This window comes from Mesoplodon densirostris, chromosome 1, assembly GCF_025265405.1.
Source record: "Mesoplodon densirostris isolate mMesDen1 chromosome 1, mMesDen1 primary haplotype, whole genome shotgun sequence".
NCBI lineage: Eukaryota > Metazoa > Chordata > Mammalia > Artiodactyla > Ziphiidae > Mesoplodon > Mesoplodon densirostris.
This window is the reverse complement of record NC_082661.1, coordinates 123,011,693-123,300,050: the sequence shown is the minus strand read 5'-3', so window position 1 is coordinate 123,300,050 and position 288,358 is coordinate 123,011,693. Positions and strand designations below refer to the sequence as shown.

General features: G+C 41.6%; 2 protein-coding genes and 1 long non-coding RNA gene across 3 annotated transcripts; 2 read left to right on the top strand and 1 right to left on the bottom strand.

Annotated features, from left to right (window-relative positions):
* Window positions 1-52,303: 52,303 nt before the first annotated feature.
* EGR2 (early growth response 2) lies at window positions 52,304-57,649 on the top strand. The gene is made up of 3 exons (XM_060090426.1): window positions 52,304-52,402; window positions 54,946-55,054; window positions 56,400-57,649. Exons 1-3 carry the CDS (start codon window positions 52,304-52,306, stop codon window positions 57,647-57,649), a joined length of 1,458 nt encoding a protein of 485 aa, XP_059946409.1.
* A 3,788-nt stretch (window positions 57,650-61,437) lies between these two features.
* Window positions 61,438-65,968, bottom strand: ADO (2-aminoethanethiol dioxygenase). Its single transcript, XM_060108879.1, has one exon. It carries the CDS (start codon window positions 65,510-65,512, stop codon window positions 64,700-64,702), a length of 813 nt encoding a protein of 270 aa, XP_059964862.1. The 5' UTR covers window positions 65,513-65,968; the 3' UTR covers window positions 61,438-64,699.
* A 190-nt stretch (window positions 65,969-66,158) lies between these two features.
* LOC132484177 (uncharacterized) lies at window positions 66,159-285,850 on the top strand. Its single transcript, XR_009531163.1, has 6 exons — window positions 66,159-66,361; window positions 69,205-69,344; window positions 72,924-73,053; window positions 119,468-119,574; window positions 224,515-224,637; window positions 285,787-285,850. It is a non-coding gene; the product is annotated as an uncharacterized LOC132484177 (long non-coding RNA).
* The last annotated feature ends 2,508 nt before the right edge of the window (window positions 285,851-288,358 follow it).

The window sequence follows — 288,358 nt, the reverse complement described above, 5'->3', positions numbered from 1 at the left end:
TGAGGGAGACGTGGAAAGTAGTGAACAGCCATGTTTGAAAGGACAGCCCATCCTTGCTCACTACATCTTAGCTGGGATCTTCTGCAGATGATGCCTGAATCATAGAGTGGCCCTAAAAATGGGAATTTTAGTCACTGGGAAGGAGATGTACTTGGCCAACTTTTACATGTGGGTGGAGCTTGCTCTGCAAAGAACCAAGTCAACGTCTGGGCACAGGAAGGAAGAAAGAGGTTTTTGGTCAGAAAACACCAAAGCTTTTGTTCCATTTGGTAGAGGTGACACCAGTGATGGCGTTCCCCCTGCCCCCCTTCCTTGTACCGTTATGGGTGGCAGGAGGCCTGGGCTCTTCTTAGCAGTCTTGGCAAAGTTGATACACATCAGTATTATGCAAAATGGGTAGATTCTAAAAAGATAAGAATACATTATTCTAAAAAAGTATCTTTTTGTTTGACTCTTTGCATTAGAAGTTGTGTTTAGTTTATAGTTCAAATTTTTTAAAAATATACCAAACTGCAAGGTGGGGCTGGGAAGAAGAAAACCACGCAAGCCAAAGTCCCTCAAATTCTATACTTAAATTCCATCTCCATGGCAGCCGGCAGCCTCTGACTATGTGCAACCGTCACAAGTTCTAAAGAATAGCTTTGGAGATATAATTCTTCACTTATCTAAAAGCTGCATTTACTTAATGAAGAGGTTTATTATATCTCCCCCAGAGCTATTGACCATCAAATTGAGGAGGGGGTTGTTTTCCTTTATTTCTCTGAATTGGGCAACTCACTGGTTTCATTTTGGCTGGGAGCCAAAACCCTTGCAAGGGCAAAGACAAACACAGGAAGGGGGCGGGGTGGAATGGGACAGAAGGCCTTGCCCATGGTGGAGTCATATGAACTTGTACATCAAAAGAGCAGTCCTAGCTTTAAAAGACTGTGGCACTATTCATGAACCCGGTGACTGCCCAAGAAGGAACAGAACTGCTTGTTGTCACCAAAGATAAAAAGCTGCAGCTGGCTCCTCCACCCCACCCCCAGTACAGCTTAGATCCCCACTACACAGAAGGTGGAGGCTTTGACTCCACTTGGGCTCATTAATTGCTGATAAATGGCAGATCCATAAAACAGGACAGACAAAAGGAAGTTGGCAAAGAGAGACACTATAATTTCCTTTTGGAGAATGCTCTCAGACCTCCTGTCATTCTCTTCATTTTATATCATTTGCTTGGTGATAAGATGTCCTTGCCCTTCACCTTAATGCAAATGAATTTAATCAGATAATATTAGTCCTCAAACAGATTCCAGAGTCTCTACTCCAGCAATTCCCAAAGTGTGTCTACTCCCTGGAATCCTAATTCCATATGTGTCAATAGACCTCATGTAGAGAAAAAAGGCAGAGGCTCCTTAATCAAAAGAATGTTGAAAATGCTGCATTTAAACAATATTGAACCAGTTTTATTTGCTGCAAGACTCCCTAGAACTTGTAATATTCCTCAAGAGCAAGTAAGAGATATTGTATCCATCTCCCATGCTTGGGTCACCCAACCCATTTTCATGGGAAGCCCAGGGAGGTTACAAGATTTACCTACGGTCAGAACTAGAATCAGAAGCCAAATAACTTGACTTCTCCAGCTCTTTTCATTTGCCTAGAAAAATACAGAGCATAAAAAACTGAAAACAGAGGTATTTGTGAACCATTACGGCAAAGGAAAAAGTAAATGTCAGATCAAAATGTGGGGAAGTCAGCCTTGAATCAGCCTGTAAGTGAAAGATGCCAAAGGCAGAGTGTGAGGAAGAGACTAGAAGCCAAGGATCAGGGGCAAGTAAGGTCACAGAAGGCAAGGATTGTTCATTTACTCCACAAATCCTTACTGAATGTCTATAATATGCCAGGCATCATTCCAGGCGTTGGGGATACAGAGGTGAACAAAGGCATGTCTGTTAACGGCTGCTCCGGAGGCATGCTCACTTGGTGCTCTACCTTAAAGGTGCTTCTAATGCACCTCCTGTCCCCCTTAGGTAGCCTTTCCCTTCACACTGGATAAAGTCTAGGTTCTGAAGGGTGCAAATGAGCAGCTGCTTGCAAGTCCAATTTGCAATGACCAGGCAAAAGAGACAAACAAGTCTATGGTTTGGAACATCTTTTTGATGCTTTGATTATTACAGTGAAGGCAGAACAGGAAAGGGTTGGATGATCCTTCTGGGCTCGGCTAACATGGATTCAGCTGGGCATGAAGCATGTACTTCCGTGAGGCTGAGAGCCAGTGGCAGGGAGCCCTAGGATGAGGAGGGCAGGCATGGAGAAGAATCTTCACTACTTTCTCCTATGTTTCAGTAAATCTGAGAGGCAAGGAAACGACATGATCCCCCTTATAGGTACCTTCAATGATGAAGACTCTCTCAAGGTACAGATCAGGATTCACAAGGTCAGTGAGTTGAGAGTTTTTGAAATCCCTGAAACAAAGAGCCCCCTAAGGGGGCTAAGGTACTCCAAGGCCGAGCATGGTGGGCTCATCTTGATCGTCTCCAGGTTTGAGACCCTTTAGACAATGCTTCCAGACCACAGATTTGGCTTGGTTGTCAGGAGCTCCTTTCCAACAAAGGGCATTTTATTGAACTGGCTGGAATTTTTAAGAAAGAGGTACAGTGGGGCTTCCCTGGTGGCGCAGTGGTTGAGAATCCGCCTACCGATGCAGGGGACACGGGTTCGTGCCCCGGTCCGGGAAGATCCCACATGCCGCGGAGCGGCTGGGCCCGTGAGCCATCGTCGCTGAGCCTGTGCATCCGGAGCCTGTGTTCCGCAACGGGAGAGACCACAACAGTGAGAGGCCCACATACCACACACACACACAAAAAAAAGAGGTACAATGGGGAAGAAAAATATGGCCTTGGGATTTTCTCGGCACAAAAAGACTTGGGTGGACATACCTGAACATTTATTTCTCCCATCAGTGGATGGTGAGGGGCAGGACTTTGTGTAGGGTTATATCTTAGGTTCTCCCAGGCTTCTTTGGCCACTGGAGACACAAAAATAGCCAACAGTTCCAAGGGTTGCAAATTCAACTGTCTCAGAGGCCAAGTAGATAACGTACATGCAGTAAGTGTAACACAGAAGAGAGAGGTGGGGGCTATGTCACACTAGGGAGCAAATGCCTTGTCCAAAGGAGGGCAGCTGCCATTCATCTCTAGCTGATTGTTAGCAACGTGAGCGTGGGGTTGCTTCTGAGCTTTCAAGAGAAGCTAGAGATCGCAATTTGTATGTGTGTGAAATTTTCTAATTTTTAATGGTTGAGAACCCAATTCAAATTTAAAGCAGCATTTGAGACAACATTGTGCTGCAAAACTGACCACATCCCGAGGCTAGAGGCAGCTCCTGGGCCACCACTTTGTACCCCTGCTGCTAAGCCCACTGTGCACTCCGTGAGCAAAGGAAATGTGTCTTCTTCATCTCCGCTGGGCAAAAGCCAAGTGTTTGGGATGACGCTGGAGCATCGCCCATAAAGGCAATAGGCAGAGAGTGAGGCACATGGCAAAGCTGAGGGCAGTCCCTGGAGCAAAGTGGGAGAGGCAGCAGAGTCTCTGCTTTGGGCTGGGAGCTGGCAAGGCTGACTGGCTGTGGGTGGCCAAGTCTGATGGTCAGAGTTTCCTATGGCCAGGCTGCCTGGTGTCAGAGGTGCATTTAAAGGGCCAGGCATGCACCTAACTGCTAAGACTTAAGGATGTGTTACACTATGGTGATCAAGGCTGAGGCCAAAGTAGTTTCTGCCTTCACATTCTGGAGGCTCTTTTCACAGAACTACTCAGGCTCTTTCCTATGCCCTCTATCTGTATTGTCCTCCTGTTCTAATCCAGAACTAGGAACCAAGAACTTTTCTCCCCTGGAATTTGTTTATTTGAAAAGTGTTAACAACGTACAGACATTGCATTGTATTTCACTATTTGTATTTATCAATCTTTGTTCTTTATATGAAAGAATAAAATTAGATAAATATAAAATTTGGTAAAAAATATCTATGATAAAACACATAGAACCGTACAACACAAGATATAAACCCTAAAGCATAAATTTTAGTTAATAATAATAATCCATTGATATTGACTCATCAATTATAACAAATGTACTGTACTAGTACAAGATATTAATAACAGAGAAAACTATAAATGGGGGGAAAAGGCCAATATGGGGACTCTATACCATCTGTTCAATTTTCTGTAAACCTAAAACTATTCTAAAAAATAAAGGTTATTAATTTAAAAAAGAAAACGAACTTGACTGCTGTGTTGAAAGACAAAGCATAGAGAACATTTTTTCAATGAATCATAATTTGTTTGGAAAGTTAAAACATATATTTTATAATTTAATACAACATTTGCTTTCTCAGTTTTATCATTTATCTAGTAATGATGCTAATAGCAAATTATTTTCGTTGCTTTTTTTGAAGAACTCAGCCTGTTCAATAATTGTGTACTTTGCCTAATTTTCTCAAATATTTCTGTCTCTGAGTTCTAATTAGAATTACTAAGAGAGAGTCTGCAGTTTTGATGCTTACTGAAGATGTTTCATGACCTCCAAAATTGTTATTTGCTGATATTTGTCCTTCCATCGTGGTGTACCCAGTAGAGAGGATGAATTTCCCCTTTTAAAATAAGGCTGAAATGCTAATATACACAGGACAAAAAAAAAACCCTCCCAGCTTATGTGGTTGTTTCTCATTTGTAGATAATTTCTCTTTGCCCATTAGGCTAGTAAGTTCTCATTAAACTATGATTTAAGGACATGGTGTTCATTGAAAAGATCATTGCATGATAAAGAAGGAACAGCACTTTGAAAGGGATTTATGGTTCCTCTGGATGATTTTATTTCTAACTTCCCCCAGCTGAATCTAGTATTAATGATAGACCCTATTTAGACTTCTCTTTCCCAAAGTTTTGTGATTTAAACAGTTTATATGTAACTCATCTGTGAGCAGCAGTAAACCACAGTGAAATCCACTGCTAGTGATGTTCTTTCACAGTTCTTAGTTTGAAGTGAAAGTGAAAACATAGAATTATTTATGACTTTTGCATACTGCTGGAAAAGCACACAGTCTTCAGTAATAATATATTTTGCCTCTCTTTTTTAAGAAAGAGCATCACATAAAATAGTAGAAACAGTTTACTTAAAACCAGAACCAATGTTTTGAATTAGAATCTTTAATTTTTTTGCTTTTCTTAGACTCATGAACTATTTGGAACACTTTTAGTCTTCTTCAAGAGAAGGCAACCATCTCAGAAATCTTGGGTTTAATATAATGCTATTAGCTCTGCACTTTGACTTAATCATCAAATTATTGTAGTGACTATTCATATCATATGAATATGAAAGTATTTTCACAAGAACAACTTTCCTCAAAAACTGGAAAATCATCAGATATGTTATTATTCATAGAGTTGATATGAGTGTACTAGTAGAATCAATGCTCATTAATGTTTTGATGAAGTTAGTCATCAGTTTCTAGAAGAAAAGTCTTTGAAATGGTAGGATTTTCCATCTCTGAAGTTAATGTTATCAGTTGACATGCTAATCATCTTATCAACCAGTATACTGCACTCAGAGCAGAGAAGGTATAATCATTTAATTGGTCACTTGCCCTGCACCTGGCAGGACATCAAGTTCAAGAACTTTTACATTATCTCCAGGAATTTAATTGAAATAACTTACTAATATAGGGACAACTTTTTGATTTTTGTGGTTAGCTGAAGCTGTCATATTGCTGAGACATAAAGGTTTTACCCAGTTCTTGTTGTTAAATCTTTTGAGGTACTGGAGTAAAAAAAAAATTTTTTTTCTTTTACATTATACCTTTGGTTTGTGCTGATAGAAATTTAAGTTCAAATGCCATGGAACATAGCTCAGAGGTGTACTTTAGATTGGTTCAAGATGGCGAAGTAGAAGGACATGCTCTCACTCCCTCTTGCAAAAGCACCAGAATCACAACTAACTGCTGAACAATCATCAACAGGAAGACACTGGAACTCACCAAAAAAGACACACCACATCCAAAGACAAAGGAGAAGCCTCAATGAGATGGTAGGAGGGATGCAATCACAATAAAATCAAATCCCATAATTGCTGAGTGGGTGACTCACAAACTGGAGAACACTTATACCACAGAAGGCCACCCACTGGAGTGAAGGTTCTGAGCCCCACGTCAGGCTTCCAAACCTGGGGGTCCGGCAACGGGAGGAGGAATTCTTAGAGAATCAGTCTTTGAAGGCTAGTGGGATGTGATTGCAGGACTTCGAAAGGACTGGGGGAAACAGAGACTCCACTCTTGGAGGACACACACAAAGTAGTGTGTGCACTGGGACCCAGGGGAAGGAGCAGTGACCCCATAGGAGACTGAACCAGACCCACCTGCTAGTGTTGGAGGGTCTCCTGCAGAGGCGCTGGGGGCAGGGGTGGCTGTGGCTCACTGTGGGGACAAGGACACTGGCAGCAGAAGTTCTGGGAAGTACTCCTTGGCATGAGCCCTCCCAGAGTCCACCATTAGCCCCACCAAAGAGCCAGGTAGGCTCCAGTGCTGGGTCACCTCTGGCCAAACAACCAACAGGGAGGGAACCCAGCCCCACCCATCAGCAGACAAGTGAATTAAAGTTTTACTGAGCTCTGCCCACCAGAGCAACAGCCAGGTCTACCCACCACCAGTCCCTCCCATCAGGAACCTTGCACAAGCCGCTTAGATAGCCTCATCCACCAGAGGGCAGACAGCAGAAGAAAGAACTACAATTCTGCAGCCTGTGGAAAGAAAACCACATTCACAGAGAGACAAAATGAAAAGACAGAGGACTTTGTACCAGATGAAGGAACAGAGTAAAACCCCAGAAAAACAACTAAATGAAGTGGAGATAGGCAACCTTCCAGAAAAATAATTCAGAATAATGTTAGTGAAGATGGTCCAGGACCTCGGAAAAAGAATGGAGGCAAAGATCGAGAAGATGCAAGAAATGTTTAACAAAGACCCAGAAGAATTAAAGAACATACACCTAGAAGAATTAAAGAACATACACCTAGAAGAATTAAAGAACAAACAAACAGAGATGAACAGTACAATAACTGAAATGAAAAATACACTAGAAGGAATCAACAGCAGAATAACAGGCAGAAGAACGGATAAGTGACCTGGAAGACAGAATGGTGGAATTCACTGCTGTGGAACAGAATAAAGAAAAAAGAATGAAAGGAAATGAAGACAGCCTAAGAGACCTCTGGGACAACATTAAATGCAACAACATTCGCATTATAGGGGTCCCAGAAGGAGAAGAGAGAGAGAAAGAACCCGAGAAAATATTTAAAGAGATTATAGTCAAAAACTTCCCTAACATGGGAAAGGAAATAGTCACCCAAGTCCAGGAAGCGCAGAGAGTCCCAGGTAGGATAAACCCAATGAGAAACACACTGAGACATATAGCAGTCAAATTTACAAAAATAAAAGACAAAGAAAAATTATTGAAAGCAACAAGGGAAAAATGACAAAAAACATACAAGGGAACTCCCATAAGGTTAACAGCTGATTTCTCAGCAGAAACTCTACAAGCCAGAAGGGAGTGGCACAATATATTTAAAGTGATGAAAGGGAAGAACCTACAATCAAGATTACTCAACCCGGCAAGGATCTCATTCAGATTCAACAGAGAAATCAAAAGCTTTACAGACAAGCAAAAGCTAAGAGAATTCAGCACCACCAAACCAGCTCTACAACAAATGCTAAAGGAACTTCTCTAAGTGGGAAACACAAGAGAAGAAAAGGCTCTACAAAAACAACCCAAAACAATGAGGAAAATGGTAATAGGAACATACATATCGATAATTACCTTAAACGTGAATGGATTAGATGCTCCAACCAAAAGACACAGGCTTGCTGAATGGATACAAAAACAAGACCCATCTATATGCTGTCTACAAGAGACCCACTTCAGACCTAGGGGCACATACAGACTGAAAGTGAGGGGATGGAAAAAGATATTCCATGCAAATGGAAATCAAAAGAAAGCTGGAGTAGCAACACTCATATCAGATAAAGTAGACTTTAAAATAAAGAATGTTACAAGAGACAAGGAAGGACACTACATAATGATCAAGGGATCAATCCAAGAAGAAGATAAAACAATTATAAATATATATGCACCCAACATAGGAGCACGTCAATACATAAGGCAACTGCTAACAGCTATAAAAGTGGAAATTGACAGTAACACAATAATAGTGGGGGACTGTAACACCTCACTAACACCAAAGGATAGATCATCCAGACAGAAAATTAATACGGAAACACAAGCTTTAAATGACACAATAGACCAGATAGATTTAACTGATATTTATAGGACATTCCATCCAAAAACAGCAGATTACAGTTTCTTCTCAAAGGTACACGGAACATTCTCCAGGATAGATCACATCTTGGGTCACAAACCAAGCCTCAGTAAATTTAAGAAAATTGAAATCATATCAAGCATCTTTTCTGACCACAACGCTATGAGATTAGAAATTAATTATGGGGGAAAAATGTAAAAAACACGAACACGTAGTGGCTAAACAATATATTACTAAATAACCAAGAGATCACTGAAGAAATCAAAGAGGAAATCAAAAAATACCTAGAGACAAATGACAATGAAAACACAGTGATCCAAAACCTATGGGATGCAGCAAAAGCAGTTCTAATAGGGAAATTTATAGCTATACAAGCCTACCTCAAGAAACAAGAAAAATCTCAAATAAACAATCTAACCTTACACCTAAAGGAACTAGAGAAATAAGAACAAACAAAATCCAAAGTTAGTAGAAGGAAAGAAATCATAAAGATTAGAGCAGAAATAAATGAAATAGAAACAAAGAAAACAATAGCAAAGATAAATAAAACTAAAAGCTGGTTCTTTGAGAAGATAAACAAAACTGATAAACCTTTACCCAGACTCATCAAGAAAAAGAGGAAGAGGACTCAAATTAATAAAATTAGAAATGAAAAAGGAGAAGTTACAACAGACACCACAGAAATACTAAGCATCCTAAGAGACAAGCAACTCTATGCCAATAAAATGGACAACCTGGAAGAAATGGACAAATTCTTAGAAACATATAGCCTTCCAAGACTGAACCAGGAAGAAATAGAAAATATGAACAGACCAATCACAAGGAATGAAATTGAAACTGTGATTAAAAATCTTCCAACAAACAAAAGTCCAGGACCAGGTGGCTTCACAGGTGAATTCTATCAAACATTTAGAGAAGAGCTGGCACTCATCCTTTTCAAACTCTTCCAAAAAATTGCAGAGGAAGGAACACTCCCAAACTCATTCTATGAGGCCACCATCACCCTGATACCAAAACCAGGCAAAGATACTACAAAAAATAGAAAATTACAGACCAATATCCCTGATGAATATAGATGCAAAAATCCTCAACGAAATACTAGCAAACAGAATCCAACAACACATTAAAAGGATCATACACCATGATCAAGTGGGATTTATCCCAGGGATGCAAGGATTCTTCAATATACAGAAATCAATAAGTGTGATACACCATATTAACAAATTGAAGAAAAACCATATGATCATCTCAATAGATGCAGAAAAAGCCTTTGACAAAATTGAACACCCATTTATTATTTTTCTATTTTATTTTATTTATTTATTTTGTTAACATCTTTATTGGAGTATAATTGCTTTACAATGGTGTGTTAGTTTCTGCTTTATAACAAAGTGAATCAGTTATACATTTATCCCCATATACTCTCCCTCTTGCATCTCCCTCCCACTCTCCCTACCCCACCCCTCTAGGTGGTCACAAAGTGCCGAGCTGATCTCCCTGTGCTATGTGGCTGCTTCCCACTAGCTATCTGTTTTATATTTGGTAGTGTATATATGTCCTTGCCACTCTCACACTTCGTCCCAGCTTACCCTTCCCCCTCCCGGTATTCTCAAGTCCATTCTCTATGTCTGCATCTTTATTCCTATGCTGCCCTTAGGTTCTTCAGAACTTTTTTTTTTGTTTTTTAGATTCCATATATATGTGTTAGCATACGGTATTTGTTTTTCTCTTTCTGACTTACTTCACTCTGTATGACAGACTCTAGGTCCATCCACCTCACTACAAATAACTCAATAATGTTTCCTTTTATGGCTGAGTAATATTCCATTTTATATATGTGCCACATCTTCTTTATATATTCATCTGTTGATGGACACTTAGGTTGCTTCCATGTCCTGACTATTGTAAATAGAGCTGCCATGAACATTGTTCAACACCCATTTATGATAAAAACTCTCTAGAAAGTGGGCATAGAGGGACCCTACCTCAGCATAATAAAGGCCATATATGACAGATCCACAGCAAACATCATTCTCAATGTTGAAAAACTGAAAGCATTTCCTCTAAGATCAGGAACAAGACAAGGATGTCCACTCTCACCACTATTATTAAATACCTAGGAATAAACCTACCTAAGGAGGTAAAAGACCTATACTCAGAAAACTATAAGACACTGAGGAAAGAAATCAAAGATGACACAAACAGATGGAGAGATATACCATGTTCTTGGATTTGAAGAATCAATATTGTGAAAATGACTATATTACCCAAAGCAATCTACAGATTCAATGCAATCCTTATCAAATTACCTGTGGCATTTTTACAGAACTAGAACAAAAATTCTTAAAATTTGTATGGAGACACAAAAGACCCCAAATAGCCGAAGCAATCTTGAGGGAAAAAAAACAGAGCTGGAGGAATCAGACTCCCTGACTTCAGACTATACTACAATGCTACAGTAATCCAGACAATATGGTACTGGCACAAAAGCAGAAATATAGATCAATGGAACAGGATAGAAAGCCCAGAGATAAACCCATGCACCTATGGTCAACTAATCTATGACAAAGGAGGCCAGGATATACAATGGAGAAAAGACAGTCTCTTCAATAAGTGGTGCTGGGGAAACTGGACAGCTACATGTAAAAGAATGAAATTAGAACACTCCCTAACACCATACACAAAATAAACTCAAAATGGATTAGGGACCTAAATGTAAGACTGGACACTATAAAACTCTTAGAGGAAAACATAGGAAGAACACTCTGACATAAATCACAGCAAGATCCTTTTTGACCCACCTCCTAGAGAAATGGAAATAAAAACAAAAACCAACAAATGGGACCTAATGAAACTTAAAAGCTTTTGCAAAGCAAAGAAAACTACAAACAAGACAAAAAGACAACCCTCAGAATGGGAGAAAGTATTTGCAAATGAGTCAATGGACAAAGGATTAATCTCCAAAATATATAAACAGCTCATGCAGCTCAATATTAAAAAAACAAACAACCAATCCAAAAATGGGCAGAAGACCTAAATAGACATTTATCCAAAGAAGACATACAGTAGGCCAAGAAGCATATGAAAAGCTGCTCAACATCACTAATTATTAGAGAAATGCAAATCCAAATATTGTAATTTTGGGCTTCCCTGGTGGAGCAGTGGTTGAGAGTCCACCTGCCGATGCAGGGGACACAGGTTCGTGCCCCGGTCCGGGAAGATCCCACATGCTGCAGAGCGGCTAGGCCCGTGAGCCATGGCCGCTGAGCTTGCGTGTCTGGAGCCTGTGCTCTGCAGCGGGAGAGGCCACAACAGTGAGAGGCACGCGTACCGCAAAAAAAAAGAAAAAAAATATATATATATATATTGTAATTTTGTGAGGTATCACCTCACACCAGTTAAAATGGGCATCATCAGAAAATCTACAAACAACAAATGCTGGAGAGAGTGTGGAGATAAAGTAACCCTCTTGCACTGTTGGTGGCAATGTAAATTGATACAGTCACTATGGAGAACAGTATGGAGGTTCTCTAAAAAACTAAAAATAGAGTTACCATAGGACCCAGCAATCCCACTACTGGGCATATATCCAGGGAAAACCATAATTCAAAAAGACACGTGCACCCCAATGTTCATTGCACCACTATTTACGATACCCAGCTCATGGAATCAACCTAAATGCCCATCGACAGATGAATGGATAAAGAACATGTGGTACATATATACAATGGAATATTACTCAGACATAAAAAGGAACAAAATTGGGTCATTTGTAGAGACATGAATGGATCTAGAGACTGTCGTACAGAGTGAAGTAAGTCAGAAAGAGGAAAACAAATATCGTATATTAACGCATATATGTGAAACCTAGAAAAATAGTACAGATGAACCAGTTTGCAGGGCAGAAATAGAGACACTGATGTAGAGAGCAAATGCATGGACACCAAGGGGGGAACGTGGCGGCAGGGGTGTGGTGGTGGTGGGATGAATTGGAGATTGGGATTGACATATATACACCAATATGTATAAAATAGATAACTAATCAGAAACTGCTGTATAAAAAAATAAATAAAATAAAATTCAAAAATTCCAAAAAAAAAAAGAGGTGCAGTTTAAAGATCTGCAGCCATGACTGTGTTCTGTAGTATTATATGGAATTACTGCTTCTTTTCTGAGCTATTTATCATTGAGTCATGGAAGCTCCGGATCTGACAGACAAGGGCCGTTTCCTTAAATTGAAAGTGCAAAAAGATAGCCGATTTGGCCTTTACATTTATCTCACTACCACATAAGAAGCAAAATATTTTGTGTGGATTTACACTTTATTTTATACAAGAGCTTTCCTTTTGCAAACCTCATTAAATGTTTCTTTTTCCTTGTTGACCCCACCTTTACAGTCATTTTGATACTAAAATCAAGCAGATAAAATAATATTAAGCATACCTCAGATATCTCTGAACTACAGGCCACAGCAGATACAGCCACTGTAATCATCATCCCATATGACAAGAATCTGTTTTGCCTGATAACTACTCCACCCTTAGAAATATGTGCATAGCTTCAGATTTACATAACATGGACCAATACCTGCTTCAGTGCCCACCGGAGACAGCTTCTCCCTCTTTCTTCCTCTTTCTCCCTCAACATCCTCACGCTGTTTTCTTTTCCTGAGAGATGTCTGGCCCCTTGCTTCCCTGCCCCCACCCCTCACCCCTGCGTGCCTACAGACCCAGCAACGAACCCTTTATAAGACATTTTACACAAATATTTACAAGTTGTTGTAATAAATTATTCAGCTTAGCCTGCTTCATCTTTTGTCATTCTTGGACTTTTTCTTAATCCTTTTTTTTTTTTTTTTTTTTTTTTTTTTTTTTTTGCTGTACGCGGGCCTCTCACTGCTGTGGCCTCTCCCGTTGCGGAGCACAGGCTCCGGACGCACAGGCTCCGCGGCCATGGCCCGCGGGCCCAGCTGCTCCGCGGTATGTGGGATCTTCCGGGATCGGGGCACGAACCCGTGTCCCCTGCATCGGCAGGCGGACTCTCAACCACTGCACCACCAAGGAAGCCCTCTTAATCCTTTAAAATGAACGTCACTGATTGTTTCTTTCAGTCATTGATTCTTAGAAGAATCAATCAATTCTTTGAGATTGATTCTTCTAAGGTCTTGAAAGTTTTGGAACATTTTTATATTTATGCAAAAAAAGGAACAAAATAGTTGAAATAAAAGTTTTTATCAAAACTCAACCTCCTGGGGCTTCCCTGGTGGTGCAGTGGTTAAGAATCCACCTGCCAATGCAGGGGACACGAGTTCTATCCCTGGTCCGGGAAGATCCCACATACCGCAGAGCAACTAAGCCCGTGTGCCACAACGAAGAGTAGCCCCCGCTCACCACAACTAGAGAAAGCCCCCATGCAGCAATGAAGACCCAACGCAGCCAAAAAAAAAACAAAAAAAGTCAACCTCCTCCCAAGGCTGTGTATACAGTCTCAAGTGCCACCCCCAGTCCACCCCACCCCCTACCCCTGTCATTGTATCCCATTATCCTGTAGTATGTTCTTCATTACACTTATCATTATATAAATATATCTTACGTATCTATGTGTTTTGTATGTATGTGTTGTTTTTTTTTTGTGTGTGGTACGCGGGCCTCTCACTGTTGTGGCCTCTCCTGTTGCGGAGCACAGGCTCCGGACGCGCAGGCTCAGCAGCCATGGCTCACGGGCCCAGCCGCTCCGCGGCATGTGGGATCTTCCTGGACCAGGGCACGAACCCGTGTCCCCTGCATCGGCAGGTGGACTCTCAACCACTGCGCCACCAGGGAAGCCCCGTATGTATGTGTTTTTACATGATTCTTCTCACTTCAGAGACAGAGGCTTTGTTTTGTTCACAGCTGCTCCTGGAAGCCTAGAACAGGGCCGGCACCAACTCAGTACAGATTGGTTGAAAGAAAGAAAGAAACCTGACAAGCTGTGATGGTCGTTCCCCATCTCCAGCATTAGGCCATCCACGAAGGACCCCTGCTTGGGAGATGCCGAGGTGTCTTAGGATCTCTCTTAAAGTTCCACCACCTCTGGGTGCTAACACTTTTTGGCAAGGGTTGCCTCCTGACTCCCATAGCAAAATAGATGGCTTCAGGTAAATTATATCCTTTTTACAGCTGATTAAAAGAAGCCCCACAGAGGTCAGATAAGGTAACTGAGATCTTTTAGAGACCAAGGGCCAAGCAGAGGCCTCACCATAAAAGAGAACTAATTTCCCAGGACATACCTTAGTATGTTGCATAAACAGGGCTGCCTAAGGTAATATTTCTTAAAACTAAGAAATGATGAATAGTAATAGCTTGTTTTTCTTAGAAATTTATTTAGCATTGAATTATGTTACAAAGCCATGGATTTCTAATTCCACATACTGCTTCAAGAAGTATTTTATAGGGCTTCCCTGGTGGCGCAGTGGTTGAGAGTCCGCCTGCCGATGCAGGGGACACGGGTTCATGCCCCGGTCCGGGAAGATCCCACATGCCGCGGAGCGGCTGGGCCCATGAGCCATGGCCGCTGAGCTTGTGCGTCCGGAGCCTGTGCTCCGCAACAGGAGAGGCCACAACAGTGAGAGGCCCGCGTAATGCAAAAAAAAAAAAAAAAAAAAAAGAAGTATTTTATAGCAGCCGCTGTACCCTGGTCTATTGAGACCATCCACTTTTGGAACTCTAAAATATAAATATGTGAGCATTATTTTATCTAGACTCATAGCATCATTGGGTATTACACAGAGAGGGAACACAGAGACTGTCTAATAATCAACCCACTCATTTTTACTATTAAAGATTATGAGGATCCGAGAGTAAGGAGACTCATCTAACGGGGCTGAACTCACGGCCCGGGCTGGATATTTCCTTTTCCCCTAAGATTTGCGGCTCCCGCTTCTCCACCCTGCTCTGTGAACTCCCTCTTGCCTCTGGCTTTCCCTTGTGTTTCCGGGGTGGGAAGCAGGGGCAAGAGGTGAGAGGGGGAGGGGCGGCGAGGCTGGGGCATTTATTCCCTCAACAACCTCCGTATTGGGCTACATGTCTAGGGTTACATTCTTCCATGGAAGGCTCTTGTTGGCTGCCTTCTCTCGAATTCTAGTAACCATTTCCTCCCCTTGTCTTTTCAGACCCAGGGGTGATAAGGCTTCCAGTTGTCGTTCACATCAGAGTGCTTCATCAGATTTTGCTGGCTCCCCTTAACCCTGCCAATGTCTTTGCACATAGTCTCTTTTTCTTTAAGTCAATGAATATATCATGGGTTTCTTACCTGGACTCTGGCCACACACGTTGGAATCCAGGTCTTCTGACTTCTCTCTAGTGCTCTTTCCTTTATACTTCCAAATTCATACACTGCTTTGGTAATACATATGACTCTACATGCTCAGATTATGTGGAAATATTTTTAAATACTTTGATGAAGAAGTACTAGAAACAGAATCTAAAAGTATGAGTAATGGGGACCACAGAAAGGGGAAAGGCTGAGTCTACAGAGGTTCTGCAGGAGATCTTGCAAAGGTGAAATGTGACTGAGGCAAAGAATGGAACTGCCTTGAGAAGGAGGAAGGCAATGTGGTTCCTGTGTGGTTAGGAGAACTGGGGTTACAGCTCTTGGTCCTGCAGTAGCTACAGTCCTCCCTGCCTGGGTTTGATTTTACGAGATAGGTATTTTTCATCCAGCACAGCCCCTAGACATAAGCTAAATAATTTATCTGTGCTCAGCTGAAAAAGTACCACATCTTTCCAACATTAGATGGAAAAACTGGCTGGGTTGGACTTACTGAGAGGAAGTCTGCTGGCCCCCAGGGGGGTGTCTCCCTGAGATATTTTCAAGGGTAAAGTTGAACAAGGCAGTCTTCACCTTGCATTACATATTGGTATTTCATCTTCATTCATACCCTCTTGCTTCTTTTATGAAAAGTTATGAAGTAGAATGTAGAGGGAAGTTTCCAGAATGGAGCTGTTCCTTAGAAGTAAAAATAACTTTGTTCTATTCTTGACTCTGGTGCTGATTTTTGTGTGACCTCAATCAAGTCTCTGAGACTCAGGTTCCTCAAAGTAAAATGAAAACACTGGCTAGAGTGATGCTGCAGGTCACTTGCACTTTTCAGGTTCTGTGATTCTCTTAAGGATTAGACTAAATGACAGCATCCTCCATCTTGAGCTTTCTGCCTGTTTGACAAAACAGTTCATGCACTCAAGCCCCCTTCATTCTGGATCTTGGAATGTGTTTCACAGAGAAAAAAACAAGGTCCCAGTACCTCCATGCTTCCTGGATCTCTACAACTGGTGTCAGCTCTACAGACTGCACTTTCTTGGGGCTCATCTGCCTTCTGCCACTGCCTCTCTAGAGATGTGTCACATAGGAAATGAAAGCTAGGAGACGGAATGTTCCACTATTTGGTTGTACTGTTGGGAGGGCCAAGAGAATCATTCTGAGTTTGGCTGGATTATCCAGATCATGTTTCCATTCTACCTGACTCCGACTGTCAACATATGTGGAAAAAAAAAATTCAGTCCAATGCTTTTCCTTTTTGATCTGCCCAAGGTCAAATAATCATTTTGGCTAAAGTCTCCCTTCATTAACCAGTTATCTTGATGCCACATATATTAAGCCTATGGAAAAAATTTCCATAGTTGCTTTCTGCAAAGGCCACTTAAATCCAGGGCCTTTAATTTCTTTACTGCCTGGCATACTTTGCCTCATAATTTGGAAGCATAGCTCAAATAGCACCTCCACTGGTAAGCATTTGTTGTTGACATTCCTTCCTCAGGCAGAATTAATTTATGTCCTCTTTCTCCTCTGTGTTTCTCAGGCACTGTGCACCCATCTCTTTCCTGGCATCCATTGCTTGTAGAGGAGTTATTTGTATCTGCTAGAGGTGTCCCTGGTCCTGGTTCTTGTGTCTCTCTGCCTATAATAGTAACTGCTCAGTGAGAATTCTGAAAGAAAGGAAGAAAGAAAGGAAGGAAGGAAGGGAGGAAAAAAGAAAGAAAGAAAGAAAGAAAGAAAGAAAGAAAGAAAGAAAGGAAGGAAGGAAGGAAGGAAGGAGGGAAAAAAGGAAGAGAAAGAAAGGAAGGAGGAAGAGACAGAGAGAGAGGGAAACATTTTCTGTTTGTCAAGTGCTTGCAATGCTCTCTCCTTACACATATTCTGAGAGCGAATGACATAGTGCTTAGAAAATGTATGAGCATCTTTGACAGTGAAGTAAGAAGAAACCAGCTGCGGCAAAGCACTACTGAATGATTGGTTTTCTCTTGCTTCCCCATACTTGACTCCTCTGTGGCTTGTCTTTGGGTGTCCAAAGTTATTCATTAAGAGAGGTAGAGATTCTAGGAAAAAAAGCAATGACGTTAACTTTGTCAGATACCTAAGAGAGATGGTCTTCTGTTCTGAAAGAACCAGTGTCCACAGTTTCCTAGACAATAGAGGCATGAAAGATTGCCTGCATTTAGAATTGCTTCTTCTCTGGGATAGGGGATTTGTCTGAAATCTCAGCCTAGGCATAATCAATAACCCTTGCTTGAAAATAACAGTTCGTTCTGGATATTAGATGCCATGGGATTAACCAAGGAGTGGTATAACCAGGAAAATTAGGATATTATCTCTGCTGGAAGTCTGTCCCGAACTAGCCTGGTGGTCAATAGATGTCCCAACTTAAGTGTTAAATAGTTTTTGGCCCATGCATCTATAAGGATGTCAAAAACTTCCAAAAGTTCTGGTTCTTCTTGACGGATAAGGCAGAGTTTCCACAGACCATCTACCATAATAAGGTGGAAAATGTTGTCAACTCCATGTGTGTTTTGACTTTATGATAATAAACAACCTATTTACTAAACTCACTAGTGTGATTGAACTGGTTGGTGGTTTTGATTAACATTGGGGTCATTGCCAATAATATGAGTGCATTTGTGCCGTCAGTGCACTAGGGGACTGTTTATCATGTAGTGTTCTGATAGAATCTTAGAATATCAGCAAGGCATCTAGACCTAGAAGCCAGTCATCTCATCTATATTTCCATACAGCATAAGAATAAAGCCATGAGAGATCTGACTGTGCTTTTGATCACTGATGGGAAAACTTGAGTTTAGTCATTTTAACCTAGTCTTGGAAAATATCAACATCTAGCTTGTGCAAAACAAAATCCATTCTACCAAAAATATGTTTGTTAAGCATCAACTATGTGCCAGCCACTCTTCTAGGTATCTGGGGTACATCACTGAAGCAAAAAAAGATCTCTGCCTTCATGGAGCTTACATTCTATGTGGGAAGAGGACAGGCGTAAGCAATGCACATCGTAAATAAGTAGATTTATCTAATATATTAAAAGATGACAGGTGCTGTGGAAAAAAAGGAAGAGTAAATCAGGGTGAGAAGTAGGAAAGTGGCAGTGGGTGCTCCGGATGGGTCTCACTGAGATAGTGATATTTAAGCAAAGACTTGAAAGAGGTTGGGGAGTTTAACCAAGCAGATGTCTGGGAGAAGAGCATTCTGGAAAGAGGGAACCACCAGTGCAAAGATCCTAAGATGGGAATGTGCCAGTCTTGCTTGAGGAATGACAAGCAGGCCAGCATGGCTGGAGCAGAGTGAGCCAGGGAGAGAAGTAGGAGGTAGGAGGAGGAAGATCATGAGGGATCTGGAAGGCTTTACTCTGAGTGACATGGGGAGCCAGTGTAGGGTTTTGCACAAAGATGTGGCACAGTTTTGCATGGTTTTAAAGGATTATTTTGATTTCAGTGTTGTGAATGGACAATGCTACAGACAAACTTAGGCTGCATGAGTAAATCTGACCTGAAACCTGATAATAGGACATTTCTCCAAGAAGAATCACATGATACCTCATTCAAAATAAGCATTTGGATTCTACTTCCAGAACGTCACTGTGGGTGTGCTACCACGCAGCATGATTGAAATAACCATTCTATCCACACTTGTAACAGACATCACCATTCCTCCAGAATCCCTTGGAGTTGTTGTTCCCCTTCACCCGCTGCACTAAAATAAAAAGTTGTCTTCTCATGCCAAGTTTTATGCTAGTCACAGAGCATGAGAGTCAAGGATACAAAGGGGGCAAGATGTGGTCTCTAACCTCTCCTCTAGTCCTCCCCTCCAAAATTTAGAACCTTCATCTCAAGATGATAGATCTCCTTGATGTATGTCAGATGCTCACTTCTTTTCTCAAGATATTTGATTTTTTTAGAGACGAAATCTTTGTAAGAACTCAAACGAAGCTACATTGGCAGTAGCATGACCCTTGCTTGGAGCAGAGTTCAGTTTGTCCCGGTCACTGTGTGATGAGCAGATGAACTCTAAATTGTCATTTCTGTAAAGTGCTGGGTTCTCAACTTATCATCCTCCAAGAGGGATGTACGTAGGGGAGAGGATGGAAGATGGTGGTAGCTGAATAGAAAATTTAAGGTTTTCCATCCATTATGTCTAGACCTAAAAAGCAACGTCAAACCTGAGCATGATGTGTGTTGCTCAGAGCATCAAAAGTCATACCTGGGGACCTGGAGAACCAAGACTTTTTGTAGGGTTGGTATAACCCACCTTAAAGAGAATCAGATAGTATATTAGTTTTCTAATGCCTGCTATAACCACATACCAGATAGTTTAAACAAAAGAAATTCATTTTCAAACAGTTCTGGAGGCTAGAAGTCCAAAATGAAGTTGTTGGAAGGTTTGATTTCTCCTGGGCTTCTCTCCTTGGTTTGCATATGGTATCTTCTCCCTGAACCCTCGCATGGTCTTTCCTCTATGCACATGTATCCTGATGACTCTCTGTATGGCCATATTCCGTCTTCTCATAAAGACACCAGTCAGATTGGAGTAGAGCCCACCCCTACGGCCTCTTTTTAACTTAATCACACTTTTCTGCAAATACAGTCACATTCTGAGGTGCTGTGGGTGAGGACTTCAACATATATGAATTGGCAGGGGGCGGGGGGCAGGCGGCGGAAATTCAGCCCATAGCAGATGGGATAGTTTCATTGTTCGAGTATAAATCTCAGGAACATTTAGGCATTTCCACAAGGGAAGCTTATATGCTTTGGAGCTTATTTTCTGTGCAAAAATATGAGACCTGCTGTAGGCAGGACCCAAGTCTGAGTTAGTTTTCCAAGAGAAGGAATGACATTGTGTACCCTTTTATTTAAGCCCCTTGGGTGCAGGCTATGGCTACAGAACTCATTTACACTGGAGACTGAGCCAACCTTGGCCTTAGTGTGGTTCTCTGACTAACTGACTCAAGAAACAAAGCCAAGTGGGAAAACTGTGATTGAAGGACAAGTGGTCGTCTGGCAATCTATGGTATATTCTGAAAGGGCCTCACTTGGTAAGCATTTAGTTCTTATTTTCTAATGATGACTCTGAGAGGATCTCAGAAACCAGGCAAGGAAAGAAGACATTCATGGCCAGATGCCCTGTGGCTGCTGGTGTGTAGGAATTTTGATTTAGAGTTTGAACATGGTCTGACAAACAAGGGCTGCAGGAGGGGAATGGGCTTGTTTCTAGAATTCCACACTCTCACCCCTTTTCCATCAAGCTGGCCAGACATATTCTAACGGATACTAAACAACCACTCTGCTGTTCTCTGACCTCAACTCACTCTGCAATGGCAAATATCTAAGTCATAGAATCCTCAGTTTGAAGTTACTGTAGGACTCATCACATAAATTTGAAAGGAAAAAAGACACATGTTATTATATTGTACAGAGATGATGAGTAAGTTATCTGGAGAAGACTGGTGGTCCAGATAGTGCTCCACTGAAGTACATTATCTTGGTGATCTGTCAGAGTCCACGGTCTGGTCTTCATACTTTAAGGTATCAAGATACCTAATTTGTCATCATACTGAAAGAAAGATAATTTGCTTTAGAGAAAAGGTTGTCAATGACTGAATTAATAAGGGTTATTATAAACCTTATATATAAATATATATATATATATAAATATATATAAATAAAATAAATATTATAAATCTTATATATAAATATAATTTTCAAGAGGACTAGCACTCCTGTCTTCTGAAAAGCCCATTTGGTATCTGTTACTTCCATGGGAAACTATGTTACAATCAGAAGATTGCTTGGTGAGTCAGAGATCTAAACAAAAGGAATTACTTACATGATTCAAATGCTTAAATGCAGGGATGAAAGATAGATTTCATTTCATGAAACTCCTACTGATTGTTAAGGACTGTCTGGGGTGTTGAGAAGGAGTATAAGGCCACATTTAGACTTGGTGGGAAAGCAACAGTTGATTAGTCATGTTTGCCATGGGCACAGGATCAGGAGGAAGTGACATGTGCACTATACTTGAGCCACCCCTAGTGTAAAAACATCAGACAAAGATAGCCTTATGAATTCTTAGTCACACAGACATGCATGCACGCATGCACACACACGTACACATATCATTAGAACTGGGGGCTCAAACACCCTGGGCAGTGCTTCTTTGGCAACCACCAGCATCCTTTTTCAGGTCTTCCATATGTGATAGATCTTTCTTCTGACCAGCGCATCCTGTCTGTGGATATGTTCAGTCAGGTGAGAGTTAAGTGTTGTGGGTCTGAGAGTAGGCTGATGTATTTGACATGACTGTGTAATTCTGCTTGGAACCATTTGGGGCTGGCTTATCTTTTCACTCTCAGAGGACAATCTTATACACCAGATCTAGACACCTCCCTGCAGCCTTTGTCTAAGGAGAAGAATAATTCATTTTAGTGATTTGGGTTTTTTTTTTTTTTTTTTTTTGGCCACATCGCACAGCTTGTGGGATCCTAGTTCCCTGACCAGGGATCGAACCCGGGCCCTCGGCAGTGAAAATGCTGGGTCCTAACCACTGGACAGCCAGGGAATTCCCTATTTTAGTGATTTTCATACTTTGGGAGAACTCTTTTTTTCAAACTAAATCTTACCTGAAACCCTAATGCATTAAACAAATAAAAGCAATGGGCAGATTTCTCTGGAAGTCTCAATCTTTGTCATTTGGCACTATTTTTCTGTGTGGAGAAGCTCTGAAATACATTTGTAGTGAGTCCTAGGGATGTGTGGTATGTTACTTGAAAACCACTTATCTAGTTCAATTCCTTCAGTTCAGGTATGAGAAAATCCAGACATTGGAAAGTAAAATGGCTTATTCAGGATCACACAGAATAGGTGAGCTGTGCTGGGGAGAGGAACTGCCATCTCCTAACTCGTCCTCGGGTGTTCTTTCCAGAAGACCAACACTTGTGGGTTTGGGGAAGTTTCTCTCTCAACTCCCTACTGACCCAGCCTAGTTTAAAATGTGAATCTTCAGGGGGAGGAGTACTCCAGGCCCACCTGAGGGGACATGCTGGGGACCCCATAGAGAAATAGGTCTTCTTTGTCTCTCCTCCATTTCATAAGTGAAACCTGACAGATAGATTAGAAAAATAATAAAAGGCCATCTTATCTGTGTTCCTTATTTATTACACATTATCCGGGTATCTGGTTGCAAAACCCACACTCCTACTCTTCTCTCATTGTTAACCACGTTTGAAGCAGAACACACTGACCTGCTTCATCAGATAACATCGGCATTTCAGTGAGTGCGCCCTTTCCAGGTGACTTCCACCCTCTCTCTTGGTGACCTCTCTCCTCACTCCCCCAGAAGTTCAACAGGGGGAAACACTTCAATTAGCAGCAAATCACCCCTCCTTTACTTGATATGACTGCTCCTCTATCCAGTCAAGGAAAAAAATGAAGGAAAATAAAATTGCACCCCTTCAAAAGAAAATAGGCAGACTACCCAGATTGTGGGGTTGGAGAATGGAGTTTGGAGGAATGTGACCCCGTTAACCAAGGTGGGGGCAGGTACCTCAGTCTTCTTCCTCTGGCCCTCCTCAATGCTCCCTCCCCAGCCTATGGAGGACACACAGCTTGTATCAGAAAGCAGTCCCCCTCCATCATTTCAGAGGGAGGGAGGCGGGGGGAGAGAGAGAGAAAAAGGAGGGAAGGAGGGAGAGAAGGAAGGAAAGGGAAGGGAAGGGGTGAGGAGAAGAGAAGAGGAGAGGAGACTGAGGTGGAGAGAACACGAAGAGAGATGGAGATGAGAGACAGAGAAAACTGGGGGAGAGCCAGAAAGAGGGACAACAAGGAGAGAAGCAGAGAGAGGAAGAGGAGGAAGAGGACAGGGAGCTTTGTTTTTAAAGGTATAAAGTGTAAACCAACTCAAGTAATCCAGCCTGAGCTGCCACACAGAGGCTCATGGGGTGAAGAGACTGGACACCATGCAAAGAAACTTGGGTTCCAGTCTCACCTCCAACACTGACTCTGTGTCACCTTGAGGGAGCCTCCTTTCCTCTCTGGGCCTCAGTTTCCTCAGCATGCAGTGAAAGGTGTATGTAGAGGCCCTGAGTGTCTCATCACCCACCCTCCACCAACCCCAACCCATGCCCTGGGGCAGTCTTGAGTCCACGCTGAGGAGACACCTGGAGGAGAACAGAGCCCTTTGTGGCCCTCTGGGGACTGACAACTTGAAAGGTGATGGGGGCAGAAGAATGAAAGCATTTTCGTTGTGGAGGAAAGTGTGGGCTGCAGGCCGGGAGCGAGCAACTACCGAAATCACCGTAAGACTTGGAATAGACCTCTGAGAGGTGGGTGGGAGGCTCAGGGAGTGGGTAGAGTTACCTGAGTCTGGCCCAGGAGCAACAGGGACACTTGAAAGGACACTCATAGGATCGGGGATAAGCAGCCATAGACCTGAAGGAAGGAGGAAAATGTGTAGAATTTGGGAAATCATTTCTCCACTCTGTTCCTCGATTTGGGTCTTGGAATAGAAGATGGAAGGGAAAAACGAGCATGGTCATCTCTAGGCAAAAATCCATTCACCCTTACTCCTGGATCTTACATTGTAAACACTTGATGCAGCAGATGTTGATGTCCACCTTCTCTCTCTGGCCTTTAGAGTCTGCCCAACAGGGAACAGAACTGGAGGCTACCTCTGTGATAGGATTATAGGGGTACCAGGAGTTACTTTGCCCTCAGATGTGACCTCCACTAAAATGTTACTGTGCTTGTAATCTCCTCTGATTTAAGCCCTCTCTTTTTTTTTTAAGCATTGCCCTCTTCCCACAGATCTTTTGTAAAAATAATATCTCATTCCTTCCCAGGGATTTGCAACTACTGACATCTTAGTGCAAGCTTATCATCTCTATGGCATGTGCTCCATTACTCACCCCACTAAGTTCAGAGCAGACACTACTAATCAATTGCTGTGCTCTTTCCTGTTGAATCCAGATGCATCACCAGAATCTCTCTCACTTCAGGGCTTTAGGCAGGCACTACCAATTGATTGGAATTAGCTCTTGAGATGGACCCTGTTTGTCACCCCTAACTTAAGGTGAACTATCAGACCTTTTCCTTTTGGACAGGAAAGTCCTGGGAGAAGGTGGAAGAGGGAGTTATGAGGGATCATGAAAGCTGTGAAGAGGCAGAGAACAGGGAGATAAGAAAATCTTGCAAAGACAATGCCTGTTATCAGTATTATTTGTTTTATCTTCTCTGTAACTCTCCCTTCAGTTTCTCAGAGCTTCCTTCATCCTTGAACTCCCTCATTCTGAGTCTTTTCCCATCAGGAGTCAGAATGTTAGGAGAGAATTTTTCAGGGTACTACAGATTGAGGTGCTGGAATAATTGGAAAGCAGAGCAAGAGCTCATACCTTTGCCCTGAGGAAGCTGGTTTCTGTCCATGCTTACAGGACACCTGGAGAGGCCTCACTCTTCAGGATAGTCTTTGCAAGATCCTTAAAAGTCCACACCCCTCTTCTGTAAGCTCTTCGATGATGGGAACCTCATTACCTCATGAGACACCTCATTTCATTGTTGAATGACCTAAGTGGTTAGAAACTGGTCAGCTCACACTGAGTTGAAATCTCTCTGCTTGACAAGTCCACCCATTAGTGCCGGTTCATAGAGCATGTCTGCTTCCTCTTCCCTCATGTCAGCCTTTCAAGTTGTTTAAGATGCCTATCATGGGCCTCCCAAGTCTTCTCTTCTCTAGACTGAAGATCTCAGGTTTTTGACTCTGCCTCATGTGACTGGCACTAGAGCTTTTATGACCCTGAGTAAACCCCAGGTTGCCAGTGACTGTCTTATGACCAGTGCTCCAAATTGAAATACATGTAGTCTGACTTGTACAAGTCTAGGGGATGGATGCTTGTGGAATTAAATTAATGATTTGATCCTGTGATCTGGAAATTAATTACCCTTCTGTTTATGTAACCAGAGTTGTTGTTTTTAAGATGCTGCTTTATCTTGCCTTGTGTTAAGCTTGTAATCAACTTAGATTGCTTTCACATTAGCTACTACCCATCCTGTATTCAACTGATAAGAATTTGTAAAACTGGTTACCACTGTTGCTAAACAGGAATGTATGTTGACTATCTATTTGTATGTGGTCTTGTGCTGGGCACTGGACCAGAGAGATAATTCCTTTAGAGAATTATAATGTGAAATTTATTTATTCAACACATGCTTATCATGAGTACTGGTTTTTTTAGTGGACAATTTGTCAGCATCAAAATTTCATATGTTCTTAGCATTTGTCCAACTTTCTACTCTTATTTTACAGATCAGATCACTCATATAATAAACCTAGATATATGCACAAGGATGTTGATTACAGCATTAATTTTAATTAGGAAAAATAACCAAACTGAATTTCCAAAGGGAATGGTTAAATATAGTACAGTACCTCCATAAATGGAATGTTGTGAAGCCATTAAAACTATGAATTAGTTCTATACGTGATGACACAGGAAGATCTCCAAGACCTACTGTAAAGTGAAAAATGCAAGTCATAGCAGAGTGAGAATACTATAATCTCATCTGTGTTCTAATAGACTAAATTACATTCAAAAAGTATTTGTATTTAAATATATATTTAAATGTAAATATGGGTTTGAAACATACACTGTCAACTATTAATGGAAGTTTCCCATCAGAAGAGCTAGAAAGAGAGGGTAAGAGTAGAGAATGGTTTTAATTTTTTTCTTCCACATATATTGGTGGTATTTGAATTTTTACAAGCGTGTACTCATTTTTTTTTTACTTGTGTGATTTTGAAAAGTTTTCTAGAAGACAGAGGAAATAAACCCTAAGTAAATATTAGGAAAGACAAATAATTCAAAGATGAAGAAGGCACAGTCTCCTTCCCTCAAAATAAAGTAAAATCCAATAGGAGGAATAATGCAACATACAGATAATGATGGTCTGATACCATGGAAAGTGTTGGGGAATATGCGTGAAGGAGAGACTCCCTCTGCCTGGAGAGAGGAGAGAAGGTCAAAAAGGAGACCCAGTGGATAGCAAGGTTTTGACAGGGGATGGCATGAGGGGGGTTTTATAAAAAGGTGGGAAAGGCTGCACCTACTCTGGGTAGAACATTCAGTCTAGTTTGTTGGAAGTGTAAGGTCTGTGTGAGGCACAGTCAGCAAAAGTCTAGAAAGATAAGTTGGGCCTAAAGCTCTGATGTCCTTCTTTTGGTAGCCCATAGGAAATACCTCTGGGTGACACCTTATGTAGATGAATTCAACTGTGATGGGATCAGAAGGTTGAGGGACAATGAGACTGGAGGCAGAGAGACCATTTAGGAAGCGATTGCCATATATTAGCATTTTTCTAGATTCTATTCAAAACTTATAGTGCTTTCCCTACCCACCTCCCTAAATGTGTTCAGCAGCTAAATAATCTTGGAATACCTGCACACTAAATCTCTTCTTGAAGATTTGCAATACTCCTTGCATAGTATATGCTCTGAGAAGTCCTGCAAGAAAAATGTGTTTGTTTTATTAACCCAGCATTTTTCAAATTTGTTGGAACATGGAACATTTAGTTTAAAGTCTATGTTTTTCCCAATGACATTCTAAACAACAGCAAGCTCTTTGGAAATCTACAGTAGAATTGTAAAAGTCTGAATGAGGGTGGCAGTAGAACAATGGAAAGGAAGGACAGATGCAACCATACTGGAGAAGGAAGAATAGGGAGGGCTTGGCATGTTGTTTGGATGTGGGGTCAGACAGAGAGAGATGCCAAAGACTAGTCTGAGATTTACTTACTTCTGCTATATTCCTTCATACCAAAAATCATAAGTATCACATCTAGCCCTCTGAATGCTTGGTCACACACACTGAGGCCATCCCTGTTTCAGTGGGCCCAGCATAGATTGCTGGCCTGGAACAACAAATTACAGTTCCCTTCATACCCCAACCCATCATGAAAATATTTAATTAAAAATGGGATATAACACAATCAACAGAATGAAAAGCCAACCCACCAAATGGGAGAAAATATTTGCAAATAATATATCTGATAATAGGTTTATATCCAGAATGTATTTAAAAAAACTATATAGCTCAACGCACACATAAAAAAATAATGGGTAAAGAACTTGAACAGACATTTCTCCAAAGCAGGTATACAAATGGCCAACAAACACATGAAGGGATGTTCAGCATCACTAATCATCAGGGAAATGCAAATCAAAACTACAAGGAGATATTGTCTCACACCCATTATGGTGGTTATTATAAAAAAAAACACAAAAATAACAGGTGTTGGTGAGAATGTGGAAAATGGTATGGCAGTTTCTCAAAAAATTAAGTATAGAATTATGTTATGGTCCAGCAATTCCACTTCTGGGTATATATCCAAAAGACCTGAAAGCAGAAACTCAAAGAGGTATTTGTACACCCATGTTCATAGAAGCATTATTCACAATAAACAAGAGGTAGAAGCAACCCAAGTGTTCACTGAAGGATGAGTGGGTAAACACAATATAGTATACACATACAATGGAATATTATTCAGCTTTAAAAAGGAAGGAAGTTCAGACACATGCTATAATGTGGATAAACATTAAAGGCATTATGCTAAATGAAATAAGCCAGTCACAAAAGGATGAATATTGTATGAGGTACCACTTACATGAGGTATAGATTAGTAAAATTCAGAGACAGAAAATAGAATGACAGGTGTCAGGGGCTAGGGGAAGGGGAATGGGGAGTAAATGGGTATGGAGTTTCAGTTTGGGGAGATGAAAAATGTTCTGGACTTGGAAAGTAGTGATGGTTGCACAACAATGTGAATATGTATATGTAATGCCACTGAACTGTACACTTGAAGATGGTTAAGATGGTACATTTTATACTATGCGGATTTACCACAATTAAAAAAAAAAGCAGGACGTAGTATTTTGGTTCCTCTAGTTAGAAAGATCCTAAATCTGTTTAACTGGTTAGTTTATGTTTTCTACAAGTTGCTGTCATTGTACAAGTGGTCTGCAATTTTGAAACCTACATATGCAAAACATTATCAACTATAGAAAATTTGTAAAATGCAAATGCAACACATTATCCACTGTAGAAAATATAAAAATACAAAAAGAAAATAACATTACCTAACTCCTTCTATCTGGAAAAGGAGTTTATTTAACCAATCAAATTATCTTGAAGTGGCATTTTGGTGGATTTCCTTTAATTCTCTTTTTCTAGATTATTCCTACTTGAATCGTCAGCCCCATCTCCCTCTTTTTCTCTCCCTCAGGGTACCAGGGGCATGACAACCACTGCATAAGACAGCTACTTTTGTCAGGTCCTCGTACATTCTTTGGCCAAGGTAGCTGGCTATGACAACCACTGAATAAGAAACAACTAGAGATTGCTTCTCTCATGAGGTGGATACGTGGAATGCTCATTGATCATCCAAACTGTGCCCTACTCTGTCTAACATATAAACATAATAGGATTTAGAAGGGATTTGTCATGCCAGGAATTAATTAGACTACTGATTCCCAAAGTACCCTGGAACTTCCCTTGTTTAGTGCTCATTAAACTTTATTGTAATGAGTGGTTTTCTAGTGGAAAATCACTCTACAAGAGTGATTTTCCACTAGAAAGTAACATATATTAGATACAAGTGTTTTGTTAGATATATATATGACAAATATCTTTTCCAACTTTGTGGCCCATCTTTTCATTCTCTTAAAGTGTCCTTGATAGGGTTTCCCTGGTGGCGCAGTGGTTGAGAGTCCACCTGCCGATGCAGGGGACACGGGTTCATGCCCCGGTCCGGGAAGATCCCACATGCCACGGAGCAGCTGGGCTCGTGAGCCATGGCTGCTGAGCCTGCACGTCCGGAGCCTGTGCTTGGCAACGGGAGAGGCCACGACAGTGAGAGGCTCGCGTACCGCAAAAAAAAAAAAAAAAAAAAAAAAAAAAGGTGTCCTTGATAAACACAAGTTTCCCTTTTTTAAATTTTATTTTTATTTTTTTAAATTGCCACCTGACATGCAGGATCTTAGTTCCCTGATCAGGGATCAAACCCATGCTCCCTGCAGTGGAAGCTCGGAGTCCTAACCACTGGACCACTAAGGAATTCCCAAGTTTTCCATTTTAACAGAGTTTAAATAATCAATATTTTCCTTTGTGGTTAGTGTTTTTGTGGGTTATATAAGAATTCTGTGCCTACCCCAAGTTCATTAAAAAATTGCTTGTTATCTTTATTGTCTTACCTTTCACGTTTAGTTCTATGATCCATTTTGAACTGATCTTTGTATATGGTGTGAAGCAGGGTCAAGGTTCCTTTCTGACATATGATAACTAATTGATCTAGTACCACTGATCAAAGACTATCATTTTCCCGTTATATTGCAGTGATGTCTTTGTCATAATTCAGGTGACCATATGTATGTGAATCTGTTTTTAGATCCCATTCTGTTCCACTGGTCTGTTTGCCTATCTTTCTACTAATACTACTGTTTTTTTCTTTTTTAACATAGTGCAGTTTTATAAGTCTTGATATCTGGGAGTGCAGTTCCTCCAACTAAATTTTTCTTCAAAATTGTCTTTTATGAAATGCACCTTTTAGTTGTTCTTTAAGTTATGTAAATAGTAAACATTATGTTGAAAATGGCTTAATTTTATCATTTCTCTGATAATAGTTTATGTGGGTATAAAATTTTAAGTTGACTGTTATTTTGTTTTCCATCAGCACTTTTAAGATTTATCTCCATAGTTGTGTGGCTTCTATTAGTACTGATGATTAAAGTAAGTTTCACTGTAACTCACTTATAGTCATAGATAATCTGTCTTTTTACTCTGGTTGCTGTTAGGATGGTCTCATTATCCTTGATGTTCTACAAGTTTTATTCCCTTATTTATCCCTGCACTTGGTCACTAGCACTTAAAAAAAAAAGTTAAAATTTTAGAACAGTGTTTTATTTACAGAGCTATTGAGAAGATGATATAGAGAGTTCCCATATATCCCGTACCAAGTCTTCCCTATTATGAATTCTTACATTGTTATAGTTCATTTGTCCCCAACAATGAACCAATATTGATGTATTATTAGCATTAACTAAAATCCATACTTTATTCAGATTTTCTCAAATTTCCCCTCATGTCCTTTTCTCTCTCTTCCAGGATACCACAATTTGTTTAGTCAAATGTCTCTTTAGGTTTCTTTTGGTTGTGACAATCTCTCAGGCTCATCTCATTTTTTATAACTTTGGCAGTTTTAAAGAATGGACCTCAAAAGGGATTTGTCTGATGTTTTCCTCATAATTAGCCTGGAGTAATGTGTTTTTTGGAAGAAGATCACACAGATAAAGTGCCATTCTCATCATATCATATCAAAGGTACATACTATCAACATGACTTATCACTGTTGATATTAACCTTGACCACCTGACTTGAGAAAGTGTTTGCAGGTTTCTCCACTGTAAAGTTACTCTTTCTTCCCCTTTCCTTTCCACACTGTTCTGTTTGGAAGGAAGTCACTATGTGCAGCCCACACTTAAGTAGTGAGTTTTTCTCCACCTCCTCAGGGGCAAAGTATCTACATAAATTATTTGGAATTCTTCTGCATGGGAGATTTGTCTATTCTCCCCCATTTGTTTATTTATTCAATAAATTGTTCATATTAATATGGACTCACAGGTATTTTTATACTTTGGGTTATAAACCAACACTTTTTATTTTGTTGTTTGAGCTGTTCCAACTTTGGTCCTTGGGAGCTGCTCTTTCAGTTGGTGCCCTGTGTATCCCTTTGACATATCTCCACCAATGTGATTTTGTTGTTGTTGTTGTTTGATTATTTTCTTACTTTCTTGAACTACAATATACCCCATGCTCATCTTGTATCTTTCCTGCTCCAGTCTTAGAATCAGCAATTTCTCTGAGGAGCCCTGGTTCCTTTTATTGGAGAATGGTATTAGAAACCAAGATCTGGGGTGCTCTACAATATACTTTTGATCTTAGGGTGTCTTGCTAAAATTTGTAAGTATTAACTCTTCATATAATGCTTCTCCATTATTCTTTCCATTCTTTCCTATTGGAACTTATAAAAAGTTTGTTGAAGGGTCTCAATCTATCCTTCATGTGAGCTTCCTTTCTTCTTTTGTTTTGTTTCCTCCTTTTCTACCTCTTCTTCATCTTTTTTGTCTGTGCTGTGTTCTGCTGAATTCCTCATTAGTATGTTTCCCATTAATAATATTCTCTCTGATGGTCTCTGGCCCTGATTTTTATGTTATTAAGTTGTTTTATAACTTCCACTAGCATATTTTTAATTTCCAAGATTTTTAATCAGTTATTTTTTTCTCTCTTTCTATTGCTATTTCATTCACAAATCATATCCACTAGTCAGTTTGTGGCTTGGTTAAAGTCCTAGTCTTTAGGCTGTGTCTATCTTTACACATTTCTTTAAGTCATAACCTCAGCCAGTAAGTCAGCAACTTTTCAAAAGATATACGTTATATAAAATGGTAGTGAAGAACATATCTCAGCCCTGGGTTTTAAGTAGTGAGTCAGTTCCTGTTCACCATATTTAATCCTTTTTACCCCCAGAGGCTGAACTTCAATAGCCGTTTTACTGTTTAGGCTGGAAACTCCAATATATTTATTCTTATGACGTTTTAAAAATTTACGTCAAGCAAGACAAATTTCTGTTTTGCAGTAGTAACATAAAACTTTCTTTTAAAAATATATTTATTTATTAAAATAAATCATTTAAAGAAAAGTACAAAGTTAATAATAGGGCAGAATAAAATAAAAATGACTGACATTTGAATGACCTAGCACTAAGCCACACTGAGATTCCATGATTCAAATGCTATTGGAGGAATAGGGACTAGAAGCTGGATCTCCTAATGGTCCAAGCCCTTACACTGGGCATTTTCTGCACAGTAACCTGTACATATTTTCCTGTGCAGCTGATGAATGTCTGTCACTGTTGGGCAGTAGGACATAGGTTGGGGGCATCAGGTGTCCAGTGATGCTGAGGTAGGAACATGGAAGCTACTGGTTTGAGAAACATGAAAATTAGAACCCTCTCAGGGCCCTGCTTAAAGGGACCCAGCAGCTCACACTGACTAGCCAAGGATAGCCATCTCACATGGTGAGGAGGTCATGGTACTGGTGTTTGGTGTTAAAGGTGGGGAATCCTGGATCCCCTTCCTGGCACAGTGTCTGAGTCTGAGGTTTGGGGATAAATGACTTGTCTGCTCCAGAGGTGACTCACAGAATTTGGAAATTGTCAGCTGCAGCCTGAACTTTAAGAAAAATTATTATTATCATCTCTGACTAATAACTAGCAAACTCAAAGTGAAAAATAACTCAGTGTAGATGAAGAGAAAGTTCTTTTTCTTAATCCTCATATTGAACTAGAATGTACAATAAGGTAAAAGAAGAGACATATAGATAACAAATCTTAAAATATTAGCTGGGTAATTATGCCAATTAACATTTAATTTTATCGATGCCCATCACATTTTATCTATAATAGCATCACGGGTAACAGTTATTACTGGAGATTTCTGAAAGTTAATTAAAATCACTGAGACAGAACCAACAAAAGTCCATTCTTTTTTAAAAAATTCATTGAAGTTTAAATAATCAATTTTCCCTTCTGAAAATTTACTCCAAATGGAAACTTTGAGATCCAGGGTCAGAGACAGGTTTTTTTCTTTCCTGTCAACTGCTGTATCGTGAGACTCTCATTGCTAAACTTCCCCTGTTTCTCACTGAGGCAGAGTAAAAGGCAGTGGTAGGGTAAGGGTTAAGTCACTGTGTCCCCCAGGTTTCTGATTTCTGGTCCCTCAGCCTAATGCAAAAGACCACCTGCCATAGAATGGGCTTTCCCCCTTCCCCCAGCTGCAGCTCAAGTGAGTTCTGGGTTCCTGTTCCATCCAGAAGCCCTGTGGATGTGCAAGCAGAGGTGATAAACTAAAATGTGCAGGTTGAAAGTTCCTCATGGTTCATTTCTAACAGGGGCTCTGGATCCCAGGGGAGAGCTGTCTGCACAGTGTGTGCAGGTCAAAGCTGATCAGCTGATGGGGGAGCAACTGTGGAGAGTCCGGGGACCAGTGTTTGGGGTGGGTGAGGAAACCCTGTCCTTAAGGGCCTGGCACATCCTGGGGGGTCTTCTGGACTGCCAGCCCTGTGCATAAGGCTAAACTTTTATTGCTATCTATCTACTTTATAAAGCCAAGTCAGCACAATTCAGGACCCATCTTCTCCCCTCACAGACCACATAACCATTTTTTGGTGAGGTATCTGTGAAGTAATTCTCAGCGTATTCTGATGGAAAAGAAAGTTTAGCTGCTGATAAATGCAACCTCCTTCATTACTGAGGAGGCTGCACAAATGCATATTTCTCCTTTCTTGATTGGGTTCAATAATCTTTGGCCAGAAAACTAAAGATGATAAATACGTACAGAACTTGCATTTATGGGTCTGCAACCACAGTAGCCAAACTTTTTATCCATCTTTATGTCTCCAGGATCCACTAATTCTACCAACTGGCTGCTACAGCATATGTTTGGAGTATGTTTTTTTATCTTTTATTGAGTATCAATCAATCAATCGATCAATCGATCTGTCAGTGTTTATCAGTCATCTCTCACAGCCATGCCACAGTAGTAGGTGTAGGGTAGAAAGGTGTACTGAGCTCTGAAGGACATGGCTAAGTCTGGAAAATGAGTGACCTTCAAGTGTTTTGCCTTATCTGATCCCCACTACCACACACGTGACTGTTCTTGCCCTTCCTGGGACCCCATAGCAAAATTTTTCAACATTTTGAATGTTTGTCTGATAATACCTACCATGACCTTCTTGCATTCTTTTTCTTTGTGCACTTGCCTTACTTCTTTCCTGGACCATTTGTTCCAAGAGACAGGGATACCATCTAATTCATCTCCCATTCCCTAACTTCTGGCACAGGGCCTAGCACCCACTAGGTCTCAAAAATATTTAGTGGATTATTTTGCCAGCACTGGCCCCCCAATTCTAACAGATGACATTTGTAAAACTGTCAGTTACAATATAATTCACACCTGACATTTCTGTTCTTTTGGAACATGACAATACAAAAATTGACTTCTTTCTTTGCACATCCATTTTTTTATTTGTGTGTGTGTTTTTAACAACCAGGCCCCAATTAAGCCAACCTATTCTTGATCAACTTACTCTTGATTTTTTAAAAATTATATAAGCTGTAGTTTCATTTCTATAGCCCAAATTAAAATACATCATTGAAATTAAAATAATCCTACAGGAGTTCCTTTAGTGTATTCAAAGCCAAATGTTGATAATAATGGTATTTACTTACTGAAATTTAGGAGTATTCATTCAAAAACAGGGCCTCCCTGGTGGCGCAAGTGGTTGAGAGTCCGCCTGCCGATGCAGGGGATACGGGTTCGTGCCCCGGTCTGGGAGGATCCCATATGCCGCGGAGCGGCTGGGCCCGTGAGCCATGGCCGCTGAGCCTTCGCGTCCGGAGCCTGCGCGTCCGGAGCCTGTGCTCCGCAACGGGGGAGGCCACAACAGTGAGAGGCCCGCATACCGCAAAAAAAAAAACAAAAAAACAAAAACAAAAACATGCAGTCCTAAGTGCCTTAGACCAAAGAATACAAGTTGCTTTAAGTTTCTGTGCTCTAATTAGGTAGGAAATAATTTCTTTTCCCCTTATTAACTGCCTCCTTTCCATTATATTCTATATCATTTTAAACAGAACAACCACTTAAAAGAGTTAATGGAATCCTAAGGTCTTACCTGAAGATCAAAAAAAGATAAATCACCATTATTTATAAAAGTAAAAAAAGATCCCAGCAGTTGCAACTCAGTTAAGTCTACCTTCTAAGCATAGCTCATGTATATATCTGAAAATGGATTTGTTCCATCCATTTGCAAATGCCTTGGCATGAGCAAGGCAACAGGATTCAATCAAAAAGATTTCATGGAGAACAATTCCTGTCAGAATTCCTAGGAAAAGTAGAGACTGATTTTGTTTCTTTGTAGAAAGAGGGAGGCCTCTTCTATGGGCCTAATCTGCTTTGCTTTATCATGATTTGAGATGCTGCCTTACCTAGGAAAGCACAGTCCAGTGTGGGGTGATGTTGAGGCTACAGCTCTCGTGCTCTCCATACAGCCAAAGCTGCATGGGGCTTTAGACGTCACATAGGCTAATACCCCCTTTCTACAAATGAGGCAACTGGCATGCAGGGAGGGAAAGGGACCACACTAAGTCATTGGATCCCAAACTTGGCTGATCATCACTCATTCATTCCATTCATTCAGTAAGTGCTTACTTCACACTCCTCTATGCTAGCACTGTTCTTGGTTCTGGGCACACAGTGATGGTCAAGAAGGCTATGGTCCTTACCCTCTTGTATGCTCAGCACCAAGAACAGTGCACGTAATGGACAGGGTGACTGGGGAAGAGTGGAGAGGGCTGGGAAGGGAAGGCTTATGCTGAGATCTAAACAAGAAGATGTCCTTTTGGGCTGCCTTAACAAAACACCATAAACTGGGTAGTTGATACACAACAGGAAATTTTTTTCTCACAGTACTAGAGGCTGGGAAGTCCATGATCAAGGCATCAACAGATTTTCTGGTGAGAGGCCACTTTCTGGTTCACAGATGGCTGTCTTTTCACTGTGTCCTTACATGGTGGAAGGGGCAAGGGAGCTCTCTGGGGTTTCTTTCATAAGAGCGCTAATCCCATTCATGAGGACTCTACCTTCATGACCTAAGCCCCACCCAAAGCCCCTACCTCCTAATACCATCACATTGGGCATTGGGTTTCAACATATGAATTTGGGTTGGGGGACACAAACATTTCATCTATAGCAGAAGGACTAGACATGGGATGATCAAAGGGTAGGGGCAGGAATCATCCTAGGCAAAGGGAGGAGTGAGCACACAGGTTCTGAGATGGGAGGCAGCTTAAGCTGTTTAAGATGTGGCTGAGCGTGGTGAGTGTGGGGAAAGAGGAAGGTGCTGTGATTAGAGGGGAGGTCAAGGCCAGGTGATGTAAGGATGTATAGGGGGTGGTAAGGAGTATGGATTTTTAAAAAATTGTAATAGGCAATCAGCTCCTCATCAAATTTAGCTTTTTACAAGGGCATTTTCTTTGTTGTTATTGTTTCTTTTGTTTGTTTGTTTGGTTTTTTTTTTACATTCTGTGAAATTTTTTTTGTCTCATTAGTAGGTCATTTTATTTTATTTTATTTTTTTACATCTTTATTGGAGTATAATTGCTTAACAATGGTGTGTTAGTTTCTGCTGTATAACAAAATGAATCAGTTATACATATACATATGTTCCCATATCCCCTCCCTCTTGCGTCTCCCTCCCACCCTCCCTATCCCAACCCTCTAGGTGGTCACAAAGCACTGAGTTGATTTCCCTGTGCTATGCGGCTGCTTCCCACTAGCAATCTACCTTACGTTTGGTAGTGTATATATGTCCATGCCTCTCTCTCGCTTTGTCACAGCTTACCCTTCCCCCTCCCCATATTCTCAAGTCCATTCTCTAGTAGGTCTGTGTCTTTATTCCTGTCTTACACCTATGTGCTGCATGACATTTTTTTTCTTAAATTCCATATATATGTGTCAGCATACAGTATTTGTCTTTCTCTTTCTGACTTACTTCACTCTGTATGACAGACTCTAGGTCCATCTACCTCATTACAAATAGCTCAATTTCGTTTCTTTTTATGGCTGAGTAATATTCCATTGTATATATGTGCCACATCTTCTTTATCCATTCATCTGATGATGGACACTTAGGTTGTTTCCATCTCCGGGCTATTGTGAATAGAGCTGCAATGAACATTTTGGTACATGTCTCTTTTTGAATTATGGTTTTCTCAGGGTATATGCCTAGTAGTGGGATTGCTGGGTCATATGGTAGTTCTATTTGTAGTTTTTTAAGGAACCTCCATACTGTTCTCCATAGTGGCTGTACCAATTCACATTCCCAGCAGCAGTGCAAGAGTGTTCCCTTTTCTCCACACCCTCTCCAGCATTTATTGTTTCTAGATTTTTTGATGATGGCCATTCTGACTGGTGTGAGATGATATCTCATTGTAGTTTTGATTTGCATTTCTCTAATGATTAAAGATGTTGAGCATCCTTTCATGTGTTTGTTGGCAGTCTGTATATCTTCTGTGGAGAAATGTCTATTTAGGTCTTCTGCCCATTTTTGGATTGGGTTGTTTGTTTTTTTGTTATTGAGCTGCATGAGCTGGTTATAAATTTTGGAGATTAACCCTTTGTCAGTTGCTTCATTTGCAAATATTTTCTCCCATTCTAAGGGCTGTCTTTTGGTCTTGTTTATGGTTTCCTATGCTGTGCAAAAGCTTTTAAGTTTCATTAGGTCCCATGTGTTTATTTTTGTCTTTATTTCCATTTCTCTAGGAGGTGGGTCAAAAAGCATCTTGCTGTGATTTATGTTATAGAGTGTTCTGCCTATGTTATGTTTTCCTCTAAGAGTTTGATAGTGTCTGGCCTTACATTTAGGTCTTTAATCCATTTTGAGCTTATTTTTGTGTATGGTGTTAGGGAGTGATCTAATCTCATACTTTTACATGTCCCTGTCCAGTTTTCCCAGCACCACTTAATAAAGAGACTGTCCTTTCTCCACTGTACATTCCTGCCTCCTTTATCAAAGATAAGGTGACCATGTGTGCGTGGGTTTATCTCTGGGCTTTCTATCCTGTTCCATTGATCTATCTTTCTGTTTTTGTGCCAGTACCATACTGTCTTGACTACTGTAGCTTTGTAGTAGAGTCTGAAGTCAGGGAGCCTGATTCCTCCAGCTCCATTTTTCGTTCTCAAGATTGCTTTGGCTATTCGGGGTCTTTTGTGTTTCCATACAAATCGTGAAGTTTTTTGTTCTAGTTCTGTGAAAAATGCCAGTGGTAGTTTGATAGGGATTGCATTGAATCTGTAGATTGCTTTGGGTAGTAGAGTCATTTTCACAGTGTTGATTCTTCCAATCCAAGAACATGGTATATCTCTCCAACTATTTGTATCATCTTTAATTTCTTTCATCAGTGTCTTATAATTTTCTGCATACAGGTCTTTTGTCTCCTTAGGTAGGTTTATTCCTAGATATTTCATTCTTTTTGTTGCAATGGTAAATGGGAGTGTTTTCTTGATTTCACTTTCAGATTTTTCATCATTAGTGTATAGGAATGCCAGAGATTTCTGTGCATTAATTTTGTATCCCGCTACTTTACCAAATTCATTGATTAGCTCTAGTAGTTTTCTGGTAGCATCTTTAGGATTCTCTGTGTATAGTATCATGACATCTGCAGACAGTGACAGCTTTACTTCTTCTTTTCCGATTTGGATTCCTTTTATTTCCTTTTCTTCTCTGATTGCTGTGGCTAAAACTTCCAAAACTAGGTTGAATAAGAGTGGTGAGAGTGGGCAACCTTGTCTCGTTCCTGATCTTAGTGGAAATGGTTTCAGTTTTTCACCATTGAGGACGATGTTGGCTGTGGGTTTGTCATATATGGCCTTTATTATGTTGAGGAAAGTTCCCTCTATGCCTACTTTCTGCAGGGTTTTTATCATAAATGGGTGTTGAATTTTGTCGAAAGCTTTCTCTGCATCTATTGAGATGATCATATGGTTTTTCTCCTTCAATTTGTTAATGTGGTGTATCACGTTGATTGATTTGCGTATATTGAAGAATCCTTGCATTCCTGGAATAAACCCCACTTGATCATGGTGTATGATCCTTTTAATGTGCTGTTGGATTCTGTTTGCTAGTATTTTGTTGAGGATTTTTGCATCTATGTTCATCAGTGATATTGGCCTGTAGTTTTCTTTCTTTGTGACATCCTTGCCTGGTTTTGGTATCAAGGTGATGGTGGCCTCGTAGAATGAGTTTGGGAGTGTTCCTCCCTCTTCTATATTTTGGAAGAGTTTGAGAAGGATAGGTGTCACCTCTTCTCTAAATGTTTGAGAGAATTCACCTGTGAAGCCTTCTGGTCCTGGGCTTTTGTTTGTTGGAAGATTTTTGATCACAGTTTCAATTTCAGTGTTTGTGATTGGTCTGTTCATATTTTCTATTTCTTCCTGGTTCAGTCTTGGCAGGTTGTGCATTTCTAAGAATTTGTCCATTTCTTCCAGGTTGTCCATTTTATTGGCATAGAGTTGCTTGTAGTAATCTCTCATGATCTTTTGTATTTCTGTAGTGTCAGTTGTTACTTCTCCTTTTTCATTTCTAATTCTATTGATTTGAGTCTTCTCCCTTTTTTTCTTGATGAGTGTGGCTAATGGTTTATCAATTTTGTTTATCTTCTCAAAGAGCCAGCTTTTAGTTTTATTGATCTTTGCTATCATTTCCTTCATTTCTTTTTCATTTATTTCTGATCGGATTTTTATGATTTCTTTCCTTCTGCTAACTTTGGGATGTTTTTGTTCTTCTTTCTCTAATTGCTTCAGGTGCAAGGTTAGGTTGTTTATTCGAGATGTTTCCTGTTTCTTAAGGTGGGATTGTATTACTATAAACTTCCCTCTTAGAACTGCTTTTGCTGCATCTCATAGGTTTTGGGTCATCGTGTCTCCATTGTCATTTGTTTCTAGGTATTTTTTAATTTCCTCTTTGATTTCTTCAGTGATCACTTCGTTATTAAGTAGTGTATTGTTTAGCCTCCATGTGTTTGTATTTTTTACAGATCTTTTCCTGTAATTGATATCTAGTCTCATAGCGTTGTGGTAGGAAAAGATACTTGATACAATTTCAATTTTCTTAAATTTACCAAGGCTTGATTTGTGACCCAAGATATGATCTATCCTGGAGAATGTTCCATGAGCACTTGAGAAAAATGTATATTCTGTTGTTTTTGGATGGAATGTCCTATAAATATCAATTAAGTCCATCTTGTTTAATGTATCATTTATAGCTTGTGTTTTCTTATTTATTTCCATTTTGGATGATCTGTCCATTGGTGAAAGTGGGGTGTTAAAGTCCCCTACTATGAATGTGTTACTGTCAATTTCCCCTTTTATGGCTGTTAGTATTTGCCTTATGTATTGAGGTGCTCCTATGTTGGGTGCATAAATATTTACAATTGTTATATCTTCTTCTTGGATCGATCCCTTGATCACTATGTAGTGTCCTTCTTTGTCTCTTCTAGTAGTCTTTATTTTAAAGTCTATTTTGTCTGATATGAGAATTGCTACTCCAGCTTTCTTTTGATTCCATTTGCATGGAATATCTTTTTCCATCCCCTTACTTTCAGTCTGTATGTGTCTCTAGGTCTGAAGTGGGTCTCTTGTAGGCAGCATATATATGGGTCTTGTTTTTGTATCCATTCAGCCAATCTGTGTCTTTTGGTGGGAGCATTTAGTCCATTTACATTTAAGGTAATTATCGATATGTATGTTCCTATTCCTATTTTCTTAATTGTTTTGGGTTCGTTATTGTAGGCCTTTTCCTTCTGTTGTGTTTCTTGCCTAGAGAAGTTCCTTTAGCATTTGTTGTAAAGCTGGTTTGGTGGTGCTGAGCTCTCTCAGCTTTTGCTTGTCTGTAAACGTTTTAATTTCTCCATCAAATCTGAATGAGATCCTTGCTGGGTAGAGTAATCTTGGTTGCAGGTTTTTCTACTTCATCACTTTAAATATGTCCTGCCTGTCCCTTCTGGCTTGCAGTTTCTGCTGAAAGATCAGCTCTTAACCTTATGGGGATTCCCTTGTGTGTTATTTGTTGTTTTTCCCTGGCTGCTTTTAGTATGTTTTCTTTGTATTTAATTTTTGACAGTTTGATTAATATGTGTCTTGGCGTATTTCTCCTTGGATTTATCCTGTATGGGACTCTCTGTGCCTCCTGGACTTGACTGACTATTTCCTTTCCCATATTAGGGAAGTTTTCAACTATAATCTCTTCAAATATTTTCTCAGTCCCTTTCTTTTTCTCTTCCTCTTCTGGAACCCCTATAATTCGAATGTTGGTGCGTTTAATTTTGTCCCAGAGTTCTCTGAGACTGTCCTCAGTTCTTTTCATTCTTTTTTCTTTCTACTGCTCTGCAGTAGTTATTTCCACTATTTTATCTTCCACGTCACTTATCCGTTCTTCTGCCTCAGTTATTCTGCTATTGATCCCATGTATTTTTCATTTCATTTATTGTGTTTTTAATCGTTGCTTGATTCATCTTTAGTTCTTCTAGGTCCTTGTTAAATGTTTCTTGCATTTTGTCTATTCTATTTCCAAGATTTTGGATCATCTTTACTATCATTATTCTGAATTCTTTTTCAGGTAGACTGCCTATTTCCTCTTCATTTGTTAGGTCTGGTGGGTTTTTATCTTGCTCCTTCTCCTGCTGTGTGTTTTTCTGTCTTCTCATTTTGCTTATCTTACTGTGTTTGGGGTCTCCTTTTTGCAGGCTGCAGGTTCGTAGTTCCTGTTGTTTTTGGTGTCTGTCCCCAGTGGCTAAGGTTGGTTCAGTGGGTTGTGTAGGCTTCCTAGTGGAGGGGACTAATGCCTGTGTTCTGGTGGATGAGGCTGGATCTTGTCTTTCTGGTGGGCAGGTCCACGTCTGGTGGTGTGTTTTGTGGTGTCTGTAGACTTTTTATGATTTTAGGCAGCCTCTCTGCTAATGGGTGGCGTTGTGTTCCTGTCTTGCTAGTTGTTTGGCATAGGGTGTCTAGCACTGTAGCTTGCTGGTCGCTGAGTGAAGCTGGGTGCTGGTGTTGAGATGGAGATCTCTGGAAGATTTTCGCTGTTTGATATTATGTGGAGCTGGGAGGTCTCTTGTGGACCAGTGTCCTAAAGTTGGCTCTCCCACCTCAGAGGCACAGCACTGACTCCTGGCTCCTCAATTTGGGATGATTCGTTGTCTATTCATGTATTTCACATCAGGTTGATTGTGGAGATTTAATCCGCTGCTCCCGAGGCTGCTGGGAGAGATTTCCCTTTCTCTTCGTTGTTCTCACAGCTCCCGGGGCTCAGCTTTGGATTTGGCCCCGCCTCTCCGTGTAGGTCGCCGGAGGGCGTCTGTTCTTCGCTCAGACAGGACAGGGTTAACGGAGCAGCCGCTTCGGGGACTCTGGCTCACTCAGGCCAGGAGGGAGGGAGGGGCACGGAGTGCGGCGGGGCAAGCCTGCAGTGGCAGAGGCTGGCGTGACGTTGCACCAGCCCAAGGCGTGCCGTGCGTTCTCCCAGAGAAGCCGTCCCTGGATCCCGGGACCCCGGCAGTGACGGGCTGCACAGGCTCCCCGAAAGCGTGGACAGTGACCTGCGCTCGCACACAGGCCTCTTGGCGGCGGCAGCAGCCCCAGCGTCCCACACTCGTCTCTGGGGTCCACGCTTTCAGTCGCGGCTTGCGCCCGTCTCTGGAGCTCCTTTAAGCAGCGCTCTTAATCCCCTCTCCTCGCTCACCAGGAAACAAAGAGGGAAGAAAAAGTCTCTTGCCTCTTCGGCAGGTCCAGACTTTTTCCCGGACTCCCTCCCGGCTAGCTGTGGCGCATTAGCCCCTTCAGGCTGTGTTCACGCCGCCAGCCCCCGTCCCCTCCCTGAGCTCCGACTGAAACCCGAGCCTCAGCTCCCAGCGCCGCCCGCCCCAGCGGGCGAGCAGACAAGCCTCTCGGGCTGGTGAGTGCTGGTTGGCACTGATCCTCTGTGCGGGAATCTCTCCGCTTTGCCCTACCCAGGTACGTGGGGGAGTTTCTCGCCTTTTGGGAGGTCTGAGGTCTTCTGCCAGCGTTCAGTAGGTGTTTTGTAGGAGTTGTTCCACGTGTAGCTGTATTTCTGGTGTATCTGTGGGGAGGAAGGTGATCTCCGCGTCTTACTCTTCCGCCATCTTCCCCGGAAGTCTGTTGTTATTGTTTTAATACAGATTCTTGGGACTAGGATTCTGATGAGCCAGATCCGAAGATGGACCAGGACAGTTACTGGCCAATTCCTCGGTCTGCAAGTCAGCTCCTCCCATTGTATTAATGACCCTTCTGGGCAAGAATGAGAAGAGAGGGCAGTGTTACCTCTTGGACAAACAAGTTAAAATTGGCCAAATTTTAGCCACAAACACAAAAGATTTTACCTAAAAATACTACTGTGATCATCTTGGGCAGACGGTGGCACAGGTTAGCTAAGGCTAGAACAAACAAAGCCATCACGGCCTTCTGTTGATGAAGCTGGTGAATGTATCTCCTCCCCTGGTCAGGCTGGTCACCCCAGCAGGGTATAGCCAACCACACTTAACCCACCCCACAGAGATGAGAATCCCTTCTGACTGCACCACAGGCTGATAATCCAGAGGGTGGTAATCGGTGAGTCAGTTGCCAACCTCACAGAAATGAGACAAATGAGGACTACAGGGGATGGACCTGAGGCTGGTGGCCCAAAATTGCCTTCGATGACCTAGAACCCTAGCATCTGGTTGTTGTTGTTTAACTTCATGCTACCAGTCTTTACCCACTGGGAATAAAATGACATGGAGGAACAGAACATTGTCAGTACACACCTGGGAACAGACACATGACCTAAATGTTAACTGGCCAGCAGCCATAAAAGTGTCTCAGGGCATTCACATGCCTGGGCCTTCCCAACCAGTAGTTGAGGCTTGCATTAGACAGACAGAGCTCTCAACATCAGCACCAGGAGACTTGGCTAGGAATGCCAGCTTTGCCTCCTTACTACCTGTGTGACCTTAGGGAAGTCACTTAGTCTCTCTGGGTCTCACTTGGCTTCTGTGGACAGTGGGAAAGGTGAACGTGGCCTTGCCAACATCATGGGCTTATATTTTGAGGCCCAAAGGAAGTAATGGTTATGAAAGGGACTTGGAAAGGGTAGAGTGCCACATAAAATGTCTTATTAGGCTTTATGAGCACTGGGAAGTTTGAAGAATTAGGAAATACATCAAAGAGATGAGGTAAAAGGATCAAAAGGCAAAAATTCTAAGAATAAACTATAGAAACGGAGATTTTTCCATGTGAAATAGAAAAGGTTGAGGGCTATATTCCAGCCTGTAATTGGTTCTTGCTCAGACTATCATGACTAACTTCTTTCATGTCTCCTGAGGAGAAAACAAAATAAATTCATAATAAAAGGGTGGTGTTTTCTATCTCTGAAGAATGTCTTACAAGAATATGAAACACCAAAATGTGTTACTAAAGCAAGTTTGGTATTCTTTCTCTAATGACCTTAGGAGAGATTTGTACTTGAGTGTGGGTGGCTTAAACATGGTTCTGGCTGAAGACAGGGAAGGAACTACAGAGGTTTCCTTTTTTTTTAGTTCTTGGAATTAAATTCACAAGAATTTTCAGGCTGTAAGCTACATAAAGACAGGGAGTTCTGTTCACTGATACATCCCAAGCACCTAGCATAGTACCAGGTATATACTAGGTACTTAATAGATACTCACTGAATGGATTAACAAAACACCATGAGCTTGTCCTAATATTTGAAAGCGAGACAGGCCCATCCCTATATCTTCATTTGCTCTCAGGTTCACCTTTCTAAGCCAGCCCCAGCCCCAGCACATTGTGGGCTAGCTCTACACGTCACAGCAGTGGCTTCCGACCCCAGGTAACTTGTATGGAGTGGTCGGAGTCAAGCCCACTCCGGCTCAACTAGAACCACCCAGCTTTTACCTAGGATACCTACATACTGGGTTTCCGGATATCGTTTTCCATTTTGGGGGTAACATTCCATTCAAGTTGCCATTATATGAGAGAGTTTTTGATGACAGGCCTGAAATGCAGGAAGAGCAAGGAAATATGTCTCCTGTCAAGGCATCTTCCATCCTTAGGATTTCTGAGTAACAGATGAAGGGATTAAAATGGTCACTCTGGTCATTTCTTTGGTGTCTCTTGTTTCATAAAATCCAAACAGAAGAAAGGATCTAAATTGTTCTCATTTTCCTCTTTTTGAAGTTTCCATGGGCTGTTGATTAAATAATCATATTTTTAAAAAGCAACCTTTCGTATTCGAAAAGGCTGAGAGTTGCCAGGTCTCTGGGGAGGCTTTGATTGTGTGCTTACAAGGCCATTGATTGAAATTGTTCTGCTACCCAGTGGTGAATGCATTGTAACCACAATATTCTCTCAGGTACAACAGCCCTTGAGCAGAAACATGCTTTCTAGTTAATTATTAGCATCCAAGAAGGAGTGTGACCATGTGTCTAGGCCTGTGATTAGCATCAGCAGAAGCAGACCTGCCAAGGACTCTTTCCAAAGGCCCCAAGGTGCCAGCAGACACCTTCTCCAACCCCATCTCCAGATGAAAAGGAGAACACAGATCTGGACCACGCTCCAATGTGGGGGAGGGGGGGCGGGATAAAGAGATCTCTTTGAAGGGCTTTAGGACTGCTCAGCAAGCAGAAGTTCAGTTCAGAGTTGATGGCTTGTCCCTGTCCTAGAATCAGAAGCGTCCCCTCCTATCCCATCCCAATCTACATTTACCTCTGCCATTGAAGGTCCAGCATCCCAAACGATCACTCTGGGAGACAATTAGATGTGAAGTGTGTGTCCTGCTTTTCAGAACATGTTTTTAGTTCTTTTCTTTTGATTCACCACAATTCTCTGGCCAAGGGCAGTTGAGGTAGAAATGTCCAGCCCCAGTGTAAAAAGGTTCACAGAGGTTAAGTGGCTTCTCTAGTTCACAGGCTAGGGTAGGTACTAGATGCCCCAGTGATGGAGTCAGACTGCTTGGGGTCACATCTTGGAACCTCCACTTAATTAGCTCTGTAGTGTGGGCTTTGGTGACTCAGTTTCCTCATGTGCAAAGTGAAAACTGTAATGATATTTGCTTCATGGGGTGGTTGGTAGACTAAGAGATAAGGGAACATAGTCAGCAGAGAGCTTAGTACCCTTAAATGATCAATAAATATTAGCCATCATTATTATTATTATTGAGAAAATTACTATTATGGGGAGCCACCACTGAGCCTGATTCCCAGTCAAGTGCTTTTCCCACTACACAGCGCTGCCCTCAGCACAGCTGCTGGTTTTTCCCTTTAACCAATCCTTTACCTCTGCCCCTACCACCGTTCTCATTCAAAATAGTGAAAACTTAAACTCTTTCTAAACATTGTGGCCTCTTTGGATGCTGTTTAAAATTCTGGGCAGGCGGGCTTCCCTGGTGGCGCAGTGGTTGAGAGTCCGCCTGCCAATGCAGGGGACACGGGTTTGTGCCCCCGTGCGGGAAGATCCCACATGCCGCGGAGCGGCTGGGCCCGTGAGCCATGGCCGCTGAGCCTGTGCATCCGGAGCCTGTGCTCCGCAACGGGAGAGGCCACAACAGTGAGAGGCCCGCGTACTGCAAAAAAAAAAAAAAAAATTCTGGGCTGGCATGAGGGGATGTGATGTTTCTATATCGTTGTGGCACATAGTTAAGACGTACCATCAGACACCGGGAAAGGCTTCCACCAAAGGCTTGAGTGGTGTGAGTGGAGCAAGCATAGCTGGTTCCTCCCAGCATCAACCACCAACCCAGGAGAATACCATCAGTCAAGTGGCAGGGGCACGACTGCTAAGGGAGTCTTGGGGTTCCTTGCCCTGAGTCCTTTCCATTCACCAGCTCCTTGCATTGCCCTGCATCTGTGACCAGTTGTACAAGGAAGGGAGGAGTCAGGAAGGAGGGTGGGAGGGTTTGAACAGGGATCCGGGTAGACATCTGTGAAGTGGTTTTCACTGCTGGCTGCCACCACATCAGTGGCACTCCCTATGCTGACATCAGAGGGTGGCGCTCAGAACTTCATGATTTAAATCTCCAATAAAGGGAATATCTGAGGACAAACCCTTAACATCCCCAGAGGATGTTTTCTGGGGTCCATGTCCTTGCTTCGAAATCCAACATCTCCTGGAGAAACCACTAGACGTAACATGCTGTGGACTGGGTAGAATTAGCTAATTAGGAGTTCTCTGGCAAGATAGCATATGAAAATCGCAGATGGCCAGGCTTCATTCCCTCTCACTGCTGGGAAGGTGTATCTTGGGTTTCTATCCAGAACTCTGCTTACTGGAGTACAGACAGGGAGAACACCCTTCAAGGTCCCTGCCTTCAGGGGATTTATGAGGGAGTTGAAAAAGTAACAGCATAGAGAATACGTGAGACACCGGCACAAGGTAAGTCCCCTACGTGGGTGACACCAAGGCTAAGAATGTCTCTCTTCTAACACCATCTCCAGATTTTGCAGGTCACTCACTAACCCACTCTTCCTAAATCTAAAATTTCTATTCCACATTTCCAAACCTCCTTGGAAAAGTGACAGTGTTATCGTTAGTCATTTTGATCTCCCTGGAAAAAAAGGGTGTTACGTCAATTCGATAATTATTAATGTGGAACCTGGCTTTCCAAGTTTAGATGACGTTTTCCACAAGGGTACAGCTTATTATAAGTCACATGCAAATAAGTGCTGATTTCTGGGTTAGCTTTTCTCCTTACAACCTAAACCTGGACCTCCTCAGTAACCCTAGAATCATTATTCTTGGAAGAGGAAACTCAGAATTCAAGAATAAATATTATGAATACTTCATATGTCAATATTTGAAGTATAGCTACTCTTATGCTTTATCTGCTTTATCTTTGTCTACTTACTATAGGCTGCTCTGCATCACATGATGTACTTGAAAGACGTGGGCTCTGGCAAGTGAGAGAACTGAGTTCACATTCTGGCTCTGCCACTTCCTGTCTGTGCGAACTTGGGTATCTCCTTTGAGCCTTAGTTCCCTCATCTGTAAAATAGGAGTAAACAGCCTTATTTTTCAAGGTGGGTGTGAGGAATAAGGCAGTGAACTGAGAAAAACAGAGTTCAGTGTCTGTTTGCCAAATGGGTGTTCCATAATAGTAATAATTTAATAGCTAACGATTAGTGAATACGTAGTATGTACTAAACAGTATGCTCTGTGCTTTATGTATATCACTGTATTTAATCCTCAGTACACCCATGAGATACGTATAATCATTTTGTCCACTTTATAGTTGAGGAAACTGAGGCACAGAGAAATTATATGACTTAGTTAAGAACACACAGCCAGGTACTGTCAGAGTTAGGATTTGAACCCAGGGCCTAGGATTTGAACGCAGGACCTAGGATCTGAACCCAGACCAGATGGGCCTCCAGAGCTCATTTAATAACCACAAGAAATAGTGACCATTCTTATCAAGATTATTCAGTTGAAAAATGAAATGTTTGGGTTTTTTTTTTCTTTTTTGGTTTAAATGCTGAAAAAGAACTGCTCTGACAACTAGGTGCACCAATTTGCTCCGTCCTTTTCTCAATATAAAAACAAAGCTTCTATAGGATGTCTGGCATTATTTGGAAAAAGAAAAATTGCTTCCTGTAATCTGGTAATGTAAGCAGGCTAGTGATGTGTGCTTTTAAAAAATCCAGGAATATCCTAGTTGTAGTGAACTTCATTTTTTGTACAATTAAATATATAAGCTGAAAGATTTTAAATTTAAGGGCATAAAAAGGTGTGATTTGGAATGGAGATTTTGCTTCCAGCCTTAATGACCGGACTGACAGACTATCACTTATTAACCTGGACCCTAAGTTGATATGTACCTTGTCTTAATGGTGATAAGTAATGCATTAATTTACCTTTTATTCTTTGCCAGCAATGCTAAAGTGATCTGTAGATTTGACATGATATGTTTCTACTAGAAAGACTGCACTTCTCCCCTCTATTCATTTTAAATGGGACAAAATTCGCATTGTCTGTCATTTCCGTATTGAGAAATAGACAACTAAGGAATGTTATTTCATTAAGACTGTCACTGAAGCAGAATGCTGATGCCAATAAGCATTTCTGTATATGTTCTTTTCTTGCTGAAATCTTGTTGGCATGTTGCTGAAGCTGAGTGGTTTAAAAAAAAATCTCAAATGTAAAAATTATAATGCCATTGTCATTATCCAGAAAAGATAATGGCAGAGAAAAAGGAGAGTCGTAGAGGTTAAAATCTCGTGAGGGGTGGGAAAAGGGAAGGGGCTTTCAAGGAGCCTGACTGTATTGGCTACCCTCAGCTCCAGTACTCTAGGCACGGAAGACTGACTGGAGGTTTTCACCCACACTGAACTTTCTTTATTCCACAAATGCACTTTGCTTCCCCCCACCTCGGGGCCTTTCCACACGGGCTTTTTCTCCCTGGAATGCTCTATCCACTGACCTTCCCCTAATCCTTGCACATTCTTCAGATCTCTGCTTAGATTAGAGAAGCCTTCCTCAACCTCCTAGATTCAGTTGGATCCTTTGTTCTTTTTCTTCATTGGGGTCAAACATTGTCATTCTTTACAACTGTATATTTGTGTGATTGACTGCAAGCTCCGTGGAGGGTGGGAACAAGGCCTGGTTTTAGGCACCACTGTAGCCCAGGGTTTGGCACAGTCTTGACACATAGTAGATGCTCAAGAAATATCTGTTGACCTACGATAGTTCACCCTACAGGGAACCTGAGCACCTTCTGTTTAGGTCAGTACTGCCGCTGCTACAAAATAAGATCACAGGGGTCTTACTTCCCCCGTCCAGATTATTTGTGCCGACAAAACAAGACTTTGGTTGCACATTGGACTGGTGTGAAGCAATCGTTCTCTCAGGCTTCCCAACAACTTTGACTGGCATAATCTCAGTTTGGTTTATAGCCTCTGGGATTACCAGATTTGTAGTGAGATGCTGAATGTAGGGAGGCATTTATCAGTTTTCTCAGCACACAGGGGCACCTTTAAGGAAGCCTTCGCCATGTGGCAGAGTTGGAAATTAGCCTGCTTATCACTGAAGTTCACATGTCCTATGCCATTTGAGTTCAGGATCCACACCCTTGTGTGTGTCCATGGTTAAGAGCAATTCTGACACTTCTTTCTCACTCCAGTGGCAGTATTAGAATGGAAGTGAGTGAAAATGACATGATAATAGCAATAGTCTATAATGATGTTCAAAAATGTTTCTTAATAAATCAAAACGCAAATGTTACCAAATTATTTGTGACATGCCTCATGGCTGATTGTGATTCTCAAGTCCACACTGTGGAAAAAAAGCTGAAAAGCACTCAGAGAGTGGACCCTGAGAGCCAGCCAGGAGCCGCAGGCTGCCTTCCCTCCTCCTCACCCCCACCACAGGGCAAGCCCACTAAGGGGCACCTCTGCTTCCTTCCTCTTTTACTTTCTGGGTCTGGAATCAGGACAAAGCAGATCAGCATCTGGCATCGATTTGTTACTCTTTTAATAACCCTAATACATCTTTGAGCACTCCATTTACTTGAGCATTTTGACAAATCTATTTTAAAGAAAAGCATTTATTTGTTCAGCTTTTGATCGGAATAAGCTCAAGTGCCTAAAAGTAGAGACCATGGTACATCTCTGTATTCAACTGCCACCTTCCCCCTTCCCCCCTTCCTCCCCTCCCCAGCACAGTATCTTACTCTATAAACCCCTTTGTGATCTTTATTTGTCTCTACCTCTTTTTTTTCTCACTTCTTCACTCCAGGAAGGATACTGTGGGATTGGCTTATTTTATTACCGGGCCTATTAGTATGCTGGTTTTGTGCGAACCTGGTCACTCCATCCATAACACAGGCTGTGTGAAAGGCCAAGAACTCAAATTCTCCCTCATTTGGGGAGGGGGGTATGTCCATGACAGTCCCTTGTCCCTTCCTTTTGAAACCCCTGACCTCAGCTTTCCTCCTTTCGAAATGCCAGAGAAAAGAAATGAAGTTGTCTAAGGTGACCTGTTTCTTTCCTAGTGGGCTAAGCCACGCTCCCAGTCCTCAAAGTGCCGTTCACTTTCCGGAACTGGGTTTTCCCATATGAATGATGTAGCATCCAGCGCATTGTACCTGGAGTCAGAAGACTCAGTTGCAAGTTTGGACACCACCCCTTATCAGCTGCGTGACTTAGGCAAGTTACTTCAGCTTTCTGAACTTATTACCCATCCTCAGAATGGCTGGCTTGAAATGAGTATGCCTAGACTTTGTTCCATTATCACTCTTAAGAGGGAGAGAGAGGGGGGAGAGAGGGAATCTACTGACCCGTTTCCAGCGGAGATTCAGGGAAGCCCTCCCAGGACTGGCCCCAGGCACCATCCCGGTAGCCTGCATAGCCTCCCTTCAACTGTTGCTTGCCCCTGCCCCCAACCCACCCCCGGCGCACGGCTGGCTTGACGTAGCGCAGCTCTTAAGTAGGTGTAAGTTGTTGGAAAACTGCGAATAATTCCAGGGTCAGTCACTCCCATTTACTCTAACGTGCTTCTCTGACCGGCCGGGTAAGCCCGCCTCTCCTCGTTGGGGTCCCATCCCCCATCTGACCCCCACTCAGCCTCCTCCTTCGGGAAGAGCAGCAGGCGAAGCGCGGTAAGCGCGGCTTACCCTCTCCCGGGCCACCCCCAGCCTGCGCCCTGCCCTCTGCGCCCAGCTCGCCCCGTACTCGGGCGTCCAGGAGCTCCCCCTCCGGGCAGCGCGCTGTGGCCGCCGGCGGGGTTGGCAGCAGCGCCCACCGCCCGGCGGCCCCGGCGACTCACCCGCCCGCCCACGTGCGTGGAGAGGAGCGAAGCGCAAACCAGTCGCGGTGCCTGCGCTTGCCACCGGTGGGTGCCTTACCTCGGAGGCCGCCGGGGGCCGTAACCCGAGCCCCGCTGCCACGACCCATATTTGCATAATTCGGTCCCCCCCCTTCTTTCAGACTCAGGGCTGGAGATGCGAGTCGGGCTCCCCTCCGAGGCGTCGTCTTGCCGGTGGTCAGCGCGGGGGCCGCAGGACGGGCCGGAGCGCAGGCGGAGCGGGCCGGCGCACGTGGTAAGAGTGCAGCTTTTTCTTTTTTCAGAAACGGGACTTTCCACGTTTTTGCCGAGGGTGGGGTACCTACAAGGGTGCTAATCTTGCTGCGATTTCCTTCCTTTCCCCTTTAATTTTTATCTCCAATTGGAAAAGAGCGCGCAGCGCAAGCGAGAAACTTTCCCAAATTTTCTCTGGGCGTTTGAAGTCAGGAAGATGGCCGTCCGCGGGAGAACCAATTTCGCGGCGGGCAGGGGGAGAACCGGAGCGCCGGAGGAGAAGCAGAGGCAGCTCACCGCCGCCCCGGGGTCCTGACCGCCGCGCGCGGGGCCGGGCGGGAGCGGACTCGCAGCAGCTGCGGCCGCGGCAGGTGAGCGGTCGGAGAGCCGCCTGCAGCGCCGCGCTTCTTCCACGGCGTGGCGCCGTAGCTCTCGGCCGCCCGGGCCCCGACGAGCCTGGGGCCGTCCTGGCCCGCCGCGGGAAAGGGCAGGGCCGGGCCCTAGAGGCTGTCCCGCGCTCTACGCCAGGCCTTGGCTGCTCTGGGGGCGGGAAAGGGGCTGGCAGGCGGCCGCTCGCCAGGTTTGAGCAATTGAGACCAACATCCTACGGGGCCCCGGCCAGGCCAGGAGCGCTCCGGGGGGGGGTGGGCCAGGGAGCGCCGGGAGATAGAAGCGGTCTGTGCAGCCAGCCAGAACCCACCACTATCTGGACCTCTGAAAAGTTTTTTTAAATTGCTTTGGGAACTAAGCAGAAAGGTTCCCATCGGGGCCAGTTTTTTTTTTTTTTTTTTTACATGCAAAGGGAAAAGCGCGTAAGGTGATGGCGACTCGAAACTGGCGTTAGCGTCACCGTTTGCTGTCACTCTGGACCTCGCTCGGCTCCCCGAGGTGGCTCTTGGTCAGGGATAGGAAGAATATTCCTCCTCATGTGCGTGTTCTGGAGTAGCGCTCGGATGCGGGCAGAGCGCATCTCCGGAGGGTAGGCTTTCGGGGGTGGATGACTGCGGTGGCGGCAGGTACAGGCAGTGAAGGTGAGGATGGGTGTCTTCGCAGAGCAGCCTATTCAGCAAACCCAGGCGCCCGCTCTGCCGACAAGGCATTCTGTTGGCGAGGCGAGCGCACGGGCGCGCTGTCAACAGGGAGGTGTGTAGCGTAAGGTGTGCGAGTGGGTGTGTGAAGAAGGCGGCGGGGGCAGGAGTGTGTGCAGAGGAAGTGGAGCGTGTGTGAGTGTAAGAGTGTGTGCGCGTGTGTGGCGGGGCAGGGTGAGTGTCCAAGCCTCCATCTGGACGCCCCCACACTGCCGACCGCCCAGACGCGCCGGGAAGGGCGCCCGCTCCGCGCAGCAGCTGAAGGGGGGCGGGGAGCGCGCGGGCAGAGGAAGGGTGGGGGTGTCTCCGGCTGAGGATTTCTCTCGAAGCTCCCCGCAGTTATCTGCTCCTCCTAGGGTCTACCCCCCCCCCGCCCCAAGGTGCCCAAAATACTTAAACAAACAAACAACCCCAAACCTGTTCCGTTTTCGCTCCTGTATAAATAGAACAGACTTTCCAAAAAAGCAATACCGCATTCACTCTTATCACCAGCTACTTCTTTCCACCAAGTAATTCAGAAAAAAGCAGTCAGCTTCCGTGAATGCATGCAGCTTTTTTTTTTTTCTTCTCTGCCTCCTTTTGCTTGCGGTTTTGAGCTGCCAAGAAAGTGAGTAGGGGTTTGACTGTAGTGTCTCGGCTCCGCTCGGTTTCTTTCCGAAGTTTAATTTTCCGGAATGGCTCCCAAACAAGGGCTGGGGGGGGCGGAGCTGCCGGCACCGGATCTTCGCCTTTTTTGGAAAGTCCCGGAGAACCGGAATTCCTCCCCGCCCGGGAGGCCGCGCCGCAGCCCGGACCGATCGCTCTCCCACAGTGGCCTAAGCCGGACCCGTGGCGCGCCCTATCCCCGTCCGGCCCTGCGCTCTGGACCCGGGCTGCGGCTCGGGCCCCGCGCCCCAGACCCCCGCGGATCCTCGCGGGCTGCGAGCCGGGAGTCGCGAGCCCGGAGGAGCCCGCGCAGCCAAGCCCCTATGCAAATCGGCCATGTGACGGCAAAAGCCGCCTGGCCCAGCCCTGTTCCTCAGTCCATATATGGGCAGTGACGTCACGGGCATTGAGGACCTGCCCATAAATACTTAGAGCAACACTTTCCGTCTAACCCGGAGAGCAGCAATTGATTAATAGCTCGGCGAGGGGACACACTGACTGTTATAACAACACTACACCAGCAACTCCTGGCTTCCCAGCCGGAACACAGGAGAGAGTCAGTGGCAAATAGCCAATTTTCTTCTTAAAAAAAAGCAACTTGTTTGCTAGTTTTATTTCTGTTAGATTTTTTTTTTTGAGGTGGGTAGTTGCTTTTAAGTGTGGAGGGCAAAAGGAGATACCTACCTAGGCTCAGTCCAATCCCTCTCCAAAACGGCTTCTCTGACACTCCAGGTAGCGAGGGAGTTGGGTCTCCAGGTTGTGCGAGGAGCAAATGATGACCGCCAAGGCCGTAGACAAAATCCCAGTAACTCTCAGTGGTTTTGTGCACCAGCTGTCTGACAATATCTACCCGGTGGAGGACCTCGCCGCGACGTCGGTGACCATCTTCCCCAATGCCGAACTGGGAGGCCCCTTTGACCAGATGAACGGAGTGGCTGGAGGTAAGCCGCTTACCCCCTTCGCGGACCGGGACCCACGCAGCTCGGAGATGGTGGGGGGGTTTCGGTGCATGTGCAGGACTTGGAGGAGAGGGTCGGGGCGCGAGGTGGACGGTGTTGACTGAACTGGCTTTGAAGAATGGAAGGGGGTGCAGGAGGAGCCCTCGTGAGCGGGGATCCGGGCGTTGGAGCTGGACGCGCGGGCAGATGCACCAGGTTGCCAGCGAGCGAGCGTGCGTGCGCCGCGGCGCTCCCAGCCCCTGGCGGGCGAGGGGCGAGAGTAGGAAAGGTGCCCCACCAGGCTTCTGGGCTTGTGCGGGTCTTTCCGCTGGCCGCACCCCAGTCTCCCCTCTCCCGGGGTAGGGGCAAAGTGACGGGAAAGTTCGGGGCTCTGGAGGAAAGCTGCGCGTCTGGAGAGCCGAGCGGCGGAGAAGCCCCAGAGGAAAGCGTCCGCCGCTCCCTCCTCGGCAGAGGAGACCCGGGGAAAATCTCGGAGCGCGCTCCCCCTGCGGCCTGCAGGAGCGCCCCCACCTGCGCGCCGCCCGCGAAATTGAGGGGGTTGGCCACTCAGGGAGGAGGAGGTGGAGGGCGGGCAACGGCGGGAAGCGGCCCCCTGGCTGCCGAGGGAGGCCCATAGGTCACTGGTGCCGCGAGTCTCCTCGGCGATGCGGTGGAAAGTGGTCTCCCGCAATCCCCGCGCCTTCCCCGCAGCCCTGCCACTGTCTTTGGGCTGGGGCGAGGACGCGCGGGTGTCGGGCAAGGCTGAAAAGGTTGGGAGGGGAAGGAAACCTATAGACTCCTTCCATCGCAGAGCCCGATTCCCTCCAGCAGTGGGAGAGGGAGGAAAGGAAGGCACCTGGGATGGGGAGCAGCCGGGAAATCACTGACCCCCTTCTTTGGCTCACCTCTCAGGCTGACACCTTCGCGGCAGTGGCTGGGATCAGTCTTCTGGGTGGTGTCTGCCCCAGCCGTGAGACCTCCCCAGGCAAAGGAGAGGGAGAGAAGTTCCAGGCAGATGGGGAATTTTTAATACCGTTGTTGCTATTTTTGGGTGTTTTTATTGGGGACTAGAGCCACAGATGGCTGTATATGGGGGTTGGGAGTAGCTCATCTGCTTTCCTGGAGGTGGTTTGCATCCTAGACTGTCACTGGCTGCCACAGTAGGCTCTTGGGCTAGCCTCTTCTGACTGTCTTTGGGCCACAATTTCCTCACCTGTTGAACCCTGCCTCAGCTCTACAGTGCTAAGATCCTGGGCCTTGGGGTTGGACTCATGTGAGACGGGGGTGAGAAGGGATTCTTGGCTGCATTCTCATTGCTCCACCTCCATTCTTCCTTTCCCCTCCCCAGATGGCATGATCAACATTGACATGACTGGAGAGAAGAGGTCCTTGGATCTCCCATATCCCAGCAGCTTTGCGCCTGTCTCTGCACCCCGAAACCAGACCTTCACTTACATGGGCAAGTTCTCCATCGACCCCCAGTACCCCGGTGCTAGCTGCTACCCAGAAGGCATCATCAACATTGTGAGTGCAGGCATCCTGCAAGGGGTCACCTCCCCAGCTTCCACCACAGCCTCATCCAGCGTCACCTCTGCCTCCCCCAACCCACTGGCCACAGGACCCTTGGGTGTGTGCACCATGTCCCAGACCCAGCCTGACCTGGACCACCTCTACTCCCCACCGCCGCCGCCTCCTTATTCTGGCTGTGCAGGAGACCTCTACCAGGACCCCTCGGCGTTCCTGTCGGCAGCCACAACCTCCACCTCCTCCTCTCTGGCCTACCCACCACCTCCTTCCTACCCGTCCCCCAAGCCAGCCACGGACCCAGGTCTCTTCCCCATGATCCCAGACTATCCTGGATTTTTCCCATCACAGTGCCAGAGAGACCTACATGGTGCAGCTGGCCCAGACCGCAAGCCCTTTCCCTGCCCCCTGGACTCCCTGCGAGTCCCCCCTCCACTCACTCCACTTTCCACCATCCGCAACTTTACCCTGGGAGGGCCCAGTGCTGGGGCCACAGGGCCAGGGGCCAGTGGAGGCAGCGAGGGACCCCGGCTACCTGGCAGCGGCTCTGCAGCTGCCACTGCTGCCACCTATAACCCACACCATCTGCCGCTGCGGCCTATTTTGAGGCCTCGAAAGTACCCCAACAGGCCTAGCAAGACCCCAGTGCACGAGAGGCCCTACCCGTGCCCAGCAGAAGGCTGTGACCGGCGCTTCTCCCGCTCGGACGAGCTAACACGGCACATCCGAATCCACACGGGGCACAAGCCCTTCCAGTGTCGAATCTGCATGCGCAACTTCAGCCGCAGTGATCACCTCACTACCCACATCCGCACCCACACTGGCGAGAAGCCCTTTGCCTGTGACTACTGTGGCCGCAAATTTGCCCGGAGTGATGAGAGGAAGCGCCACACCAAGATCCACCTAAGGCAGAAGGAACGCAAGAGCAGTGCCCCCTCCTCGTCGGTGCCGGCCGCCTCCACCACCTCCTGCACTGGGGGCGCGCAGGCTGGGGGGACCCTGTGCGGCAGCAGCAGCAGCACTATCGGTGGAGGGTCCCTCGGCCCTTGCTCGTCTCGGACCCGGACACCTTGAGATGAGACTCAGGTTGACCCACCAGCTCCTTGAGGCCCTTCATCCACTGGAGCTGCACGACAAACACTACCACCCATTCCTGCCCTTCCCTCATTTCGTTGGGCAAAGGGCCTTAGGAGCCTAGCACTGCCCCCACCCCTTTCCACTTAGAAGCAGGTCCTTCCCAAAAGTTAGCCCACCTTAGTCTCTCTTAGGTGAGTTGACTGTCACCCCAAGGTAATGGGGAGGCTCAGAAGGGGGTTGGGTGGGGGTCCCTGGCCTGGAGGGCTGAGGCATGACCCTGCTTTAAAGGGTTGTTTGACTAGGTTTTGTTTCCCCTCTCTTATTTTGACTGGTTACAGGTTTTTGACTCTGGATGTCAGAATTGATCTGAGATTTTTTCTACAGTAGGTTGGGAGACACTCATCCCTTCAGGTGGGGATAGCAAAAAAGGCAGAAGGAAAACTGATGTGCACTTTATGGCTTGGGACTGATTTGGGGGATGCTGTACAGTGGGTGAAGCATGGCCTTTATAAAGCTGCATTCTGTGGCCCTAGAACAGTGAATCAAAGCTTATCTAGTCATCTCAACCCTTTAAGCAATATGTATTATAAACTCCGAGAACAGAAGTGCAATGTGATGGGAGGGACATAGCAATATCTGCTCCTTTTTGAGTGGTTTGAGAAATGTAAAGACTATTTTTTCAGTGTATATCCATTCAGATTTTGTGTATTTTTGATGTGCACTGTTCTCCAAGTTCTGAACCTTTGGGAAAAAAAAGTAAAGCATTTATGATCTCAAAATGAGTCAGAGGTTAACTTATTTAAAGGGGGATGTACATATATTCTCTGAAACTAGGATGCATGCAATTGTGTTGGAAGTGTCCTTGGGTGCCTTGTGTGATGTAGACAATGTTACAGGGTCTGCATGTAAATGGGTTGCCTTACTATGGAAAAAAAAACCATCACTCCCTGGGTTTAGTATGGCTGTATATATCTGCCTATTAATATCTGGAATTTTTTTTAGAAAGTATATTTTTGTATGCTCTGTTTTGTGACTTAAAAGTGTTACCTTTGTAGTCAAATTGCAGATGGGAATGTAAATAATGCTACTGGAGCTGACTTGTTTGGTTATTAGCTCTTAATAGTTGTGGAAATATAAATGATTTATTCTAACACAAAACCACTAACTAAAGTTCAGATAAGGAATGGTTTATGACTATGGTGTAAATAAATACTTTTCAACAATATTTTTGCTGCAGAAATTACTTATGAAAGATTTATTGGGTGGGACTTCAACAGTACCCAGTGGGTTTTAGTACTTTGACCAAGCCAGGATCTCCAAGTCTTCTTTGCTAGCCTTTCGACACCAGCCCTCTCACCCCAAAGCAATCTCCATTCATAATCAAACGCTAGCGTTCTGGGGATTTCCCCCATGCATTAGTGTAAAAGTGGGGAGGCGTTGTTTTGACTCATTGTTCCGTCCTCTATAACAGCCTATAACTTCTCTCTGCTCCTGAGTGGGCTCCGGAAAATAAATACTTACAAACAAGTGCCCACTCGGAGACTACACATTTGCGGCTGTTTTCAGAACCCTGACCGGGGCCAGGAACTCAGACGAAATGTGGCTTTGTGGAAAGTGTGGTGGCGTGGTCAAGCTGGAAATGACTTTCAGGTTCCAGGATTAGTCTCATGACCACAGAAAACTTTTTGAAAAGCGCTATCACCTCTTCAGATCAAAAATGCACTCAGACACTGCTGATGACAGCATTAATAGGTTGCCAAAGGAATTACCCCAGGACTCATTTCTCTCCAGCCTTGTCTCCCCATTTACACCTATTCAGAAGGATCATTACACTGCCAAAGGTTTGGTGGGTCCGGAGACTATTAAACGTTCACCTTTTTAGATAAGTGTATACCAGCCTTAAGAAAACCTCAAAGACAATCTGAATCAAATAGGCAAAAATGGTCCTCCATAGCACTGGATAATGGTTTGCAAAACAATACACTATAGGGGTCATTTTACTGCAAGCCTTTTGTAGTGATTTTAAAATATAAATTTACCCCCTCCCCCAATAGTTATCTATGTATCATACAATGCAGATTGTCTTTGTGAAGTTATCTTTCTTTACTCTAAAATTGGACCTAAATATCATTTAACGTCACTTGCTGCCTCTGGATCCTTACACAAATGTAACACACTGGAGTGCCCACTGTTTAGCTACATCACCTGAAAACCCTGTCATCTGTTTGTCCTTTGGCACTGTTAGACTCTCTCAGGCGTGGCTGATAACAGATGGCCTGTATTTTAGAACAGCAGTGACAGCTTCTCCTGGAAACTACTTTTTGCCCTTACCAGCACTAGAATTCGAAATCTAATTTGTGAAGGTAACTAACCCTTATTTCCTTCCTGTCCTTATTTCAAAGATGCACAATACCTCTAATAACTACTAAATGGAAGTTTCTAAACTTCAGTGTCCAGATTGTTCTAGTGACTGGTGTCATTCCATTAGATTCATATTTCCTAGCTTGTCAGCATACTATCATCCTTGGTTGGCCAATTTTCTTAAAGAAATATGTATAAAACAATGCCACATTTTGATAATTGTGTTTTTAATGATACTACTCTCCTACCAAAATGTCATTATATTAAAATATAACACACCTAAGTTTTATGTGATTTATAGTTGTCTTGCCAAATTTTAATTTCAGAGCACCTTCAATTAAGACAACGTAAACAATTGTTAACAAAGCAACAGACTAAAAATCTCTTTTCAATAAGATGAAATACATTTTGGTGATAGTCAAATTGATTACATAATCACTTTCGCCTTGATGTGGGCTTGGTAAAGTGGCATAACATACATACCATAAGGAACACACCTTGATGTTTTTTCAGAGCCAACCTTGTGGATTTTACTCCTTGATTTCAATAGGTTAGGTCAATCTTTAATCAGATTTTATTATCTGCTTGAAACATTCAGGGTACTGTTCACAGGTGTCTCATTTTTTACTTTGCTCAAGAAATAAAGCATATAAAGCTGTCTGCTTTCTTTTATTCAATATGCTTTATTAAATAATATTATTGATGTTTCAGCTGTTACTGGGAATTCTTATTAAAAATAAACTTCTGGAGAGTAATTCCTTAAAGATCATAATGCAGTTGAGATGGTCCAGTACACATTAAAAATAGGTCTATTAAACCTAAATAAGGTTTCCAGTTATTCATAAACCAGGCTATTTAATTTCAATATCCTAACTGCTAATGAAATTAAGGCAAATTGTTTGGCATATATTAGAAATGGCTGTAGTGATGCTTTAACAGTTCGATACTACTTTGAGGGGTGGTGGTGGTGGGAAAGAATGGTCAGTATCATCACAAGTGCCTAAAATGCTGCCAGTCCAAACTACAATTAAATAAATTTTACAGAAAAAGGAAAGACAAGAAAATATTTAAGTCCAAAGGTTCTTTCCTCCGTGAATGAAAGCATTTTTGTTTTCTTACACTAGCTTATTTTCCTCAGGTTAAATATAAAAGGAGTGTTTTCGTTGCAGCAAAATAGTTATGACTGCATGTTAAATAATTTCAGATGTTTTGTCAATCAGGCTGTTTCAAAGATCACACTCAGGGAAATAAACTATTAATTTTAAGTTTATATTATTACTTGGACTTTAGAATCTGCAGAAGGCCCCCAGTTTTTAGTACAACATAATCTTACCATACAGACTGTGAACGTTTAACAGCAATTCAAATGTAGGCATCATAGCAAGTAATACTTTCCTTTTCCCTTTTGCAATAATCAAATAAGATTTACCTCTAAACAATTTCAAAAATGACTTTATTTTCCACAAGTACACTGATTTTAATCTAGAAATGTAAATATCCCTGGATCAGAAGATTCAGTATCTATATGGGGCTTAACAAATGATTTCCTTCTTTGACACTTATTGAACTGGAATAATCAACAGTCAGCTTCTGTTTGTGACGTGAAGTTCTGAATTCAGAACAGGAGAGTTACAGGAGTGGCAGTGCCCTCAGGTTAGAGTTGAATAGCAATGGGCAGAGCCCCGAATTAAAGATATATTGCTTTTTCGTTGAACAGTAGAGCTAGAGCACAAGATTCCAAGTCATTTGGAATAAATGAGTGATGAGAGTCCTCCTGAGATGCCTAGACTAAGGCACCTACAAGGGAACAATGCAAAAGAAGGAACATAAATTGTGAGTTTTGGGAGAAGTTAAGGGCTGTTAGCATTAAAAGATCAGATAACCCACTCCTGTTGACAAACACACATTACTTTAAAAAAAGGTTCACCATTTTCACTGATAAACAGCAGTTGGTGCAAACTCAATCCATGCAAATTAGGCTTAATAAAAAAATCAGTTCTCATAAAGTAGTAGGTAGATATACAACACTCTGAATTGATATAACCAGAGAATTAAAGCTTGAGAAGTATTAGACAACTTCTCACCCATGAGAGGCAATTATTGCATTTGTTATTCAACAGAAAGTTAAGTGATTAGTATCATTGTGCTCATTAGTCTTTGTAGAAGACAACTTTTTTCCCACAGTTGTTACCCATATTGCAGGAATATATGGAAACACAACAGAAGCACATGAAGTCACATCTAACAGTCTATGCAGAAAGGTGCAAGGCTTTTCTGCATCACATTTTGTCTTTGTATTAAGAATATTCTTTCCTTAGTGGCTCACTAAAACAAGTTAATTTTGTTTTCACCATTAATTTACTCAGAATTATTAGTGAAACAGAAGTTTCACTGTTCTTATTGAACTAAATTAGAGATATATTGCTGTTTTGGCCTGTGATAATTTCAGTTACTCTTTTGAAAAGCACCTTAGTCTTCATTCAACTTGCTTGTACTTGAGAACTTAAAAATTTTTCATAATGAAGTTTGAAAAAACAATTTCTCCTTTATTACTGTCCTGTTGCCAGAATGAGTTTTTGTAGGTTAGTTTAATGTACTCCAGATTGTATTATAACCTATATACATCATTATCAACAATCGTTGTAAGTTGATCAACTTTTTGCTACAATATAATTCAAAACAGGTAGGTATGTGATAACCATACACACTCATCATTGTGCTATGAAAAAAACCCATTTTGTGAACAATTTTAAAGAAAATCACCATTTGCATATCCAGAATTTAATTTCAAACTGAATGGCCTGAAGAACTGCTTCAAACTGCCCCTAAGGTATACTAAACCACACCAGAATGTGACACTACCATAAAACAATTTTAGGAAACTTGGAAGAAATGCATTATGCTTGTGTCAGGTTTTACAACACAGCGGCATATCATGTTTAGTAGCATCTTTTTTGTAATTTGTTTTTTAAGAAAAGTCATTAAGAATTTGCTTTTTCATTCTATTTTTAAATTTGGGAACAAATATTCCTACACTCTGGGCCTCTGTAACCCAGTGTGCAAAGAGAGGTAAAGGCACATACTGCTTCCCTACAGGGTCATCACATCCCACCAATAGCAAATCTCCCTTTATTACAGATATTAGAACTCAACTGCCACATGGGCAAGTCAATCAAGAGGGCTTAGACAACAGCTGGACAAACTTTAATGTGTTTATTTCTACAGTTTGTTTTTATTAAAAGTTTTGTGAAAAAAAGAGTCCTATAAATAGTAAAAAGGGGGAAACAGGAGTGTTCCTTGGCCTGAAGCAAATGGTGTCAATACATTTGTAAACAAGGTAAAGCTCAGCCAATTAAAAGGACAAAAATAAAACTAGTCGCAACACAGCTGTTCATTTCAAGCGGTTGGGAGTGGGAAGTGTTTTGTCCCAAGTTTTGGTGCCCTAAAGTGGCCAGCAGTATAGTTAATTCTCAATTTTCTAGCCTTGATCATCTGTGCCTCTCTCTCTTCCTGCAGAAAACTCACCCTAGATGAAGCAAGCACTGGCTCTCTCCTATTTGAGGGACAGTGTTCTGAGAACACTGCCACCACCAACACAGCTGGAATCATCAGCCCTCTGGAACGTTAGAACTCCTGAGAGAATTTGAAACAGTCATGAACATTTTCCTCTACTTTTGCAGGAAAATGCTGGAAGTAAATATGGGCACAGAATTCAACAGTTGGCTAAGGGTGTTTTACATTCAGTTGTTTGGAAGCATACCGATTCAGCTCCTCTGAATCTTATGGTTAGAAAATACAGAATTACCCTATTACTTCTTAAAGTACACTAAGACAAAAAAAGTCACTTAAGGATGATATAGTTTTTGCATTAAAGGTGAATCTGCAACAAGAAATCTACTCAACTCAGAGATCTGGAGACTCATCGGGAAGCTCTAAGTGACCATTTGTCACTGAGATATGCAGGTGCTTGAATTTCTTAGTAGATGCTGCCAGAGTAACCCAGATGTGGTTACTGGGCAAGGGGAGGATAGAAAATAAATCTTGCCCTCTACATGCATAGTTACGTTTGGGGGTAATCCCCCAACTCTGGAAAAATGGATTTAATTTTCACAACGACTTAATTAGGCCGGACAGCTCACTTTAAATAGTAGCTCATCTCTTTAAACCTAGTTTTTATCAATGACTTGAACTAAAAACAATTCAAACCACTAGGTCATGCAAATTCAGTAAGTTAGAAGTATAACAATAAGGAGTAAAAGGGCATAAGGACGTAAGTGGAAAACAAACCCTATTTACCCAAAGAGGGGGGCGGAGAAAACCACTTAGTGTATTTTGTATAGGACGGGGAACGGAGGAAAAGAAAATTTCATTATGGCTTGAGGATGGAAGCGCTTCAAATAAGACCCCTGCCCCCTCCCCACAAATCAAAACCCCAGTGGCAGTGACAGGGCCAGGAAACAACCTAGCTTCCCCGCCTACTCCGCCCCCCAAACGGTGCCCAGTGGCTGCAGTCCAGTCGCCACGCTTCGCAAGGCTCCCGAAGAAGCGGCTACAGCCCATTCCAGTAGATCCAACGCCCAGGCCTGGGGGAAGGAAGAGAGCCCTTGTGATGGGTCGCGGCCAGCCAAGCCCAGATACGAGTAGGGCATGTCTTCTTCGGCCCACCAATCCCGGGCGCCGGCGACTTCAAGGGAAGACCTTGGGACCTGGATAGGGCTCCCCCTCGCACCAGAAGTCATCGGCCTGCGGGGTCTCCAGGAGCCACACCTCTCGGGGCAGGTCACAGGCCGAGCCGGAGGCCTCCCTGGCCCTGACAGGCTCCAGCACCCGGTAATAGTGGCAGTCCCGGCCGTCGTCGGGGTCGTAGGGCGGGGCCAGGATGTCCAGGAAGGCGGCGGGCCCCTCCACAGCGTCGATCTGGTGCAGGTTGTCCCGGTGCGGCGTGAGGACGCAGGGGCCGCTGGCCGCCGTGTACTCCGCCCGCGAGCGCAGCACACCCGGCCTTACGGCGTCCCGCTCCCCCGGCTGCAGCGGCGGCTCGAACTGCTGCTCTGGTGGCGGGGCCCGCGGCCGTTGCCCGCTGCCCACCTCCAGCTTGTCCATGCAGCTGATGCGCACGGTGCCGTAGAGCACCTTGAGGATGCCGTGCATGCCCGGGTGGTCGTGCAGCGGGATGGAGGTGCCGCTCTTCAGCAGGAACACGCCGAGGCTGAAGCCGTCTGTCTCGCAGATGTGCATATAGGTGACTGGCGGCAGGTTGGGCCTCAGCGGCTGCAGCGTGGCCTTACGCGGGGAGATGTTCAGGTCCTCCGCGCGGACCTGGGTCAGCAGGCTCTTCAGCTTGCTCAGGTTCTCCGGGAAGCCCTGCGACATCGGCGCCTCGGGGCCTGGCGCCTCGCCGCGGTCGGAAGAGCTGCGGCTGCCCCCGCTGCCCCGGAAGGTGAGGCACGCCTGGCGGGCGATCCGTTGGATCAGGGAGGCCATGTTGTCTCGGGGCATGCCCTGCTGTTCCTCTGCGTGCCGAGGCCGGCCCCCTCCGCCCCCAGCTTTCCTCCGCCCCTTGCGGTCCCCGGCGGCCGCCACGGCTTCCCGCAGCCCCCGGCGAGGCAGGAGGCCCCGCAACTAACGGCCAGTCGGGCGCGCGGCACTACAGCCGCCCACCTCAGCGGCCACGCGCCCGCAACGGCCGAGCGCGCCCGCCTCGCGCGCCCTTTGAGCGCGCACGCGCACGGCCCACACCCCGCACTCACGCTCCGGGAGCAGGTACCGGCCGCGCGGACGGTGGTAGGCTTTGCCTTACGCCCGAAGCTCCATTCATGCGGCCCGCACCTACGGCGGTGGTCAGGCGTTCCCGGCGCCTTTCAGAGCATGCTGGGACTTGTAGTCCGGTATTCCTCATGCGCTCTCAGAAAGTTCCCTTTGTCAGCTGGAAAAGGGAAGGATTAGATATGTGTGTCATAAAGCGACCTTTAGTATAGTCCCAAGGTGTTTGCTTGTTTGAAGAAAGGCGAATTGGGTCACCAGAGAAGTAGCCAGTTAACTACAACTCCCGGCATTCCTCAGCAGGTTGGGGTGACGCACTTCCGGCGTCTGGCCTGTGGTGTGGTGGAGGCTCTTGGCAGTCTCAAGGAACCAGGCAAGCGGGTCGTTAACCTTATGGCGCCGCTCGGGCCCGGTCAGCTTTCCAAGGTCGCTTTCCTGTGGCCTTAGCCTTGGGAATGAGGCTGTTGAGTTAACTTTAGCTCCTTGTGGCCGTCCAGGCGGCACTGTCTGCCACAGGGGTTACGGGACCGCGCTTTCGTAATTTCCTAGGTTTCTGAGGAGATGAGAGGGTCGAGACTGTCCCTGGTGAGCACCACAGTTACTCTACCCAGCCGTCCCCAGCTGTTGTTTGCATCAGGGTCTGATGACGCTGCTCTTCTGGTTACAGAGTACGATAGTTTTTTGGTGGAACTTGAGAGGCTATTTGCTGTGGTCAACGATTCTGTATACTAATGGTTATCAAACCTTAGATTGCCCAAGAAGCACTTGGTTAGGGGAGGAGGGGAGCTTTTTAAAAATACAGATGCCTGGTCTTCATCCAGAGATTGGTTCATTACATGATTCTGAGGCATCCTGTGAGAAACCTTGTTGTGGGAGAATCAGGCAAACTCTTGACCTTAACCTTACCCTGAGTTTAAAGTCCTTTTGGATTTCCAAAGCTAAACAAGGGTTTCTTACTCAATTTTGTAATTGGAGTGGTGCGGTAAATTCTCTCCAGTTAAAAAAAGGCATGCTTTTTTAGTGGGCTATGTAACCTATCTAAGGAGCACTCAGTATTTGTCAGGCATTGTGTTAAGTACATTACCTAATGAATATTATACTAATCCTCACAGCAACTCTTAAGAGGTAGGCATTATTATTATTCCCAATTTGCAGATGAGGGAATAAGTTGCAAGATGATAGCGAGTAATTGACAGGGCCTAAGCAGAGCAGAAATAAGTATAGTTTTACCAAAACCGGCAGCTTGAATTGGTGTTAAAAGCACTAAATGTGGAGTTAGGATATTGTTTTTCCAGCCTACTGTGCTACTTCTACTTAAAATTGTCTGTCTTTAGGGCCTCCCTGGTGGCGCAAGTGGTTGAGAGTCCGCCTGCCGATGCAGGGGATACGGGTTCGTGCCCCGGTCTGGGAGGATCCCATATGCCGCGGAGCGGCTGGGCCCGTGAGCCATGGCAAAAAAAAAAAAAAAAAAAAAAAAGTTGTCTGTCTTTAGCAGACTCTACCCTTTTATATTCTCAGTTTATTTACTTGTAGAATCTGGAGTTAGGGTAACAGTTATTCTGAACTATCCTTACTCATCAGAAGACCCTGGGGAGCATTATAAAAATAAAGATTTGGGGGTCAAACCCAAGAGATTCTGATTCGGAAGAACTGATGTGAAGCCCAGAATTTTTATTTTTAAGATGCTCCTTAAGTGATTCGTAATTATCAGCCCAGTTTGAAAACCACTGCTAGATCTGTAAATAGTGAACCCGTTCTTAATATTTGGTGATTTCGATTGAGAGGGTGATTGTTTTAGAAAAGGGCTCTTAAGTTTTACTCGTTTTCAGAGGTTGCCATGCCATTGTTAAGGTACTTAAATGTACTGTCAAAGTTCACGTAATGAAATCCCATGCAATCTTTTTCTAAAGTGAGGAATATTTAAATTAAGAGAAAAAAATGCCCTCTATTCATTTAAAAATCTGGATTTTTATTTATTGATTTTATTTCTATTAAGGTATAATTAGTGGGAGGTGTAGACTCCATAGATCACAGACTTTATTAACACATCTGTTACTTCTTTTTTTTTATTTTTATTTTTTTTTATTTTTTTAATTTTTTTTTTTATTTTACAAATTTAATCAGTTATACATATACATATGTTCCCATATCCCCTCCCTTTTGCGTCTCCCTCCCACCCTCCCATCCCACCCCTCCAGGCAGTCACAAAGAACCGAGCTGATCTCCCTGTGCTATGCGGCTGCTTCCCACTAGCTATCTACCTTATGTTTGGTAGTGTATATATGTCCATGCCGCTCTCTCACTTTGTCACAGCTTACCCTTCCCCCTCCCCATATCCTCAAGTCCATGCTCTAGTAGGTGTGTGTCTTTATTCCTGTCTTACTCCTAGGTTCTTGATGACATTTTTTTTTCTTAAATTCCATATATATGTATCAGCATACAGTATTTGTCTTTCTCTTTCTGACTTACTTCACTCTGTATGACAGACTCTAGGTCCATCCATCTCATTACAAATAGCTCAATTTCATTTCTTTTTATGGCTGAGTAATATTCCATTGTATATATGTGCCACATCTTCTTTACCCATTCATCCGATGATGGACACTTAGGTTGTTTCCATCTCCGGGCTATTGTAAATAGGGCTGCTATGAACATTTTGGTACATGTCTCTTTTTGAATTATGGTTTTCTCAGGGTATATGCCCAGTAGTGGGATTGCTGGGTCATATGGTAGTTGTTACTTCTTAATAGTTGTCCGTACTTATTTAACTGAAGCTCATCTATAAAATGAGATATTAAGATACATGTTTAAAACACTGATGATACCACAGTAGCTGTCTCATAATAGTAGCTATTATTATACTTTCAAAATTGTTAAAAGCTGTAAGGACCAATGAATTTAAATAATATTGAGCAAATATTGAAATGGGATTTGCTTGTCTTGAGAATTAGGTTCAAGGTAGAGATTAAAAAAAAAAAAGATTATTTTTACTGGCTAACTATTCACCTGGTAATACCATCCCTCAGGTCCTTGCTGTTCATTGTTTGGCCTGAGAGTGCAAAGTTTCCTAAGACTGCCTTTATCAGAATCACCTGGGAGTATTTGTTGAAAGTGCAGCTTCTCAGATCATCTCAAAATCTTCATCTGAATCTTTTGCACATTAAAGTTTTTAAGAACTGCTGAGTGTTCATAAGGCATATGGTACTTTTTTTTAGTCCACAGACAGGCTACCTCCATAATTCCTTTTTGAAACTGTCCTTAAGAGCTGCTCTCATGGATGAGATCCATCCTAATGGCTTTTGCCCTTAAGAAGCATTTTACAGTATTTGGCCTTCTGCCCCACTGCAGTAGCATAGGCTGACTGGGTTTCTATTACCAATAACATCCTTCTTTTTATGCTCCTTGTTCTGTTTTCCTTTGTGTTGCAGTAAGCAGAATGAAGACCAAAAGACATTCAGAAAGGAGAACAGACAAAAGAGAAGTGATAGTGAGCAAGTGCTAGAAATACAAGACAGAAACAAGATTTGGGAAAAGTTTGGGACAGATGGAATCTATCATTCGATAAATAGTGAGTATTTATTAGGTACCAGGCATTGTTCTAGGCTTTGAGGATTTGGCAAAGAATATTGGAATTCAAGGAATTTCCGTGTGTGTGTGTGTGTATGTGTGTGTCTGTCTGTGTGTGTGTATTTTGGGGTTGGAGGTTGTTACACAATACAAATAAATGAGCAACATAATTTCAGAGATGAGTTTATAAAGACAAACAGGATGGCAGTGTGATGTGTGTTATTGAGTTGTCAGGTGTGACCAGAAGATAATATTTGGTTCTGAATATTAAGGAGTTAGCTGTGGAAAAATCTGGGGTCAGAGCATCCCAAGACTAGAAAAATAGCCCTAAGGATGTCACACAGAGTATTGGAGACCATGACTTTGACCAGATGTAAAGGAACTTGGTATAATTGGGAACAAGAATGAAGGCTGGTGGGGATAGGTGTGTAGTGACCTTCAGAGTTCCTGGAGGGAGATGAAGTTGGGGAGGTAGGCAAAGGACATATTCCACAGGCCTTATAGGCCCTGATTGGGATGTTACAGGGAGTTGAGGGCCATGGTAGGGAGTTGGATTATAAGTGTTGTAAGAAGCTTTCAGAGAGTACTGGGCAGGAGAATGACTTGATCTGTTTTACACTTTTCAGAGATTGGTGGGGGGGTGGTGGTGATGTAACAGCGTAGAAAGCCCAGTTGAAGGCAGTAATCTAGAGAAAAGAAAACTAGTGTAAAGATTAGCAATCTACTTTGTAGGTGGAGCTGCAGGGCTTGCTGATGAGCTGTTTCTTTGGCAATCTATTTCTTAAAGTATATTCTTTTCGCATATTCTTTTTCATGAGTTGACAGCTATGTGGTGATAGGTAAGACTGATAAAGATTAAATCTCACCTCCTGCCCACATCTAACTATTAAATTTAGGAATGAGGGAAGCACACAGAAGCATGAGTAAAGCTGAGTTTTTTTTAACAGTTGCTTAATTAATCAGTAAGCAAGAAGAATTAGAAGAGCCCCCAGCATGCATGCACACACACACACACACACACACACACACATCTTTTCTTAATTCTGCCTGCTCATTTATATGATCTATTCATTCTTTGGGAACTTGACATATTTTATCTTTCATTCTTCTTCTCCTGGCCCTCTTCTTTATGAGGACTTATTTTCCTTAATTCATGGGATAGATCATCTTCTGACTTTTTCTCAAATCATTTTTCTTTCTTTTTAAAATAATTAATTAATTAATTATTTTTTTGACGCGTTGGGTCTTCGTTGCTGTGCACGGTGAGCGGGGGCTACTGTTCGTTGTGGTGCGCGGGCTTCTCAATGTGGTGGCTTCTCTTGTTGCGGAGCACAGGCTCTAGGTGCATGGGCTTCAGTAGTTGTGGCGCGCAGGCTCTAGAGTGCAGGCTTAGTAGTTGTGGCACACAGACTTAGTTGCTCCGTGGCATGTGGGATCTTCCCGGACCAGGGCTCGAATCCGTGTCCTCTGCACTGGCAAGCGGATTCTTAACCACTGCACCACCAGGGAAGCCCTCAAATCATTTTTCAGAATTCATTTTGTCCATCTCTTTTGATCACGCTTGGACCCAGTCAAAAGAGTACAAAAGTACTGACATTCTCAAATGCTCAGTGTTCCTGACATGCAGTAGGCTAGTAGTTTTTTTTTGTTTGTTTGTTTTTTGCGATATGCGGGCCTCTCACTGTTGGCAGAGCACAGGCTCCGGACGCACAGGCTCAGCGGCCATGGCTCACGGGCCTAGCCACTCCGCGGCATGTGGGATCTTCCCGGACCGGGGCAGGAACCCGTGTCCCCTGCATCGGCAGGCGGACTCTCAACCACTGCGCCACCAGGGAAGCCCTAGGCTAGTAGTTTTTTTAAAGTGGGCAGGAAGGTTTCTTTTTTCCCAGTACCTCTTGCCAACTTACTCCTATATCTGCCTTGTAATTTGCTATAGAACATGATAAAAATTGATAAAAAATTTTCTACTTTTGGACTCAGTTGTACTTATTTATATTTGAAATATTTTGGGTTTCTATTGTAGCTTTCCTTTCAGTTTTTAAGAAATTTAGCATATTTTTTCATCCATTATCATGAATGAATGTCAAGTTGTAAGAAAAAATAAATAGTCGTGAAGGCAGAAGAACTAGTTCTAGGCATGGCAAACATCCGTATTTTCTTTCATCTCATTTATCTAAAATTATTGCAGCGTAACTCTTCTTAGCTCTGTCCATCTCCACTGAGGTCTTATAAAGTAATTCTGCTTCACTCTACTCTGATTTAACTTTGCGTGATTATCTGAAATCAGATCACTTTGGTATATGGGCTGTTCTGTTAAGTATGCCAGGCCCAGTAGTTTACAGTGTTCAGGTTAGACTAGGTGTTCACGTTGCACCAAAAAATTGCAGAGGTTGTTTTGTGTGATATAGCTTTGTTTTCTGTGTGGTTCTACATACTGATGAATGTAGGGTTGGGATGGAGAAGGACTTAAACTAACTCCTTTTTCTCTTCCTTGCCAGTGTCTTTTTTCAGGCAATGAGAGGCAAGGGAGAAAGAAATTAAAAATTGGGAGCATGCAGAGAGAGGTTGACGGGGAAGCAAAAAAAGGTGTGGCTTTTGCAGGTCAATAATGTAGAAAAGGTTTTGCGATGCTCAGTGTGAAACATAGCCAAAGGCCAGGAGTCACCATTTTTGGAGGTGATTGAACACTCCCGTTACCAGTTTGATATTAGAGAGGTTTTCCTCTTCTCCTTTAAGTAGTGCAATTATTATAAGACCCAAAATAGTTCTGAACTGTAAATTAAATCTAAACACCCTTTACTTCTCTTAATTAACTTTTCCCCCCAATTTCATGCCTCTTGTTTTTCTTTCCCTTTTTTTTTCCCTTTAAGAAGACATGAGGTATCTCCACCTCCTCCGCTTCCCCATCTGTCCTTTTCCTCTTGGCTGAAAGAGAGATTTTTTTTTACTTTATATTTATTTTAATTAATGGATTTGAATCGCAAGTAGTGAAACAGTTGATGTTCATCTTCAAGAGGCAGTGAAAGGGAAAGTCATCCTCTTTAACTTGGCAGAAAAGAACTGGATGTTCATTGCTGGTGCTTACCTGAAAAATGGCTGAGAAAGGGGCAGAGGAGGGTTCCAGAATTCTGTGTCCTTGCAAGGAACAGGCACCATAGCCCAGAAACAAGGGAAGTGGGAAAACTCTTGAGAATGAAATCATACTTTCTTGGGAAATGCCTTTCCCAAGGGATGCTTAGTAAATATTGCTTGATGATTTATGGTCCATTGATTTAGTATCAAATTCCCTAGGAACAAAATATCAGGGTGCAATTCAACTGCTTGAACACTCTGATTAATAAAATTCACCATAAGTTTATCATCTTCTTTTCAGTTGGGCAAGGCGAACAATAACTTTTATAAAAAATCTGCTCCCTTGAGTGTTCACCTTAGAATATGTCTTGAGACATTTGACTGACTTGAAATAAATAGGGACAGTATTACGTGTGTTTCTTTGGAGGACTAGAATGCTACTAACCAAAGCCTTTTGAAAATAAGCAAACAAACCAAAAACCTTGTCCAACTAGATGCTCTGTTACAGCATTTAGAGGAAGCCTGAGAAATGACGGTACAATTTGAAAGTGGAAAGCAGGAATCAAGGAAGAAAGAACAATAGACTGGCAGGATACCAGTTCTACTCCTGGTTCTAGCAACCCAGTGTGTGACTTTGGGTAAGTCATTTCACTTCTTGGAGCCTTGGTTCCCTTATTTATAAAATGAATAATTTAGTCTAGATGATTTACTACTTTTCTTCCAGCTTAAAAAAAAACTTATGAATCAAAAATATTATATAAAATTAAGTAGTATAATTTCATCCTGTGAAATACTGCAGAGCATCACAAAAGACACTTTTTTTTTTTTTTTGCGGTATGCGGGCCTCTCACCGTTGTGGCCTCCCCCGTTGCGGAGCACAGGCTCCGGACGCGCAGGCTCCGGACGCGCAGGCTCAGCGGCCATGGCTCACGGGCCCAGCCGCTCCGCGGCATATGGGATCCTCCCAGACCGGGGCACGAACCCGTATCCCCTGCATCGGCAGGCGGACTCTCAACCACTTGCGCCACCAGGGAGGCCCAAAAGACACTTTTTAAAATGTATTTTTAAAAACAGCATGTGGGGCCTCCCTGGTGGCGCAGTGGTTAAGAGTCCGCCTGCCGATGCAGGGGATACGGGTTCGTGCCCCGGTCTGGGAGGATCCCATATGCCGCGGAGCGGCTGGGCCCGTGAGCCATGGCCTCTGGGCCTGCGCATCCGGAGCCTGTGCTCCGCAACGGGAGAGGCCACAACAGTGAGAGGCCCACATACCGCAAAAAGAAAAAAAAAAAAAAAAAAAAAAAAAAACAGCATGTGACGAGAATACTCAGTAACATGCATAGAGTGATACCTGATTTCTCCTTTGTGTCGTGTGTTGTCTACCTAAAGTAGATTATCTTGACATTTCCTGAATATAAATTATTGAATAAAATGAGCAAGAGCTCTTGTTTAAAATAAGGTTTACCGTTATTGTTAAGTTTCCATAGTATTTTTTAAGGAAAACTTTTTTTTTTCATTCTAAGCATATATTATGCAACAAGAGTGCCGTGTATTGCTACCGGGAAAAGCAAAACATGCCTTGAGTTAACTACTCATTTCAACCAGACCTGCTGAGGTAATTGACAACCAACATATAGCTCTAGAAATTCCTCTAAGGTAGCAGAGCTTTAGTTTAATTAGGTAATTAGCTGTGGTCAGCCTATAATGAATGCACAAGCAATTAACAATGAATTTGGGCTGCTAAAACCTATTTTTCCTCTTTTGTGTCCTTTTGCTTTCATTAACAACTGTAACTACTGAACAATTTATCTCTTCACACTAACAATCAACTTTATTATCATCAAACTCTTTGCAAGCGATAAAGCAATGAGACCTGAGGTTGGTTGCACAACATTAAGTGATTATGTTAAGTAATGCCACTTATTTGCCTAGCCATCCTGCTGTTATATTATGTCAGACAAATAGAGCTTTTAAAAGAAGTGCAACTACTTGATTTTGATGATTGCTTTATTTGTCAAACCCAAGCAACTAGTAAGAGATGTACCTTAATTTAGAGTTCTTTCTCGTTGGCTTTCAGCAAACTCGAATAAAAAGAAACAGTTCCATAAATCTACCAAAAACAAAACCCTCAAAAAACACCTTTTTTTTTTGTGTGTGTGTGTATATGGCTTGAAGAGTCTTATGTTTGGAAGGGCTTGAGATAGAATTCAGTAAATGAAAGCCTTCACTTGGCCATCTTTTCCTGTTTGGGGACAGTTTTTAGTCTCATGGATGGTAGAAGGAATCATTATGGTTTTCCTCACATTCCTCCACTGTAAGTCTTTCCCATCCAAATGGCAGAAAGGAAAAGGAAGAAGAGAGGGGAGTGACAAAGGGATGAGAGGGAGCTTTCTGATGTGGGAGAGCAGAAGTTACCAAAGAGCTGGAGGTCATGTTCTGAAGGCTTACTGAGTGTTAATGTCAAGAAGACATTTCTGTTGTTCTGGTTCTGGGCATATAAACTGAAACACTTCATTATATTTCAGTCAGAAATGGGTTCTGAAAAACGGACATTTTAAGTTTCTATGGGCACATTGTACATCTACAAAGAAATATGATCTGTCATAATTAGAAACCAATCTGATTCCGTTAGAATTTATAGAGTCCCTAATATACAGAGTGTTCTTATAAAGATGCTGTTCTGCTTATTAATAATCTAAAAAGATTTGGGGGAGTTAAACCCAATGTTAGAAAATTAGCTAGCCAGTTAATAGCAGTTTAGGAATTAATTGAAGAAATATATTGCTTACTATTTAAGCAGAATTAAAAATGTATAAACAGAATTTTTCTTCTGATTGGAATATGAACATTGGCTTATAATTTCTTATCTTGAAGCGTCCCATCTGGCTGGTCTTAGAAATATTTTTTCCCCCGGCAATAACTAGCAATTAGAGTTTCAGAAATGCCAATTTTAATCAAAACTCTCATTTCCAAAACAGAAAAACTTTTGTGAACTATATAAAGACTCTTCGTTTTATTCCATTGACTGTTTTGAAAAAGTAATTTAAATAATTCAGAGCCAGAATTAAGATGTTCCAGAAATGCTTAGAAAATAGTGCAAATCCTTCCAATTATGGTCATTTTTAGTCTTACCATGGGTGCAGTAATTTCACTGGCATTAATGTTTTTAATCATTTAAATATCAACTTTATAGGAGTTAAATCATGTAAAAGCAGGGTTTCTCAACTTCGACATCATTGACATTTTGGATTGACTAATTCTTTGTTGTGGGAGCTGTCCTGTGCATTGTAGGATGCTTAGAAACATCCCTGGCCTCTACCCTCTAGATGACAGTAGCACCAATTGCCCCCGACTTCACCCCATTGTGATAACCATATATATCTCCAGATATTGGCTGGGGGGCAAAATTACCCCTGGTTGATAATCAATAACATAGAATAAGACCGTGGCAACTTCTTTCTTTAGAGGTATTTCAATATTTAAAAAATTAAGTGTGTTGAATTTGGATGTCTAGGTAGTCTTTAGTCAGTGAGGTCTTAATAGAGGTAGAACAAATGAATCAGAGCTTTGCTGACCTCCAGTTTGGAGTGGTTTTGGGGAGCACTGGAAGAACACTCCTGCTCCCAAATTCCTCTTGACTTTCCCTAATGGCTTGCTCTAGGGTTGGAAGTTTGCATTCTTAGAAATTTGTTCTTTCTGTCAAAATGCAAATATTCCTGAGAGGAGCATCCCTTTACACTAAAACTGAAAGTTTAGTTTTTAGCTAAATACTAGCATGTTATTAACATATACCTACTTTTTTACTTATGACAAGGTCCTTCAGGAAAAGGACCCAGAAGAAGATTACCTGGGGAATTGAGAGTTAGTGGGTGAATGGGAAGCAAACATCATGTGTGGGGAAAGGAATGATTAAAGGGAGGTGGAAAACACTAAAAAAAGATCTTCTAGACCACATTTTTAGTGGGTCAGCCTGAGTTGCTTTTGCCATGTTTCAGTGTTTGTTTTTTTCCTACTACTCCCTGTATCTTTAAATTCCATTCTTTTTTTTTTTTTTAAGCAGCAAAGACTCTGTAGTAAAGTATTGTAAAGTATTGTGTTGGCCAAAATGTTCGTTTGGGCTTTTCGTAAGATGTTATGGAAAAATACGAACAAACTTTTTGGCCAACCCAATAGTTGTTTTTTTGTACTTTCTTTGCCCCTCTGTGCTGGGTATCCCAGGTTAATTTTTATTATTATTATTATTTTTTATTTTATTTATTTTTTTTTTTCTTTTTGCGGTATGCGGGCCTCTCACTGTTGTGGCCTCTCCCGTTGCGGAGCACAGGCTCCGGATGCGCAGGCCCAGCGGCCATGGCTCACGGGCCCAGCCGCTCCGCGGCACATGGGATCCTCCCAGACCGGGGCACGAACCCGTATCCCCTGCATCGGCAGGCGGACTCTCAACCACTGCGCCACCAGGGAGGCCCCCAGGTTAATTTTTAAAAGTTGTGAGTAAATCTGAAAGTCTAGAGAAACGTTGACTAGATTACCTGACATTTAAACCTATCATCCACGCTGATGGAAGAGGTGTGAATGATGTCGAGCCTGCTTTTCCTCCGTTGTTGTCTGGCATTGTTGCCAGTCAGTGATGGGCAGTTTCAGACCTATAAGAGGGCTTCCTGGACCTTCTAGCATCACTCAGTGGGTACCATAAGGGATGGCACTGCTTGTGGAACTCACAACCCCTCATAAGTAGATGCTCAGGCTATATTCAATTTAAAAAACTTGCTGAAGATTAAAATAATGGTCCATTAAAAGGAACTGTCTAAAACATAGGAGACATGGAGATCTGATGGCAAGCATGCTGAAGACTGTTCCAGGACATTTTCATAAATGCCTTAGTAGCTTCCACACTGAGTTTCCATGTAGTTACAGGATTTCAGTTACTCAGGGTGGGTTTTTGTCTGGTTGACTTTTTTTTTTTTTTTAATGGAATTACTGTTTCATGGCACTCACACCAAGACCAAACCTTTAAGTATAGGTTCTGTTTATTTTTCTTTTTTCTATCCAGTGTCACTTGCCTTTTCATTTCCTGATTTCTTCCTAAGATGAGGGAGCCAAAATACATCACAGATCACAGCTAGATTTAGACAACAGGCATCTCCTTCACAGGGACCTTCGCAGAGTCTGATTTATTTATGACCATTTCACTGCTCACTATGTAAAGTTATGGACTCCTTGACTAGTTACTGATCTTATACCTTCTAGTGGTTAACCCAACCTGTATTCAAAAGTCCAGTTGAACATCAAAGTAAAATAAAATATTTTTTCTTGTTTGTTTCACCAGTTCTTGCTATAGTTTAACATTCTGCATTGACCTTACTATTTTTTTTAGGTTCTTTGCCTCAAACTGGACTAAATGGCTCCTCTTTTTTAGTTTTGACTTACACATATTATATAAGCAGTTGTCTTAATATTATACCTGACTGATAAATTTCACACATCCCTTTCAGCATAATTTTTCCAATTTAGTATTATGTTTTTACCTTTATTCTCTCAACTCAGATTTTCCCACAAGCTTTCACATGAAGATGGTGTTTTATTATTGATAATAGTAACAGTAGTACACTAATACTGATGGCCATATGTGTTCACCTTTTAATAATTTGCTTTAGCCTTTTTTCTTCTTAAAAATGTAGGAATCTATGAAAATGATCCAAATCCTGCTTTCAAATATTGAGTTTCCTTGTTCCCCTTAAGGTTGTTGTTATTTTAACAATATCAGACAGACATATGCTTTTCCAATTCTAATAGATATACATTACTTCACAGAGTGGTACTTACAGATAAGGTAAAAACACTGAATAGAAGTTTAAATTGTTCCAAAGAAATAGTAACTAGGAAAACAATCTTTAATGATTTTTGAATTCACATTATCTTTACTTAAATTACCTTTTGTTCTTTATTGTTAGCTACCCTGGCCCTTATTTATTCAGACAGACATTTGTAACCAACCACCAATAAAAAAAGGTGAATAGAAATCATAGACTGAATATGAAAACTGCTGATCTAAACTAAGTAAACCCATTTTAGTCATGTCCAGGACAGTCAGAATCATGCTATACTGTTCTTAGATTATATTTCTCTCAACATACACAGTGTGTATTACAGGAATTATCTGGTGGCATCAACAGAACAGTCATGAAATACCATAAACCAGAACAAGTGGTCTCTTACTATCTTGAAACTCCATAGATTTTGCAGCAATTCCCTAAACGATATTACTGATAGAAAGTACTTTACTTAATAAATTGTTGACCAAAAAAACTTCCTACAAACATTTTAGAAGACATCTCTGGATGGATATATTTGTTTTAAAATTTTGCAGGAATGAACCTGCACCATTTAGTTCCTAGAAGAACTCCTGCTTCGGGCTGTGCGTCTTACTGGGGTTGATGAATATGGTCACCAAACTTATAAGAGGTAAAGTGACAGAAGCCCACTCCGCCACCCACCTCTCCTCGGCTCAGGCAGACAGTGGGGATCCAAGATGGTGCTCCCTGGGCCATTTCCTCACTATTGTGGGCAGGGATGGGAGAGGGAATTCATGTATTGGATTACACATTTCTTGAGGACAAAGACTACATCTAATTAACATATTTTTAGCAGAATCCAGGATAATGCCACGAATATCTTAACATGTGTTAGTGACTGAGAGGCTTATTCCTTTTGCACTCTTTCAAGCAGGCACATTCTGGAATATACTCCTGGAAGAGACGGTAATTGGGGAATGTTCTGGGGAAATGAGGATAGCACTGCAGCGGGAAAGAAAATCTGGTGCAGAGATACTGATTTAATGTATAATATGCCCAAGTGATGGAAGGATGGATTCTGAATGGCTTTCCTCTTTCTATTAAAAAAGGGTGGGGGGCAGATAAATAATCTGATGGCACTGTCACTCCCCTCCTCTCCTTTCCCTGGTAAGGGGTGTGCCTTAGGAAGCACATCTGACCCTGGACGTAGACACTAAGAAGAGAGCATCTTGCCCCATGTGTGTTACTGCCTACGGGATGAGCTTTACCCGAGGCCTGGAAAGGGTCCTAGGAGGAGATTGCCTCTGCCTCACATCTTCTGCTGGTCCTTTGGGTTCCACAGGTAAGCCAGGCGCTTTCCTGGGCCCCTCTACTGGTTAGTCAGGTGGTCTGGGAAGGCTGATCTGGAATGGCCAGCAGTGGATGCTGAGGGAATTGAGCCCAGTCATGACAACTTTGATTCCCTGAGAGATTTTGAACTAGAGGGAATTATCTACTTAATTCTTATTCTACCTTTAAAAGAGAGTTAGGTGAAGTGCCAAAAAGTGTCACCATGGAAATAAGCGCATTAATCACCGTGGAGACCTCAGAAACTCTCAGGTTTCAGTTATCACACATCTTCAGAGCTGGGTGCGATTTGGGAAGATAAGCACCCTGGGACTGCTTTTGGTACGAGAAAGCAGTCTGGGGACAAACTGCCTGACAATTCTCCTTCAGTGTTCTGCAAATGAACTTGGTTGTGCTGTAAATGTGGTCTGTTCCCCGCTTTCCACCTTCCCTCTACTCAGTGCTCTCCTTACACACACCCAGAAATGCTCACTTTATCTCACTCTTGGCTCAGTATTTGGCACATTTCTTCTGGAAACCCTCTTCTTGTTTTGGTTTTGGTGCCGATATTCTCTCCTGACCTTGAGTCTTTGCTCCTTCTGGATCCCCTTCATGCTTCCTCTCCTCTGCTCAGCCCTTAAATGGTGCTGTTTAGTCCAGAGGGCCTTTCTTGCCCTCTCCTGTTCTTTACCTCTTCCTCCTTAACCTAATGTGGTTAATCTTTTTTCCTCCCATCACATTTCAGTGTTCCGTAAACTCCAATTCCTATGCATGGATCCCCCCTGATTTTTGAAACGAATCCCTATAAGAATATAATTGCTAAGTCATTCCTCCAGCTTTCATTAAAAAACTGTTTTGTGAAAGTATTGTACTAAACTCTGTGGAGAGAGAGTAGGGGGCATACATTTCTGCTGGTGTGGAGATTATAATCTACCTTGAAACAGGACACAGAGGGGCTAGAATGAGAACAGAAACAGGCTATGGGGATTTGTGTAGCATCATTACATATTAATAAAGACAAGTAGAGGCTCACAAAATACTTGGAAGTCAACCCTAAGCAAGATGTGTTAGAAGAAGCTTTTCTGAGGCTGTGCAGCTTAACCTCCACTAAAGAATTGGGAGCAACTTGATAGAAAGGAGAGAGCAGAGGACTCCAGTGGAAAAACATGATGCAAAGGCTCAGCCCGTATTCTCCCACTTGTGTTTCTACAGAAGAGTCACACGTTTTTCTGTTGGCCTAGTGTGCATTGTGTAGCCCATAGAGGCACAGTCTGGGTTACTTAATGGCATTCTCTCCAATCTCCTGGTAATCCTGCCTGAACTTTCCCACCAGAGCGTCTCCTCTGTTATGGCCTCTCCCTTGATACGGTCAACAGTCTGTGTTCTCTCCCTCTCAGACATTTGTTCTCCTGCTCGGGAAAGCCCACAGCTACGCACTGCAGCTGAAAGCCAGGGACAGGCTGCAAGTCCCTAGTCGACACATTTTAATTTTAAACGTGCAAAACGGACTTTAGGTAATGGTGCAGATTTTTGCTCTAAAGCTAAAACAAAGAGAATTTAATTCTTAAATGAACAGGATTAGTGAAAATAAATTTTCCATTTAGCCATAATCCCACTGTACAACTTAGTCTATGGTGAAGAATGTAGGAAGCCTGGTGGATGCAACTATTTTGGCCCTTTGGGATCTGGCTTCTAATTATTTAATTCACAAAGTACACGTCATACTGCAATGTTTATTTTGTCTGAGAAGAAAAATCTTTTTGGTATTTCTTACTGGTTGTGGAATTTTCACATTTTAGCACATGACTTGTAGCATGTTAAAATTGCATTGGTACAGCAAGAAATGCTGTTTGTGGAGATAATAGATTTTTGTAGCACCAGTCTTCTTGGTACTTCTGGATGTAGGATTTGGAACTCTGCTTAGATTTCAGCAGGGGTGAGGGGAGAGGTTAAAGAGGAATCATTTCACACAATGAAGGTGGTGAAAGAGATGCTCAGGGAGCAAACAAAAGGGCCTTGTAGACTTTTAAAAGTTACTGATTTTACTCTTACCAAGTTGCTTTTGAAATAAAGAGGCAGTCCTTGTGTATAGCAGCTCCCTGGGGGTCAGAAGAAAAATGAAGTAATGGTGTATTTGTCAGAAACAGTAATAGAGAATTTTGTTTTATGATTCTGATTCATAGTCTGGTAGTTCATGCTTTCTAATAATAGCTTATACTTAGAAATTTTGTTCTTTAAATTGCTTAGATAATCTCAATGACAACAGGGTTTCTCATTTACATGCTTCATTTACCTGGTATTTATTGGGGAATGGAGTTATCACAAGAAAATTTGCTAGAAAATCCATTCAAAACAAAAAACCTATTAGTTCTGAGTTACTAGAAACTCAGAACTTTCCACCATTGACTTGGTTGTTCTTTCATTCAGCGAATGTGTATTAAACACCCTCTCCATGCATTAGGTACATGTCTATGGGTGAGTGATATAATAGTGACAAGACAGGCAAGATTCCTGTTTGCATGGAACTTACTCTAAAAGAGGGGAATAAACCATAGAAAGAAAACAAAGGAACAAGATAATTTCAAAATGCCCCAAGTACTGGGATAAAAATAACATAGTGAATGTAACTGGATGACTACTTTAGTCTGGAAACAAAGCTACTTGCTGAATGTAGCATTTGAGCTGGCCCTAAAAGACAAGAAGGATATAGATCCAGTTAAGATCTGGGTAAACATTCCAGGAAGAGGTTTTAAGGCAGGAATAAGCTTGGTAGCTTGAATAAACTAGTTTTTGGGGCATGCTAATTTTTAGGGTATACTAAAGATAATTTTTTAATTATCTTAATAATAGGAGATAATTCATACCTCCTATCCTTTAGATCCTCTCTTTTCCTGGTAGTATTCTTTTTTCTGTTGATTATCTCAGTGGGTCATCCCCAGAGAACCCTCCATCCCTTTGGTGGTATAGCCTAGGAAGAACCAGAGCAGATAGGCAAATTTGTTGTTATTTCTCCACTTACACACACATTACAAATAGGGATGGGGCAGCAAAGAGGAGGCTGTGGGCTCATAGGGTGCTAACCTGTATGGACCCCACTTCTTCCTCCTTGCCTGGATTTTAAAGTTCAGCACCCAGATGTGGATCCAGATGCTTGGGATTAACATCTTCCACCTCCTCTCTCCTCCATCTCCACATGCCAAAGTGAACTCATTCTGGTTCTTTGTCCCAAGTTGTTAACGGTTAAGATGAGTAGACCCATGCAAACTGTTTGTTTCATTATATCATGCACTTAGACTATGAGTAGATATAGCCTTGACTAGGTATAGACTTTCTCCTAGATTTTTCTTTTCCTCTGGTTTATTAAAGGTTGCTGTTACTATGAAAACATTTTAAAAGAACCTGGATGACTTGAGGAGTATCACATTTTAATCCATGGAAAGTGAGCAAATTTATTCCAAAATTCACTGGCATATTCCAGTGAAGGTTAGTGGATCAAAGGTATTCAAAACTTTGTCCAAGATCTTCGGTATGTGGTAAACATTTAGGCATTGCCCACAACTAATATTTCTTCAGTATTTTAGAAAAGCAATCAGTTTTTCTGCTTGGTTCAGATGCTAATGTGTAATCCAGTTGTAATGTTCATACCCTGGACCTGACTCTTTTGATGGTGCTGCCAGAATATTAGACAGTTGATAAAAGAACAGATAAGTCAAGGAAGTGTGTATGAGTGAGTCAGTGAAGATAAATAATCTTTTATTGTGAAAATAGTATCTAGTCACTATTTCACAACTGAAAGTCTCCCTCTCTTTCACACCCACTAGTCAAGCTTCTCTTCTATTTAATATTCAACATAAAATAGTTCAGCTCTCTGGGGGCCCTGGGACTTCCCCAGTGCCACAGGTTGTGATGTGTCTTTTCACACATCTAGGCTGGGGAAACCCCACACTGGGCAAAGAGCCAATTTTAGACCCAGCAGCTCATTAAGAAGATTCAGAATCTAAGGAACCACAGAGAGACAATTATAGGAAGGAGACATATATAGGGAAATAATACCTAAAGCTGACAGTCTGACCAAGTTAACAATCATCTCAAATCTTAGAAAAAAAACAGACTTACAGACGGACAGAACAAACTTATGGTTACCACGGGGAAGGGTTGGGGAAAGGGATAGTTAGGAAGTTTGGGATTGACATGTACACAATGCTATATTTAAAATGGATAACCAACAGGGAACTCTGCTCAATATTATATAACAACCGAAATGGGAAAAGAATTTGAAAAAGAAAAAATACATGTATATGTATAACTGAAAAAAAAAAAAAAAACAACCAACCAATCAACCAAACAAGCAAAATATCTTAGAGGCAGGGGGATCAGTGAATGAGGCAGTATGGAAATTGGGTAAAGATGTTAGTTCACATATGTGGAAGGGAATTGTATGAGTAACAATTTTGGGGAGGAGATAAGGTCATTTATTTTATTTTTTATATAATACATAACTTTTAAGTGTAGTCATCATGATGTATGTTAGGTATTTAGAACTTACTCATCTTTTTTTTTGAATTTTATTATATTTATTTTTTTATACAGCAGGTTCTTATTAGTCATCAATTTTATACACATCAGTGTATACATGTCAATCCCAATCTCCCAATTCATCACACCCCCACCCCCCACCGCTTTCCCCCCTTGGTGTCCATGTCTTTGTGCTCTACATCTGTGTCTCAATTTCTGCCCTGCAAACTGGTTCATCTGTACCATTTTTCTAGGTTCCACATATATGCGTTAATATACGATATTTGTTTTTCTCTTTCTGACTTACTTCACTCTGTATGACAGTCTCTAGATCCGTCCACGTCTCAGCAAATGACCCAATTTCGTTCCTTTTTATGGCTGAGTAATATTCCATTGTATATATGTACCAAAACTTCTTTATCCATTCGTCTGTCGATGGGCATTTAGGTTGCTTCCATGTCCTGGCTATTGTAAACAGTACTGCAGTGAACATTGGGGTGCATGTGTCTTTTTGAATTATGGTTTTCTCTGGGTATATGCCTAGTAGTGGGATTGCTGGGTCATATGGTAATTCTATTTTTAGTTCTTTAAGGAACCTCCATACTGTTCTCCATAGTGGCTGTATCAATTTACATTCCCACCAACAGTACAAGAGGCTTCCCTTTTCTTGACACCCTCTCCAGCATTTGTTGTTTGTAGATTTTCTGATGATGCCCATTGTAACTGGTGTGAGGTGATACCTCATTGTAGTTTTGATATGCATTTCTCTAATAATTAGTGATGTTAAGCAGCTTTTCACGTGCTTCTTGGCCATCTGTATGTCTTCTTTGGAGAAATGTCTATTTAGGTCTTCTGCCCATTTTGGGATTGGGTTGTTTGTTTTTTTAATATTGAGCTGCCTGAACTGTTTATGTATTTTGGAGATTAATCCTTTGTCAGTTGCTTCATTTGCAAATATTTTCTCCCATTCTGAGGGTTGTCTTTTTGTCTTGTTTATGGTTTCCTTTGCTGTGCAAAAGCTTTTCAGTTTCATTAGGTCCCATTTGTTTATTTTTGTTTTTATTTCCATTACTCTAGGAGGTGGACCAAAAAAGATCTTGCTGTGATTTATGTCAAAGAGTGTTCTTCCTGTGTTTTCCTCTAAGAGTTTTATAGTGTCCGGTCTTACATTTAGGTCTCTAATCCATTTTTTTTTTTTTTAAAGGGCTTTTTCTAGAAAAGGATGCCTAGGGAAAGGAGGCTTTTTTTTTTTTTTTTAAGATGATGTTGTGGGTAGGAGTTTATTAATTTATTTTATTTATTTTTGCTGTGTTGGGTCTTCATTTCTGTGTGAGGGCTTTCTCTAGTTGTGGCAAGTGGGGCCCACTCTTCATCGTGGTGCGCAGGTCTCTCACTATCGCGGCCTCTCCTGTTGCGGAGCACAGGCTCCAGATGCGCAGGCTCAGTAGTTGTGGCTCACGGGCCTAGTTGCTCTGCGGCATGTGGGATCCTCCCAGACCAGGGCTCGAACCCGTGTCCCCTGCATCGGCAGGCGAACTCTCAACCACTGCGTCACCAGGGAAGCCCTCTAATCCATTTTGAGTTTATTTTTGTGTATGGTGTTAGGGAGTGTTCTCATTTCATTCTTTTACATGTAGCTGTCCAGTTATCCAGCACCACTTAACTGAAGAGACTGTCTTTTCTCCATCGTATATCCTTGCCTCCTTTGTCATAGATTAGTTGACCATAGGTGTGTGGGTTCATCTCTGAGCTTTCTGTTCCACTGATCGATATTTCTGTTTTTGTGCCAGTACCATATTGTCCTGATTACTGTAGCTTTGTAGTATAGTCTGAATTCAGGGAGTCTGATTCTTCCAGCTCTGCTTTTTTCCCTCAGGACTACTTTACTATTCGGGGTCTTTTGTGTCTCCATACAAATTTTAAGATTTTTTGTTCTAGCTCTGTAAAAAATGTCATTGGTAATTTGATAGGGATTGCATTGAATCTGTAGATTGCTTTGTGTAGTATAGTCATTTTCACAATATTGATTCTTCCAATCCAAGAACATGATATATCTCTCCATCTGTTGGTATCATCTTTAATTTCTTTCATCAGTGTCTTATAGTTTTCTGCATACAGGTGTTTTGTCTCCCTAGGTAGGTTTATTCCTAGGTATTTTATTCTTTTTGTTGCAATGGTAAATGAGAGTGTTTCCTTAATTTCTCTTTCAGGTTTTTCATATTTAGTATATACAAATGCAAGAGATTTCTGTGCAGTAATTTTGTATCCTGCTACTTTACCAAATTCATTGATTAGCTCTAGTACTTTTCTGGTGGCATCTTTAGGATTCTCTATGTATACTATCATGTCATCTGCAGACAGTGACAGTTCTACTTCTTTTCCAATTTGTATTCCTTTTATTTCTTTTTCTTCTCTGATTACCATGGCTAGGACTTCCAAAACTATGTTGAATAATAGTTGTGAGAGTGGACATTCTTATCTTGTTCCTGATCTTAGAGGAAATGCTTTCAGTTTTTCACCATTGAGAATGATGTTTGCTGTGGGGTTGTCGTATATGGCCTTTATTATGTTGAGCTAGGTTCCCTCTATGCCCACTTTCTGGAGAGTTTTTATCATAAATGGGCGTTGAATTTTGTCAAAAGCTTTTTCTGCATCTATTGAGATGATCATATGGTTTTTCTTCAATTTGTTAATATGGTGTATCACATTGATTGATTTGCATATATTGAAGAATCCTTGCATCCCTGGGATAAATCCCACTTGATCATGGTGTATGATCCTTTTAATGTGTTGTTGGATTCTGTTTGCTAGTATTTTGTTGAGGATTTTTGCATCTATATTCATCAGTGATATTGGTCTGTAATTTTCTTTTTTTGTTGTATCTTCGTCTGGTTTTGGTATCAGGGTGATGGTGGCCTCTTAGAATGAGTTTGGGAGTGTTCCTTCCTCTGCAGTATTTTGGAAGAGTTTGAGAAGGATGGGTGTTAGCTCTTCTCTGAATGTTTGATAGAATTCACCTGTGAAGCTATGTGGTCCTAGACTTCTGTTTGTTGGAAGATTTTAAATCACAGTTTCGATTTCATTCCTTATGATTGGTCTGTTCATATTTTCTGTTTCTTCCTGGTTCAGTCTTGGAAGGTTATACCTTTCTAAGAATTTGTCTATTTCTTCCAGGTTGTCCATTTTATTGGCATAGAGTTGCTTGTATTAGTCTCTTAGGATGCTTTGTATTTCTGTGGTGTCTGTTGTAACTTCTCCTTTTTCATTTCTAATTTTATGGATTTGAGTCGTCTCCCTCTTTTTCTTGATGAGTCTGGCTAATGGTTTATCAATTTTGTTTATCTTCTCAAAGAACCAGCTTTTATTTTTATTGATCTTTGCTATTGTTTTCTTTGTTTCTATTTCATTTATTTCTGCTCTTATCTTTATGATTTCTTTCCTTCTGCTAACTTTGGGTTTTGTTTGTCCTTCTTACTCTAGTTCCTTTAGGTGTAAGGTTAGATTGTTTCCTTGAGATTTTTCTTGTTTCTTGAGGTAAGCTTGTATAGCTATAAACTTCCCTCTTAGAGAACTGGTTTTGCTGCATCCCATAGGTTTTGGATCATCGTGTTTTCTTTTGTTTTTTAAATAAATTTATTTAATTTATTTTTGGCTGAGTTGTGCCCGTGTTACTGCACATGGGCCTTCCCTACCTGCAACGAGTGGGGGGCTACTCTCCGCTGTGGTGCCTGGGCTTCCCACCGCGGCGGCCTCCCCTACCATGGAGCACGGGCTCTACACATGCAGGCTTCATTTGTTGTGGCTCGTGGGCTCCAGAGCGGATCAGCAGTAGTTGTGGTGCATGGGCTCAGCTGCTCCACCACATGTGGTATCCTCCCCGACCAGGGCCCAAACCCACGGCCCCTGCATCGGCAGACGGACTCCCAGCCACTGCACCATCACGGAAGCCCCGTCATGTTTTCTTGTAATTTGTCTCTAGGTATTTTTTGATTTCCTCTTTGATTTCTCCAGTGATCTCTTGGTTATTTAGTAACGTATTGTTTAGCCTCCATGTGTTTTGTGTTTTTTATTATGTTTTTTTCACTGTAATTGATTTCTCATCTCATAGCATGTGGTCAGAAAAGATGCTTGATATGATTTCAATTTTCTTAAATTTACTGAGGCTTGATTTGTAACCCAAGATGTGATCTATCCTGGAGAATATTCCGTGCGCACTTGAGAAGAAAGTGTAATCTGCTGTTTTTAGATGGAATGTCCTATAAATATCAATGAAATCTATCTGGTCTATTGTGTCATTTAAAGCTAATGTTTCCTTATTAATTTTCTGTTTGGATGATCTGTCCATTGGTGTAAGTGAGGTGTTCAAGTCCCTCACTATTATTGTGTTACTGTCGATTTCCTCTCTTATAGCTGTTAGCAGTTGCCTTATGTATTGAGGTGCTCCTATGTTGGGTGCATATATATTTATAATTGTTATACCTTCTTCTTGGATTGATCCCTTGATCATTATGTAGTGTCCTTCCTTGTCTCTTGTAACATTCTTTATTTTAAAGTCTATTTTATCTGTTATGAGGATTGCTACTCCAGCTTCCTTTTGATTTCCATTTGCATGGAATATCTTTTTCCATCCCCTCACTTTCAGTCTGTATGTGTCCCTAGGTCTGAAGTGGGTCTCTTGTAGACAGCATAAATATGGGTCTTATTTCTGTATCCATTCAGCAAGCCTGTGAGTTTTGGTTGGAGCATTTAATCCATTCACATTTAAGGTAATTATTGATGTGAATGTTCCTGTGACCATTTTCTTCACTGTTTTGGGTTTGTTTCTGTAGGTCCTTTTCTTCTCCTGTGTTTCCCACTTAGAGAAGTTCCTTTAGCATTTGTTGTAGAGCTGGTTTGGTGGTGCTGAATTCTCTTAGCTTTTGCTTGTCTGTAAAGCTTTTGATTTCTCCATCGAATCTGAATGAGATCCTTGCCTGGTAGAGTAATCTTGGTTGTAGGTTCTTCCCTTTCATCACTTTAAGTATACCATGCCACTCCCTTCTGGCTTGTAGAGTTTATGCTGAGAAATCAGCTGCTAACCCTATGGGAGTTCCCTTGTATGTTATTTGTCATTTTTCCCTTGCTGCTTTCAATAATTTTTCTTTGCCTTTAATTTTTGCCAGTTTGATTACTTTGTGTCTCGGCGTGTTTCTCCTTGGGTTTATCCTGTATGGGACTCTCTGCACTTCCTGCACTTGGGTGGCTATTTCGTTTTCCATGTTAGGGAAGTTTTCGACTATAATCTCTTCAAATATTTTCTCGGGTCATTTCTCTCTCTCTTCTCCTTCTGGGACCCCTACAATGCGAATGTTGTTGCGTTTAATGTTGTCCCAGAGGTCTCTTAGGCTGTCTTCATTTCCTTTCATTCTTTTTTCTTTATTCTGTTCTGCAGCAGTGAATTCCACTATTCTGTCTTCCAGGTCACTTATCCGTTCTTCTGCCTCAGTTATTCTTCTATTGATTCCTTCTAGTGTAGTTTTCATTTCAGTTATTGCATTGTTCATCTCTGCTTGTTTGTTCTTTAATTCTTCTAGGTCTTTGTTAAACATTTCTTGCATCTTCTCAATCTTTGCCTCCATTGTTTTTCCGAGGTCCTGGATCATCTTCACTGTCATTATTCTGAATTGTTTTTCTGGAAGGTCGCCTATCTCCACTTCATTTAGTTGGTTTTTTTGGGGTTTATCTTGTTCCTTCATCTGGTACATAGCCCTCTGCCTTTTCATCTTGTCTGTCTTTCTGTGGTTTTTTTCCCACAGGCTGCAGAATTGTAGTTCTTCTTGCTTCTGCTCAGGTCATTTATTTTAAATGACCCAAAGAGATGGTATATATGATCTGTGAGGTAAAATCAGTCTCAGAATTCATGGTCACGCCACTTGGGAACAAAACCCAAGTCTAACTGTGGAAGGAGCTCTTGAAAACCATCTGGTTTTTCTCTGGCCCCAGCTGTAGAAATGTCTCTCAAGGGCTCGCTGACTGATGGTCACTCGGCTTCCATCTAGCCCTTGTTGTGCTGGAGTGCCCATTGTTGGCCATATGTGGGTGAGGCCATCATCCCTTGGCTGGAAAGTAAAATTTGTAAGAAACTTCTTCATGTCAAGATGAAACTTCATTCCTCTCGTTGGCAGCCAGAGTTCTTCCTTTGACATACAACGTGTTTTCTCTCGACCCATTCCAAAAATATTTGAAGACAATTAACCATCCTAAAACTTCTAAGTTTTCTCTTCTGCATGCTAAGCATATCAGATACTTCAGCTCTCCTTATGTTTCTCTCACTGTTCTAGTCACTGTCAGTCTTTTTCTGGACTGACTTAGTTTATGGAGGTCCTTCATGAAACCCAGGGCCCTGAATGGAACATAATCCTCTGGATGGGGTCTCTCACTCCAGATTAAGACTGTTTGCCTTTTTATGGCACATAATATGATCTGTCTTGGTGAATATTCTATGTGAGCTTGAGAAGAATGTGTATTTTGCTGTTATTGGATGAAATAATCTATAGATGTCTGTTACATCCAGGTGATTGATGGTGTTATGGAGTTCAACTATGTTCTGCCTGCTGGATCTGTCCATTTCTGATAGAGGGGTGTTGAAGTTTCCAATAGTGATAGTGGGTTTATGTGTTTCTCCTTGCTCAGTTCTTGCTTCATGTAGTTTGATATTCTGTTGTTAGGCATATACATGTTAAAGATTGTTATGTCTTCTTGGAGAATTGACTCCTTTATCATATGTAATGCTCTTCTTTATCTCTGCTTACTTTCCTTGCTTTGAAGTCTGCTCTGCCTGAAATTAGTATAGCTATTCCTGCTTTCTTTCTTTTTTTAACCATTCATTCATTCATTCATTCGTTTATTTATCTATTTATTTATTTATTTTTTAACATCTTTATTGGAGTATAAATGCTTTACAATGGTGTGTTAGTTTCTGCTTTATAACAAAATGAATCAGTTATACATATACATATGTTCCCATATCTCTTCCCTCTTGCGTCTCCCTCCCTCCCACCCTCCTTATCCCACTCCTCTAGGTGGTCACAGAGCACCGAGCTGATCTCCCTGTGCTATGTGGCTGCTTCCCACTAGCTATCTATTTTACGTTTGGTAGTGTTTATATGTCCATGCCACTCTCTCACTTTGTCACAGCTTACCCTTTCCCCTCCCCATATCCTCAAGTCCATTCTCTAGTAGGTCTGTGTCTTTATTCCCGTCTTGCCCCTAGGTTCTTCATGACCTTTTTTTTTTTTTCTTAGATTCCATATATATGTGTTAGCATGCGGTATTTGTTTTTCTCTTTCTGACTTACTTCACTCTGTATGATAGACTCTAGGTCCATCCACCTCACTACAAATAACTCAATTTCATTTCTTTTTATGGCTGAGTAATACTCCATTGTATATATGTGCCACATCTTCTTTATCCATTCATCTGTTAATGGACACTTAGGTTGCTTCCATGTCCTGGCTATTGTAAATAGAGCTGCAATGAGCATTTTGGTACATGACTCTTTTTGAATTATGGTTTTCTCAGGGTATATGCCCAGTAGTGGGATTGCTGGGTTGTATGGTAGTTGTATTTGTAGTTTTTTAAGGAACCTCCATACTGTTCTCCATAGTGGCTCTATCAATTTACATTCCCACCAACAGTGCAAGAGGGTTCCCTTTTCTCCACACCCTCTCCAGCATTTATTGTTTGTAGATTTTTTGATGATGGCCATTCTGACCTGTGTGAGATGATATCTCATTGTAGTTTTGATTTACATTCCTCTAATGATTAATGATGTTGAACATTCTTTCATGTGTTTGTTGGCCATCTGTATATCTTCTTTGGAGAAATGTCTGTTTAGGTCTTCTGCCCATTTTTGGATTGGGTTGTTTGTTTTTTTGATATTAAGCTGCATGAGCTGCTTATAAATTTTGGAGATTAATCCTTTGTCAGTTGCTTCATTTGCAAATATTTTCTCCCATTCTGAGGGTTGTCTTTTCATCTTGTTTATGGTTTCCGTTCCTGTGCAAAAGCTTTTAAGTTTCATTAGGTCCCATTTGTTTATTCTGCTTTCTTTTGATTAGTGTTAGCATTGTATATTTTTCTCCATCCATTTACTTTTAATCTGTATATGTCTTTATATTTACGGTGGGGTTTTTTTGCCAACATTTAGTTGGTCTTGTTTTTGAACCATTCTAACAATCTCTGTCTTCTAATTGGTGCATTTAGACCATTAACGTTCAAAATAATTATTGATATAGTTGGATTAATATCTACCATATTTGTTACTTTTTAAAAATTTATTTCTCTTGTTCTTTGTTCCTAGTTTTATTTTCCACTCTTTTTCTGCCTTTTGTGGTTTTAATTGAGCATTTTTATATGACTCCATTTTATCTCCTTTCTTAGCATATCAGTGATACTTCTTTTTTTAATGATTGCCCTAGAGTTTGCAGTATACATTTACAGCTAATCCAAGTCCACTTTCAAATAACACTATAACACTTCATGGGTAGTGTGAGTACCTTATAATAACAAAATAATCCTATTTTCTCCCTCTCATCCCTCATATTATTGCTCTCATTCATTTCACTTATATATAAGCATACATAAGCATATATATATGATATACATAAGCATACATAGTCAAATACATTGTTGCTATTATTTTTCTGAACAGACTTATTTGTTGGATTAATTAAGGAAAATAAAAGTTCCTATATCACCTTCACTTATTTCTTCTTTTATGCTCTTCCTTTCTTTATGTAGATCCAAGTTTCTGACCTATATATTTTCATTCTCTCTGAAGAACTTCATATAACATTTCTTGCAAGGCAGGTCCGTGGCAACAAATTCCCCCCAATTTTTGTTTGTCTGAAAAAGTCTTTGTTTCTCTTTCATATTTGAGGGATAATTTCTTAGGATACAGGTTTCTAGGTTGGCTGTATTTTCTCTCAACACTTTAAATATTTCATTCCCCTCTTTGTTGCTTGCATGGTTTTTGAGAAGAAGTTGGGTGTAATTCTTATCTTTGTTCCTCTATAGATAAGGTGTCTTTTCTCTCTGGCTTCTTTCAGGATTTTTTTCTTTATCTTTGATTTTCTGTAGTTTGAAAATGAAATGCCTATGTGCAATTTCTGTTTGTTTGTTGATATTTATCCTTCTTGGTGTCTCCTGAGCTTCCCGAATCTGTGGTGTGCTGTCTGACATTAATTTGGGGAAATTCTATCATTGTTTCATATACTGCTTCTTGTCTCTTTCTTCTCCTTCTGGTATTCCCATCACACGTATGTTATACGTTTTTAGTTGTCCCACAGTCCTTGGATATTCTCTTCTATTTGTTCTCAGTCTTTGTTGTTTTTGCTTTTCAGTTTCGGAGATTTCTTTTTTCTTTAAAATTAATCAGTTAATTAATTAATTATTTTTGGCTGCTGGGTCTTTGTTGCTGTGCACGGGCTTTCTCTAATTGTGGAGAGCAGGGGCTACTCTTCATTGGGCTGCGCGGGCTTCTCATTGTGGTGGCTACTCTTGTTGCGGAGCACGGGCTCTAGGCATGTGGGATTCAGTTGTTGTGACATGCGGGCTCTGTATTTGTGGTGCATGGGCTTAGTTGCTCCGCGGCATGTGGGATCTTCCCGGACCAGGGCTCGAACCCATGTCCCCTGCATTGGCAGGCGGATTCTTAACCACTGCACCACTAGGGAAGCCCCAGTTTTGGAGATTTCTATTAAGATATCCTCAAGCTCAGGTTTTAGAAGTACATGGAAAACTATGTTATAAAGGTATAAGCAAAGTGGTTTGCCCCATCTTGTTGGGAATCTGGTCCTAAGTCCTTCTTATGCTAAGTCTGCTAAGGCATATTAAACTTGGGACAAAAACTTGCCATGTACTTTTCCCCCTGCCAAGGTAAAAAGTTTATTTAGAGCTCTTTTAAGGTACTGTCATACAAGAAGGAGTAAGTGAAAGGGCATTTTTAAAGCAAGTCTGAAATGGGGTTCAGAGAAGGTACACTCACTGATCATCAGGAGAGATATATTACCTCTGGGAGTCCAGGGTAATAAGAATGATACAAGATTTTCTTTTGGAAGATTTTATATAGCAAGCATGCAGCTGTGCATGACAACTTCTAGAAAAAAAAATGTGTGTGTGTGTTAGTTGACATTTTAGACATTTACCCATTTAAAATCTTTTCTATAAAAAGATTTTTTATGAGAATTTATGATGAACCATCATAAATAAACCATTTATTATGATAAACCATAATAGGACCAAATACCATTTTTCCAATTTATATACATTTGTATCTGGATGTATTTTTGTATCTTTTGTAGCTTTTTTATCCTGCCATATAATTTAAGTACAAGACATATCTTAGTTTATAAGATTAAAAGCTCTTTTTTTTTTTTTTCTGTCAAACTATTTCATGATTTCCATAGCTCTACTCCTTTAAGCTTCTGATGCCCCTTTGCCTGTGACTTTAGGAGCACTGTGTGGGGCTTCTCTTAAAATTAGTGAGGCACTTCACTGTAGGCATGTTGTGGGTGGCTGAGGGGAAACAGAGAAGCTTTAAGTGGTGAATCTGAACAGCCTCAAAGCCTTCTTTCACCACGACTGAGGTTGGGTTTTCTGACCACGTAAACTTCATATATCTAGTTCTGCTAAGGCTGATGTGACAGCATGGAGTATGATGATAAATCAGCTTGAGCTTATCAAAGAGCTGCACAGTATTCCTGCAGATAACTGGGAACTGATAAGAGCTGCTGCTGGTGAAATAAGCGTATTATTGAACATTTAGAACCTGGGATATATGCTGATAGGGATAGCACCATGTCATTGAGGATGCTTTGGGTTCACAGGAAACAAACTGTAAGTCTTTTAAATAAGGAAGGATTTATTATCTCACATAATAAAAAACCTAAAGGTAGGACAGTTTCAGGGTTGGTTAATTCAGTGGTTCAACAATGACTTCAAGACCCCAGTTTCTGTTTTACTATTCTCAACATGTTGATCTTTTCCTAGGTTTATCCTCTCATAGTTGCAAAATGGCTGCTGATGCTCTAAGTATCATATTGTCACCTATTTTCTTTGAGATGAAGAAAAGGACAGTTTCTCAATTCGTCTCTTTCAAAGAGGAAAACTTTTCCTAGCAGATCCTTAGCAGACATCCCCTCACAAATCATTGGACAGAAAGAGTTATGTTGCATACTCGTTCTTAAACCAATTACTGACTTGAGAAATAAAATTATTATGATTAGATTAGTTTAAGAATCACCCCCTAGATACTTAAAGGGACACCTTCACTGAGCATATGGCCATGTGGAGGATGATAAAGATCAGGGTTCCATTAACAAAGAACTGGGGCAAATATTTGTAGGGTGGACAGCCAATACTGCCTGTTACAAGTCCTTTATGCTTGAATAGCACACCTCCTATCTCATTTCATAAAATAGTTTTATGGCCCTGAAAGAGAAAAGGCAATTTGTTTTATACCATACCATCATTGGAAACAAGTACTCTGCATAAAAAATAGAAGGCATATTTCTGCTTTTCTGTAACAGCAAAAAAGAAAATCTTAAGTTTTTCATCAAGATAGAAAACAAAAACAAGGGAACACTGAAGACACTATTCATTGAGTACTCAGCTGCCATTTTCACCCTCTTTGCTCTTTCTTCCTTGCTAATGAAACTTGATTTCTTTTGGCAGCACTGTACTGACTTCTGGGGCTGAATCATGATTATCCAAGCTTATTATAGTAGTCTCATTACCAGATACACACATTTCCAGCTTTCCTTGCTGTTAGTGGTAGCCATATGATACAATTCTGGTCAACAAGTAGAAATCCTCTGGGGATGAGGCTTCTGCAAAAGCTTTCATTTTCTTGTTTAAAGGGGCAAGTGTTAGAAAAGAGTTCACTGAGACCTTCCCTTCCCTCTTCTTTCTACCATGAATGTAAATGTGGTGTCAGGTGGTGCTACAGCAGCTTTCTTTGCAACATGGGATAGCAGTCATGGGGACAAAGCATTCATGTTAGCAAATGGTAGAAGAGAAAGATAAAAAGACCCTGAGTCACAAGACCAAGGCTTGAACTACCTACTTTCAAATTTCTGGTTATGTGAGATGACTTAATGGCCTTGTTATTTAATGACTGGAGTTGGGTATTCCATTACTTAATACATACTTAATACATACTAACTGGTACAAGAGCAATGAACAATATCTCATGTAGATACCACAGCTATCCTGTCACCACTCTTCCTCCAGCATTTTAGCTATACTTTGACTCTGGGTTCAGAGAGCCTGAATAACTTGCCCATAGCTATATAGCCCTTCAACTCCATCTTGTTCAGATTATGCCATACTTATACACCCTCAACACTTTTGGATCTACTTGATTTTCTACTTATTTTTATACCTATTCATGTTTTCTTTACCAACTATATTTGAATCGTCTTCAGGACAGAAACTGAGCCTCTTACTCTTTTTTTTTCTTAACATCTTTATTGGAGTATTATTGCTTTACAATGGTGTGTTAGTTTCTGCTTTATAACAAAGTGAATCAGCTATACATATACATACATCCCCATATCTCCTTCCTCCTTTGTCTCCCTTCCACCCTCCCTATCCCACCCCTCTAGGTGATCACAAAGCACCAAGCTAATCTCCCTGTTCTATGCGGCTGCTTCCCACTAGCTATCTATTTCACATTTGGTAGTGTATATATGTCCATGCCACTCTCTCACTTTATCCCAGCTTACCCTTCCCACTCCCCGTGTCCTCAAGTCCATTCTCTACATCTGCATCTTTATTCCTGTCCTGCCTCTAGGTTCTTCAGAACCTTTTTTTTTGTTTTTCTAGATTCCATATATATGTGTTAGCATATGGTATCTGTTTTTCTCCTTCTGATTTACTTCACTCTGTATGACAGACTCTAGGTCCATCCCCCTCACTACAAATAACTCAATTTCATTTCTTTTTATGGCTGAGTAATATTCCATTGTATATATGTGCCACATCTTCTTTATCCATTCATCTGTTGATGGACACTTAGGTTGCTTCCATGTCCTGGCTATTGTGAACAGAGCTGCAGTGAACATTATGGTACATGACTCTTTTTGAATTATGATTTTCTCAGGGTATATGCCCAGTAGTGGGATTGTTGGGTCACATGGTAGTTCTATTTGTAGTTTTTTAAGGAACCTCCATACTGTTCTACATAGTGGCTCTATCAATTTACATTCCCACCTACAGTGCAAGAGGGTTCCCTTTTCTCCACACCCTCTCCAGCATTTATTGTTTGTAGATTTTTTGATGATGGCCATTCTGACTGGTGTGAGGTGATACCTCATTGTACTTTTGACTTGCATTTCTCTAATGACTAGTAATGTTGAGAATCCTTTCATGTGTTTGTTGAACTTCTTACTCTTCTGGTGTGCATTCCTGTACTCAGCATAGAGAGGGTTCTCAGTGATGGGGAAGTTAATGAAATACTATGGCTTCAATTCTTTATCTCAGCCAGCAGGGAGGGAATTAAGTAAATGACTTATCTTAAGAAGGTACAAACTTACCACCTTCTTGGTCTCTAAATTGGAAAACAGAAGATATGGAATATCCTATGGAGATTTCTTTCATGTTACATCACTGTCATCACAAGTGGACGTTATTTGAATTTTGGTTACGTATCAATATTTACATTCTTTATAAACAACTTAGATACAGAATTGGTTGGTATCCTTTAATTTTTTTTTTTTTTTTTTTTTTTTTTTTTTTTTTGCGGCATGCGGGCCTCTCACTGTTGTGGCCTCTCCCGTTGAGGAGCACAGGCTCCGGACATGCAGGCTCAGCGGCCATGGCTCACGGGCCCAGCCGCTCCACGGCATGTGGGATCTTCCCGGACCGGGGCACGAACCCGTGTCCCCTGCATCGGCAGGCGGACTCTCAACCACTGCGCCACCAGGGAAGCCCTGGTTGGTATCCTTTAATGATCAGCCTGGAACAAAGCAGTTTTAGGGAAGCACCCCCATGTATTTGAGTTATCGCTGGCAAATGTGGAATAAGGGAACTTCATAACTTAAGGAAGATCTCCAATGGACATTGTGTTTGGGGGGGAGGTTGGATTGCTACAGCTAAAAAATTCCCTTGCATGAGTTTGTCAGTTTCAGGGGATTTTGGTCATGATTCAGCGAAGTGGAACTTTCAGTTAAAATGAGAATTTCATGGCCTTTTTGCATATTTGCTCATAGCCAGGGTAGCACCTTGAGTGTGTTAATGTCCATCACCAGCTTTGTACATGTCCCTGCTTAGGGCACATGCTCTCACTGGGTTATTCTCCTCATCTAAAGCTTCTGCTGCTATTTCTTTCTGTCCAAGCACAAGTGCCTTTTGTGGCCACAAGATGTAACTCCAATACAGTGCTTTATACTGATGACTGTGGGTTTTCCTTAAGGTAACTGTGGGTGGCCCCTCCATTTATTTTCTTGCTTCCTTTTTGTTTCTGTAAATTCTGCCCTCCACTTTCCCCTGAAGCACATGCTGTTCATGTAATCTGAATGGCCATTTAGAGGAAAGATCAGAAGTTTGTTGTTTCATTACCAACATAAATCAAAACTTTGTGTTCGCACTGCAATCTGAGTGAGTCCAGGAATAGCTTTGGGATTGCTAAGTGTCTGGAGAGCAGTGACTACACAGACGCGTTTTGAAGCTGGCTATAATAGTTTCTACAGCTGTTAACAGTTCGTAGAAGAATGGCAGCATTATATACCAGCGTTTAAAATGTGCATGACTTGCATTGCACAGAAGTCAGATTGGGATAGAATCAGATTTTTTTTTTTTTTCTGAAACTTGGCCAGGAAAGTCTTCAATAACTGGAGAAATTCTTTTCACTACTGAAATCAACATGAAGCACATTGTGTTATTATAATTGCTTATAGCTCACTATAAAGGTTGTCTTTGTATGAGTGGATGTACGGGCTGTACTGTTTTGTTTTTATTTATTCTGCATTCTTTATTCTAATGTCCTTTCCTTTTTCCTGACCAGAGGGATTGTTATTGAGCCCTTCACAAAGCTGAAATAATGCAGTGTGTTAAAAAAAATGTTAACAATTCAGAGAAGTTATAAAAATTTATAAGTTGGCTGAATGCTTGGGAAATTTCTGCATATTTTAATATAAATAGGTAATGCAAATATTTGTTCTTTGCGTTGAGAGGTGAGTCTCTGTTTTCCAAAAGGCCCTGCTATTTAAATTAGATTCACTTGACTGTATTGAAATAAGGACAGTTTCCATTTTGAATGATGAAAAAGATTAGATACCACAGCTGTTATCAAATACAAAAAGCTTAATAAGTTAGATGTGTTACTGCATCATGGGGTTAAAAAAATTTCCAGAAATGGTAGGAATTGCTTCATGACTAGAATTCTCATGACAGTAATTTACTTAATAATTTTTTAAAGATTTCCTAGTTGAGATTGAGGTTTTGCATACAAGAAGAACTGTGTGGATCACTTCTGTACCCTGTCAGTTTTATTGTCTCTTTAAAGAATTAATTGACAGACTTAATTCAAGGTAGGAGTGTGAGAGATATCTTGGAGAATATATATAAATAAAGGAAAAAAATTGAGTAAAAATCAGAAAAAAATCAAATTGTGAGGGGAGATCCTTCTGTTGAGCTATAACATCAAGTTACACACATTTTGAATGACCATGGATCAAAGGTCTTTGCCGAAGGATTAAGATCTTAGGTCTTAGATCTTTCTGATGTAGTATGCCAAGGCTTACCTTGGGAATGAGAAGCCAGAGGTACCCATGTGGCACTACACAGGGGAAAGCCCACCTAGTGGAGTCCATCTCCAGAGGTGAAGTTGAGGTACTCCAGGGATCAAATCCCAGACCCAGGACACCCAGCATTCTGGACACTGTAGCAGTGGGCTGCTTCTTCATAGGCTATGTAGGCTGTTGGGTCAGCTTGATGATCTGAGGAAAACTCAGCATAGACCTTGAGAGGCTCCCTTTGAAAGTGCTAATGAATTCTCATACCTCACTTTGTCAACTCCTCATTTACCAGCTAATGCTTCAGCAATTAGCCATCAGGGTGATAAGGACAGAGGGAGAAAACAGGAGGGCATGAAGGAAGACTCCCAGAATGATTGGAGTGCCCCCCACAAACTTTCCACACCACCTCACAGTTTTACCCAGACAGACATCGGACACCATCCTCTCACTTCTTCATACTAGTGACGTAACTTCACAAGCATCATCTCTGAGACCAGTCTGCACCTTGCTGTTGGCCTATGCCTCTCTTAGGCTTGTGGGAACTAAGGACATATCTGGAAGAGTTTCCCTTTTCTTGGGAAAAGTGACTTGCCTAGGAATTAAGTTGGCAGTATTTTCCAGGGAGAACAGCCATGAAAACATTGAATTTTCACTTTTCTGTACTAAGTGGCCCTACCTGATTGAGAAATAAGCTCAACAGCTGACATCTTTGTTGAGTACTTACGATGTGCCAAGCATTGTATTATCTTATTTAAAAACAGAGATGTCAGTTGGTAGCATGGCCAGCAGAGTGAAATGTAAAAGTAGTTTGATGGAAGATGGTGCATAGGCCAGAAGTGAACTAGAAAAGAAATAGGAGAACTAGACTTAAATTCAGGTTTCTCCAGACACTGAGGGTCTTTGGTAATCTTTCCCCACATTAAAGCCTGTTTTTATTATAAAATAAGCATAAGTACCAGCCTGGAATATATAATTTAGGTTGATCAGTCAACAAAATGGCCCTATAGCAGTGGTTTTGTTTATCTTCTCAAAATCATGGAACTCTTAGAAGCTAAGTACTAAGGGCTCTCTCTCAAGAAAAACACACACATGTATATGTAAGCAAAGTGTTACACATGATTTCTGGGGTTCCCAGCTTTCTTGGAGCCAGTCATCTTATGTGGGTGGAATGTGGCATCAGTAAAGTCTGGTAATAGGTAATATCTTTAGGTCCAGGCAGAGAGGATGGCTGGCAGGGAGTTCAGAGAGAGCTTAGCATGGGTTTCCCAGCTGTAACAAGGGGAGCAAGCAACAAATCATGTTTCATTGAGGTGGGAGCTGGTGCTAGGAATAACTAGCTGTAGGTATCAGAGCCTCTGCATGGGGACTGAGATTTAGAGGTATAATGCCCATCTAGAGACTCTTGAACTATGAAAATGAGCCAAGAGAAAGCATCAGTAATCATAGAAGAGAAGAGTAACTGAAACTGGGATAGAAGGTAAAGGCTAGGTCACAAAGAAAGCCCGGTAACTAGAACTAGGGTTAGAGCTGATTTGGTTGGGCTCAGGATTACTCAGCAAGATTTTCCTGTCTGTGAGATAGTTGGCTTCAGACCCTAGCAGGGGCTAAGCCCTTAGGCAGGGCAATGTGGGCCTGTCTCTGGGAATCTGGTAGGAAGGAGGGAGCTGAGCAAAGAATCTGCCTAGGTATTGCAACTCTGGTGTTATCCCTCTTCAAAACTTTAGTCATTTGGCTAAGGATGGGCATGAATTAACATTTTCAGATCTTCTTAACACATTAACTTTGAGACCAGAGAATGTTCTTTACCTTTTCTCATTTTGTGGATTTGTCCGTTTATTTTCAGTTACCTTTAACCTGCCCCTCCTGTGCCATCAGCAAATTCTGTTCTAGTCTCTCACTGGGAGGCTCACTGATTTTCATAATTGGACATTCTTCAGCAGAATAAAAAGTTGGAAGCATTTGTTAGTCCATCAAATATATTAGGAATTTTACTAGTCTGTAAAATCTAAATACTGGGAACTATTGGATTACAGTATCTTTGACTGGGTAAAGTAGGTACTCAAGGAATATTTATAGTTATATTGAATGAATGATTAAATGAGACATGAATTGTATCACATAAAGCTAAGGGTTGAATTGTCCTCTATTTGCTTACCTCACTTTGATATCTCTTGAAAGAGTAATGCTAAGATAGGCTGAGGTCCACATATGTGTGGTAAGTTAGTGGATTGGGCCACTCTTGACTATTCAACAGAGTAGAGTAGATAGTCTGTCTGATTAAGTGGTGGCACTTTCTTTGATGGCATTTAGTGTATTAAAATAGTGCTGTTGGGGCTTCCTTGGTGGCGCAGTGGTTGAGAGTCCACCTGCCGATGAAGGGGACGCGGGTTCGTGCCCCGGTCCGGGAGGATCCCACATGCCACGGAGTGGCTGGGCCCGTGAGCCATGGCCGCTGAGCCTGCGCGTCCGGAGCCTGTGCTCCGCGACGGGAGAGGCCACAACAGTGAGAGGCCCGCGTACCACAAAAAAAAAAAAAAAAAAAAAAATAGTGCTGTTGTCTTTTGTAAAGTGGTGCTTGTTTTCAGCTGTTATTAGTCAGTTGCTGGAATTTTAAAAGAGAACACGCGTAAAGGAAGAGACCATTTAGCTGATGGGGTAAATTGGGACGGGGGAGACTCCCGGTTCTTCCTCACTCTGGAGGGTGCTGTTTCATAGAGTGAATCTGTGGCCTAAATCATGAATATTTAACAGCAATTAATTAACCTGCTTTAGGAGCTTAAGTAAGTACTAGCTGAAATTTAAGATGTGAAATTTGAAGTCATGATACAATGAAGATTAGAGGAAACAAATAATGGGATGTGAAGGAGAAACATAATTCTGGCATGAAGGTCAGGCCAAATAGTGCAACAGAGCTTTTGTGCTTGAATTCATGAGTTTTCTTCCTCAGATTAAAGTTATAAAAAGGAGGATTTTCTCCTTTTTGATGGCCATATTTAACAGGAGAATAGTTGCTCAAATTTACTATTTGGCCCAGTAGAAAGAAACACAATGTAACTTGAAGTCTAGGTCAATGTAATTTATTTATTTATATTAATTTTTATTGGAGTATAATTGCTTTACAATGTTGTGTTAGTTTCTGTTGTATAGCAAAGTGAATTAACTATACATAAACATATACCCCTCTTTTTTGGATTTCCTTCCCATTTAGGTCACCACAGAGCATTGAGTAGAGTTCCCTGTGCTATATAGTATGTTCTCATTAGTTATCTATTTTATACATAGTGTATATATGTCATATACACTGTGTATATGACAATCCCAATCTCCCAATTCATTCCACCCCCACTTACCTCCTTAGTATCCATAGGTTTGTTCTCTATGTCTGTGTCTCTATTTATGCTTTGCAAATAAGATTATTTATAACATTTTTCTAGATTCCACATATAGTAAATCCATGTAATTTAAAATATAATTCTGTGTGTATGGGAGTGTCCATGGCAAGTTAGATGAATGTGGTTCTGAAGAAAGAATAGGAATCCAAGGATTGAGAGATTCTTGTTAAACAGGAAAGAATCAATAAGTAGACAGATTTCCTCATTAAAATATGGATCTCCACATTTCTGAGATAAATGATAATTTAAGTGACTGAAAAATGTATGGCACTCCCTATAGAGATTCATAATGCTTTTAAGTGGCTGAGGTGAGTGTGTGTGTGTGTGTGTGTGTGTGTGTGTGTGTGTGTGTGTGTGTGACAGAACGCAGAGTAGTCAGATAAGAAGAAATCAAGAGACAGAGGATGGAGATCATCTGGGTAGAGGCAGTCATACCTGACTTATCTCGTCTTCCCCGTTAGTACCTTGACTCCTTACCACCTCTCAATGCCAACACTTTCTGCCCAGGTGAGAACCCGGTTACTTCCAAAATGGGGGAATCATTTTAATCTTGCTTTCTTCTTAGCATCAGTTAAGGGTAAGGATCAGGACAGAGGGAAAGAATGAGGTGAAATTTTGATGTGGGCCTTGGGAAATGGCAAAGTTTATGTGAGGCGGAATGTGTTATAAATAAAGGAAAGATATAAATAAGATTTCTAGAAGTTCTGAAGGAGAGATTACCTTCATGGGCAACCAGAAAAGGCTTCAGAGAGGAGGTGACATTGAAACTGGGCATGGAAGGATGGGTAGGATTTTGATAGGCATGGGTGAAGAACATTCCAAGGAGAAGAAAATAACCCAAACAAAGATGTCGTGACAAAAACAAACAAACAAAAAACAACCCTATTATTCCAGAAATGACTTGTGATTCAGTGTAGCTAGAGATAAAATGGGTACAGTAGGTATAGGCCAGGTTATAAGAGACCATGAATGCCAGGTTAAGATTTTATTTGGTATGCAAGTAAACTCCTCACACAACTCACCAAATATGAATGTCCATCTCCTAAAACTTCTGCTTGATAAAGATTGATTTTTTTACCAACAAACTTTTTCTAAAATGAGGGGCATCTTTAAGGCACAAACCCATCTCTTAGTGTCTTAAAGGCAGGGGCTTGGCCAGCTTAACCAAAGCCTAGATTATCTATGAGGTTCAGGAGATCCTTAAACACTTTGGGATTCTAAGATGTGTGTGGTGGTTTATTTTTTCTTTTTTTAAATTTATCCATCTTTATCATGTGATCATTTACAGGGTAAATGTGGCAGATTACATTTTCCATAAATGATCAAATCAAGTTCTTCCATCCCACATAATCTTATTACACAGTGACCTTGACTTTCCTCCTGTCAAGAGTTGGGATCTTTGTTCTCCTCCTTCGGCTGGCTTGAGATTATGGTGGAATTGACAGCATATGACTTCTGAGGCTAGGTCATAAAAGGCCATGCAGCTTCCTCCTGGTTTTTTTGGAATGTTGGCCTTCGGAGCTCTGAACCCCTATGTAGGAATTCAGGGGCCTCCATTCTGTGAGGAAGCCCACGCCACATTGTAGGCCTTCTGGGTGACAGCTAGCGTCAACCACCAGAAATGTGAATGAAAAATGTCCCAGATGATTCTTGGCCACAGAAGTTGAATATTCAGGTCCTTCCTGCTGAGATCCAGATGTTACAGAGCAGAGCAAATCGCCTCCACTGTGTCCTTTCCAAATTCCTGGCACACAGACTCAGGATAATAAAATGGTTATTTTATGCATCTAGGTTTGGGGTAACTTGTTATGCTGTGGTAGTAACTAGAACCGTAAGCAGTGATGGCCTATATGATCTCATTTGATCTACCTAACAATGTTAGGAGATTAATATTATCAACCCTAATGTATGGAGAAGTAAGGCTCAGAGAGGTTAAGTGGTTTGTATAAGGTTACACAGCTAGAAAGCAAACCCAGTTTTTCTGGCTCTGTGGTTCAAAGGATTTCTTCTACACGTGAGGCCTCCCTAGGCTGGATGAGCACTCCCACAGTATCATATGAACAGTGAATTCTGCTACCTAGGTCACCTCTCCATGAGATGACACACTTGCTAAGTATACCTGGGCCAGGTGCTGTGAGGGAGATGAAGAGAGACATGGACACTGCCTTTACAGCAGTGGCAAGCATTTTGATGGCTAGACAGCTGTAACTCCCATGGAAAGATAAAAGGAGCACAAGGCAGTGTCTGATCCCGTACTGTGGCCCTTCATAGAGGGGAAGGGTCACTTTGGAGTTTGGGGCAAGTAGATAGCCTTCCAGTGATCTCTTTTCTAACTAGTGAAAGTGGGGGGCATCATGTCTCCCAGTTCTCCCAGACAGTCTTGGCTTATGCCTGTTGTCCTGGGGAAATTATTAACAGAGCCTCATTTTGGACAATAAATTACATGGTCACCTTAAGGTGGTACTTTCAGATTGAGTTTCAAGGGAATGGGGTGAAACACTATTGAATAACCATGTGAAATGGTGTGAAGGCAGTGACTAATGTCCCCAAATAAGTAGTAGAGTGTGGTAATTCAATGAAAAACTTGTCCATTCACTGTACAGCAAAAAAAAAAAAAAAAAAAAAAAAAAAAATCAAATAGTGATTTTGTTCAACATAAACAAATGTTTATTGGGCATCAATTGTGTGCCACAATTAAAAATCTGAATTGACAAAAACAAATAATAAAACCTCCTCAACAAACCAAACAAACCACAATTGAATTGGTCGTCTGAATTGACCTCGTTGGTTTGTGTCTGGCCAGAATGGCAAGGTCAGTCCCTATCTCTCTTGAGGAAAATGAAGTAAATGAATCTAGTACAAGGACTAGACTACATTTCTCAAAGTATAGTCCACAAACTATGGGCATCAGACTTGCCTGGGGGTGGTGGGGGAGGTTAAGAATGCAGAGTCTGCGTCTCTTCGCCAGACCTCAAAATCTTCCTCAGAGGATGGGCCCAGGACTTGGCATATTTAGCAAGTTCCCCAGGTACTTCTGCTGCACCCTAAAGTTTGAGGACATCTGGGATTAGATGCTTAGAATCAAGGAAACACTAAGGCCCTAGAGAAAATTCATTATTTGGGGTTTGTTATTAGTTGGTTTGTTATTTAAAATGACAAATACATTTAGAACTTGGACCAGTAGACTAACCCCAGGGGCAGTATTAACCTCTGTCAGCACTGTGGAAAGAAGATGAATTTAGTCTTAATCCCAAACTGCTTCCCCATGTTATAAGCCCACCCATGAGAATAAAGGGTTGTATCATTTTATTACAAGAAAAGGGAATATGTTTAAGCATCAATCTTTTTCTCATTATAACCTCTGTCATTGGGATTAATTTTGTAGTGGATTTGCTAAGTGCTCTCTAATAATATTTAGGAACTGTAGAAAAGAGGAGCTGTGTTGATCAGAATTTGGTCCATTCTTGCGAGTTCTAACAGAGTTGGGCCGAGGGGAAAGTGGTACAAATGATTTCCTGCAAATCCATTGTGGTATAGATTGAATAGATTGCTTTCCCTGGATATTTGTGAAAGAGCCCAGATATGAGAGCTAAAATAGGTTTTTGAGTTAATTGAAACCAACCCTTTTATTGTATAGATGGATAAACTGAGGCCCATAGAGAGGAAATGGCTGGAATAAATCCTGGCTCTGCTGCTTCCTATTGTGTATCCTTGTTCAGGGCACTTACTTGTCATCTCTGAAATGTGGAATAATTACAATGTCTACTTTTTGTAGTTTTGGGGAAGAGTAAATGAAAAAAGAGCATGCACATGAAGTGCCAAGCACAGCATTTGGCACCAGTGTTAGCACTTTTTGCCAAGGTGCTGTTTACTGTTATTAGCTGAAGTCACAGAGCTAGTTAATGACAGAGCCAGGCCTAGACCTGCACCTCCCGACTCCCTGCATTTTCTGTAATATCTGTGGAGTTCCAGAGATCAGTTACATGAGATACCTCTGTGTTTCCACATCATCAAATACTGTTTTAAGACCTTCTTTCAGAAGGGCCCCAGGACAATAAGCTCTGGCTGGCTGCCTTAAGCCTCACAGTCTGTTCTCAGGGGCGTATGGCCTCTGCGCTCTGGCCAGTCCTCTGTCTGTGCCCCGTAGGGCCCTGCTCTCTGGCCCCCTCACTGCTTTGAAGCTATGTGGTGGTATGAATGGGGGACTGAGGCCGAAGATGCCTGAGCCATTTTGAGGGGCATGTTCCTCAGTAGCGAGATAACCAGGAGACCTGGGAAGTGTGGGGGCAAAATGTGTGGGTTCTGAAGGCAGACTGTTGGGTTCACCAGGCTGTGAGACTTGGATAAGATACTTGCCCATAAGAAAATCCTCAGTTTTCTCATTTGTAAGATCTGTAACAAGAATGCCTACCTCACAGAGTTGTGGTGAGGGTCAGTGAGTAAATTTACACAAAGCAAAGGGCCTCTCCCATAGTCTACAAATGGTGGCTTATTGCTAACTTTTAATGATGCTTCATGAATTTAGAGAGGAATTGGGATACAGAGAATTTCTTTTTTTTTTTTTTTTACCTTTTTTTTTAAAATATCATTCCTTATTTTTTATTTATTTATTTTTGCTGTGTTGGGTCTTCGTTTCTGTGCGAGGGCTTTCTCTAGTTGTGGCAAGCGGGGGCCACTCTTCATCGCAGTGCACAGGGCCTCTCACTATCGCGGCCTTTCTTGTTGCGGAGCACAGGCTCCAGATGCGCAGGCTCAGTAGCTGTGGCTCACGGGCCTAGTTGCTCCACGGCATATGGGATCCTCCCAGACCAGGGCTCGAACCTGTGTCCCCTGCATTAGCAGGCAGATTCTCAACCACTGCACCACCAGGGAAGCCCTACAGAGAATTTCTTGATGGAAGGGATAAAAATGAGAACAGAGAATTGTAATTTGTAATGCATAATGCTATAGTATTTTGAATATCATAGAAAGGTAAAGCTGAAATTGAGAACTGGTTGAAAATATGGTATGGCCTTATGGGGCAAGTCAAAGAAACTGGCAATAGCTCTGCAAATTGGAAGTGCCTTGTACATATTCCTGCTTTCAGAGGCCCTCCCCTTCCGCCACATGCCCACATCTCCCTCAGAGTTTATTATGACTATTTAAGAAATTGGTATAAATATAAATATTCTAGAAGTTTCTCTCTATGTTTATAAGCCTACAATATAGGAACTTTAAAGAAGTTTTAATTAACAATAAATTACATTAATGGAGTTTATTAACATTGATACTCTTCAATTATATAGAAGCCTGCTGGCCACAGTATAGTAGGCAAGTGAAGTGAACTACTAACCACTAACTGCCTTTAAAAGAATTGCTGCTATAGGTTAACTAACGTGAGTAATGACTGACATAAACCTCTGGCTTCATAATACTTCTGCCATGGTGGATATTTACTGCATTAGTTAGCATAGGCCAGGTAATGCTGAGGTAACAAGCAACTCCAAAACTCAGTGATTTAAACAAGAAGATTTATATCTTCCTTATGAGACATGCCCATATCTGTTTGTCTGGGGCCCTGCTCCAAATTAGCTTCCCTGGGGACCTTGGCTGATGGAACAGCCACGATGGGAGATGTTGCCAGTTATCATGGCCCAGGGAAGCAGCCCAGGCTCTTAAAGCTTCCACCTGGAAGTAGCACCTGTCACTTCAGCTCGAGTGTCACTGGCAGAAGCATGGACACACTCAACTGTAAGGAAGCAGAAACTGTAAAAGTACAGTCCTACTCTTGTTCTGGCTGGAGAACAGAAATGTTGGGTGAACCACACTAACAATACTGCATTTACACAAGTCTTCCTAGTCATAAATTTCTTGAATGTAAAAACAGTGATGTTCCTCTTTGCCTTTCTCCTGACACCAGCCTGTAGTAGAACGGCGATAAATGTTAGGTAGACTGTAGAGCTTAACATGTGATGGGAACAAAATGGGAAAGAGGCCAGAAAACTTGGTCTTCTCTTCCCCACCCCAGTTGGCACATCTCTCTCCTCCCCTTGAGTTGGAATCCCGTCTCTGGAATTGATTATCTGGATGATCCTGAACAATCATGTAGCCACTCTAAACCTCAGTTCCTGCAGTTGGAAAATGGGGATATTATTACTCCCTTGTAAAGATTGAATCAGATGGCATGTGTGAAAGATGCTGGTCAATAAAGTCTTATGGCTCTGACTGTTTCCCAATGGGGCCCCTCTCTGAGGCCCCTGGGTGTCCATCATTGTCTGCTGAGCTGCCGCACTGAAGCTTGTCCTCAAGCAAGGCCTTACCATGTACTCAGTCTCCTGATCTTTTCCCCACTTGTCTGGCAAGTGAAATGTATTTTCTTTCTAAGGCATATTTAAGGTGCCTTAGAGATCATCTGGCTTTATGGTTTTCAAACTTTTTCTTCAACTGAAAAATAATTCAGAACCCTACCTATAAAACATAAAAGGGTCTGCTCTGATTGAGAAGAGGTGGGCAGCACCTCCTCGCTCAGCTTTCCCCAACCTAAAAGCCCTAGAGCACATGCAGAGAATTCCGTTGATTCTAGATCAACACTCTTGTCTTACAGAAGAGAAGCTGAGGCCCAGAGAGAGGAGGGAACTGAGGATCCCACAGATAGGCAGGACTGGGCTTGGAGCCCCCATCACCTGACTGCTGATCCAGACTGTCTACTCTGACAAACTTACCTGGGAGAAGGTGGCCAGAGAAGAAAGGGGGGGGCGGTTATTTCTGATCACTCATGGATATGCTCATCTAAGGGCAAAAGCAAGTGTGTGTGTGGGTTTTTTCTTTTGAGGCCTTGTGTAACTCTAGCCAGACATAGTAAGATACAAAAACTTACCTCTAAGCTACTGGTTTGAATGTAGTACAGGCTGTTAGTTACTCAAGGTCATTATTGTGTGATGGGTTATCAAAGGCCTGTGTGAAACGTGTGGGATTTTTATGAGCTTGTTTTTTACTATAGTAGAATGTCTAAAGGCCCCTTGTGTACAAAGTGCTTTGAAAACTCTAATGGGACCCCATAATCACCTGCATAATTATGAAGGTCAAATTGTGCTGAACAAACTTGAGAGCTATTTTTGACCAGATTAGTAGATGAACAGAACACAATATTAAATACACACACACACACACACACACACACACACACCTTTTTTTTTTTTGGTCACCCTTTCAGTTCTGGGTACAACAAAATCTCTCTCAGAATTGGAGAAAATTGCTGTTCATACACACACACACACACACACACACACACACACACATATATATATATATATATATATATATATACACACACACACACTATTTCAGTTTGTTTTTATGCCTGTCCGCCACTGCCCCATAGTCAACATATACCCCCCTCAAGAGCGGGCTGGCCTCACCGGATGTCCTTCCATAGAGATGCCTGCTGCTTTCACTTGCCGTCCTCAGTTTTCCATCTTACTCTAGGAAACTGCAAGGTTAGAAAAACAATGGACTGTTTCCTTCCTCTTTCTTTAAACTAAGAGGCTGAAAGGAGGACTTCATATTCATTACTCACAAGCCAGACTTGAGAATAAAGTTCATTACGTACAGTTCAAATGGAACAAAAGTTAAAATCTCTCAATGGGTCTCTAGCCTAGCTGGGGTCAAAATGGCGTTCGTCCTCTCACTAGGGTCCTTGTCTTAACCTGAGGCTTGCCTTAAGCTTTGTGATTATTTCAGACATTTGGAATCTGAGTTTCCGAAAAGAACTCAAGAATACGAGCATGAGGCGGGGGAAGAGTTGACACAAAGCAAGCTTAAGTTGGGGAAAGTCTTCCCTTCTAGGGCCTTGGCCCCCAGGTGACCTAGAACTGTCATTGTTATTATCAGTTGTTACAGGTACATTTCTTAGAACCCCAGAATTAAGAATGCTCCCCAGTAAGCAGTTAGGATGTTTTTTCCTGACATTTTAAATTTCCTCTCTGTAATATCCTTTTGTGGCTAGACAATTTGTGGCCAGGAAACCCTCATCTGATGGGTGATGTCGATACCCCAGTATAGCCACGTTTCCTCATCACACTGAAAGGGAGAAGGAAACCACCTTTCTAACACTTCAGTATGTGCTATTTATGCTAAAGATCAGCTGTCATTCTTTTTACAAACCAGACCTCTCTGTCACACTTGATATCCACAGGGAAGAGCCAGAAGCCACAAAGCAGCAGCAGTGTGACCTTGGGGGTAATGAGGGAGGGTGCAGTGAGAAACAGTAAGACAGAAAGTGCCCATAAACCCTTCTCAGTCAACAGGCAGGGCCATAGGAGGACTTTCAGGGGGCCCTAGACATTTTTGCTATAGTGGGCCCTTTCCTCCATAAAAATGAAATACATAAATAACTATATTTCATGATTATGTTGTTATGAAGACAAATATACTAATGTTATATATCACAACATTTCCTTTGACCTGAAAGTTCAATTTTTTTCTTATTATTTTAAAGGAAATTAAAGGATTTTTGTGGGCCCCTAAAAGTTTTGTGGGGTGTAGGCACTGTGCCTGCTGTACCTAATGTATAAATCAGCCCTGCCAACAGGAAGCAAACTCTTCCTTGGTACAATTTGAAGAAACTGAATATTTATGAATTAGGGCAGTTTCATTACTTTAAATGACAATGCAAGCTGTAAATGGGTTTGGTTCATAAAAATGGGAGAGAGAAACTAAATGTGTATACAACTTTGTAAATCAAGTTCTCACAATCAGCAATAGGCTACTTTGCATGACAAGTAAATTTTGAAACTTTGGTTTAGGGACAAAAGCCAGAGGTGTTACAAATATTTAGGTGGTATGGCCTTGGGTCAAGATCTTGGTTCTGCTACCCACAAACTTGGGCAAGCTATTATACTCCTTGAGCAAGTTACTTTATTCTTCTGTGCCTTGATTCCATCTCTATAAATGAGACATAATCATAGCTACCTCATCAGGTTACTGGGAGGATGAAATGAAGTCATGTTTGTAAAGTACTTAGTATAATGCCTGGGATATTATAAATTTCCGATATGTGTTAGTTATCATAATTACTATTTTTTTTTCTGTCAGCTCTACTTGTCTTTTTTTTTAATTTATTTATTTTTTGCTTTATAACAAATTTAATCAGTTATATTATTATCATATCATATCATGAAGTGTTGTTATGCTGTTCATCAGATGGAAGAACTCAGATTTCTCCATAATTCTGCTGGACAGTCATTTTGCTAAACTCAAGAGAGTTAATAAGTAGTTAAAAAGAAGGATTTATCCAAGATTAGAATTAATCAATAGCATGTGAAAAGGAGAGTGAGAAGTGACATGGAAGATTCAAAGATAATTAAAACACAAATCCTGGCCTCAAGAAGAGTACTTCATTGTTAGGGAGATAAGACACATTCAGCAAGGGTCAGAGACAGTCAAAAGGCCAGTGGACAGGCTCAGAGGGCAGCTGGGAAGGGAAACTAGCGGGTTAATGAGGAAGGTGTCCCAGACAATTAAAACCTCATTCAGTAGGTGAGGATTCCTCCTGGACATTCCCAGGAAGAGAAATTGCTTCAAACTTTTTACTCTGCAGCACCTACCACATCCTGTCTAGAATTGTGAAATTTCAGTTTGGAAAAATGTCGTATTTTAACCAGATAGGGAGCAAAGGTGGTTTCGTGCTGCCCCTAACACAGTGGCAGAATAGAACTAGACAAGCGTAGAACTCTTATGTGTTCAACTGGAAGCAGGACAGGGAAAGCAGCAAAAAACAAAAACACAAAGGGTGTTTGGCCTTTCTAACAGTACCAGCAATTACATTAATATTACTTTGTATAGTGCTTTTAATTTTTAAAGATTTATACATTTTAATTTTTCGCCATTAAAATTATATACTCTACAAAGATTGCAACTGTTATTTTCATTTAAGGATGAGGAAACTGAACTTGACGATTTGCCTCATATCATACAGCTAAATTTGGGGCCTTGAGGAGTGGAACTTAGATCTACTAATGCTCTCTCTCTGTTGCATAACCACAAAATCTTCATGTTGCTCATAATAATAATGAGAGTATTTATTGAGCCCCTACTATTTCTTATAGCTACCTTATAAGGTGAAGCTTCTCAACTCCACTTAAAGTTGAGGAAACTCAGGCTTCTTCAGGTCAAGTAACTTATTCCAGGTCCTATTTCTAATGAGTTGAGATCTTACTCTAGGTTTGTCTGACTTTAAGGGTCAAGCTCTTTTCTCTATGCTTTTTCCTCATTGGTTATTGGGATTTGAGTGGATATGATTTTACTTTAATGAATATTGGCCCATGGGAAAAACAAGTGAAGATTATTCTAAAATAGTATCCAGATACTTCAGAAAGATGTCTTTGAAAACAATTGTTAGTGTTTACACAAATGAGCTGAAGGGTATATTTTTCAGAAATTAGGTTGAGGCATAGGGAAGACAGTATTAATCCCACCCTTATACTTGATCACAGTAAGATTATGTATGTATTCTGGAGTACTTAGAGCTGAAGGTCTGTGCTAGACAGTGTCAGCCTTTGTTTCCACCTTGCCAGTTGGGGTGAGATGAGCCTTTGGGCTGAGCGCAAATTGGGGAGCCAGCACTGCTCATAAGTTGCCTGACCAGACTGTCTTCTGCATGGAATCATCTGAAACAGCAAGCTCCCTGCCATATATCTTATGCGGTTTTTAACATGGATAGTGTTGACTATGACGCTTCCTGCCCTTCAGAGCAAGAGCAGATTGTAAATGGTGGGAGACCAGTTGTGCATTGCTCTTTTATGCCTGGACCTCAACCTTCTCCCCAATTTAAAGGATTCCTTATTCACAGTGGCTTGCCTGTATGTTAAAATCCTGCTTCCTGCTTCAGTGATATTTCATATTGCCTTTGTGAGCCTAAATTTCATTTAAGATCATGGGTTTGATAAATAAATAATAATTTTGAGAAATAAAATTTTTAATGACCATCGTAAGTCAAATTCAAAGTTTTAAAAGAACTCTGCAATAACTCTCATTAAGTATATGGAAGCATTAGGTTAAGAATGCAGCTGGCAATTTATTACCGTTTTGTATTAGCTAATTGGAAAACACCTAAGTTATAACTAGTCACCCCTGCAGTTTAGGGTTGATTAAACAGCCCATGACACTTTTTTCCCTCATAGTTTGTCTTAGGAGTAATTATAATGACTTGCCCATTGGATTGAGTTAATTATTCCTCATTCTTTCTAGTGTTCCGCTCTGCAAATGTCCTATCATCTTGGACCATTTTTTTTCTTATATTTCACAATGGATACATATACACCAGAAAAGTTAAAGCAATTGTTAGGTTTGGTTTGGTTCTTTCAAAGGAATAGATAAATCATCATACTACAACACGAGAGAGGAAATGACAGTTTTTATCTTTTATTCAGGTAGCCTGTATTTACATGAGACCACAAAAAGTTCCTGACAGGATGTTATTGATTGCATTTACCCATTTGGGGCTTAAGATGAGTCTTCCTGCCACATCACAGGACATGCTCTTCTTTTCATTCCTGCCTGAGAATCAAGTCTCAGATCTTTTGGACTCTTCCATGAAATTGTGAATTTTCAGAATAGAGATTTCATACCCCTTGACATTAATTATTCTTCTAATTCAGCTCCCTTCTCTCTGTGCCAATCAATAACACTTTCTTCTCTTGTTGAATACCTTGAATATTATAATATCTCCAAGGAACTAAGTGAAGTTCAGATATTCATTGTAGTAATGAAGGTCCTCTTATGTGTATTAGCTCATTTAATCCTCACAACAACTTTATGAGGGAGGGACTATTTTTATGTTTACCTGAGACACACTGACAGGCTTCCTTCCTTCCTTCCTCCCTTCCTCCCTTCCTCCCTTCCTCCCTTCCTTTATTTCTTTCTTCCTTTCTTTCTTTCTCTCTCTCTCTCTCTCTCCCTCTCTCTCCTCCCTCCCTCCCTCTCTCTCTCTCTGTCTCTCCCCCCTCTCCCTCTCCCTCTCCATCTCCCTCTCCCTCTCCCTCTCCCTTCCTCCCTTCCTTCAAGTAAAAGATGTTAATTGAGCACTTAGTATGTGCTGCCCAGTATTATGGGCACTGGAGATGGCAGTGAACACAGCAGACAAAGTCCATGCCCTCATGGAACTTAACCACTATCCTAATACTGCCCCAAATGACACATCTTCCCCTAGGAGCTTTCCTAGATTAATTCCACTCAACTTCTAACTCACATGGATAATCTCAACTCATCTTCCATTTCAATTCATTTAAGTAATTAAAAAATTCAAAGGGTCATATTTTAGCTAATGTGACTGCCTTAAAACCTTTATGTGCCCATAAGCTATGTCTATCTTTATAATGTACCTTAGGCACCTTGGTGTATGGTCTTGCCTCCTATGAGTGGTCACAAAATTCAGTGTAACTGCTGGACTATCTATGTTACAATGAGAGAGAGAGATACCTGGGACATGATTGGACTAACTTTAAAAAGAGAATTTATTTTATTTTACCTGATGAAATCATTAAAAAAAAAGTTTAGTTTTCAACAAATACGGTCATGAAGCTGACTTAGGATTTCCAGAATCCCATTTGCAATTTGGGAGTGGAGCATTTAACACCCAAAGCCATGGATCATGCTAGCTTTAGACATCAGCCTGAGGTTTATTAAACATTAACCCCTTAGAAATTTTTCTAAGAAAAATTTCTAGATATTTTAACTGCAATCAATTAAGCTCACTCTTCGCTCTCCAACTTTCTCATTTCTCATGTTACACTTTTCCTCATGTCAAGTGGTATAGGGGAAATCATGGTTTTTGTATATTTTAAAAATCTGGCTTAGAGAAATACAATTGAGGATACACTTAGAGTGGGTTTAGTGGGATGTATTTATATTTTCAGTCACTTCCATATTATAGCTAGGTATCCTGGTATATGCACATCTTCCAGGAAAATTTCTATTGCCCATTGTGCCAGCTCACCTAACATCGCGACACACACATTCAGGGCAGAGGTTCTATCTTTTTTTTTTTTTTTTTTTTTTTTTTTTGTGGTACGTGGGCCTCTCACTGTTGTGGCCTCTCCCGTTGCGGAGCACAGGCTCCGGATGCGCAGGCCCAGCGGCCATGGCTCACGGGCCCAGCCGCTCCGCGGCATATGGGATCCTCCCAGACCGGGGCACGAACCCGTATCCCCTGCATCGGCAGGCGGACTCTTAACCACTGCGCCACCAGGGAGGCCCAGAGGTTCTATCTTGATACTGTGTGTGATGGTCCTCAGCACTGGAAGCATGTGGACTGAAGAGGAGAAACAAGGTCTGAAATCTACAGAGTTGGAAGCCAGTCAGTGGATAATTCTTTTAAACCTCACACTCGTGTACAGCAGAAGTATTACAGAGATTTTCCCAAAGTTCACAATAATCCTAAATATGCATATGATGCTACCATCAATAATGAAAACAAATTTCAACCAACTATTTTAGAAGAAAGACATTTATCTTTCTGTTCTCTCTATTAAAAAAGTAGAAAGTCATTGTCATAGGAAGGGGGTGATAAAAGAGTATGCAGCCTAAAAATGTAAATATTGTATAGGTTTATCAGGCAGTTAATTAATAAAAATATTATATTATGTTTTTTGGATTTTGTGATGCTTATGGTATTTGTCCACTTAAAAATTTTTCAGTTTGTTGTCATTTATTTTCTAATTCTCAATAAATATTTACTTTTGTACCTAATTTTCTTTGTAATTTATGTTCTTCAAGAAGACCCCTCCCCCACTTATATTAGTTTCTGTCCTTTCAAAGCTTGAATTTACTCTATACAAGAATGATTTGGTGTAATATAAAGCAAAATGTGTGTGTGTGTATAAAACTCACCAATCCTGGACTAGTTAGTCATTAGGATTTTTCATTGTCAAATATGAGAACACTGAAAATCGAAGACAGTTTCCCCCATCTTCTCTTTATCATTTAAAATATGCAGTGTCACTGTATCCTAGGCATTAAAATATGATATTTTCTTTGCTCTTTGTACTGGTCAGGATAAATCGCTAGTGGTCTAACAAAGAGCCCCAGCATGTCAGTGGCTTTCACATTAAAGGCTTATTTTTCATTTGTGTCATAGGCCATTGCTGTTCCATGCAGCCATTCAGTGACCCTCACTTCTTCCATCTAGTTTTCTCCACTGGTTCCTTTGCATCTGGGTAACCAATGGGGTAAGAAAAAGAACATGGCTAATTGTGAGAGTGATCATAAGAGGCTAGGCCTAAAAGTGGTATTCATCATTTTTCTCCACAATCAATTTACCATAACTCAGTCATATCCCTTCACCTAAAGAAGATGAGAAATTTCGAACACGTCTCCTTTTCTAAAGGAAGAGGAGAAACATGCATATAGGTGAGGAGAAGTGTTCTCGACTGTAAGCTTCAATAGATACATAAAAAAACAATTTTTTTAAAATAGATGAGAATGGTCTCTCAGAGGAATTGTCACAGCCTCCAAATCTATGTGAATTTAACTGGGGATGCCATTGCATTTTGGTGAAAAGAGTATGGGATTTGAAATCAGAATAAGTGGATTTATGTTTTTCATAGCTTATCACTTAAACTCCGTGGCTTTGCATCATACACACTCTTCATGCGCATCAGTTTCATTAACTGTAAAATGGTGATGGTAATATTGGTTTCACCTATGGCATAGGTTGTTTTCAGGGTCAACCGAGGTCAGAGGAAGAGTTATTGTTTTCTGTGAAGTGCTGTTCAAAATTAAGTGCCCCTCCTTTCCTCCTCCTCCTCTTTGGTCCATTTTCCACTTTTACTGCCACGAAGATATGTTGCGTCTCTTGGCTATAAGGAAGACAGAGAAAGATGCTAATGCCTACATTACTGGGAGACTAAACATTGTTTTCAGTCTTCCCTCAGACACTGAATATTTATATTATATATAAAAAATGTATTTTAGTTCCTGGATTGGTGGGGGGGACTAAGATGGAATGTATTCCTTTTAAACCAGTGTTAAAAACAAAGAAGCAAATTGTCAGCATCCTTAGGTGTTGACTTATGTCATCAGCTCCTAAAATTCAGTGTGAAAAATCTTAACTGTCCTTAAAGCCACCTCCTTCCTTCTATAGAAGGAAGGGTTTTAGAACAGGGTGATACAAATGTGGAGTGTGATCTCTTGAAACATTTTCTTGGGGGAAAAAAAATGGTAGAGGATAGATGTACTGTCTTGAATTTTCCTTGAGTTGAGATCACTGAACAAGTAGTATATTAAATGGAGTAGAATTTTCTTAATGAAGATATTTTGTATTTTAAATATCTTTATCACAAATTATTGATTAGGTATCAATATGTATATCTTAATTCCAACAAGCCAAAAAGGATTAATTGGTTTTTACCAGTATAAATTATTTTATAGGCCTCTAGGTCTCTATCTTGGTTATTGAAAGAACTTCTCCCAAGATGTGTGCAAAGGATACAGTTTGGAGATAATGAGGAATTTGTGTGTGTGTGTGCGTGTGTGTGTTGTTTTTCACAATTTCCTTCTTTGCAGCCCTCTACCCACTGTATCAGTGGAATTCATTACTTTAGGAGAAGGCTAACATAGCTGATCCCTAAAAGTCAGTTGAGTTTCTGAGCTTACTTTTTAAAGTCCTCAGTGACAGTACTCTTGAAAGCTGAGACTTTTACTACAAGAACCTGAGATTCAAAAGCTTAAGAGTTTGGAAGTTTCAATGCATAGAGTTTATGCCAAACCACAGAGTGGGAAGGAATGGCTCATGAGTGTTTTCCTGCTCAAGGGAGAGCAGGTTTGAGCAGGAGTCGTCCAGGAGAATAGAGGTTAGAGGCTGGTGAGGAGCTGCAGCAAGTGTTTAGTGCCCTGTTCTTCTCCTACTGAGACTTTGGAGAACCTAAGGATAGGATAGGATAGGTTAGGGTGGGATGAATTTGGGGCCATGTAGCTTGCTTCCTAATGAAGCTCAAGAGAAAGAAAGCAATTCTTGTAGGTTGTCTCCCACTCCATCATGGCGCTACAGCAGCAAAGTATAATAAAAGGCAGCAGGAAGGTCTAGGCAGAGAAAGTCTAAAGCAGCATGCCAAAATGACTGCAACCCCAGGAAATGCCAGATAGTAAAAAAATGTTTCATCCCCCTGAGGTAGTTTGTAAGAACGGTCTTTCGCATTTACTATTTTTTAATGTGTAAAATTCATAATTGCTACAAATTTGAATCATTACAGTCTAATTTTTCTTTCTCGTATTTAGATGTCAAATGATCCAAAAGTCTCTGGAGTCCTCTCTGTGACCTTCGAGGACCCATCAACCTGAAAACAGAACAGGATGCAGGTGTTTCAACTGTGGATGCCATAGTGGTAGGTTCCAAGGATCAAAGAACAAGCTCCATTAGAAGTCAGTGTGGATGGATGCTCATGGCCAGGGTTGACATCACCTGGTACTCACTAGCAAGGCCCTATCAGTTGTGACAGTTGGTATCTGTTTTGACTGGTTGGTGCCTGTATCCTATTGCTTGTTAAACATTTTGAGTATCACATCTACTGGTGAACTCAGCCTGATGGCGGGAAGTTTAAAAAATCCCCTCCCCCAATTTGGATCACCTCTTAGGGATATGGGAAAAAAAAAGGGAAGGGAGAATCCCTGATGATTCCCTCTCCAGGACTCTAGAATAAACCAGTGACTACATTTACCTTGATTGTTAGGCATAAGTTTTCTGTTGTCAGTGAATTGATTTAAGTTCATTTACAGTGAATAAAAGAGAGCTTGATTTTTTACCATGTAAACTTCATAACTGCTGCAAATGTGAATCACTGCATTCTGGCTTTCACTTCTCATATCTAGATGTTGACTGTGCCCCAAAGTCTCTAAAGCCATCAGGCATTATCTTGGGGAGTTCTGAGGGGAAACTGTCCTGTAATTTTAAGGACTGGGACTTAGGGAGAAGGACTCAGTGGTGATATTACTACAGTGGAGTTGGACTTACAAGCTGGCATAGTGGAATTTAACCTTCCTACTTTGTAGAGATTGAGAAAATCTGTCAAGTAAACCCCACAGCAGATAAGAGGCTGAATAATATGTTTCTTTCACATGGGTTAAAATTGGGAGACCTCAGTTTCAAATAGGAAAAACAGCAAGTGGAAGAAGAATAAAAACCAAAACAAAAATTATAGAAAGGAAATGGACTGATGTTCATAGCTTACCACAGAGTTAATCAAAAGGGCTTAAATAATCTTCTGGGGAAGGTATTTATCAGCATGTCTAGGAATGAATTTTTAATAGTATTAAGAAGTACTTTGTGTATTTTGAGTCTATGCTTGAAAGTAGCAGATAAATTCAGAGGAATTTAAGGGATGATCTTTTGGAAAAGATACTCCTTAAAAAATGTTTTATTTGCTTATATAGACTAAGATGGAGTCATTGCATGTCTCTGGTTAGGGCTTCAGAGACCTGAACAATCAATCCAGAGATATGTTCATGAGATCAAGGGTGAGTGCCTCATATGGAAGCAGTGTGAACACTGTTAGACTTTGGAATGAGTGACTGGACAAAGTGATGGAGCCTTTTTTCAGGAAGTTATGAAAACGAGGAAACATTTTCATTGGTCTATTTAGATTACTTGAAGGTGGGAGGGACAAAAGAAGAAATGAGGCAGCCAAGTCAGATGTAATGGGCATTTTGGGTCAGTGCTATCCTCGGTTGTCTTTAAATATGAATTACCTATATTTGAAATTTAAAATAATTACAGAATTTTTGCTTTAAGTAGTGGATAACAAAAATAGGTAAGAATGGAGAGCATGGGGGATATGACTGACATATGGTGCAAGGGAAATGGTCTCATTGGTCTCAACATTTGATTTTAAGAGTCAGTATATTTTTCAAAAATTCCATTGGAAGACATTTTATTGTTTTGATACAGAATATCATCAGCTGACTCTAATAATCATATTCATCACAATCTGGAGTGTTTAGAGAATTTGCTGCACTAAAAAAAGGGCTTGTGAAAGTTATTGTTCATTCAGTATCTCTAGGTTTCAGGGTGATTTTTTAAAATTCGTATGGGATTAGGGTCATCTTGAGGCTGTACATGAGAAAATATTTTTTTGCAGGGCCCTGTCTATTTAAACAATTTGACTAAAAAACATAAAATTAATGCGCCCATTTGAGGCATAGTCATTTATCAATGAAGATTTAGAATAATGTGTAAAGAAGTGGTACTTACATATTTGTTTGCTGTCCATTCAGTGCATGTGAAGATTCTTCATGGTGTCTAGGTACCATGTCTTCCTGTTAAGGTTTAGGAACCACCTCTCTGTTTTCTTTTTTGTCAAATACACCATTCCTGTCTAACTTCATATCTCCCACAATGGGAAAAAGGTGAGAAGTATGTTATTATTCACAAAGCCATAACTCTTTGGAGTCTGTTTGTATTGAAGCAGTGTGGGTAGGTCTCTAATAACCATTTATTTAGTGCTGGTCATATCATTACTCATGGCACTTCATCCTCTATCATGCTGCCTATAAGTATTGGCCTCCAGTGACTCTAAAGGATCATTACTATGCTTTTTTTGCTGATGACCACAAATGTAAGTTTTACCCAGAGTATACAGAAAAATGGGAACAATAATTCATTTTTTGGGTCATGTTAAATTTACCATTTGTAATTTTATAGTATAAATGTAGAATAACAGATTTTTCATCCATGTCTTCTCTTGATTACTTTAGGATGCAATTACTGCATTCCTAGTGATCTCTTTCAGTGTTGATGATAGGAGAGGGTCCTCTGGGCCCAGTGAGAAGAGTGGTCCCATTCCTACAAAATGGCCAACCTTGGAAAATACAATGCAATATGATCTATTGCAAGAGTCTGTGGCCATTTTACTCCATTTGTGGAGTAACAATCTCCAAAAACCTTGGAGAAGATGAGTGAGGCCACTCCGGAGGACTTGCTGACATGTGGCAAGGAGCATGTGGGAGTGGGGTAGTCACCCTTGTGCCAGCAGCAAGGATGGAAGGGTGGCTCACACAGGGTAAAGGATGCCTACTGCCACCTCCCCAAACCTGAGGTTCTGTAGACTGGAGGCAGCACTGCAGTGGGGACACTGGCAGACCCACAAATGCCAGGCTCAAGCCCAAAAGTGGACAGTTACTCCACAACCCGAATGATCCTATGTCCAGTGTGAGCAAATCATACAAAAATCAGTAGGCCAACACCATTCTGGCAGCCCAGTCTTATGGGGGTGGGCCACTTGCCTGGGTCTAACAGTGATGCTGTATAGGGTGTTGTAGATTTGGAAGCATTGGAGGGATCATATGCAGACAGCCATACTGTTAACTTAGAGCTGGAGATACTTCACTTTGCAATGGGCTCTCAGAGTGAAGTGGTGTAATTACCCAAAAGACAAGAGCTATATATAATTTTTTAGGGAAGCATGTGTATGTGTGTATTCCCTTAATGCATATGTGTACACATACACATATGTATATATAAATACATACAAAATAGTATAAGCACATATTTTATTTTATATATTTTATTATGTATAAAAATGCATATAAACATAAATATACTTACATCTTTCACACATATATCTCTTCCATTTGGTAGAAGGATTTGGCTTCATTCATTCATTTTACTCAATTTTATTCATTCACATAACCTACTTATTGCAGAGCAACCATTTTCATGCTTTTAATCCAATAAATCATTTCGATTTGTGAAATAATGGCATTAATATGACACTAATCTTCATTTCTTCACTTCTAAAGGGAGCTGGATAGGTATACTTACAGTGAATACTGAGTTCTCTTTACAATCATATTTTCTTCATGGCTGATACTTTTGTGTAATTTTATGTAATTTGGAAGATTTCTTATTAATTTGACCCTGATCATCTAGTCTTACTTTTTCCTTTCAGTATATAGTACTTCTTGCTATATTTTCAAGAGAATACTTACAAAGAAAAATTATTCAGCAAATAAAGGAAACGAAAACCCCAATGGATATTGTGTAAGAATAGAAGTGTATCATTACCAATGAAATATTTTTTCCTATAAACAAAATGAGGAACCAGACAGACTAGGAAGAATTAAGTATGCTTAAATGTGCTGAGGTCTTGGAAATTTTAACTATAAGAAGAACACACATCACTGCATGTGTTTAAGGGGTATAGCTTTCTCGTTCTCTACATTCAGTGGAATTTTGAGAAGTAATACCAAGTATATGTTTTGAGCTTTGTGACCTCTGAACTCAGTGGTAACGACAGAGGCACCTGGAAGTGTCTTGTAGGTATGGTGGCTGTATCTCAGGTATGAAAAGAGAGAATACAGGGTCAGAGGGACTTCATGGTGAGGCAGTGGTGAATATGGGCCTTGAGGACTGGACAGTAGTTTGGAAATCGGAGTAGTGGATGTGGTGGGGTGCTGCGCAGAAGCCCCTTCAGCAGGACACACACATTGCCCAGCTGCGGGGACGGTTGGCCGCTGACAGATCTCAGCCTCCCTCTCTGAGACCTGCCCTTTGCCAAAGGTTATGCCCCCTCCCTGAGGGAATCGCACCTGCAGTGACTGGTCCATGTGGGGTAGAGGACCAGCCTCTGGACACAATCATGACATCCCTGAAGGGCCATGCCAGCTCTAGAGCTTCACGTGGGATCATTTAAAGACCTCAGTTGTGGAACTTCACCACGGTTTAACGTCTCCCTTTGCCCAATCCTGCACCCCTTGCTTCCTCATAGGTCTTCCTGAGAACTCCCCAGTATGCCTCTTGCACACAAATCTCAGTGTCTCATTGTTTCTGGGATAACTGATTTAGTACAGTGTTAGGCTTTCCAGGCAGAGGGTTACTTTGGGAAATAGTGAGATGTCCAGTTTGGCTAGGGTGTTGGGTTGCATATATGGGCAAAGTGAAGCAGAAGTTTGGAAAGGATTCACTGTGGTAGACAAGGGGCCGTGTTGGGGCATGGGGAGGATCGGCAGTTTTGATCATGGGGCAGCCTTATGGCAAGTTTAGATCAAATTATCAAGTTTTTCTTTGGTGTATCTCGCAGACTATATTATAATAAGAAATGTAACTGAAAGATGTCAGTTTATAATGTGCTGTCATTTTTAGGTACAAATACCATCATCAGTGGACCATGCCTTTGGATTTTTTTTCAAGAAATAGAAATAGAATTGAGCAGATTGTCCACATATGCAAACTCCACATGCATTTATAAAATAGCTGGTAAGGGTTAAAGCTATTGCCTCTTCCCTTTACAGTACTTGTTCCTATTTATGAAAAACGTACTGCGTATCAGAGATTATGTTATCTCTGAGTCTCACAACAACTCTTCAAGATAGTATTAATGTCCCAATGTTAGGGTTGGGGAAAGTGAGGCTTGGATAAGATAAGGGACTTCCCTAGTGAATTAAGGGGTAGATATGGAATTCAATTCCAGATTTCTTTAACTTGGAAGCTCCTGCTGTTCAAGTCAGATGAGCTGGTCCCATGCAGCCCATGATCTGGGCCTCGTGCTCTTGGGCGCTGACTCATTAGTCCTAAGCGATGACCAAGACATGTGCTTATTAACCCTTAAAACCATCTGTTCAACTAACTAAAGCAGCTGTTCAATAGCTTAGCAGTTGATCCAAACTATTCCTTCTTCAATAACAATAATAATCATAGAAAGCACTTCTATTTTTATAATTTGCAAAGCCCTTTTTATGTGTCATGCTGTTTGAGCTTCACAACAGAGCTGTGTGTTAGGTAAAACAGAGCATGATCCCCATTCTGCGCATAAAGGAACTGAGGCTCAAAGAAGTTCAAATGCTGACATTCACTTGGCTTAAAAGGGGCAAGACCAGGTCTTGAATCCTGGTGATCCATTTTGTACTCCACACGGCTTCTCTTAAGCCACTTACTTAAGCATCTGAGAGGGAATGGGAGGCTCTATGGCAGATGCATCTCCTACTTTCTTTGACCTTGGTTGAACCAAAATGCTCTATAGATACACTGAGATTGTCTGTGAAAGATTCACCAGCTAAGAAATGAAAATGGCATGTTTGAAGTGATTAAAAGGGGGGTTCGACTGTACTTGCTGGGTAGACACCAGGATTCTGGCACCCTTATACTTGACTACAATTATCTCTAATTATCATTCCATTCTGGTGGTTGCTTTCTACTTCTATAAAAACCTGATCTTTTCCCCTCATGTCACTTGAAGGGCCCTTTTCCCTAAACTGCCTAGGATTGTCATTTAAAGTTGATTGCCATGTCTCACCAGCAAAAAGATTCCCAGGTTACTGAAACAAGCACCTTCTTCTCTATACTTGGGTTTTCTGTATCATTGTTTACCTGGCACTTTGTACTCTAAGTTTTAAGAGTTAAAACTTAAAGAATCTTAAAACATTTTTAAAGAATTTTTTAAAAAAATTAAGAATTTTAAAATTAAGAATTAAAAAAAGAATTGAAAAAATTTAAGAATTAAAAACATTTTTTTCTATCTTTTTGATATCATCTCATCAAAACAACAATGATTTCTAAGCAGTGTGTTTGTGTTGGGTTCCTGGCTTCACGATATACCTGGTATTTATTAGCACCACAATCCTGCAGAAGAAAAGACTCAAGATGGGGTCTCTCTATAACTAGGAAAAGTGGGATATGCTCAGAGTAGCTGAGATGGGGGTGGGGAGAAGTGTGGGAATAGAGGGGAGGAGCAGGGGAGGGACAGAAATGGCCTTTGTGAGAAAATGCTCCCTTCTGGCTCAGTCAGGCATCGGGACTTCTCTGTTGAGAGAAACTTCTCCTTTTTTACAAACTCCATGAAAGTGAATTGTGTGTGAAGGAAAAATGACCTCACACCTTACTCTGCTTTCCATGAAGTAAAAACATCGTGGTGGAAAATTTACAAGGAAAGCAATTTGATTTCTCTATTTCTCTTGCCATATATTTTCAATATTACTCAACACTTGGACCTTCCCTGCTAAGTGTCTGTCCTTACCTCATTTGTATTTCCCAACCACTTTATTTAGCAGCTTGCAAAATATAATGCCCCCTCACCCTGTTTTGTTTTGTTTTTTTTTAAACAGATGAAGGATGAGACAGGAAGTAGTGACATAATTTCTCCGGATTCACACTGCAAGTTTACAGCAGAGGCCAGGGCTGGTTAAGAACTCAGACCAGCTCTTTTCCAAGCTCTGCTCTAGGGCACAAATGGTAGAAGATGAACCATCCCTCCAGGGTGAAATGTTTATCATGGGTTAACAATTCAGTTACATAGAACAGGGCTGGGCATACCCCCCTCCACCCACTCCCAGGATCAAATCTGGCCCACTGTCTGTTTTCTTGCGGCCTGACCTGGGAGCTAAAAATGGTTATTTGCATTTTATAAGATTTTTAAAAATCAGGAGAAGGAGAATAATATTTCACAACACATGAAAAGTATATGAAATTCTACTTTTGTGTCCGTAATACAGTTGTGTTGGAACACAGCCACACCCGTTTGTTTACGTATCATCCTTGGCTGCTTTCACGCTACAATAGAAGAGTTGAGTGGATACAACAGAAACTTGAAAAGCCTAAAATAGTTTATAATTTGTAAATTAGATGGCCTGCCAGGCCTAAAATATTTATTGTAGGGCCCTTTACAGAAAAAGCTTGCTGACCTCTGATATAGAAGATTCTGAGGGATGAGGCATGGAATAAGTATTAATTTTTGGCTCATGCCTAGAGGCCAGTGTCTGTCAGTAATGGGAGGCAAAGAAAGGTGGGGCAATGGCTGAATCTTCTACAGGAAAATTCTGATTTTTCTCAGAGTATGTCCCATATGAGATATCCCCAAGTACATAAGGACTCCCCCCTCCTTTTTTTTTTTAAGTTGGTTCTGAGTTTTTCAGTTATGGGAAAGGAAAATGGTACTCAGAGAAGTTTAGTGACTTCCTGAAAGTCACACAGCTGGTCAGTGTTTTGCCTGTGACTTAAGTCCAGATCTTCTGTTTCAAATCCAGGGTGCTTTCAATCACACCATGCTTCTGTAAGCTGGGGTAGCCAGAGAGAAGCCAAGTTTATTGGCAGGAACTCTTTGTAGTGAAAAAAAGGGAGGGCTTGATCCAGGCCTGTGTCACCAGGGTCTCTCCTAGCACTCCCTAAACCACAGCACTCTTGTGTTCTTAGTATGCTCTGCCTGATAGCACTAATGGCCCATGTAGTCACATCTTATATCGTCAACTAGAGGATGAGTCCTTTGAACACAGGGTTTTCAGATTTAACAAATTAAATATAGAATACCCACTTAGATTTGAATTTTAGATAAACAATTACTTTTTTAGTGTATGATGTTCCATTTTGCATGAGATATATTTTGAAAGTTAAATTAAAAATTCTGTTGCTTATCTGAAATTCAAGTTTATCTGGACAGCCTGTATTTTATCTGATTATCTTTCTTTTGAGGGCAGGGCTCAGGAACTTTATTTATTTATTTATTTTTTAATATTTAGTTTTGGCTGTGTTGGGTCTTAGTTGCGGCATGCGGGATCTTCATTGAGGCATGCAGGATCTTTCGTGGCAGCGCGGGGGTTTTTCTCTAGTTGTGGCGTGTGGGTTTTCTCTTCTCTAGTTGTGGCACGTGGGCTCCAGGGTGCGTGGGCTCTGTAGTTTGCGGCACACAGGCTCTCTAGTTGAGGCGCGCGAGCTCAGTAGTTGTGGCACATGGGCTTAGTTGCCCTGTGGCATGTGGGATCTTAGTTCCCTGACCGGGGATCAAACCCGCGTCCCCTGCATTGGAAGGTGGATTCTTTACCACTGGACCACCAGGAAAGTCCCCTATTTACTCTTTTTTTTTTTTTGCGGTACGCGGGCCTCTCACTGTTGTGGCCTCTCCCATTGAGGAGCACAGGCTCCGGACGCACAGGCTCAGTGGCCATGGCTCACGGGCCTAGCCGCTCCACAGCATGTGGGATCTTCCCGGACCGGGGCATGAACCCGTGTCCCCTGCATCGGCAGGCAGACTCTCAACCACTGAGCCACCAGGGAAGCCCATCCCTATTTACTCTTTATTTATCTACTTCTTTCCTCCCATATTGCCATTACTCCCACACCTAGTCCCACAATGCCTAACACAGTGCATTTGAAAGATACTTATATACTAAAATTTAATTAAAACCAACCTTTCCCAAGCTAAACACTGGCTTCCACCAAGCTGAGGAGACAGACATGTAAAAAGATTCTGATACCCACTGTAATAGCAGGATGAGCCAAGAGCTGTAGGGATCCCAGGGAAGGAGCCCCTCAGCCTTCAGGGTAGAAATTGGAAAGGTTTCCCAGTGGATGTGATCCCCAAGGTGGGTTTTGAAGTAAGGGTAGGAGCTTACCGGACCAGGTCCAGGAGGGGGTATCAGAGAAAGGGAGCAGCATGTACCAAGTCATAACTAAAGAAAAGGGAACGGTATGCCCAGGAATAACGAGATGAACTGGGTGACTGGTTGCCGGTATCTGCGACTTAGTAGGCACTTAATAAAATAGTGAGTTAAAGATTAGTCCCCAGAGCTAAATTTGGCAGCTCATAGAAATGGCCCTAGAATTAAGACCACCCATGGTCCTCATTCTCAGTACTGTGACTCTTATTGCCAGTTCTTGAGTCACTAATGTAACAGCCTTTACAGTCAGGCAAATGTTCTTGGTAAGTCCCTGTTTGCTTCAGATTAGCCCCATGATATAGTTACCCTGTCCTTTGCCATGGCATGAAAGAAATCCCTTAGTGAAGTACAGTATTCAGTTACTGTACTTGAACTGGTGATGGGAAGAGACTCATGGCCTTCCTGGGCCTGAGTCTGGGCATTTCTTCTACCTTAAGGATCTAATTGTCCATAAGTGACTCTCTAGGAGATAAGGAAGTCTGTTGTTAGTCAACTTATTCCCATTGACATTAGCCTCACACATCACAGTTCTTAGTCTTTTTCCAAACAACACTAACAGATAATATGTACAGTATCTTCTGTACGTGCCCTTTCTCCACTCTTGTCCATCTTTCTGGGTAGCCCAGAAAGCTGCACTGTATAGACTGTCTCAGTGGACAGCCTTGCCCTCACCATGGAGGCTAGTTGGTAAGTGAGGTGGCTCTCTGCTCAGTCACTCTAAGTTCATTGTGTCCCTCTACAGAAGGCCACAGCTTCCATCAGTTTCCTTCCCCACATGGCTGCCTTCTCTGGCTCCAGAAAGTGCTCCCTTCCTTGCTCCTCCCCCACCACAGCCTTTAGGTAGTAATGGCTTCCCACTCTTGCTTGCCATGGGGTATGTACTTGTCCTTGTTTGCTTTCCTAAACACTGCACCTTGATAAAGAGTCATCACTTTGTTAAACTTTCCTCAGTTAATCAGTTTGAATATGCCATTTGTCTCTTGATGGGACCCTGACTGATACTGATGGAACAAGTATTAAGACAATCATTTATTTACTTATTAATTCATATTCACAATATGAAAAATGGAGAAAAAGTTAATTCAAGGACATCTCATATTTTTCTTTATCATATATTATGAACAACAGATGACAATATATTATGTAAGGAAGTAAGCTGGTTTTGAAAACAAATTGTATATTAACTTAGTTAATATCTCTAGGGAGTGTCAGGTGTTAAACAAAAAACCAAGTGAATTATTCAATAGAATTGCTATTTCTTTTGCAGGTGCAGGTATAATGGTAAAGAGCATGAGCTCTGATGTCAGGAAGATCTAGTTTTGAATCTGAGCTCTTTTAATTACTACCTGTGGTTATGGGATAAGTTACTTTACCTCTCTTGGCCTTGTCTACAATGTGAGAGTGAGAATTCCTCCCTCACAGGATGGTTGTGAAGATTAAGTGAGATATTGGGTAAAGGACCTGAATAGACTTTTTTCCAGAGAAGACATACAAATGACTGATAGGTACATGAAAAGGTGCTTAACGTCACTAATCATTAGGGAAATGCAAAAATCAAAACCCTGATGAGATATCACCTCATACTTGTCAGGATAACTATTATCAAAAAGACAAGAAATAGCATATGTTGGTGAGGATGTGGAGAAAAGGGAAACCTTGTGCACTGTTGGTCAGAATGTAAATTGGTATAGCCACTATGAAAAACAGTATGGAGTTTCCTCAAGAAATTAAAAATACAACTACTGTATGATCCAGAAATCCCACTCTTGAGTATATATATCTGAAGGACGTGAAATAATGATCTTGAAGGAAATGTGCTTCCATGATCATTGCATCATTATTCACAGTAGCCAAGATATGGCTACAACCTATGTGTCCGTTAACAGATGAATGGATAAGGAAGATGTGGTATATATATATATATATACAATGGAATATTACTCAGCCATAAAAAAGAAGGAAATACTGCCATTTGCGACAATGCGGATGAGTCTGGAGAGCATTCTGTTAAGTGAAATAAGCTGGATAAAGACAAATATTGTATGGTATCACTTATATGTGGAATCTAAAAAAAAAAGAAGCCCATCTCATAGAAACAGAGAGTAGAATGGTGGCTGCCAGGGGCTATTAGAGTGGGAAGTAGGGAGATTTTAGGTCAAAGGGTGTGAACTTTCAGTTATAAGATGAAGTTCTAAGGATCTAATGTACATCTAATGTACAGAATGGTGTCTATAGTTAATAATACCATACTGTATACTTGAAATTTCCTGAGAGCAGATCTTAAGTGGTCTCACCACAAAAGACAAACAAAAAAACAATTAAATGAGATAATGTTTATAAAGCGTTTAGCTGGTTGCCTGGTATAATGGGATTATTGAAATGCCTAAGTGATACTCACAGACACATCATTTTCACTGTGTCCAGCAATTAGCCTTGGGATCTAGAGCAGCATCTTCCAATAGAACTTTCTGCAGTGACGGAACCAGCCTATATTTGTGCTGTCCAATATGTGCCTACTGAGTACTTGAAATGTGGCTAATGTGGCTGAGGAGCTGAATTCTTTTTAATTCTATTTAAATTTAAGTGGCTATACATGGCTCATGGCTACCACATTGGACTGTGTAAATCTAGAGAGTAAACATAAAAGGAACAAGTCATTTTGTAAGATCATCAATGCTGTTTGAACATGTGAACGCAAAAGCCATAAAAATAGGATAAAGTCAAACGTTTCAACTGTTCATGCTTCTAGAAACTGACATGATATAGTGCATGCAATACTCATAAAAATGATTTTTGTACTGGAGAAAGCAGAGAGATTGAATTTATACACAAACATGTAAACATACACTTAAAGGGAATATTGTGGATAAATTTATTTTAAACCAGATTATCAGGATAATTATCTCAATTATCTCAATTTCTTCTTTTGCTTTGGTTCATATTAATATGAGGAGTTCTCTGCACCTTGCCATTCTGGAGTTCATAGCAGGCATTACTCATCAACACAGCACTTCTTCCTGCTGAGCCCAGTGGGACCTTCCAATCCTCAACTAGACAGTGAAGGCAGGTATGACCCATACTGACATGTGAGGTATGTGAGATAACATGTGACATGTGAGATAAAGCCCATTTTCCACCCTGGATTTGGATACATTCTTTTAAAGGAGTACTTGGGTAATCTGGAAAGAAAAATACCAGGTTATGTAATAAAATTATAAATATATTTAGAGCTAAAGAATTTTAGAGCTAGAGAAGGCTTAAAGAGATGTCTCACTTTTCTTGGATTTGAGTTTCTTGAATTTGAGTTACACATGTACCATATCTGCTGCATGTCTTCTGATTACCCCTTCTAGATCCAATGGTCACCCTTCTCCTAGCTCTGTGCCCTGGGAGGCTGACCTGTGGACTGCTTCCTTGCCCTGGGCTTCCTGTTGGAATTGGCCAGTTGGAGGCACCAGCAGGAGATCTGGCAATCAGATAGGAGTGAAATTGGAGTATTTATTCCCCTGACTCCCTTCCTGTGGGGACAGTGTAGACTATCTGGGTCCCCATACTGTGAGTCATAGCCCCTACCTCCTGTTAGGGACCCTCTCTTCATAATTCTCTATCTCCTTGGAAACGGCTCCTTCCCATTGCCTCTTCAGGCCTAGGGACAGTAAGGGGAGTACAGCCATTGCTAGCCCCTAGTGCTACTCTATTTCTTGTTTCCCCATACCCAGACCACTTCTCTGAAAAGAGTCTCTTTATCATAAACTCTCTTCATATTACACAATTTGAGTGTGCCATTATTTTCTGCTGGGACTTTGTATCAGGTATCTGTGAAATAATATCTGGATGCTCTCTCTGGGCCTTTCTTCATAGAGACAATTGCTACAGGGATAATTTAGGACACTACTCTTTAAAGCAGTTGTTTAATCTCACTGCCTTACCAGACACCAACTCAGACCCCTCCGGGGTGAGTCATTCTATCTGTGTGGGTAGGGTTAAACTCCCCAAAGTGTAAGAAAGATTATCTTGATAATGGTGACAGAATTTTCTCAAAAGTCCAAGTGCATAGGCCCCAAATAAAATAAACAACCAAGAAGGCCTGTGCATTTACATGCCTTGGGCAGTGACCCACAGCTCAGCCCCTCCTTTCTGGGCAGGATGTGGTCAGAGTACTATACACGGTTAAGAAATTTCCCTTCTGAGCTTCTTTATCCTGTAGTTTGGTGTGGATGAAATTGATTCCAAGTAATACCTAGAAGTTGAGTGCAGAATTAGTAGAAGAGTTTTGGAAGAATCAGGATAGTGTATTAATTTTCTTCTGCCCCAAAGATTGTTAAAAGTGGTTCTGAGCAGGGCTCCCTTCCTTTATCTTGGACTGGCTTTCTATGGCATGAAATGTTAGGTGGGGAACCCTTCTGGACTCTTGCCTTTCCAGTGTCATGCTCGTAGAAGTGCTAAAACCCCTTCTCTCCCAGATGTCCCTCACACCCTGAAATACCTTTCTGCGCAGAAGTTCTGTCACATTTCCAGAAATCCCCATTATTAGCATGATAACCTTAAAGGTATTACAGAGTGGTCCATTTTGCTGGGTTAAGGCATCATTTTGTGGGAAAGGGGGCATTACATATCAGCCAGATGACATCAGGATTAAATGTATATGGTTTAACCTGTTACCAACTAGTATCACATGCAGGGAGAATGGAGAAATGGGAGTCCTGGTTGGGAAGGAGGTAAGCAAAGGTGAGAGGCGTACAGAATCACTCAGCAATGGCAGACCCCTTAGGGACAGCACAGTGGGAAGTTAGGTGACTAGAAAGCACTGGGTGCCTGAGTGTGCCTGGCTGTGATTAACATTGTCATCAAAGGTGAAATCTGCTGAAACATGACAACACAGTCTATGTAAACTGTTCAGGTCAAAACTTAATAAATGTATTTCCTTTCCTGCTTCATTCATAACGTGGCTGAAAACTGTCCCAGATAGGAGATTGTCAAAGGATACCTAAGGATGTGTCTGATCGTGAAGAACTAAACTGTTATGATAAATCAGAAGCCAGAGTGGCAATCATCTGTCAGCTCACTGATTAATTGGTAGTGGTTGCGTGAAGTGTTGTGTTGATAAGGAGTGTGAGGTAGCATCCAGTCTCAACGAATAAGAATGATGTTGGGGCTTCCCTGGTGGCGCAGTGGTTGAGAATCTGCCTGCTAATGCAGGGGACGTGGGTTTGAGCCCTGGTCTGGGAGGATCCCACATGCCATGGAGCAACACGGCTCGTGAGCCACAACTACTGAGCCTGCGCGTCTGGAGCCTGTGCTTAGCAACAAGAGAGGCCGCCATAGTGAGAGGCCCGCGCACCGCGATGAAGAGTGGTCCCCGCTTGCCACAACTAGAGAAAGCCCTCAACAGAAACAAAGACCCAACACAACAAAAATAAATAAACTAATTAATAAACTCCTACCCTCAACATCTTCTTTAAAAAAAAAAAAAAAAGAATGACGTTGTTGATTAGCAGTAGGCTCATGGGCTGAATGGGGGAGGTGATGCATGTGCCGCACATTTGCCAAGCCTAGCAAGGGCCTTTTGCCCCTTTAATCCGTAATCAAAATGTAATTTCGGGGTGTTCAAGGGCCTCAGACTAGTTTCAGAATCCCTAGTATTTCCATCCTGGGAGTTTACTGTCACTGGATCGGTATATGCATGGAAGGCGTATATGCAGGAAACTTTTCATTTCTTCTATGATTATGTCTATAATTTGGGTTAGATGCTAGTGGATGGTTTGAGGATTTAGGCTGAGGTCTGTTGGCCCAAGAGGCTTGGTCTCCAAAAGGAGTGGCTGATGAGGAGCATATCTTCATATGCTTGTTTTCTCATTTCATACTCCTAAACTAGGTCAGGTCTGAGAGAAGCCCTAGGAGTCATCCTTGTCTCCTCTCTTTCCCTCATTCCCTGTCCAACCTATCAGTAAGACCTGACAGAATATATGTTGATATGACCACTTTTTATCACCTCCACTGTCACCACTCCAGTCCACCCTCTGCCATGTCTTATCTTGCCTGCTATCATAGATTCCCATCTGGCTTCTTGTTCTCACTCTTTCTCCCTTCAGTCTGTCCTACATGCCGATTTTAAAAACATAAAAAAATGTCATTCACCTGCTTAAAACCCTCCAATGGCTTTCCAACAGACTTATAGTAAGTTCAGAATGCTTTACCATGGCCTCAAATATCCACACCATCTGTGATCTGGCCCCTTCCTGTCTCTTTGGCCTCATTTCCTGCCACTCTCCTCCTCTGTCCTGCTCTTCCAGCCACCCTGGCCTACTTTCTGTTCCTCTGTCTTGCCAAGCTCATTTCCACCTTGGCCCCTTTGCCAGGTATGTTCTCCCCATAGATCTTCACGTGGCTTTCTCTCTCATTCATCCAGGTCTCCTTCGAATGTTACCTTCTTACTTGGCCCCTTCATCTTAAGTGACACCCCTTCCCCATGTTACTCCCCATTTTCTAACTTTATATTTTTATGGTGTTGTTCATTACTACTGGATATTATGTTAAATATTTTTTTGTTTATGTGTAGATTTTCTCTCCTTCCTCTGGAATATAAGTCTTTGAGGACAGCGGCTTTTATCTGTTTATTTTTGTATCCCAATGCCTAGAAGAATGTCTAGAACATAGTACATATACAGGAAATATTTGTCAAAAGGATGAATGGATTGTTGAAAGTAAGGGGTCTTCTTTAGGCCGCAGGATTGCACATCAAGTCATGTGGAAGCTCAAGACAGTGGTGCTTGGGGAGATGAGGCAGGAATCCCCAGCAAGGAGTGTGGCGCCTGAGGCTAGGTCCAGACAGCTGATGGTGAGGGCTGATGCGGGAGCCATAAGGCAGCAGAGCCATCAGAAAGCACAGAGCTTCCAGGGAATTGTGAATCAATGCCAGAATCCAAGTGAATGATCATTACAGCAGCTGTGAGTTCTTCGCACAAAGAAGTTCACACTGAGACACTTTCTATCTCAGGTGGAAAGCTTCCTAAATGCTTATGGTTGAAACAGGGGCCACAGTGTAGGGCTTGAGTAGGGTCTGAGGTTGAGCTGAATTCAGAGATGGTAAACTGATTAATCCAAAGAGATAGGTGATAGAGGCTTACCTGCCAGGAAACCATCATTGCTCAATCCATTTAATTCTGTGGAGTATGGGGAGAGACTCAAGCCTTCCAAAACCATCTCCCCACATACTATAACCCACACCTTGCAGATACCCCCCCGCAAAACACAATTCTTTAGGGGAGATGTCATGGTGCTGACAGTCCCCCAGAGACCAATGAATTCTATGGCCCACTCACTTCTCATTTCGGGGAACTCCACTCAGCATCAGGGGCCTCTGTGTAGGCTGGGAATCCCCACTGCAGCAGCAGTCACTGTGGGGTTGAGCTGCAAACTGCTTTTCAGATTTAGCACACAATTTTATGAGGAGGCAAAGTTGTGTTGTCTCTGATGAGAACCAAAGCCAGTGATGCTGAAATATCTAGGAAATGGGAAGATTATTTCTAGAGGTTGGAAGCCAATGCTCAAGCTGGAAGTGTAGCAGGCACTGGCCTTTGTGTGTCCCCATCCCCAATTCTATTTGCCCATTCCTGATATCTGTGTAGAAAGAAGTACATTGTTGTGTGTTCATAACTCAGCTCATCATCTGAGGGTAAGTAGAAAAGAGACTTGGCATGGCTTTCAGAGGAAGTAAGGTTCTTCTCCCCCACCAGGCTCCTAAGTAAACCATTTAGGCCTTTCATGAGTCAGAAACCACAGACCCCGCAGCCAACATACATCTATTCATTCTTGTCTACAAATATTGATTGAGACTCTATTGTGTGTGACTAACACAGTGCTTGGGTTGAGGACATAACAGTAAAATAAGATTCACTCTCTCCCCTCAAAAGTACTTAATCCCACTGTAGTGTGGTACATTCTGTGGCATGGAGGGCAATGTAATCTAGCAAGGAACGTAAGCTGAGTTTTTTTACTATCTGTATGACCTTGGACAAGTCACTTGCCTTCTCTGAGTTTCCGTTTTCTCATCTATATTTCAAGGAAATTACCCATATTATGGGATTTAATAAAGTAATGCATGTTAAGTGTTTAGCTCATGTGTCAATAAATGTAAGTTATGATTCTGATGATTATTTTGTGATAAGAGTGGGGAATGCTGTGGCACATTTATATATTGAAATATCATATTTCTAGACAAATATATTTATGTTCAGGGCCACGCCTAGAAAAAATTAGAGTAATTGGAGATATTATTTTTTTTACTATCTGCTCGAGAGCCCCTCTATCTAACTCTATCTCCCTCCCCCTTTCCTGGAAGCCCTGTGTGCTCTGGATCTTCCTCTGATTTTCTCTGTCAGTGCTTCTCTCAGTAGATTGACAGATTGGAAGGAATCCAAGCTAGATATGCATGTCACATTATCATTGATTTAGATCATTGCCCTTCCTGGAGATTTTCACATCTCACCCAAAGAATGGTGTCATTTCAGGTATCAGTAAAAACTGCCTTTTCTGGAAGTAATGAAAGAGTTTGGTATCTGTGTAAGGAGAGACAGATAGATTGATGGACTGGTCCCAGAAACAGACTCATGAATACATGGAAACTTGGTTCATAACGGAGATGGCAATACAAATCTGCAGAGAGAGAAAGAACTATTCAAGTGCTGGAATAATTGGCTGTGGAAAAAAAAATTATCCCTACCTCATGCTATATACACAAGCAAATTCCAGATGGATTTAAGGCCTACATATTAAAAGGAAAGTTTAAAACTTTGAGGGGAAAGCATAGAGAACTTTTAAACATAGGGAACTATGTCTCAAAAGGTATACACCAAAGGGAAGAGGTTTTAAAATATGATTATATTGAAATATTACACTTCTGTACCAACAAAGACACAATAAGCAAAGGTAAAATACAAGCTGCAGACTGAAAGAAGATACTTATAATTCTTGTAAGCAGCATTCTTAATGAAAATTTGTATTTTTGATTCCTACAAATCAGTAAAAAAGATAATCCAAGAAAAATGGACAAATAATATGAAACTGGACAGTGCAGGAAAAAAAAAGAAGAAACTCAGTCTCATTAATAACAAGGGAAATTCAAATTAAAATCATATTGTGTTACCATTTTGCACCCCCGAGGTCGACCAAAAGGATAATATCTGATAAAACCAATTTGCCAAGGATATAGGGAAACAAGCATTCTCACACCTCACTGGTGAGAATGTAAATGGGTAAGACTACACTAGAGAGCACATTGGCAATATCTATCAAAGTTGGAAGTGTCTATAGCCTAAGACCCAGCTATTCTACTTCTAGGTATATAACCTAGAAAATCTCTTGCACATATATACAAAGTGCCAGGCACAAGAATGTTCATTGCATCATTTTTGTAAAGGCAAAAAATTGAAAACTTTAAATGCCCATGAATAAAAGGATGGACAAATAAGTTGTGAATTAGTCATATAATGCAATCCTGTACAGCAGTTAAAATGAATGAGATAGAGCTACATGTACTAATATGGATCAGTCTCTAAAAGATAATATTAGAGTAGAAATATCCATCTATAGAAGGATCTGAATTATATATACCATTTAGGTAAAATTTTAAAAACCAAACTTTATGTCATTTACATTATATATTTTATGTTACATTATATCTTTATTATATGTTTATATGTGATATTTGTTGCTTATGTATTTATTACATATGTACATCTAAATCATATACTTAAGAAAGCACATGTATGTTGTTTATGTAAAAATACATGGGGAAAGTATCAAAAACAGGCACAGGCAGGACAAGTATCAACTGGAGGACAGTTTGGAGATGGAGGAAAGAAAAGGGGATGGCAGTGGTTTGGTCTGGGAAGGCTTAAAAAAGATTTGAACCAAATATGATAAAATGTTATTGCTAAATCTAGGTGGTTGATAGTATATACACAAATGTTTATACATTTCCTTATGTTTGATGTTTTAAAATTTTAAAACAAATGAAAAAGAACTGGTTCTCTTTCTTGATGCTGAGGCTGACCTTCCTTATAGCTTTTCCAGTTAGCTTTCCAATTAGATAATAAGTGTGGGGGTCGATTTATTCCCGACAGTACCTTGTGGATTTGCAATACGTAGTTTGACTCTTTGTCATGTTCTCTTCTTTGCTGGAGACCAGGTTTATCTATGTAAGGGATGCCATGTGTGGGTGTTCCTTCCCTTCACAAAGGTGCTGCTGGCTGAGAGGTGAAAGTGCCTGAAGTGCAGTCCGTGCTCTGCTTCCCAGGCTATGACCCCTGGCACAGGGCTGCATCCCTTGTCTGGCTGCATCCAACCAGAGTGGGCATCTTTTGCTAACTCAGATGCCTGGGGAGAAGACTTGTTTCTAGTTTGATTATGTAGTAGGTGGTGCCTTTTTCTATTTGTACAAAAGCATTCTAGACTAAAAGCAGACCTGACCTAGGATATTAAGGCCGCACCGAGGGTTTCCCACCGTGTTGGGGTAGGTATTAACTAAGTTGTTGAGAGTAAGGTCGAAAACATGCTTACGCTGCCTAAGACAGCCAGACAGAGGGTGGAGGAGGATCCAACTTGTTTACTAGTCTCTACTGCAGTTAACATTCCTCAGCATTCCTTAAGTCTGCAGCACATGGGAGCAAACCAGGTCCTATTAACCTTCCCCCTCCTAATCAAGAAGCACTCCTGTGAAAACCACCTGCAAATTTTAAAATAAATTTGTGGGCATTTTCTGTTGACTTGAGTGGGAAAGCATGGTTGATGAATGAATTAGTCCTTGGCTGGGAAGGCAGACATAGGTGCTGGATAGCAGCTATTTGAGGTGAATTGTTATGACTGAATTGATTTCACCTGGTGTGTCTACTTAGCATCTGCTTTGGATTAGGTATTATGTAAGCCAGACCATAAAATAATCTTCACAAAGCTAATAAATTAATGGTACTTAGGGACACAGCACATCTCCATATCCATTCCCTGGCTTGGGAGAATGACAGTGATAACCCTCACTCTTCATATGTATCTCTGGAACAGCAGGAGATAGGAGATGAACAGTGAGCTCTTAAGTGCAAAATAAACAGGTATTCATATTCTATGCCCCCAAAGCTTTAAAAAAACTTTTAAGAAATTTGTATTGATACTACCTTGAAGATGGTACTTATTGGATCAACACATTATAATTGATTCAGTCTCTCTGTATAAAGGTACAGCTGTAACTTAAAGTTAGTACAGTCTAGATTCTGTAACTATCAGATTCATTCAGTGGTCCATTTTTCCTTCCAACCAGTCATCCAAGAAACATCGGTTGAATGCCTACTGTGTGTTAGGTGCTAGGGATAGAAGATTGAATAATAAATTGTTTCTTCTCTCAAGCAAGTCAGATGCTCAGATAAATTACATTCCAATGTTTTAAGGGCAGTAAGAGAAAGGAACCCAGGAGACTGTGAGAAGCCTAACTCAGCAGCTAGTGAGGGTATGTGTGTGAGTCAGGGAGGACTTCTTGGAGGAGGTGATGTCTAAGCTAGATTCAAAAGGCTGAGTAGGGTCTGCTGTAAGGAAGGACATTTCAGGTAGAGGAAGCAGCCTGATCAAAGGTACTATAAATGGAATCTGTTGGTTTTTTGTCCACCCAGATGCCATTTTTCTTTTCCTGGATAACCCTTTGGGGAATTACCCCTCTATATGGAGTCATCTTGGTGGAACTGCCGGTGCTCTGAAATCTAAGCTTGAGGCAGCTGAGCCAACCTAGGTCTGTGGAACTCTCTTGCTCAGGAACTTGATTCTTCAGCCCAGTTATTGCCAAGAAGGAAAATGGTTGTTGCAGAGCCCCAAAAAGATTGTTCATGGCTTCTATTACGTGGATCCCAGACGTGTTCTGGTTCTCAACTTTTCCATGTCTGATTCTGTAGTTTTCCCTTCAATTCTGTGAACTGCCTCACATCCTTCCAATAAAATCTTTTTTGCTCATGATCCAGAATCAGTAGCTATAGCTTGCAGCTACAAAACCCTAACTGACAAAAGAAAAAAAAAATCAATGGTGGAAGCTATAAATAGAAGTTTAGGAAGTCTACTCTTTATCTTCCACAGCTCCTTCAGAAAATTTTCTAAACTCTTCAGAGGTAAGAGGTAAGAAAGAGAGAGGAGAAGGAAGGAAGGGAGGGAGAGAGGGAGGGAGGGAAAGAAAGATTAATTTATCAATCATGCTGTGACCTGGCATCTTCCCAGATAGATGCGTGATAGGAAGTACATTCCTGAGAATGGCTGGGTTTGCAGGGGGAAACCCATTGGTATCATTTAAATCTCTGCCACTGGCTGGCCTCTGTCTCCTCTTCCACAGAATAGCTTTTGCATACAGCATTCAGGAGAAAAGAAACTGTTTGATGCTGCTTCACACAGAACCCAGCAGGAATCCACCAGAGACCACTCTGCATTGACAATTTACCCAGCTGGCCCTCAGGGCAGAAATGTGGATGACAAGGATGTCACGTTTTGAGTCTGCAGCAGGCTGAGCTTCTTAGCTTCTAGCCCATAAGCCCAAGGTCTATTATTGAAGTGGAAACAATTAAAAGCTCTGGCTTTTTCATTGTATTGTAATTACAGCAACATCTCTGATACAAATTATGACTCATTTACTCTTCAAGGTAATTAGTATCTGGACCACCACCAAGCAAACCCTTTCCAGGCTGAGAGTGGTATCATGTGGTGCCCTCAGGAAGCTGGAGACTCCAGTTCATGAAGGAAGAGGCTTTGCTCAATGTAGGAATGTGGGGAGGGTTCCCCTCTTCATAGATGTGGCATCTCATTGAAAATAGTTGTTTCTCCTGGGATGTTATTGGTAGTTACAAAGCTTTATTGTTATTTTCATTATTGTGTATATTGCTATTATCAGAATTTCCCTGCAAAATGACCTTGGTAGTTTAGCCTGCAGGGAAGTGCCTTATGAACTTATGTGAATTCTTTTCACTTAAATTAAATTTCTGCTTTCCTTTCCATTTCTCTGTTGGAGACAACCAATGGAGGACTTCCTGTGACAGATTTATAGAAAGTAGTGTCTGAAAGAAAGCAATCAATCACAAATTCTGTAGTAGTTTTGGGAGAATCAGAATTTTCTCTCTTATGGTGAATACTGGCTCAAATACTCTTGAGTTACTTCTAGTATCAGTCACAACTCTTGCCAATGACAATTTCCAGGCGTGAACTGGCTTAAGCATAATGGAGAATTTACTGGTTATTGAAAACTCAAGATTCTGATTTTGCTTTGACTTGATTTGGAGTTCAAGTTTCTCTCCTAGTGACTCTGCCCTCTCCTGTGTTGGATTCATTTCCACCTCATACCCCCAGAAGCTCCAGGTTTATCCCATCACAGGGGTAAACCCATCAGAGCAGAGCAAACATTTTGACCCAGAATTTCCTGCTAGCTCTGTAAAATTCACCGTATTGGATCAATTTAGGTCAGATGCCCACCCTTGCAAGAAACACCATGACCAGGAAGGGCCCTGATCTCATTGGCTTGTGCACAAGGTAAGGGTGGCATCTTACACCCTGTGGGGCTGAAAGTCAGGGAGGATGGCTCACCACAAACAAATCAGTGAACAAGCAGTCCTAAGAAATCAGTGCTGTTGTAGGAAGAAAGGGAAATAGTTGCTGGAGAGGAAATTTACAAATGCCCATTGTACCTCTTTACAGTCTGAGGCACCTCTAACTGTAATCTGAAGACCCCAAGGATACCAGAGGCAGTGGGGTCTTTGCCCTGAGGTATTGCCTTAATCTCTTCCAGCAAACCACAAAGATTCTTAGATTCTTTTAAACCCAGACATCCATGGAGAGGCAGTCACAACCATAACCCTGTTGTGAGGGTGTGAGGAGGGATAAACTAACATGTAATAAGCAGGTTTGTTCTGTAAAAAGAGATCTTCCAGTTGCTTGCAAATCTTCGCAGAGCATATTAAAAAGAGTTTAATAATTATTTTTTTCTGAAGGAATTTTGGGATATAGAATTATACCATCTAATAGTTTTTAGACAGGCTCCTGAAATAACTAACAAGAACTCCCATTGACCAAAAACCTACTCTATGCCAGACTTGGTAATAGATGCTTAGTTAATTATTTCCGACAACAACCCAGCCCACTGGGGAAGATACTGTCATCTCCTTTACAATCCAGATGAAGAAACTGCAGGTCAGGGAGGTTAAGTCATTTTCTGGGGCCAGCAAGGATTCAAACCCCACCCTGTTTAACCTCGGAGCTCCAGGCATTAACTGCCAAGCTACATTCTCTGTGAGATTACATGTGCTGAGAAAATCCAACTTCCTTTCATAAGAGAGCAGCAAAGATGAGAAAATTTTTATACCTTTTGCCATAGGAAAGGGAGAATAGTACTAACATTTCTGGAGCATCAGCTGGATTTGAGCCACTGAGAGTAAAGGGAAAAATGTACCGTAGCCTATTTGAAAATGAGTTTTGAGTGATTTCCAAGGCCTCTTACTAGATCCAGTTTATGCACTGAGTTGTACATAACAGCAATCAGTGCCAGTGAGAGTGCTGGAAGTCAGCATTGGCAGACACCACCTGGCTCTCCACCTGCCTAGCAGTGACTCCCAAGCACTAATGAAATGGTGCCAAAAAGCTGCCCTGACTCACTCCTGGAGGCTCTCCACAACAGCCTCTGCCACCCCCGCTCCACAGAGACCACATTTACTAAGATCACTGAAGATCCTCTCACTCCTAAACCTACTCGGAAATTCTTCTCTGTGCCTCTTTCTGGTCTCCATGGTGCTTGATCTGATGGACCACTTCTTGAAGCTCAGTATCCTTTCCAGCAAGCAATAGCGTCGCTGCTGGGCTGTCTTCTCTTTCCGGACATTTCTAAGGCATTTCTCATAATTCGTAGGAGTTCCTAAGTGTTCCATCTGAGGTTGATGACTGTGTTAATGACAAAACAGGACCTGAGCAGTTCCACTTGTCCCTGTGTGTTCAGTATGCAGGAATTCCATCAGATAGGTTCAACAGGAAATCTTAAGAATTATATAAATGGCCTGACTTCTGCATAAAGGTTGTCCAAAAAGGGTGCTTGACACACATATCTATTTATAACCCTTTGCCCCATTGTAAATCTGCTGTAGAACTATGTTTATATTTTGAACTTTGATATACAGATTTTTGCCATCAATTTGAGGCAAGCACAGTACATCTTCCCTCACTTTTGCTCTAAGAATCTGCCATTGTCACAGCTTTTTGTTTGTGATGAAATGACCATGTTTATCTTGGTTATACATTGAATCACCTTGGTACTCTGGTACTCACTTCTTTTGCCTTGACTTAAATCTTAGTTAAATCTTGGTTTGCTCCCTTCTCCTGTCTTCCACATGACTGTATCAGCATCACTCAGGAAAACAGAAATTATACCAATTCTTTAAATAGAGAGAATTTAATAAAGAATTAGTTAAACAGGTATTGGAGGACTGAAAATACACAAAGGGGAATACTGAAGTATCACAGAAGTCTTGGCCACAGGAAGCAGCTAAGAGAACAGAGGGAAGAGGTAGGGATGATTGGGAACCTAGAAGCTTAGTAAAGGGGAGTGAAGACCAAGGCCACTGAGGAGGGGCTGTGGCCAGCTGATGCAGGTACCTATGAGGGAGTTCTGAGAGGGTAGAAGAAACTCTGGAAACAGAACCAACAGCTGTTGCTAGGATAAATGCCACAGACTAGAAACAGAAATGAAAAGCAAAACAGGAAAGAAATATCCTTTCTCCCATCCCTTCTAGTCTCCTTCTTCTGCCCCCATGAGTCACACCTTAAAGACTTCAGCTGGCAAAGGTGAAATATGGTTTGACGGATTTGAGCCCTAGCATCGCAAAGCAGAGCACAGGAGAGTAGATTGCAGCCAAGAGATAAGAGCTTAATAAACACACACCTCTGACAGCCCCTTCACCCATTCCCTCTCACTACGGTCTTTGAACTTTTCTTTAAGAAGCATCATTTGCTCAGAATTTTTATTCCCCAAGCCTGCCAAGTCATTATTCCTAGTCATAAAAAGTCCTAAATATCCATTTCTTTCATGAGATCTTTCTTGACCAGAGAAAAAAGGAAGGTTGTCCTTGCGCATTGTGTTCCATATACTGCCCTTCAGCATTATCTGCAAGTGTTTACAGTGATGAAATCCTTACTTTACAGCTGTGTTTCCTTTGTGGTTGAAGGGTGTCTGTATATTTGTTGTTGGGGGAATGACTGAGTCTCGGGGTACCTAGTTATATTGCGCTTCACTTTATCATGCTTCACAGCAATTGTGGGGTTTTTGTTTTGTTTTCATTTGATTTTTTTTCTTGTTTTTGTTTTGTTTTGTTTTTACCAAACTGAAGATTTTTGGCAACCCTGCATCAAGCAAGTTTATCAAATTTATTGGTGCCATTTTCCAACAGCATTTGCTCACTTTGTGTCTCTGTGTCACATTTTGGTGATTCTCACAATATTTCAATTTTTTTCATTATTATTATATTTGTTATGATGACCTGGAATCAGTGATTTCTGATGTAATTGTTTTGGGGCAGCACGAACTGCGCCCATACAAGATGGCAAACTTAATGAATAAACATTGTGTGTGTTCTGAGTACTCCACTGAACGGCTCTTCCCTGTCTCTTTCCCTCTCTTAAGGCCTCCTTATTCTCTGAGACACAAAAATATTGAAATTAGGCCAATTAATAACTCTGTAATGGCCTCTAAGTGTTCAAGTGAAAGCAAGAGTTACACGTCTCTGTTTAGGAAAGGAAGAGTTGCTCTTTAAATCAAAAGATAGAAATGATTATTAAGCTTAGTGAAGAAGGCATGTTGAAAGCTGAGATAGGCTGAAAGCTAGGCCTCTTGTACCAGTTAGGCAAGTTGTGAATGCGAAGGAAAAATTCTTGGAGGAAATAAAAAATGCTACTGCAGTGAATACATGAATGATAACAAAGTGAAACAGCCTTATTGCTGCTATGAAGAAAGTTTTAATGATCTGGATAGAAAATAAAACCAGTCACCATGTTCCCTTCAGCCAAAACCTAATCCAGAGCAAGACTTAACTTTCTACAATTATGTGAAGTCTGAGAGAGGTAAAAAGCTGCAGAAGAAAAGTTTGAAGCTAGCAGAGGTTGGTTCATGATGTTTAAGGAAAGAATCATCTCCATAACATAAAAGTGCAAAGTGAAGCAGCAAGTGCTGATGTAGAAGCTGCAGCAAGTTACCTAGAAGATCTAGCTAAGATAATGAAGGTGGCCATACTAAACAACAGATTGTCAGTGTAGATGAAACAGTCTTATATTGAAAGAAGATGTCATTTAGGACTTTCATAGCTAGAGAGGAGAAGTCAATTCCTAGCTTCAGAGCTTCAAAGGACAGGCTGACTCTCTTGTTAGGAACTAATGCAGCTGGTGACTTTAAGTTGAAGCCAGTGTTCATTTACCATTCCAAAAATCCTAGGGCCCTTAGGAAATATGCTGAATTGACTCTGCCTGTGCTCTGTAAATGAAACAACAAAGCCTGGATGACAGCACATCTGTTTACAAAATGTTTTACTGAATATTTAAAGCCCTTTATTGAGACCTATTGCTCAGAAAAAAAAATTTCTTTCAAAATATTACTGCTCATTGATAATGCATCTGGGCACCCCAAAACTCTGATGTATAGTGAGATTTATGTTGCTTTCATGCCTGCTATGACAACATCCATTTTGCAGCCCATGGATCAAGGAGTAATTTCAACTTTCAAGTCTTATTATTGAAGAAATACTTTTCATAAGGCTATACCTGCCATAGATAGTGATTCCTCTGATGGTAATCAAAAACCTTCTGTAAGGGATTCACCATTCTAGATGCCATTAAGAATACTTATGTGATATTATACATAGAAAATCCTAAAGATGTCACCAGAAAACTACTAGAGCTAATCAATGAATTTGGTAAAGTAGCAGGATACAAAATTAATGCCCAGAAATCTCTTGCATTCCTATATACAAACAACAAAACATCAGAAAGAGAAATTAAGGAAACACTCCCATTTACCATTGCAACAAAAAGAATAAAATACATAAGGAATAAACCTATGTAAGGAGGCAAGAAACCTGTATGCAGAAAACTATAAGACACTGATGAAAGAAATCAAAGATGATACAAACAGATGGAGAGATATACCATGTTCTTGGATTGAAAGAATCAACGTTGTGAAAATGACTATACTACCCAAAGCAATCTACAGATTCAATGCAATCCTTATCAAATTACCAATGGCATTTTTCACAGAACTAGAACAAGAAATTTTACAATTTGTATGGAAGCACAAAAGACCCTGGATAGCCAAAGCAATCTTGGGAAAGAAAAACGGAGCTGGAGGAATCAGGTTCCCTGACTTCAGACTATACTATAAAGCTACAGTAATCAAGACAGTACTGGCACAAAAACAGAAAGATAGATCAATAGAACAGGAGAGAAAGCCCAGAGATAAACCCACACACATATGGTCACCTTATTTTTGCTAAAGGAGGCAAGAATGTACAATGGAGAAAAGACAATCTCTTCAATCAGTGGTGCTGGGAAAACTGGACAGCTAGATGTAAAAGAATGAAATTAGAACACTCCTTAACACCATACACAAAAATAAACTCAAAATGGATTAAAGACCTAAGTGTAAGACCAGACACTCTAAAACTCTTAGAGGAAAACATAGACAGAACACTCTATGACATAAATCACAGCAAGATCCTTTTTGACCCCCCTCCTAGAGAAATGGAAAGAAAATCAAAAATAAACAAATGGGACCTAATGAAACTTAAAAGCTTTTACACAGCAAAGGAAACCATAAACAAGACCAAAAGACAGCCCTCAGAACGGGAGAAAATATTTGCAAATGAAGCAACTGACAAAGGATTAATTTCCAAAATATACAAGCAGCTCATGCAGCTCAATATCAAAAAAACAACCCAATCCAAAAATGGGTGGAAGACCTAAATAGACATTTCTCCAAAGAAGACATACAGATTGCCAACAAACACATGAAAGGATGCTCAACATCACTAATCATTTGAGAAATGCAAATCAAATCCACAACGAGGTGTCACCTCACACTAGTCAGAATGGCCATCATCAAAAAATCTACAAACAATAAATGCTGGAGAGGGTGTAGAGAAAAGGGAACCCTCCTGCACTGTTGGTGGGAATGTAAATTGATAGAGCCACTATGGAGAACAGTATGGAGGTTCCTTAAAAACTAAAAATAGAACTACCATATGATGCAGCAGTTCCACTACTGGGCATATACCCTGAGAAAACCATAATTCAAAAAGATACATGTTGGACTTCCCTGGTGGCACAGTGGTTAAGAATCTGCCTGCCAGTGCAGGGGACATGGGTTCAATCCCTGGTCTGGGAATACTCCACATGCTGCAGAGCAACTAAGCCCATGTGCCACAGCTACTGAGCCTGCGCTCTAGAGCCCGTGAGCCGCAACTACTGAGCCCACGTGCCACAACTACTGAAGCCCGTGCGCCTAGAGCCTGTACTCTGCAATAAGAGAAGCCACCTCAATGAGAAGGGCACACACCACAACAAAGAGTAGCCCCTGCTTGCCATAACTAGAGAAAGCCCACATGCATCAATGAAGACCCAACGCAGCCAAAAATAAATAAATAAATAAGATACATGTACCACAATGTTCATTGCAGCACTATTTACAATAGCCAGGACATGGAAGCAACTTAAATGTCCATTGACAGATGAATGGTTAAAAGAAGATGTGGTACATATATACAATGGAATATTACTCCACCATAAAAAGGAACAAAATTGAGTTATTTGTAGTGAGGTGGATGAACCTAGAGTCTGTCATACAGAATGAAGTAAGTCAGAAAGGTAAAAACAGGGCCTCCCTGGTGGCGCAGTGGTTAAGAGTCCGCCTGCCGATGCAGGGGATACGGGTTCGTGCCCCGGTCTGGGAGGATCCCATATGCCGCGGAGCGGCTGGGCCCGTGAGCCATGGCCGCTGGGCCTGCGCATCCGGAGCCTGTGCTCCGCAACGGGAGAGGCCACAACAGTGAGAGGCCCACATACCGCAAAAAAGAAAAAAAAAAAAAAAAAAAAGAAAGGTAAAAACAAATACCGTATGCTAATGCATATATATGGAATCTAAAAATATGGTACTGATGAACCTAGTGTCAGGGCAGGAATAAAGACACAGACGTAGAGAACGGACTTGAGGATGGGGAAGGGGAAGCTGGGACGAAGTGAGAGAGTAACATTGACATATATACACTGCCAAATGTAAAATAGCTAGCTAGTGGGAAGCTGCTACATAGCACAGGGAGATCAGCTCGATGCTTTGTGACCCCCTAGAGGGATGGGATAGGGAGGGTGGGAGGGAGATGCACGAGGAAGGAGATATGGGGATATATGTATATGTATATGTATAGCTGATTCACTTTGTTGTACAGCAGAAACTAACACAACATTGTAAAGCAATTATACTCCAATAAAGATGTAAAAAAAAAACAAACACCTGATTTTGTGATTCATGGGGCGGGGTTGGAGGTCAAAATATCAACATTAACAGGAGTTTGGAAGAGGTTGATTCCAGCCCTCATTGATGACTTTGAGGGGTTCAAGACTTTGGTGGAGGAAGTAACTGCAGCTGTAGTGAAAATAGCAAGAGAACTAGAATTACAAGCGGAGCCTGATGATATGATTGGATTTCTGCAATTTCGTGATAATACTTTAATGGATGAAGAGTTGCTTCTTATGGATGAGCAAAGAAAGTGGTTTCTTGAGATGGAATCTATTCCTGGTGAAGATGCTGTGAAGATTGTTGAAATGACAACAAAAGATTTAGAATATTACATAAACTTAGTTGATAAAGCAGTGGCAGGGTTTGAGAGGACTGACTCCAATTTTGAAAGATGTACTACTGTGGGTTAAATACTATCAAACAGCATTGCATACTGCAGAGAAATCGTTCATGAAAGGAAGAGTCCATCAGTGCAGCACACTTCACTGCTGTCTTATTTTAAGAAATTGCCACAGCCCCACCCACCCTTCAGCAACCCCCACCCTGTTCAGTCAGCAGCCATTAATATTGAGGCAAGACCCTCCGCCAGCAACAAGATTACAACTCGCTAAAGGGTCAGATGATGGATAGAATTTTTTTGGCAATAAAGTATTTTTTAATAGAGGCATGTACATTGTTTTTTAGACATAACGCTATTGCACACTTAATGGACTACAGGATAATGTAAAGATAACTTTATATGTACTAGGAAACCAAAAAAAATTGTGTGGCTCGCTTTATTTATTGTGATATTGTGATATTCACTTTATTGCGGTGGTCTGGAATGGAATTCAAAATATCTCCGAGATATGCCTGTAGTCACCTCTCAACTATGTGCAAACTGCTTAATTTTCTTTATGAAAACACTAATGTTTCACTACATTTCATCCAAACTGTGAAATTAGGTCTGATCCTAAACATTTTGAGTCACTTATGGTTTAGAATAGTCTCTTTCAAATAAATATTCAATCTAAATCAAGTGTTTTAATTAGCCACTGTCCAGTTTAAAACACCAATTTCATGGTTTCTGTCCATTTCTTGAATTTTTCCTTTCTCCCCTCTGGGACCTTGGGCTTGCCTGTACACCTCCATTGCAGGAAGGGGGCAGAAAGAAGTGCACCTGCAGGTAAGGGTACATGAGTGGAAAGGAAATTGATCAGCTGGGGTGGAGTCAAATTTTTCAACAGAGCCCAGCCATTGGTTTCCTGCTGATCTGCTCTCAGATGCTGGTGATGCCAGCTGTCCTGACAGGTGGCTCTCTTAGCCCAGATAATACCTGCTGATCCTTTCTTATGGAGCATGTTGGATGGACATCAGTTGCTTGACTGGTACACTCTACCCTGAGAGTGTCAGGGCACCATTGGGTAGTGCTGCTTCTTTTCTCTCAGCCTTGGAAAGCAGTCTCCAGGGGTCCCACTATGCTTCTCCTTCCAACAGTGGAAATCTCTGGGGTGTAGCTAGCTGGCCTCTGCTGCTCTGTCATCCTGTGCCAGTCTCAGGCATTTTACTCTGGGCTCATTTCTCATCCTTCTCCTGCTACCCTCTGCTATCACAAGGAGCTAATCCTATAGGCTATATTGCCCAGGCTCCTAGGTCAGCTGGAATTTGTCCAGATTCAGCAAATGGGAGGGTTGACAGGAGATTGAAGGTTGCAAGTGGCATCGCTGGCAACCCTGGGGTGTCCTCTGTGGCTCCAAAACCACTGGAAGGGTGCTCCATGGTCCCTGGACCCTGCACACCAAGAACACCACCTCTATCCTTTGTCTCTCCATCATAGAGCTAGTTTTCATTTCTATGCTGTTAATTTCTAGTTTGTCTGTTTGACTCTTGGTTCCTTCACCACCTGTATAACCAATTCCCTGCCTAATTTCTTTTGTAATAAATACTTAAGTGCCTTATGTTTTTCTTTATGTATAGGCCCAGTGTGGCCTAGATCAATGGGAACATTAGGAACCCCTCCACAGTCACCTTGGCTCTATGGAAAATGCAGAGGTGATCTTTGCCCACACTCACTATGCTGCTGTGCCAGGGTAGGTTGGAAGATCCTGTCACCCAGGAAACCTCAGATGAGTAACTGGCTCCAGTTCTAGTACTTAGAAAACCACCTAAAATCGGGAGAAATGTCCAGGAATTGCAATTTCCCATCCCACTACAAGGTTTGCTGGGGAGAAGGTCAAGATGTAGGAAGCTCCACAAATGTCCTCCCTCACCTCACTTTTCTTTCCCAGGTGCTTTTATTTTCCAGGTGGAACAGCTGCCAAACCAGTTCTGCCTTGGTCACACCTTGATGGGATTAGAGGGATCTGACTCTGGGACCTCTGTTTTCAGTAACTCCTATAACTTCTGCTTGACCAGTGGATGAGGGGCTGAAAGGCTAGTCAGGTAACCTGGGGAAGCAAGAAGGAGCCTCAAAGAATATTTCATGCCTTATGTTACATATGTACCTATGTAAGGCCTGCTCAGAGCCTAAAGTATTAAAGGCATTCCTAGAAAACTGTAGGATCTGGGGTAAATCCTATCATGCTGATGTGTTGGATCAAGTTAAATGAATACCAAAGGAAACCTTACAGGGGTAGAAAGACATCACAGGAAGAAAACTTTCAGCCTTGCAGGAACATGGGCTTCCAGAGAGAAGAGAAGAAAGATCTTTTCCTTGATGATACTGTATTCCTGGATACTTCTAATATCATCTGGTAGAAGTCATCTCCTTTCCCAGTGACCTACACCACCACGATGCTAACATATGCTTCCCCGAGAGTAAACTGTACTCTATAGAGATTCATTGATTTTTCTTTTTCATTTCTTGCCCACCCGCAATCTCTCCCCATGTCTTAATCACTAAAAGGTACATTGAAAAACAGGCTGGCTCCATGGAACCTTAAAATGGAAGTGATTTGGGTAAAACAAAAACAAAACCACTAAACGAAAACAAACAAATCCCATTGGTTCTAATCCTGTACGTTGTGCTAGACACAATGGATTAATACTGTGACACCCACAGTTATCAAGTCCAGACCTTGCAGCAACCCCTTTAGTGTTGTTCTTATTGTCTGAAGTTCTCCAACGATTCAGTGTCACTTTTTCTCTTTTGGACCATTAATGTTCATGGTTAGATATCAGTAGTCATATTTAGAAATCGGCATCTTTGGAGGAGAAATGTGTTGTGCCTCTGTTCATAGATTGGATGGCTCCCCAGTTGAGAAAATGGTGTGCTCTTTCCTGATTGTGTCCCTCAGCAGTACCCTGAGCATTATTTTATTCTGTTGCGAAGATTCTGACAGTCTCTTGTAGTATCTTTTCTACCACCAAGTTTTCTTTCCTCTCCTTTCATATTTGATCTCTGAAGTGGAACTTTGTTTAAAAGGCCCTGATATGAGAAAGAATGACCATGGCCAGGCCATTTTTCTTGGGCATGAAGGAAAGTGGTCAAGTAGTCAAACACCCAAGTCAAGGACCCAGTCTAGTGCCTGCCCCTCTAGGGTCTGGCTTTCAAAGTAATCAGTCTCAACTGGGGGACTATATGATAGTGAGTATTTTGATCTTACAAAATCTTGGGCAAAGTTGGCAGTCACATTCCTGAGCATGGTCACTGCCTGATGCCTGACTCCGAAGAAGACAGCCTTCGGAGACTCTCTTCTGGGAGGGAGGAATTCACTTTATTCGTTTGTCCTTTCAATAAATATTTGTTAAGTGCCAGTAATAGGCCAGATGCTATAAACACAGCATTGAACAAAATTGATAAAAATCTGTGCTCTCAGGGAAATTATATTTGTGTGTGTGTGTGTGTGTGTGTGTGTGTTTCTAGACAAACAAAAAAATTAACCAGGACATTATCTATCTATCTATCTATCTATTAAATGGTGATAAATATTATCACCATTTACAAATAAAGCAGGAAAGGTTGTGCCAGGGTACGTGTATGGGAGGAGAGTTGCCTTTTTAAAGAGAGAGGCCAGAGAAGACATCACTGTCAAGGTGACATTTGATCAGAGACCTAAAGAAAGTGCAGGGATAACCCATGCAGATATTTGCAAGGACAGCAAATGCCAAGTTCCTAGGGTACAAGCAAGCTTGGTGGACCAGTAAAGAAATCAGGGTGACCCAAGCCAGATGATTAGAGGAGAGCATGGTAAGAGCTGAGGTCAGAGGTAGTGGGGACCAGATTGTCCAGAGCAAAATCTCTTACTTGGGGTCTACTAGATATTGTTATTTAATATAATAAAGGAATTCTTATTAATCACAAATTTGGACTTATTTAATTTTTGTTCACTGTATTTCATAGTTGGTTTCTTTTTTAATCCTATATATTTTATTTTATGCATTTAAAAATGTCATTTTAAGAAGGGATCTGGAGACTTCAACAGTCTGCCAAAAAGATTCACATCACAAAGAAGGTTAAGAATTACTGATGTAAGGCCTTTAAGCCATTGCAGGACTTCAGCTTTTACTCTGCGTGAGATAATAAATAGTTACTCTGGCTCCTATGTTGAGTAGAGACTAAAGAGGGACAAGGGTGGGAACAGGAACATCAGTTAGGAAGCTATGACAGTAATTCAGGAGAGATTTTAAAGGTAGAGCAAACAGGATTTTCTGATGGATTGGATTTGAGCTGAGAGAGAAAAGGAATCAAGGGTGACCATGAGATTTTCAGCTTGAGCAGCTGGAAAGATGAAGTTGCTTTCCTTTGAGGTAGGGAACTATGCAGGAGGGTCAGGGAAGAGAGATGAAGAAAATCAGATTTAGTTTTTGGACATCTTATGTTTGAAATGACTATTATATATCCAAGTGAAATGTCATATAGGCAGCTGGAGGTATAAGACTGGAATTACTAGGAGCAGTCCAGGCTGGAAATTCAAAGCTGAGAATCATCAGTTTATACCTGGTGTTAAAGCTGTGTGACTGGATGAGATCGTCATTCTGGAAAATGGGACATATGGAGAAGAGATGAGTTTTGATGGCTGTGACCTGGGGCAACCTAAATGTTTAGGATTTGTGAGGAGGAGAAGGAATCAGCCAAGGAGAGTAGCCAGTGATTTAGGGGGAAGTTAGGAGGTTTGATGTCACTGAACCCTAGGGAAGAAAATGTTTCACAGAGAAGTGATTACCTGCTATATGCTGCTGATAGATCAAGTAAGATGAGGCCTGAGAGTTGACCATGGATTTAGCAACTTGGAAGTCATTGGTGACCTAGAAGAGAGTTTTGGCCAAGGACCAGGACCAAAGTCCTACTGGAATAGGTTCAAGGAAGAATAAGGACAGAGGAATTGGAGACAATGGGAATAGAAAATGCATTTCAGAAATTTCCCTCAAAGGGAAACAGGAGGTTTATATGATAGCTGGACAGGAATATGAGGCTCAAATGATTTTTTTTAAGGTGGGAGAAATTTCAGCATATTTAGATGATGATAGAAATAATTTAAAAAAGAGATCACACAGATGATTCAAGTGAGATAGAGACCATTGTTAAAGCAGTGTCTTAGGTGATAAGAGATGGGTGGCAACTAGTGGAAGAGCAGAGGAGTTGACCTTAAACAGCACTTGAAGACTTCACCCATAGTAACAGGTGGGAAGGCAGAGTATATGGGCAGAGTATTGTGGGTAGAGGTGGTAGTGAAGCATGGAATTTCTCTTCTGATTGCCACTATTTTCTCAAGAGAAATAAGAGACATGGTAGTCAACTAAGAGTAAGAATGGATGGGGAGAAGAGGTTGGAGGTATGAGAAGAGAGGAAAGGGTGTTGAATGGTTGTCTAGCATTGGTAGACTGAATGGAATTCAAAATGCAGTAGAATTGCCAGGTAGCACTCAGGGCCCTCTTGGGATTAGTTTCAAACATTTAAAATGTATCTATTCATAATGTTATATTTTTATCCAGTCATATTCAAGTCTTTGGGTGTAGACCTGAAGTAGGTGAAGAGTTAGATTCAGTCAGGGTTGGGTTTCGCCATGTAGGTAAGATGAAGGGAGGACCAAGCAAGAGAACTGGGGGTAGACGCAAGGGAATAATTGATTAACTATGGAATTTAAATAAAATAAAGGAATGAGGCCGTGAAGGTGGTGTAAACAGTAAAAAAGGTGGTAGAACCCAATGGATTATAGGTTCTGGTATAGAGGGAAATTTTTCAGAGTCAAAGCACTGGAATGAGAGAGCTAGAAAGATAGGAGGTGGGGGACAAAGAATAGGATGGTTAAGTAGAGATTATGGAAGGGATGTGGCTATTGGTGAGGATTAGATTAAAGTGTAGCCATGAGAAAGAGGAGCTGAGTTAGGGTGGAGAGTAAGATCATCAGAGGGAAGGAGGTGAGCCTCTTGGAAGGATCATCTACTTGGATACTGAAATCACTGAGAGTTAGAGTTATGTCAGGAGTAATGTTGACAATGATAATAATTAAGCCTGGCAATCAAATCTTCACAGAATAGGACTGCTGGTGACCCTGGGTCTTTAGATGTCTTCAACAAGAGTATAAGGTATAGTCTAAGGGTGTAAGTTTTACAGCTGGGGGCTGGGACAGTGATTGTCTGTCTGCCAGGGTCAAGGCAATGGCAATGGTCTTTTTAACACTAACTCTCCTCAACTGTGTCTCTGGGAGATTTCTTCATCAAGTGGGTAGATAGAGGAAGAATAAAATTACCTTTGTCTTTTGTTTCAGGTAGATTTTATATTTTTTGTCTTAATTTTGGTGGTTCATCTACTTTTTTCATTGTTCATTTCATTGTGACACCATTCTGGCCAATGAAATACAAGCAGAAGTAACGGAGTGAGGTTTCTGAGAAAGTGTTTCCTTTCCTGAGAAAAACAGACAGACTCAGCAATCATTTCCCTTTTACCCCTTGCCCTTCCTGCCTCTTTTCCTTTTAGAAAAGCAGATGGTCAGTCTCAGGGGGCAGGAATCATCTTGTAATCGTGACAAGTATGAAGCACCAAGTATGCCTACACACAAAAGGTGGGAGAACAGAAAGATAGTAAGAGTCTGGGTCCCCATTGCCATTGTTGAGCTACTGCCCAGCCCTCAGCTTCTACCTCTGGAAGTTGTCCTTGTCACATGTTCTTGTCATGTGAGACAAATCCCTCTTCCTTGAGGCCAGCACATTAATTTGGATTTCTGTTATTTGTAACTTATCGCTTCTGTAACTCATAAAGCTACTTTCTTATGAAGATAGAAATGCTGGTCAGTTGGATTTAAGAGGGAATTTCACAGACTTACACGAGTAACTATTTTGATACAACTGTCAACAAAAATGTTTGATTCTACCTCTTCTTTCAGTTACCGCCTTACTTAGCTGTCAGATATCTTGTTTGAGTATCCCCCTCATGCTTTCTCTACTCCTTCACCTTTCACCATGCACCAGGCCACTAGAGTTGATCTAGATAACTCCCACAGAAACTGTCATAACTAAGATTATTGATGACCCCATAGCATCTTTTTTGGTCCTTATCCCTCTTTAAACCTTTATAGGGATGTCTCAATTGGCCATTTCCTCCTCTCTTCCTTCATGGGCTTCTGCAATACCATTCTTTTCTAGTAGAAGTTCTCAGCTTCTGAATTATTTTCTTGATCCTTTCAATAGCTCCTTGTCATCTGCCTCTCACTGTTTCTTCTCCAGTATACTCCCCTTAGTCCTCTCCCTCTATCCTCCCAACCCCTTCCCGTTCTTCTTTCACTCTAGGTTTTCCCAGGATGATTTCATATACTACTAGATCTCTACCTGCTTTCAAGAGTTCAATAATTTATAAATTTATAATTTCATTCCACACCTCTCACTAGAGCTTTAGATTGCTATTTCTAACTGCAGTAGAGCAAGGTGCAGAACACATTACTTCAAACATTACTTAACCAAAACTGGATTTAATCATCTTTTCCAGAAATCCTACCTATTCTTTCCTATTTTGTTTCTTTTTATCGTCACCATTCATCCAAGTATCCAAGCAAGGAGCTTTGAAAAGAGCTTCAACCATACTTTCTCTTTCTCTCATTTTTTCACATCTGATTAGTGAACAGTCCTATTAATTGTGCCTTGGAAATATTTCTCCAACATCTCCTCTCTTCTTCATCCTCATCACCTCTGCCTCTGTTCATGACCTTCCCTATCTGTATACTCTTCCTTGGCTTACTTCCAGAGGAGAAAGTTTTTCTCTTTAGGTTCCCCTATCTTTATGAAGAGACCTCCTCAACTTTTTTTTTTTTTTTTTTTGAAGTACGCGGACCTCTCACTGTTGTGGCCTCTCCCGTTGCGAAGCACAGGCTCTGGACACGCAGGCTCAGTGGCCATGGCTCACGGGCCCAGCCGCTCCGCGGCACATGGGATCTTCCCGGACCGGGGCACGAACCCGTGTCCCCTGCATCGGCAGGCAGACCCTCAACCACTGCGCCACCAGGGAAGCCCACTTCCTCAACTTTTATAAGACATACCAGTCCTTTTTCCAACTAAAGACCTGTGATCAAGGGCAGCACAGAGTAGCTTGAGGCTCTTGTTATTTGGGGCCCTTTCTAGCTTTGGGACCATCCAGTTTTTATCAAGAGCTTGACCCAGAAAAGCAATATCAAGGGAGAATGACTTGAGGGCTCCTCCAGATCAAATCTAACCCTGTATCAAACCAGATCTGCAGAGAGCTAGATTATCAAGGATGTTATTCATGACTTCACAGAGTCCTCCTTCACCCAGAAGACGTTCCTGTCAAATGTCAGTAACCAAGAAGAGTGAGTTGTACTTGTCTTGGGCAATCAGTGACAAATATATAGAGCATTTATTTTTAGCTCTTGATTTGTGGCTCCATCTCAAATGGAGCCTTTTGACCTTGTTTTTCATTCTTCTTTGGTTCCACATTTATTTTATGCCACTTTATGTCTTATATATCCTTGAATGCTACTTGCAGTTTTCTCTGTAACAAGGTGGGAAACAAACATAAAAATAGTTCAAGTTCTCATTACCTATTTCCCTGGCTATAATATTGGCCATCCTTGTCTACCTCATATCTCTCCTCCTATATATCCTTTACTTACTAATCATGTCATTCTCCTTAAAAACATTTCATAGTTCTCTTCCTTGCTTTGTAGCATGATATATAAGGCCCTTCACAACTTAGGGGAAGTGGGATAGTTCTTGCAACTATCTTTTCCAAAACTTGGCCTCTGGGCATCCCCCACACCCTCCTTTCCAGCTCTGCCAAGCCACTCACTTGGAAATGTTGTGTTTTTATACTTCTAGACTTCATTTTGTTCAAAATGGTCAATATAATTGTTTAGTATATGTGCTATGCCTGCTACTTACACTCGTGACTCCTGTTCATCCTTCAGGACCCATCCTTCAGAAGTTACTTTCTCTGTAGTGCCTTTCCTGATTCCTTCTAAAAGAGTTTCTTTCCTGTAAGTGCTCCCATAATACTTTCCATATTCTTTTGCTAATAGTAATTATCACACTGTATTTTATTGATTTGTTCCTTTGTATATTTCTTAATCATTTATTTTCATTTAGCTTTGTATACTTTGGTCATGTCATAGTATAAATGCTTAATAAAAGTTTGTTTTGATTGTGCAAGTGAACATTACAGAGTTTTTTGGTGGGTGTCTATGGCTGACATTTCACCACCTCATGTGATACCCTGGCCACATGACTTTTTGGATTTGTGGGTTTTGCTCAGTTGCAACAGTAAATCACTTTTTTAAAAAAATTTTTGACTCCAATAATAGATTTATTGAGTCATAATAGTCATCTCTTGGTCAAAATAACCAGAAGACAGTATGCTGACAGCAGAAGAGATTATACTGATACACTATAATATCTTTTTGGGATACCACCATTCTATCTTTAATAAAATCATTCAGTAAATCTATAACAGAATCTTATTGACTAGGAGGTTATGAGAAATTAGTGATGACTAGGCTTGTTGAATTAAAATTGGAGACAAAGGCTATTATTAGGGATGCTGTGTTTATGGTAGATAACTTTGTGATGAGCCGTTAGGAACTGAGAAGTTTTTGAAAAATAGATTTGGTGTGTTTTATTAGCTAGCCCTCAGACAGACATCTTAGCTCCTGTTTGCCAGCAATTTGCTGGTCATTTTATGTGTCTGTAGCTTATTTCCTAAACTAGATTGAAGGCAATCTAAGATCAGGGATCACATCTCATCTACTATACGCCACAAGCTAAGCATACTGATGCCAAAAGACCACCTGCCGTAGTTCTTTTGAACAGAACATGTGCTTGATGTAGGAAGGATTCTTATTGCACTGTGGGAACACAGTCTAGTTTAAGCTGCTCTGAAAGTGGAACATCCCTCTTTTTCCTCTGCCATAGGGCTCAGTGAGTTTTGTTTTGTTTTGTTTTGTTTTCTCCCTGTTTGGTTCTGTGGGAAGTCATCTGACCTTAGGCCCTGGGCAGGGACTAATGGGCACATGAGGTCTTGAGGGTTCTGGTCCAAAATGCAATGGGAAGAAAACAATCAACTGATAGAGTTTTGTCAAGTCAGGACAACCAGTCAGCTCTCAAAATACACCCAGGAAATGAAACATACCCAAAAGACTCACAATGAGGATTTTCCTGACCTTGACCCAAAGTAGTTACAACATTTATGCAAAATGATCTCCTGGAGACAAAAACCAGGAAATGTTAAACAAAAATTTTCTTTTAGGAGTCAGTACACACTTTACGGAGAAGAGCTGACCTAAAAAGTGAGCATGTGCTTTTAGGAGAGCTTATCTTGGAAGGCTTTCACTGCTATTTAGCTCTGGCATTGCAATGCATTTCAGAGATTAAGCATACTCCCTGTATCTATGATATCAGGAAAAATGGAATAAAAATACATAAATACACAAAATAAATCTGCTAGTGCAGGAAGAAAATATGTATTAAACCAAGACTGTAGAGTTGGCTCCTTTGTGCATTAAAAACAAAACAAAAACCACTTTAATGTTATTATTGCAGTTTGAACCCCAAAAGGATCAAATAGTAATTGCGTGGTTCTAGTTTTGAAAAGAAAAGTATTTAGCAAATATGTTTCTTCATTGGTACTAGGCTACAGGTGTCCATGGGAGCCAGACTGCTTATAGTCTCTGATTTTTTTTTTTTTTAGCATCAGTAGAGTAGGGGTTGGCAAGGTAAAAATAGGCTCACACTAATTTTAGATAATTTGCATAGCATTCTTAGAACATGGTTTCTCTTTGACCTTCATGAAATGAACAACTGGGCCAAGGAGAACAGGACATAAATGAGGCATTTTTTTGAGGATCTTTCAGTCTTTGTTGGCATAATACATCTATAAGGCATACTTGAAAAAGTCATTGGAGGGTCTTTATTGTATATGTCAAATGGTTGCTTCTGTTTAATAACCTTTTAGATAAGACTAAGTTAGAGATGAAGCTTCCAGTGCTTCTCTGTAAGGTGTTGGTAGCATATTGAGTATGTGAGACAGGGCTCAAAGTGACTGAAAGATTCCTAATAAATTATAGGGGACAGGACTACAGCCCGCATTTCCCCAGTGTGGTGTAGGCATATGGAAGGAGAGTGGCAAAAGGAGCTGAATGGATGGATTAAATATTTTGAGGTTTTCTGATCTTTGTTCCTATGTTCTTGAATACAGTGCAGCACCTGCCACCACATTTCTTTTTTTTTTTAATACTGCAGGTTCTTATTAGTCATCAGTTTTATACACATCAGTGTATACATGTCAGTCCCAATCGCCCAATTCAGCACACCACCATCCCCACCCCACCACGGTTCTCCCCCTTTGGTGTCCATACATTTGTTCTACACATCTGTGTCTCAACTTCTGCCCTGCAAACCGGTTCATCTGTACCATTTTTCTAGGTTCCACATAGCTGTGTTAATATACGATATTTGTTTTTCTCTTTCTGACTTACTTCACTCTGTATGACAGTCTCTAGATCCATCCCCCTCTCAACAAATGACCCAATTTCGTTCCTTTATATGGCTGAATAATATTCCACTGTATATATATACCACAACTTCTTTATCCATTCGGCTGTCGATGGGCATTTAGGTTGCTTCCATGACCTGGCTATTGTAAATAGTGCTGCAGTGAACGTTGTGGTGCACGTGTCTTTTTTTTTTTTTTTTTTTTTTTTTTGCGGTACGTGGGCCTCTCACCGCTGTGGTCTCTCCCCCTGCGGAGCACAGGCTCCGGACACGCAGGCTCAGCCGCCATGGCTCACGGGCCCAGCCGCTCCACGGCACGTGGGATCCTCCCGGACCGGGGCACGAACCCACGTCACCTGCATCGGCGGGCGGACTCTCAACCACTGCGCCACCAGGGAAGCCTGCATGTGTCTTTTTGAATTATAATTTTCTCTGGGTATATGCCCAGTAGTGGGATTGTTGGATCATATGGTAATTCTATTTTTAGTTTTTTAAGGAACCTCCATACTGTTCTCCATAGGGGCTGTATCAATTTACATTCCCACCAACAGTACAAGAGGGTTCCCTTTTCTCCACACCCTCTCCAGCATTTGTTGTTTATAGATTTTCTGATGATGCCCATTGTAACTGGTATGAGGTGATACCTCATTGTAGTTTTGATTTGCATTTCTCTAATAATTAGTGATGTTGAGCAGCTTTTCATGTGCTTCCTGGCCTACTGTATGTCTTCTTTGGAGAAATGTCTATTTAGGTCTTCTGCCCACTTTGGGATTGGGTTGTTTGTTTCTTTAATATTGAGCTGCATGAGCTGTTCATATATTTTGGAGATTAACCCTTTGTCCGTTGATTCAGTTGCGAATATTTTCTCCCATTCTGAGGGTTGCCTTTTCGTCTTTTTTATGGTTTCCTTTGCTGTGCAAAAGCTTTTCAGTTTCGTTAGGTCCCATTTGTTTATTTTTGTTTTTATTTCCATTACTCTAGGAGGTGGATCAAAAAAGATCTTGCTGTGATTTATGTCAAAGAGTGTTCTTCCTGTGTTGTCCTCTAAGAGTTTTATAGTGTCCGATCTTAGATTTAAGTCTCGAATCCATTTTTAGTTTATTTTTGTGTATGGTGTTAGGGAGTGTTCTCATTTCATTCTTTTACATGTAGCTGTCTAGTTTTCCCAGCACCACTTATTGAAGAGACTGTCTTTTCTCCATTGTATATATTTGCCTTCTTTGTCATAGATTAGTTGACCATAGATGCGTGGGTTTATCTCTGGGCTTTCTATCTTGTTCCATGGATCTGTGTTTCTGTTTTTGTTCCAGTACCATATTGTCATAATTACTGTAGCTTTGTACTATAGTCTGAAGACAGGGAGTCTGATTCCTCCAGTGCCGTTTTTTTCCCTCAAGACTCCTTTGGCTATTCAGGGTCTTTTGTGTCTCCATACAAATTTTAAGATGATTTGCTCTAGTTCTGTAAAAAATGCCATTTGATAGGGATTGCATTGAATCTGTAGATTGCTTTGGGTAGTATAGTCATTTTCACAATATTGATTCTTCCAATCTAAGAACATGGTATATCTCTCCGTCTGTTAGTATCATCTTTAATTTCTTTCATCAATGTCTTATAGTTTTCTGCATACAGGTCTTTTGTCTCCCTAGGTAGGTTTATTCCTAGGTATTTTATTCTTTTTGTTGCAATGGTAAATGGGAGTATCTCCATAATTTTTCTTTCAGATTTTTCATCATTAGTGTATGGGAATGCAAGAGATTTCTGTGCATTAATTTTGTATCCTGCAACTTTACCAAATTCATTGATTAGCTCTACTAGTTTTCTGGTGGCATTTTTAGGATTCCCTATGTATAGTATCATGTCATTTGCAAACAATGACAGTTTTACTTCTTCTTTTCCAATTTGTATTCCTTTTATTTCTTTTTCTTCTCTGATTGCTGTGGCTAGGCCTTCCAAAACTATGTTGAATAATAGTGGTGAGAGTGGACATCCTTGTCTTGTTCCTGATCTTAGAGGAAATGCTTTCAGTTTTTCACCATTGAGAATGATGTTTGCTGTGGGTTTGTCGTATATGGCCTTTATTATGTTGAGGTAGGTTCCCTCTATGCCCACCTTCTGGAGAGTTTTTATCATAAATGGGTGTTGAATTTTGTCAAAAGCTTTTTCTGCATCTATTGACATGATCAAATGGTTTTTCTTCTTCAATTTGTTAATATGGTGTATCACATTGATTGATTTGTGTATACTGAAGAATCCCTGCATCCCTGGGATAAATCCCACTTGATCATGGTGTATGATCCTTTTAATGTGTTGTTGGATTCTGTTTGCTAGTATTTTGTTGAGGACTTTTGCCTCTATATTCATCAGTGATATTGGTCTGTAATTTTCTTTTTTTGTAGTATCTTTGTCTGGTTTTGGTATCAGGGTGATGGTGGCCTCATAGAATGAGTTTGGGAGTGTTCCTAACTGCAATTTTTTGGAAGAGTTTGAGAAGGATGGGTGTTAGCTCTTCTCTAAATGTTTGATAGAATTCACCTGTGAAGCCATCTGGTCCTAGACTTTTGTTTGTTGGAAGATTTTTTTTTTTTTTTTTTGGCGGTACGCGGGCCTCTCACTGTTGTGGCCTCTCCCGTTGTGGAGCACAGGCTCCGGACACGCAGGCTCAGCAGCCATGGCTCACGGGCCCAGCTGCTCCGCGGCACGTGGGATCCTCCCGGACCGGGACACGAACCCGTGTCCCCTGCATCGGCAGGCGGACTCTCAACCACTGCGCCACCAGGGAAGCCCTGTTGGAAGATTTTTAATCACAGTTTCAATTTCATTCCTTGTGACTGCTCTGTTCATATTTTCTGTTTCTTCCTGGTTCAGTCTTGGAGGGTTATACCTTTCTAAGAATTTGTCCAGTTCTTCCAGGTTGTCCATTTTATTGGCATAGAGTTGCTTGTAGTAGTCTCTTAGGATGCTTTGTATTTCTGTGGTGTCCGTTGTAACTTCTCCTTTTTCATTTCTAATTTTATTGATTTGAGTCCTCTCCCTCTTTTTCTTGATGAGTCTGGCTAATGATTTATCAATTTTGTTTATCTTCTCAAAGAACCAGCTTTTAGTTTTATTGATCTTTTCTATTGTTTTCTTTGTTTCTATTTCATTTATTTCTGCTCTGATATTTATGATTTCTTTCCTTCTGCTAACTTTGGGTTTTGTTTGTTCTTCTTACTCTAGTTCCTTTAGGTGTAAGGTTAGATTGTTTCCTTGAGGTTTTTCTTGTTTCTTGAGATAGGCTTGCATAGCTATAAACTTCCCTCTTAGAGAACTGGTTTTGCTGCATCCCATAGGTTTTGGATCATTTTGTTTTCATTGTCATTTGTCTCTAGGTATTTTTTGATTTCCTCTTTGATTTCTTAAGTGATATTTTGATTATTTAGTAATGTATTGTTTAGCCTCCATGTGTTTGTGTTTTTACGTTTTTTTCCTTGTAATTCATTTCTAATCTCAAAGCATTGTGGTCAGAAAAGATGCTGGATATGTTTTCAATTTTCTTAAATATACTGAGGCTTGATTTGTGACCCAAGATGTGATTTATCCTGGAGAATGTTCTGTGCACACTTGAGAAGAAAGTGTAATCTGCTGTTTTTGGATGGAATGTCCTATAAATATCAATTAAATCTGCCTGGTCTATTGTGTCATTTAAAGCTTCTGTTTCCTTATTTATTTTCATCTTGGATGATCTGTCCACTAGTGGAAGTGAAGTGTTAAAGTCCCCCACTATTATTGTGTTACTGTCGATTTCCTCTTTTATAGCTGTTAGCATTTGCCTTATGTATTGAGGTGCTCCTATGTTGGGTGCATATATATTTATAATTGTTATATCTGCTTCTTGGATTGATCCCTTGATCATTATATAGTGTCCTTCCTGTCTCTTGTAACGTTCTTTATTTTAAAGTCTATTTTATCTGATATGAGTATAGCTACTCCAGCTTTCTTTGGATTTTCATTTGCATGAAATATCTTTTTCCATCCCCTCACTTTCAGTCTGTATGTGTCCCTGGGTATGAAGTGGGTCTCTTGTAGACAGCATATAGATGGGTCTTGTTTTTGTATCCATTCAGTAAGCCTGTGTCTTTTGGTTGGAACATTTAATCCATTCATGTTTAAGGTAATTATCGATATGTATGTTCCTATGACCATTTTCTTCATTGTTTCGGGTTTTTTTTTTTTTTTTTTGCGGTACGTGGACCTCTCACTGTCGTGGCCTCTCCTGTTGCAGAGCACAGGCTGTGGATGTGCAGGCTCAGCGGCCATGGCTCATGGGCCCAGCCACTCCGCGTCATGTGGGATCTTCCTGGACTGGGGCACGAACCTGTGTCCCCTGCGTCAGCAGGCAGACTCTCAACCACTGTGCCACCAGGGAAGCCCTGGGTTGTTTTTGTAGTACCTTTTCTTCTCTTGTGTTTCCCACTTAGAGAAGTTCCTTTAGCATTTGTTGTAGAGCTGGTTTGGGGGTACTGAATTCTCTTAGTTTTGCTTGTCTGTAAAACTTCTGATTTCTCCATTGAATCTGAATGAGATCTTTGCTGGGTAGAGTAATCTTGGTTGTAGGTTCTTCCCTTTCATCACTTTAAGTATATCATGTCACTCCCTCTGGCTTGTAGCGTTTCTGCTGAGAAATCAGCTGTTAACCTTATGGGACTTCACTTGTATGTTATTCTTCATTTTTCCCTTGCTGCTTACGATCATTTTTCTTTGCCTTTAATTTTTGCCAGTTTGATTACTATGTGTCTCAGTGTGTTTCTCCTTGGGTTTATCCTGTATGGGACTGTCTGTGCTTTCTGGACTAGCTATTTCCTTTCCCATGTTAGGGAAGTTTTTGACTATAATCTCTTCAAGTATTTTCTCAGGTCCTTTCTCTCTCTCTTCTCCTTCTGGGACCCCTATAATGAGAATGTTGTTGCATTTAATGTTGTTCCCGAGGTCTCTTAGGCTGTCTTCATTTCTTTTCATTCTTTTTTCTTTTTTTGTTGTTTTTTTTTTTCACGGTACGCAGGCCTCCCACTGTTGCGGCCTCTCCCGCTGCAGAGCACAGGCTCCGGACGAAAAGGCCCAGTGACCATGGCCCACGGGCCCAGCCGCTCTGCGGCATGTGGGATCTTCCCAGACTGGGGCATGAACCCGTGTCCCCTGCATCAGCAGGCGGACCCCCATCCACTGCGCCACCAGAAAAGCCCTCATTCTTTTTTCTTTATTCTGTTCCGCAGCAGTGAATTCCACCATTCTGTCTTCCAGGTCACTTATCCATTCTTCTGCCTCAGGTATTCTCCTATTGATTCCTTCTAGTGTAGTTTTCATTTTAGTTATTGTATTGTTCATCTCTGTTTGTTGTTTAATTCTTCTAGGTCTTTGTTAAACATTTCTTGCATCTTCTCAATCTTTGCCTCCATTGTTTTTCCGAGGTCCTGGATCATCTTCACTATCATTATTTTGAATTGTTTTTCTGGAAGGTTGCCTATCTCCACTTCATTTAGTTGTTTTTCTGGGGTTTTATCTTGTTCCTTCATCTGGTACATAGCCCTCTGCCTTTTCATCTTGTCTATCTTTCTGTAAGTGTTGTTTTTGTTCCACAGGCTGCAGGATTGTAGTTCTTTTTGCTTCTGCTCCACATTTCTTACAGTAGGCACAGAGGTATGTTTGGTGCCCGTATTTAGAAGTAAGCCAATCTTTGCTTAAAGTACCAAGAATCATGTAGAAAGGTTAAATATTACAAAACTAAGGTTTCACAAGAAAACACTTTTGTGTTTTCAAACAATGTAATTACTCTGTTAATTTAAAACAAAACAATCAAATGCCGCACTTTTTTAAAAAAGATTTAAAATACCTTTTGCTCTTTTTAAAGATTTTAACGCACTTTAGGCAGCTGGTACAAAACAATACTGAAGTTAGCAAAATTCACCCAAGCATAGGATGTTTCAAATGCCTTAACAATGCCTAAGAAAACTCATAATCTCTTACCTTATTCATGGATCAAGGACACTAGTAGTTGTGTGCAAAATGCCAGCAGGCCAAGAGTTACTGCTATGTAATATTCATTCCACAATGAGAGTTTGGCCTTCCTCACATGTCTATCTACATATATAGATAAACTTTTCTCTAACTCAAATCCCTCATGCCAATCTGGTTCTAATTTTATTAAAATTTTGTCAAAGCTGTTCCTGGACTGGAAACTTGCCTGCTGAGTTTTAGCCCAAAGCATATTTTAATGGCCAAGTTCTACAAACATCAAAGGGAGGAGGAGTTAGCACGAGGGTGCTGTCTCTTCCCAAACGTGACAGCCTGCTCTCATGCGAAAACTTCATAGAAGTATCTCAAGTGAGGAGAGATTGGAACATCTCTGACAGGCAGCCTGGAGTTTAATCACATCCCTTCCTTCCGTGATGCCACCTAAGTGCAGGCATTTCATGCCCTTAGAAGTTTTCACATGCTCAAACTGATCAGAGCATTTGGAAGTCAGAGCTAATTTCACCTACAGATGTGCCTTCAACACAAGTTGTACCTTTTGTGTATTAATTTACTTCTTTTTAACTTGGACTTAGTTTTGACTGTTCACTCATCATTCATTTTCCCATTTTTCTTCTCCCTGAGTGTGACCCGTAAGGACAAAGGATTGAGTTGTCTGAATCGCCTTGATGAATTCTGAATTATTGTGAAGACATTTGTGCTTTTCACTAAAAGTTTCTAATGAGAAGACAGTGCACAGTCAGGCCATGGCCCAAGTGTCACCTACCCGTTGTCTTTATCTTGAAATGGGTGTAATTTTAATTAAGTCAAGTTAGAGAGAGAGAGAGGGATGATATGATTATTAAATTTTCTGATGGTGGATGCTAAGGGGTGTAATTGGACCAGTTATGCTAAAGGTCACCTTTTTACTGGTGGAGTGGTCCAGAAGTAAGTAGTTCCCAACCAGAAAGGGATTGACTCAAATCCACACATTGGAGGTTGCTTCAGAGACAGCCACATACGGCACAGCTTCAAGGCTGATTGACAGTTTTGCTCTGCTTAACCTCCCTGAGCTTAAGGAAGCCAAAGAAAGGAGGCTTACTAAAAGTTGAGGTTACCCAGGTTCTGTGTGACAATTTTTGACCCCCATATGTGTGTGTGTTGGGGTCAAGGGGTAGGAGGAGAGAAAGAACCTAGAGGAAACATATCCCTAAGGGGTCATGACTCAGGCAACAGGTTAATCTATTTGGAAAATTGTCAAACAGTATAAAACCCATCACAGACTCATCAGCCTCCTTCCCCTCCAACCACCCACTCTAACAAGCTATATTTTCATATATTCTGGGACATCTGCAGGAAAAAAGACAATTCTCCTTGGGGATAAATATTCTCCTCCTGTAGGTATTGACTCTTGATATCTTTGTTGCCTTTGTCTTCAGCAAGAGTGACCTCAATGGCTCATCCCTGGTTCTTCACCAGGGAGTCCTATTACTTGGTACAGTGTCTTGCAAAAAAAGAAGTCATCTTAGACTAAGTCCCTTCCAGACCAATTGAATCAGAATCTCTGGAGATGGGACCTGCACAGCTGTTGTTAATAGCACCCTGGGTGATTCTAACTTACAACCAAGGCTGAGAACCAAAGAACCACAGTCTTACACAATTGTGTACACCCTGTGGATGCAGAATGAATGCAGGATCGCTGAATAAAAGCATAGCTAGCACTGTTTTTCTCTATCTGTTCAACAGCTATCTATTCAGACATTTACTAAGGGCCAATCATGTCTAGGTCCTGGGTTAGGCAGTGAAATTCTCACACTTTAATGTGCTTGAGAATTACCTGGGACTTTGTTAAAATACATGGTCTGGCTCACCAGGTCTGTGGTGGTGCTGAGTTTCTGTATGTCCTACAAGCTCCCAGTGGATACGGGGACTGCTGGTTCAGGCACCGCACGTTGTGTACCAAGACTAAGAAAGCCCTTTTCATCTTTCCTGCAGCAATTTCTTGTGCTTCTTTTAGGGCTGACATAAAGCCCATTTGGACAAAAAGGTCTGCTTCCCTACCTGGGTCCCACTCCCTTCCTGCGGCCCCACCTCCCTTTTGCCTCCTCATTCTGTGTCAGTTTCCTTCCCATCAAATTCTAGCCTCTGAAGAGAATCAACATTTAAGTGTGTTTTAGAAGGACAATGCATAACAGCTTTGCTTTAGCTATTTAGTTCTCCCTCCTACTGCTCTCCCACCATCCCACCCCTGCTTTTTGACTGGGTTATAAAAACTTAAGCTAAGGTTTTAATAAAAATATTTCAGGCATCCATGAGGCTGCCTCAGAGAGTTTTAGGGTGTGAGGGAGGGGCAGGAGGGTCAACACTTTGCCAAAGCCTCTAAGATCACACCATAGCAAGAATAGATGACATTTGTATCGTTGTCTAACAACTGCTTTGTGTACTGACACCTTATCTTTCTTGTTTTAACAAAATTGTGACTGCAGTGAAGCCGTGCTGTTTCCTTGGCACTGACTATTATAACAGTTAATATTTATAGACTGTTTTTTTACAAAGCACTTTTATTATAGAGAATTTGAACAAACCCTACAAGTAGAGCTCTGTGTGCCCATCACTCAGCCCCAACAAACATCAGCCCATGTCTCATCCTGCCTCATTCACACCTCTGTGTACTTCCCCTGAGTCCTCGACACCAAGTTCACTGAACACTGTTTATGAGGCACTCTTTGAGTGATTTACATCTTTAATCCTCACCATGCCCCTATTAGGGAGGCTCCAATATTATCACCGTTTTACAGATGAGGAAACAGAGGTACAGAAAGATTAAGTGACCTGCCTAAAAGTCACAGGCTTGGAAGGGATAGAGTTGGTACTTGAACCCAACAGACAGGGCAGTCTGTCTCTGGGGAGAATGCTCTGAATCATTGGACTGTACTGCCCAGTTGATCAAGATGTAGGAACCTGAGCCACCTTCTTTTCCTTCACCAGGACCTCTCCTCCCTGTGAAAGGGCTGGAACTAGTGATATTTCTGCTCAGGATCTATGCCCAATGTTAGCAGCTTATCTCCAGTGCTGTTCCTCGGGGAAAAGCAGGCAACTTTCCCACTTGCACTATTTCTCCCAGGACCATTGGTAGTGAGCTGGCGGTCCCAGGATGATCAAGCCTCCTGGCTTTGTGCCCCTCAAGATTGTTTGACAGTTAAGTTGACTACAACATTTATGGCATAGAAAAGGCAAAATAGTACAGTATGATTCTATTTTTGTGAAGGAAAAAAAGTATGTACCCACATACAGACCAGATGTATACACATAGATGCATACCAGACACACACACACAGACACACATACTGTTTACACAGAGACATACACATAGACACTGATATTATACTTCTATATACTTTTCTATGCTTTTAAAAAATAAAACTAGTCTGTGCTCTTTGTTCCATTTTTTCTTCTATTGGTTTAAAGTTATATACTCCAATTCTATTATTTTTTACATTTCAGGGGTTTGTGTTTTTTTTTTTTTTTTTTTGCGGTACGCGGGCCTCTCACTGCTATGGCCTCTCCCGTTGCGGAGCACAGGCTCCGGACATGCAGGCTCAGCGGCCATGGCTCACGGGCCTAGCCGCTCCGCGGCATGTGGGATCTTCCCGGACCGGGGCACAAACCCGTGTTCCCTGCATCGGCAGGCGGACTCTCAAACACTGCGCCACCAGGGAAGCCCACATTTCAGTTTTTATTACATACACGTGAACATATGTTTTTATAATAAAGACAAGAGTTAATCAGTTAATCTATATTCCTCTGGACGAAGACAAGAACCTTTACTTCTCTTTGAGCTTTCTCCACTTTCAATGTTCATATAATCCAGAAGGTTACTTCTAAAATGCTCTGACAAAGTTTTTTTGTTTTTGGAATAAATACTCATTTTAGAATTAATTCGTTTACTGTATTCTTTACTTACAAATTTTTCTTAAATCCCACTCCTTTGGCTGTGTTCATTTGTCCCTTGTTTGGAGTATGTTCTGTAGTGTTTCTTTAGAAGATCATCTGTGAGTGCTAAATTTTCTGAGGCTTGAATTTCTGAAGATTTAAAAAAAATTTTTTGCTCTTAAAAAGTAGGGTTTTTTTGGTATTTTCTTTGAGGCTCTAAAATTTCACTATGAGGTCTATAGATTGAGTTTTTAAAATATCCTTTTGAGTACTTGGGCGTTTTGTGGTTGTGGTGGTGGCACTTATTCAATCTGAGGATGCTTATGTTTCTTTGGCTCTTGCTGATAATTTCTACAAACATTGCCTTCCTTCCATTCTCTCTGTTCTCAGAATACTAAACTTCCAGTTACTATCCCTAACCCTATATGTTCTTGTTCTCATTTACAGTACTTTCACCTATTCTATACACCCCACAATGCGTTGTTATTACTTTACTTTAAAAGAGTAAAAGTGGGCTTCCCTGGTGGCGCAGTGGTTGAGAGTCCGCCTGCCGATGCAGGGGACACGGGTTCGTTCCCCGGTCAGGGAAGATCCCACATGCCACGGAGCGGCTAGGCCCGTGAGCCATGGCCACTGAGGCTGCACGTCCGGAGCCTGTGCTCCGCAACGGGAGAAGCCACAGCAGTGAGAGGCCCGCGTACTGCAAAAAAAAAAAAAAAAAAAAAAAAGAGTAAAAGTATTTTAAAGAAATCTATACATACATGCACATATATGAAAATTTTAAAAATAATGTTTGATATACTGACACGTTTTCTCTTTCTGGAATTCTTTATTCCTTCCTGAAGAACCAGGTTTTCTTCTAATACAACTTCTCTTCAGCCTACACAACTTCTCTTTGTGTTTCATGTAGTACAGGTCTGCTGCAAACAAATTCTTTCAGCTTTTGTCTGTCCAAAAATGTCTTTATTTTACTTTCACTTTTGAAGGATTTATTCACTGGATATAGAATTTGGAATTAGCAGGGTTTTTTTTTTCTTTCAGCACATAAAAATGTCATACCAATGTCTTCTGGCCACTATTTCTTATGAGAAGCTAGTTGTCATTCTTATTATTTTTTCCTTATATGAAATAGGTCCTCTCTCCCACCCTTTTGAGGCCTCATTTGCTTTCAAGATTTTCTGTTTTTATTTGTTTGTTTGTTCTCAGCAGTTTGGCTCTATAATGTGTCTAAGAGTGGATTTCTTTGTTTTCAGCTTGTTTGGAGTTTGCTAATCTTGTATCTGTGAGTTGATATCTTTCAAAATTTTTGGAAAGTTTCAGCCATTATCTATATTTTTTAAGATTTTTTTTTTAGATGTGGACCATTTTTAAAGTCTTTATTGAATTTGTTAAAATATTGCTTCTGTTTCATGTTTTGGTTTTTTGGCCCTGAGGCATGTAGGATCTTAGCTCCGTGAGCAGGGATTGAACCCACACGCCCTGCATTGGAAGGTGAAGTTCTAACCATTGGACCGCCAGGGAAGTCCCCAGCCATTAACTTTTTTTTTTTTTAATATTTATTTATTTATTTATTTGGCTGCACCGGGTCTTAGTTGCGGCAGGCAGGATCTTTAGCTGTGGCATGCAGGATCTAGTTAGACAACCAGGGACTGAACCCAGGCCCCCTGCACTGGGACACTGGAGTCTCAGCCACTGGACCACCAGGGAAGTCCCGCCATTATTATTTTTTTTTAACATCTTTATTGGAGTATAATTGCTTTACAATGGTGTGTTAGTTTCTACTGTATAACAAAGTGAATCAGCTATACATATACATACATTCATATCCCCTCCCTCTTGCGTCTCCCTCCCACCCTCCCTATCCCACCCCTCTAGGCGGACACAAAGCACCGAGCTGATCTCCCTGTGCCATGCGGCTGCTTCCCACTAGCTAGCTATTTTACATTTGGTAGTATATATATGTCCATGCCACTCTCTCGCTTCGTCCCAGCTTACCCTTCCCCCTCCCTGTGTCCTCAAGTCCATTCTCTATGTCTGCGTCTTTATTCCTGTCCTGCGCCTATGTTCTTCAGAAACTTTTTTTTTTTAAGATTCCACATATATGTGTTAGCATACAGTATTTGTTTTTTCTTTCTGACTTACTTCACTCTGTATGACAGTCTCTAGGTCCGTCCACCTCACTACAAATAACTCAATTTTGTTTCTTTTTATGGCTGAGTAATATTCCATTTTATATATGTGCCACACCTTCTTTATCCATTCACTGGTCAGTGGGCATTTAGGTTGCTTCAATGTTCTGGCTATTGTAAATAGAGCTGCATTGAACATTTTGGTACATGACTCTTTTTGAATTATGGTGTTCTCAGGGTATATGTCCAGTAGTGGGATTGTTGGGTCGTATGGTAGTTCTCTTTTAGTTTTTAAAGGACCCACCATACTGTTCTCCATAGTGGCTGTATCAATTTACCTTCCCACCAAAAGTGCAAGAGGGTTCCCTTTTCTCCACACCCTCTCCAGCATTTATTGTTTCCAGAGTTTTTCATGATGGCCATTCTGATTGGTGTGAAGTGTTACCTCATTGAAGTTTCGATTTGCATTTCTCTAATGATTAGTGATATTGAGCATCCTTTCATGTGTATTTTGGCAATCTGTATATCTTCTTTGAAAAAAAATGTCTATTTAGGTCTTCTGCCCATTTTTGGATTGGGTTGTTTGATTTTTTGATATTGAGCTGCATGAGCCGCTTATAAATTTTGGAGGTTAATACTTTGTCTGTTGCTTCATTTGCAAATATTTTCTCCCATTCTGAGGGTTGTCTTTTCATCTTCTTTATGGTTTCCTTTGCTGTGCAAAAGCTTTTAAGTTTCATTAGGTCCCATATTTTTTTGTTTGTTTTTATTTCCATTTCTCTAGGAGATGGGTCAAAAAGGATCTTGCTGTGATTTATGTCATAGAGTGTTCTGCCTATGTTTTCTTCTAAGAGTTTTAGAGGGCTTCCCTGGTGGCGCAGTGGTTGAGAGTCCTCCTGCTGATTCAGGGGACATGGGTTCATGCCCTGGTCTGGGAAGATCACACATGCCATGGAGCGGCTGGGCCTGTGAGCCATGGCTGCTGAGCCAGCGCGTCCAGAGCCTGTGCTCCGCAATGGGAGAGGCCACAACATTGAGAGGCCCGCGTACCACAAAAAAAAAAAAAAAAAAAAAAAAAAGATTTTTAGAGTGTCTGGCCTTAGAGTGAGGTCTTTAATCCATTTTGAGTTTATTTTCGTATATGGTTTTTGGAAGTGTTCTAATTTCATTCTTTTACATGTAGCTCTCCAGTTTTCCCAGGACCACTTATTGAAGAGGCTATCTTTTCTCCGTTTTATATTCTTGTCTCCTTTATCAAAAATAAGGTGACCATATGTGCGTGGGTTTATATCTGGGCTTTCTATCCTGTTCCATTGATCTATATTTCTGTTTTTGTGCCAGTGCCATGCTGTCTTGATTACTGTAGCTTTGTAGTATAGTCTGAAGTCCAGGAGCCTGATTCCTCCAGCTCCATTTTTCTTTCCCAAGATTGCTTTGGCTATTCAGGGTCTTTTGTGTTTCCATACAAATTGTGAAATTTTTTGTTCTAGTTCTGTGAAAAATGCCAGTGGTACTTTGATAGGGATTGCATTGAATCTGCAGATTGCTTTGGGTAGTATAGTCATTTTCACAATATTGATTCTTCCAATCTAAGAACATGGTATATTTCTCCTGTATATCTGTTTGTTTCATCTTTAATTTCTTTCATCAGTGTCTTATAGTTTTCTGCATACAGGTCTTTTGTCTCCTTACATAGGTTTATTCCTTAGGTATTTTATTCTTTTTGTTGCAGTGGTAAATGGGAATGTTTCCTTAATTTATCTTTCAGATTTTTCATCATTAGTGTATAGGAATGCAACAGATTTCTGTACATTAATTTTGTATCCTGCTACTTTACCAAATTCATTCATTATCTCTAGTAGTTTTCTGGTAGCATCTTTAGGATTCTCTATGTATAGTATCATGTCGTCTGTAAACAGTGACAGCTTTATGTCTTCTTTTCCAATTTGGATTCCTTTTATTTCCTTTTCTTCTCGGATTGCTGTGGCTACAACTTCCAAAACTATGTTGAATAATAGTGGTGAGAGTGTACAACCTTGTCTTGTTCCTGATCTTAGAAGAAATGGTTTCAATTTTTCACCACTGAGAACAATTTTGGCTGTGGGTTTGTCATTTATGGCCTTTATTATGTTGAGGTAAGTTCCCTCTATGCCTACTTTCTGGAGGGTTTTTTTTTTATCATAAATGGATGTTGAATTTTGTCAAAAGCTTTTTCTGCATCTATTGAGATGATCATATGATTTTTCTCCTTCAATTTGTTTATATGGTTTATCACATTGATTGATTTGCATATATTGGAGAAACCTTGCATTCCTGGGATAAACCCCACTTGATCATGGTGTATGATCCTTTTAATGTGCTGTTGGATTCTGTTTGCTAGTATTTTGTTGAGGATTTTTGCATCTATGTTCATCAGTGATATTGGCCTGTAGTTTTCTTTTTCTGTGATATCTCTGTCTGGTTTTAGTATCGGGGTGATGGTGGCCTCGTAGAATGAGTTTGGGAGTGTTCCTCCCTCTGCTATATTTTGGAAGAGTTTGAGAAGGATAGGTGTTAGCTCTTCTCTAAATGTTTGATAGAATTCACCTGTGAAGCCATCTGGTCCTGGACTTTTGTTTATTGGAAGATTTTTAATCACAGTCTCAATTTCAGTGCTTGTGATTGGTCTCTTAATATTTTCTATTTCTTTTTGATTCAGTCTCAGAAGGTTGTGCTTTTCTAAGAATGTGTCCATTTCTTCCAGGGTGTCCATTTTATTGGCATAGAGTTGCTTGTAGTAATCTCTTATGATCCTTTTTATTTCTGCAGTGTCAATTGTTACTTCTCCTTTTTCATTTCTTTTTTTTTTTTTTTTTTTTTTGCAGTATGCGGGCCTCTCACTGTTGTGGCCTCCCCCGTTGCGGAGCACAGGCTCCGGATGCGCAGGCTCCGGACGCGCAGGCTCAGCGGCCATGGCTCACGGGCCCAGCCGCTCCGCGGCATATGGGATCCTCCCAGACCGGGGCACGAACCCGTATCCCCTGCATCGACAGGCGGACTCTCAACCACTTGCGCCACCAGGGAGGCCCTCTTTTTCATTTCTAATTCTGTTGATTTGAGTCTTCTCCCTTTTTTTTTTCTTGATGAGTCTGGCTAATGGTTTATCAATTTTGTTTATTTTCTCAAAGAACCAACTTTTAGTTTTATTGATCTTTTCTCTTGTTTCCTTCATTTCTTTTTTATTTATTTCTGATCTGATCTTTATGATTTCTTTCCTTCTGCTAACTTTGGGGTTTTTTTGTTCGTCTTTCTCTAATTGCTTTAGATGTAACGTTAGATTGTTTATTTGAGATTTTTCTTGTTTCTTGAGGTGGGATTGTATTGCTATAAACTTCCCTCTTAGAACTGCTTTTGCTGCATCCCATAGGTTTTGGGTTATTGTGTTTTCCTTGTCATCTGTTTCTAGGTATTTTTTGGTTTCCTCTTTGATTTCTTCAGTGATCTCATGGTTATTTAGTAGTGTATTGTTTAGTCTCCATGTGTTTGTATTTTTTACAGATTTTTTCCTGTAATTGATATCTAGTCTCATAGTGTTGTGGTTGGAAAAGATACTTGATATGATTTCAGTTTTCTTAAATTTATGAAGGCTTGATTTGTGACCCAACATATGATCTATCCTGGAGAATGTTCCATGAGCACTTAAGAAGAAAGTGTATTCTGTTGTTTTTGGATGGAATGTCCTATAAATATCAAGTCCATCTGTTTAATGTATCATTTAAAGCTTGTGTTTCCTTATTTATTTTCATTTTGGTTGATCTGTCCATTGGTGAAAGTGGGGTGTTTAAGTCCCCCAGTATTATTGTGTTACTGTCGATTTCCCCTTTTATGACTGTTACTATTTGCTTTATGTATTGAGGTGCTCCTATGTTGGGTGCATCAATATTTACAATTGTGATGTCTTCTTCTTGGATTGATCCCTTGATCATTATGTAGTGTCCTTCTTTGTCTCTTGTAATAGTCTTTATTTTAAAGTCTATTTTGTCTGATATGAGAATTGCTACTCCAGCTTTCTTGTGATTTCCATTTGCATGCAATATCTTTTTCCATCCCCTCACTTTCAGTCTGTATGTGTCCCTAGTTCTGAAGTGGGTCTCTTGTAGACAGCATCTATATGGGTCTTGTTTTTATGTCCGTTCAGCCAGTCTATGTCTTTTCATTGGAGCATTTAATCCATTTACATTTAAGGTAGTTATTGATATGTATGTTTCTATTACCATTTTCTTAATTGTTTTGGGTTTGTTATTGTAGGTCTTTTCCTTCTCTTGTGTTTCCTGCCTAGGGAAGTTCCTTTAGCATTTGATGTAAAGCTGGTTTGGTGGTGTTGAATTCTCTTAGCCTTTGCTTGTCTGTAAAGATTTTAATTTCTCCATTGACTCTGAATGAGATCCTTGCTGGGTAGAGTAATCTTGGTTGTAGGTTTTTCCCTTTCATCACTTTAAATATGTCCTGCCACTCCCTGCTGGCTAGCAGAGTTTCTGCTGAAAGATCAGCTGTTAACCTTATGGGGATTGCATTGTATGTCATGTGTTGTTTTTCCCTTGCTGCTTTTAATATTTTTTCTTTGTATTTAATTTTTGATAGTTTGATTCATATGTGTCTTGGTGTGTTTCTCCTTGGATTTATCCTGTATAGGACTCTCTGTTCTTCCTGGAGTTGATTAACTATTTCCTTTCCCATATTAGGGAAGTTTTCAACTATAATCTCTTCAAATATTTTCTCAGTCCCTTTCTGTTTCTTCTTCTGGCGCCCCTATAATTTGAATGTTGGTGTGTTTAATGTTGTCCTAGAGGTCTCTGAGACTGTCCTTTTCATTCTTTTTTCTTTATTCTTCTCTGCGGTAGTTACTTCCACTATTTTATCTTCCAGGTCACTTATCCATTCTTCTGCCTCAGTTATTCTGCTATTGATTCCTTCTAGAGAATTTTTAATTTCATTTATTTTGTTGTTCATCACTGTTTGTTTACTCTTTAGTTCTTCTAGGTCCTTGTTAAGCGTTTCTTGTGTTTTCTCCATTCTATTTCAAAGATTTTGGATCATCTTTAGTATCATTACTCTGAATTCTTTTTCAGGTAGACTGCCTGTTTCCTCTTCATTTATTTGGTCTGGTGGGTTTTTACCTTGCTCCTTCATCTGCTGTGTGTTTCTCTATCTTCTCATTTTGCTTAACTTACTGTGTTTGGGGTCTCCTTTTTGCAGGCTGCAGGTTCGTAGTTCCCGTTGTTTTTGGTGTCTGCCTCCAGTGGGTAAGCTTGGTTCAGTGGGTTGTGTAAACTTCCTGCTGGAGGGAACTGGTGGCTGTGTTCTGGTGGATGAAGCTGGATCTTGTCTTCTGGTGGGCAGGACCATGTCTGGTGGTGTGTTTTGGGGTGTCTGTGACCTTATTGTGATTTTAGGCAGCCTCTGTGTTAATAGGTGGGGTTTTGTTCCTGTCTTGCTAGTTTTTTGGCATGGGGTGTCCAGCACTGTAGCTTGCTGGTCGTTGAGTGGAGCTGTGTGTTAGTGTTGAGATGGAGATCTCTGGGAGAGCTTTCGTCGTTTGATATTACATGCAGCTGGGAGGTCTCTGGTGGACCAATGTCCTGAACTTGGCTCTCCCACCTCAGAGGCACAGGCCTGACACCTGGCCAGTGCCCCAAGACCCTGTCAGCCACACGGCTCAGAAAAAAAGGGAGAAAAAGAAAGAAAGAAAATAAATAAAGTTATTAAAATAAAAAAATTAAAAAGTCATATAAAAAGAAAGAAGAGTGCAACCAAACCAATAAACAAATCCACCAATGATAACAAGCACTAAAAACTATACTAAAAAAACAAACAAAAAATGGACAGACAACCCTAGGACAAATGGTAAAAGCAAAGCTATACAGACAAAATCACACAAAGAAGCATATACATACACACTCACAAAAAGAAAAAAGGGAAAAAAATATATATATATAAAATAAAGGAAGAGAGCAACCAAATCAATAAACAAATCTACCAATGATAATAAACTCTAAATACCAAACTAAGATAAACATAAAACCAGAAACAAATTAGATGCAGAAAGCAAAGCCCAAGTCTACAGTTGCTCCCACGGTCTACTGCTTCAATTTTGGGATGATTTGTTGTCTGTTCAGGTATTCCAGAGATGCAGGGTACATCAAGTTGATTGTGGGGATTTAATCTGCTGCTCCTGAGGCTGCTGGGAGAAATTTCCCTTTCCCTTTTTTGTTCACACAGCTCCTGAGGTTCAGCTTTGGATTTGGCCCCGCCTCTGTGTGTAGGTTGCCTGAGGGTGTCTGTTCCTTTTAGGAAGTCTCAGGTTTTCTGCCAGCATTCAGTAGGTGTTCTGTAGGAGTTGTTCCACATGTAGATGTATTTCTGATGTATTTGTGGGGATGAAGGTGATCTCCATGTCTTACTCCTCTGCCATCTTGAAGGTCTCCCTCAAAGTGTCTTCTTTGTCAGTGGTATCAAGCAGGTTTTCTCTTATTATTTTGACAAATTTGGAATCGTCTCAGGGAATCGTGGCCAAGAAGGTCTTATAGAACTTGGTCCCTTCATTCCACTCTCCCCACCCCTTACACACCCAACTCACTCTGCTTCAACTCTGATATCTTCTCTCTGTTTCTCACACAGGTGAAGCCTGTTCCTGCCTCAGGGCCTTTGCATTTGATGTTCCTCAGCCTACAGCACTTTCCCCCGCCATTATCTTTTTAAAAATGTCTTCTATCGCTTTCTCTCTTCTCCTTCTGGAATCCCAATTGTGTGTGTGTGTGTGTGTGTGTGTGTCTTGTATGTGTTGTGAATGTTTCCCTCCAGATTATATCATTTGTCTTTTGATCTCATTCATGGTGTCATTTTCCATTCTGTGCACAGATTTGAATGTCTTATATAGATGTCACTGAATAAGAATATTAACTCTATATTGGACGTTTAAAAGAAATTTCAGGCTTATGTATGTCCAACACGTAAAGTTGGGTAGCATACATATGCCATTGTCAACTTTAAAATAGTTTAATATAGTCAGTTGAGATATAAACACATAGCATGCCATGTTGTGGTGACATATTGAAGTTAGTTTTAATTCTGGGTATCTTTCACATTTTGGGTAACACTGAAAATACTTATTCATTTATTTATTGGAACTCATTTTAAGACTTTGTTCCAAAAAAACAAAATCTCTTTCTAAAATTGTTGAAAAATCATTGGTCTAGATACTTTGGGGGTTGGGTTTTGACTGGTAGTATTTATATGAAAGTCTGTTTTGATTGTTGTTTGGACTTCTGTTTTATTTTGTTTTAATTGAAGGAGTACTTTTCTGCTGCTACCCCTCTGTGATAGGAACCTAGTTCAGTATCCCCAGTGGCTCACTAGGGACAGATCTGCTCTGAATCCTAGGCCATTTCCCTGCCCTAAGAAGCTGGCCTGGACTCCTGAGGAAGGTTTTTGTAAATTTCCTGACCCAGTGGAGAACTCTAGGTGTGGCAGAGGGTTCTTGAGATTAACTTTTTTTATTATAAAACTTAAAAATATCAAATTGATACTAAACAGAAGGTGGCTGTATCCCTGGATAAAGCAGAAAATGTCCCCAGTTTTAATAAACATATTATTGAGCATTTATTGACTGCCCTTGCTAAATTGAAATACTATAAATTATAATGGGGCACCAGTATCCTACATGGTGTCTTTGTATGAATTTAAAATGGCATCTCCTCTGAACAGATGTAGTGCGTGGGCACATGACTTGGAGTGCCCCATGGATTGGCCCCCTTCTTCAGAGTGCATCCCATACAACTACACGTGGCAACCCGGAGGTCCATGTAAGGATTTAGAAAATGCAGAGAGGTTTATAAAAGGAAATGAAGATTACTCATAATCCCATCCCAAAATAACCAGAGTTCATGTTTTGATGTACAGTATTTTCATATATATATTTACATACATATATACACATATACATATATATACACACATACATACACAATTGGCATCACATTTCATATCCAATTTTTTATCACCTTTTTTGCATAGCATTATATATTATGTTCCCAGGTAGTGAAATACTCTTTGAAAGAAATGCCATTTATAATTGGCTGCATAATATCCATCGTAAGACTGTTTCTCTTTTTTTTTTTTGTAAGACTGTTTCTTAATTTATTTACAGGCTTCATTGGAGTTGGTATCCACTTTTTCTATTTAATTAAATAACATTGCATAGAACATCTCATGTGTACACTTTGATTCCAGCTTCTGAATATTTCATTATGGTAGATTCCCAGGAGGGAATTATGGGTCAAATGGTGTGAAGTTTTATTTTAAAGCATTCAAGGCATGTTCCCAAGTCATTTCCCTGAAATGTAATCCACAGATGTAGGCTTCTAGGGCCTCATTCTACTCCATGCCTCCATGACATAGTTTTAATAAAGGCAGCAGGACTTTTTCATGTAAGTCCTTTAGTTTCTGTTAGTCCTCTATGGTGCTGATTTGGTTATGTGGATCTAGACTAGAATAACAGCTCACCCAAGACAATTTAATGTCTGACCTGAATTTTCCCAAACTGTCTCATTTCTCCACCCTGGAGTGAAGCAAACACTCATGTCTGACAATGTTATAAGTAACACAGGTTAAGTTATTGATCAGGAGTAGATATGTTGTTTTCCAGTGGGAGGATAAGAATGGAGAAACCAATCTATTATTGCCTGTATCAGCTATCTCACTGAAAAGCAATTGGGCTAATGATACAACTTATAATTGTTGATTTATTTTAGCTAGAAAGTAAGAAGTAATTCATTGTATTGTTATGGTATCTGCTAAGAGGATACAATTGAGGATGGCAGGTTCCAAATTTTATGTTCTTCTCCTTCATGTACTTTTTTAAAAAAGAGAAACAAAAAACAGTCTTTTCTTGAATGGAAAGCATAGAATGCTCTTCATCCCTTCTGACCTCTGAGAACACGTACTTTGGTATTTGATTAGAATTCTGTTCTGACAACCTGATCTTTGCCCATGTCAGATCTCTGTCTTCTCAACTAGATTCTATAGAGTTAATCAGAGGCTAATTGGTGTTCTTGCTTCCACAGAATGGAATTTTAAAACTTTAGAGAACCTGAGGATGCACTTGAATTCCTGTAGTTCAGCATTGTAAACCTGTAGCCTCTAGGCTGAATCTGCCCTATAGATATATTTAGTTTGGCTGAATATATGTGTTTTTATATCTAGGAATAATTGCTAACATTTATCGAGCACTTACTATATGCATTATCCTAGGACCTTTACATGTGTTGTGTCATTTAATCCTGATGATCTTGACCTTATAAGGTGGGTATAATTATTGTTTTTATTTTAGGTGAGAAAACCAAGAGTTAGATATGTTAAAGAACTTGCCCAATATTTAAGTTAGTTGAGAGGTAAACCTGGGATTCAAATTTAGGCAATGTAGCCCCAGAGCCCACCTTCCTGTGTGCTACAAAGAATGAGTTACCAACGTTTAAAAAAAGGAGAAAGTCAAGAGACTGTACAGAATCATGGGATTCATGCCCTCTCTTGAACAATTGTAACATATGGTGAGGATCCACTGGAGATGAGGAGTATCTTCCTTTTTTGATAGGACACATGCTCTTGAATTTGCCTTTCTTTCATCTGATCGTCTCTCATTTGTGTAACAGCTGATTATTGTTGGCATTTATGACTCCAGGTCTAATTCTGTGGTTCTCAGCTGAGGTGATTTTGTCTCCCCCACCCCTGCACCAGGGGACATTTGGCAATGCCTGGAGATATATTTGATGGTCACAACTAGGGTGTGGGTAGGGGTGTTACTGGCATCTAGTGGGTAAATGCCAGGGATGCTGCTAAACATCTAAAGAATTGCTTGATCCAAAATGTCAGTAGTGGTGAGGTTGAGAAGCCCCAATCTCATGTAACCTCCCCACTTCATAGATGGGAAAATTGAGATCAGAAAGGACATGACTTGCTCCAGATCCCAAAGCAAGTCAGAGTCAAGGGTTGGGGGACAGGGCACATATTTCAGTTTTCCCTCACCCTCTCCTGGTTATAAGCTCAGTGAGCCTTGAACAGAGATTTTTATAAATGATGTCCTACTTTGTTTTGTTAAAATGAGGAAAAGTGAACTAAATATTACAGTGATTGTGAAAAATCTTCATTGTCTAATCTGTCAGCTGGGAAGATTTGCTAATTGAGAATCCTCTAATTAGACTTAGGTGAAAAATTGTATGCTTCAAAGCAGATGCCAGGATCCAACCGTAAATCGCACACTTTTCAAAGAGTCTATAACATGTATTTATTATATAACATGCACACGATGGCCAGGAATATTATTGCTCTTTCTTCCTTAAGTGTACAGTTTACAAGGAAGAGGAGAGATACTACTTTCGGTTTTGATTCAATTAATAAACAAGGCCAGCAAATTCATAACAAACCTCTAAACCATGTCCTTTACTGTGGGTTTTTATGATTCTGTAGTCAGGTGAGATCAGGTGGTAGTCTTAGCTCAAATCTCTGAACTTCTTTGCTTTGTATAGATTCCATTCAGACTGTTGCCAGAGTTCAGCTAATGTGTTTTGAGGTTGAACATTTCTGAGACTTCTTCAAGACCTGAAATGGGTTACACAGACCAACTGCCTTCATGATTAGCCTTTTTATTTGGGGGGCAGGGAAGAAGACACAGAACTGGGAGCTTTATACACGTATGATGAATGTAATAATAGTTAAAATTTTCTATACGGCAGGTACTGCTGAAAGTCTTAATGTGGATTATCTTTATTTTCAGTTAACCAGTGTTTCCTGCACTGAACACTGTTGCTACATAAGAAAAATATATATCTTATGTAACCAAAATTCCAAAATTCCAAAATTCCAATCTCTAAGGGTTGGTTAATTTGGTGTGTAAACAGTGTCTTCAGTGATTCAAGGTCTTTACATCATTCCAGGCTGCCCTTCTCAGGGTAGTTGGATTGGTCCTCAGGGAGATAGCCTGAGGTAGCTACCAACATGACTGTTGCAGTTCCTGCAATCACATCCTGTCATGACAAATTCCAGTGAAAGAAAAGAGATCATTACTTTCTCTGTGTGTCTTTTTTTTTTTTTTAATTCAGTGTAGAAACCTTTCCAGAGCCCCTCTGCGTACATTCCCTTACAACAGATTGGCCAGAATTATGTCACTTGTCTATTCCTTAGTCACTCATTGGCAAGAGAAATGGGGTTACCATTATGGGCATAGTGAAACATTGGTCTGTGAGGAGGAGGGTTAGCTGAACAAAATCAGGGTTCTATTAACAGAAAGAAGGGGGGATGACTGACAGGTAGTTAGGAAACCAGCAGGGTCTCTTAAAACTATTTTGAGATGTGCTGAGTTTCTGTTGCTGCTGCCTTACCCCTCGACATGATAGAAGCCCTTCCCTAAGCAAATGGGTCAGATTGCATGCTGCAGGATTACTCAGTTGGATTTCTGGGGGCTCAGGATGAGTTAGTGCCTCCTTCAAGCTGAGGCAGGGCTGAAAGGGTGGGTTACCCCACCACGCTGGCAGGCCTAGGAGCTGGAGCCCTGTATGCTGGTTGTTGGCAGGCAGTCCCCCGGTGCTCCTTGCTCTGCCCAGTGGCAGTGCCTGCTGGAGAGCAAGCAGTGGCCCCACAAGCTGATGCCAAGAAAGAACTGAGCTCATACCTACCATCAGCTGATAAGCTTTCCCTCTCAAAACCAAGAAAGGAACTGGGTCTTCCTCACCCCTGCTTTGGTGACACGTTCTCTACTTTGAGACTTGGCCATGAGGTTCATTGTCAGCTTTCATCCAGAGTACCATTGGTGAGGAACCCAATGATGCAATGCCCCACTCCTACACTCCATGGTTGGTTCCTTCTACTACAATTGTCTAGACTTTTGGACTGCAAGTCCGTGTTTATATCGTCTATAATACACACTGGAGACTGAGTCTGAATCCTGACACCAGCAACTGCTAGTGGGGGACCTGAAGAGTTACTTAATTCCTCTAAACTCCAGTCTGCCCAGCTATAAAATGTGGAAAACAATAATAGCAATATCTGTCTCTCAGAGTGGTATTACCTATGCGGCTTAAATGAAAATATATACATAACGTGTTGAGAACAGGGCCTGACACATAGTAGACCTCAATGAATAGAAACTATCAACATTATTGTTTAGGAAATATGCAAAAGTTCTAGAGTAATCCATAGATGACCAATGAATACACTGTAGTAGTCAGTATCAAGATCTAGAATCAGACAAATAGGTTGACCAATTTGTCTTCTAATTTTGGCCGACCCTCTAATCCTCAGTTTTGTCCCCAGAAAAATGTCCTGTAAATGTGGAATGAGACTGTTGTGAGAATTCAGTAAAATGGTATACCCAACGCTTAATTAAACAGAACTACTATTAATAACATTCCAGTTTTCAGTGGCAACGTGCCTTTGCTCTGTCAAGACTACGTGTATCCATATTCCTGAGCCCTAGATTTGAGGGTTTTTCCTCTCCCTCCCCTCTCAGTCCAGGCCTCTGGAGATTGTGGAAGTTTATTTAAACTGACAAACGGACTGTCAGTGCCCTCCTCCTAGACTCTTCAAAGCCCTAGGCCTAATTGGGATGCAAATGTCTCCCCCAGTAGCTTCTATCATCAGGGGAAGGCCCTTGGCCATCAGGAGAGATGTTTGGCGAAAAGGACCTCTCCGCGGGGCTCTCCATCTTTGTGGGGAGGAAAGGATGATGATGATGTATGAGACAGCAGTGCCTTTGGAGACCAAGGAGGACATGACAGACGGGACAATATGGGAGGAAAATACTGTCTTTGTAATGGAGACCGATGGCCTCTGCTTGTCTTCCTGGCATTGTCAGGGCTGGGGCTGAGCCAGGCCTTCTTCGTTTGGCAGCAGGTTGGATGTGGCATCCACACTGCCCTCTGTGGTAGCCTTCACCCAGGGCGGGGCTGGTGGGAGAAACAAACAGAGGGGGTTTCTGGGGGCGCTGAGTGCAGGCCTCACCCCCGCTGGCTGTGACCTGCCTGTTTGTCAGGAATGACAGGCCTCACTAGATCTGTTCATAATTGCTGGCTTCTGGGGTTTTTGGCCTCCACCCTTAACTCTTCCTTGTGCTCCCCCACCCCCAATAAAGAACAACTAAGTTAAACTAAAAACTCTAAAGTTAAAAAAAAAAACCAAACCCCCAGATCCTTACCCAACCACTCCCACTCCCCCTTCAGGCCCCTGCTTGGCTGCAGGAAAGAAAGCCTAAAACTAGAGTAAGAATGTCATCTTTAGAAATCATCTTTTGGAGCAGCTTTATTAATTTCACTTCTCTGTGGTTACCACATGTTTGGGGAAGACAATTGATTTCACAGATCTGTGTGGGAGGCTGAAGATTTGGCTCTGAGGCGGCAGAGAAAATCTACAGCAAGAACAGGCTCCCTAATTGACATACAGCAAAGATGTTCTTTAAGGAAACTTTTAGTGCCTGCTTTTTTAAATTTTAATTAAGTTGTTTGTATTTTTTTAAGGAGAAACTCTATTTTTTCCCCCTCTACCCGTTCATCTTCCTCCCCTCAACCTCCCTCCCTAATATTTCTACTTAAGAAATTAAGAGGAAAACTGAACCAAGTGTTAAATCATCCTTTTGGCTTCAAAGGCACTGCCAGTGGCTATCAACGTGTCCAAGGTCAGGGCTTCAACAGAAACGAGCCCTCACTGCTTGAGAAAGAATTGTTGCTTCTGTTCCCATTCTGAAACCTCCAGTTGAGATGTTTCTGGTCTGAGCAGGGTCTCAGCAAGGTAGGGAGAAGCAGGTGATTCAGGTCGGTCCGTGAGCCCTCTTGTATTTGGGACCGGTGTACCCACACTTACGGAGGTCACTGTTACAGAACCTCACTGGTATGTTTTTAAGGGAGAGAGACTATTAGATGCTTTTGAGATGTCAGCTTGAATGACTGCATCATCAAGATAGAAATCAGTTCTGATTCTAAATAAATAATAGGCCAAGCTGAAAAAAAAATCTCAATCGTTAGATCTGTGGGTGGTGGTGGGTGAGTAGCTGCTGTTTTAGAACTTTAAATGTGGGTTCCTTGGCATTAGCTTTATTTAAAATAAAGTGGTAGCTCTTCCACACCCTCTGAAAAGTTAATAGTCCACCTTAAAGGAGATGGTAGTCCTGCAGTGTTTTTATGTTACTAATTGTATTGCACTGTGGGAGGAGTACATGGAGCTTTAGAGAACCCACAAAAGACAGGGTTCCTCCCAAAACAGCTTCCGTGACGACTTGAAACAGATACGGTGGATCAGCAGATGATTGGGAGTCTGCTGTGAAATAGATGGGAGCAGGGATAGGGACGCATTTCCTTGCCCAAACACTCAAGAAATCCCTCAGTGGTCACTTGTGTTGCTGAAAGCCAGCTGTGGTCACCTTTTTCCTTTTCTTTGTTCTTTCATTTGCTCTGTCCTCTACTCCTCTGTTCAGTGCAATCAGGTCCAAATTGAGCTGAGAGAACTTGTCCCCATCATCATGGTTCTGCCCCAGAGTTCCCCTGAGTAGCATGAAAATGAGTGGCATGGCTGAGCTGGTCGTGCATGTACATCCTGAAGAACTGTCTCTGTGAGGTTATGGGAAGGGAAGGAGGCGCCTGAGAAGACTGGGCGTGGGTGGGAGGCCGCTCCAAGTTCAGACAATGACAAGAAAACTGCTATGGGGCTCATCTAGAGGTTCCTGAGGCGAGGAATTTAATCTCGGCTCTGTTGTTTCTAACCCTCTCCGTGACCTTGGCCGAGCTCTAAACTCTCCCCAGAAAAATGGGAGTTATATCAGCCTGCCAAAGAGGGGTATTATTTCAAAGCTAAAGTCTTGCATTAAAAAAAAAAAAAAAAGTGAGACCAAGGGAAGGAAGGAAAAAGGGGGCTGTGAGTGGAGAGGAAGTGACACGTTTCATGAAATCGGAGCTTTTTAAGGTTGTTTTGGGCACAGTTTCAAGAGGAAGTGCTGGTTATTAAGACAAACAATTGCTAATCTAATCTCTATCAGGAGACATATTTAAGTTCAAGCACACTTTTTTTTTTTGACTCTTCTGGATTTTGGATTTTCAATTGAATGCTGTAATATGAGTATAAATTCGATGGAAGAAAAACAATTTAAGGAAGAACCGTTTCTGATGTCTGCTACATGTATGAAATTGAAGAAAATTGATTAGTAATCAAGAACAATTTAATTTTTTTGGACTTCTGCCCAAAGCCCCCCTTCCTAGTTAACTAGTTAATCTTCTTTTAACTAGGACTTCCTCCATTGAAGGCTTCCTGTGTCCCTGCTCTGGCCAGGCTGCCCTCTTCCAGGCTCCTCAGCCCCTCAGGCACACTTACGTCTTGAACACATCACACTCAGCTGGAATGGCCTGGTTACTTGTCTTTCTATTAAACTGGCTTCTTGAAGACTGAAAACACCTGGCCTGTGTTAGATGCTCCATAAACATTAGGTCAGTGTTGAATGTAGATGGGAAATAGAGAAATAAGGATCATCCCTGTATCAGTTTTGTATTGCTGTGTAATAAATTACCACAAATTTAGTGGCTTAAAACAACTCACATTTATTATCTCAGTTTCCATGGGTCAGGAGTCTGGGCACGGCCTAGTGGGGTCCTATGCTCAGGGTCTCAGTAGGCTTCAGTCAGGTGTTGACTTGGGCTGCGGTCTCACCTGGGGACTCTGGGGGATGTTTTGTTTCCAAAGTCATTGAGGTTGCTGAAAAAATTTGTTTCCTTACGGTTGTGCGGGGTGGGGGTGTGGGGGGGTGGCCCTTGCTTCTTGCTGACTATGCGCTGGAAGCCACCCTCAGGTCTGGAGGCCAGTAGTAACTTGCACAATGGATATTTGCTTTTTCAAGGCTGTCAGGAGACTCTCTCTCACTCTGCTTGGCTGACACAGACTTTAGATAACATGATGTAATCAAGGGAGTGACACCCCATCACTTGCATTATATTCTATTTGTTAAAAGCAATTCCCAGGTCTTGCCCACACTCAGAGGGATGGGATTATACAAGGGCATAAGCCAATGGGAGTAACCTTTGGGTTAGGTGGGTCTGCCTCAGTCTCTACATACCCCATTCCACTAACATAAGCACTTTCACTCCACAAAATCCTTTTTTGAGGCTTGCAGGAGAGTAGCTTATTTCTAGCCTGTGCTTGATTATCTAAATCAGTTTTTATATTTTGTGGTTGCTTGTTCAGAAAATAAATACAGCAATCTGATATTTCTCAAGTCCTGCGCTATGTAAAAGTCCTCATGTTGGTTATTCAGCTATTGGTTCTCAGCTCCAGTCCACGCTGGCTTCATGTTAGATTAGGGGGCAGGAGGGCAGGAGGACGGGAGAGGGCACTTGCTGCTTCCTATCTGGCTGTTCGTGTCAGCATCACCCTAGCAGTGGCACATGGTTCTGGTTCAGCTTCTCCCAGCACTTCCAGAGCCAGCCTCAGCGTACGCATCAGATAGCACCGCTAGGTGGGCAGTACTCTCTCCACGGAGGTCTGAGCTCCACCTCTGTGGGACCCTCCTCCAAGCTTGTAGGTTCTGATAACCCCATTCTCTTCTCTTTGATCTCCTTAGTGTTAGTGTCAAATGCCTGCAGTTATTAATTGGTGTTAGCTTAGTATTTTCATTTTGCTTTTTCAGTCTTCTAACACCTACTTAACCAAATCCCTGCGTTATACTTTCTCTGTTAAAATACCTAATATGGTTTATATTCCTCACTCACCCTGACTGATATAGTACTTCAATTTTCATCTAAGTTGCCAAGAAATTGTAGGGTCTCAATAACTACTATTGGAATTTTATACACCAAAGCAACTGACATTTGGCAAGCAGATGAAATCCATCTTCTGGTTTCCAAGTTGATGCTTTTACAATGTTGGGTCCATAGTTGACTTTGCCAGTGTATTTAAGGCTTCCTGGCTAAGTAGTAATAGACATAAATAAGCTCGCAGGGGGTGATTCATTCATTTACTCCCAAAATTACAGTGAATCATGACTAGAGAGACTCCAGCCCCTAAGAAGCCCGAACTTAGAAATCAGTAAAGCTATTTGTGTGAAGTTATGGACTATACCCAGATATCCCAATTTCACAGATGAGGAAACTGAAAGATTAATTTCCATCCAAGACCTTCTTGCCAGTAGACGCCTTCGAATCGGGCACTCTAGTTATAGATATCTTATCATCACCTAGGCCCTGAACTAGTTCCTCTTCATTTCCTAACTTTTTTAATGGCATCTATACCCAAGTTCAAAATCTTTGAGTCACTGAAATATGACTCGACCGTCTCCTTCTCCCTTAAATTAGGCCTGCTGATCTTCCTCCAAAATGTTTCTCCCATCTGTCCCCTTCATTTGCTTTCTACAGTCTGAGTTTCGTTTAGGCCCTCACTATTTCTTGCCCAGGCTATTAAAATAGCCTTCTGATTGGCCTCTCTGTTGTTGTCCATTTGGTACTCTGCTCCCAGAAAAATGTATCTCAAATATAACTCAGAGAATATTACTCCTCCCCTCAAGAACTTTCAGTGGCTCCCTATTGCCTATAGGGTAACATTCAGATATCTCAGCTGGGAAGATTAAAACTTCCTTCAAAATTTGATCTCAACTATGTTCCCAGCCTTACCTCCCATTTCTCTCTGTTAGGTATCTGTCGTGCCAGCCAAGCCTGTCCTCCTGCGGAATCTGTCCTTCCTCCTGCTAAAGCTGGCACACCTCCTTATCATGAACTCCTCCTCCCCAGCCCCATCTTCTCTCCCTGAAATCCCACCCAGCCTCTAAGATCCAGATGAAATTCCACCTCCTCCATCCACCCTTTCTTGTTTCTCCAAATTGAATACTCTACATTCTGCTTTCTGAAATGACAGTGTAAGGCACATATAAGTGAAGATGAAAACTACGAGAGCAGTATAGCTAGCACTGATAATGGCCTGTTCTGTTTTCGGGCACTGTATACTGTGCTCTTTACTCACATCGTCTCATTTAATCCTCATTTAAGTTCATATGAGATGTGAACTTTGTTTTACAGATGAGAAAGCCAACTTTGTGAGGTTACATAAATTGTTCAATATCACATAGCTTATTTTCTGTCTTATATAAATTACTTGTATACTCTCTTTTCTTTCCTCTAAATAGATAGCTCACTGAGAAGAGGGAGCATTCCTTGTTCAGGTATGATCACCTGTTCTAGGCTTATGGTGTACCTTGTGCAGGGTGGGCAATAAATCACCAATTTACTGAAAAATCTCAGAATTCACAATTTTTGCCACCAGATTGTTTTGCCTTGTTCTTTGGTGGATTTTATTTGTCTGTTTATATATCAAGCATACACTTGTGTTCTTTGTAATGTAAGCATGGGGGTGGGCAGGGAGGGAGGAGTATTTCTGAAAAGATTGGCATAAGTTGACTCCTGTATTCCTTCTGTTACTGTTTGAGAGATGATCTTTATTTGACAGTGGTTCTGAAAGTCCTTGCTTTAAGGAGTCACAAATAAACACTTGAATTCAAGAGCACTTCCAATTTGTAAAGAAACTCCACAGTGAGTGCTCATCATGCTGAGGATCCTTCTGATTGTCTGCTCATGATCACTTTGTTTTCTAAGTTTGAATTTTTGTTTATTGGCATATTCTTTTTTAAAGTAGGGCATTGCCTGATACACAATGAGGGAGGCCTGTCTCTTTGGAAGAATTTAATGCAGCCGGGGTTGGGGTGGGAATTATTCAAAAAGCTACTCAAATGACTTATTAAACAAAAATTCGGTAGCATAGATTCAAGGTCATGAGCTAGAGCCTTAAGGTCAGAAGGAGCTTGGTTCCATTGGAACTAATAAGGCTGACCTTTTAGGAGGGCAGCTTTGTGGAGATGGCTGTATAGATAACACCTCAGGATTCAGTGTAGAGGGACACATTTTTTGGTAAATGCATTCAGTTGCCTTTGCTCTGACTTCAGAGCTGCGAGAGCTGTGGGAACCGCTGCTCCCGGATTTGAGAATTTGAGATGGCTTTCAAAGAACCAAGGGCTCCTTATGCAGCCCCACTTCCGGGTGGCCATTTCGTATTCCTGTGAGGGGCCCAGGGAACAGAGATGGAAGTGTCTAAGATGCGGGGGAGGAGGGAGGAAGTTCAGGAAAGAGTCTAGGGCAACGAGACTGCTTGTCAAACGAGTGGAGGAGTCGGGGCGGCGGGGGGTGGGCAGGGGGAAACAGCCATTCAGCATTTATCTTTCTTTTTCCTGCGTACCTTGTCCAGGAGCCATTCCTATGACCCTTGATGAAGGATGGTCACTATAATGAAGTCCTCCCCTTTCTGCATAAAGGGACCACAAATGCCCTATTCCTTAGGGGGCCTGGGTTTGAAGGATTTTCTACACTGGGCATGAAGTCCTGTTGCTCTCTCCCCACTGCCCTGGCTTTGGTCAGAGTCATTCTGGGTCATAGATATGGCAGAGATAACGGGTCACCATGGGATTGTACTCTCCTCACAGCATTACTGTGCTCAGTGCCTTGACTGGGCGTAGCTCACTGGGCCGCATGGACACAGACAGCTCAGCCTGCATTGGCAGCCTCACCACCCTGGCCCCCAGCTGTTCAGGCCTGGGCCCGGGGAAGCCAGGGACGTCGATCTGCTGGCCAACACTGGGTAGGGAGATCCTGAGTCCTTCTCTTGTTGGCCCCGTGGATAGGCTGAGCAGGTAGTCATTTATGCACTATGGTTCAAAGAATGCTGAAAGATAGGGCAACTGTTTAATTTATTATCCACATGGGGTCACTTTGGAGAGTAAAAAGGGGCAGTAAATTATAAATATGTTGGGGTCACAGGCAAAAACTAGAGTTGTCTGACAAACCTGGGATCACTATACTGAAAGCTACCTTGGTCTTAATTAAATTTAACAACATTTCCTAAGTACCTCTGCACCAGACATTGTTCCCTTCTGTAATAGGGCACAGACATGTCCACAAATAAATAACATGACAGAGGGTTAAATGCAATGATGGAACAAGTGCAAAGGCCACAAAAGGAGGGCAAGGTCACCATCTGGGGCAGTGACAGGGAGGGTGGATAGGGAAGGTTTCAGTCAAGGAGATTTGAAAGGCCAATGTTTCATAGACATATAGATGGGGATGGGGGTTCTAGAAGGGTAGAACTGCAGCTGTGAAGTCACAGGTAATTGAAAGTACACAGCACGTTGGAGGGATTGTTAAGAAGTGTGGCATTGATGGAAAGCAGAGTGTGAAGCAGGAGTGTCAGGAGGTGGAAGCTAAATGGAAGGCAGGTCAGGGACAGCCCTGTAGGCCGTGCTAGCTGGCTTGGACATATCTGCTTAGGGCAGGGCTGGCAAACTGCAGCCCATGGGCTAAATCCATTCTGCTATTTGTTTTTGAAAAATCAAGTATTATTGGAATACAACCAAACTTATTCATGATGTGTCATATATGGCTGCTTTCACACTACAACAGCAGAGTTGAGTAGTTACAACATAGACTATATATGACCTACAAAGCCTAAAATACCTGCTCTTTCTTTTCACGGAAAGTTTGGCGACGCCTGGCTAGAAGCCATGGTGGAAATACTGAAGGGCTTTAAATAATAGTGTAAACATATCTCTGATTAAGAAAGATCTCATGGGGTAGGAGGGAGGATAGAGTTGTTGGGGAAGAAAGATGGGGACCTACTGTGATAGACTTTATTCATGCAGTTAACCTTTATTGAGGGCCCACTATATGCTAGACACTCTGCTAGGCTGGAAACTCAGATGAATGCACAACCCACTCCTCGTGACCCTCGTGAATCAGACAAGAAAAGGTAAGGATCTGGACCAAGGCAGTAGAAACGAGGATGGATAGGAGAGGTTTAGAGAGATGGAGCTGGAGATTCAGGGCCCCAGGTTTGGGACAGTTGTTGGTGGTGCCCTTCTCTGAAATGAGGACACTCCAGGAGAAGTAGGCTTACTTCCACTTAGCTCCGCCCTGGCCTCCTTGAACTCACTACACTTGCTCTATTATATGACATTGTTAGGTGCTTTCTAAAGACATAGATGTTTTGACTGGATTCAGCTTTATCTAACACTGATACCTGAACAAGAACTAATTTTATAGAGTGTACACCATCCTCATTCATTTTCATCCAGAAAAGAGCCAAGTCCTACATAGTTTGGAAGAAAAGGTCCCCTGTGGGCCCATGGAAAACCTATGCTACAGCTACTTCCCTGAGCCAACAGGTAGAAGGGACTGACTCCCTCATGCTGGTAAACAGATTGGCTCCCCTGAACATAGTAGGTGCTCAGCAAATGTTCATTGGATGAAAATCTGAGATTGAATCACTTAGGGTCCTGGCGAAAATAGATGGTACATCAAGGGCTTCCATCACAGTCTGTTTAGTGCAGGGGCTATTTACAGCAGTGAGGGCAAGTGAGTAGAAGCATTGGGCATGGTGACACAACCAGAGACTAGCAACAGTGGAAACCATGCCCTCTTCTCAACCTGGAGGGGAGGGAAATGTGTCACTAAGCCCAGTGTGAGTCACATCCATGAAAGAGCAGGGGCTGAGCTGGGGCTATAAGGAATTTCAGCCACTGAGGAACCTACAGCCTAGTGTGGAGGGAGAGGGGGCAGAAGGGGAAAGTGGGAGAGTAAAGACTCCAAGCCGTCACTCCTCCTCTCTGATCTGCTGGTGCCTCTATTGGCTGACCCTCATCAGAGGCCTCAGAGCAGGGGAGCCAGGACAACACGGGGGGTAGCGGCCATCCTCCCAACACACAGAGCTGGGAAGAAGAGCCTCTTTTTGATTTCTTTTAGTTTTGCAGAACTTGGGTCTCATCACACTTGCACTATTGAATTATTAGCAGCAATATTGAAGTACTTGGATAGACGTATCATTATTTAGCTAAATAAATATTCACTGGTTGTATATTCCTGCAAGTAGCTCTGACACTCCTAACAAGTGCCAGATGCTTTACTGTGAGTCACGGACAAATATGGCTAGAGCAGGGGTCCCCAACCCCCGGGCTGCGAACTGCTATGGGTCTTCGCCTGTTAGGAACCCGGCCGCACAGCAGGTGAGTGGTGGGCGATCAAGTGAAGCTTCATCTGCCGCTCCGCATCGCTCTCTGTACAGCCCGAACCATCACCCCCACCCCGCCATCGCGCGCATCACTGCCTGAACCATCCCCCCGCCCCCAAACCCCCCATCCGTGGAAAAATTGTCTTCCATGAAACTGGTCCCTGCTGCCAAAAAAGGTCTGGGGACCACTGGAGAGGATCCTGCACAAACGGAGCCATATGTGAGCATTTTTGTGCGGAAAGCTTTCTGTGCATTCCAGTAGCATAGATTACTGGAAGTGGAATCCTGTGCCAAGGGGGATTCACAGTTCACCTTTTGATAAGTTCACAGTTCACCTTTTGACAATCCGCTTTCTTGTATACTCCAGAAAGGCTCTAAAGTATTTGAGCTTGTCCATTTCACCACAGCGTCTTTCTCCCTGGTCACCAGTGAGCTTAAGCATCTTTTCATATGTTGATCAGTCCTTTGTCATTTTTCTTTTGTGAAACATAGTGGTTTAGAGCTTGGTGTTTGAAGCCAAGACTGCTTTGTGAATTCAGACCCTGTCTTTGCCACTTATTTGCTGTGTGACCTTAGACAAGTTATTTTTCCCCCATTCCTCATTTGTGAATTGGAGAAATGAGGCCATCTACCCTTTGGGGTTTTGGAGACTGGTAAGTACTTAGACATGCCTAACATATAGTAACCTTGATTTAAGGATTAGCTATCATACTTGCCTACATTGTTTGTCCATTTTCCTCTCCCAGTGTTATTGAAGGGTGACCAAGGCTGAGGACCAACAGGCAGAAGGGAGCCCATTTCTGCAGCTCCTATCCTATTTCTGAAATGGTCTGCTGTCCCTGTAACATGACCCTGCAGTGACATGGTAACACTTTACTTCCTACCTGGATCACAGACAACCGCGTGTTTAGAGCAGGGCGGAAGGTTCATCTGAGCACATGTGTTCTGGCGTCTTTGGGGTCCTGAGCTGTCAGAATTTGACCAGAGGTTCTCCCAGAGTCCATTTTGCCCCAGGGAGGGACAGCCAGCTCTGGTGCATTCACTACTCTGGGCAAGCCCCGAGGTCTTTCAAGCTTGGCCAGCCTTTTCTCAGGCAGCCACCAGATGGAACTGCTCTGAGCTCTGGGCCTGTCGGAGGCCAGGTGCTCTGTGCGCTCACTTGCAGTAGCGGCTGAGGGCTGTGGTTGTGGCTGCCTGAGCTATTGCTGCTGTTGGGGAGATCACACGCCCACAAGGGGAATGCTTCAAATTGCTGAAAAAAAATTTTTTGAATCAGGAAGAGAAGAGCTGCTTCCTTTGTAGGCCAGCCTCACTGTTACGCAACTCTGACTACGTTTTCTGACTTTCGGTACAAGTGAAGGTCACCTTAAGATAAATTGAAATTCTTATCTCAAGGTCACAGGAAAGTTCAAGCGTGTAAGCATGTTTTAGGTGTTGCTTGGAGATGAATGTATGTATAGCGTCCTACAGTGAGACTGAGGCTTACACGGGCAGTGCCAGGAAGTCACCGTCACATCCAGCATAGCCAGCACCAACACCTACATCACTTTCTTTATTGATGCCACTACATGCCAGGAATTGCCTGACGTGTCAGCTCTCATTCTCATAGTCATAGAGCAAGGAAGATATTATCCCAATTTCAATGATGAGGAAATCAGAGTTCGGAATGTTTAACTGTCCTGACCAAGATTCTTCCTCCAGAAAGTGGCAAGTCACGTTTTGAAAACATCTTTTTGATGTTATCAAAGTTTGTGTTCTTTCCACTGCCCAGTGCATGTAGTTGCAGAATTTAGAATTGGAAGGGACTTTAGAGTTCGTAATTTCTCTGTGCCCAAGATCACAAAGTTAGTTATTGGCAACATTAGAACTAATATCTTCTATCTCCTAGACAAGTATTACTTTTTCTAGCAGATGAGTTTGTCTCATGAAAGTCTTAGCTAAAAAATTGCTAGATGAATAAGCAACATGTAGTAGCCGGGAGTCAGCTGGGGAAGGTAGAAAGGGGTTATAGGTTGTGGATTCAGATTTTGGTTCTTCCACTTTGTAGCTGTGTGGGCAAGTTACACAAGCCTCAGTTTATCATCTGTAAAATGGCAGTAATAATAATACCGAAATAAAAATACTGAAAATGAGTTGATGTAAGCCATACAGTATATACTAGGTAGTTAAGTTATCCATCCCTAGAAGAACGATTTTGAAATAGTGTTGGATACAAGACTTTTTTTCAAACTCAGGTTAGCTTGAAAGTGAGATCTGAAAAGGCAGGGCTGTTTGTTGAAACTGGAAGTTTAGTTAAGAGCACAGGCTCTAGAATCAAGACTGTGTGCATTCACACACCAGTCAAAATGGCTATCATCAAAAAATCCACAAACAAGAAATGCTGGAGAGGGTGTGGAGGGAAGGGAACCCTCCTATACTGTTGGTGGGAATGTAACTTGGTACAGCTACTATGGAGAACAGTATGGAGATTCCTTAAAAAACTAAAAGTAGAGCTACCATGTGATCTAGCAATCCACTCCTGGCATATATCTGGAGAAAAACTTGGTCCAAAAGGATACATGCACCCCATTGTTCATTGCAGCACTGCTAACAATAGCCAAGAGATGGAAGCAACCTAAATGTCCATCGGCAGGGGAATGGATAAAGAAGACGTGGTACATATATACAATGGAATATTACTCAGCCACTAAAGAGAATGAAATAATGCCATTTGCAGCAACATGGATAAACCTAGAGATTGTCATACCGAGTGAAGTAAGTCAGACAAAGAGAAATATATGATATCACTTATATGTGGAACATAAAAATAAACGATACAGATGAACTTATGTATGAAACAGAAACAGACTCACAGACTTAGAGAATGAACTTATGGTTACCAGGGGGAAGGGATAGTTAGGGAGTTTGGGATTGACATGTACACACTGCTATATTTAAAATGGATAACCAACAAAGACCTGTATAGCACAGGGAACTCTGCTCAATATTATGTAACAACCTAAATGGGAAAAGAATTTGAAAAAGTATAGATACATGTATATGTATAACTGAATCACTTTTCTGTACACCTGAAACTATCACAACATTGTTAATCAGCTCTACTTTAATATAAAATAAAAAGTTAAAAAAGAAAGACTGAGCATTCAAATATCAGCCTCATCACTGGATAACAGTGTGACCTCAGGCAAGTCACCTATCTGTCTGTGTCTCAATCACTCATTTGTGATTGAGAGTAGTCATGATATTTATCTCATTAGGGCTGTGCATGGATTACATGAGACAATGCAGGAAAAGGATGAGCATGGCATATTGACACAGTAGATTCCCAGCAAATGATAGTCATCATTGTAATAATTAGAAAACCTAGGATCTGAGAGTGGAACTTATATCATAAAGTAACAATAAATACAAAAGCAGAAAGATCTGCTCTATGGATTCAGAGTACATTTTTAAAATAGAAATTTACTGTCCTGTCTATACACACCTTGATTTTGTGGGGAAGCTCTAATACTGATTGATGCAGTTTGGCCAACCATTTAACAAGTTGGCTTTCTAAAAATAAGTCTTGATTTGGCTGAAGACACACAAAAGGGGGACCTGCCCTCTACACACTAGTGATAGAAATGAGAATTATTACTACTTTTCTAGAGGACAATTGAATAATATATAAAAAGTCTTAAAAATGTGTATGCTCTTTGATCCATTCTTTAGCTTTACTTAAGAAAACAGTGAAGGATGTCCACAAAGGTTCATTCATTTATTTATTCAAAAAATACTTAGTAAGTGCCTACTATGTGCCCTTACTAGGCTCTGGAGATAGCACAGAGAAAAATGGAGTCACAGCACTGCTCTTGTGAAACTAATAATCTAGAAGGGAAGATCACCATTAGACAAAGAATTACATGGCCAATTAATTAATCATACCTATGTTAAAAGTAATGAAGGAGCTGTGTAGGGACTATGCCCACAAACAACCAAGAGGTTTGATCTAGCCTGGGCAGTATAGGAAGGCCTCTTGGAGGAAGGTGCATTTTGGCTAAGTCCTGAGACACAGCATGCTTGAAGGAGCACTCCAAGCAGATGAAGAATCGTATGTCAAGGCCGTGATCCCCCCAGCTGCCATGTGGCAAAGGATTTGGAGGGGGGTATGAGGAGCCTGGTTGGAAAGCTTCAACCACACAGATGTCCATCACATAATTATTTACAAGAATGAAAAGCTAAAAGAACAAAAACAAAACCCTAAATGTCTAGCAATAAAGAATTGGTTAAATAAGTTATGGTACATCCAGTCAAAGCAATAAAGTAGCCCTACATAGCCTCTTGTAGCATAGAAGAAATGCATGATATATTGTTTCATGAACAAAACTTACAAAACTGTAAACACTGTATAATCCTATTTTTAGTATGCATAGGCACAGAGAAATGTGGGAGCCCACATGCCAACATGTTAACAGTAGTTATCTCTTGATGGTGGTATAATAGGATTTTTCATTTTCTTCTCTTTTGTTTATCCATACTTTACAGTGACCACACACACACACACACACACACGCACACACACACTATGACTATGTTACTTTTGTAACAGGAAACCTTTTTTTCTGAAGGTTATACTAGGTTGGCAGTTTAATACAGTGGTGAAGTGTAGGCACCTCCAGAGGTGTCAGACTTGGCTTTGCCTCCACCCATCTCAACGTTAGGACCCCAGGAACATTTCCATGAGCATAACTTGCCACTCTGCAAAGTGCCTTGTGATTCTCGTGAGGATTAAATAACATAAGGCCTACAAAGTGCTTAGTACAGAGTCTGGCCCGTTAGTAAAAGCTCAGCAACGTTAGCTAATAATATTGAAAAGAAATACAACCAACATCTACAAACATTCACCCCCATAAGAGCTTCTTTAGGCTGCTTGCTTTTGCATTTAGGACAGTGTCAGGGGAAGAGTGTCACAATCTACAGTCGTGATTGCTCATATTGTACCTGCTTGGATAGCAGGGAGGGGTGAGGGAGAGTACCCAGAAATAGGCTGGGTGGAGCCGACCAAAGGTTTCCATGGCAAACCACGTGACTGGCAGATTCTCTCCACAGCCCACCCCCAATTCCTCTCCTCCTCTCTCTACCTCCTACCCTTTCCTCTCACTTTCTTCCCACCACCTCTTTCCTATTGTCTATGCTGGCTATAAATTCCCTGAGGCCTTGGGACAGGTTGTACCTCAGCTCCCCATAGCCAGCACCTACTGCTGTGTTGTGTACAGCTGTCCCCCCTTGTCTGTTGTAAGCAGGGTGACCTAGTGGAGATTTCCCCCATTGGGTGTGACATTAAATAGGAGTGGTAGTGGTGGTGCGGAGGAATGGAAGGGATAGACAGATGCAAGAGATATTTCAAAGGAAAATAAAAGATTTTGGTGAAGGATGAAGAGAACACAAACTCTGGAGTCAAACAGACCTGAGTTTGAATCCCAGTTCTATTTTTTTAAACTACTTTTAGCTCTGTTTTCTAACCTCAGGCAAATTCTTTAACCCCTCTAAGCCTTTGTTTCCTTATTTAAAGATGGAGATAATATTGTCTACCTCCTTGCCTGTTGTGAGGATTAAAGGAGGCAAGGTATGAAAATACCCAGTGTGGTGCTTGGCATCCTAGTTAGATTCGTTTTCTTTTCTCCTCTCCAGGGTTCTGAGAGTGGGGTTGATGGAGGAATGGTGGTATCCTTCAGAAAACTAGGAAAGCAGAAAGCCAGCTTGTTTTGTTGGTGAAGATGAGTGTGACTTCGGGCATGATGACTTTGAGATGCTGTTAAGACATCCAGTTGGAAATGTCCATCCAATAACTAAAATGAGGGATAGCAGAAATTTCTGAACCATTTTCACAGTTTACGTCCATCTTTATAGGTGTAGATAGGAGGAGATGAGAGCTGTGAAAGGGAGAGCACAGAGAGGAAAAAAAGAAAAACAGTGTTCTGAGTTCAAGATTGTGGAGGGAGCAGTTTCAAAGTTTGATACAGGGTTATGAATGGATGAGGTTAGGAGAAGTTCAAAGTCATCAGAAGTAAGAAAGTCAAGAAACTAAAACATACACTTGTTTTTGTCACAAGGAAAAAAAATTCTTGAGATCCTTCAACATAATCCACCTGCCAGAGCCAATGTAAACTCTGTTCTCTCTGAACATACCTGGCACATTCCCCTCTCTGCACTGTTACCCACCGTCCAGGAAGCTCTACCAAGATGGTGACAACCCTTCTAGGTCCAGTACAGGTCTTACTTCTGTGAATACTTTCTCCGCTCTCCAGCTGACCCCAGTCTAACTCTCCTGCCTCTAAACTCCTAAAGCATTTCTTGACTACTGCTTTTTTAGCATTTATTCTTCATGCCTGGGCTGGGAAGTGGATTTCATCCCACATGCCAACACTGGTCAACTCCCAGTGGCTGCTCAGAGAAGAAATCTAAGACATTTTCCAGATTCAGTGGGAAGAAGCCATGGTCGATATGCGTGTCTGTCAAGAGCTCTGGTGTGGAGAGGGTAGCCCATGTCCTGGGTATTTGCCAGCCATAATAAATGGCTATCTTAGTTTGAGTTCCCCAAAAGAAGATGCCGAGACAAAGGTGTAGGTGCAGGTAGTTTATCTGGGAACCACAAATGACGCAATGCAGAAGGTGAGACAGAGAGGGAGAAACGTAAAATGTGGGTTACCACTGGAGCGCACTCCTTCTGAGGACTCTCTGGGAAACTGTATTGTCTCCTCAGGACCCTCCACTGGAATATGGGAGGCTGGGCATTGATCCACCCACTCTCATTCCCTGTTGACTGACGGTTGCCCCCAGTGGTGCCAGAGCAAACCCTCAGGCAGAGAACAAGAGCGGTACGAACACCTGAGTGAAAAGTTGCCAGCATGTGATAAAGGGTCTCTCTCAGGTGAAGCCAGGTGAAGATAGACTGGGCATCCACAGGTCTGCTACAATGGCTTGGTCACGCTGCTTTTTCAGTGGTTTTCTTCTTATTTCTGTTAGCTTCTTGAAGGCAGAGCCCCATGAAAAGCGTATGCACAATGCCTAACACCTAAAAAGTGTTCAGTCAATATAAAGTCAATGATTGTTGATTAGCCTATGAAGAGAGAGAAAAGGGAGAACGATTAGATTCATCATTTGGAGTTTCTTGTTTAAAGCCCAAGATTGTGCTGATTGAATTACCTGCTATAAGATCCAGCTATTTGGCCAAAGCAGCATGCTTCTAATCTAGATCATTTTCATCACACAGACGTCGCTCAGAAGTCCAGAGAACAAGAGAGACAGCATGCTCCCAGGAAAAGAACTCTGGGTTCTAAGAAAAAGTGGGGGATGATTTAATGAAAGCACTTGGACTCAGAGACTGCCCCCTCCTACGAATGGAGCAGGGTGAATTGCCCTGCGAGGCCTCTGAAAGGGCTTCCTTAAGATGGGGTAATGGGTCATCCAATCACAAAAATATGACGCCTTTTACATTTTAAAACTATCCTTTGAAGTCAAAAGCACCTCTTCCTTCAACTTTCTTGGATAATGAGTGCTAACCAAACAAAATAAAAATGCTTTAAAAGGTGTACACCCCTGCAGTAATCTGTACCAGAATCTCACTGCTATGAACTGAATTATGCCCCCACAAAATTCATATGCTGAAGCCCTAAACCCTAATATGACTATATTTAGAGATAGGGCCTATAAGGAAGTCACTAAGGTTAAATGAGGCCATAAGGGAAGGGCCCTGATCTGATAGATTAGTGTCCTTAAAAGAAGAGACCACAGCCAGTGCTCTCTCTGTCTGTCTGTCTCTTTCTGTGTCTCTGCCTCTTTCTCCCCCTCTATCTGTCTGTCTCCCCTCCTGCTTCCTTCACCCCCAACAGTGTGGACATAGCAAGAGCCAGCTACCTACAGGCCAGGAAGAGATCCCTCACCAGAAACTGAATTGGCTGGCACCATGATACTGGATTTTCCAGCCTCCAGAACCATGAGAAAAAGCAGTTTCTGTTGTTTAAGCCACCCAGTTTGTGGCATTTTGTTGTGGCAGGCCAAGCTGACTAATACAATCACTCTAGTCCCTTCCCTAATGGTTCATGCTGAAGTCCCAGAAACAGTGCTACCAAAATGAGTCTTCCACTGGAAGAGGGCTTTCTCATCTGAAAGTCTCATTATGATTTCTATCACAGCCTTGAAGGGGAATTTGACCAGGAATTTTTATGCCCATTCCAGAATTAGAGAACTCAGGTTCCCTGGGATTTAGCCCAATGCCCAGCTCATAGTAGAAGCTCAAAAAATGTCTGGTGGATGTAACATTGGAGCATCCCATGCAATGGAGTATCTGACTTCTCTCCCAGAGCTCATTATTCTCTTCAACACTGCCTTTTCTCTAATGTGACATAGTTTAAGGTACTAAAAAAGGACTTCTCAAAGCTACCTGAAGTTGTAATTTGGGTTCAAAATCCTAGCTGAGTAAACTTGGGCTGGTTAAAGTTTTAGTTTGGGTTCCCCAAGAAAGTTTCAAATCCAAGTAGTTTATTTGGGAGGTACAGGAAACACCTGTATGGTGGTGGGAAGATGACAGGGAGAGGAAGGCAGCCATTCAATTTGTGTTATCAAGCAGGTCACTGCTGTGAGCCACTGGAGCTTAATCCCCCTGGGGAACTCTGGGGATCAGGGTAGAACACATGCCTCAGAATTAAATCCCCACCCTGCCACTAAGGGGCGAAGGAGCCAGGGAATTTATACACCAACTCCTGTCAATTACTAGCTGATGGCTGCTCCTGGAGGATATTTATTCCCCAGCACATCTGTCATGCCGGAACACAGCAGGCTCCTGAGAGCTTCTGGCCAGCAGAAGCTCTCAGGCAAAGTTTTGGCATTTAGAAGTTGAACTGATAGATGCTGAAATAGTGAGGACCAAGGAGACATGGGTGGGGCACAGAAAGCCTCTGCCATCTGGAAAAGAAAGACTAGTACCCAATTCATTAGATGAGCTGATATTTGTAATGTACTTAGAAGTATGGTATACAAATGCTCTGAGTGTGGCAGATTGTATTTTCCATACACAGACAGAGAAAATTTCTGGTCCCAAATGCTCTTCAAGAACCTTGCTATTCTCTATTAAGGGGTGGAGTCTACTTCCCCTCCCCTTGAACCCAGTGGGACTTTGTGACTGCCTTGATGAACACAATGCTGCAGAAGTGAAGCTCTGGCTTCCAAGGCTAGGTCATACGGGTCTGCCTGTCACTCTGTCTCTCTTGGTCTGTCTTTCTCTGTATATGAATATGTATGTGCGCTCACACACACACACACACACACACACCTTGGGACCCCTACCCTGAAGCTGCTACTCTGGAGAGATCACACTAAGAGACAACGTAGGAACAGAGAGAGATCGCCAAGGAGCCTCAGCTGTTGGAGTTGTCCCAGATCAGGTGCCTGCTGGGTGAACAAAGAAGCCTTTGAGATGATCTCAGCCACAGTTGCCTTATAGCCACAATCGCAGGAGAGACCCTGAGCCAGATATGCCCAGTTAGGCTGGACCTCAATCCCCTATCCACAGAAACCAGGAGAGATAATAAATAATCATTGTTATTTTAAGACACTAAGTTTTGAGATAAATTCTATGTAGCCATAGTAACTGGAACAATGCTTGATAAATAAAATAAATACAATCTCACCTCCTCTACTCACAACCCCTCCTGAGATATGAAAGGAAACCTTCATATTCTGGATTTCACATTCTAGCAGATGGTTTTAGTCCAAGCTCATGTTTTTCTAAAAGTCAGATTTTCACAATGTCGATATGGTAAGGTTTTATGTTAAGGTTAATGTGCAAAGGTTAGGTTTAGTCCTGGATTGGACATTTTGGTGATTCCTCAGTACCCATTTTGCTTGTCTTCCATCAGTAGCAGCTTGGTGGTTTGATCACTCACCTCCAGCTCCAGAAGTAGGCTATGAATGATCTAAGCCATTGGGGAATCCCAGGTCTCTTGCCAATGATTGGACCACACAAGTCAGGCACAAGCCAGTCAACACTTGGCTTTCCCCTAGGATTGGTTAGGGCTGGTATAATCAGCACCACATGCAGGACTTTTGCTGGGGATTCTGGGACATAGAAGCCTTCTTCTTCTGGGAAATATTGGGTTTAGACTGCAAGCTGGAACCATTGCAGTCATTTTGGTACCATGAGGGAAACCAGCCTGAGGATGGAATCAACACACAAAAGAGGAAGATGGAAAGAATCACATAGTCTAGAGCCTTGATCAAGCCATGCCTAAAGCCCAGACTACATCTGCATTTTCAGGTATGGGAGCCAAGAAGTTGCCTTTATTGCATAAACTACTTTGATATGGGTTTTCTCTTACTTATAACCAAAAGTATCCTAATTAATTCAGGTATCAACATATGAGACATTGTCACTAGAATTAATCCATTAGTCTAGTGACTAATGTCACTAGAGCTCTTCTCCATAGGTGGAAGAGAGGAACCATATTTAATCTATATAAAATTAACTAAGAGTCTCTTTGGACATATTTCTATAAAACCTTGAATTTTGCCAAGAAAATAGCTACCATTTTCCTGGCTACATCTTGGGTATAAGTGTGTACACATTCTGACAGTAGTAAGGAAGGAGCTGTCCCCGGCCTTTCTCCTAGCTTCTGGTGGCCTCACAAATTCCTTGGTTTGTGGATGGCCATCTTCTCCCTGTCTCTTCATATCATTTTCCCTCTCTGGGTGTCTGTCTCTGTGTCCAGATTTCCCATTTTAAAAGGATACCAGTTATATTGGATTAGGGCCCATTCTAATGACCTCATTCTAACTCGATTGCCTCTTTATGGACCTGATTTCCAAATGAGGTCACATTCTGAAGTACTGGGGGTTAGGACTTCAACATATCTTTATTAGGGGACACAAGTCATCCCATAACAGTAGGATAGAGGGAGTGGCTTGAGAGGGTATATATGGAAATGACAAGACACCAAACATAGGAAAGTTAACAAAAACACTTTATCAAACACAATTTTGGAGTTGTCCATATGTAAGAATGCCTTGCTTTAATTTGTAGGAGAATGGAAAGTACAGGGTTCCTGACAGAGACGCGTTTCTTTGCTGAAACCGGTGATGAGATGAAAGAATCAGAGCCAGGTTCCTGAAACACAGAGCCTGTGTTGCCTTTTTTTCTGGCCTAGATGTTTCCATTACAACAATCTCTGTTTTGTTGGGTGATTTTTTTTTTCTTCAGGGGATACACACAAAGCTTTGACTTATATTATTCTCATTGCATCCAACTGAATGAAATTTATGAAACTTCTTGTACAGTGTGCTCATTGTTTGGCTTGGGATAATTGAAGTGTCAGGAATATTTGCTTATTGAAAACAACTCCAGAAGGCCCTGTAACCCAACAGGCTCGGGCTACAAGGCATGCCACCCTTGGGACAGCTATGTCCTAATGCCTTTCACAGCAGGAGTGTCTTCCCAGGTAAATTAATTTCACACCTGGGGAGGAGCACTGGATTAGGAATCAGAGGGCCTTATTTCTAATAGGAGCTTCACAGTTTACTTGCCATGTGACTGTAATGTTGAATAAATCATTTAACTTCTCTGGGCTTCAGAGTTAAGTAGACCTGAATAGCATGGTCTTATCTACTTCACAGGGATACTGTGTAGCTCAAAAGGGATAATCTATGTGCAAACACTTTATGAAGCAGAAAATGTTGTACAAATGTGTATAATTAATGATAAAAATTAATTATTTCTACTTCCACTCAGAGGATAATGTTGAACTAAGGAACTATAATAGGTCAATGTTCTGATGATTCTCCGTTTTCTCCCCAAGATCTGTCTTCCACTCTTTTCTGCCCTGCTTTTTGCTCTGGGAGGCTGAATACTACAGACTGCATTAACTAGACCGTCCTCATCTTGTGGCTTCTGGTTGAGTTTGACCCATGAGGTGTGCTGATCAGAAATGAAAAGGTGGGAGGAGAGAAAGGTTTATACCTCTTGCTCTCTCCTTGACCATTAGAGGTTTGGCAGCAGCTATGTTCTCCTACAGCCACAGCTCTGATTGGACAGCCTCTTCTACTCCTTTAGCCCTCACTGCGCTTCAGGGAATATCAGTACCTCTTCTCCTCTTCAGGTTGAGGAGGAGAACAGTCACTACTGTGGCTGAACCTAATGCCTTATCTCTGTAAAGTCTCTTCATCACTACTTGGCCCTTTGTATGTGCCATCTGTTTCCTGAGGATGCTGGCTATAGCCATCCTGACCAAAATGTAGACACAAACTCAGCTTTTTCTGAGTGAATGATTGTCTCTGTTCTTTCAGATGGACTGTGTTGTCTCTTTAGCCATTGGGTCTGCAAAATGATTCTTCTCTTATAGAAATGACCATCATTGCATCTTGAAGAATTACAGGGATTTTTAGGTCTTTGCTGTTTCCCATCAGCAAATGGATGCTTTCTTTAGGTTTACGGGAGGCTAGGTCTCTGCCTGTTCTTTCTCTGGTACCTCCTGCAACTCCCTGCATTTAGGCACTCCCCAAGTTCAGTCAGTCCTTCTCTCATGTTCATCCACTCTGCTGTCAACCAGCCCACAGGGAGCTTATCCCAGATCTTAACCTCTAGCCTCACCTCCTGACCCTGTGTCTTTAGTGGTGCTCACCGAATCTCCACATGGATCATAGCCTCTCTTCTCTTTTTCACTCCCTGCCCCCAACTTCCCTATTTCTCTTCGTGCTGCCCAGGCTGGAGTCTTGGCTCATCTTTAACATCTCCTTACGTGCAAGCAGGCACCGTGAACTAGTGCTTCTTCCCTTCAAAATAATTCTGTCATTCCTCTTTGCACTCTCATTGTCTCAGTTCAGACCTCTCTGTACTTTCTGAATTTCTGTCACAGGATTTCCAATTGGCCTGCCTTTCTACAGTCTCTCCCCAATTCAGTGTAGCCCATAGACTTTCACCATGTTAGTTTTCCTGAATCTTGGCTTTTGTTGTGCCCCTTCTCTTTGTGACCTTTGATAACTCTGCTGCCCACAAGACAGAATCTGAACTCCTGACCTTGGCATTCAAAGCAATGCACAATCTGCTTCTTGACCTATTTATTCCCTGACAAACCCTCTCTGCTCTCCTCACTCCCTTCTGGATATGCAAGGGCTTTCCAGCCTCCAGCCCAATGCTCACCTAGTACTCAGCTCCAGGAGTGACCCCTCCTGCCTCACGGTGTAAAACACCACCCATTTGTCACGATGAACCCCAATGCTACTTGCTTTCTGAAACCTTGACCACTATAAGCCACAGTGGTATTTCTGTGAACTACCCTCCTGTCAACTCTGTGAAGTCCCAGGACATGTTTGCTGAACTGAAATTGTAACTCCTAAGGGCATTGTTTACACTTGTCATTTGAGACTAATATATCATGTTTGGGCCACGTGTGTCTTGCACTGTAGGGTTAGGGTTTACCATTTATTGAATGAACAAACAAATACCTGAAGTATGCTGGCTTATTCAAACTGCTGATTCATTAAGGGGTTGGGCATTCACGTGTATTTTGTGTATTAGTGGGTCTGTATGCCACATGCTTATTCAGATAGGCTTTGGGTCTAAAAAGGAACAGTGATGCTGGTGATGAGGATGATAATACAATGATGATAAGGATGATTAAAAACTGAAATGACTGCCATTTCCATTTATTGAGTACCTACTCTGTTCCAGTGCTTAACATACTTGATCTCTTTTTATGCTTATAATCAACATATGAAGTAACTATTATTACTATCTCTATATATTAGGAAATGGAGGCTCAGAGCAATTAAGTAAATTGCCCAAAATCATATGTCTAGTGGGGAGCAAGGCTGAATTTGAACACGGTCTGGTGATGCTAGTTTGTTCTACCAACCAAACATCAAGCAACCTGTGGAAGTCTACTGAAGGCATCCAAGGATGCATTGTGTGGAAATGCATATGTGGTACCATGTCCATCTTAGCTTCCTTCCCATGAGGGCAGAGGCCTCTCGTGAAGTTCTTTGTACCCCTCCAGTGATGCTGAGGAACGAGCCTTGCACATCAACAGCACTCATTAATAGTTTTTTCATTGATTCTAACCCACTGCATGCCTGAATTTCAAGTGTGTCTTGTGGAAGGACCTGGCCAGGATTGCACTATGGGTTCGCATAGGAATTCTTTTTCCATTCCACTCATATCATAAAACCTTTAGTTTATCTAATTACTTGTCTCTAGAGCTTTCCCCTTGATGGACCTTGGTACTGTGTTGACTTAGCTAAACTGGCAGTGTTTCCCAGAATCCTCTTCCTTGTATGGTTCCAGGTTAGGGCTGGCACCGGAGAAATTTTCTTGAGATGGGGAAGGCAGAAGGGATGCAGCCACAACTCTCTGCAGATTGGTGTGGGGTGCCAGGCGGGCCCCCTTAGCTCCTGCTGATCTAGTGGCTTATCCTGTTGGCATGGAGCAGCACCTGGACCTGCAGTTCCTTCAACTCCCACCCAGTCTCCTCCTTCAGATTCTCTGAGCTGCAAGCTTGCTGTGTGTGCAGTTCCATGGAGAAGGTGCCAGCATTTGCAGGTCCCCTGCGTTGTCCAATTTGGAGGTAATGAGAGACAGCCATGGGTTCCAGCCTGTGCTCATTGGTCCCAGTGTTTCCCACGCTTCCAGTTTGCACTCCTTCCCCCACTTTCCTGAGTTGCTTCCTGATTATCAGAGCCTCTGGACTTCAGGTCCCCACCGGATGCAGAGGCAACAGCCTGCCATCGAGTACACCAGCTCCCGCAGCTTTGCAGGGTGTAATCTTTATAATAAATCTTTATTTCTGAATCAAGCAGCGGCTCTGCTTTTCTGATAAAACCCTAGCTGATACATCTCTCTTCCCCAGGCCCTCAGGATACAGTATCTTTGATCACATGGCCACCCCAAAGAAATTTTTTCCTGGTGATTGGGCAAAGTCACCCTCAAAGCAGGATTGGTGAGCCTCTCATACCTTTTCTCCTTCCCTCCCCACAAGACTGGTGTTGTTTCTGGAGGCAGGAGCTAAATCAGATCTGACTTGTAATGAAACCCAGTGTAAGATGCCTCAGAGTTATTAAAGGCTGTACCTGCCCATTGCAAACCTGAGCTGAACTCAGCTTTGCTGTCACTGCTTTTGGAGGCTGTGGGCTACCTCCACCCCTTTGTGGTTGCTCTCAAACGTCACTGGTCTCCGGCTCCTGTGCATGGAGATGGGCTGGTGATTAGTCACAGTCAGACTGGAAGAAGGGGTTGCCTATAGTAAGTGCTATGATCCCACAGGCTCTGAAGACTGATGTCTTCATCCAGGTGTTTTAATGTCTGAAATTTCACCATTAGAGAGTCATTCCTTTGGATTATTTTTCCTGATGTTTGTTATTAAAATGACATTCACCTTTGATAAAGGGATCATCAGCAGTGTAATAGAAAGAACATGGCTTCTGGAATCATATATCTCTGAACTCAAATCCTATCTCTGCCATTTAGAATAGCTGTGAGACTGCAATAAAATAATTATTTAAGCTCTTCAAGCTACAGTTTCCCTGCCTCTTAAAATGGGAATAATCATAACATCCAGTTCAGGCTATGTCTTAGTCTGTTCAGGCTGCTATAACAAAAGTATCACAGACTGAGTGAGCAGCTTATCAATAACGGGAATTTATTCTCACAGTCCTGTAGGCTGGTGAGAATCTGCTTCCTGGTTCATAGACAGCCATCTTCTTGTTGTGTCCTCACATGGTGGAAGGTCTCTTTTTATAAGGGAACTATTCCCATTTATGACTCCACTTTCATGACCTAATCACCTCCCAGAGGCCCACCTCCTAATCCCATCACATTGGAGATTATGAATTTTGGGGGAACACAAATATTCCATCCATAGCAGTATACAAGTGAACAAATGTGAAAGTACCTAGCACAATGCCTGGCACATAGGTGAAACTGAGTAAATGTTAGCATTTACTCCTGATTTCCTTTTCTCAAAGTGAGTTATGCATTGGAATTCTTAAGTACTAGTGGGTACTGTGTCTGTATCACCATTATTGCACTCCTATCACCGTTGGGATCTAGTGGGTGAGTGTTAAGTATCTGCTATGAATGTGTGTGTGTGTGTGTGTGTGTGTGTGTGTGTGTGTGTGTGTTTTAGAAGAGAGAAAAGTCACCAGAAGACCAGAAGATGAGATAAGTAAGTTTGGAAAGGCTGGCTCATTTCCATCTACCTTTCTCCACTTCCATTGCCACCATTCCAATTCAAGTTGTCCTCTCTTTCGTGGATTATTTCAATAGTTTTACCTGGTTCTTTTGACTGTATTCTTATTTCTTTTTAGTTTATACTCTTCTTAGAAACCAGTGATCTTTTCAAAGTGCAAATCAGATTTTATTTAAAACCCATTGATTCTTCAAATTCTACTTGGCATTTGCTCTAAACCCTAATCTTGGCCTGGAAAGCACTCCACATCCTGGCTCCAGTCTATCCCTCCTCCCTCAACTTAATTTCCCTCTTCTCGCCACAACTCATTACACTTTAGCTATGCTAGAACTCTCTGGGAATTTTGCATCCGTGAACTCAAGGCCTTTGCCCATGCTTCTCTCCTCTCTCCTCCCGCCCCACCACTTCTCTCTCCACACTGTCTCTCTCTCCCTCCCTCCCCCTGGCCCCAATCTTCTGTCTGACTCCTACCCAAGCTTCACATCTTTGTTCATATGTAATTTCCTCAAGGAAACTTTCCTTGTTTCCTGATGGAACAAAATCAGGCCCACTTCTTATCTTTCTCATAGGAGAGCTCTTCTATGCTTTTCTTCTTATAGTCTATGTCACATTTCAAAATTATGGAATTATGTGTATAGTTTCTTTCTGAGTGTTGTCTCCTCTTACAGAGTGGGAATATGACAGTCTTGTTCCCTCTACTCTATCACCAGCAGCTAGCCCAGTGCCCCACACACATAGGTCTCAGTGCCGGTTAATGATGAATGAATACAGAGCAATCCTGGGATAAATCTAACTGGATGGGATTCACATTTTCTCTCCCACAGGGTCATAGTTCTTGAGTTTGTGATCCCAGCATCTTACAAAAGCCACCCAGATAACACAGATCCTGTTTGCCTCTGTATTTAATTTTTTGTTTGTTTCCCTTTTCTTTTTTAAATTGAGGCATAACTTAGAGTAAACTGCACAAATGCTAAGGGCACAGATGGTGAATTTTTCATTGTATACACCCGTGGAACCACCACCCCAATGAAGATTCAGAATATCCCAGCATCCCGTAGGCTCCTTTGTACCCTTCTGATTCCATGACCCCCTCTCCCACCCCCGCCCTGGGCAGGTTAATCACTCTTCTGATCTCCATCACCATAGATTAGTTTTGTCTGCTTCAAAATTTTATGTAAATGAAATCATACAGCTGGTATGTTTTTGTCTGGCTTCTTTTTTTCAACATGTTTTGGGATCCAATCATGTTACTGTGTGTAGCAGTATGTTTTTTAAAAAAATTTTATTTGTTTAATTGTTGAGTAGTATTTCACTGAATATATATATGTATGTGTATATATATATATATGTATGTATATATATGTACATATATATATTAAAGTTTATCCATTCTACTATTGTCTGACATTCAGTTGTTTTCAACTTTAGACTGTTATGAATAAAGCTGCTGTGAACTTTCATGCACATGTGTTTTGGTGGACATGTCTTTGGGGATAGAATGAGGAGTGGAACTGGTGGGTTTCTATCTTTAAACCAGGCTCTTTTAATCTGTGGTGCATCCTTCAAAAAATTGTGGCACATCTCAATCTGAATTTACAGCTGAGGTAAGTCAGGGGTGATTATCCACGTAGCACTAAGCTTCTTGTGGGGAATCCTTCCTATGGCTTTTTAGTAATGGCATTCAGGGGTTTGTGTCAATGTCATTTAACGATTTGATACTGAGCCTGTGGGATGATAGGTCCAAGCAACTTAAAATTATACTCTAACGTGACTCTGCCTATTGAAGCTTACTAAGGAACCATAATAAGTCATCTCAAAAATGGTCATCTGAGACAATAAGAAAATGTTATTCTATATGTTTAAATCATTGAGCTACAGAAGCATTTCCAGGCCACATTTTTTTCAATTACAATGATCCTAAGACAGTTGCTTTGACTGTTCCTATAAAATGCTTTAGCTATTCCTAATATGTCATTTACTCTCTGATTTATACTAATGCCGATAGAATATTGACCATTCGCTATAACCCAGTTGTGGAAGATTTTCTGACATAACTGTGTACTGATTTTTTTCCTTTCTACTGGAACACATAGGGTTAGTAGGCTGTGACCATTACACAACATCCACCAAATTCTGTGTGCCCTTTTCCCAAAAGATAAATTACACTGAAGGCAGAAAAATGTAATCCCTGAAGATTCTCTTGCCAAAAAACTTTCTTGTCTTTAAGGACCTTTGCTTGTTGTTTGATTTTCTATGGGAGAATTTGCAAACATTTTCCTTAGTGCCCTGTATGAGGTAAGAGAAGCTCAGAGTCTGCCCCAGGAGATGTAATAAGTGCAGTTAGACCATCTTCCCCATTGGAGGCAGTGGGCCAGTTACTCGCCTGGACCACAGAGAGTGCTATGACCTCCCTTTGTCTGCTTCTGAGAATTCAAGAGGCTTATCAGCTTGGGGGGCTGGGACCATCCAGCTGGGGAAAAACAGAACTTTTACCAGAGAGATGGAAGCATGTGGGAAATATCTGAATCATGCTTTCAGTAAAAATGCAGAGACAGCCACATCCATGTGGACACCTGCCTCTTAATGTCCTGAGACATCCTTCTCATTGAAATGAAAAGCATTCCAGGAATGGGAGGCAGCTCCCTATTTTGACTAAATTCTAAAATATCATTAAATGATTTTACTTAATTCCCACTATGAGCCTAACTAAGCAGGTACTGTCATCATCCCCAATTTAAATACAGGAAAACGGAGGCTCTTCGAGGCTGAGTGTTTTGTCTAAGCTTGCATAGCTTCTAAGAGGTGAAACAGAGATACGAACCCAGGCAGCCCAACTCCAGAGCCTGGAGACAGGGTCTGGGGAAGAGCTGGCTCCAACACAGGGTGACAGCTTCCCATTCTCCCCCCTACCTTTTTAAGTTTCATCTGAAAATGTCATGCAGAGTCACCCTTACTGCACAGAGGAGATGAAGAAACAAATAAATATGGGGGAAGAGGAAATGGAAAATAAAACTCCCACTAGGGTCTGGCTATTAATGTGTTTGCACTGTTCCTACACTTGAATAGATCTGGTTCTGAGTCTGCTACTTAAAAGGAACCAAAAATGACCTTGAATTGAAACTCCTGCATAGGAAGGTGCCGTGATGAGCTCAGAGAGACCACAGCACAGCTCTGCAAGGGCTCTGGGCACCATCGTCATGGTTGCTTCCAGTCAGCAAGGGGGGCGGGAGAGGGGCGGTGCGGGGGGGATTCTGGTAGGCGGTTTCAGTTCTGATGAACTACCTGACTGCCAACACCAAGCCTGGGTTTTCCTCTCTACGGGATGGAGATGGTGGGAGGAGAGATGGCCCTTCCAAAGGGGAGACTCTTCCATCAGCGGCTTCTTAAGATGGTTTGCCTTTGTGGAGGCAAAGCCCTAGTTAACGTAAACATGGTGAGATGGGGAGGGGGGGGCCTCTAAAGCAAATACCAGTATCAGCCAAGTTCTCCCCTCTTCGATCTCATCTCCTGTTGTTCTCCCTCTTTTCTCTGTTCGGCCACCTTTTGCTGTTCCTGGAACACACCAGGCACACTCCTGCCTCAGAGCCTTTGCACATGCTCTTTATTCTGCCCAGAAGCTTTCCCCCTAGCTACCCCCATGGCCTGCTTTCTTTCCTCTCTCAGGCCTTTCCTCAAACATCCTATTTTCAGTGAGACCTTCCCTAGTTACCTGTTAGAACCACAGTTGCATTCTGAACTCCACCCACTGCCCAACACACAGGCCTGCTCCCTCTCCCCTTCCCATTGTTTATCTCCTCTAGCTGAAGCTTAGCTCCATGAGGGCAAGGATTTATGTCTGCTTGATTCCTGTCTGTATTCCAGCATCCAGGCTAGTGTGTGGCCAGTACTCAATGAAAAACATGTTGAATAGATTAATGAGTAAATCAGTGAATCCTGGCTTTGCCACTTAGTAACTAGGCAACCTTTAGCAAATTAGTTAATTTGTGTTCTATACCTCATTTCTACTACAGTAAAATTGGGATGATAATTCCTACCCTCCTATTGTGAGTTTTGAACAAGATTACAGAAGTACACACCAAGGACAATATTTGCATGCACTCAATGATTTAGTTTGTGAGTTCGATGAAAGTAATACACATAATAGTAGTAAACATTTTTAGATTATTTATAGGAAATAACCCACCAGGCACTGCTTTAACCATTTTATGTACCTTTATTCATTTAATTCGTACATCCTGTAAGGTATGTACTATTATTTCATCATCCTTGTCTGAGAAATAAAGAAACTGCAGGACTAACTTACCCAAGGCCACATGACTAGAAAAAAATCACTGAGCCTGGATTTGAACTCAGGCCTATCTGTTTCCAAAGTCCATCATTTAACCACTTCCCCACACTGCTTCCCCCAGGCAAGAACACATAATTTATATAATACAGGTATAGAAAAACAGATTCAAGTAGTGAAAACTTCTATCTACAAATAGTTTATTTTTTAAACTGGTGGAATGTCTTTGTAGATCAAACATGATAATAATTCACTTTCTAAATCAACTGGAATATTTAATAGCGGCCAAATTATGTTTAACCCCAAGCCATGAAATACCTTTGGCCAAGAAATGCTACCATTGAGGAGATATTTGGAAACTGTGTTTTATTTAGACACAGTCTATATGAACCAATACATTTCCATTTTAAAATAGAGAGCAGTGTCATTTAGTTTCCAAAGTTGAGTGGAAACAAAAACCAGGGCCATATAGACACACCCTAAACAAGCACCTGCTTTTGAGGCCGCCTCTAACATTATTATCCTGTTTTTCTCGCGAGTTGGCTTCAATCACTTGTGATTCCTGTACATTTAGCATATCTCATAACCAGCCGTCATTCGTAGTCTATTTTAAGTTTGGTTGTTAAAATACTTGGTTTCACTCATGAGAGAGAGCTCAGTGAGACTATGTCTTCTCCATTCATGGTGCTGGTTCTACAAGTCACTGCATACCCAACAGGGAGGCATACACACACAAACTTTCCAAATCGTCTTTAAAGGCTTTCAGTTCCTTTTTTTCTTTTTTTGGTTTCTGTTGTCTTCCCAGTAATGGCTAAGACATTGTCAGTTTGTCTTTCTTCTTGTAATTTCTCTAGAAGGTCTTGTGGCCCAGGCATTCAGTTGGGACCCAGTTTCAATCTCCCATTGGTTTTAGTCTGGCTCTCTTACTTGCAAGGAACAGAAAGTCTTTTAAGATAGCTCAAGACAAAGGGCTTTAGCATATTGTATTATGTCACTTTATTTTTAAATGGTAAAAGAATGTTTGTGGAAATCCAAGAACGGGAGCCATATTAAATCTTGGCTTCAAAGAGCCCAGAGCTCAAAGGTGACTCTAGATTCAAGAAGCCTCCCAGCCTTTCAGCAGCAGGAGTTCATGGATCTTTGACTTCTATGATTAAAGTGACATGCTATATGTCTACTTCATCTCGTCCTAGTGCTAACTGATGGCTATTTTTCTTCATGCTCAGGGCCCTAAGAGAGAATCTGATTGGTCCAGTCCTTCTTCCAGGGCAGACTGTAACTCCCTGACCAGCCTATGGATTGTGTACGGTTGGTTCAGGTGCCTGGGCCACAGCCAATCATTTATGGACAGAGGATGTGGGGCTCCGAGTACTAAACATGGCTTCCTGGGCCTGCCCCTGTGGCAGGAAGTGTGGGCAGGGTGGATCACCTCAGAAGAGGCTGTGGGTGGGTTGGCACAGTGCTGACCTTTCCAGAATACTATCTTGTAAGAGACTAATGTGTTACCCAAATCACACAAGGGTATACCAAGATGATATGATATTATATTGACAAAGACAAAGATGCAACTTGGAAAGACATCTGCAAAACCACATGCATACATCTTTGCAATTAGCATGCTTAAAACATGAAACAAATTTCATTATTTCTTTGTGATATGTTTTATCTAAAAATGTTTATTCTTTTGCCTGATAAGTCAAGCTGTTAAAGCCCTATGGCTTTCTTAGTCAGGACCTCCAAGTTTTGGTGAACAGATTACACTCAGCACAATTCTAGCTGATGCCATTAATAGAGATTTCAGTGTGTTAACCAAACTGAAGCTGCATTAACCTTTGCAGTTGCCCAGCCAGTTATTCAGGTTTTGTTTTAATTGAGCTGGTCAGACCCATTGATTGGTTATTACCATTGACTAAGTATACACAATACCATGGGCCACATCTTTAAACACAGGCAGAATGTGTTCGTGACTTCAGAGGTCCCGTGTGTCAAATGTGTGATGCCCGTGTTGCTGGTGAGCTCTCCTCTAAGGATTGGCCCACTGCCACCCATGGACCCTGAAGAACAAGGGAGATACAATGGGGACATTTCCATCAGGATGATGATGTTAAGGAGTGTGGGTCCAGATCCAGGTCTGGATGCATTGCTGCAATGGCTGGGAGAGTTATGGTGGTGGTGGTAGGGACTGCTGGTATAAAGGTATAAGGCGTGACAAACATGGCCTGCATTACAATTCTGGAGGAAAACCACCTAGGCAAAGACCAAATCCTCATGCATCCGTCTTAAGATGAGATGAGTCACTACCCATGGCACACGTTGGTGACCTGCATCTGTGTGAACTGTGCTCTCTTTCCTTGAGTCCCCAGCAGAAACCAGTCTCTCCTGACACTAGAGGTCCATAGCACTCTAGCTGTGCTTCTCTGTGGTTTACATCACTTTCTACCTATATTAACAATCTCTGTCTCATTTTTCCCCACCCTCGGATGGAAATTTGTATTAAGATGAGATCAGTGTCTGATTTCTGCCTGGTGTTCCTGCCATTTAACAAATATTTGTTGGATGAATGAGAGTAAGAACCTAAATTGCCTTTTCAGTCACCAGATTGACTGTGGCCATGTTGCTTCATTGTTCTCTCTGCACAGTGGCAGTATTTGACCCAGGAGGAATGTCTGAGATGGTATCATTGCTGAGTGAAGCTAATTTCAGTGTCAAGTTTATTTAAAATTTTCAAATATTTCTAACGTAGGTACTGTGAAGCACCATCAGTGTATCCCATAATATATGGAAGGGTCCACAGGTACAGTTGATTACCAGCAGGAGGATGGAATTCCAGGGGCAGATCAGAAAATCTTGAGTATATGGAGAGAAGGAAGTGGAGGAGGAGGAGGAAGAGAGGGTAACGTTTATTGACAGTTTGCCATGTGCCAGGCCCTGTTATAAACATTTTGCATAATTAAGTCATTTAAAACCCACAACAGCCATATGGGGAAGTTACCATTATCCCAATTTACAGGGGAGTCTGGTACAAAACAGAGCAGGTTGTCCTGTGGTCCGTGCAGTCTGACTTGTTGGACTCCGGAACCCCCTTCTCCCTGTCCTTTTTCCTTCCCATTCTGTTTATACCTCATAACTTCAAAACATTGTTGATAAATGTTAAATATTTCTAAATATTAGATATTAAAATATGGTTTAATTAAGAGTAATTTATTCACTCATTATTAACAAAATTTCGTGAACCATTATTATGTGACAGACACTTTTTCAACAGTAAGTATCAGGAAGCCTTGAATGGTCAAAAACAAGGTGATGATCATTCCTGATTTCATCCTTGAGGGGCCATGCTGGTTGTTTTCTGCCCTCACGGAAGTAAGCCTAGGTCTTTGATAGGCCTCAAAAGAGAATGTCAGTAAGATAGACAAGTCCGTTTTTTGCTGATACTAATACTTCTCAGAGCATAACGTTGGGGCAATGTTTTTCAAAATTAAACAAAACTTTCCTTCACTGGTGTTAGGATGGAGAGAGATGAAATGAAGGTGGGAGTCAGACAGCCCTGTCCTACCACAGCTGCATGTGCAGCCTACTCCAACAGTCACTGTGTCTGCTTGGGCAGTTCTATTTTTCCAGTCACACCCAATAAAGGAGTTCACTGCCTTGAACCTACTCTGACTTTCAAAGATACTACTCCAAATCCTCCAATGTTATTTGGATAAACAATTCCCACTCCCTGGAAGGGTCCCTTTATTCGTCATTTGTTTTTACTGTTGACACTTTTGGGTTGGTGATAGAGAAGGCTTTCTGGCTAGAAGCTTGAGGCTGTGTCTAAGACAAGGAAGCTAAGTCAATGGCAGAAAGTTTCGACTTGGTCCTACCAGCCAAAAAAAAAATTCACTTTTCCAGGAATTTAAGTGTCCTGTGTACACACTGACCAAAGAAGAGCAGGGATTATATAATTCTTCCAATATTATACTTAGGCAAAGTGGAGAATTGAAGTAGCATCCAGAATTCTGGTTTGGCAACACAAGTACTTCACAATAATGCAACACTATTCACATGCCTAGAACAGCCAGGCATATACTGGCATTCAGCAAATATTTGTGGAATAAATGAGTGAATAGAAAAAAATCTAGAAAAGTATCAATTGTAAATGTTGAAAGTAATTTTCATCTCTTTAAATAGCTTCAAATTCTGGTTTTTCTATTATAAATATATGTTATTTGTATAATAACAGTTCTTTAAAAATGTAGCCTAGAGGGGTGGGAGGGAGATGCAAGAGGGAGGAGATATGGGGATATATGTAATACATGTATATAGCTGATAGCTGATTCGCTTTGTTATAAAGCAGAAACTAACACACCATTGTAAAGCAATTATACTCTAGTAAAGATGTTAAAAAAAAATGTAGCCTCAGTTTTCCAGGAAATTACTGATTTTAAGCTGTAGTGAGGGCAAAGATAGGCCTGGATTTTCCTGGCTTTATTATTGCCGAGCTCAGCTTTATTGTGAGTAGTATAGCTACAACCCTTGTGGATAAGTTCCTGGAAGACTGGCCCTTTGCAGAATCTGGATCAAGTTAACACTTTCTAACCAGTGGGGAAGTAACTACTTGGTTCTCTAAGCAGAGTGCTTAAAAATCACAGAATGTTGGAGGCTGTCTTGCCCAGTTTTCTTAGTTTTCAGGTGAAGAAACTGAATGTAGACCAGTGGTTGCTTAGCCTTGAGCAAGCCAATGGTGAAACTTGTAGTAGGACTCACCTCTTCCAACTGTAAGCATATTTCCCATTTCACTCTATCAGTCACAAATCCAGCAAGGAACTGATGGCATACCTAAGTGGGTAATTGAGGAAAATTTAATAAAGGGATTATTTAAAAGGTGTGGGCAGAGTTAAGATGACCTGCAAAGGAAGGGAAGCATTCCAGGTCATGCAAAATGGAGAGCTGTTACATTCCTAGGCCTGAGGGAGGCAAGAGTGGGAGCAGTTATAGAACCTGGAGAGATTAGGGATATCGAGAAGGTGCCCGATATACTGGGGCCTCCAGTAGAGGGACACAGTGCATCTGCAGCAGCCTGAGGGCCTGAGAGCTGCCCAGCCTTATTCTTTTCCCAGCTAGAAGCCAAAGGTTAAGCAAGCTTATTGATTCAGTTAAAAAAGGTCGACATCCCAGGGCATAGAGCAGTGAGGAAAGATGGAGGGTGGATTCCAGGGGGCCTGTGGAAAATATCTATCACATTTGAGCTATAGAAGATAAACTGCATCCTATCTGCTCTTACTTCAGCTTCAAATTGTTAATAACCTGGACAATTGAGGTTACATTTTTGAAAACTATTATTATACAAATAATACATATTTAAATAGAAAAACCAGAACAATGCAGCTATTTAAAGAGGTTGTAATTACTTTCAACTCTTTTTTGTTTAATTGGGGTATAGTTGCTTTACAGTGTTGTGCTAGCTCCTGCTGCACAGTGAAGTGAACCAGCCATATGCATATGCATATCCCCGCCTTTTTGGATTTCCTTCCCATTTAGGTCACCACAGAGCACCGAACAGAGTTGCCCGTGCTATATGGCAGGTCCTCATTAGTTATCTATTTTATACCTACCAATGTATATATGTCAATCCCAATCTCCCAATTCATCCCACCCCCCCTTTCCCCACTCTGGTGTCCACACATTTGTTCTCTACATCTATGTCTCTATTTCTGCTTTGCAAATAGGTTCGTCTGTACCACTTTTCTAGATTCCACATATATGCGTTAATATAAAATATTTGTTTTTCTCTTTCTGGCTTACTTCACTCTGTATGACAGTCTCTAGGTCCATCCACATCTCTACAAATGATCCAATTTCATTCCTTTTTATGTCTGAGTAATATTCCATTGTATATATGTACCACAACTTCTTTATCCATTCGTCTGTTGATGGACATTTAGGTTGCTTCCATGTCCTGGCTATTGTAAATAGGTGCTGCAGTGAACATTGGGGTGCATGTGTCTTTTTGAATTATGGTTTTCTCAGGCTATATGCCCAGTAGTAGGGTTGCTGGGTCATATGGTAGCTATACTTTTAGTTTTTTAAAGAACCTCCATGCTGTTCTCCATAGTGGCCGTATCAATTTACCTTCCTACCAACAGTGTAAGAGGGTTTCCTTTTCTACACACCCTCTCTAGCATTTATTGTTTGTAGACTTTTTGATGATGGCCATTCTGACTGGTGTGAGGTGATACCTCATTGTAGTTCTGATTTGCATTTCTCTAATAATTAGTGATGTTGAGTATCTTTTCATGTGCATCTTGGCCATCTGTATGTCTTCTTTGGAGAAATGTTTATTTAGATCTTCCGCCTATTTTTTGATTGGGTTTTTTTTTTTATATTGAGCTGCATGAGCTGCTTGTATATTTTGGAGATTAATCCCTTGTCAGTTTCTTCATTTGCAAGTATTTTCTCCATTCTGAGGGTTGTCTTTTCATCTTGTTTATGGTTTCCTTTGCTGTGCAAAAGCTTTTAAGTTTCATTAGGTCCCATTTGTTTATTTTTGTTTTTATTTTCATTACTCTAGGTGGTGGGTCAAAAAAGATCTTGCTGTGATTTATGTCAAAGCGTGTTCTTCCTATATTTTCTTCTAAGAGTTTTATAGTGTCTGGTCTTACACTTAGGGCTTTAATCCATTTTGAGTTTATTTTTGTGTATGGTGTTAGGGTGTGTTCTAATTTTGTTCTTTTACATGTAGCTGTCCAGTTTTCCCAGCACCACTTATTAAAGGGACTGTCTTCTCCATTGTATATTCTTGCCTCCTTTGTCATAGATTAGGTGACCATAGGTGCATGGATTTAGCTCTTGACTTTCTATCTTATTCCATTGATCTATATTTCTGTTTTTGTGGCAGTACCATACTGTCTTGATTACTGTAGCTTGGTAGTATAGTCTGAAGTCAGGGAGCCTGATTCCTCCAGCTCCGTTTTCTTTCTCAAGATTGCTTTGGCTATTCGGGGTCTTTTGTGTTTCCATATAAATTGTGAAATTTTTGTTCTAATTCTGTGGAAAATGCCATTGGTGATTTGATAGGTATTGCATTGAATCTGTAGATTGCTTTGGGTAGTATAGTCATTTTCACAATATTGATTCTTCCAATCCAAGAACATGGTATATCTCTCTATCTATTTGTGTCATCTTTGATTTCTTTCACCAGTATCGTATAGTTTTCTAAATACAGGGCTTTTGCCTCCTTAGGTAGGTTTATTCCTAGGTTCTTTATTCTTTTTGTTGCAATGGTAAATGGGATTGTTTCTGTAATTTCTCTTTCTGATCTTTCGTCGTTAGTGTATAGGAATGCAAGAGACTTCTGTGCATTAATTTTGTATCCTGCTACTTTACCAAATTCATTGATTAGCTCTAGTAGTTTTCTGGTGGCATCTTTAGGATTTTCTATGTATAGTGTCATGTCTTTTGAAACAGTGACAGTTTTCCTTCTTCTCCAATTTGGATTCCTTTTATTTATTTTTCTTCTCTGATTGCCATGGCTAGGACTTCCAAAACTATGTTGAATAATAGTGGTGAAAGTCGACATCCTTGTCTTGTTCCTGATCTTAGAGGAAATGCTTTCAGTTTTTCACCATCAAGAATGATGTTTGCTCTGGGTTTATCATATATGGCCTTTATTATGTTGAGCTAGGTTCCCTCTATGCCCACTTTCTGGAGAGTTTTTATCATAAATGGGTGTTGAATTTTGTCAAAATTATGATTGGTACTTTTCTAGACTTTTTATTCAACCATTCACCTATCCATTCATTCATTTATTCATGCCACAAATATTTATTGAATGTCAATGTGTGCCTCCCTGTTCTAGGCATGTGTATATTGGAATAAACAAAATAGACAAAAATTCCTTCACTCAAGGAGCTAACACTCTACTGGGGAAGAATCCCAATAAACAACATAAATAACCAAAATGACAATATGTGATGTAGTGATTAAGTGGTAAGAAGAAAAATAAAGCAAGGGAAGAAATAAGAGTGTTATGGGGGAGGTTTTGTAATTTTAAATAAGGTGGCCAGGGATCCTTATGGGGTGTGTGTGTGTGTGTGTGTGTGTGTGTGTGTGTGTGTGTGAAAAAGAGAGTGAGCAAGCCAGCAATGACTGCCTGTTTGTAGGGCTTTTCCTCTGGGTAATTGTTGAGTGTTCAGATAATGGAGAGTGTAGGTGGTATAACTTCCCCCCTCCCTCGCAGTTTCAAAATGTCTCTCTTTAGATTTTTTTAAAGGGCAAAGCTTTCTCCACTCCTTATATTAACCATTAAGAAAGTGCTGCGGAGAATCCTCAGTGCAAGTTTATTAGCCAGATTCTTGGTGTCTGACCCTTTCTAGCTGGGTGCCTCGGGGGAAGTCATTTAACCTCTCTGAGCCTCAGGCTCCACATGTGCGAAAATGAGGGTTTGGGTGACAAGGAAGGAAATAAGATTAGATCTGAGAGGGACCTCATACCCAGCACACAGTTGATGGTCAATATATGGTGGCTTCTTTCCTTCTCTGGACAGAGCTGCCGAAAAGGCATGTTTTGGTAAAACTGAAGACTTGGGATCCACAGAATTGAGGAGTTTGCCAAACAGTCTATTAATAATAATAGCTGGCATTAATTGACCACCTATGTGCCAGGCAGAACTTTTACATGTGTGTCTCATTAAATCCTTGCAATTTAAGATGAGGCAATGGAGGCATAGACCCTCTTGCACAGCTGGTAGGTCACAGAAACAAGGCTTGACTCCAAGTCTGGCTGACATCAACTTGTGCTCTCTTTACCAGATGCTGTGCTCTTCCTCTCCCCTGCCCTGCCCCCATGAGGAAGAGTCAAGGCTGGATGGAGCCAGAGTGTAGGGAAGGATTTTCTTATAATTTGAAAGCCCATGAAGATCTCTAGACTACCAGGTAAGGACCATTTATGACTCTGGAAAAACGTCTTTACTAAATACCATTAATTTAGTGGTTCTGAAAGTGGGGACCTGGGCTGATTGCCTGTGAATCGCCTTTTTTTTTTTTTTAATACATATGCTAGGACTTTATCTCTTGAAATTCTAGTTAAGTAGGTCTGGGGTAAGGCCTTGAGTGTCCATATTTTTCAACATCGTCCCGGGTGTTTCTGATTTCCAGCCAGATTTGGACACCTCCCTATGGCCCAAACTAATGATGCACCTTGCGACTCTTCTGTTCCCTTTGCTTGGTTGCCACCAGGATCATGAATTATAACTCTTCCCAATGGTAGCAAGCATGCTGGGTAATCTAATCCAGGCTTCATCTGAATCTTTGATGAAAGTACTGGGACAGTATTGCCTTGAAGCATCTAAATGGAGAGACTCCATCCTGGTCAGCCCACCAGTCAGTGTTCTTTGGCCATTGAAAGGACAGTCCATCAGCTGTTCTACCCTCCAGACCACAGCTTCCACAAGGACATTATGAGAGACCTTGTCAAATGCTTTGCTGAAATCAAGGTACACAATGTCTTTGCTGCTTCTTTCACTAAATGCTCTAGAAGCCCCAACAAAAACAAAGTGCAATTGGTTGGCATAACTCTTTATCAGTGAACCCCTACTAGCTGCCAGTATCAGCAACTTCTTTTCCAAGGGCTCAGAAGTCTTCTTTTGAGAAACAGAAGAACCTACTCTCTTCTTTGTAGGTTTCCACAAATGTGAGCTGGAAAATGGTGCTCACATCAGTCAATTGTAAAACCAATTTGGGCCTCAAATGGCATCACTTAGGTCTTGATGCATTTATCTCCAGAACAAGGGCTATCGGCATGTCTAGGGACTTTGGAGAGAAGGAAGTGCTGGAATAACTCTAGCCCAGTGGTGTTAAAATTGTACATTTGCCACCTTTCTTTGGTAATCAAGAAAGGAGAAAGCTATGTAGTCATTTATATTAAATGTAGATCACTTAGTTAGTCTACACTGGCAACCTCAGACCCACACCCATCCTATTGCTTTCTTGATGACGACAAATGGATCTGACCTCTCTCCTCCTCCATCACAGCAAACATGGAGTCAAAGTTCCTAACTGGGAGGGTTTTTTTTTTTAATTAGTTTGTGTTTTTTATTTTATTTTTTAGAAGAGTTGATCTTTTCTTACTTTTGGGTCTAGTAATTCCCTGTGAGTCTTCAAATGCCCCAGTAAGTACTTTGAAAGTGAATTTTATTACCTTAAGGATACGGCTTAAACAACACTGTCCTATATATCAGATCTGTATGTTACCTTTCATCTTGGTGCTCATGTTTCTAGACCCTGAGTTAAACTTATTTGGTTTATTTATCCTGAAGTGTCCTATTTATATATAAAGATCAACACATTCAAAACTTATAGTATTAATACCACCTTGAAGAAGTATTCTTTACTTTAGTAATGGATTCACTATGTGATCCTTTAAGTAATGAACACAGCCAAGAAAATATATTTAAATCAATGCCCTCATTTTTATAACTGTGCATATCGTGTATGCCAGTGTATGCATGTAAGGATAGTCTTGTCATCATCCATTAGTTACTTTTCTTTCTCATAAATTAACAAACCTATACATTCTTCAGTCTTATTGTAATAATGGTTTTGAATTATTATTTTTTCTGAGCACTACATTTTAATCATTGGAGAACCTGTAAAAATGTTGAAGAGTAAAATGATAGTCACCATCTATTGAGTGCATTTACATCAGGCACTGCTCTCTAAATGCCATACATGCATTAAGTTATTAAAACTACATATTACATTATGACATTATGATATAATTATTATTCTCTACCTTGAAGCATTTTGCTTTTCTTTCTTAACTATCACCCCAAATCTTATAACTCAGAGAAAGCCAGTTTTTTCCTTCCCTTGTAATAAAAAGAATTCTAATATATTAATAAAATACTTCCTCATTGCATTTTTTGCATCCTAAGTTTAACTTGAGTAGAGCTGCATGTATTAGTCTTTTATGTTAAGGTTGAAAACTTTTATTAAGGAGTGATATGAGATCTTTGTTATTAGCCCCAGGGTAGGATTTAAAGATGGCAGAGGGTTACTAAATTCATTCATTCATTTGTTCATTCTCATGACAAGAATTTATTGAGCACTTACTACATGCAGGACACTGTGGTAGACATTAGGAATACAGAGATAAATACCACACACTCTTCAAATTCTTATTCAACATCCATCACAACAAATTATCCAAGTGCAGTCTCCACTTAGGCCACTGGGCAAACATCTTGATGCATTTTAGAGGCAAGTTCCCTCTGCCCAATGCTGGCACCTTCTTCCCTGATCCTCCCTTATTCTTATCTGTGTACTATTCTTGAGGAGTACCTGAGTTTTTATTGACTTAGTTCATGCTCTATCATTCAGTCTGGATCCAAGGCTCTTGGTGGCACAGAATCCATTTAACCTCCCAGCCTTACTCCCAGAAGACTCTGCTAAGTGGATTCTTTGCATCTCATGCCGATGAAGTACCCAGTATTTTAGAGACAGAGAGGATTTTACCTAAAGACAGTGATGGTTATCTGACTCAGTGCAGATGTTAATTTAACAGTGATGCTCTCACCCAGGCCAGGGGTCATGACCCTCTCTTGGATGGTCTTTCTTCCAAACTGAGCAGATGGTCCAGCCTTGTGATTTCTCTGAAAAACTTTAAAAATACTGTGTCTCTGAAGCTTCCTTCTACTTCACCCTTTGACCCAATGTTTGCAACTTAATTTGTAGGGACCAGTTCTTGTAAAATAGAAATGCCCTACTTAGGCTCTGATCTAAGATGTAGGTTGGATTTCCAGCAACCATGGAAATAATTAGGAGGGAGAGTGGTGGAAATAAAACCTCAGAGCAGCCAAACTGGCAGACATCAAGGTCATGCACTAAAGCCCGTGCAATTTTTTCTGTTTAACAGACTTCTAGGCCTCGTGTATTGTTTTCCTATTGCCGCTGTAACAAATCACCCCAAATTTAGTAGCTTAAAACAACACAAATTTATTGTCTTACAATTTTGGGGGGTCAGAAGTTTGAGAGGGGTCTTTCTGGGCTAGAATCAAGCTGTCAAAAACACTGCATTCCTTTCTGGAGGTTCTCAGGGAGAATCTCCTTTGCTTACCTTTTCCAGCTTCTAGCTTCCAGCTGCCTGAATTCTTTTGTTTGTGGCCCCCTTCCAATCATCAAAGCCAGCAATGGCTGGTTGAGTCTTTCTCTTATCAGATCATTCTGACACTGACTCTCCTGCCTCTGTCTTTCACTTCTAAGTACCCTTGTGATTACAGTGAGCCCAACCAGTAATTCAGAATAATCTCCACATCTCAGCTGATCAGCAACCTTAATTTTCCCTTGCCACGTAGCACAGTATATTCAGAGACTCTAGGAATTGGGACATGAACATCTTTGGGAGGCCATTATTCTGCCTTCCACACCCAGGCTCAACTACACATATCCTTAGTTCATGGTAATACAACTATGGTTATTTGATGTATGAGCTTTTAAAAGCAGGGAGCACTGAGTGGCAGACAATAGGCACAATAGCATCTCCAATGGGAAATGAGAGCTGAAAGCCCAATGTCAAAAGAAGAGATCAGAACTGAAAATCAGCCACAGAACTAGCAAATCACAGAGGCTGAGGTCACAGAGAATGGGGAAAATTCTCTCTACCATGGTGCCTGGGCGGTGTTCTGTTCTATGACACAGAGCTTTAAACACTGTTCAAAACTGTAACCCTGCCTGAGTCATTAAGAAAATGTTGTGTTTTTTTTAAAAAAGAAAGAAAATGTTTTATTCAGTTTTAGAAACAAGCAGTGCACCATATTTTTTAGAAGAGGATTTTAAAAAATGAAACCATAAAACATCTAGAGGCAAATCTAGTGAATATTCATCTGATTTCTCAGTGAGAAGGATTTTCTAAGCATGAAAACAAAGGAAGGAATGAAAACAGAAAGGGAGCCATATTTTAATATAAATAGATATTAATGTTTACCTATTAAAAATAATAAGCCAAATTAAAAGGTGAACAGCAAGCTGCGAAAATTATTTGTCACAAAAATTACGTCAATAACCTTAACAGAGTTCACACAAATCAATGAGAAAAACATTAAGGCCACAAGAGAAAAATGGTATATTATATGTAGACAGTCCATAGGAGGACAAAATATTGGTGGTAAATTAGTATATGTAAATGTTTAAATTCACTGGTAATGAAAAGTGAAAACAGTTATGGCAGTTTTAACTTACCAAGTTCACACTGGTTTTTTAAAAATTGATAATATTTAATGTTGGTGGGGGCATGGTAAAATATCACTCTCATAACTTGCTGGGAGTATATAGATAGTACAAATCCTCTGGAAGGCAATTTAACACTATGTATCAAGAGCCTATAGACACTTATATATTTTGACATATTAATTCTACTTTTAGGTATTTATTCAAAAGAAATAGAGACAACTCTTTACGAAAAAAGATGTTCATCCTTATTTATAATAAAACAACTGATTTATCCCATGAAAGTAATGGTTAAATGAAGTATGATACATTTATATTACAGACTCTTACAGAGCCATTAAAATATATTTTCTTTCTTTTTTAAAAATTTATTTATTTATTTATTTATTTATGGCTATGTTGGGTCTTCATCGCTGTGCACGGGCTTTCTCTAGTTGCGGTGAGCGGGGGCTACTCTTCATTGCGGTGCGCGGGCCTCTCATTGCGGTGGCTTTTCTTGTTGCAGAGCACGGGCTCTAGGCACACACACTTCAGTAGTTGTGGCACGTGGGCTCAGTAGTTGTGGCTTGCAGGCTCTAGAGCTCAGGCTCAGTAGTTGTGGTGCACGGGCTTAGTTGCTCCGTGGCATGTGGGATCTTCCCCGGCCAGGGCTCAAACCCATGTCCCCTGCATTGGCAGGCAGATTCTTAACCACTGCACCACCAGGGAAGCCCCAACATATTTTCAAAGAATGTTTAATGATATAGAAAATATTAAGTGAATTGTGTCATTTATTCTATATTAAAGCAGACATTTCATGCAGAATAAGGTTAGAGAAATTACATCAAATGCTAACAGAGTTATAGGTTTGTGAGTAACTTTTGCCTTAGTTTTTCTTTTCAAAATTTTCAAGCTTTTAAAAATAAGCATATGTTTACTTTTATACTCAGAATTATTTTGTTTTTCATAATCAAAAGTAAAGATGTATATACACTTTAGAAAGATTTTCAGATAAAATGGCTTAATTGTTTTGGGGTCTGAAGCTTCAGTTATGTAGACAATTCATGTATATGAAATCTTTTCTCGCAAAATGGTGGATAAGACATTGGTATACTTTGGAAATACTGGCCTACTTGAGTAAAAGATTAACTTCATATAATTTGGTTAAGCGTTTGGCTTATGACAGCATTTTCCCAAGTGTGTTTCAGGAAAATGGAGTACTTTAAGTTGTCTTGTGAGAAAAAGTATTTGGAGTTCAAATACAGTTAGAAAATACTATATACTGTATTCCCTTCTCAGAGAGTCACAATTCACATTAGCATTTTCAAGGCTCTGAAAAGTCCTTCAGGAATGAAACCTGCTTAATTTTGTTTAAAGCAGAGTTTCTCAAAGTAGTACTTTTCAGAATTCTCTTGAGTAACACCTATTAACATCTTGCCACAAATCATGTTTCCTGTATGTTACACACTTTGGAAAATCGTGGGTTTAAGAAAAGATCAACTGACTCACTTATTTTAGCTCACAACTTTGTAGACTATGAAGCTAGATGATGTGAGTCCAGTTTGGGTGAACTTTTTAGGGACTGTCAGGGAAATTCTAGCTGGGAGGAGGAAAAGGTTATGATTCGGCAGACCTGAGGCTCTGTGTGGTAGCTGTATGCTTGGGAAGACTGGAAGCTCTTCCAAGTTACGAGGTTCCCCTGTCCTACATTGCATCACCAGCCCCAAGCCAGTGAATAGCTGCTTGCCTAGAGTCCTTTGACCTGCTGAAGGTTTTCCTTTCCAAGCACAGTATGCCCGATGGGGATGGGACTTTCCAGGCACCGAATCTGAAGGGAGACTGCATGTCCAACTTCCTGCTCCAGACTGCAGAATAATGTGCAATCCCTTAACACACCTGTTACATCTGAGAGGGTGTGATGAGAGAGTCCACTGCTAGAAAGTAAACCTTGTGTTAAAAGATAAAGAATACAGGTGGATTCTCAGATAGCATTCTTTAAGTGTCCTGTTATACTCCTGGAGCCTCTGCCTCTTTTCTCTGGCTTCAGCAGACTCTCTCCTAGGAAGAGGTGGAAATGGGAAAGAGGGAAGGGAAGAGTCTGGTGAGAAACATATGCCATCCTACTTAGATTCACAGATCTTCCTATAACTCTAGGGTAGACAGGGAGCTTCATGACCATCTCATCCAGTGGCTTGTGGATATCTAGGGTATATTGGACAGAGTGACCTTTAGGGGGCCTCTAGATCCATATTTAACACTTCAACCACAGCAACTCTACTTTTTAATATATTGGCGCTGCAGGTTAAAATTTTGAGAAAAGTCACCAGCTGCTAAAAGAAACAGTTGAAGACAGTGGGTCTAGTCCAGCTGCATGCATGATTCTCTGCAGCAAGCAGTCATGCATCTTCTTTTCAGACCCCTCCAGTAACAGGGAGCTCATTATTATTCCATATTTGGTCGTATGCTATGTGAAACAGAAATCTGCTTCCCTGAGACTCGTACCCATTTGTTCCAGTTCTGCTTTCTGGAGACAGATAGAAATAGTTTAAACCAATTTCCAACTTTAAGCTCTACCAGGGCAGGGACTTTGTCACTTTTGTTCTTTGGTGCCTCTCTGGAACAATTCCTGGCATGCAGTGGGAGCTTAATAAATGATTATTGAATAAATGAATGAATGAGTACCTTCATGTATCTGTTGTAAGATTACCTAATGACTTGGGTCTTAAAAACTGACACAACCTAAGGGCTCATGTGATGACAACTTCCATGTCCCTCCTTGGCCTGTGTCTTCTCTGTCGAAGAAGTCTGGGACAGAGTGCCAATATGCTAAGGTTCGTTGGGCGTGAGACAAGGACCTTTGGGATTTAACTTATTCTGCACAGTGTTTCTGAAAAAAAAGCTAAAACAGGCACTGCATAAAAGCAACTTGATAACATGAGGAAAGCTACCAGCCTCTTGTCAGGGAATGAAGTATGACCCAAGCATGAGGATCATGCGTACATGCCCTCATCATTGGTAGTCACCAATATAGTAGGAATTGAGAGGCACTGGAAAGTCCCACCAGCTCCCATGATAGGACCAGAAACTTCACCGCTAGAGAGTTATTCCCTTGGGTAAAGTATTCATATCTCCTCTAAATGTAAACACTGGTCTTATTGAATTGCCAGCACCTTGGAGTGAATTAAGTGATTGGGTTGTTTTCTTTAAGGATAAGAGGCCTTCAAGATGCTGAATTCTGGGGGAGAACTTCTCCGAGAGAGAAGAAGCAAAGGCAAGTGAGCTGGAGGGGGAAAAGAAAGTACATTTTGTTTGACTTGATACATGCGCAGGCCCCTTGCAAGCTACTTTGTTGTAGAAAAGGCAATTTGGGGCAGAACTTTAGCCTGGCTCCATATAAACCTTTTGAAACTGCAGAAGAACCCTTCTCCCACTCCACCCCACTGTTGTGAGTCTCCCATGTGAATTAAAGTAATGGAACCAGTGCACGCAAACACGCTGGAAGATGGATGCTGAATGCGTTCAAATGACTATCAGGCTGTTGGGGAAGGTGTCCATGCTTGCCTGGGGCCATCCTCGCACCACAGAAGGGAAAAACCAATCCCTGACAAGCACAGGGCTGATTATTAGCCGTGTGATGAAGTGTTACTTCCTGTACAGGACATTCACAATTCTTGAGAAACTCTTTCTCAATCAGAGCGAGTGAGTTTTAGAAAATGAAGGCCTTTGTTTTCTTCCTCTATGTGTGTGCTCCCCGCTTCCCTGAACTTCCCCCAAATCACACACCCTACCCCAGAGGAAAGATTTGATTTGGGAGTGTGTGTGCCCACACTCGGGGGAGACAGTTAGAAAAATGCAATTTACCTGTCTTAATAGAACTTGAACGACCCATCCAGACATCTCTTCCATAGTCCTTTCAGCCAAATGTTGCTTTTTTTTCCTTTCCAGATAATGCAAGTAATATCATTATCCATGTGGGGGTGTGTTTACTATTTTGAGATCACATTAACATTACTCATGTAATGATCTGCAATGTTTTGAAACCACTATGTCTCACCATGTCCCAGAGTGGGATTTTTTTCTCTACTGATGCTTTGATTGATAAGGACCACCTATGACCGTGACCTTTAAGATGCACAATTCGTGGGGTATGAGATTGGGCGAAAGGAGGCAAAGACCACCCTGTCAGCAGGATTGATGTTGACTCCTGTTCAGCAAATGCAGTGCACACTTCATGGCAGGTTGGATGCTTTCTGAACTGGTGGAGGGCTCAGGAAGCTGTGCTGAGCTGCTCAGACTGAGCAACTGAGACTGCAACTTGACGCTATCAAAGGCGGCTTCTTGGATTTTCAATTCTGGTTGATTTGAAGGATAATGAGGCACTGTCTTCTCTTACTGATCAAACACGGAATAAATGCCTGTTTCATGGCAGGCCCTGCACACCGGAGCGAGGGTAAAGACAAATAAGATGTCATTCCCACCCTTAAGTTTTTCAGTCTAGCAGAGAGACAGACATGTAAATAAGTGTGGTAGATACCTGACAGAGATATACTGTGGTAGATCAGAGAAAGTAGTCAGCTCTCTGAGGAGGGGGAGAGGGATGGGGCCTTTGTTAATAATAGGCACTTGTCTAGGTGGGAATGAGATGGAAAGGCAAATGGAAAAAAAAAATCTGTTTGCATTTGCAAATATATGGAACAGCATGGAAAAGTATGGAGCAGCATGATGCTTTGGGGAACATCTAGAAGCTTGATGCCCAGGATGTAAGTTGTAGAGAGGGAAGGGAGAATAGTAGTAATGAAATACAGGAGTCAAATCAAAGGGCCCCTGGCAGGCTCTGAAAATGTGTTTTTATTCCACCGTGTAAGCAATGGGGAGCCAATGGCTAGGCTTTAAGTAAGGTAGTGACTTACCAGAGTTTCATTTTGGAAAGATCACTTGGGTATCTGTGGGGAGAATGGGTCAGAAGATGGCAAGACAGGAGGCAGGAAAACTAGTTGAGAGGCTATTAAACGAATTCAAGAAAGACGTAAGAATTGCAATTAAGGCAGTGGGTGTGCGGATTAGAGAAAGTTTTGAAAGATATAAATCCCAAGACCCAGTGGACATATAGCAGGGGCGGGAGTGGAAGTTAAAGGAAAATGAGAAATCTAAGATGACACCCAGAGTTCTGGTTTGAGTGACTACAGATGATGTGGAGAGAAGAGGGTGTAAGAGAGAATTAATTCAGTTTTGTGCATGTTGAATTTGAGATGCCTGTGGGATATCCAAGAGGAGAGGCACAGCATGCAGTTGGTTATGTGGGTTTGAGGCTCAAAAAGTAGGTCAGAGAGGACCAGAAAAATATGAAAGTTTGTTTGGATGTTGGTGGTAGTTAAAGTCATGGCAGAGGATGGCTATATCCTGTGAGAAGGACAGAAAACCAAGGATAGATCCTTCAACTCATCAACTGAAAGCAGTGAGCAAAGAAAGAGGGGCCAGGAAGGGAAACTGAAGAAGGGAAAACTGTGGCAAGGAAGGTAGGGAAGAGGGTTTCAAGATGAAGAGACTGGTTGACAGTGTCATATCCTTCAGGGAGGCCAGGGAGGTGGAGACTCACCCACTGGGTAAGGCATCCAGTGATCTTGAAGGAGAGCAGCTACAGTGGGGCTACAGAGGGGCAGTAGGTGTGAGGTCAGATGAGAGAGTAGGTGGGGAGCATTCAGGTGTAAGGAAATGGAGACTGTGAGTGTTGACAGTGCATTCAGAAGGTTTGCCTGTGAAAGGAGAGAGCATCAGCAAAATACTTAGGACTACTAATTTTGATATGACTACCGATTTTGTCTGGAAGTTATTTTACCAGCAGAAATGCTAGGGCAGCCTGATGAGACAGGAAAGGTTGCAGACTTTTCAACTACGGAGCACTTCCCACTGTGTTCAAGGCCCTGGGCTGGGTACTTTTGTATCATAGTCTTGAGTATTTTTCTTTCATCTCATTCTTTCCTTTTCCTCCATGTTTGTTGCTGTCCTCCCCACCCCGCTTCCTGATTCTCACTCTATTGTAACTAGGCTTGCTCCTTGAGGGCGTTTGAGGTCTTGGTGCAATATTAGAAGTACAAGACTTTCTCAAAATATTTGAATAAGCAAGGCTAAATATAATAAATAATAAATGTTAAACAGCAATAAATAATGTCATTAAACCCTAGTAAACTGTTAAAGAAGAATGTAGGCAAGAAAGCTGTCAGAATGGAAGTTGGGGTGCAGTCCCGACCATGTCAGGAGAGCAAACACAGAAGCCCAGGGTGGCCAATACGTGTTTTAGGAGGTTGTGGTGCCTGGCATCCATCACACAGTGTTAGCCTGCCCCTGTGTTGTTTTTAACAGCATATCCTAAACCCAGCCGCTTCTAATTGTATAATTGTAGAGTTGTAATCACCTATTTCAAAGAGCTGGGAGCCTCAGACAACTGAAAAATCAAAATGCAGATGTGACAACAATACCAGAGACACACCTTCCTGAGTGCAGAGGTGGTGAAACAAAAAAAGTAATGGGTGGAACAACTGTCAGGGTTTCCAACTTCTCTGATTTGGAAGGAGTCATTAGGTAAATAAATAGCACACTCCCACTCACTCCAGCAGAAATCAGAATGGCCCAGTGGGTACATCAGGAGTTGTAATAGAAGTTGTAATGTTTCCGCATTGAGGTTTCAGTAGGACTCAGGATTCAGTGGGGCCCTTGACAGTTTGTGAAGTAGTCCAAGTTGAGGCCTTCCCATCTCTTCTTCTAGCATCCTTCTTCCCTCCTAGACAATGACTTTTATATTACAAGCTCAGAGTAAGTACCAGGCACTGAACATATTCATTCATTTGCATCTTGCAACTACCCTACAGGATGGATACTATTTTATCCTTATTTTACAGATAAAGAAACTGAGGTTTGGAGGATTAAGTAACTTGATCAAGACACATTGCTAGGTGATTTAGATGTGTCTGACTCTTATGTCCGTGCTTTTAATCACTTAGCAGTAAAGCTACAGCCAAGATATAATCTTTGAGTTTTGCCCTCAGTTGGCTATTATTTCCTTTTAAAGTGTTACTCCTCGCAAAGTTTTTTTGGGACTGGAAAAGGCTTCAAGAATCTTTAATGGGACACAAGTCACTTCCTGCTTTGATATATAATGCATTCATGAAAAAAGTGAAAATCAAGGGTACAGATATCAAGCAAGAGCCATAGATTCTATCTGGTTTGGTTAAGATGGAGGAGGACTTCCAGAGGAGGACTTTTACTTATTTAAAAAATAATTATAAAAGTGCTAACTATGCTTTGCCTTCTGGACACTATATTTGGCACTACAGTACCAGAATTTTACCCATGCTCTTTATTTTATTTATTTATTTATTTATTTATGGCTTTGTTGGGTCTGCATTGCTGCACGTGGGCTTTCTCTAGTTGCGGCGAGCGGGGGCTACTCTTCCTTGCGGTGAGTGGGCTTCTCATTGCGGTGGCTTCTCTTGTTGAGAACACGGGCTCTAGGCACGCAGGCTTCGGTAGTTGTGGCATGAGGGCTCAGTAGTTGTGGCTCGTGGGCTGTAGAGCGCACAGTAGTTGTGGCACATGGGCTTAGCTGCTCCGCGGCATGTGGGATCTTCCCGGACCAGGGCTCGAACCTGTGTCCCCTGCATAAGCAGGCAGATTCTTAACCACTGTGCCACCAGGGAAGTCCCACCCATGCTCTCTAATTTGTTCTTTTTATTCATAATTGAACATACAGTCAACCTCTCCTCCCTTGAGTATCCAATCACAGCTAAAGACTGGCCACTTGTAGCATACCTAATGATTTCTATTTTTGTCTTAATTTTATTAAATTAATGAGGTCTCTCTGCTTATTTTCACTAACACCAGCACTTTCTTTTTCTGTTTCCCCCTCATTTTTGTAAATGAATATTTGAATATTCAGACAATTGCATGAATCTTCCATTACCAAGGTGGTGCTGTTGTCAAAACTGAACAGTTGTTCATCTCCGTTTTGGGGAACCCCCTAGTGTTCTTTTGTCAAATAACGAATGAACTTATGAACTCAGTGTGTGAAAAATAATTTAGGGGTAGGACTGTCTATGGCATTAAAAGTGTTGTCTATAAGATAGTTAACATACGACAGTCAAAGGACTGTAAATAGATCGGTTTAAGGAGGGCTTAGTATGTGTGCTTCGCCATGTGCAAGGCTTTGGGAACACTAAGAATGGCCTGCCACTCCATGGTCCTTTTAAATGAACCTGATTATTAAGGTGATATTTGGGGTTAAGAGGAATGGTGCCAAATTTCTTTGGCCAAACTTTCTAGGTGACTGCTGCATAGTCTCTTTGAAATAAAGGGCTTCAACACACATTTATTAAGAAGGTACTAGGTGCTGGGAACTAGCCCAGCTGAGGACAAAGAGATATGGTGATGATCCCTAAGGAGCCTTCAGACCAGTAGGGAAACAGATAAATAGATAAGCCCATTACAATGTAGTAAATGTGTTGATCGAGTATAAACAGGGTGCTATGGGACCATAGGAAGGACTCCCAGATCATCCTGAGAATTTAAGGAAGTCTTCCTGGAAGAGTCCTGAAGACCAGGTAGGAATTAGCCAAGTGTGGGGAAGGAGAAAGGATGTTTTAGATAGAAGGAATAGCATGAACAAAAATGCAGACATGCATTTAGGGTCATAGTTCTGAATCTCTATGAGACAGAGAGTGGGAGATGAGGTTGGAGAATTGTAGAAGGACCAGGTCATGCTAAATACTACATGAAATGTCTCATGTCACTGCATCGAGGAGTGGACCATGTATAATACAAATGGCTCCTCGTTCATTATTTGTTATAGACATACTGGAGTAATTTTTGGTTTTTCCTCAAATATAACTAAAACCACCTTCCTACTTCCATGATTAGCCAAGTTTGGAACTCTTTGCGTGAACCCTGAAAAAAAATGCAAACATAGAAAAATACTGCCACCTGGAAGAGCAGTTATTCTCCAAGGATTATAACACACAAACTAAGTTTCTAATGAGGCTTCAAGAAATGAAGAGAAGTCAGTTTTTCCCTAGCTATAATCCTATCACTAGACCAAGATTCACCGGGGTCAACTTTAGACAGATTCATCCCACTGCAATGGGAGAAGTAGATTATGGTAATCATATCCATGATTATAGTAATCATGATCTCCAGTGGTCTTTTACATGAGGGGAGTATCTATCTCAGCCCTTTTCAAAATACTTGAGCTGTAGCTGTATAACACCTCTGACCCCCCTCCTAGGACTGCCCAGCAGACCCCCTCTTGTTAGCATTCTCCATCTCACTGTTCCTTACTCAGTATTTGTGGTATTCCACAGCTCAGCTCCCCAAATGTATTTTTTAACAGGTTCATTGAGATATAATTCTCATATCATACAATTTACCCAACATCCCTCTGATGTATTTACAGAGTTGTACATCTGTCACTACAATCAATTTTAGAACATTTTCACCACCTGAAAAAGAAATCCCATACCCTTTAGCCATCACTGTCAAACCTCCCATGCCCCTCAGCCCTAGGCACCACTTGCTAATCTACTTTCTGTCTCTATAGATTTTCCTATTTTAGAAATTTCATATAAATGGAATTATATAATATGTGGTCCTCTGTGAATGGCTTCTTTCATTGCTTACCTTTTGCTTAAATTAACTGTCACATACTTATTTGACCTCAAAATCTTGTCCCTGGATACTAAATGGGTATTTTCCTCTTGGCTTCATGCACCATATTATCCCAACCCTGGCTAGATGCTCTAAGCAGCTTGAACAGCTACCTACTTAGCCTGTCATCAGAGTATAGGAACTAGACAAGTCGGGGCAAAGGTAGGACATGGCAGGGGCATGTAACAGGGAATTGGACAAGTTCCCCCCCACAAGTTGGCCCCAATTTCTCTTTCCCTCTAGTTGACTTTCTGCTGCTGTTGCCCAAAGGCATGCAGTGAGAATGGTGAGTGGGGAAGAATGTCTTCCAAAATGCGTACCTTGAAGGTGACAGCATTTTTTCTTTTATTTCTCTCAGCTATTTCTACTCCATTCTTTCTCACAGTCCAAGTTCAGTTGACTGGTTATAATCAGATGTCCCTGACTGTTCTGGTAGCTGCATGGGCAGCTCAGGGAGCATCCTTGGTCTGTGACCAGCCCTTTCCCTTGGCACACCAGAGAATTAAGAGAAAAGCTGGAAAAGGTGACCCCTCCCCACCTCCCTTCGCCTCCCTTCTTTTACCTTTGGAGCACCGAAAGAGACTATTTTACAGATTACAACAATTTACTGAAAACAGTGCACCTCTTATTTCACTGAGTTCCCTTGGGGATCATCATTTCAGTTAGATCCATGAATCCTCTTTACATATTTATCTGCAAAGACTGTGGAAAATGCTTTGTCATCGCAAAGAGGAGGAAATCTTTCTTGCGTTTACTATCTGCAGGTAGGATGAGGAACAACTTTCCTTTGATGTCACATTATTTCTTTTAAAGAAGGCATTGACTACACAGGTTGTAGCCTGGATGGTGATGTGGAATACCTTCAGATATTTCATCCTCCCTGGTTATATCAGTTAGCCAGGAAATACAGCAGTGACTAGACATGAGGGACCTTATGATGAGGCTGTGAGTTCAGACATCCCCAGTGTTGGGCTTGTGCAAAGAGGAAACTGGGAGGAGGAACTGTTCATCAGTACCCATCCTCACCCACGCGTCTATAATTACCAACAACGGTTGCAGTGCAACCCAAAAACATAAACATGATGAACTGTCTAAAGCCCAGGACTCTATTTATAGTCTCTACAGACCTGCTAATAGCCCTAATACCATCCTTGAAACAGAACCCACATTGGGAGCAGGGGGCAAAGGGGCGGTCTCTGTTGTGAGATGAAGTAGTAACTTTGTACCTCCAGGTCAACATGGTCCATGTATGAATGACTGTCAAAAACATCCAACAATTCTGAGAGAGGCATACCTCAAAATAGACATTTTCCTGGGAAGGGCAGACAAGAACATACAGCCAAAGGATTTCCAACTCAGACTTGGAAATTACAGGGTTTAATTGGAAGGCGTGACAGGGCACGTCATCGTTGTTTGGACATTTGACCTGAATTGTGTTTGTTCAGGCAAGATAGGAAGTGGTCAAGAAGAAGTGTGACACAGTGGAAAAAGCAGGGGCTGAGAGTCAGTTCCACATTTAGCTGGGTGGCCTTGAACAAATTTCTAGATTTCTCTGAACCTCAGTTTTCTCCTCTATAAAATGGGACTACTAAAAATATCTACCTCATAGGGAGCTGTTAGCATCACATATGGCATATAGATCCTCAAAACTGGAGTTTTTTTATGAACATAATTATTCATAATGCATTATTATAAATCAGGATTTCTTAAAGATTTGTCCCATATAACTCACAGTTGGTAATTCTCTCATGTTTTTGAGATGGTCCATATTATTAAAAAAAAAAAGAAACTTTAAAGAACTGAAGGATATTTTTAGAAGTTCTTCTCCTATATAACTCCTACAAAGCTATTTCAGAATGTTGAAAATAATGTTTGCTCTATATGTATATTCAACATTCAAAGATAATATTTATTTATATAGTGTAGTTGCAAATTCCATCTCTTTGCACACTTTAATAAGGAGCAATCCATTTGATAAGATTAGTAAGTGATATTATGTCTTTTAATATTCAGGAAAACAAAACATAGAAATTCTATATCTTGGTAAAATTTTATTAAATCTACAGAGGATCAGAGAGCTCATTGCAACCAATCTCCCCCCACCACCAAAATATTATCTACAACATCCCTGAGATGTGGGCACTCAGCTCCTGCTTGAACTCTTCAAGAATTAGGGATCCAGAGGCAATCCATTCCATTCTGGGGGCCACTGAAATGGTTAAGAATTTCTTCCTTCTGTTGAACCCAACTAGATCTCTCTGTTATTCTCATTTATTGGTCCAGTTTATCCCTTGGGAACAAAACAGAACAAACTCTTTCCTCTACATGATGGCCCATCAAACTTCAGACGAATGAGACCAGGGCTCTCCAAGTCTTTTCCTCTCCGGGCAAACATTCTTGGCTCTCTCACATAGCCACAGGAAAACTCCTGATCTCTTGCTCAGTTAAATTCCTTTTTGGTGGGTTTATTTATTTTTTATTTTTTGAGCATTATAGTCACTCCTTTCCTTCTCTTTCAAGCTGCTTTTGATTCTCTATATGTGGACTGAATGCAAGTGTATAAACTACATGCAACTGTGTTTTCCCCTCTGTCCCTCAACTACTTTGAACCACTCCGTTTCCCTAAGTTTGTTCTTGCATGTTAGGGAATATAGATCTCATTTTGCTTTCATATTAATCCAAGCTAAAAGTGGTTTGGAGGTAAATCTGCAGGAAAAAAAAAATCATGTAGGGCGTTCCAAAGTCAAAAAGAAATTAACTTTTAATTATCCAGCTTAGGGTTTTCTAAGTGAATACAGATGATTATCCATGTGCTCTTGAGAGCATCATATACATTTGTATGTGAACATGTATAAAACCTATAGCCACGAAGCCCTATACTACAATCATTGCACCAGGACCAAATTGATATTCACTTTTTACTTCTCAGATGATCCTAGATATGATGATAATAATAGTAGTAATAATAATAACAGCAGCAATGACACATAACTTTCTGAGAGTTTGCTACCTCTTAGGCACCATGTTAAAAACCCTATCTTTTTAATACCAAAAAAATTACATGTTAGATGTTATTATCCCCATTTACAGATGAGGAAGATCAGGTCTTCGAATGTTGAAGTAATCTTGCCCAGGGTCCCAGGGTGAGTAATTGGCCACTGTCAGTGTCAGGATCTGAGCCATGATTGTCTAATCCCAAAGTCCAGGCAACTGGATTCCAAGCAGCTGCTGTTTGGTTATTTAAAGTCAGAATGGCACAGACAGGAAGAGCAGGAATACTGCAAGGATTCATTAAACCATGGATTCAAAGAGTGTGTCATTACCATGCCCAGCTGGACCGAAGAGAAAGGTACCCAGGGCCAGAGTCTGGGACCACCAGAGGATCCCCAACACAGGTGTAAGGGGCACAGCCCAGAGGATGAATCCAGAGAGGGCTCAGTGAGGAAGGGATCCTAAAGGAAGGGGTTTTTCTGTTTGTTCAGAGCACAGAGTCACATACACCCATGGCTGGGCCCTGCTGTTAATGTCAGCATATGCACACTGGAGGTATCCATTTACAGACCATGGAGGGGTCAATTGCAATTCCTTCTTATCTGGTACTTAAAGTTTCAATTGTCAGTGTCCACCAGAAAGTTTAGCATACGGCTGGTGTGCTGCAATACCTTTACAAATTGGGCTCAAAACAACATTTTGTGAATTAAATCACACTTAAAATGATCTCGGATATGTGGGTCCTTAATAATATTACTTATAATAATATATACTATTACATAATAATAATAAACCATTGTTAATTATTTTGTAAAGTAAATAATTACTGAGAAGTCATCCCCAAATTTCTTTTTAAGAGCTAAATATTAATTTTGATTTTCAGATCACCTCATGTTCACTTCACATAGATTTTAGTATCTACTTCAAACATAGCAAAAATAATATACAAGCAAAGAGGCACAGGAACTCCTGTGATAATCACTTATATTCTGATGTCTTTTTTGTTTTCAGTCTCTTTCACATACATTCTCATACATCTGGTGTGAATTAAGTAGTTCAAACTAATACGGGTAGAGTGTTTTGAAGTTCATGAAATTGTTCCCTATCACCACTCTTCGTTAACAGAGAAGGAAAAATGAAGCTCAGAGAAGTAACTTAGCATTGTTACCCAGCTAGTAAATGATGAAGTCAAGATTTTCATCCACATCCTGTTAAATCTAGCATGTAATGCAACTTTTAAACTCAAACAATAGATGATTTTTGAGCTATTTTGAGGGAAATTGTAATTGACATTTAAAGATACTATGTCTCTTAGCAACCACAGAGTTTCATGGAATTTGTTCAGGATTCACACCCTGAACCAGGCCAGCTAACAGTAAACTGTTGCCCTGCCAAGGTTCCCAGGGACCCTGTGGCACCCAGCATATTTGCTGTTTCTGAGTAGATAGAGAGAGGAGATGACTAATGGGCACGTCATCAACCAGAAATGGACAGAAAATTCTTGCCCTTTTCTTGATACTGAGTTGACCAGTGTAGTCAGACCACTAGAAGGGCAAGAACAAACCCTAGTTCACAACCCCAGAGGGAGGGGTAAAGTGAATTTCAGACGCTATCTCTTAAGACCTCTCACACCCAAGCACTGTGCTATTCTAAACAGTCTGTTCTTTTCTGTGCAACTAGGAAAACATTGCTTGCTCTTTCAGTAACAGAAGTTTGGACATTTAAATGAGATTTTTGTTTACCCCTCTCTCCTGATCTATTTTATATTTCTTTGTATATTTATTCATTTATCTTTGTACAAACAAAATAAACATCATAAAGGCAATTTTTCCTAAAGAGAAAAACTACAGCTGCAATCTTACCATCCTAACTCATCAACCAGTTTCATTTTGGGAGTTTTCAGCAGGTGTGAGTGTGTACACACCATGCTTCTGTAGATACAAAGTGGGTGTCTGCCTTTGTGTTTCACTTAGTATTAGGATGAAAACAACCCTCATGCTTTGAGCACACTTTCTAATACCTTTTTACTGATCCTTAAAATGTAACAATGATGTGGGATACTTGTAGCTTGTGTTAATGCAGATGTTAAAGCCACAAAGATAAGAACTTCAGGGAAAATAAAAGATCTAACTTGGTGAGAGAGTTTACTTACCTAGATGGTGGTCCTACCATCAGACAGATTACAGACCCGCCAGGGGGTCATTCACAAATGGCAAGAGCACACTCAGCAGTCAGGGCAGGAGCCCTACTTTGTGCAGGCACAGTGATGGGCACAGGCAATAACAACACATGGAAGGCATGTTTCCCTGTTCTTGGGAAGTTCAGAATCTAAAGGTGAGGACAGAAGTTGAAATTAATTGTTTCAATTCAGTAAAGAATAGAGGGCAAGGAGAGGGCTACGGCCCTCTAAAGAAGGCAGTAGTGACCCCAGAGACTCCAGGAAGTCTCCTCAGAGAAGGGGGCATTCAGGGGAGCTAGTTTGAATATGGGCGTGTTTGCTCTGCTAGGAATATTTCCCTAAATAATGCTTCTCTTCCTGTTCTGTCTCTTCTATCATTCCCCATTTGTCTCTCCTCCCCACCCGTCTTCCCAAGACTCTCCATTCTCTGTTGGGGAAAGATGGCTTTACTTCGAAGACTAGTGGAAAATAGTCTAAACATTGTGAAGGCCTGCCTAAAATGCTGCTTTCCCTGGCTTCTACTCTTTCTAGAGGCCCATTAAGTTCTTGCTGTGGTGGTGGTGGCGGTTGTTTTTGAAAGCCTTCTCCTTCCAGTTTCTGTTTGCTGTGAGCTGTATGTAAGGCAAAGACACAGATAATGTTGACAAAATGCTTAAGAAAGCCAAGTGGTGATACCGTCTACTGTAAGAGGAATATAAACTTATCACAGATTAGTATATAATTGATTGTGCTTCCAAAACTGTGAATTGATTGCTCTTTCCCTTTGAAGGCTTCCACCTCCAGAGATCAGAGAAGACAAACTTTTAATATGCTTTTCTCTGATTTGGACTCTAGAGGAATGTACAGTCTATGGTCCAGACCTGTGACCTCCTGCTGAGACACATCTATCGTGAAGGCAACCAGGTGTCCCCTCACCCTCCTGCAGAACACTGGGAATATCACCCAGATAATCAGATAAGGCAGCAAAGCCTAGAGAGTTGAGCACAGAAATGTTTTATTGGCTCCTGCTCTAGCCCCAGTCATCGTCAGGCTCATCTCTCCATTAACACCCCTTAACAACTTCTGCTTCAAGTTCCCGCATTCAGGTTATCTCTTTCCTTGATGGCTTCCCCCCACCACTAATAAACAAGTTTGGTTTTATGTATCTAAAGTGTTCCTCCGTATAGGCAACCAGGACATGCACTTATTTTCAAGAGAGAGTGAGTCAAATGGTGGCCCTGCAAAATATTGCTCACGTACTCTGCCTAACCTCCCATCCGTCTCTCCCTCAAGACCCTTCAGTATACTCCTCAGCTCTTGAGATCTTGAGTGTTAAATTCTCAAATGGAAAGGGATTTCTGTCTTGCTACCGCTGGTCTGGTTCCAGCCACCTCCAAATAACTTTCTGGTGTCAGCCCACTGCCTCAGGACCTGCAGTTCTCCATCAGAGCCTTGGATCGAATAAGACACAGGCAAGATCTGATGCCTTCACTTGTGCCCTTTGAGTTGCTCTCTGCTCAGACTGGGGCCCCTTCCTGCAGCTGCTCTGCTACTCCAGTACTCCACACTTGTGAACAGGGTGTGTGAGGGGCAGGGGAGAACGTGCCTCCATTGTTTTACAGTGTTTTGAATTTTTTACGTGCATCTTGAGGACCCATTTGAGTCCAGGCCCACATACCACCTAAGAGAGACTTCCAAAATACTTTCCACTCAGCCAGTAAATTTTGCACACTTATTGAGTTATTTGAGACTACTTGATTTTTTGTTTGTTTTTTAGTTTTTTGGCTAGCAAATCCTGTTGTTACCCAGATGTAACTCGGTGCATAGATAAAATAGAAACTCAACAAATGTTAAACTCAGCAAATGTTAGATGAGAAAGACAGAGAGACAGAGGGAGAAAATGTGAAATAATACTGTAAGATAGTCATATTAATATCTTAATGAGAAAGACAAGGTAACTGATGCTTGGAAAATTTAATTCACTTGCTTTGTGGCAGAGAGACTGCAAAAGCAGATAGACCTGGGGGATTTCCTGGCTCTATCACTTTCTAGTTATATGATATTGGTCAAGTTGCTTAATTGCTCTCAGCCTGTTTCCTCATCTGTAAAATCTATACCATATGACTATTTGAATTAAATACGATAATGCATGCAGGAAAACTCTGCACAGTGCATGTCACATAGTTAGAGCTTAACAAATATTGTTGATCATTATTATTACAGAAGTTTTCACATTGAGTATTCAATGGAACCATATCTGATTCCAAAACCCTTGGGTGGCTTCTATGAGGCCACATGTGCGGCCATCCTTCCTTCCTCTCAGAATCCAGTTCTAAGAAGCCGATGCGTCACTGCCTGCTGAATCACTCCTGACAAGGATCTGGCTATGAATGACATGTGCTTCTAGCTCTCCGGTTGCCTGAGTCTTGCCTCTCCAGAAGCTTGGGAGGTGGCTGAGGAAGTCCACAGGCCTTGCCACCAAGATTGCTCCGGAGGGCCCAGCAAGGACCACAGGGGCTGTTCCATGCCAGGCTTAGTGGGACCTTGCCTGGGGAATGGGGTCAATGTAGAGGTGAGGGGCTGCATACAACATAGTGTTTAGAGAAGGAAAATGGGAAACCAACAGAAGCATTTTCCACCTAAATCACAAGGCCATGCATATCTTCTGAGTGTTCACCTATAGCAGCCATAGAAGACATCTAAGTATTTCCAAGGATGTAGAGAAAGGCAGTTAAAATGATCCAGGGCACAGATGGGGGCTTGAGGAAAAACTAAATAATGAGAATCTCTCAGTCCATAAAGATGATGATTTATATGGCCAAAATCTAAAATTTAAAAAAAAAAATTTAAGCAAAAAGAAAAATTGGGAATACAACCACAACACATCACATCACCAAATGACAGAGTATTAAGATGAGAGAAAAACCATTTAAACCTCCAGCACATAGTTAAAGAAAACATAAGGAAATGTCAAACTGTGAAATGCATAAGAAAGAGACAATGAACCTATTGCTTTTAAAATGGCATAGTTCAAAATACATTCTTTAATATTTTTACCCTGCCTGTTTCTAAAGAAAGAATTTGAAGCTGCAGTTCAAAATGAAAACGACTTCAGGAAAAACAAAATGAGGTACTTGTTTCTAGACCATCCTGAAGTGCAAAAGGCATTTCAATCCTTGGAGGTCCCCCAGTGTTCAGGGCCCCACATTGCTAGATACCAGGCAGCTGAAATAAAGCTTGCTGAGTGCCTCCTCCAGTCTCAGTTACAAACAAGGAAGCTGAGGACTGGAGAGGGGAAGGAATGCTCTGAAGAGCCCAGTTAGTCAGTGTATCAGTCAGAGTCCAACTGGGAAAAGAGAAACCATGCAGAATGGAACAGAGGGAATTTTATTCCGGGAACTGGCCAGACAAATGTTGGGTATGCAGACAAGCCAACAGGAGCCAGCCAGTGAGGCAACCCAAGATTACCACGAACAGCTGAAAGCCAGAGAGGAAAAGGCAGAAGACATAGAATTGCAAGAGCCTTGGGACCATTTTCCTAGTAGAAGCTGGCAAGTTTGTCCTATGGGAGCTGGTACCTTCGCAGTTGTAGATTGTAGCCCTGGGTGTTGCCTGAGGCAGAGAGGAAGGAGGAGAAATACTCTGGCTTCCCCCCTTACTCTGCTCTCCAGTTACCTTTCAATTGGCTTCCATTGGTTAGGCCCATTAGGAAGCCAAGAGACAATGTGGGGTTAGGGGACGTGACACAGAGCGGAGCAGGGGAAGAGCAAGGAGTGGGTCTGAGGGTTCAGGCATGGGGACCACACTGTCCATCATTAAATCATCATTTCTTGGGCACTCCCTGGGCAATGCTACTGTCCTGGTAGGACATAGTAACTTCTGGAGGCAGCCATCAGAGCTGGCTCTCATGTGCAAACTATGGGGGCTGTGTCACATTTTGCTAATTCCTGATACGTTTCCCGGTCAGCGGAAGGCTCACATATAATAGAAACCTATTATTAATCTTTCTAAATGGCAAATATTTGCTTAATGTATTCGTTTGGAATTCCATATATCGAGTCAGTTTTCTTTTTCTTTGTGTGTGGGGGTCTTCCTGGAAATGTAGGCATCCTAATTTTAAATTTAGAGTAGGAGCATTCCTCAGAAGTGGTTTGTATAGGTAAGGACTTTAGTCCCTTAAAGTAGCCATCAGCAACCCTAAGCTATCCCAAACAGACAATCTAAGTAACATCCTTGAACTTGCTGTACATGTGCAGCTTCAAGATAGGTCCCTAATCTCTAACTTGCAAGTAGATTACCCTAAGACCTCTCTCTAAGAACTCTAGAGCTGCCACTTACCAAGAGGCTGGGGTCAAGTTCTGAACATTGGACAACATGTTCACCACAGGCACTAACCAATCAGAAGGCTGGGGTGGTGCTAGAGCATTGTTCTGGGGACCTCTTGTGTGTCAGGCATTAACTCTTTCAGTGCTGCATTTTCAAGGTGGTAGTGGGGGGCAGGCAGTGGGGGTGGTCAGGGCAACAGCAGTTTGCCAACTGATTCAGAAGTGTTTCAAATATAGTTCAGTATCCATTCTGGCTATACTGGTGCATACTGGCTGAATATCAACATTGCCATGAGATTCCTGAAACAGGGTGCTCACTGACAGAATAGAAAGGTTTTTAGGTATCCCAGAAAAGGGGCCCTAATTGGTAGCCCTGGGGTTGCCTCTTTATCTGTTTTCTCCCCAGGACCACTGCCAACTCCAGGGCAGTGACATCTCTAACTTGTGCTCAGGTCTTGGTCCCGAGGACAGTGCCAGGCACACAGACGAATGGCTCTCAGGTGAGGAAACTGACCACGGACACTAGTTGAGTGGATGAAATGTTGAGAAGCTCTCCCTCCCTCATGGCCAAGTTTTTGGGACTTTTTCTTTTTCCAAGAGCTCCCAGAAAAAGCAGAACTTTTTTGCCCAGACAGAGCAAGTGTGTCACAAAGTTCTGCTTTCACTGTGTGTTAAGTGGAAATGATTAGGCAAGTGAGTAATAAGAGATTCCTCTCTGTGTTTCCTCCATGTTGGGACGTCCTGCCATGGACCTGTGCATACTCAGACCTACAGTGCAAACTGCAATGATTCCACTGATAACCCCAGGATGCCTCACTTATCTGTCATCATGGCTTATCCACACAGAACGTTGCTGAAGGGGCCACTTCCTAGACACATACGTAGGTGTGAAGATGCTGGGATGTGAGAGAGAGAGAGTATGTGTGTGTGTATGTGTGTGTGTCCAGGACTGACTCGAAGGAGTTAGAGTTTGACAAAAGTGATGGCACTTGTTCCAAGTGCCTATGGCTGATGAGGTTCTGCCCTTGGGCTGTGAGATCTGGACTAGGTTCAGAAACTACTGCCCCTAAGATGGTGACAACTGTCTCCACCCCACTGCCATTCACTGAGCACTTACCCTGTGTTAGGATGAGCATTTTACAAGCTCATATGTAATCAGTAGTTCTGCAAGCTTTCATTCTCCTTATTTTACAGATGAGCAAACTGAGCAAACGTTCTCAGCTCTCTCAGGTATGTCGGGGTGACCTAACTGCACCCCCTAGGCACTCTCCAGCTGGACTGGTGGGGATGTGAGATCAGTGAAGCTTTTTGGTTGGTTAAACTCTGCACTGGGAGTTGGTAGATTTGTCAGAGATTCTCAAACCTGACTGCATTTTTTAGAATCCCCTGGGAAGCTTTCTAAAAATACTAATGTTGGGGCCCCTTCCCAGATCAATTAAATCAGATTTGTTAAGGATGCAGCCTGGGCATTTTGTTGTTGTTGTGTTTTTAACTCTCCAGTTGATCCTAACGAGCAGCCAGGGTTGGGAACTACCACCTGGTTGACCTTGTCTATTGGGCAGGTCATTTACCTTGAGTTGCCCTACCAGTAAAAGGGATTTCATAGTGGCAGCAGCCCACCTCCCAGAAACGAGAGCAAGAGCGCAGGAGCTAGAATAAGAGAAATCAGGCGTTGGAGTCCCAGTTACTAGCCATGTGACTGTGGGAAAGCTACTCAACCTTTCTTAGTCTCAGGCAACAACTCAACTTATATGGCTTGTGAGACTTAAAGTGTGAGAATTAAGTGAGATAACTCAAATAGAGCATTTATACCTGACATATAGTAAGTGATCAATGCATGTTACTTATTATTATTGTGAAGGAGTTCCCTGCGTTCTCTGTAAGGGCTGTCTACCCAAGATAGTGGTTGTCTTGTAATGATTCGGTATTGTCATAGTAAACTGTGGTTCTCAAGTCCTCAGAAATGGACAATGTTGCCTAACTTAAGGGGAGGGTGGAAAAGGATGGACCTAGGGAACCCAAAACCAAGAGCTCTTTCCCAATAGTAGAGAAGAGTTGGTCTGATTGATTTCTTCAGGCAGAATTGTCAGAAGCCAGTTTAACGAGTGTCCAGGTTTCCATAGCAGTGAAGGGAGCTTAGAGGGGGTTTTGTAGATGCTCCTCACACACACACAGACTCCCTGGGGATTAGATGAACTTCAGCTGACGGCCACTAGCTGTAATGGACAATGCACCTCAAGCTTTGTGTTGGCTGCAAGGCAAGGAGGCTCCAGCAGCTCGGGAATGAAGACTAACCCACTGCCTGAATTCAGCGCAAGATGACGCTCTGAGCTCCCCACGCCTGGGAAGCGTCTCTACCAGATGCCAGCACGTTATGCCCTGGCTATTGAGTCCTGGCAATGCAGTAATCTGGCCCAATAAAAGAGGCGGCAGACTCTACCTACTTGGAAAATGAAGTCCATTTAAGTAACTCCCAGAAGGAAGAAAAAAAAAGAATTTCTACAAGTTTGAACACAGGAAGGATAAATGCAGATATCTCATCTGTTGTCTTTCTGTGGAAGACACTCCATTTTTTCCAGCACAGAACTTGCTTAGCCACACTTGGATAGCTGAGTGGCTTCCCCTGGGGTCTCATTCTTCTTACTGCAGGGTTTTATCGTGTTGAAGTCTGGAACATGGGTTCTGAGAAGGCTCTGCATGGCAGTTAGGCATGATGGCTCGGGTCTAGATCCAGAGACTCGTGGTCTGGGACACCTCTTCAATAGCATCTCGGACCATGACACCCCACGCTCACAGGAAAAATGAAAGCCCATGCAAGAACAGCAGAACTTCTAGTCCAAGTTATCTATTAATTCAACATTTACTCCTCTTTTAATCAAACTTAAGTTTCTAACTTGAACTGATCTATCCAGTAATCATTTGGTGTTCAGTCCCAGAAATGCACCAAAGTAAAGTGGTGAATCTTCAAGTATTCTTTGAAGCGAGTTCTGAAGGCTGTACTCCTTATTGGGCCTGGAATGGTTATGATAACTCCCCAAGGCTTCTGCTGTGGGAACATACATTTCTAAGCTTAAGCGGGAAGAGTTATGGTGCTATATTATGGAGATCCAGGTCCCCATTGGACTCCGATCAGGAAGGGACTCTTCCTGTCAAAAAAGAAGGTAGAAGTCTCTAACCATTGCAAGGTAGCAGGTAATACAGATAGCAGAAAGACACAGGGTAGTCATCTTAGAGAGAGAAACCATTTCTAGGTTATGTAATAGACCAGCAGCCAGTGTCTTTCAGAATATATTTGGAGAACCATCTAAACTTCAAACCCAGTTGATGAACACTTGGTACCTGAGAGTAACCACATTAGCAGAGACCGAATTAATGGATTTAAATATTAATAAGGGTCCTAAAACAAGAACAATGCCCATTCCAGTCCAACAGCACTGGACAAGAACAGTGTGGAACACAGAGAAGAGTGTGGAAGAAGAGGGTCAAGCTGGGCCATGGCAGTGTCTGCTCTGTAAACGCTGACTCGTGGTCCCTGCCAGGCCCTGGGGGGATCACCTATGAGTTTGTATCAGAGCCCACAAGCTATAGATGTCAGCTGTCACTGCCTTCTGCTCTGAGCTCTTCTACGTTCTCCACTGATTACAACTCCACAAGAGAAGGAAGCAGTGTGGGGCATGCCTCGTGGTCCAGGGGAGTCACATGAGGAGGTTTACACCACATAATACTCAAAATATGGTTCATAAAATATGTTAGACAAATTTCTTCTCCTCCTCACCCCTTTCCTGCAGGGCCCTCAATGGGGCCTTCTTTTCCCATGATTCTTCCCCAGAGCAGTTCTGAGCCCAACTCCCACCTTCTCCCTTCTCTCCTGGATGTTTTTTTTTCTCCTGTAACATCCAAATCCTCCCATCCCCTTATTTTGAAGAGTGGTTTCCCACTACTTCATGGAGCTGGGGCATCAGCCTGGCACCCAGGCCAGGAGGCTCACTTCTGCCCCAGAGCAGGTTCATCCAAGCACATCTCAGCTCAGACAGCTCTCCCTGTGAGAGGCTTCCTCACGCTGCACAGATTCCTTCATTCAGAATGTGCTCACTGGGGCTAGGACCCTCTTCTGGAGAAAAAAACAGATAAAAATCTCTGCTCTTAGAGCTTCCATTCTAATAAGGGGAAATAAAGTTTTATCTGATACACACACATGCAGACACATATCTGGCGATTGATTTGCATGTGTGTGTGTGTGTGTGTGTGTGTGTGTATAAGTTAATGGGCAAATCTGTCATTCTCACTCCAGCATGTGGGTTCAGTCATTCTCAAAAAATTCTTGCAGCATTTTCTCTGTCTAGCTGCTCTTCCCCTGTGAGATGGTGAGTGAGTGGGGCCAGCTCAGCTGGGGTGATTCCCACAGGGGTTTTAGGGAGTGTGCTGTCCCAGGGCCTCTTACTTGGCAGATGCGGTACATAGAATATGGTCTGGAGGCGCACAGCAGACCCAGGTGAGTTGACCGTCTGAGGGGTTGAGGGGAAGAGAGTGCCATGGTGGCAAGGTGTAAAGTGAGAGTCCAGAAATCAGGACAGCAAAGCAAGGAGTGGTGGAACAGCAAATGGGAAGTGGTCCCAGGCCATACTGGAGACAGAGAGGTGGTGGCGTTTTAGGCAGGTATGTGAGGGCGAGCCAGGATCACTTAAGAGAATGAGTCATACACCTGCAGTGTCCTTTCCCCTGTTCCTCTCGCCCCCTATCTCTTTAAGTCCTCCTCCACAGGCCCCACCTAGACAGGGATCTTCTCTGTCTTGCTCAGAACAATGCTTCGCAAAGAGTAGGTGCTTAATAATTATTGATGGACCAAATGATGGGCTTGCCCCTTTGAGCCTTCCAGCCCAGCTCAGCTTCACGATTTCTCCCTCCTCTGAACTGAAGCCCTCAGTCACCTGGCAGGAAGCTTTTGCAGTGTGGAAAGCACACAGAATGAAATCCTGGCTCTGCCTTTTATCAAGTGCTTCCAAGCCACTCAAGTTCTTTCCACTCTCAGTTTTCTCATCTGCAGATGGGGATGTTTCTCACATGCCTACATGCTGATCCTGTGGTCCTATTTGTACTGAGGACCACAGGAACAGCAGGTAGGCATGGAAGTCCCTGGCACTTTAAATCACGAATACAGCAATTATCTCGCCCTGCCATTTGACGTCTCTTTTGTCAAAGACAAACTGAATTCTAATTTGTCTGCCAAGCAGTTTTGCTGGCCTCCTAGCCTCTGGCATAAGCTTAGGCTGTACTCTTACTTAAGGTTATGCTCAACCTAAGGCCAGGAAAAACACCTCTTTTTTTTTAAGGTTTTGCTATGTTTTATTTTCACCTTTACTGGGGGTGTATTGACAAATAGAAATTGTATATATTTAAGGTATGCAACTTGATGGTTTGGTATATGTGTACATGGGGAAATGATCCCCACAATCAAGCTAGTTAATATATCCATCACTTCACATACTTACCATTTCCTTTCTTCTTTCTTTTTTTTTTTTTTTTTTTTGGTGTGGTAAGAACACTTAAGATCTACCCTCTAAGCAAATTTCAAGTATACAATACAGTATTGTTATCTGTAGTCACCATGCCGTTAGATCTCCAGAACTTATTCATCTTGCATAACTGAAACTTTGTACCCTTGACTAACATTTCCCCATTTCCCTCTCCCCCGAGCCCCTGGCAACCACCGTTCTACTCTCTGCTTCCATGAATTCGAATATCTTAGATAGGAATGACATCTTAATTATGTCTCCAACAGTATCTAGCCCCTTGCTTCTTCATACCCAACAGATATCAATATATTTGTTGGTTTTTAACATTCTATTAAAAAACAGTATTGGGATTGATGATCTGGAAGCTCATTTGCTGACTCTAAACTCTCTACAGACTGCAGTCTCTTGGCTGTGAGAGGTTAAGTAAACTAAAAGTATGAATAATCTCAAGGAAGTGTTGTATTCCTGCATGATAGAGTAATAAGATTCAAGGGATGCTGGGGGTACATCCCAGGGTATTTGGGACAAACACTTGCCCTGGCCTGGATGGACTGTGGGTCTGACTGGCTTGGCATGTGACACCCTGCCTAGCAAGACAGGACAAGAAATGAATCAATTGCCCAGTTCAGTGGTATGTGCTATTTCTAAGCCGCCTAGCTCATGAGTGCTGCACAATCCAGCAGCCCACTCTGATTTGTCACACCGAAGGCTGCCTTCTTAGTAAACTGTTGTCCACACTTCTGTTCATTCTGAGTCACCACTTAGTGTTCAAACTGAAATGCCAGCGCAGTCCTTGGAATACACCATGCAGTGTGAAACCAAAGGAGGTGAGGCTGGGTGGGATGGCACTTCCCGTGGAAACTTCCATGTCCTGCAAGGAAGCCAGAGCCTCCAGCCAGGGTTCTGCAAAGGATGGCTAACAGGCAGCCTCCTAGTCACAGCTACGCCCTCTTCTAGGTAAACCTCTCTCTTCACAGCCGAGGAAGTCAAGGGTGAACTGGTTCAGTGACTTTCCCAAGGTTTCACAAGTCTTTTCATGACCTGGCTCCTACCCTCTCCTACGTTATCCCCACCTCGTCCCACATGTATCCTGTTCCCTGGTCAAAGTCATGTTAGCTCCTTGAGTGTGCCGCATTATTTCACTTCTCTTGTCTGTGCATGTGTGTCCCCTTGCCATGGAATGCTATTTCTGCTCCTCCAGGGTAGTGAACAACTCATTCTCCAAGGCCCAACTCAAGCATTCTGTCCTTTCAGAAAGCCTTCTTGACCAGTCCTCAGCACTCCCCCTCCCTCATCAAAGTAGAGCTCTTTGCTTTGTTCTCTGTGCTACCTGTGCTATGTTCACATCACTGCCAGTGCCCTGGATTACATCATTTATTAGAAATCTACTTGCTTTCCTAGGCCATGGAGTCAAGTGTCAGTAAGGATTGTGTTCAGTTGCAAGTTACAAAAAGCCCAGTTAACTCATAGTTTAGACAAATTAGGGAGTTAATTTTTTTTTTAGGCAGCCAAAGTTGCCGTGATAACTCCATGATACCATTAGGGACCCAGTTTCCTATCTTTATTGTGGCTTTTTAAAAAAAATAAATTTATTTGTTTTATTTATTTATTTTTGGCTGCGTTGGGTCTTCGTTGCTGCGCGCAGGCTTTCTCTCGTTGTGGCGAGCGGGGGCTACTCTTTGTTGCGGTGCGCAGGCTTCTCATTGTGGTACCTTCTCTTGTTGTAGAGCACGGACTCTAGGCATGCAGACTCAGTAGTTGTGGCTCGCGGGCTCTAGAGCACAGGCTCAGTAGTTGTGGCGCATGGGCTTAGTTGCTCCGCGGCATGGGATCTTCCCGGACTAGGGCTCAAACCCATGTCCCCTATATTGGCAGGCAGATTCACTGTGCTACCAGGGAAGCCCTTTATTGTGGCTTTTTTCCTCATGCTTGTCACCCAGTGGTCACAAAATGGCTGCTACTTTACTATATCTACATTCCAGACTGGAAAAAAAAGTAGGGGTAGTGGATAATGACGTATTCACTAATCAAGTCTGCTCCTTTTACAGAGCATTTCTAGAAGCCCCACTTAGTGACTCTTTCTTGTATCTCCTTGGTCAGAATGGTATTTTATAGACACCCCATAATGGCAAAAAGAATGGGAGATATATTTGTTTAATTGGACATATTGAAATGCATAATACAGTCGGGGTTTGGTTAGTAAGGCAGAAGGGGAAGAATTAAGATTGGGTAGGCAAGTATTAGTGTCTACCATATGCAAGGATTATGTTTCACTTATTCTCTCAGGGGCTTAGCGTAGGGTATGGCACATAGTAGGCACTCAATAAATAGAAGTCCGAGAAAGAAAGGAAGTTTTCTGACCCCTAGACCAATGCTATTTTCCCAGTATGACTTAGCACACCTTTGATCTTTCAGACATGAAGCAAAGCTTTCTGGGCGTGGGGAGACCATGAAGGGAGAGATAACTGGAGGGAGTCTCAGACAGATGCTTAGTGCTCAGCTGGGAACACTCAGCTTAGCAATGCCTGGGAGCTAGGAGAAAGGGAAAGAAAGGTCCTTCTTGGGATGCATGGCTGCCATGTTGTCCATGGGACCCCCGTTCCCAATTCAAAAAAACATGTTAGTCACTACATGACTTCAAAAGCGTCACCAGGTTCATGGGACATCTCCATCCCATTTTCCAGTTTTTGCAGTTGAGAAGTCCTCAGCTACAGAGCTAGACTCAGTCTTGCTTCCTCTAAGGCCAGAGGCACTATTTCTGTATGTCATGCTCGTGCTGTCACGCTTTTCACAATTATGAACAACTCTGCAATGAACATCCTTGAAATAAATCTTTGGGTTCATCCTTGTGCATCTTAATTATTATTTCCTTAGTCTAAATTCCAAAAAGTAGAAATGCTGGGTGAAAGGCTGTGCTCATTCTTAAGGTTTCCAATGAGTGTTGTCTAACTGCCAGAAAGGCTTGTTGCTCTATGCTTCCATCAGTCACAAATGGAAAAGCCTCCCGTCTTTCCAGTGGTGGTTGCTCTCTCCTTCTGAAGGTTTCAGTTGTGAGGCAGTCATTCCAAGGGTCTGTTCTGTCCTCCCATCCAGAACAACAGCAGAACAACTCCCAACTGGAAACAAAGATGGAGGCCACCTGATGTTAATGTGTGTCAGTTCCCCTACGTGATTATAAGTGTCACTCTGGAAAGAACAAGAAACAAGATTCTGTGTGCATAAAGGAAGCATTCATTAAGTGCTTGATGAGGGAGCTCTGAGATGGTTCTGTGGTCCTAGCTAGGATCCTGGTGATTTTTCTTGACGTCTCTCTACTGTTCTCCATCAGGTCACCGAGTCCTGTCCGTCTGACCTTCTAAACACCTTTGCATTCAGCCTCCTCTTCTACATCACCTTTTCATCTGCCTCTGACCCTGTCTTAGTCATGTCCTCATCATTTCCCTCCACTGACCGCTTTGCCACCCATTTCTTTGCTTCTACCCCTCAACCCATTCTCCACGCAGCCTCAGACTGATTTTTCTAATACCTGTGCCACACCACAGTCCAGCTTCATCCTTGTTTTTAAACCTGCTCTTATAAGCCAGCCGCTCCCTGAAGTGCTATGTTGCCTCATGTCCTCACGCACAATGAGGATTCCATAAGCAGGATTTATTGCAAGGAGGCTCCTTGTTCACTGTTTCCCACTCCCCTTTCTCCAGAGAACCATCTTAGAAACCACCTAGTTGGACTCCTTCACTTTATAGATGAGGAAATTGGAGAACTCACACCTTAAACACCTTCCCTTCCCACTTCAAATAGCAAATTTACATTCCCTGTGAAAAGTCAGCTCATCATCTGTAGAGAACAAACATATGGACACCAAGAGGGGAAAGCGGGGGAGGGGGTGGTGGTGGGATGAATTGGGAGATTGGGATTGACATGTATACACTAGTGTGTATAAAATAGGCAACTACTAAGAACCTGCTGTATAAAAAAATTAAATTAAATTAAATTTTTAAAAAAAGAAAGCTCATCATCTCTTCTAGCAAGGCTTGGGACACCCCCTCTCTAAGCCCAGGCTAGGGGCTTCTTCTGTGCATCCTCACAGCACCCCGTGCTTGTTATCTCTCTATATTGTGACTATTGTTTCATTTGTTTTTTCATCTTCCTCAGGTAGACTAAATTTCTGAGGGCAGAGATTGAGCCTTATTCAACTTTCTATTTCTACAGACTCTAATAGTGCACGTTTGGTCATTGCTCCATGGATGTTTATTGAATGAATAAATGAATACTTGGTTATAGATTGGAGGAAGGATCAGTGCTGGTAGAGAAAACACGTTGATAGTGACTCTCTTCAAGATGTAGAGACTAGAATATCAGCTTCCTGCTTTCACACACACGTAGCCCAGGTGTTGCCCCTTCAGTGAAACACCCTGAAGAGATATGTCCAAATAGTATGTTTCCATTTGGATAGGAAATACCTCTTTCTGAGATATTGTTTTATTTTTGTGGGAAAAGCAAATCACGAGTAGATAATGCACCTCACCTGTGCATAATATGACAGGGTTTGAAAACATTTTTGCTTCAATAACTATATTTTCTTAAAGTTACCATTTATTAAGAGCTTACCATGTACCAGCCCTGTTAACCTGTCACATGCATTTTTTTCATCTATTTCTTACAGCAATCCTAAGAGTTTAGTGCAAATGAGATTTACAAATTTATAAATGTAAAACCTAAGAGGTGAAGAGGTTAGAAACCTGGCCAAAACCAAGTGGCTAGTAATTGCTTCAAAACTGATCTTTCAGCCTCTAGCGCTCACCCTCTTAGTTATGACATGACACCCTTTCTAAGCACAATCAGTCCTCTTAATCGCCCCGTGAAATAGGCTGGGCTTATGCCCCTGTTCCCACTTTACAGGTGAGGACACTGACCTGAGTGGTAACATAACTTGCCCAAAGACACCTGGTTAGTACCATTGGGACAGGATTCCAAATCTCCTAATCCAGGTCTCCTGACTCTTAGAGCGATCTACTAGATCTACTAGAACTCTTATCAAATTAGTGGACACAATTTTTTTTAAAAGATGAGAAAACTGCAGATGGAGTTTGTTTGGTGACATAGGAAGTTTAAGAATAGCCCCAGCTGCTTTGGTCCTGCAAAGCCCCAGGCTGGCTGGGAGGCCCTCTCCCTCAGGCATTCTAAGGAAACAGCTCCCTCTTTAGGCCAACTGGAGGAACATCAGGGACTCCAGGCACACTGCCCCCAAACTACACTGAGAACCTGCCAGGGTGGTAGAACTCTCCCAGGTATCTCGTGGATGTCTTCAAACAGCTAGGCTTAGGGTGTTGTTGTGTGTCCGTTAAGAAGCCGTATATTATTCAGGACTATGCAATTGAAAAATGGCTTTGGTGACTAGGATTGAATCACACGTGCATCTCAGCTCTGTGACTTTGTAGTGCCCACCTGTGAGGGAATCCGATTCCCTCTCTTTTTCTCTTTCTCCATCATAATGGATGAAAAGGAGCCAGAGATGGCAGCAGAGACTGCAGAGGGAGGTGGTCAGTGCCAGGCTAAAGGGAAGGGGCAAATCCTGAGCTGCGTCCCCCGGGTGGGTTGACCCATTGCTGACAAGATGGAGAAGGAAAAGAAGTGGCTGGGTGTGGGCCCTCGTGGTGTAGACCCTCTGCTGCATCTAAGGAGCAGAATAGGAATAGGAAAGGAGTAGGAAAGGTGAGAGGGTGAAGGAGCAGATATGGCGTGACCTGGGAAATATGAGACCCAAGGAAAAAGGTTGAGATGTCTCTTCCACACTTAACTAATTAATATCATGGGCTGGATGCTCATAAAACCTCTTATTTGGAGGGAGTCTAGAGTTACCAAATCCAGCTCCTAATTCAGCTCCTAAATTCTCATCCACTTATCTGACACAAGCAGTCCCCAGATAATTCATATTCCCTTTCTTTTAGGGATAACTTTAGGAAGTATGTATTGGGGACCACTTTCCTTCCTGTGTAGAGAGCTGGGAGGTCACACAGTTATAGCCGAAAAACAGAGTCTTACTGTCAGAGAGCCCTCAGTGACACAGCTTGAAGCCCTTGATTGCACCATACAATGAGTTGTACTTCCAAAAATTGGATAAGCAACCAATACCAGCTCCTCTCTTGAGGCCACCTGGATGGCCCTAGGGTGTCCACATGCCCCTCCCATAAGTCTAACACTCAGTGCAGTGTGCCCTTTTCCCCACAGGCACAGGGATTCCCAAAGTCGAGAGTGAATTTTTAGGCTCCACTGTGTAGCCCTGGAAAAATCCTGCTCCTCTCTAGCCTTACTCTTTCCATTTCTGAAATGAGAAGTTTGACAAGATTGGGGGTTCCCAGGAATGCCCTGCAGAATCTCGAGGATATTGGGGTGAGGTCCCCTCAGTCTGTCTCATGGACAGAAAGGCTTCTCTTACATCTGTGTTATCATATTGGATGTCCACTAAATATTTTGTTTGAATAAAGAGCCCACAGCTAAAAACATGTTTGAAAACTACTGGACCAGATGATACCGGCTGTATCATCAACAGTATTTCACTCATTCAACAATATTTATTGACCACTTGATGTGTGCCAGGTACTGTTGTCAAGGAAACAATGGTGCACCAGAAACAAAACAAAACAAAACAAAACAGATTTCCTGGGAATTCCCTGGTGGTCCAGTTGTTACAACTTGGCGCTCTCACTGCCGTGACCTGGGTTCGATCCCTGATCAGGGAACTAAGATCCCACAAGCCACATGGCACAGCTGAAAAACAAAACAAAACAAAAACAAACAAACAAAAACAGATTTCCTTGTGCAATATAAGCTATAGTTTAAAATCAGGGGCATTTGGCCTCCATAGACTTGATCTTAGACACAGAGACCTCATCCTCATCTTCAGATGGGCAACCAGGATGTATACTTTTACACACATTTAACTTCCTGTTTTCTGGTAGTCTCACTTCCTCGAGAGAACTTGAGGCTTGATTGTCGAATATATGGTGTCCACAGACTCCCAAAGTTTTAAAGGAACATAATTTTCCTATCCAAGAGTTAGGGCAATTGAGCTGACAAAAGAAGCTTTTTAAAAATGATTTGTTTATTTATAGGAAAATTCTGAAAGATTTAAAAATAGTATCATGTTTTGTGAATCTTACTTGACAGATTCTTTTTTTAATTTAAAAGAATAATACTTGGGCTTCCCTGGTGGCGCAGTGGTTGGGGGTCCGCCTGCCGATGCGGGGGACACAGGTTCGTGCCCCGGTCCGGGAGGATCCCACGTGCCGTGGAGCGGCTGGGCCTGTGAGCCATGGCCGCTGAGCCTGCACGTCTGGAGCCTGTGCTCCGCAACGGGAGAGGCCACAGCAGTGAGAGGCCCGCGTACCGCCAAAAAAAAAAAAAAAAAAAAAAAAAAAAAGAATAATACTTCATGGGAAGAAATTAAAAATTTATTGTAATCATTCAGTTAACATATTATTTGTATGGCCTTTTTCATCATTCATCTACTTGTATGTATTTGAAAAAAAGAAACTAAGATTGAGGGCCTGCTCTGTGACAGGTATTTTTCTGGGCATGTTCATATTCATCTCCTGCCTCACTTAATCTTCAGAGCAATCCTGCAAGAGCTATTTACCAATTTTTAAAGATAACAAAACTGAAGCTTAATATCGTTACAAAGTTCACAAAGCCAGTAAGAAGTCCACATTTGAAATACACAGCTGTCTAATCCTAAAGCCCATCTGTATTTTTCCTACCACTTGGTGCAGCCTCTCCACTTGCTCAATATTATTTGTTCACAGTTCTTTACAGTCACCTTTGGGTACATCTCTGAGTAATCATTAGGCAAACTAAAGTTATATTTTACCATTTCAAAGGTCACCAGTGAGTTGTCTACCCCTCTATTCAGAAGTGGAGCGACAAGTGTGTACATTTCCTGATTTAGCATTCAGGAATATTGGAATGGCAATATTCTAGGCACCAATATCTTCTGATTTGTAGATAATTTCACCTTGTGTGAATTGGCTACCAAGTTTGCCTTTATATCAAGGACACGACGTCCTTTAACAGTAGGATTTTTATAACGAAGCAGTTAAAGGTTTGCAAAAAGAATTTTTTTTTTCTTTAAGTTATTCCATTCAGGGCTTTTTGCATCCAAATAAACCAAGGATAATTGATGAAGACTAGTAAGTTTTCTGTCCTCAAGGTCTTCATAATTAAAACTTCATATATAATTTCCTTGAAAAGAGCTGTAAAATTCCAGATCATGGTAATTAGTATCAATAACAATTTTCTTAGAGAATTTTTACTTTGTAAAGCAAAAATAGGCTTCTCTCTTTAAAATCCTATACCAGCATACATACTCATATTTGGCTTCTAATGCCAACAATTTCTATTTTCCATCTGAACATTGCCCCACCCTGCCCTTTTCCCTCTCTAATTTTGTACATTGGATTGTAAAAACAAATGGTAAAGATGTAGAATAGTCAAAACAATGTTGAAAAAGTACAGACTTGGAGGACTCACATTTCCCAATTTCAAAACCTACTATAAAACTATAGTAATCAAGACAGTGTGGTACTGGCATAGGTATAGACACAGAGATCAATGGAGTGCAATTGGGAGTCCAGAAAAAAACCCTTACAGTTATGGTCATATGATTTTTGACAAGAATGCCATGAAAATTCAATGGAGAAAGAATAGTCTTTTCAGCAAATGACCCTGGGATAACCACATGCAAAATAATGAAGTTGGACTTATACCTCACACTTATATAAAAATTAACTCAAAATGGATCATACACCTAAATGTAAGAGCTAAAACTATGAAATTCCTAGAAGAAAACATAAGAGTAAATCTTTGTGACCTTGGATTTAGGTAATGGTTTCTAAAAGCACAAAGGACAAAAATAAATAAATTGCACTGCATTAAAATTAAAACTTTTGTCCTTCAAAAGACACCATCAAGAAAGTGAAAAGACCATCACAGAATGGAAGAAAATATCTACAAATCAAGGAAGTTGATAAGTAACTTATTTCAGGAATATGTAAAAAAGTCTTACAACTCAACAACAAAAAGAAAAATAACCCAATTCAAAAGTGAGCAAAAGATTTGAAGAGAAGTTTTTCCAAAGAAGATAAACAAATGAACAATTAGTACATGAAAGGAAACTTGACATCATTAGCATCAGTGAAATGCAAATCAGTGCCACAATGAGATACCACTCACACTCACTAGGATAGCTAAAATTAAAAAGACAGATAATGAATGTTGGTATGGATATAGAAATTTTAGAATCCTCATACATTGCTGGTGGGATGTAAAATGGTACAACCACTTTGGAAAACAGTTTGCAGTTTCTTCTCAAACTGTGAAAATAGAGTTACCATATGATCCAGCAATTCCACTCCTTGGTATATACCCAAGAGACTTGAAAACAAATGTCCACACAAAAGCCCATACAAAAACTTCCATAGTGGTGTAATTAATGATGGCCGAAAAGTAGAAACAATCCAAATGTCCATAAACTGAGGAATGGATGAACAAAATGTGGTATATCCATATAATAGAATATTATTTGGCAATAAAAATAATAAAGTAATGATACAACTACCTATTATAGGCACAACATGGATGAACCTCAAAAACATTGTAATAAGTAAAGAAGTCAGTTATAAAAAACCATATATTGTACAATTCCATTTATATGAAACATTGAGAATAGTCAAATCCATAGAAACAGAGAGTGTATTAGTGCTTGCCTGGGGCTGGGGGTAGGGAGTAATAGAGAATGACTGTTAGTGGATATGGGGTTTGAAATTTGATAGTGATGATGATTGTACAACTTTGTGGATATACTAAAAAAAAAACACTGAATAGTATACTCTAAAAGGATAAATTTCATGGTATGTTAATTTTATCTCAAAAAAGTGACTTCCACTGAACCATGACATGAATGAGAAACAAACTTTAATTGTCTTTAGCCACTGAGATTTGGAAGTTGTTTGTTACAGCACTTATCTTGACCTAATCAATACAACAAGTCTGAAAATTATGACTCAGAATCTCTGAAAATTTTCTTAATAGCCATTCATCATTTTTAACTGATAAAGTTAACCTTAAAGAAGTTGAAATATTATTGCTATCCTTCAAGGATAGCCATTAATCTTGAAGATCTTATATTCAAACATAATCAAATTTGTCTGCAAAGCAGTTACATAAAATAAAAAATGTTTCAGTGTATCTAATTGTAGTGTATAAATATGAAGACATTTCAATATTTTATAATATCAACTTCCACATCAACTGGAAGAACTTCAGATGTGTTATACATATAATTGTTTCAAGCTTGTGCCATTGGCATCTATTCTCACCAATGTTATGCTACAGTTGTTTGATAATTTCCAAAAAATACCCTTAGATAAGACTTATATGGTTTTGCACCCCCAAATTGAGTATTAGTACTGGTATATGACAGTAGCAATAATCTTATCAAGAAGTGTTGTACAACTCATAATAGAAGACAAAAACAAAAACAAAACATTAGTTACTTGTCTAACTAGTCAGGATGTCAAGGTCAAAAACTTTCATATTAACTCCAGTGTTAACTTTAAAAAAAAACAGCTTCATTTAGTATAATTGTATAATTCCATTTATATGAAATATCCACAAATTCATCCATTATAAGTGTACAGCTAAATGATTTTTAGTAAATTTGCAGAGTTGTTCAACCATCTCCATTATCCAGTTTTAGATCATTTCTATCACCCAAAAATGATTCTTAATTTTTGTTTGCCATCAACCTCCATTCTTTCCCCCAGCCCCAGGCAACCACCAATTGACTTTCTGTATTCATAAATTTGTTAGCATAATGTTTGGGGGATTCATCCATTTTGTAGTATGTAATAGTAGTTAGTTCCTTTTTATTACTGAGTAGTATTCCATTGTGTGATGAGTTTGTTTATTCACTCATCAGTTGAAGAGCTTTTGGTTTTTCCTGTTTTGGGTTATTATGAACAAAGCCACTATAAACATTTGTGTACAGGTTTTGTGTGAACATAAGTTTTCATTTCTTTTGGGTAAACACTTAGGTGTAGGATTGTTGGGTCAAATGGTAAGCGTATGTTTAACTTTATATAAATACGGCCAAGATGTTTTCCAAATTGGCTGTACCAGAAATGTATAAGTTCCAGTTGTTTTGCATCCTTATCAGCACTTCATATTTTCAGGGATTCTTAAAAAACTAGCTTAATAGGTGTGTGATGGTATCTCATTGTGGTTTTAATTTTCATTTCCCTAATAACTAAACATGTGAGCATCTTTTCATTTACTTCTTTATTATATGTGTATTTTCTTTGGTGAAATGTCTACTCAAATCTTCTGTCTATTTTTTATTTGGGTTGTTTGTCTTCTTCTTATTGAGTTGTAAGATATTTGTATATTCTGGGTACAAGTTCTTTATCAGACATATAATTTGCAGACTTTTTTCCCCAGTCTGTGGACCGTCTCTTCCATTTTCTTAATGGTGCCTTTTAAAGCACACAAAAAAATTAATTTTGATGAAGTCCAGTTTACCAGTTTTTTCTTTTGTGGATTATGCTTTCGGTTCGTATCTAAAAACTCTGCCTAACTCAAGATTACAAAGATTTTCTCCTAAATTTTCTCCTAAAACTTATCATTTAGGTATAGTATCCATTTTGAGTTAATTTTTTATATGGCATTAAATTAGGGCTCAAATTCATCTTTGGAGATGAGGATATTCAGTTGTCCCAGCACCATTTGTTGAAAAGACTATTCTTTCCTCATTTAATTGCCTTGGTACCTTTGTTTAAAATCAATTCAACATAAATATAAGGAACTGTTTCTGAATTCTCAGTTCTGTTCCATTGATCTATATGCCTATCCTTCTGCCAGTATTATAGTATTAACTTTTAAGATGTAACTTACTATGATAAAGGCAACTTTTTAATGCTAAGGGTAAGCTATATCTATCATAATTGTGAGGCACAATGTTTTGCTCAATATCTCGAGCTCCTGGAACCATAGTGTCTTTTTTTATCATTCATATGATAAAAAATTAGGTTTCAGCAAGGTGGAACTTAAGAGGTGCAGTCTAAATATCTGGAGCCATAACTGTGTCTTACAGAGTGACATGTGATTTGCAATAAACTGCATTTTTAAAGATATGTTTATAATAAATTTCTTCAGTATAACACTGAAAGCTATAGGGCTGATAGCTAGCTTGTGTTTATCTAATATAAGAAGTATTATCTACTTGAGGACACGGGGAGGGGGAAGGGTAAGCTGGGACGAAGTGAGAGAGTGGCATGGACATATATACACTACCAAATGTAAATAGATAGCTAGTGGGAAGCAGCCGCATAGCACAGGGAGATCAGCTCGGTGATTTGTGACTACCTTAGAGGGGTGGGATAGGGAGGGTGGGAGGGAGATGCAAGAGGGAGGAGATAATGGGGATATATGTGTATGTATAGCTGATTCACCTTGTTATAAAGCAGAAACTAACACACCATTGTAAAGCAATTATACCCCAATAAAATTTTTTTAAAAAGTATTATCAAATTTTCCACTTTGAATGACATTACATCACCAACACTGTATACTATTGAATCTAAGATGCCATTAATTATAAAATGCACCATTATTTTATGTACACTAAGAAAGAAAAAAATGCTTTCAGTTAAAATATACAATAGCAACAACTGAAAAAGATGCACACTAGTTACACAGATGTAAAATTCTAAATAAACGTGCATCTTAAAACTGATGAAATACAGTGTATTTGGACAAAATGTTACTTTTGAATTGTCACATTTTTTCCAAAAGGGATATTCCTATAGCAGGATCGCTTTAAAAGTATATTTTCCCTCCTTTTCTTTGTATACACTTTGACAGTAAAATAAAATTCTATAATGATTTCAGTGATTTTGAATGTATTTTAAATGATATTGAAGTGGAAGTTTGCATTAGATAGCTTTAGACACATAGTGTATCTGTGTATCCATGAATAATTAACATTTCTTCCGCCAGTGTGAATCTCATCTTTTGAATCCATGTGCATACTTATTGGAATGCCCACTGATTTGAATTATTTTGAAACTATTTACCAAACATTGGAACTTCTGGGATAGATCAGTGATTTACAGCAACCCTAGGACGGCATATTTGAATCTGGACAATCCCAGAAAATTCAGGATGTAGACTCCCTATACCATGGACATTAGTCACTGGTGAGACTGCTGAGAAGCCACAAGCTCAGCCCTCTATGAAATGTACATTCCAAAGTGGAAGAACTGCCAGATGTGGATAGATCCCTGTCATTTTCTCCAGGACTGAATTCCTGCCATGGGGCTGGAGCTGCACATAGGCAATCTGAGCAGCTGCTTCCACAGGGTCAGCCAAGGGGCATCGAAACTGTCCTCACGCCCCCCAAATCTTTCACTTGCTAGCCTGCCCCCAGTGCCTTAGTGTCATCATTTTGAGGTGAAGCCCTACCTGCAGAGAGTCTGTGTCTATGGAGGGATGATACCTATTACATATTATTTATTACTGGCCTGGGAGGAGACAGGATCTTGAGGGGAGAAGGTAAGGGTTTGGGGCACCAGGTCCTCTAGGTTTTTCTGCTTATAAGAAAGCTGAGACAGGACTTCCCTGGTGGCGCAGTGGTTAAGAATCCGCCTGCCAGTGCAGGGGACACATGTTCGAGCCCTGGTCCGGGAAGATCCCACATGCCACAGAGCAACTAAGCCCGTGTGCCACAAACTATTGAGCCTGCGCTCTAGAGCTTGCGAGCCACAACTACTGAGCCTGCATGCCACAACTACTGAAGCCCACGTGCCTCGAGCCTGTGCTCCACAACAAGAGAAGCCCCCTCAATGAGAAGCCCGTGCACCACAACACAGAGTAGCCCCCGCTCACCGCAACTAGAGAAAGCCCTGTGCAGAGCAATGAAGACCCAATGCAGCCAAAAATAAATAAATAAATAAATAAATAAATAAATTCATTTAAAAAAAAAAAAAAAAGAAAGCTGAAACAGGCTTAGACCAACTTAAAAAGAAAGAGAGGCTACTGAGGGGCAGTTATTCTAAGGGTATCTGAACTTAACCAGGAATTTCAAAGCTGTTCAGAGCCTAATATTGCTCTGTGAACACCTCAGGACCACTCTCCTTGTCTGTGTGGCCTCCTTCCCATGTTGAGTCTGATTTTCTCTGCACACTGCTCCATTCCACTCTCAAGGTAGACTAGCTAATCTTTAATATATTTTCAAGTCCAAATTCTGAATGAGCCAGAGTGCCTTTCCTAGCTAATTACATCAGTCTAGTTGGGTAGAGCCTTTTTTACCTGGCCACAAAATGGGCCACATGATGGGCCATAACCAATCCACACATGGGCTATTCTTGGGCCAGATGTTGCTTTGGACTCAACAGTAGCCAGCCCATGGCCACTTCTGGCCCAGAGCTGCTTCCCTTGTAGGGGCTGCCAGTGGGCCAGTTGTAGCTGGAAGTAGATATTGAGCAGGTGGGCCCTATGTCCAGAACTGGCACTGGAGAGATCAGGTAGACAGGAGAAGATGCTGACACCCAGGCAGAGTAAGAAGTTGGGAAGGATGGGGAAGGGCACCACAGATAAACCCTGTCTTTGAGACCTGTATATAAAAGGGCTTTGCATCTCAGTGCTCCGAATACTACAGTTCAAGAGTAAGGTGTTTTTACTAGTATGCAATTTTGCCTCTGGATAACCCATAGCAGCTTGTGTCAGACAATAGTTTTTCTTATGACAAATGAACAAACACAGTGTCTTAGCCTGGGTTTCCCCAAAAGCAGAGCCTCAGACAAAGGCTTTGATGCAAGTGATTTATTTGTCACATCCTAAGGAGCAGGTGAGGGACGAGGAGAGTGAACATGGAAAGAAGAGAGTCAATACCAAGATTCTTTCGGAAGTTGGCCCCTGCTAGGAGTGACTGGTGTTTGATCTCTCCAGGGTCTTTTGAGGAACCTTGTAGAATGTGGTCTCAGAACCATCTGCATGAGGGGAGTGAAGGAGGAGCATTTATCCACTGGATCTCATCCCCTATTGGTCAAGGGGGCTCCACAGTTTCATGTAACCCATGCGTGAGTGCAGAGCTGCTTCTACCTGCAGGTCAGAGGGGCGGTGAGAAGTGTAACCACAGTGCTCCTTGCTTGCACCTGCAGGGTGCTGGCCCAAGCCTTCAGGGAGCTGGTTTCTGCTTTAGTGCCTGGAGTAAGAGCTGAGGCCACAGAGATTCTGAAATACATGAGAGACCTCCAACACATCTAGTCACGATCGACTGTATGAGCGATCTGTCTCTTGGGAAAGTATGTTTTAATCTGATCCAGAGTGTTTAATTCCATTTGGCATGTAAAAACTCTCACCCGTATCAATCTCCTTCATTTCCCCAGGAAGAAAACTCAAAAGTACAAGCCATACTTCAGTTATCTGTTCCTTAGGGAACTTGGTCTCTCTCTTAGGAACTGCCCTGCCCCACCACACACACCAAATAACCCATCATCTGGGCCATCACTGTGTTGCACAATTTCAAAAGATGCCACTCACATCCTATTCCATGGAATTCTTCAGAGCCACAAGGCTATATGCAGTGGCCTTAATATTTCTCCTGGATTTTCCCACTGACCATGGTCAAAGTAGAATCCACGTTCAAATAAAACATCACCACCGGGGGTAAGACGTCCCAGGATTAGTACTGCATCCCTTAATTGTAGTGCTCTCAACCTCATGAAAATGTGAATATCCCTCAGTGGGAAGCAAGTTAATCTGTCATTAGTTATTTTCGCTTTAGTAAAGTGAAGAATCAAGTTCTTGATGGGAGTGAGGGGAAGGGAATGAATGAGGGCACTGAATACTGGTAAAGGAGGGGTAGAGAATATGTGGCTAGAAGTTTCTAAAGACAAACTCTAGTTACTTCACAGTTTGAGCTGGGACTGACCTTTCTCAGACTGGTTTGAGTCTGATTCACTGTAGCCCAAGCCGTATAATTCCCCAAGACTTCATGTTCTGCAACTTTTAATCACATTGCTTCACCTAGGCCTCTGCGGAATCTTCAGAAGCTACATGTCATGAGAATTTCAAAGCTAAGAGTCTTCTCTATGAATACCCCCGAGACGGCCCTTGAGTGTGATCAGACAGGAAGACAGGAATACTTACAGTGCATCAAAGTATGGGGTCTTAGTTTTCCCCAGGGTGTTTATCATCTAAAGTCATACAGCAAAACAGAGATTCAGAGAGAAACCAGTGAACAGTCATGTACCAGGAGTGGTATTGGATCAAATAGGATGTAAGAGCAAGGTTGGAGAAATCAGAAAGATTATCTTAGAACCCAAAGCACTAAAGGGTTGGGAAAACATGGGCCAAATCTGACCTGCTGCCTGTATTTATGAATAAAGTTTTATTGGCACACAGCCACACCCATTCATTTATATTTTGTGAGTGGCTGCTTTTATGCTACAGTGACAGAGTTGAGTAGCTATGACAGAGACTGCATGGCTTGCAAGGACTGAAATATTTACTTCCAGCCCTTTACAGAGTAAGCTTGTCAACTCCTGGATAATCTTACCTCTGTGTGTGCCAATATCCCTGCTTTGTCTCTTTACAAGGCAAAGATTTACCATTGGTTGAGAACCCCACTGAGGTACTTACTCCTTGAATTTTCAACTGAGTATCCTGGAACAATAAGTGGAGCGTTCAGACACACACTGCCTCAACCTTCCCATTTGAGGACCTCTTCCTGGGGGTGCAGAACCATTCATTCCACCAGTCTACAGACCCAGAGCATCAGCTGAGTGCCAGGCACCAAGCTAGGTCCTGGGAACATAAAGATGAATAGAAGGCGCTCAACTCATTGTTCTGTGTCAGGGAGAAGCCACACAAGGCAGTTGCTGCCTGTGGCCTAGTGTTTCATTTCTTACTGTCCTTCTCTTTTCTCTCTTTCATCTCTCTCCCTCTCTTGTTCCGCCCTCTATCCCCACCCTTTCACCTTGACTCTCTCCTTGCCTGTTTTCCTTTCTTTCGTCCTTTCTCTTGCCCACATCTCAGGCCTGCCAGTGCCACCCAGTGGCTCTGACAGGCATTACTTAGACTTGCTGACAGCCCTCAAGGTTGGGAATGACCACAGGGATGTCAGTGAGAGCCTATAATTAGGGATTCACAGACAACTAGAAGGCTCTAGTAATCCTCCCCGATTGCTTAAAGCATTAATATTAACTTTTAAAGTCTTTTATACTTTAGCATAAATGAAGGAACCCAAGGTAGGTTTGTTAAGGGGAAAGAGATCAGGAGAACCCTAAATGATTATTGTTAAAGAGGTTTCTGCATAGTGCCCTGAGCAGACGTTGCATTTGAGTTGTTTCAGGCATGTTATTTAGATGGAATGTGATATGGATGTAATACAGTGTGTAGTGATGGATTTATGACTATAACCAGTTTATTGAACCATCTAAATCTTAACAATGTATTAACATGGAACAATAGTATATATTTTCCCCATTCACTGCAATTAACTGCACTCCCTTCAATTCCATTTCCTGACCTTTAATAATATCTTAGGTGAATCCCAAGGGGTGACAGGAATAGCCTCTCACACGGGTGCTGTCCCTGCAAGGCTATGTAGCAAGCCCCTCGGATTCTCCCAAGGCTGATGGAGGCCCTTGTTGATTCCCTCACCCCTGCAAGGACTCTGCCTGTGAGGAGTGGACTGCAGGGTGGGATGGGGTGGGGGGAATGACTGACATTGATGATGATAGGGCTGGTTCTACAGACATTTAGTAAGTTGGTGGGAGAATGTCTAACTCCCATTTTTGTGCACTGTCTCTAGAAGGAAGGGTACTGAGTGCCTGCTGTTTGGGACAATTCTGGGACAACAGGAAAAGTCCTGTTCAGTGTCCTGTTGTCTGATGGTGGCAGCCCAGCCACTCCTGGCCTGGCACAAATAACCATGTTCCAGGTCCAGGTGAATCTGCATCCGTGTGAGGGAGGCTGGGGCAGCAGCTCACTGAAGTCAGGCTTGGGCCACCTTTGCCTCTCCAAGGGTCGCAGCATCTTCTCATGGATACTGGCCATTGTGAAGTAGTGCTTACACTGTGACTATCATTTGCTCATCTGCCAAAATTATTTTTTTCTCTTGGAGGAATCTGGGTCTCAGAATTATATCTTAACAGGCCCCCAAACTTGTCCAGGGTCAAATGGAGGTTCTGTCACTAGTCCTTTACATGTGAGAAGGCAGAAGAAGGCTAACCTCCCTTCAAGTAGTTATTTGGAATATGGTGGTATTTGAAAGATTTCCTGTCCTAAACTCTCTCTCCCACTTAGGTGCCCCAGGGTCTAAAATTCTGCCATGAGAAATTCATTCGCTTGAGTAAGCATTGTCCTCTCCTCTATGACTTCTCTTAAAATAAAAATACCCTGGGGGGGTGGGATGGATTCCCCTGTGAAGTCGCTAACCACCTGTGGGTATGGCTTCTGAGTTGAACAGGGAAGCGATGACCAGCTTAGTGTTTCGTAATCTTCTCTGAAACTATTTAATAGCTTGCATTTATTTTAACAGTTTAATTCACCAAAGAAGCTATCAATCATGAATGCAACATTTTTAATGCTTAAAATCTAGTACTTTAAAAAGATAATAAAGGCAGCAAAGTTAGTTGTGGCTTCTGCTTTTCAACCTGGAATCACTGCCAGAAATATTGAGGAGTTCCCAACTTGGTTCAGTTCTAATTACCCAGACTCAGGCTCCAAGGGAGAGTCAGGAGATGACAGCAGGGGAGGTGGAAAAAGAACAAAGGAAGCTTTGCTTTTTTTCTGAAATTGTGGATTTTTCCACTAATAAATGATAAGGGTACCCATCATTTATACCTGACTGCTCCATGGTGGATGACACCTGGCTGCCCACATAATAAATAGTGGATACTGTTATTCATCATCCCCATAAACTATCCTGGTACCATGCTTTTTTTTTTTTTTTTTTTTAATCTTGTAGCTTCGATGTAGACTGTCTTTTCTCTGGTCTCCTCCTCTCTAAGTGCTACCCTTTCTTCAAACTCTGCTAAAATTCTACCTCTAGACTTTTCTAGCCACAGAGCTATCCTCCTTTTCCTAAATTCAAAACACTATCTACACAAATCTCTTGGCATGTGTGTGTTTATTACACCATGACTTCCCAAAGCATTGCTTTGCTAGTTAAGTTTCAACTCATGTTAAAAAAAGAAAAAGAAAAAAAAAAGGAATTCCCTAGTGGTCCAGTGGTTAGGACTTCACACTTTCACTGCTGAGGGCGCGGGTTCTATCCCTGGTTGGGGAACTAAGATCCTGCAAGCTGCACAGTGTAGCCAAAAAAAAAAAAAAAAAAAAAAAAGTTTCAACTCATGTGATTTAGCCCATGTAGATATATATCTTGTCTGTTTACCTACATGGGAATTCAGCAGCTTTGGAATCCCCAGAGTGTACCTGACAGTCCTGGGCATGCGATAGTTGCTCAAGTCTCTATTAAATGATTCAATTAAAGGCAATGGATAGACCTCTGCATATGTGACCTATAAAAGGTGACATATGCATTTTGATGTTCTATTCTTTGGCTGCCCCCATAGGAGATATCTTACTAAACAAACTGAAAACATTTGGCAGCTCAAACATGACACCTTGGTCTCTTTAGAGTAAAGGAAGTAATATAATTGAACATTTCCAAAAATCTCAGCTTAAATGAGTTGCTAATGCCATATGCCATCATGGCTATATTTTTGCTGTCATTATTTTTTTTTTTTTTTTTTTTTTTTTTGCGCTACGCGGGCCCCTCACTGCTGTGGCCTCTCCCGTTGCGGAGCACAGGCTCCTGACGCGCAGGCTCGGCGGCCACGGCTCACGGTCCCAGCCGCTCCGCGGCACGTGGGATTTTCCCGGACCGGGGCACGAACCCGTGTCCCCTGCATCAGCAGGCGGACTCCCAACCACTGCGCCACCAGGGAAGCCCTTGCTGTCATTATTTTAAGTAGATGATGATGGTGGTCGACAAGGGAAGGTGTCAGTGTAGTCCCTCAGCTGGACTGGAAGGAAGGAACCCTCAAGTTATCCATGAATCATGGTCTATGATTGGGCCCATCAGGAAAGGCTTCAACCAGGAAAATGAATATCAACTAGAAATATACCATAGCTAGAAAACGGATCATTGGAATTGAACTGTGGTTCAGAATTAGGTTGAACCATATAAAATTGATGATCTTTAGTCATTTTTAAACTACAAAACAATTTCATCCTAATAGTAGCACCCAGAAGGTTGACTGCCTAGTTCTCATTTCCTTCCTGGATGTGTCAACACGATGGTTCTAATTCCACTTGGTTTGAAATTTTATTTTCACACGGCAAACCATAACAATTTTAGTAATAATAGAATGTCAACTATGAAGTACCTTAAATTTTACCTTACAAGGTGTCTATCTTTTTAGAAAGTCTGTATTCTTACAAGTGTATGTTTATTTAGAAATCCTTTCTCAGTAAACCCTGCTCTTCGAAACATTTTTGAAACCATACTTTCTCATTGATGAAATACAAGGCCGTTTTAAATCGAAAAAGCCATTGTTAATAAGCTTCCCAATTCTGCCTTCTCCCAGGATTTAATTTTTTTAATGGAGGAGTTTGCTTTATTCTGTTTTATCTAGTTGATTTTTGTGATATATTATGCTTCTCAAGAGGAATATGGGCCTTCATTCTACCCACTCCCTCTCCCTAGTCACACATACCATTATTACTCTATTTGCCTTTTGTTTCCACTCTCTAACTGAAACTGAAGATAATATTAACTCACCTTTTCTTTGCTGAGTGAGATAACAATCCAACAGCACCAAAGGAGTGTAATGTTGGAGCTCACTTTCTGAGAAATTACATCATGGAAGGATTTGTCAGCCCCAGAGCAGATGTTCCTGGCTCTGGTGATTTGTCATCAGGCTCAGAATGAGGAGTTTTGAGTTCTAATCCAAGTTATGACAGTGACTCCTGGAATACTTTTAGGACAATTTATTGAACTTTCAATTTGGCCATTTTCCCATAATACTTACATGGAAACTCTTATTTACCTACTTTTGTTTCTAGCAGGCTTGGTCTATTTATCAGATTCCTCACAATTTCTGTTGTTTTCCTTTCCAGTGTCTCAAATTCTTCAAGTTATTAATAAACCTGTTTTTGTTTGTCTTTTGCTACAACGAATAAGTTGATTTGAGGGCCTGTGACTACTGGGTGCTTAGTGTCATCTAAGAGGTGCTAACTCCTCTATGCAGTCACTCAGAGGGTGGCCCCATCCAGAGAGTAGGGTGACTCTAGTCTAGTGCCCTATCCAGCTGACGGACTGATTTGACCTCTGGGTTAGCAGAGTGAGAAGGGTCCAGAATGTTACCTTCAGTCAGTGAATGAATTCTGCAGCATCACTGGGTACATAATATGTTTGTGTGTCTCCCATTGGGCCCAAAGTGCTGGGCATGGTAGTCATTACAGACCCTGGTCCTTACTCTCAAGAAATTCACTTGAGTAGTTGAGGCAAAGCAACATATATGAGAAATTTAGAGAAAAATTAATTGCTAAATGACATAGCCCTGTCTATATGTTCAAAAGCCACATTGTAATTATTCTTTTATTTCTTAATCTACGAAACTTTCCTTATATGATCATGATGTGGTAAAACAGAATAATGAGTGAAGGCACTGAGAATCTAATTTTTAGGACTGGTTTCATCAGGAACCAGCTATAAATTCTTAGGAGAAAATCTTCGTGACATTAGACACTGAGTTCTTAAATGCAGCATCAAAAAGCACAGTTCATGAAAGAAAAAAATCACAAATTGAACTTCGTCAAAATCAAAAGCTTCTGCTCTACAAAAGACACTTAACAAAATGAAAACACAAGCCACAGACTGGGAGAAATATTTGTAAAGCACATATCTGATAAAGGCCTTGTATACAGAATATAGAAAGAACTCTTATGATTCATTAAGAAAACAATCCACTTTTTTAAAAGGGGCAAAAAAATTGAACAGATATTTTCCCACCATCTCTTCTTTCTTTACTAAACAAGATATACATATGGCAAGTAAGCACACGAAAAGGTGCTCCACATCCTTAGCCATTAGGAAAGTGGAAATTAAAACCATAATGAGATACTACTACACACCTATTAGAATGGCTAAAGTTAAAACTATTTGACAATACCAAGTGTTGACAAAGATGCAGAGCAACTGGAACTCTCACACATTTTTGGTGGGAATGCAGAATGATACAGCCAATTTGGAAAACAGTTTGGCAGTTTTTTTTATAAAGATAAACATACTCTTAGCATTTGACCCAATTATCCCCCTCCTAGGCATTTACTTAAGAGAAATGGAAAGTTATGTTCACATAAAAACCTGGATACAAATGTTTAAGTGACTTTGTTCATAATCACCAAAAATTGGAAACACTCAAATATCCTTCAATGGGTGAATAGATAAACAAGCTCTGGGGTACCTACTCAGTGAAATACTTACTACTCAGTAATAAAAGGGAACTATTGTTAACATGCAACCACAAGGATGAATCTCAAATGTACTATGCTAAGTGATAGAAATCAGATGTAAAAGGCTACATATTGTATGATTTCATTTATATAAAGGTTAAAGTTAAAATGGAAGGAAGGAAGGAAGGAAAGGAAGGAAGGAAGGGAGGGAGGGAGGGAGGAAAGACTATAGGATTGAAAAGAGATCAGTGAGTATCAGGGGCCAGGCATGAGGAGAGAGCTTGACTACAAATGAGCATCAGAATTGGGTAATGGATCTAGTCTCTAACTTGATTGTGGTAGTTCTTATGTAACTATATGTTCATCAAAACTCATAGAACTATAACATCAAAATGTGTGAATATTATCACATATAAATTACTTCTCAGTTTTAAAAAAGGGAAAAATACAATCTCTCTGCCTCAGTTACACATTTGTCAAATGGAATGATGCAGCTTCTTCTGCTGATAATGATGATGATGATACATCAAACACAAGGTTTTGGAAATCTTCTGTAAATGAGAACATGTCTGAGTGCTTTGAAATGCATGAAGTGCTATACAGTTGCCAAATATTATTACTAGATTTTCCTGTTTCGCTTTTGTACTCAGCTGCCCTGCTAAACTCTTTTGTTATTTATGAAAGTTTGTACATTGATTCTTTCAGCTTTTTGCAATAAACTATCAATATAAATAATGACAATCTCTTCCTTTGCAGTCTTATATCTTATTTCATAGCTTCTTTTCTTATTTTCTTATATTGGTAAAGACTGCCAAGTCAATGTTGAATAGTAGTTGTGGTAGTAGACATTCTTGTTTTATTCCTAAACTAAATAAGGGTGTATATAAAATTTCAGAATTAAATATGATTTTGGATGGATTTAGTAGATATCCTTTCTCAAATGAAGGAAGTTTCTTATTTTTTTTTTTTAAGTAGCAGGCTTAATGTCACATTTATTTATTTATTTATTTATTTATTTATTTATTTATTTATTTATGGCTGCATTGGGTCTTTGTTGCTGCACGCGGGCTTTCTCTAGAGCGGGGGCTATCTTCATTGCAGTGCATGAGCTTCTCATTGCGGTGGCTTCTCTTGTTGTGGAGCACGGGCTCTAGGCACACAGGAGCTGTAGGCATGCGGGCTCAGTAGTTGTGGCTCGCAGGCTCTAGAGTGCAGGCTCAGTAGTTGTGGCGCACAGGCTTTTAGTTGCTCTGCGGTATGTGGGATCTTCCCAGACCAGGGCTCAAACCTGTGTCCCCTGCATTGGCAGGTGGATTCTTAACCACTGTGCCACCAGGGAAGTCCTAAAGGAAGTTTTTTTTTATTCCTATTTCCTGAGAGTTATTTCTTTTTCGTTAATAATGAATAGCAGATTTTTTTTGGCTGAATGTTTTTTTCTGAATCTATTGAAATCATTATATCATTTTATCTTTTAACCAAAAATGTTTATTTTCAATCAAACTTCATAGCTGACCTTCTATATTCTTGTGCTCCTTCTCTAATCAACCTGTAATCTCCTAAGGGGCACAGACTTTGTCTTTTTGTCACTGTATCTCCATCACTTATCCCAGGTCTGATTTAAACAAAATATTTATCCCTAAAACTTAACTCTTATCTGCAGGCTCGAAAGATCTCTTCTCCCCTAATTTTTGTTTGTTTGTTTGTTTTTTGTTTGTTTGTTTGTTGTGGTACGTGGGCCTCTCACTGCTGTGGCCTCTCCCGCTGCGGAGCACAGGCTCCGGAAGTGCAGGCTCAGCGGCCATGGCCCACGGGCCCAACCCCTCTGCGGCATGTGGGATCCTCCCGGACTGGGGCATGAACCCGTGCCCCCTGCATCAGCAGGTGGACTCTCAACCACTGCGCCACCAGGGAAGCCCCTCCCCTAATATTTTTAAATCCTTAGTTTCAGGATTAGTTTTAGCCTGTTTAGTCATCTATATCTCAAAGTTTTGGCTTCATTCTTTTTGCTCCAAACGTATTCTTAGAGATAGATTTTTTAATAGAGTCAATGTGAGTACAAATACTCTCCCCTAAGACCTGCTGCTATTTTATATTTTAATATCTCTCTTTCCTTATCAAGAGTAGGTTGTAGATTGCGCCTAGGAGCTTCAAAGTCTGTTCTTCAGTCATCAGGATGTGAGCAGAAGAAAGATACTGGTAACGCCTGGAGATTTGTAGCAGGAAGTTTCCATTTGTAACATGAGTGGCAGCCGGTTGTGGGGCACGTAGCCAACCTCAGGCTTGCTTTTGTTGGTCTCTTGAGAATCCTGCTCTTAGGGAAGACTGGGGAGATGGTATGAAGTAATGGGTAAGATCATGGACTTTGGACAGAAGTAGCCCTAAGTTCGAGTCTTGGCTCTGACAATTAGTAATTGGGTGACCACGGATAAGTCACTTAACCTCTCTATTTTCGTTTTCCTCATCTTTAAAATAGGTGTAGAAGTAGGTGGTTTTGAGTGCCTGACACACAACAGACTCTCAAAAATGTTGCCTATTATTTCAATAGCAGTTGCCAAGGCATAATCTGATGTGATAAACTAGGTTTCTCTGTGAGAGGGCACTTAGAGGTTTTTTTTTTTTTAAATTTTGTTTTGTTTTAGATTTTTATCATGAAAGGAAAAAATGTAATTTTTTAAATGCAGTTATAAAGATGCAGAACAAAGAGAGTCCAGACTCATGTTTCACAATTTACATAGCTTATTTATTGTTTTATGTTCTGTAATATTTCAGACAGTTATATAATCTCCCCCCCTCCCACCCTTTTAGGATACCAGGATATGACACCAGGAGAATAGGGAAGAAAAGTTTTTGGTGGGGACGCATGATGTGTTGTAGGAAGAAGGCATATGCTTTTCTGACATTAATGTCCTGTCACTTACATTGGGTAAAGCAATCCCAAATACTGACCGATACCAGGAAACAGGTTTTTCCATTATCGTTGTTCTAGCCCTAAAGTCTATGAGACCTTTTTATAATGTTATGAGCCCTTCTCAGCCTGGCCTGTTGTCAGGCACTGGATTTTAAACCTCGGTTAATTCTCAGTTGTAGTGGCTTCCAAATCTCTCCAGTTCTTGAAGTCATAGCCTGAACTTCCCCACTTCTCTAGGAATAAATTTTCTTTGACATTGGTTCTCCTATATCATTCTTCTTAGCAAAGGCTACAGTTAAACAACTACCCGGTAGAATAGGAATCGTTCACCAGACTCCCCTGCCTCCATCCCTTTGAGTCTGACCCACCTCCCTGAACTCCAGTCACCTCACCTCCCCATGGCTTGCCCTCTCTTCCAGCCAGGACCATCCATGTGCCATTTTTATTTGTGTAGCTTTAACTTCCTATCTCCTTGCCTCCATGAGGGTGATTTCTCTATCTTGCTGTTCTCCCTTCCTCCTTTTCTGGAGTCATGAGAGAGAGAAAATGTTTAGTCTTTTGGCATCCTTGAAAGAGATCTGTTATTAGGTTTATTTGTGTTTGTTTAGAAGAAGTACTTTGATACAATGGAGTTGGAATAAGATTATAAGAGAAAGCTCAAATGAAAGGAGAAAGATAGTTGCTAAATTGCATTTAAAGAGGCAGAGTCCGTTAACTGAATCTCTGTCTAGCTCCATGTGAGTTTGAAGTTTTTGCTGAGATAGCTGGTGATGTTTGGAAAAGTTCGGACCTGACTGCTCTGGGGTTTCATTCAAAGCTTCCTACAGGCATAGTAATGGACCACTAGATGCTGCAGGGGTTTCCCCCTCACTGAGACACTCTTGGGGGGTTGGGGCAAGAAGACAAAAACAAGACAAACAAGCAAGCAAATTCGGGCCCAGGTAAAATTGGGATCCGGGTGCCACTTCCCCTGAGAGCTCTCTGCTTACCCTTTCTGTGCTGCTTTCTGTTCCAAAGTGCATCTTCCTCTCCTATCTTCTGCAATTCCTGATTTCAGAAAAATGACTTATTAGCCACTTATACCTTTGTGAGAATCAACGTTATTTTCCTTAACACTTCCACTGTATTTTTGCACTTTAAGACCTATCTCCAACCACAAAAGGACAGTCCTTGTCCTTGTGAAGGAAATTTTAGACATCAGTAAGAATTTGGGGAAAATTCAGAAAGAAAGGGAAAAGGGATGTTTCCTGGTACTCTTGAGGTTAAAATATACGGGGAAAGTAGCCACTTTATCTCCTTCTTCTCTTTTTGTTTTTGCTACTTACCCTTTCGAGTCAGGCCCCAGCAAGGGTCCTCCTGCCCCGTGTCACTCGTGCCAACAGAAGGAGACCAAGTTCTGTTCAGAAGCAAAGGAAAGTTTTGTTCTTTGATCAAAGATGGAGAGGCGCGAGCAGGTGTTCTAGAGTCCACGCCCTCCCCACAGGCTGTGGGCGGGGCTGCTTTACAGGGGTCTCGTCAGCAGGGAGGGGGCGAAGTTCTTGCAGTGGGCCCAGGCGAGCTGCTCACGGCCCTGCAGCCTTAAGCGCGGGGCACAGCGGTCTCTGCGCACGGCCCACCGCCGCCGCCATCTTGAATTGAGTCACCAGCGCAGCGCTTCTCCACAAGCCTGGTCACGGAGCTGAGGTGTCAGCACAGCGTTTTGTCCGCGCTAGGAACTCCGGTCTGAAGCGCCAGGGGCAAGGCTTCTGCAACGCAGCACCCTATAGGCAAGTGAAACTAGACAAGGCACAAAAGAGGTTAGACCTTCTCTTACCACCTAGATTCCATCTTATTCCCCACTCCGCACCCTTGCACCGCTCACGCCCTCACCCCGCTCTGGGCACCCCAGTGGGCTTTGCCAGTGACAGGTTAATATGCCCCACGCGCGGGCCTGAAGGAGTCTGTACCGTATGACTTCCTTAAAACACATGCACTACCCCTGCCGGTACAAGAGATGCTTGGGCCACAGATGAAACTAATGAAGCCAAATGAAACTAATTCAAAAGCAAGGCTAGGGCACACAGATTCTTTCTGAGGGGATTTGGCAAGGAGACGTGAAGCGACTGAGACATTTAGCCATGGGAACAGTGGAAAGACCATGTAGGTCAGGGTTGAAGCTGGAGGTTGGGGCATGAAAGCCACAGAGAAAGCTGAAGGTATGGGGAAGCAGAAACCCTGAGCCAAGAGAAGAGGCTGCAGTCCGTCGCTCTTTATCATCCGCTTGTTCTCTATTTGTGCATTTGCTTACTTGCTAACATTTATTTGTAACCCCCCAAGTCAGTACTTGAGGTGCTTTTGCAGTCATTTGCAGACATGAGCAAAATGGTGAAAAATCTGAGTCATCCAACGCCACATTCTCAGCTGAGGTCGAACAAGGAGGTACTCTGCCTTCTTGTTTCAGCTCTCGTGCTATAAACAAGTGTCCTTTCCACGGTTTCTTTAGTACCACGTTTTTCACATTTTTATACTTTTTGTTGGTGACTTCACGGTTTAAAATGACCCCCAGGTGTAGTGTAGTCCTAAAGTGCTGTCTAGCATTTCTAAGCTCAAGAAGGCTGTGATGGTCCTTCCAGAGAAAATACACGTATTAGATAAGCTTCCTTCAGGCTGTAGTGCTGTTGGTTGTGAGTTCAGTGTTAATGAATCAACAATAAGGTGCCTTAAAACAGAAATACAAATAAAGCTAAGTTATGGATTGATCGGTTGGCAAAAGTGTTGTGACCAGAGGCTTGCAGCAACCTAATCCTGTATTTCCCGTAGGAGTAATGGTTCGCTATTTGCTAATTCGATGTTTGTGTCCATTTTAGAGAACGTAACTGCTGTGAGCAATGAGAATCAAGTATGTTGAGGGGTAAAGAATGAAGCAAACACAGAGGAAAGCAGGTGAGGGATTGTGCTGCTCCAGAGAGACAGAGAAGCTACCTTCTCCCTGGTGGCTCCCAGTTTCAAGTTCAGTTCCATTGAGGACTGGCTGAAATTTATTCAGTGGCATCTCAATATCTTTACAACTTTTATATAAGCTTGGTTGAGTTTCCTCTCCTTGCAACCAACAAAGTTTTGGCTGAAACTCATACTCCATACATGACCAATACTGAGGAGGCAACTTTGGAAAGATGTAGTGGTCTCGCCCTTTGAGGGCTGGTCCACGGCCGCTATGAAGTCCATGCTGCTGAGGTTGCACTGGTGTGTTCCTGAGACAGGTGCTGCATCAGAAAAAACCACCCACCTCAGGGAGGTCTGTGTTCTAACTAAATGTTCAACGCCACTTGAAAAGAGAGTTTAAGAACTTGAACTTTTAAAGAAACCAAACTTTGGTGTCAGTGTGAATTATCAATGACAGATACTTTGCACTAACTTGCTTTGGTTTCTAAGTTGAAGGATGGCAGTTTTAGGATGGTCAATTTTTTTTTTTTTTTTTTTTTGCTGGGAGACAAACACATTTTTGAAAACAAGTTCCAGTCTGAACACCCCTTGAGGAAGGGACTGTTTATTTGACAAAGCAGTGTGTGTCCCCACATGGGAAATTAGAGAGAGAGAGAAGCACCAGACCATGCAGAAAAAAAAAGTTTTAAGATTCTCTAGGTGAAGGAACAGGCTCTTCTCTGCATACTTGGTTTGATGACTGTGGAAAGTACACACTCAGTGGTGTCTGAGCGCCAAGCAGGCCCCATCGTTCTTTCCTAGCCCTCTGTGGTCTGTGATGACTCCACCCCACTAACCAGAATCTTTCACTCCCCAAATGCATGGTCTCCATTCCAATCAACTGTTTATCCCACTAACAGACCAAACTTTTACTCTGCCGTGCAATCCCTCATGTTTGTCTTATCTGCTTCTAAGCTCTCAGAATCTTCCCTTCAAAGCCAATCCAGTTACTCCTCCCCAAGAAACTATCACTGGTCCCGTGAACTTCCTTTTCTTTGCATTGCTTCTCCATCCCTGCTCTCTGAACCCATCTGGTACTTGAAGACAACCTTTTCTTATAGCCTACAGCATTTCCTAATGAGGCTGACTCTAACACTAATGAAAGTTTCAGTCAACTCAAGAATCATATCAGTACAAAGGGGTAATAATAATTCAAGGCCACCTACGATCCATAACTTTCCAAAAGCATGGTTGATTTGAAGTCAACCTCACTTCTTGGGGACCCTGAGCACATTAGACCTTGCTAATTTCCATGGTTGTCCCAGCACATGGAATAAGTTAGTTTAGCTCATATGGGTAAAATTTTCATTCCCAGAGAGTTGTTTTGTTAGTGCCAACTTGAAAATAATGCTATACTGTCTTTGGGAAGGACTTTTCCCAAGTAATGTTAAGTCTCTTATTGCTAGCTCATTCAGTCTCATAAAAGCTTTCTGAGGTAGGGATTGCCCATCTTTTTTAAGGCAAAGAAACTGAGGCCTCACAGGAATAGTTTATACAGAGAGAGAGTTGGGGCTAAAAGCAGACCTTCTAGGTCTAGGTCTAGGTGTAGCAAGAGAAACCAGGGAAGCCTCACTCCCACAATAGGGCCACCATGAACAGTTGGGCAGATTGCATACTGCATAACTTCAGAGTTTATGAGGATGACGCCTTGTGGAGTTGACCTCTTTGGCCAGATGTGGTGGCCCTGCTTAGTCTAGGACCTAGCCTGAGGTGAAGTGAAAGCCGGTGCTGGGTACTAAGGAAGAGACTGAGAGTGCTTCATCGTAGTCCTCTTCTTGGACAGCCAATCCAGATGGCTTACACTCTCTTTTATTCTTATTGGGGTCACTGGAGAGGGAGAGTTTGTCAGGCCTATCTTCTCAGTCTCCTCTTAACAGCGTTCTCAATTCTACAGAAGCACTGAGCCAAAATTTCTTAAAGGGTCAGATTTGCAGATACATTTGATTGCTATGAAGCCAGAGACAAAGAGGCCACATCCTTAAAAGATCTGGGGCCAAGATCTATGCATTATGGACTTAACTCCTGACACATTTGGCACAAGTTGAAAAATGAAAGAAAAAAATGCCCACTGTCTCAAGAGGCCTTAGGAACATACAAGGCAAAACGTTTTAGTTGTAGACAAGAAAATGCTGGAGAGTCAGCAAGGGATGAGCTGGTCAGGAAATATCCACTTCCTGTGGATACTCCCAAGTCCTCCCACTCTGGCCAACCCCATTGCAGATGATATAGCCAACAAAACACTGTACCAGAACGGCACTATCGGCTCAGTCAGCTCCAGTCAGCTGCACCATTGACCGTACTTGCCCATGCAGGACCTTCTAGGTTTCTTCCTGAGGCAGGGGATGGTCAAACAAACCAACAAGAAAGATTTGTATCAGAAATGTGGCATTCTGGAAGCAAGGGTAGGCATTTATAAGCTGCAGCTGAAGATAAATTTCCAGACTCTTTCAGGTACAAACAAGGAATTCAGGTTGACTTTACTTTGTAGAATGGCTTAAAAGAAATGGTTTTTATTTAATTATGGGAGTTTTTCAATACCATGGTATAAGAATTCTGTGATTTACCTGCGCTCAGATGAAAGCCTACTCTTGAAGTTTGCTGCATTAAATGGGAATTAGTATGCTAAGTCCATTAACCACTGTTTTCAAAGGAAATCAGACTTGTTTCTTAAATTAAAAATAAAAAAAAATTGCAGCGAGTCATGCTGTGATGCCTTGTCTTTAGTGAAAAGGGAAGTATGTTTTCTCTGACCAGCCCACACAAAATCAGATATTTAATATGATTACTGAGAAGACGGAAAAGGTTTTCAGGAAAGACTCCTGTTGCTCAGCTCCTAGCAGCCTGTAAAGGAGTAAGTAGGAAGTCGAAGGGACCAGCCAGCCCATTAAAATGAGGCCTAGAAATGGGATCTTTGATTCTGCACAGCAGTCCTGTGAAAGCAGAAGGTACAAATGATGGGTTAGGCTGGCAAGAGAGTCCAAACCAACCACCTAAGCAACCAACTTATTTTTAAGCACATACTATTTACATGAGGGTACACAAATGCAGGGTCACTGTCCTCAGGAGGTAGTTGTATTTTGGACATTTGGCTAACCAGGAAAACAGGAAACACTACAGGCATTTAAAACAGGGAATTGGTTACAGGTGATGGAGGAGCTGAGACACCAGCAGAGGATAGGATAGTGCTAGCAGGAAGCCTCTACCAGCCCCCAGGCTGGAGGGAGTAAGGCGGCCTTTCCATAGGTCCATGGGCAAGGGTTAGGAGGCACAAGTGGAACCAAGGTGGGTCTGTCTTGGCGCTGGAGCTGTGGAGGAGATGCAGCTGTTGCCAGAGAATGAGTCTGAGGCAGGGAATGAGGGAGAGAAACACCCTAACTTACCCTTGTTCCCCCTGCCAGTACCTCACCAGTGCCTACCATTGACTGCACCCAGGCAGAAGCCAACTAACATATGGGCCTGGGAAAGATAACCTGCAGGGGTCAGTCCCCCTGAGAAGCATAGAAGGGCAGGGGAAGGGCAAGGAATGGATTGGGGGGGCAAACAAGCCTCAGCCTGGAGCATGCTTGGATCATTTTTTACCTTCAGCCACAATGACTTCACCTCGTTCTGGGCCAGACCATGACAAATCAGTTGCAAACACAAGTGCTGGCTGGAATGGGCTCTGGGGTCGACCACTACTGCATCCTCTCACCACCTACTTAACCCCATGTGGGGCTATCCCAAGACCCTTTTCAGGAGGCTCCTTAATTCTTAAGTAACTATAAGTAACTATAACACACATAGCCTGACATACATACTGTCTCTTCACAGAGGCCTTGGAACTGACTGTCCTCACTCCTGTTCCCTGTAGAGAATCCCAGGATCTAACCAGCCCCATGGTCAAGTGAGTAGAATTTTGTCTGGCTTTCATTTCATCTGTGGTCAGTTCTGACAAGATCAGCTTGATAAAGACTCTAAGCCCCAATGTGCATAAATTGATGCTTTCAATTTAGTGCCTCAGTGCCTAGGTAACAGCAGCCCTCCAATCTGGGTGTTTCTCTGAGTTGATGTCACAGGCCTATCTTGCTAAAATCAGCCTTATCAATATTATCAGTTCAGAGGTTTTGGTGTTCCTAACCAGCTGTATGACCTCAGACAAGTTACTTAGCCTGTTTAAATCTCTGTTTCCTCATCTGTACAATAAGAACAAACACAGGCCTGTTGTGTGGCTTAAATGAGAGAACAGCTAGTAAAAGCATTTATCTCTGTGCCTGATACACAAGCAATGCTCAATAAATACTATATCCTGTATTGGTCAGGATTCTTCTAGTTTAAGTGATAGAAGCCCAATCTGGATCTAGGAGTTTATCCAAGGTCCTCACTCTGGGTTTTCTCTGTATTCCTCTGATTGATTTCACCCTCAGGCAGACTGTCCCCCGTGAGATGGCAGGGTGGATGCTTAGACATCCTCCTTCCTGAGCAACCACAGGAAAAAGAGATTCCAAGAGTCTCCTGAAGTCCCTGGAATGGGGTTTCATTGGCCTGTTTGGATCACATGTCCAGCAGTGAGTTAGTCACTGGGGCCAAAGGGTGGATAGACAGCTCCAGTTGGCCAAGCCTAGGTCGTGTGACCATGTAGGCTGAGAGTAAGAGAAGTCAATTCTCCAAAAGGAAACGGCAGAGCTGTTTTCAGAAGGAGGAATGGATGTTAAGAAGGCAAAAACAAACTATTTCCACTACAGCAGCTATTGTTCTATTATTATTACAATTTACTATTTATTATTTCCTACTAGCACTTCCACTATCCCCACTACTATACTGTACAGCTAGTACAAAAACTTGGAGGAATATTCAGTGAACAACTTGGTTAACAGCCAGGGAAAAGGGAAAATCATAGAAAGCTATTATGGGAGAAAAAGGATCCTGAATAGAAGGAAACAAAATGAAAGAGCTTTTAGCAGTAGATGAAAGGTGAAGTTAAAGCAAAGCCTGAAATGGTGAGTTCTAGGGGATCGTGTAAGCATCTTTCAAAAACAAAAGTGATCTACAAAAACAGAAATATAGATCAATGGAACAGGATAGAAAGCCCAGAGATAAACCCACACACATATGGTCACCTTATTTTTGATAAAAGAGGCAAGGATATCCAATGGAGAAAAGACAGCCTCTTCAATAATTGGTGCTGGGAAAACTGGACAGCTACAGGTAAAAGAATGAAATGAGAATACTCCCTAACACCATACACAAAAATAAACTCAAAATGGATTAAAGACCTAAATGTAAGGCCAGACACTCTAAAACTCTTAGAGGAAAACATAGGCAGAACACTCTATGACATAAATCACAGCAAGATCCTTTTTGACCCTAGAGAAACGGAAATAGAAACAAAAATAAACAAATGGGACCTAATGAAACTTAAAAGCTTTTGCACATCAAAGGAAACCATAAACAAGTCCAAAAGACAACCCTCAGAATGGGAGAAAATATTTGCAAATGAAGCAACTGACAAAGGATTAATCTCCAAAATTTACAAGCAGCTCATGCAGCTGAATATCAAAAAAACAAACAACCCAATCCAAAAATGGGCAGAAGACCTAAATAGACATTTCTCCAAAGAAGATACACAGACTGCCAACAAACACATGAAAGGATGCTCAACATCACTAATCATTAGAGAAATGCAAACTACCATGAGGTATAACCTCATACCAGTCAGAATGGCCATCATCAAAAAACCTACAAACAATAAATGCTGGAGAGGGTGTGGAGAAAAGGGAACCCTCTTGCACTGTTGGTGGGAATGTAAATTGTTAGAGCCACCATGGAGAACAGTATGGAGGTTCCTTAAAAAACTAAAAATAGAACTACCATACGACCCAGCAATCCCACTACTGGGCATATACCCTAAGAAAACCATAATTCAAAAAGAGTCATGTACCACAGTGTTCATTGCAGCTCTATTTATAATAGCCAGGACATGGAAGCAACCTAAGTGTCCATTAACAGATGAATGGATAAAGAAGATGTGGCACATATATACAATGGAATATTACTCAGCCATAAAAAGAAATGAAATTGAGTTATTTGTAGTGAGGTGGATGGACCTAGAGTCTGTCATACAGAGTGAAGTAAGTCAGAAAGAGAAAAACAAATACCGTATGCTAACACATATATATGGAATCTAAAAAAAAAAAAAGGTTCTGAAGAACCTAGGGGCAGGACAGGAATAAAGACACAGATGTAGAGAATGGACTTGAGGACACGGGGAGTGGGAAGGGGAAGCTGGGACGAAGTGAGAGAGTGGCATGGACATATACACACTACCAAATGTAAAATAGATAGCTAGTGGGAAGCACCCACATGGCACAGGGAGATCAGCTCGGTGCTTTGTGACCACCTAGAG

What these genes read in the sequence shown, in the direction of transcription:
- ADO (XM_060108879.1), bottom strand. Translation starts at nt 65,512, where the DNA reads ATGCCCCGAGACAACATGGCCTCCCTGATCCAACGGATCGCCCGCCAG.
- EGR2 (XM_060090426.1), top strand. Translation starts at nt 52,304, where the DNA reads ATGCGAGTCGGGCTCCCCTCCGAGGCGTCGTCTTGCCGGTGGTCAGCG. An exon ending in GGAGCGGGCCGGCGCACGTG is followed by an intron (nt 52,403 to 54,945) that starts GTAAGAGTGCAG and finishes TTTGTGCACCAG; the next exon opens with CTGTCTGACAATATCTACCC. An exon ending in GATGAACGGAGTGGCTGGAG is followed by an intron (nt 55,055 to 56,399) that starts GTAAGCCGCTTA and finishes TCCCCTCCCCAG; the next exon opens with ATGGCATGATCAACATTGAC.